This window comes from Malaclemys terrapin, chromosome 13, assembly GCF_027887155.1.
Source record: "Malaclemys terrapin pileata isolate rMalTer1 chromosome 13, rMalTer1.hap1, whole genome shotgun sequence".
NCBI lineage: Eukaryota > Metazoa > Chordata > Testudines > Emydidae > Malaclemys > Malaclemys terrapin.
The window spans coordinates 10,587,449-10,875,806 of NC_071517.1; the positions used below are offsets into that span (position 1 = coordinate 10,587,449).

Genomic DNA, 288,358 nt, shown 5'->3' on the forward strand with positions numbered 1-288,358 from the left:
GTACTTGTGGCACCTTAGAGACTAACAAATTTATTAGAGCATAAGCTTTCGTGGACTACAGCCCACTTCTTCAGATGCATATACATATGCATATACATATGCATCCGAAGAAGTGGGCTGTAGTCCACGAAAGCTTATGCTCTAATAAATTTGTTAGTCTCTAAGGTGCCACAAGTACTCCTGTTCTTCTTTTTTCAGTGAAAGTATTTTTAAATATTTAAGAACAGACAGTCCTGCTAGCTCTTTATGGACATTAAAAATTCCTTGGTACTCTTATGAATAGGGCTTTCCTCTGCTGTCTTGACACAGTTTACCCTCCTGTCACTGTAGTGCCCAAGAGGTGACAGGAGGGGAAACTGGTTTTACATGGTTACACTGGTTTTACATTTACTTAGTAATGACGATCTTTGGGACTCTATGACATGAAAGGTGCTAGGGAAATACAAGGATATAGTTTTTTCTTCCTGTTTTAGCAATCATACACACCTTTCAGGCTGTAAGGGCACTTCTACACTGTCAAAATACCTGTCCAGGGACCTGTTCATAACAGTTGGTTCCTGACTCCAGTTAGAACAAGCCTTGCTAAGGTGAAGCAACGAAACCAGGAACAGGATTTAGCACTGCTGTGGGTGCTTCTGGAAACATGTTGTGGTCCTGTCTAGGCTACAAGACAGCCCTATGTTAACCAGAACCATGTCATGGCTTGGTTCTCCTAACAGTTATTTTTACAAGACCTAACTGCTAAATTCATTTATCTGACCATGTCATTTTATTCAGGTTCATACAAGAAAGTAGCTACAACACTGACACGGACAAGCTTTTCATGTTCAGGGGGAGCTCTCCCAAGATCAAATATGCATAGATGAGCTCAGGTGGGCTGTCCATATCTCACATGCTCTTCTTTTAAAAAACATTTTTTTCCTCATTTGTCTTCCATGCGGTCTTGGGAAAGGATGGTTTGGGTGCAAAGTGGGAAAATGACAGGCCACCAAATGAAGGGAGGGGACACTTAAGAACCCAGGAGAACTAGCTTTTGAGTCAAGGTAAAGTGCAGGATGGAAAAGGAGATGCTGACTTCCAAACAAGTTAACTTAAATATATATTGGTTTATAGCCTTATCTCCACCTCAGTCTCTCTGCCTTCCAAGAGCCAAATGCTCACCTCATTTGCAGTCTCTGCTCCAGAGTGAACTAGAAGAGGAGGAACCTGTGACATAAGTTTCAAATCTATTCATGATTAATTTTTACTTCTGATATGACAAGAACCGGTGAGGCTGCCAGGTCAGCATGGAGTGGAGGCAAATTTGGGACTATAACGCGTGAAGACCTTAACAACCAGGCATAGTTCAGAGGTGCATTGAAATCCCCAAATGCCAGCCTGCTAGTGGTTTTTCAATAGAGCTGTGCACATAACTGATTTTCAGTTTGATGGCAGTTCCAAAAAAACAAAAAAAAATCCACTTGGTTTGACCCAAACTGAAATGTTTTGGTGAGTGAAAGAGCCAGAGGAGTTGTGCTCTTTGACAAAGTTGTTTCTGTTCAAAAGAAGCTCTACATGGGCAAAGGAGGACATTCCCTTAACCATTAGCCAAGTGGTTAGTGCACTCATCTAGGTGTACTTAGATCTGGACCAGAATTTGAATTTGGGTCTCCTATTTCCTGGAAGAGTGCCTTAACCCACAGACTGGGGGGTATTCTGAGGCAGGTCTTTCTCAGTCTCTCCCATTGAAGCTGTTCCACTTTGTTTAAAGTACTTGAGTAGTCATTGGGGCGTCTATAGCCAGGCTTAGGGCAGTCATCTGGCTTTCAGTCCCAGCTCCATAGTGGGGATTTGAGTATGGATTTCCCACACCCCAGGTAAATGCTTAAATCACTGGGCTAAAGGTTATAAGAGGCATCCACCGTTTCTGTCAATGGTGCCTAAATCTCCTCGTGAATCTAGCCTGAAAAAAATTGTTTTGATAATTCAAAACTTTTCTTTTTTCATTTTGATTGAAACAGTTTGCCAAAATAGACAAGAATTCATGACATGTTTTGGTCGGCCCAAATCTGCATTTTTTTGACAAGACAATTTCATCCAAAATGTTTTGCCTAAGTCTAATTTTGAAGCCATATGTTTAGATGATCAGACCCTAGCAGTGCAAAGCACGGGGGTGCAGTCAAGAAGCATTGTGCATCTAGGATGGAGTCTCTCTCCCCTTGCCCTGGCAGAAATCCTGGAAGTAGCCGTAGCTTGGCTTTTGAAGTGAAAGTCCTTACTGACAGTCTTGGATTACATTTTAATTGATACTTGTTTTCCACTTGGCACGCAAATGAGCAAACTGACACGATTTCTCACAAGAAGAAAAATGTTTGTTGAATGAACCATGCCCTGCCCCGCCTATATTTAGGATTGATTGAGTGCAGGAGAGACAGGTTTGGACCTGCTCCGAGGTGATGGCAGAGGGACTTCTCTTAAGAGATTTGGGGTAGTTCCAAACTGCATTCCAGTTCTCCGAAAAATAGGTAGTACTAATCATCGCTTAAGTGCCTATGTGTTGAAAGATTAATATGTTTTCTCTGCCAAAGTTTACAGGCAGCCCTTGACACAACAGTAAAGTGAGTACATGTATTTGCATGGGGGTGGCTGACCTGGTTTGAACTGAGCAATAATGATGCAGAGCAAGAAAGTTTTTAAAACTACTGCCATGCTATTCTTCTGAGGTAGCCCCTTACTGGCACTATGCCTAACCCTGTAAACCAGTAACTGACCTATTAGATAACCAAAGTGGGGTAAAGACACTAAATCTTCAGTGTCCTCCACCATCGTGTGGAATTAGCAGAGGTGCTGTTTGGATCCAGGAGTAAAACTGGAATATTGCCAGTGAAGTGGGATGACAAAATGCTAAATTGAGCGGCTTGTTTTATGGGGATCTTGTAAAGAGACAAAAGACCACTCTCCCCAAACAAACAAAACCCAAATTGGTTATGGAAATCTGCATCCTGGATCAGGGCCGTAATAAAGCAGTTACAGAGGAGTGAAAGCTGTAGGACCTAACCACATCATCCTCATTCAAGCATAATCCCCATAGAAGTTGATAACCCAAATTCTACTAAATTCAAAGTGAGGTGTCCAGCAAGATTGCACAGCGGGTGGAGGTCAGGACAGAAGCTAGCCCAGAGGGAGGTTTGCCTGCATAAGATGCTGCAACTGAGTATTTAAGGCTTGTTATTGAACAACTACATTCTCCCTCACATTCAGTCAGACTTCAACACCTCCCAGGTTCAGACTCTTCAAAGGAAGTCCACCTGTGTTTGGAGTTTATTTATTTAGGTCCTTTTGTCAGTTACATGACATCTAATTAGCTCAAGTTTTGCATTTATCAAATCTCAATCATAGAAATCATAGAACTGGAAGGGGCCTCGAGAGGCCATCTAGTCCAGTTCCCTGCACTTGTGGCAGGACTAAGTATTATCTAGACCAGGGAGGGGTGGGCAAACTTTTTGGCCTGAGGGCCACATCTGGGATTAGAAATTGTATGGCTGGCCATGAATACTCGCAAAATTGGGGTTGGGGTGTGGGAGGGGGCGAGGGTTCTGGAGTGGGGCTGGGGATGAGGAGTTTGGGGTGTAGAAAGGTGTTCCGGGATGGGACCGAAGGGTTCGGAGGACAGGAGGGGGATCAGGGCTGGGGGCAGGAGGTTGGGGCATGGCGGGAGGCTTGGGTGCAGGCTCCAGACGGTGCTTACCTCAAGTGGCTCCTGGAAGCAGCGGCCTGGCCCCCCTCCGGCTCCTACGCATAAGGGCAGCCAGGGGGCTCCGCTCTGTGCGCTGCCCCAAGCGCCGCCCCCGCAGTGCCCATTGGCCGTGGTTCCCAATAGCAAGCCCCAGACCCTGCTCCCCAATGAGAGCTCGAGGGCCAGATTAAAACAGCTGGCGGGCCAGATCCGGCCCAAAGTTTGCCCACCCCTGATCTAGACCATTCCTGACAGATGTTTGTCTAACCTGTTCTTAAAAATCTCCAATGATGGAGATTCCACAACCTCCCTAGGCAATTTATTCCAGTGCTTAACTACCCCGAGTTAGGAAGTTTTTCCTAATGTCCAACCTAAACCTCCTTTGCTGCAATTTAAGCCCATTGCTTCTTGTGCTATCCTCAGAGGTTAAGAAAAACAATTTTTCTTCTTCCTCCTTGTAACAACCTTTTACATACTTGAAAACTGTTATGTCCCCTCTCAGTCTTCTCTTCTCCAGACTAAACAAGCCCAATTTTTTCAGTCTTCCCTCTCTGGTCATATTTTCTGGACTTTTAATCATTTTTATCACTCTTCTCTGGACTCTCTCCAATTTGTCCACATCCTTCCTGAAATGTGGTGCCCAGAACTGGACACAATATTCCAGTTGAGGCCTAATCAGTGCAGAGTAGAGCAGAAGAATTACTGCTCGTCTTTTGCTTACAACAGTCCTGCTAAGACATCCCAGAATGATGTTTGCTTTTTTTGCAACAGCGTTATACTGTTGACTCATATTTAGCTTGTGGTCCACTATGACCCCCAGATTCCTTTCCACAGTACTCCTTCCTAGGCAGTCATTTCCCATTTTGTATATGTGCAACTGATTGTTCCTTCCTAAATGGAGTACTTTGCATTTGTCCTTATTGAATTTCATCCTATTTACTTCAGACCATTTCTCCAGTTTGTCCAAATCATTTTGAATTTTAATCCTATCCTCCAAAGCACTTGCAACCCCTCCCAGCTTGGGATTGTCCACAGACTTTATAAGTGTGCTCTGTATGCCATTATCTAAATCATTGATGAAGATATTGAACAGAACCAGACCCAGGACCAATCCCTGCGGGACCCCAGTGGTTATAACCTTCCAGCAGGACTGTGAACCACTGATAACTACTCTCTGGAAATGGTTTTGCAACCAGTTTTGCACCCAACCTTATAGTAGCTTCATCTAGGTTGCATTTCCCTAGTTTGTTTATGAGAAGGTCATGCAAGACAATATCAAAGGCTTTACTAAAGTCAAGATATACCACATCTATTGCTTCCCCCCATCCACAGGGCTTGTTACTCTATCAAAGAAAGCTATCAGGTTGGTTTGACATGATTTGTTTTTGACAAATCCATGCTGACTGTTACTTATCACCTTATTATCTTCTAGATGTTTTCAAACTGATGGAGCAAATAATTAAGCAATTATCTTTCCAGGTACAGAAGTTAAGCTGACTGGTCTCTAATTTTTTTCTTTTTATAAATTGGCACTATATTTGCCCTTTTCCAGTCTTCTAGGCCTAGGATGTTAAGATCCCTTGGAACTCCACAAGTTAAACAAGACCACCGCAGGAGAGCCTAGCTTTCTGCTGGAGAAAACTGGGAAGAATCTCAGAGACTTAACCTATAAAACATAATACATTAAGCCCATGCGTATGCCATTTAAAAACTGCAGCATGTGGTAGATTAACATTCAGTGTTCATCCATATGCAGTAGTTACAAGTTGCATCATGAGATACTATTCCTAAGGTCCTGTGGTTAAGTAAGGTTGATTACTCCTGATTTCAGTTGCAAAATCCTTGATGTACCAAATAGTAAGGGAGCAGATTCTAATCTCTATCATAGCAATGTAAATCCAGTGTCAGCATTCATTTCTCAGCCTTATATAAAGATATGATCAGAACCTAGTCCATTAGACTTCAGAGAGTGAGTTTATCTCTTATTGCTTTCCACATTGTTAAGGAGAAAAAACATATTTCCCTACGACTATGTTTAGGCTTTGTCTTAACGTGGCATGGGTCAGAACCCTGTCCCAAAAGGTGGCATCCAGCTGCCTGTTAAGTTCCAGAAGGCCACACTATTGGATGATTTCCACAAAGAAGGTTTTCTTTAAAATACAGTCTATAGGTATTAAAAAAATCCCCTAAAACAATAACCAGTTCAAATAACATTCAGCTTGTACGCTATACGCTTATGAGACAGAATTGTTTCTGAATTAAAAATGAAGTGCATTAACCAATAACCAAAGAAACAATGATTCTTAATCTCATTTGTAAGCAAAAATGGTTAACAGAACCAAAAATAGACCCCCAAACCCCACAAAACAATCTTTGTTATGCTGTCTTACTTTCCTCCTAACCTAGGGTGACCAGATGTCCCGATTTTATAGGTTTCAGAGTAGCAGCCGTGTTAGCCTGTATCCGCAAAAAGAACAGGAGTACTTGTGGCACCTTAGAGACTAACAAATTTATTAGAGCATAAGCTTTCGTGGACTACAGCCCACTAGTCCACGAAAGCTTATGCTCTAATAAATTTGTTAGTCTCTAAGGTGCCACAAGTACTCCTGTTCTTTTTGCGATTTTATAGGGACAGTCCCGATTTTTGGGTCTTTTTCTTATATAGGCTCCTATTACCCCCCACCCCCATCCCGATTTTTCACAATTGCTGTCTGGTCACCCTATCCTAACCTCTCCTGGAACCCTTTTGATTCACATTTGCATCTAAACTTTGGCTCTGATCCTGCAGACATTTAGGGTAGGTCTGTACTGCAATTTAACACCTCCAGCTTCCCTGAGTCAGCCGATTCTGACTCTGGCTACAGGGCTGTTTAATAGTGGGTTTAGCCATTCAGGCTTGGGCTGGTGCTTGGGCTCTGGGACCATGGAGCATCTACACTGCAATTAACCCATAGCTGAGCCCAACGAGCCTGAGTCAGCTAACACGGGCCAGTCAAGGGTGTTTAATTGTAGTGTAGACTCACCTATAGGGTGGGACTGAAATGGAGAATTTAGCCACTGTAAAGAGGGTGGGGAGGGGGAAAAAAAGTCTCTAGCCCAGTGATGAGACTCACATTCCAGTCCCCCTGCTCCAATTAATAGTTAATTCGTTTACACCATGGAATAGCCTCAGTCGGGGAGATTGAGGGAGTCCTGTCCCAAAACATCCTATAGCCTGGTGGGTAGGGAACTCTCCTGGGAGAAAGGAGACCAAAGTTCAAATCCCTACTCTGCAGCAGGGGGATTTGAACCTGAGTCTCCCACATACACATCCTGGGTGAGTGCTTTAGCTACCAGGCGAAAGGGTAGGGGTCATGGTGTGCTCTGAGCATGCCTACTGGATTGGGCCCTGAATGCAAGATAAACGAGGCGTTCCCTGCCTGTGAATTCTGGGGCTTAGCTGTGGTATGATTTTGACACCAAGCTCCTGGCTGGTGTCAGGATTTAGGGGGCTGCACACATGCCAAACAGCTGAAATTTAAGGGATTTAAAGAGTGGAAACTTAGGGACCTACAGAGTTGGGTGGCAGATGAGCAGGGATTTTCTGAATGCCACGTGTGCTGAATTGGGCTTCAGCACCTGAAGTTGCAGTCAGACACCTAAATGAATACCACCTGTATGCACATACTTAACTGGGTATATGCAAGTGACTTTAATAGGACTACTTCTATTTTTAAAGGTATTCCTGTGTTTACGTATTTGCAGGATCAGGACTTGACTGTTAACTTAGCTATGACTATACTTCTAGTGCCATTAATTTCTGACATTTTTATTCTTACTGTAAAACTAGTGAACTGACTGGGAGAATCTGTATTTAAGGGTCTCTTTGGGAACACAGAAACCTTTTTTTATTTTGTAGTCAGCTTTTATTATTAGAGCACAAACACTCGTGCATGTTTGTAGACCTGTGAGACAAAGAGACAGTTGTCATTACAAGATGCGTCTTTCTGTATTTTAGGGACTTTAACCTGGAGAATACATTGTTTTGATTGGCAAGGGAAAACAGGCTGTGATCTTATTTTTACTATTTGTTATTGCTGTTTCAAACCTTATCAAAGGAAGAAAGAGCCTTCTCAGTTGCTGCTTGCCAACATCACTAATCAGAATTTTAATGAGATTTTTTCTTTTGAGGCCTAATTTAGGCCCAATTAACAGTATACAAAGCAAACACACTGTGCCATAAAAGGGAATAAACACATAGTTTCTCTTATGTAGAATTTGAATTTCTTTATAAGAGGGAATTCAAAACAAAACAAGTTAACATTCTCTTGTTAATATATGCAGATTTTTGACTTTTATGCCTTAATGAACAAAGTGCCTTTAGAAAACGTGGACCTATGTTTTTGTAATTCGGTTTGGATCTCTGAAGAGTAAACATTTCAAGTGAGGCCACAACTCCCATTGACTAATGAGGATCACAAGGCGCAAACCCAATATACATCACTGTCATGGTTACAAAGTGAGTTCCCCCTAGACTCCTTTCAGTCCTTCTTCAATGCAGGTTTCACTCCATTCACCTTCTCTGGGTGTAACCATATTATCCTACCACTCAGACTGGATCACTGCGTACAGCGCTATTTACCAACCATGTTAACCCAAGTGACCACTGTGTTCCATGCCTGAAAGTGCTTTTCGTCCAGGAGCCTGTGATAGAAGTTAAAGTGACTCAAGAACAGCTTCTTCCAAACAAAGCATTATTTATTCATCTTAAGGTGAATAGCAAAGGGATAAAACAAAATAAAGTCTATATGCCTAACCTAAGCCGTAATCTTCCCCTGCAAGTTTCAGTAAGTGCCATTCACCCCCTTAACTTTGGCAGTGGGCTGGGAGAAAGCCTGCTTGCTGCAGGTTGTGTCTGTCCAAGACTCACCGTCAGCTCCTGCTGACAAACTGTGCAATTCTTCCTTAGGCCAGCATCTTTTAAGGGTCTTTCCCCTTTGATCCTGGGCTCAGGTCTGGGAAGAGTAAATCTTGCCAGCCAGGGCCATTCCCCAGTTATTAGCTTCCCCATTGTTTCCTCAAGGGCCATTGGTATGATCTCAGAGGGTATCAGTTTCTTGAGGGATAGAGGAAATTGCATATAATGGATCCCTTTCTGAAGGAAAAATAGAATGAATGTGAGAACCAGAAATACCAGTAAGGATGAGTTTGAGCACTAAGCATTTGTACCTGTTGAGTGGGAACAAGACTGATCTAATCTCTCCTAATTTAAAGAAGGAGAATAAACCACACACCATGCAACTGAAAAATGTATCACTACAGATCTGGCCAGCTGTGGATAGAATTTATGCTAAATAGGAGCAGATGTGGTTAAAGTAGCATATCACATGACCTCGGACTTTGAACATTAGATATATTGTAAATATGCTTAAGTGTGTATTTCTTGAAATGTGTAAATAAATATGTTCTCAGTCATTGTAAACAAAGAGCCAAGCCACAGGGCTGGTTGAGCCAGAATCTTTTACATCTGTTGCAACACTCAGGACGATAGTTTGGTTGTTTTATAGTGGAAATATTTGTTTTTTCAGTTGGAGTCTTGGCAACTTGGAACTGATGTTCAGGTTCCCGGCTGATCGTTGTCTGCTTGTAGCTTGTCTTTTGAACTACCGTGTACTCTACATTTGTCACCTACTCCTAGGTTAGTTTAATCTGGAATTTAATAGACTTGTTGTAAATCAGTCATCTGTGGAGAGGGTGTGGGAATATGGTGCAAAAATTAAAAAAAAAAAAAAAAGGTTGCTGAAGTCAATCTTCGTGAGACTTCAGTCTTGCAAAGATCTCAGTGCTTATAAAAATGGAATTAAAGGCATTTTTATACATGCAACGTATCGAAGCAATCTGATTTTATCAGTCCTGTGAAAGCTACACACAGGACGCAGAATCTGGATCTCACCAATGGGTTTCATACAAGCTGTTCTTTCAAAAGCTTTTCATTCTTTTCCCTTCACACTTGAACCAGTCCCACTTCCGAACCTCTACTCTTCTCCCAGCTAACAAATTTTTAATTGAAAGTGAAAAAAATACTTTAATGACAAGGTTATTAGACTTGTCTGGAGAATGAACTAGTCACTTTTAAAATGGGTAAGAATTCAGTGCTGGGGCAGAGTGCAAAATTGATATCCCTAAAGAACTCCATCCACAGAACAGGTATAAATGCTGCTCATATTTTCCCTCACTGATTTACCAATGTCCTTCAGCTCTTGCCTAGAAAGGCCGTTCCTGAAGCAAGAAGGGAATTCACTCTCTGTGCCCATTTGTAACTGATCAGTCTTAGCCAATGCCTCTGGAGGCCACTGGAAATCTCTCTGCATTGGCTTCAATGGGAACTGGATTAGGACCTCTGTTTTCAGTAGGGAGTGTCATTTTTCCCCAGTGGGGCAAATTATACCCATTTCCACCTGCATAAACTGAGGCATTCACTGAATCAGTGGAATTACTTCAGATTTACACTTGAGTTTGTACTGATGTCTCTTAATTATGCTTCCCCTCTCTTCCCCTCAATAGAACTCATTTTTATTATTTTAATCAAATATAGCATAGAGAGTCTGACTGCCCATGAAAGATAAAAAAATAGATGTTCCATGCTGACTTAACATATTTATTTCATTATCAGCTACACTTCTTTCCAGATGGCATCACAGTCACTTGCTTTTTTGCAGAGCATAAGCCTTGAGTTGCAGCTTCCATGATATGATGTTCCTCAAAGGTTCGACAGGAAGATGTCATTTCTCCTCATATGAGTGAGGAATGCCAGCTCCACTTCCTCATTGTTCTCAGTGATGTACTAGGATGTCTCAGGCAAGAGAAATCTACAAGCTAAGTGTTCAATAGCTAGAGAGTCAGGCTTGCATGCTGTGCTGCCATGCACTGGAAAAAGGAAGAGGAGAACTAGGGTGGGTGATAGCTGGCCTCGTTATGGGCTCCCCCTTGCTGTTCTGGAGTAGAGAGTAGGTGTGGGGATGTCTGGGGATACACCAGTGTGTATCCTTGAGGCTCAGAAGGGGTTGGAGTCTTGGGTGTGGGGATGCCTGGTGCAAATTCAATGCAAATGCAGATCCCAGGAGAATAAGTTCCCTAGAAAGTGGGCTGGTATTTATAACAGTGACATGAGTCATTTTCTTAGGGTATGTCTACGCCCAGCCGCTAATTCGGCGGCTGGCAATCGAAGTTCTGGGTTCGACTTATCGCGTCTTGTCTGGACGCGATAAGTCGAACCAGGAAGTGCTCGCCGTCGACTGCGGTACTCCAGCTAGACGAGAGGAGTACCGCGGAGTCGACGGGGGAGCCTGCCTGCCGCATGTGGACCGAGGTAAGTTCGAACTAAGGTACTTCGAACTTTAGCTACGTTATTCATGTAGCTGAAGTTGCGTACCTTAGTTCGATTTGGGGGTTTAGTGTAGACCAAGCCTTAGATTCCATCAGATATTGCATTTCATCTACTGACTCCATTAAGTACAATGGGCTTTTCATGATCTCTCGTGCTTGTACAACCAACTTTATGCCTTTGGGCACTCTATCACCATCCAGGCAACAATTCCAGCCAAGCCAACCATCATTGGATACCCTTCCACAGCTGGACAGTTTCAATGCATGATAAAAGAAATCTGCTACTGTATCCACACTCTGGTAGAGGAGCCATCTTGATGACATCTCTGGTGCCTTGCACATCTGACCAACACCGTTATTCTACTCTGGGCATGGACTAACTGACTTGTCAGCTTGAAAAGGCTATTCATTCTTTCTTGGAAAAGCTGCTCCCACTGACGGCTCCATACTGTGTCAATACTTGAGATGGGCCATTGTAGAGACCGGATCCAGGCTAGTCCCAAAATTCCGAGTAATTTCTTAGTGTTAATTACATACAGTTGTTGAGTCAATCGAAGAAGATAGCTTGTGATGAGTGGGAGTGCGCTTTACTTGAGGCCACGGGAAAATGGGGTGAATGTCTCACCCACGCTCCAGCTCATTTAGGCCGGGGAAAGAGCCAGAGCAGTGTAAAGGGGTCCTAAAAGGCTGACTTCCGAGGACCACCTCACCAGCCCCAGGGGTATGGGGGACTGGCAGGGTGAGGAAGGGGTATGATGGAGACAGGGCCGCAGCACACAGCACTGTGGAAATCCCAGAAGTACAACAGAGCAGCTCAGGATGGGAAGGGCACAAAGGTGGCTTAAAGCCACTATCGTGTCCCTTCCCCTTGGGATGGGAGTTCCTTGCTGACACTCCTGGGCCTGGTCTACACTTGGGGAGCGGGGGGGGGGGGGGGGAGAGAGGGGAGAATGATCTAAGTTACACAACTTCAGCTACCCGAATAACGTAGCTGAAGTTGATGTACTTAGATCGACTTACCGTGGTGTCTTCACTACGGTGAGTCGACTGCCTATGCCTCTCGCCGAGCTGGAGTACAGGAGTCGATGGGAGAGCGCTCGGGGGTCGATTTATCGCATCTAGACTGTACGCGATAAATTGATCCCCGCTGGATCGATCGCTGCCCGCCAATCCGGCCGGTAGTGAAGACATACCCTTAGAGATACAACCCAGACTCAAACCCCAAGTTACCACCCTATTTCTAGTACAAGAGGTTTCATTACTGGAAACGTACTCCTTCCTTTGGTACCATCGGGGAGGGCGAGTTTTGAACCTTTTTGTTTCATAACATCTATTTGTAGGACTGTTTCCCTTGTAGACGTCATATTTAGATTTGGCTATTTGGGGCCCAATCCCGCATCCTTCATTTGCCAAGACATAGCATATCCAGCGGGGAAGGCACGAGGCTGGGAGTCAGTCTGTTGCTGTCATTCATCTCCTGTGTGACCTTGGACAAATTACTTCTTTCCCTCTGTTTTCCCTCCCACCCTGTGTCTGGCTTGCGTATTTAGGTTGCAAGCTCTTCAGGACAGTGACGGGGATAACATGAATAGCTCCCCCAAAGCCAATGGGACTATTTGCTTGAGTTAACATTGCAGAATTGGGCCATAGTTCTGTTGTCTGGATTTCAAGCAGTGAATCAGGAGTCCAGAGACAGGATTGGAGCAAGGCTGGAGTTAGAAAATGGCTGTAGCAGGAGCAGGGTGGGAGCAGGCCAAGGCTTGGTGATTCTGTTGGCACTATCAGGCCACAGGGAGTTTCAAGCCCTCAGGTGATCTTGAGCAAACTGAGCTTCTGGTCTACCTGTGAGACATATACCTGCCCTGAAAGTTACCAGACCAGTTCCTGGCTTGTGGATTGGCTGGAGACTAGCAGAGGAGTAGCACAGCACATCACCTTGCTCATTGAAGTATTGCAATCTTAAATTGATTTAACGCTTTTCATCTTAAAGAGCTTTACAAGGATGCCAAAATATACAAAGGGATCGTCTTATCTTACTACTGAAATGCAGCTAACTCTGGGGGAAGGGTGACAACTGCTTAACAACAATGCCCAATGGTTCATGATATGAAGTGAAGGTATTTTATTTAATTGAAACCACAAGTGTTTAGCTAGGTGAAAAATAATTACCAGTGGGTTAGAATTTTGCTAGGAGGTCACTGTTCGCACCTAGCATCCCCATATAAGCAGAAAAATCAAACCACCACCCACCAATTCTAAACAAACTAGGAAGGGTCACAAAACACTAATCTTGGTGAGAAATCCAAAACTGTCCCCCGCACTTATTAATCCAGATAACAAATCGTAATCTCTGAGCCCAGCTGGCTAAGAACATGGTTTTATTGTAGTTACCCTTTCTATCCCAACCCCAGCCCCATTTAGCCCCACACCCCCATTAGGTCTTGTCTTTTTGACTGTAAGGTCTTTGGGGCAAGGACTGCCATTTATTGCACTAGATGTTGTGCGCACACTCACACAGTCCCAACCTGCCTTGAGAGGTGACTGCAATATACATATTGAATTCAATAAGCAGTAAGAACTCTTTGACTTCAATCTACCAGGATTTGTCACTGAGATTCCCGAGATTACTTCCCCACCAGGATAACATACGTTATTATAAGTCCGTAATTTCTGGGGGAAGAGAAAGCAGAAAACTGAACACAGGAAATGGATTAGCTCTTTGATAAACTGTCATTAGCCATCCTCAGTTGGTGTTACACTAGGGAGGGAAATTGTCAAAGGTCACCGGGAGCTATTTAAAGTCATTTTCTCTACCAGGTGTATTTACTTTCACCCAAGTGTGATTCTTCTGCTCTAATAACCTTTGTCGTCTCCTGTTACACCGGGAGACGTCAGCCGAGTTCCCCAGGCACACAGCATTCATTTGTTTTGCCAGTTCCACACAGAGAGGCTAAGCCCACATTTCTCTTCTAATCATGCTTCAGCTGAAATGTTATAGCTGCCAATTGTGATTGAGGGGACTGGACTGGGAAATCAGGTGAAATCCTGGCCTCAAGGAAACTAATGGCAAGAGATAGGTATCAGAGGGGTAGCCGTGTTAGTCTGAATCTGTAAAAAGCAACAGAGGGTCCTGTGGCACCTTTAAGACTAACAGAAGTATTGGAGCATAAGCTTTCATGGGTAAGAACCTCACTTCTTCTTTTTCTTCTTGCATCTGAAGAAGTGAGGTTCTTACCCACGAAAGCTTATGCTTCCAATACTTCTGTTAGTCTTAAAGGTGCCACAGGACCCTCTGTTGCTAATGGCAAGAGAGCCATTCAGTTCATTCTAGAGAGCTAGGAGGATTTCACCCCAGCTGGTTTGATTTCTGTTCCTAGCTCTGATTCAGCTTACCTTTGGCAAGTCACTTCCCCTCCTCTCAGTATCTCAGCAATCCCCATCTGTCAATAGGGATAATAACACTCACCCGCTTTGAGAGCTATAGGGCTGAGAAATGACTACCTTCAATAATGGCAGCCAAATCCAGCAAGTAGCAGAGGCTTCACAGAGGACCTTGCACCATCCAGCTGGTAGCTCCAGGAAGAGATCTTCCAACCACCTCTTCATTTTCTTAGCACCCTGTCTTGTATAAATCTCAGCAGCCTTTGGGCACGTCTACACAGGGATCATGCCACAGCAGACTCAGGCTGTGGAGCTTAAAATGGCTGTGTAGACATTCAGATTGGAAGGAATCTGAGCTTTGGGACCTTCCCCTTTACCAAACCCCACTTTCCCTTCTCATATCAATGTTCAAAACTGGCTCAACTGATGCAAATTCATTCTAGTGACTGAACTGTACAAGTTTAGCACAGTGTAGCCTAATGGGGAGAGGGCACTGGAAGGAGAATTAGCAGGCTTGTTGTTTTCCCCAGCACTGCTGTAGACTAGCCATGGAACGGTGCCAGTCATGTAAACTCTTCTGGCCAGATCTCAAAGGGTATTTAGGCTCCTAACTTTCATTGATTTCAGTGGAACGTAGGAGCCTAAATACCTTCCAGGATCTGGGCCTCTGCACTTCAGTTTTTCCGCTCTGTAAAATGGGGATAATAATGTTTAACCATCTTTCTAAAGCTCTGTCAGATCTACCGCTAAGAAGATGCTAAGTATTAATAATAATTATTTAATACTGAGGGTTTTTTAATCCAAGTTTCTCTGCTCAAGATTTCTACTTCATCGCCACTGTTTAACTATTCCTCTCGCCAGTAAAAGCTGGGGGCAGCTCTTCAGTTAGTGTACATTGTCCTAGCCCTGTTGATATCAAGCCCTGTAGATCTGACTTCAATGGTGCTGGGACAATTTACACCAGCAGAGGATCTGCCTCCGGCAGCAAATCCTGTTCTAGCCACAGTCTCGGCTTTCTTCTCCGTAACTGGGTGGGGGCAGAATGTGGGCTTTTTTGCATTGTTCAGGAACCCTCAACATACCATTTTGGTAGCTGTGTTTCTAGTGGCTTCATAACAGTGGAGTTTGGTTCTGGGGTTTGTTTAACCCACCACAGATTCCCCAGCTCTTGGGCGGTTGCTCGTTTTGAGGCGGAGATTTCCTTTGAGGATTTTGTTTAAAGCTTCCTGAGGTTTAATTTGGTTTTGCGCAGCCAACCAAACACCGGTCCTGGCTGCGGCAGGGCTACGTGAGGTGACACAGGGGGTATGGCTACGCTGCAATAAAAGACCCGCAGCATGGCCACGGCTGGTCCAGGTCTGCTGACTCAGGCTCGCAGGGCTAAAAACTGCAGTGGTAGATGTTCAGGCTGGAGGCTGGGTTTTAAACCCCCCCCCCCCCCCCCGGGAGGGTGGGGGGGGTTGTGTGTCTCAGAGCCCAACCCTACACTGCAATTTCTAGCCCCACAGCCCAAACCCCGTAAACCCAAGCCAACTGACCCAGGCTCAGTGTGGCAGATTGTTTCTCACAGGATAGACCTATAAAGGCCCCAGCAGCCTCACTTCCTCCCCTGTGCCCGTCCCTCCCTGCCACAAAGACTTCCCCTGTCTGTGATGGGGCTGTGTCTGCTGATTCAGCTGCCTGTGCTGTGGAGGTTTCACAGCTTCTGCCCCCTCCTTACCTGGAGGGAGAGAGAGAGATAATGTGTGTGTGTGTGGGGGGGGGGTTAGAGGGGGGAGAGAAACCCATAGGCAGCAGGATGTATATATGTATATGCAAGAACTTGAAATGAGAGAATAACTAACCTGGGGATAGGTAAGAGATCAGTTAGACACAAGATGGGCATTTGTGTAGGAACAACTACCCTAGCCCACCACTGCCACAAGGCAGAGCAGCTAGAGACAGTGTATGTAGCACTTTTTTTTTTTTTAAACTAAAAGTTATATATTATAAGCGGGTTTCAGAGGAGCAGCCGTGTTAGTCTGTATCCGCAAAAAGAACAGGAGTACTTGCGGCACCTTAGAGACTAACACATTTATTTGAGCATAAGCTTTCGTGGGCTACAGCCGAAGAAGTGGACTGTAGCCCACGAAAGCTTATGCTCAAATAAATGTGTTAGTCTCTAAGATATTATAAGCAATTCTGGAAAAAAAAAATCTCCTTTCATCTGCTCTACCCAGCTGTGGGGTGGATCAGAGTTTGCACAGGGGAGTAAAATGGTTTCAGGTAAGTTTGTCACCATCAAACTTCACAATAAACTGAATTTCAGCTGAGTGGGAAAAGGCTTACCTAGCAAAATCTCCTTCTTCTCCTCCCTTACTGTGGGAGTGGGGGTCGGGTCACGGCTCATCCCCTGTAACTGCAAAGCACACTGCCTGGGACCAACTCTGGCTTCTCTTCCCTCTGGCTGTAGCAGGACAGGGAGCCGGCCATTTTTGCTTACCTCCCTTGAATTTCTCTCCCCTTTGCTCAGCCACCCTGGAGGAGACCAAAGTGCTAATCACCCTCCTTGGTTGTATTTAACACCTCTCCAAGAGCTGATAATTGCTCCTGGCCTAGAGCATTAGTCTTGTGAAAGCCACTTATGCTCTAGTGGGACAATAACCCTAAATAACCCCTAGTTCCCTTACAAGAAGAACTGGAGTTCATGGGAATGCAGGGAAACAACTGGGGCCTTCCAGCCCACCTCATGGTAACCGCCATCCCTCTCAGGAGCAGCACTGGTCTGTGAATAACACTCAGGGCAAGCAGTTAGAACAAACCAGGCTTGAAACAGGCATAGTATGAGTTCAGTGCCAAACAATCCTAGATTTGAGAGATGGGAAAGGCTTTTCCTTTGCTGGTCATTTTAATGCATCTCCCAGGGGCCCAGTGCAGGACTGGGTCCTGTTGCAGACTTACTAGTAATTAGCTAGTTTGGTTTGAAACCTGCCCAGTTTCGGGGGGAGGGGATCCAAATGGTTAATGTGAAACCACCAAGGCCCAGATAAGTAGGATCCATAGGGCATCTACCTCCATTGAAATCGGACTAGAATACATGCACAAAGACAAACAGATGGAGAAACGATTAAAATTAGGTTAATTACACTTACACTGCCTTCTTTAATGATAATATCATCCCTTTTTGGTCTCAGCTTTCATTAGCCAAGTAGCAATTTCACTGTACTCTGCCTCGCCCTGTTTTGTGTCCTATTTCCTATTCTATTAGATCAAGTTTTATTAATTTCAAATTACTTTTCCCCCCCTCAAGCAATAAGTTCTGAGAGCAACAGGCTGCCTTCTTAATGGGCTTGTCTGCCCCTGGTAATAGACCATGACATCAATTATGTACAGTTGCCTTTGACTTGGGATGTATAACTCCCATGGTGACTAATTACGGTACCTAATAGTCCACAATGACATGGAATAGTGCTTAATACATGCAGATCAACATGGTGTTTGGAGACTGAATCCTTTACTATTCCTGGAGGGCTCAATGCTCTTGGCTTTATCTTGCCAAGGGGGTTGGAAAGTAGCTGCAATGTGTTTCAATTTTCTGGATTAAAACAAAAAAAGACTCCTCCAATTAGGCTCAGGGTAAAAAGAATCTCGACCCGCTGGCTTTCCAAGACCCTGCTCCACATCCCTGCACTCTTACTGTTACACCTGGTGGCCGTTTTGCTTCTTGTCCCTTAAAATCACCTGCATCTTAACAAGCTCTGCAATGTTCTGGCTGGCACGTGTGCAGCAGCAAAGCTGATGAACACAGACGCATTTCTGAAGAGAGCCAGAGCAGCTATTATTGTGCCATAATAGCGAACCAGCATAGCACACTGCTGCTGATCCTTGTACCGCTCAGGGGGCCAGAGGATGAAATCTTGGCCACTTGAAGTCAGCATCAAAACTGTTGATTTCGGGGGCAGATTTCGCCCTAGATCATTCCCGCACTGATGTATTTTCCCAGCATGGTGGGAGTTTAGAAAACACCCAGTGCCTCGTGTTAGCAGCTACAGGGTTTGCTTTTTACAGCAGCAGATTGCCCCCCCTCCTCCGCCAAACACAAATCCCAGAGTCTGAGGAGTCCCAGCTGTTGTTATTTACAAGCAAGAACATCCTTGTTTCAGTCTGTACCAACTCGTCTGTGCTGCAATTAGTGGAGACTTTACAGACTCCCTTTGAACTGGGAAATAATTGCCCATGTTGGAGTGATCAAACCCTGTGACCTCTAGGCAGAAAACTGAACGGGGGATCCAGTATGATTGAAGCGTGATCTCATGCCTGAGCTCTGGCATCAGGTTTTCCCTTTGAGGCGACAGAAGCTGCGCACCTCCAGGCAAATTCAACCTAAACACAACTCAGTAGCATCCAGTCTCTCTCTAGTCACAATCAATCATCATACAACTCCCCTCGTCGTTCACTTCAATAGAAGCTTCCTATCAGTTAATTCCCATAAACCGAAGTTCCCCCAATGACTAATGTGGTGTCACCTAACCACAATTGTCCAGTGCTGCAACGTTCTTAGCTTCCTGTAATTGTCAAGACAAAAAATGGAATGTTTTAGATTTTTGGGAAGACGCTGGGCCTAATTCTCTGCTGATGTGACTTTTATTTTCCTAGTAAACACTTTCCTGACTGACTTTGTAGGTGGATCATCTTTGACACTAAAAACTTTTAAAAGACGGGCTTATGCACATCAGGCCCATTTTACAAATGAGCGAACTACAGAACAGGGCTATTAAGAGGCTTGCCCTAGGCCATGTAGCAAGTCAGTGGCAGAGCCAGGAACAGAGTCCCAAAGTCTTGACTCTGAGCTTCCTTCTCTAACCATCGCCTACACTGCCTTCCCTCCCCTAAGGTTAGTGACGGCTGCACATGTGTAGAAATAGGAGACTAAGGCCTGATTCAGGAAATCAGCTCTGTTCAGGCTGCACTTAAGCATATGCTTATTTAGAGTTGATTAATCCTTAAACTTGGAACTAGACACAGGCCAACTAGCTGAACTGGTGCGGAGCGCTACAGTAGGTTTGGGCTGAGGTCCAAGCTCAATTCAGAGTTAGCATTTGGAGAGGCTGATGCTAAAACCTCATTAGTAGTTTGTTTTGAAATGGTCACAAAAACAAGCACTTTATTGTTTGGATCTGACCCAAATCCAGGCTCACAGGGATAGATTCCAGAGTGGTAGCCGTGTTAGTCTGTATCAGCAAAAACAACAAGGAGTCCTTGTGGCACCTTAGAGACTAACATTTATTTGGGCATAAGCTTTCGTGGGCTAGAACCCACTTCATCGGATGCATGCAGTGGAAAATACAGTAGGACAGATTCATTTCCAAACTGTACACTAGTGTTCATGGGCATGGGGGAAGGGTGAGGGGTCTGATGTGGGTCTACTTTGATTTGTAACTGATTAAAAATTAACGGTATCATTCCTGTGTCTTTAGAGCCATTTGTTTTAAAGCACTTGGCTGTCTGGTGAGTGATGCAAAATTCTGTCTGATCAAATTTTAATAGAAACGTCAATATCTTTATTGTGTAATAAAGCAGGTCATCCCAAAAGAATGTAAAAAAAAGGCAACTTATTAAATCAAGTGGCAGCTTCAGCCTGTGTTTGGAGAAGAATCCTGAGTAAGTGGCAAAAGATCAAACTGCAAAAAATATGAAAAAGAATCTGGATTGTACAACCTGTTAAATGGCCGGCATTTTCAGCATTACATGAAAACAAAAAGCTGGTTACTGAGAATAGCGGTTAGGCTTCATTCACTAACATTTAATTTCTGGCACAGTATCCTTCCACCCATCTGATGGTTAAGACCAGGCCAAAGCACCTAAAGGTGCAGCTAGGCGCTCAGTGGGCTTTTCAAAAGCACTGAAATGGATTCGGTGCCTAACTCCCATTGACTTAGTCTGCATCGTTAGCTGTAGAAATACTTCTGTGAAGCTTGCTCCAGATCCTTAGGTCATGTAGATCTGTGTATCTCCAGTTAACCCCATGCAGAGTTACACCAGACAGGGCTCTGGCTCTGAAGCATCAGAGCAACATGCTGCTCAAAATTACCTGGTGGATAAATGATCTGGGCAGGGGGAGTTGTCTTGGGGTTAGACCATAGGACTTAGAATAAAGATTCCTGGGTCTACACCAAATGTTGCCACTGACTCAATGTGTAATGTAGGACAAGCCACATAGGCCAACATTTTCAAAGGCAGGGAGCCACCGATTTTGGATGCCCAATGAGGGACGCCGAGGGGTGCCTACTAGTTTCATCTGCAGTTCTGAGTGTTGAGAAACCCTAGTAATATGGCAACAACCATCACCCGGAAGAGGGAAGAGTTAAGGGTGTGAGAACAGAACTTGGCTGTGTCTTAAGTATGGGATAGACAACGAGGCCAACTTTCTCTTCATTGGCCTCTCACAGCATAATCTTGGTGCTTCTCCTATTTGCTGCTCATATTAACTGACTCACTAACGATCTTCCAAATGAGGGTTTTCCCCACTTCAGCGACGACTGACCTTCCCCCGCCCCGTCTGTCAGAAACTGGCTTCATGGGAAATAAGAAATCCCTTGTTTGAGTTATAAAACTGCTTGGCATGAGAAGCATTGATAGGGTGACCAGACAGTGAATGTGAAAAATCGGGACAGGGGGTGGGGGATAATAGGTGCCTATGTAAGAAATAGTTCCAAAAATCAGGACTGTCCCTATAAAATCAGGACATCTGGTCACGCTAAGCATTGAAGGGCTGGTGAACATTACATGGGGTGGATCGGCGTGAGCTACTTAGCTTGAACTGGCCTCTCATCCCTGGCCTGACACATTTATCCTACCCTAGCAAAATAACGTTGCCGTTTCCCCCCAGCAAAGACCCGTTCTGTAATAGTAAGACGTTCTCCAGCAGGCATGGTTACCTAGGAGACAAGGCCTGGGCCTGTGGAGTAGATGTAGCCAGACAATACATAGCTCCCATGAGCCAAACACACTCTGAAGTAAACCAGCTAATGCACACGCCCCAGCAGCGATGCGTGTGTGTTTCAGGGAATGACAAACCGCCATCCCTTACGGTAATTATTATTTGATTTATGGTAGTGCCCGGAGGTCCAACTGAGGACTCACATTGTGCTACACACTGTACAAACACAGAGTGAGACACAGGCCTGGCCCCAAAGACTCTACAGTCTAAACGAACAAGACAGCTAGAGGGTGGGATGGGAAACGGATGCACAGAGAGGTGCAGATCCTCCCAGGTATTTAAGTGCCATTGAAATCGGTGGAGGTTAGATGCCTAAATACCTTTGAGGATCTGGGCTGAAGGGTGACTTGCCCAGGATCTTGCAGGTAGATCAGCGGCAGTGCTGGGAACCGGACGCATGGGCCAATGCCCTATTGGACTAGGCTGCCTCCTTGTAAGCAGGTGATTATAAACATGAGCATCACCCTGCAATTGAATCTTTGTGAGCTCCGGGAGGTGGGGTGGGGTGGGGCGCCTGTGTGGAAATCATTGTAGGGCTGGGATTTACTTTTTCGAAAGGCCGTCTGTTTTCTGGATTCCTTTCCAAAGGCGCATTTTGAGTCACCTTTGTAAAAAGAAGTTTAAAGGAATGGGACAGACAGGATTGGCCTGCTGTCATTTACCCCCTTTTCTCGGCTAAAAGATTTCATTCATTACAATTCTATAACATGAGCGAGACCTGGAGTCGGTCAGCTGCATAATGTGCCGTGGATAATATCACAAAGCTGCGGGTGTTAATTATAAAAGAGACACAAGTGATTTATATCACTGAGATCTTTATTGTGAAAAGAGCATCAGAGCTTTACATCACTTTAGGTGTTTTTTAAAATACAAGGAGGAGTGGCCATTCACTCGATAAGATTACGATAGTACAAAGGGGCTTTCGAAAGCCAAGTGTGAGCAGGGTCATCCTTTGAGAACGGCTTTACTTAAGTAAGATGTTATAGTGAAATTCAGCCCTGTGCAGAGGACAACACAAGGGCTATGCACCACTTCAATCCCACTTCTGCCCTCAGGGCTCCCACTGAAATCTATAGCAAAATTCCCACTGACTTTAGTCCTGCAGAATTGGGTCCTGGAGGGCCTGAGTGGTGCATAGGCCTTGTGTTGGTGGGTTCACACTAAATAATGATGGTTTTGTGTGGTATGTCAGAGGGTGTGAAACAATCGTCTGTAGTGACTTATTTAAACATACAGTGGGATGCTCAGGGTAGTCTCTCTGTGTGAGTGTGGTGTGGGGAGAGATCTACCCTGTTTTTTTTAAGTGATACATTGGGCTGCATTAAAAGGAAGACTTTCGTGGCTGCAGTTTGACCCACAGCCTCAGAAGTATTTAGGTGCCTAATTCCCACTGAAGTCAGTAAGAGTTTTAGGCGCCTGAATATCTTTGTGCATCTGGGCCTTTGTGATTAATCTGCCTGTTTATTCCAGGCTCTGAAACACCTGAGCTGCTAATACTGGTACTTGCAGTATTGCCAATTCGAAGGGTGCAGTGTACTATAGGTATTATTGTAAAGGTAAATACCGGAGTGTTGCAGAAGTCTATTTATAATGGTGTCAACTGTACATAGGGCTCCAGTATCTGTTTTCTGGCAACGTCTTTGTTTCGTTCTCTTAATGGATACAAAGTTGTACTTCCATTGCTCTTCCACTTGGTACATTTCATTGTGCAGTAAAAATGTAAAGCAGCCATTACAGAGTTGCGTGTTTTGACAACTGCTCTTTACAAAATCTCATTACATTATTCCAGAGCCGTTTCCCCACTTTACAGGATTCAGTGTAATCAAAATTGTTTTGCAAACTGCTTCAGTGAGAGAAAAAAAAAAAAAAAACCTAGGAAACAAGTGTGCCAACTTACAAAAATAGACGAGAACATTTGGAGATCCCAGGTTTCAAAACACAGTCTCAGTGCTGGAGAATATGAGCTATAGTAGCTTACGTGACTGATGAGACAACACTAGAATAGAGAGGAAACTAGATGGATGCAATGATCTGTTTCTAAGAAGTCTTTAATTATCAAGTCAAAATAAAAGAGAAACATTCTCCAAGAAAGCATGGCAGGCAGAATGCCAACATTTGATCTTGGGTTCTCCCCCGTTGCTGCAGTGAGCAGTGAATTGCATACTCAGGGCAGGGGGGGTCAGTGTTCACTCCTTGGGGAGAGCAGGTAGCATTTGCATAGCTGCCCTCCTCCAGTGGATCCAATGGGTGGAGCCTGCCTTGTTCATGGTCCTAGCCTTACCCCCATCCACTTTCAGGGTTGGGCTGGCTGGCTGGGAAGCCACTGGCAGAGTGGAGTTGTGACCACCTACCTTTACTTTGAGATGGCATAACCCATGGCTGAATCAAGCCCTGGAGGATAGTGTAGCCACGACCTGATTCAAATCTCTCCCAAAGAAATCAGAGCGGCACAGTCTATATATGCCCTAACTAAACAGAATTCTTAGGAAATCCCTGATTAGAGCCAGAAAGTGCCTGGAATAAACATCACATACTCCAGAAGGAACCATCTCAAACAAGATACCATCATGTAACTCCCATACACTGGAAAGAAAGCAGAAGTTGGTCCAAGAAAAGAAATTACCTCACCCACCTTGGCTCTGTAATAAACAAACCACGTACATGACTCCTAGGACTAAGGAAACTTCAGAAAAACCCCAGTACAAAGTCCTGCATGCAGCTGGAGTCTGTGCCAGTTTTTAAAGGGCGTTTAGAGAAGAACGGCATGATTAAAGGGCCCATTAAAGCTCGACACAAAGCCCCTGTTAATGGTTTGCTCAGTGGTTCTATGTGGTGGTTTGAGGGATGGGGGCACAATCCTCCCTCTGAGGCCATTGTAGATCATGGCTGCAGCATGGCAGCTTTCCGGGATGCTGTTATGTGGAGGGTTTGTTCAGTGGATCTGCTGGTCAAGCTCCTTCCATAACGTCCTCCCTCTACCGGCTTCATGAAGGGGCATGGACGGCACATGCATGGATAATTGGCCCTGACCTGGTTAAAAGAACACAACAAGGTCTCCTACCAGCCTCCCGAGTGAGTACGACATTGCTCAGCACTAGGAATGACATCTGCTTCCAGGAGAGACTGGGTAAAACTAACTTCTCTGCGCCGCAGTACGGATTCCCTGGGAGGGACTATCCCGGTGTGACACTGTCGCACATGGAGCATATGCGATAAAGAGCCACACCGTGACTCAGAAAGGAGACTTCCTCGGAGCTACCCCGTGCCTGGCTCTGCACCGGGTGTGAGGGGAAGGTGGCAGGGAGAGTTTCAGCAGGCACAGGAGCTGTAAACAAGTCAGGTCCTTTTGCTCTAGTACAAAGGCTTGTAAATCTAGCGCCACCACTTGTCAGAGACTCCCCATTGAGGGGGTGAGGGATGGGGACCTGGCTTCGAATTGACCAGTGGAGCTAAACTGGATCTTTTCAGAGCATCACACTCCTATGTATGCTCCCAAAAGGAATTCAGGCGGTAGCCTGTGCCCGGTCCTAAAGGTTTGAACCACTGTTTTTCTTTGGCATATTCATCAGTGCTTCTAGTGTTCCTTATTTCATTCATTGGTCAATACCTGTCACCATCACAGATAAAAAAAGAAAAGAGCCTTTATAGTGACCTATTGTAGAATCAGGCACTCAAAAGCAGAAGTCAGCTTTTGTGCTGAGTGTAACATTATCTTAAATATCTCATGCTGCTGATGTACAGTGAAACCTATTTGTAGGGCCTCAGCAGCACCTCATTTTGAGTAACCCCTTTAAAACATCCTCAAGATCTCCAGAATGATTTTGTTTTGCATCTATGTAAAGACCCACTTCTAGGAGGTGACCGAATTCTGCTGATCCCAGAGGTGCTTTCACAGGTTTCATCGTACTTGAAACTTCACAGCTTCTACTGAAATATTTGCATGTGTCTATAGGTTTAGCAAAGTACGAAAGTGAAATCATTTTCATTGCATGATTATGCTGACAGAGTATAGCTTTCTCAACCAAAATTGTGTCTTTATACTTGACAACTCATCAAGGCCTTGTCTTCCTAAAGCCTAATCATTAAAATAGTTGTAAAAAAGTCATCTGGGCGGCAATACTTATAACAAATTGTCATAAACTTTTGCTAGCAAAATACACTGAAAGTTTCTGCTATAAAAACAGACTAACTCAGTAATTACAGAAAAGGCATCGCTATTACAACTACTAGCATTGGTAAAAAAGCTCAGCTTGTACGTTATGGCTCTACAAGCAGCTTGAAGCCACTGTGAGAATTACACCCACTGGGCCCAATTCTGTTCTCATACTAGGAGCAGGATTAACTCCATTCCAGCCAATGAAGTTATACCAGTGTAGAAGTGGTGAAAGGTCAGGATCAAATCCTAAGGGACGAGGGTGAGAGTGACCCCTGTGCACAGGACTTATCCAGCTCCTGTGCACCACCTAAGTCCTTAAGGGTTTAAGTGGAAATTTTGCCAGGGTGAACTTCAGCCTTGAAAATGATCCTACCTAAATCAGTGGCAAAGCTCCTATTGCCTTCAGTGGGTGTAAGATCAGGCGCTATTACATTAAACTATTGGAAGGAGTACATCTTCTGATTCAGGGGCTGAAATGAGACCAAAACTACTATCCACCACTGGCCAGTCTCAGCTCTTGGGGTCTGGAAGCTCTCTGGTGCGGTCTTCCTCATCCTCCTCGGAGCAGGACAAGTTCAGTGCACTGGTCACTGGATGGATCCATGATGTCGTCTGTGTTACATGGCTAAATGGAAACAAGAAATGCCATTAGCATCCCCAAAGGAGTTATTTCAGATCATAAAAACAGGAGAAGTCGTAAGGATGCTTAGCCCCTCTCTGGAGGTCCCCAGTGTCTCACTGTTCACTAAAATATTTCCAGCGTAGGAGTGTTTCTTTCATTAAACATGAAACCTCACATACATTTATTTCCCATTCTGTAGGCAAAAGGAGGTACCTTTAGGATGTGAGAACCCCAAGTCAAGTTCCCTGCCTCAAATATTCCCCCTTGATTTAATTGAAAGCTAAGGAGAAAAATGCTCTTGCAGCAAAGGAATCTTACCCTGGAGATGGTGTCTCATGAATGACCATGGTTACTGGCCACTAATACAGCAGCACTCTACAAACCGGAATGAACCAAGTCTCCCAACAGTCCAGCAAGCTGAGAGCAGAGTGGCCAAGTGACTTGATGAGGTCAGAGAAGGAATCAGCCAGAGCTGGACCCAGGAGATTCTGGTTCACAGTCCCATGCTCAGATACTAGAGGATGGACTAGAGAGGTGTAGAATCATTAAGAGACTTCTCCTCTTGAAGGTGAGAGAGGTACAGAAACCCAAACCGGAGTATTCTTAGTCCTCCGCTGGGAAAAATTCTGGGCATGTTCAGGAGCCGGTGCTCATGCAACTAACCTGACTCACGTGAGTCATCCCTACTTGTGTAAGGGTTACAGGATCAGGCCCTGCGTTAGAAATACTGCCCCAAGCTGCTTGCATCATCTTGGTCTGCTATCACTAACTGCATTCCCAGCCATATGAATGGCTAAAAAGAACCTGCTCTGAAAGTTTCTAACATTTAGTGAGTGCAGACAAAAGGGTCAGGCTGAGAATACTGTAAACTTGTGTACATAATGAGCGCGACAAAGCAAGTGAGATAATATCTTTTATTGGATCAACTTCTGTTGGTTGAAGGGACAAGCTTCACAGAGCTCTTTCTCAGGTCTGGAGGAGGTAATCAGCGTGTCCAAGCTGAATACAAGGTGGGACAGATTGTTAAGCATAAAGTATTCAAACATGCTGTAGGAGACCACTTAAAATGAAGTGGGCAATTAAGGATTAGCAGACAGCAGCATTACAAATTTTGTAATGAGCCATAAAACCAGTGTCTCTCTTAAGTCCATGGTTTTTATGTTAAGTCCAGCAAAGTTATGAATTTAAGTTCTGAGGCTCATCTTGGGAAGGTGTTGTGCAGGTTTTCTTTGAGGACAAGACCAGAGAGGTCAGACATGCAGCGGTGAAAGTGTTCACCTATGGGTGATAGGGTATTTTTGTCTTTTATCATTTTTCTGTGTGAGTACATTCAAGACCCTTTCATTTTAAGTGGTCTCCAACATCATGTGTGAACCCCTTATGCTTAACCATCTGTCCTACCTTGTATTTAGCTGAGACACTCTGGTTATCTTCTCCAGGCCTGAGGAAGAGCTCTGTGAAGCTTGAAAGTTTGTCCATTACACCAACAGAAGTTGGTCCAATAAAAGATATTTCCTCATTTACCTTGTCTCTAATATCCGGGGCCAACATGGCTACAACACTGCAAATAACATACACAGTGCAAGGCCAAGCCCTCTTCCCCCACTACCCCTTGGGCACCAAAAAAGATAAAATGATCAGTTGTGTGGATACCATCCACACTGTATGTGGGCAGGTCACAGCCTTCTGTCCCTTCTAGAAAGGATGTGCTGTTGGTAAAGGAAATACAGTTCTTTTCACTGTTTTTAGGCCTGCTAATAGATTCAGTTGTTGTTATAGGCAAGTTGGTGCAAAAAAGCTGACAAATCAGATGAATATATTGTCTTCATATGCATTAGCAAGGAAAATAAGTAAGACCAGAGGAACAGACATGCTAAGGAGTCCCCTTATATTACCTTACAACCCTGTTAAACAAGCAAATACCTGTGCTGCTTTACCCTACTACAAAGCAAAACAAAACAAAACAAAACATTGCAGTCCTGAGCAAATTCTGCTCTGGTTGATTCTCTTTGCAAATCCACTGTAATCTGTCCACACTATGGACATCCATAGCACCCTCTGAGGTTAATGGGAGCCTGACCTGTGTATCCTAATGCAGGCCACATTCACCACTCCACAACAGAAACAGTTCATAGGAAAGAAGCAACAAGGGTGGAATATGTAATGAGTAGTTTTGGGAGAATTTGATTTTTATTTTGTTGTTTCACTCAGATACCGATTTTTATCGATTTAGTATTTTTGGTTGTGTGAGATTATGGGTTTTTTAAGCGCTTTTTAACATTTTTTTCTATTTGAATTTTCACAATTGTGCAAAATTAACTGTGTGTGTGTATGAGTGTGTGAGAGAGTGAGAGTGAGTGAGAGAGAGAGAACAATTATTTAGTGACACCTGAACCCTGCAGGCGCAAGGAGGCTGTGGTTCTGGCAGGGCAGAGCAGAGATCCCTGGCCAGGAACGAAAGGAGGAGGACAAGCCCCTGGCTATAGGGGAAGCCACCCCACTGTCACCAACCCCAGGTCCACGTAGGGAGCCCCTGCATTCCCATCACTGCCCCCCTCACTTCACCCGCTGCAAAAGCAGAGACTGTCCCTGGGCAGGAGCCCTGCAGCTGGGAACTCGTCATTCTCCGCGTGGTCCTGGCTGGGATCTCTGCTCTGCCCCACCAGGATCGCAGTCTTCCCCATAGCTGGTGCCTCCTGAGACCTAGATACCTGAGGGTGCTAGGTGCAGGCGAGGCTGCGCTTGCTGACTGCAAGCAATGGATATTTTTGACATCTATTTCTGTGTATCTGATGAAATTAATGTTTACTGATGACTAGTGATTTAAATCAAATCCTGCCAAGCCTAGTAATAAGGTGAATGATTTTATTCTTCAGTTAGTTATGAGCTGTGATGTAGCATACACAGCAAAAAGGAGTACTGTATGTATTCACAAGCGAATTTAAAAACACAGCTCTGGGGTTAGTGGTCCCATAAATAGGGAGTACTCCCTCGTGGCTAGAGGGAAAAGCATCTGCCCCACTGCTGGCCTGATTTACACTTTGTTTTGCAAATCCACTGGGCCAAATTCACCGCTCAGTTTTGCCCATGTAAATGACTGTAATTCTATGGAAGTTAAAGGACACATTCTGCATTTACACAGGTGGAACACAGAGCAGAATTTGACCCACTGATTTCATGGGGTGTAAGTGTGGGCTGAATCTAAGTTTTATTAGTGTATAAAGATCTTCACAGAAGACATTTCTCATCTAGATTTTTCCCCTTCACTTCATTCTCTTCTCTTAATACCTGCTGCAGCTCCTTCTCTATTCCCCCCTCTCCCCTCCCCTCCTGGTGTATTTGCATTGCACGCTGTCTCCTGAGCAGTTCTCTGAACAGTTGCTTCAAGTACAGTTAGCTTATGCAGCAATAAACATAAGGCCAGATCCTCGACTGGCGTGAATCGTGAGAGCTCCATGGAAACCAACAGAACTAGGCCCATTTACATCAGCTGAGGAACTGGCCCACGGTCTCTTACACTCACTCGCCTTTACAATGCTTTGTGGAACAAGGCCACGTTTGTGGGCTGGAACACAGATTTAATGCAGCTACATTATTTACAGTAAGTCTCAAGCCTTGTTCTAACACAGGGCTGCAGCCTAAACTGGGACCCAATTTCAGTTCTCCGTTCTAACTTCTGAGTGAGCAATGGGGCTACTCTGGATTTAAACCCCTGTAAGTGGGAGCAAATTTTGCCTTTGCGTTCACTTGCTCTTTCTTTTCCTGCACCATTTGATTGTGGTCTCATTTTAATACCTGAAGGTTAGCTTTTGCGTCAGTGTCTCGCAGCACTGACTTACTGGTACAGGGATTATGCTGTTCTGATGAGATGAATGAGCTATGCCGTTACCTTGTACTCACGCGTTTTACTTGGATGTACTGAGCTAGCACTAAATAGTGTGATGAGGACAGTACTGCTGCCAACCCTGAGGTAAAGCTGGACCACAAAGCTAATTTAAGTTAAAACTTGAGCTGCTTTAACTAGATTACCCCATCTTCTGAGCTGGTAGCCTGTCAACGAATCCATTACTTAGTACATGGCCAAATCCTTCAATGGGGTGATGCCTGTAGAGGGACTGAGTAAGAACAGCAAGATTTGGCATATAGATTTAGCAACCTTTATACTCACAAATAGCCCCAGTTAAGCCATGGGACGATTTACAAGTATAGGAGCCTTCAGTGAGCTCTTTAATTATTAGCGTAACAAGTGTGTACATTTCAAAGGGAACAGGTTTATAGCGATCATGCATAGACATTGAAAAGAAAGTTCTAATATCACATTTTATATGGGATTTATGAACAACGTGACAATTTAACAAATCAATCTACTCATTGTTAAAATGATGAATATTAAATTATAGATGTGTGTATATACATTACATAAAAATTATGTGTGTGTTTATATATTTACAAATCTGGTTTTCAACAGGAAAAAATATTTGCCATATTTTCTAAAATGAGTTTTCTGAGATGTTGGTAGTTCCCCAAAGAGACTTTTTCTCTGGTTGACAAGTTAAATCACTGTGCTTTAAAATTGGATATCAATCTCTACAATTCTGTGGCCCTGAAATTCCACTTGCCTGTGTAACGGCTGACGGACTGAGCCTTAAACATGTTGATCATTTAGTACATTTTCTGAATTACTTACCTGATTTTGATGACCTGTAGAATCATGGAGTCAGATGTCTCACCCTGCTAATACAGTATTTGTTCCCTACAGCACTATCTGAAGTGCTTTGTTCTGCCTAGTTTTACATAGTCATTATCCAGCTTTCCCTTACTGACTTTAATTACTAAAGGAATCATTTTTAATTTTACCTTTTCCTCCCCAGTGTCCTGCATAGTCCTGTCCAACATGCCTAAATCCTGATCTATCACACAGCTCTATCAAGTCTGAGTTAGCAGCCAAAGGTCTAACAAAACCCTATGGCTGGAAATTGAAGCTAGACAAAATCAGAGTGGGAATAAGCTGCAAATTTTTAACAGTGAGGGTAATGAATCATTGGAACAACTTATCCAGGGCTGTGGTGGATTTTCCATCAGTGGTAATTTTTCAAGCAAGATTGGATGTTTTTTCTAATAGATCTGCTCCAGTTCAAACAGGAATTAATTCAGGAAAGTTCTACGGCCTATGTTATACAGGGAGTCAGACGTAACCACAGTGGCCTTATAATCAACGAATCTATGAACCATGAGCACACGCTGCCAATCATGTGAATTAGAACAAATTGTGGGCTGGTTTAACAATGATGTGAATAAATGTCCACAGGTAATAAGGTGGGCCTACCCTCCCCCCACCCAACCTAGACTTCATTTTCTATTTATTTATCTATTTTAATAAGTTGCCTTTTTCTATAAACTTTAGAGCTGGGGAACAACTGACAGAGGATCTGATTTTCCCCTACCACTGTGAGAGCTTGATCCTGCTGCTATAGTGCAGTCAATGCAAAAATTTCCCTGGTGCAGGAGCAGACCCTCCATCAGCAGTAACATCTGACATCAATGGAGTTACTCTGGTGGAAAAAACGGTATCAGGAAGAACAGAATCAGGCCCCTCCATTTTAAAATACTTGGGGCCAAATTTTGGGCTAGTGTGCATCTGGAATAAATTCCACTGACTTCAATGGAGTGATGCTGGATTTGCACTGGTGTAAGAGCAGGCTTTGCCCCTTACAATTGATAAGTGCAATGGGCCATTTTCTCTTTACAACCCTTTTCCAAACACCCTTATTAGAAGAACACTTATAAATAAACGTTAAGTCCAGATACTACGTCTCACATCAGAGAAAGACATAAACAATAAGCACAGATTATTTAGGGACAAAATAATTGAATACTGCCCCGCTATTTATTTTTAGTCCTCATCAAGTGCTGTGGCTAAAGAGCTTGGACATAATCAGTCCAATGAGATAATCCCAGATTTACTGGTTTGCGGAACATTCTCGTCTTAGAAATACATCCTCTATGATTTGTGTGGTAGGGGCATCAATAGAAGTAAGAAGGAGTTCAAATCTACCTCTAGGCTTTGTTTAACTGAAGGACCATGTTTTTTTGAAGTGAGACACTACTGTCAATATTGCAGAGTTTTGAAAAGGCAGCAACACAACACAAATTCATAACTGCAAACCGTTTTCCGTTTCAACTGTGCAGCATCCTTTGGCAAATGTTCTTGTGGAAAGGATTCATTTGACCACATTTTAGGAGCAATCAGCTATGTGTTAGCTAAATTTAAAGCTTTTTAGGTTTACAAACAAGTCAGCGTTATTGGAAGATAGCCAAGTTTATTGTTGGAAAACAAATATTTGAGCTGGGAATATATCAGCATTTTGTTGTTGTTTGCCTTTTTTTTTTTTTTTTTTTTCCAAGAGTAGTAAATTGTAAGACAAATTTTGTTGCTTGTACAAACAAAACAAGAGAACACAGTCTTTATTTTACTGGCAAAGAAACAGCAGTGAATTATTTAAATCCCATTATAATTACCCTCCTTATGGTTCTTACTTCTTAGCATGCAAAATGGTTTATTTCAAGAAGAGAATTTAGGACATTATCTTAAGGAAAGAATGGTTCAAAGACAAATGGTTCAAAGATAGAGGGATAAGCTGATGAAAAATAGCTTGCGCATCTTTGCTAGATTTTGAGAATTAGTAAATTGTGTTTTTCACCTTAAGTGATAAAAATCTCCCATTTACATTACATTAATTTGTACAGAGCCAAGTTCTGTCACCTCTCAAAGGGTCATGGAAAGCCTTGTAGGCAGCAGAACTGGTGCAGGTCACTTTGTACGGTTCCCCTTCTGCACAGAGTCCATGTAATGCCCCATGGAGGCTTTTTCCATGCTATTGTGCTGGGAGACGGAATGGGGGTGGCCAATGTGAACCGGGGCTATTTCCCATGGACTAACTGACCAAAATTCTCCACTGCATGACTGTATGAGTGACCTGCAACTTGCAAGAGAAGAAATCCTGTGCAAGGCCTGTCTGAGATTTTTGGGGGGAGTCTGGAAGTCTCTCTAAACCAATAATCAACCAAACTCGCATCATATAAAGATTCATTATGGGCCAAATGAGTTCTGCTATTGACTTCAATGGGATTCAGGATTCAGCCCTATTTGAATATAGAAAGACAGGTTCTGGCCTCATGTGAAGCCTATGCTTATCCTCTGAATAGAGTGGTGATGCACACGATGCAAGTGAAGGCAGAATGTGTCACATTTAAAATCAAATGCACAAATGCAATGACAAAGATAGCTGGGGTTTTTCTAAACCCATATCCTAGCAACCTACTCTGCTGAACTTGCATCAGTCATTTTACTGACCTGTTAATCTTTCGTATCCTTGATTTTGGATCTCCCAAATCTAACTGGCAATGCAAAATACAGTAATGCTTAATTCAAGATTATTGGTGCTTGATAAAACTTTAAATGATCTGTGCATAAATTAAAATGATTGCAAAATGACTCTAACTTTTGCTGACTGCCTTAAGGCAAAGGACTGAGGATGGGAAATCCCTTACTATCAAAACTGTAACCTTTGGTACTTTCAATGTTGCTGCTGAAACAGCCCGCAATGAAAACAGGATGTAGCAAAAGTTGTTGCTAGCAGCAACTGCATGATCATAAGGCTACACCCAGTAATACATCTTATGGCTACACCAGTAATACACCTGTCGTGTTACACTGATTTTCTTCCCCCATATTTTATACTAGATCCCTTTACATACGAGTATGCTCCCAGGAGCAAATCCTGCCATTCTCCCCCTCTATATGCAGAAACACCTGGGTGCAGAGATCTCCAGATGCAGGTGAATTGGGGATGGCAGGGGAATTGGGGATGCCAGTCAGGGTGCACACCACCTGCCAGGAGGAAATCACTGTGAGGACTTCCTGTGCACTGCCATTCAGTGAGGGCTTGGAGGTGGGGTAGGGCCAGGCTATGGGAGAAGTGGAGCTGGGGCCTGTGGATTCAATATTAGGTGGATTGCCCTACACAGAGCGAAGGTTCAGGAACCCAAGCCCCAATGAGGGTTGCCAATTTTGGTTGGATGTATTCCTGGACGTTTTCATCACATGATATAATCTTTAATTCCTGGAGACTCCAGAACAATCCTGGAGAGCCCCAATACGAGAGTCTTTCCCCTTTCTTCTGCATGGAATCTCAGTGCACAGCCATGTTTGCTGGGCTCCACACAGCTTTGTAGGATTTGCCCTAACTGCTCCCTTGGTCTCCTGCTCTGTCTCTTCTTTCATGTTTCCCCTAATGCTTTGAATAGCCTTTTGCTTTCCATGCACCCAACACTCCCCTTCTCCTTTAAACCCACTTCTTTCAGGAAGCCTTCTAACTGCTCAACCACAATGCCTCTCTTTGCCTCCTTGCACCCAACTGTTTCCCTGTATTTCCTATTTCTCTGAGTTTCTCTGCAAGTCCCTTGGACTTTGATCAATACTGCCTTTAAGTGTTTTGTAAAGGGCTGTGTAATAATAAACAATAACAGCAGTCCTGCACAAAGCCAGAGTAACCATGTCTTTTGCTCTGCAGTGGTGCTGGTGGTGAGATGTGGGATCCTTCCCCCTACCACCGGGTGGCAGTGGAGTACCAAAGGAACCACAGAGTCTTACAACTGCAGAAGAATCTATTGTTTCTGAACTCCCCAGGACTAGAAATTTGGCCAGTGGACCCAGTAATTGTAGATTTACTGGCTACGGCCCCATTCACTCTTTGCATGGTGGCACAGAGAGAAATCCCACGCTGCAGTGCTTTGTGGTTGGGACCCCCTGTGCATCAGATTATTGCCCTGGAAGGCTGTGCAGAATATGGCACATATGGAGTATTTCACAAACTCAACATACAAGCTGCAGCTAATGTATAGTTAATGGTGCGGTATAAATAATGCAGCCCACACCCACTTTTATGTATCTATGATCACATTTTCTGAGATCAAAACTATCTCTTGGCTTTTAGGGAGACAGCACTTTTACCCCTCTGCTCTTATCATTTTGACTTAACCTTGGCTTTGTCTTTTCAGTGAAATCAGCTCTGACTGATTATGGTGAAACAGCAGTGTGGCCATCAACTCTTGTGGCCATTGTACACTGCTGACCCAGTCAAGATTTCTGAGTCAAAAACCAGCCTATATGCTTTTGTAGCCTCTTTTAAAATGTCAGTATTTGGAAGCCAGATGTTAATTATATGGAGATTCTCAGTTAACTGAGTGAAGCTGAAAACATGCTGTTGCCATCTTATGCGGATGCTAGTGTTGGTGAGATCTGCAAAGAGGAAATTGTTCTCAATTGTTGTTCAACTTTATAGGGGGATTAGATCAAATAAGTAATTGGGTAAAACTGGGTAAGTATAGTAAATCAATCTTGAGAACAGCTGGTGAAGATAATTTCCAGAACTCAGAACCTACAAGAACTTTGGGAAATAACGTTTTTTGTATTTATCAAAACCAGATTATCTGAACTTAAAATAAACATTTTTTAAAAATAACTTCTGTTTAGTTTTTAGCTGGCTTGATTCTCTCCCAGGATTACATTTTATAAGAAACACCTGTAGGAAGGCATAGCATAGGAGTTGCAGATTAAGGGCCTGAGGTGCTGAGTAGCTTCTGGAAGATGGTTAGTGCCCTTAGTGCCCATTGGCTTCAGTGAGACTGAGGGCACTGATTACCTCCTAATGTGACACACAAAACCCCCAATCATGCTGTGTTTCTCTGAAGGGGCTGTGGCTTTAGTACTTAAATAATATAAAAGGAAAGCCCAAGAAGAGAGTCCAATTTATTCCTTGATTAAACCCATTAAACAGCAGCATATTAAAAGTCTATGGGCAGGTTCATAAGAGGTAACCATCACTGAAAAGATCTTTTATTTGTCCAAGTAGTGGTACTACTAGTGGTATTAATAAGAAGGTGCAGCAATACACAAATGGCCTGGTCTGGAAACAAAACAACGACAATAATAGTAGGATCCGGTGCTGAGTAAACACTTGGAGTTGGTGATGAGGTACATGATCGTTCGCTTACAATTCAAATCTCCCCTGGGCAAAAGTGATTGAGTGTTACCACCATGTGAGGGTAGTTCAGTAGCCTGCGTGCAAGGGGTCGGAGGTTCCTAGTGGACATGTGACTACATCACAAAAAAACAACTCCCTGTGTGGTAACTTCTTGACAGTCTCAGCAGACGCCAAGGACAGTAAGGATTAGTAGTGGCCTCTTCCACAAAGTGGCAAACCCTGCTTCAAGAATGGAAGAATTAACAGGATTTTGAACTCACCAAGTTTCCAGTCCCTACATGGAAATGACCCGGTAGTGGAGAATTTGGCCCTCAGTCATACCTGTGTAAAGCTGGAGTAACTCTACTGCAGTAAACAGAGATCAGAACTGGTTCCAGTCACTTTGGTGGGATTTATGAGCAAACAAGAGAGAGAGAATTTAGCTCTAGGGTTCTGCTCACAGGGAGGAAATGTAAAGTGGTACATGACCTGCTATGCCAGAACCTGATTGGGAAGTACAGTATCTGCAGAGGACAAAAGAATGTTTCTCCATTCTGGTGCCTGATATTGGAAAAAAAAAATTCCTGCCCCACCCCCCCGCAAAAGAGCTCCAACCCAGCCAGAAGCTGCTTAAAGTCTTAACATTCTTGTATTACAAATTCATGTTATCATAAAAGCCAGTGCCAAGTTCCCTTGTCTTACCTCTAAGGTTATTCCCTTACAATACAAAATGAATTCACTGAAAATCAGAATAGATGAATTCACTGTAACCACATATACTGGGAGTTGAACTATTTAAAAAACTTTGATATATTTTTTATTTTTCAAGTAATTCCATTCTGCCTATCCACACTTCTTCATGTAGTTTCCATTGGCGAAACTATTCTCCATGTCCCATGCTAAACTGTTGTTGTGTGCTGTTAATCAGAAGCCCCACCTCACTCTAGAGGGGTCTCTGTGCCATTGGTAGATGCAAGTGATCTCTGGACATGATTTTCAGAAGTGACAAGTGATTCTGGGTGCCTCCATTTTTAACTGTCCAACATGAGACACCTCTGAGGGGCCTGAGTTTCAGAGAGTTGGCCCATAGCACTTTCAGAAAATCAGACCCATTGAAGATGTCTCAAATTGGGTACAAAAAAAGTAGAACTCAAAATTATGGGTCACTTTTGAAAATCTTGATCTGACCATAGTTAGTTAAAGTTTGCTAAGCACTTTGAAACCCTTTGGATGAAAGGCTTTATAACAACAGTACTTAGCACATACAGTCCTCTACCAACCTTATCCGACAAACTCTTACAACACCTGTGAGAACTATGTAGCTGTTATTATTTGTATTTTACAGATGGAAAAATTGAGGCTGAGACATTAAAGCAAATATTTTCAAAAGTGGCCTCTAATTTTGAATGCCAAATTTATGACAAAGGCAGGATTTTCAGAGATGCTGAGCACTAGCAACTCCAACTGGGCTCAGTACTCAGCACTTATGAAAATCAGCCCTACTAGTAGATGCTAAATTCAGCCCTCAAAAACTGACGGCAGTTTTGAAAATTATGGTGTAAATGCCTTGCCCTAGGTTATACAGGGAGATAGGATCAGAGCTGGCATTGCATCTCAGGAGATACTGGATGGCAAATGCCAAACTCAATCCAGCAGATAGTGCTGTCTCTCATTATACCACTGTGAACTCACTTCAACAGGAGCCTTGATGTTGAATGTAGAAGTCTACTCCTAATGAGAACTTCCGTGGATTTACTAAGATTTGAACTAGAAAGAAGATTTCACAGACATGTAGACATTATGGCGATTATCAAAGTAACCTGGAAATGATAAAATGCAAGATGCTGATCCTTTCTGCCACCCACCATATGCAGTGGTACTGTGAAGGTGCAGCTGTGCTCAGAGGCCTCTGAATCCACACAGGGACGGAGCAGGATCTGGGTCTAAGGAGCGAAGAAGAGTTCCCACTTTGCAATGCAGTGGGAATGTGGAGTGGCAGGCTTGGGCACAGAAAGGCTTATCAGCCTATAGCTTTACAGTTTCTATTTAGCATTCAATAGGTAAATGCAAGTGAAATCTGTTTTCCTTTTAAGATGATACATTTAGCCCTACTGCTGTAAACATTTACCTTTATACTATAGAGCAGGGGTGGCCAACCTGTGGTTCTGGGGCCACATGCGGCTCTTCAGAAGTTAATATGCGGCTCCTTGTATAGGCACCGACTCCGGGGCTGGAGCTACAGGCGCCAACTTTCCAATGTGCCGGGGGGTGCTCACTGCTCAACCCCTGGCTATACCACAGGCCCTGCCCTGATTCCACCCCTTCCCGCCCCCTCCTCTGAGCCTGCCGGGCCCTCGCTTCTCCCCCTCCTCCCCAGAGCCTCCTGCACGCCACAAAACAGCTGATCGGGAGGTGTGGAGAGGGAGGGGGGAGGCGCTGATCGGCGGGGCTGCCGGTGGGTGGGAGGTGCTGGGAGCGGGGAGGGGAGGGGAAGGGAGGGGAGGACTGCTGACGTATTACGGTGGCTCTTTGGCAATGTACATTGGTAAATTCTGGCTCCTTCTCAGGCTCAGGTTGTCCACCCCTGCTACAGAGGTTGTCCAGCTATGATCAGTGCTTTGTTATTCTTAAATTCAGTCATTAAATCATAAATAGATTTCTGTATATATCCAGCTTTCAATAAAATTAATTGTGGTTCTTCCTCCCCCCAGACACAAATATACTGGACATTTATGATCTATCTGATGTCACCCATTAATTATAAGACTCTAAAGGGTGTGAAAAGGCATGCTTTCAAGGTGGATGCTTGATCTAGTAGCTTGATTACAAAACCCACTATAACATTTTTTCTGTGCTTTAATGGTCTGTCTGTTTTTCTGAGTATTGTCTCAGACTACTTGATTACCTACCAGAGACCACCTTCTGTTCTCAGCTACACTGGTGGATATTCTGAATAACTACATTGCCTTCCATGAAGTCTCTCGGTATTACGATGGTGTAAAAGACAGAAGGATTTGGCCCTTGGGCATATACTCATCTGTCTCTATTGTTTCCTACAGATACAATGAATGGTCAAAGAGAATGTGACAGGCCTCAGCCATCTGTTCCCACCATCTCCTCCTCATTACACGACAGAGAGGGATTTTTAAAAGGATGTCTCAGTTCACAAGATATTAGTTCCTTCAAATGTCAAAAAGCAGGCTGGTCCGATTAATAGATTATAGGGCCAGCAGGAACCACTGTAATCACCTTATCTGACCTCCTGCATAACACCGGCCATAGGAATTCCCTAAATTAATTCCTATTTGAACTAGAGCAGATCTTTTAGCTAAATATCCTTGTCTTTTGATTTTTAAATGGCTTGGGTGATTTTTATTGCTTGTAAGGTGTCAGAAAGTACTAAGAAGTCTTTAAAATATCTTAGCATTCTGCCTGTGGGCTGTGTCTACTCCTGCATGTATTTGCTACAGAACCACTGATAGATGGAACACAATAGGTTTACAGAGCAATGGGGTGGACAAAAAGAGACTAACACGTCTCAATGTATACACAAAACCTTTTGCCTGTACATCAGCACTGGGCATTTAAGCACACAAGGAAAACTTCTGGCTCTTGGGTGAATTATGAAAAAAAAAAAATTAGAAGTACTATCCCTTCCTTTGCCATAAAATAGAAAAATAAACACTGGTCTGTCTACCTAGGTATTCCAGAAGATTGAAATATTTGGGAATTCACATTTTGTTCTCCAGGAAAGACTTATTTAAAGTACAAGTTGTGCTTTCACTGTCTAAGACAGAATATAGCGTATGTCGAAGTGTAGGAACTTGCTTTTGTTAAGCAGCAAGAAAATGGTGTTTATAGGGGGCAAAATCCCCAGCTGCTCCTTACAAATTTTACACATATGCAAGAAGTGGGTGGCAGTGGGAGGGAGAATAGCAAGGCCATACCTAATTTTAGGTGCTAGTCCCATGATGCAGAGCTGCCATATGTTAAAGGTGAAACAAAGTAGGAAGACAGAGGAGATTAACTGGAGTAGGTTGCTCTGGAAGAAAATTAATGTCCTTTTCTATGTTGTTCTTCCACTAGGATTCTTCCCAAGCAACAGCAACTAATGGGATATCACATGGCATCAAAATACAGACTACCAATGAAAGCATGTATTGTCTCACAGGCTATACTGAGGGAATGCTGACTCTCCCCTGAAGTCTTTTACTGCCAGATCATATGACTGCGTCAAATTATGCCCTGATTTACATTAGTTACAACGCCCAATTAGGTCAATGGGGATTGCATCTGAAGAACATCTGGGCAGAATTTGTCCCATGTGTCTAACTATCAAGAGTGGTTCAAAGTGAACTTGCTCTTATCAAGATGAAATGTATTTCCATATGAATGTCTCCCAGCTGATCACTATATACGCGTTTCTGAATGCGTGTGATGGCTCCCATGAGATCACATGAACTGCGCCCAAGGCCCTGGGTTTTAGAGAGGAAACTCCCATGGGGGAATTATAAATCCTTTTGGAATCTGAGTAATTGGATTTCTCATGCTCATAACTGGATTGATGCAGAATCACGTCCTGCACAGGATTTTTTATTCCCCGCAACAGGGTCAACGTGCCAGATAATCTTGTTCCCCAGCAGTTCAGCCTAAGGCACCTGGGGTCTTAATTGCAGCGAGGCCTGTGAGAGAAGCTTCCATACTCCTGCTTCTTGCCAAATAGCATCAATTGCTGCACTGCTTTTAGATTGTAGTGCAGAGATGCAGTTGGATGCCACCTCCTCTCTGCAGGTGATCAATTCAGCGTACACCGTAAACAGCAGATGACAGGCACAATTTTTAAAAGCCCAAACCATCTTCTCCTAAGTACCAGAAGATCTGAAGATATGCCAGGAATTCAGAAAAAAAAAAAAAAGGTATTTAGAACCGTTTTACGTATGTGCCAACCAGGTTGGAAACTTATTATGGGATTGCTTTTAAAAATGCCTGTGTTTACGTGCCTTGGAGAGCTCTGAACCTTTATCAGTTGGGAAGTAAAGGCCATTCCCTTCTCCTTCCACAGCACTGAGAGGAGAAATATGGACCTAATGGTATAGAAGGGAAAAGTGTTTTCAATACCTAATTCTGTATTCTGTTAGGTAGGAAACTCCCAAATGCTCCTGAAGTGCTCTTGGCTGCTAAGACACATGGGCCAAAGCATCAACTAAGCGTCACCTAGAGTAAGTTGGTAAAACTTTTCAGAAACGACTGGTCCAAATTCATGGATGTAGGTTACACCATTGCTTACATATCAGGTTAAATTGGTCAGAAAATGAGTGTAAGTGGCAAAGCAGTGCAATTTGTACCAGCAGTTATGAAAAATGAGTGCCACTTACATGACTTGTTGGTTGTAGCAGGAAGGTAAGAGATAAAATTAAACTTTCCCTTCACATTACTTTAAGTTGCTTCATATTACTTCAGACCCTCTTAGGACCAAGTTCAGCCCTCACTGACATCAGTTGGAGGCACACCCACGTATGTCAGGGACCCTGTCTGATCCCCTCTCACCACTCCATTGGTAGGATTTATATTCATTTTAGACCCCTGAAAGTCAAGTCAGTGCAAATTATGCTCACTTTTTCCACCAGCGTACTAGTGGGTAACCCACAGCACCATTTACATCACTTCTGAACTTTTCCCGGCAACTACATACCCCACAGACATGGCCTTACTGCCCATAACAGCTTTAGCTGCAATCATGAGGCACTACTGCAGTTTGAAAGGTAATTTCTCCATGCTTGCCAGTGCTTGACCGATGCTTAACAACATAGCTGATCAAAAATGAATAAACGAGGCACTAAAGTGCCCTAATGGAGGAGATTAAAAAAATTCTCAAACATTTTATTCATGTTCCAGCTCTAACTCTCAATGACAGGTATACAAAAACGTTTCACCCATAAAGAATGCATCCATGTAAATGTTTTATTCATGTCAGTTATTCATATAAGTGGGTTTCACTGTAGTATGTAACACAAGCCAGCTGGTTTACTTCTTTTAAACTCTGATTTTTCATGCACTTCAGACTGTTTCACCCCCCTTCAAAGATATTTATAGAAATTTCACAGCAAGCTACCTCAATCTTATGTGATATTCAGCTCCTGTCCTGGAGTGTGTTTATTGTATGAGATTCACAAGAGATAGAATTAAGAGCCCCAACTACCTGACAGCCAAATAAAGTATCTTGCATGTGAAGCAGCTTATTAATTAAAAAATAATTATCTTTAGCAAACTGTAAAATCTTAATTCAAACATAGTCATTGCAGTTTCTGTTCACTCCACAGCTTAACGACATGTTAAGAAGATGACGGAATTCAAATTTAAGGTGAGTTTACATGTGGCAACATTTGGGGAATTACAACGGTCATGACAACCAAACCACGTTTCAATGCCTGGTTGTACCCACTGGAGTGGTAAAATAGCTCTGAGTACCTCAGGTCTTTGGCTGTTCTAAATACCAAAGAGAAAGAAAGGATTGAAATTCACAGCCAAACAGTACAAGAGGGCTACAGAATTAGTGCTAGTGCTCTAAGTACCAAGCATAATCCCTATTTAAACATACAACAATTAGATTAAATCCTACTGAACAGGATCAGATGATTAGAAGCACCTCAGGGTATGTTCCTTCCAGAAAAGGATACCTTTTAACCTTATGTAAACTCTTCTGGAAACTTTACCACACTTTGTTAGAGGTAGGGGACTTCTGTGGCACTTGCTTCTTGCTGTGAAAAGTTAACTTGCAGATTGGCTTTACACAAAGGGCTTCACCGTTCTCTTATAAGGCTGTCCTGCAAAGAGCCAGTTTTGGACAGGCTTGCACTCCGTGCAAGCTCCTTGGAGCCAATGATGTAAGCAAAGTCTGACTTTGTCCACAAGAAACAATATCCAATTACATCTGGAGCAAGAACCTTTGCACCACTTTAATCCCGGGGGTGGGGAGAGCTCTCGAGAGCGAGAGGTCTCAGACAGTGGTCATGCAGGGGAACTCTGCACTCTTTCCCTTCACATATCAAGGAGGGTGTCTCTATGCTCATCTTGCAAAGGCTGATGTGGACAATGGAGTCTGGGATATGCCCCACGGGGTTGTGATGACAGAGATCCAGAGGCCCTAGCATCCTGGGTAAGGACTGTACTAAGAAACAGCTGCCATTGCTGATTTCTAGATAAGGATTGGAAGTGTGGAAAACCTCATGAGAAAGCCTGTTCTTGTGAGATTTCCAGCCCAAATTTGCACACTCACCAGGTGAGGCTGGTATGGAAAGCAGCCGAACAGCTGAGGCTTTTTCTCTGCTGAACTCCCGCCACGGGAGGTTCATCCTCTACTGATCTGCACCTTATTGCCACGTCAGCAAAAGGAGCTTCAAAGTGCAGCTCTCCACAGAATCCTCTCAAGCATATTCAGCAGGTCCAGCATTCCATTGAGGCAGCAGGATAAATGAGAAACTGCATTTGTGACTTTCTACTGGTCACAGAACCCACATGAAAAGAAATTAGATGAACAGTGAAATGTGACATTTCTTCCACTTATTTTGTTGCTATTATGGATATTTAAGCAACCATGGATTTTGCCAACTGTTCCAGCTGTTGTCATTTCCTTGGGCCTCAGGTTCGGCTTTTCAGTCACACTGGTATAAATGCAGGATAACAAGACTGTAGCAAGTGGAGCAAGGGCCTCAGATTTACACAGAACAGAACCTAGCTTATCGCAAGGTAAAAAGCACTTCAGCCTGACCGACCGAGCAAACCAACCAACTCTTTTATAGGCCAAACGGGGCAATACCCTATTTTCAATGTTTCACGTAAAAATCAATTTACGTACGTCTTCACCAAATGAGTCTTTTACTTTATCGGTTTTATTTGCGGAAACTGCAGAGGATGTAAAATTGTATTGGAAAACACTACTTGTTTTAATTTCCTAAGTTATTTCTTTACAACATTCCTTGGTATACATCTCCTGCAGTAACCGACATCAGTCTGAAAATAATCAGCATATTAAACACAATGGCTCAAGCAGACCTTGAGTGCTGCAGCATATATGATATGTTCTGAATCACTGTCAGAATACTGTGTCAGCTCTAATATACCTAGCTGCAGGCACCAGCGATGCGTTAAAGACAGCATAGCAGTAAGAAAAAAAAAGTTCCTGCTTTTGCTGGCTGGCACAGAAACTTAAATACACTACTTTACATATGCCTTCCACAATGGTCCTGGGGAAAATCAATTTCACCCCACTGCAGAGGCCTCACTCACCGCCCTCTTCATCTCCTATGTGCCTTTGTGGAAGTCCTCTCCACAAGCAAAATAATGTGTGCCTAATCACTCATAGGAATTGAACAATTTACCAGATTAGGCAGCTAGCAGAAGCAGCACATGATTAAGATTCACCGGTTATTAATTTAACAATGTACTGAATGGGCACCAACCATACTTTTAGCTGACTGTTCTCCTAACTGGTAAGAGGCAAGATCATGTTGCTGTGTGAATGAGCCCTTAATATTAACACAGCTGTGTTTCACCCACCTGATGGGAGAATAATATGATAACTTAAATCACTTCCTGACAAAGTCTGACACACACACACACACACACACACACACACACACTAAACTGTTTGCTTTTCCTAGATTTTTCCAGTAGGATCAGAGAACTCAGCTAAAACATAATCTTGCTCTCACTCACTGAGAAATCAAGTGGAAAGGCTTCTACTGACCTTTCCGATCACAAGGAGGCATCTCAGCTGATTAGCTCAGGAAGGCAAGGGAAATACAACACAACTTGCCCCCATATGCCCGTTTCTAGATAAGATAGTTCATACGTGAACAGCAACCTCGACAGGCTTAGGTAGAATAACAAATTTCTATCCAGCGTCAATGAAAAGTTTATAAATATGAACAAAATGCGATGGATAGGGAATTGCAAGTCTAAGTCCAACTAAAGCTGGCTTCGACTGTGTTTGAGATTTGAATCCAGCGTGTACACAATACCGGTTCAAAAGCGTTGATCTGAATTGTGCAACTCTCACTCAGATTGGGGAACATTTACTCATACTAGTTGTCAGTGGGTGCGGAGAATGAGTAAGTGGTAATTACCACGAATAAGGGTTGCACAGGTGGGGCCACTATGCTTTGCACAGTAAATAAATGGATTCTATCCCAGTATGATGAATATAGTAAGAATACTGGGCTTGATCCTGTCAGGTACTAAGCACTCTGGCCCTGACCCAGCAGAGCACTTAAGTATGTACTTAACTTTAGGCACATGAATAGTTCCATTATACAATGGGCCTACTCATGGGCTTAACGTTAACCACATGCTTAAGTGCTCGGCTGGATCAGGACCAGAGTCCTTAGCACTTTGCAGATACACAGTATTTTCTCATTTGGGTCAGGATTAAGAGCAATTTGCCTGTCCTATAAAATAACAGGTACAGAACTGAACTGTGGATGAATAGGAATGAGGACATCACACAACTTTATGTTCATGTCACTGCCCATTTGAACTCCCTCAGAAGTAACACTTCAATTTTCAAGACCACTCTAGTCTAAAAGAAGGTGAACTGGATCCTGTTCCGTGAGGCTGCTTTGTGCCACTCCAGCAACACACAGGAGCCTGAGAGCCAACGTAACTGATGACACAGAGACTCTTCTAGGCAAGGGAATCTGGAGGCACTATCTCCTGCTCGGATACCTAGGAACCTTCACTGATCCTAAGGTTTCTTTACCTTAAAACAAATTACATGCATCAGTATCTCACTTCGTGCAGGTAGTGAATAGATAAAACTGAGTTTTTACTTTGGGGGGCAAATGTTGCTCCCATTAAAATCAATGAAACTCTGGCTACTAACTTCAGCAGAAGCAGGATCAGATCTTAATTCAGGTAGGTCAACAATAAAATATTCATAGACACAAGCAGCATATTACACGTTGCTCTCCAAAGGGCATATCTGACACGTGACTGTTCCCTGCTGTTTGACTTTACAGCATTTTAGAGAATAATGAAAATAAAGTTGTAAGGGATACCTGATATTAACTAAATAAACAGTTACTAGAAATGGGCCTGGAGATGTAAAGTTTGCATCTAAAACTGGATCCAAGGTCTTACAGAGTGCAGGGGTATTTGGATGCTCGGTTCTCATTCAGACTCAACATAACATTAACTCAACTGTTTCATAATAATGCTAACTTTGCTTGCTAGTGTCTTCCACCGAAGGATCTCAAAACACTTTGCAAACATAAATCAAACTCACAAACCCCTGCTGGCAGGCAAGAAGGTCTTAAATAATCAGCCTTAACATGATCTTTCACAACAAAAAGCAGACCTTTATATATTAGGATACAAACAACAAGATAAAGCCCACTTTAACATCAGTGGAAATCTTTCCATTAACATCGATGGGCTTTGGCTCAGGTTCAGACGGTTTATAATCATGTTGGTAACCTAGATCTATAAGGTATTTTGTGATTCTTTGTCTGTGCCATGCAACTGTATATGTATCACACTGGATACTTTCGCCTTAAGTTTAAAGATATTATCACCTTTCCTTCACTTGTTGAAAATATTGCACTTGCACTACTAACTTTTTTCTTTTAGTCTTTCAGAAAAAAATTATTAAGGAAATCCTTTAATTAAGAAAACCCCAAGAGCACATGACAAAAAGGGCCTGATCTTAGTGCTTTGTATTTTCTAGTCTTCCCCCTGAGGGTGACTACTTTTAAAGCTTTGTAGAGCTTGTCATTGTAATTTATACCGCGTTTTATTGTAATGTCTCAATGTCACCGCTCCTCTAGTCTTGGGAGGGTTGTCTGAAAATTCATTCAATTGCAGGTGACATTGGGTCATACAGATTTTTCCTTAATCTTATTTTTGGTGACATAAGAAGTTTGTTTGCTAATATAACATCTACGCTATACTGCACATGCTGAAATGAAGATGCATTATTGACTAACATAATGAATAGATTTAACTAACCAGTAATCACCAGGAGCACAGTTTTTTTTCCCCAATCTCCTCTCATCTTTGATAACACTAATACAATGGAGATGACAAGCACCTTGGCCGTTGAGACAATGGTAGTTATACTATACACAGAGCAGAACATGATAGTGAGGAGACAGCCATATATGTATTTTTCTTAAAATAATAGAAATTGAATCAGATTATTTCTTTTTCTTTGGCTTAAAATACTCGAGATGCATACAGACAGCAGAAGTTTTTCGTATAGCTAAAATATTTGCATTGACAAGCACTGAAATGCACAAAGAATATGACAAAAGATCTTGGTAACCGGCCCAATTTCGATGGCAATATTCACTGAGTAAGGGTAGGCTAACCTAAAGGCAGTGAAAATTTGACTTGTCAGAACTTAGTGATTTTAAGTTAGCGACCCTACGATTAACATCTTAAGTGTAAAGCTTAGCAAGTAATAACTTCTCTTTTAAATCAATGGGCGGAAACTTAGGAGTCTCTTGCTTACTTTAGAATTATGATGAAATGCCTACCACTCTGCTCCTTCAATCCATTACAATAAAAAGAACAACTTAATTCCAGATACAAAGCTGGCTACAAAGTCCATTTTCTACAAAACAAGAACATGACTTTCTGCCACACCAAGGATGGTTTTAGATATAGTCTGAATGGGCAGCTACAGAGGGTAATCACATTGTAAAAGACATTCTGCTGGGACTAGTTACAAAGAGAAATTAACATGTTAGTCCTTTTCCTGGTGCAGTTTTCTGGGTGAAAAGATTGCAGATGGAAGTTGATTAGGTTTAGTCAGTGTCTGTCAGCATCTAGGCTCTTTAACACTTGTCTGGATACAAAGAAAAACTGATTAGTTTTGCACCAAGCTAGCCAGTACTCCTTCACAACCAGTTCTTGACGAAGCACACGATACAGAAGGTAACTGACTGGTCTACACAGTGGATCGAAGCCTTGACACACAAAAGAGATTGCAGAAGAAACTGATTAGCATCCTATTCATTTTCCTCTGCTTTCTGCACGTGCAAAGCTATCTGACCTTATAGAAACGGTGATGGGTACCAATATGCATAGACGACATAGGACAAAATGATAAAGGAAGACAAAAAGAGCAAAAAGGGAGGGGAGAGGGGAAAAAAGAATAGAAATGCTAAAGAGGAAACCATAAAAAGAGATGAAAAAAATGTATTACTGGGAGGTGCTCAGATACTATCTGCTCAGAATAGAAAAAAATGATGAACAGACACCAAACTGTGTCCCTGAGTTGTCTGGCTGGCTGCCCAGGAAAAACTGCAGACAGTACAAAGGATTCTGGGATTTTGCTTAAGTAATCTATGGGGCACAGGTGCCATATCCCAGATTCAACAAAGGTGTCAGTGCATCTAGAGAGCCCTAAGGTTTCTGTATTACTATGGGAAGAACTCCTAGGGTCGGAGCCAGAGTTACATCTCCCAAATCACTGAGTACTGTCTGATGTTTCCCCAGCACTGAGGCTCCCAACCAGTTTTAAGACTGATTTTTTCATTTTAGCATTTGAATGTTCAGGCCCATGGACTTTTTAGGGGTTGGGATTTTCCCATCCCTATTGGCAACATTGAAAGGATCAAAGACTTTTGAAGTAACCAAAACAAGATGAGGTTGGAAGTTAGTCACCTGACTACCAGTGAATTTCAATAGGATTTGGGTACCTAATTCCCTTAGAATTCTTTGAAAAGCCCAGTCTCATTATATAAGTTTGTCCCTAAGAAAATCTATAAATGATGTCACTAACAAGCTATATATAAGAGAGATGATGTTTCTTGTCGTGTTACTGATTTAAAAGTTCCTCCTAGAAAGTTTAGAGCTTTTTTACCCCCTGATTATTTGAATCTCTATCATCCTCCAGATGTGATAGAAACTGCTTACATAGCTTTGATGCCAGTACTCACTTGATAAAGTACTTGATTCCATCTGCTGTGTAAGCTTCTTCCCATCCATAAGGTAAGCCTAAAATGAAATAAAGAAATAAAATTACTCTCAAAGCTCGGAAGACACCAAGAAATTACATTTTCGTATTGTAATGATTAGAATACTATAGCCTTCAATCAGGGCATACAAATATGACTTTCAAAAGCCTGTTATTGTTATTTATTATTATAAAAAAACCTAATACTTATGTCCAATGAAGTGTAATGGTTTTAAACTATGTCACAAAAGTATTACCCGTTAGCCAAAACCTTAATCATTATTAGTCTTATTTGCAAGTAAACTGATAGTCTGGTAGAATTTTAGGGTCTGATTCTTAACAGGCTTGAACTTTGTGTTATCCCCTACACCTAGGCAAAGACTGTGTAAAAACAACGACTCTGATTTGCTAGTGTTTTCCACATACTTTGCACAGGTGTAAATGACTCCAGCAGGCAAGAAGCTGAGCAGAATCAGGCTTTTTGTGGCCTTTACAACCCTGAATGTAACTCCTTGGAAATTTACTTGCAAACCTTTCTGAGACACTAAGAGCTAGCTTCAGAGAAAATGTATAGATGTTTCCATGCTAAGTACAATTTACAAAGTGCTACACAGGGTTTTCAGATGCGCGATGTCTACTAAAGTCAATGGGAGTCACGGACTTAATGCCATAGGACTTAACATAGCGAAAGAAAACTTCTGAGAAGATGGAGTTGTTATATATAGTAACTAAGCTACCTGCTCTTTTCTCCACAGGTAATTATTAGAAGCACTACTTTCTGAGACAGAACCTTGGCTATACACACTGGGTTTTATTTTGAATGTGACCTTGTGTGAAAGACTGTTGAAGTGGTGGCACTGGGTGATATGATTCAGGAAAGCCTTTCAACTTGACTTTTACCTGTGTTTGCTAGGCTTCTCTTTTTCTCTTTGAAAATTCAGTGGAAAAAGGATAAGTTAAGAAAAAAAATGTCATAGGAGTAGAGGATGTGGATTAAAGCCAGGATCACGCTCTTAGACGGTGAAAAATGCTGGAGAAAGTAGCAAAAGTCAGTATGCAAAGGTGATCCTGCATTTGAGCAGTAGTTTATAATAACTTAGATAAATCAAAGTGTAAGGACCTGAGAAACAACCCTTTGGAGACTGGAGGCATACAGACATGCATGTATATTGTTCTGTGTGTGCTTTAATTTGGAAGGCATCTGGAATCTTAGTGAGCTAGGAGTTTAAATGGGGAAAAACAAAAACAACCCTATAGAGGGCTACTGATGCATGACAACCTCCAGAATCTGACTCCCATAAAGGAGAGGGGGAAGAGAAGACTGTATTAAGTTATTAATGTGTTGCCAGTGAATTTATCAACTATTGTGAGAGGGAGTAGATTCAGTCCTTCTGTGATGATCTGAATACTATAAATTGGTTGGAAATGTGTACATATTATTATATTATGCATATAAAATTTGTACGTATTAATCTTCCAAATTTTCTTTGAGAATAGTTTATTACACATATTATAGCTTGCAAGGAGGAATAAAGATGAAATTCCAACCTCTCTCTATTGTCTATTGCTAATCCCTGAACTGACAGTAAAAGGTAGGTAGAAAGAAATAGCTTTCAGAAATGAATGCGTTTGTGTGCCACTCCGTTCTTTAAGCTCTCTCAAGGGCTCGCCCCAGAAACAACTATGTGTTTTCATCTTATGAATAATGCTCTGCTAAGGGGACATTCCATTCCTATCTTCCACAAATCAAATTCCATTCTAAGGACTGGATCTTCTCTTCTGTTGTTGATTTAGTAAAACAGAGATGGAATCCGTCAAATAAAATCAACAGAAGCTTGTGTTAACTTACAGTATGGCTGGCTTTTCCGCTTGCTTTTCTCTCCACATATTTCGGTTCCTAGAAACTGTGCTTCAGGCTAAATATTTTTTCCTTACTTCTAATGGTCAGGGCTCATGAACACATCTCACATATCTTCCCATTTCATTTTTCCCATTTCTAACTACAAGTGTTGTTAAGCTCTAGAATAGGCTTCCAAAGGAGGTTGTGAAATCCCCATCACTGAAGGTTTTTAAGAACAGGTTGGACAAACACCTGTCAGGGATGCTCTAGGTTTACTTGGTCCTGTCTCTGTGCAGGGACTGGACTTGACAACTTTTCGAGGTCCCTAGTAGCCTGACATTTCTATGATTAATGATAAGATATTAATTTGATCCAACGGTGTTAGAGAACAATCTCATTCACATCCTATCAGCCAGTTAGACAACTATTGCACAGTTGATAAAGATCGGTATCAAAAAGATACAAAACCTATAAACTCAATGAAAAAAAAAACTTTTTGGGAGTGTGGGATGCGGAGAGAGATCTGGATTTGTCAGACCATCTGACAGTGATAAATTTTAAAGTCTTTTATTACCATTTGTAAATTATGAATGTTACATCTAACATTCTCCAATTCACCTTACTCTAATACTGGCCTGGGAATAGCTTGCTGAAGTCAAGTACTCAAAAACAGCAAATTTAAATATATTAATAGCAACTGCTCAACTAGCCGATTTATCTAGTGACATATTAATAATCTGAATAGTACATGTGATTACGCTAGTCATCACAGATTGCAGCAGCCCTTTGTTTTCCTAATTTACAAAATGAAGAAATCCACATTTAGACCAAACTCTTGACTACATTAGTATATGCACTAAAGTTCTTCAGCAGTTAGTGGGAGTTGCATGCATCTACCCAAGGACTGAATTTGGCCCTCTGAATCTCAAAGATTGGTAAAGATGTCGCCTCATAAAATACTTGTTTATTTTTAGAGAAATGTATAACTTTCAGTGATAATTCTAATGTTCTGAAAAACACCTTTGGACAACTACTGGAAGAGAATATACAATTCTATTAGTGATAAAATATTGATATGGTAATTTCAGATAAAAGCTTTTCAGACTGTAAGATCATAGACAATCTTCATTGCTCTGAACAGTTATTAAAATCAGAAGGGAAATGCTCAGCTGACATTCATTTTTATTCAAGCAGGAATTTAGTGGTGGAAGAAAGAAACAAACACACTACACTGAATATGAGCAATAAAACACCTTCTCTTGCTTAGCTGATGGAAATCAAATGTGTCTAATTATACACAAATAGCTGAAGTCAACAGAGCTTGCCGAGTGTACTTAAAAATACTATTGCTATATTTTAAGGGAAGAGCAGAATGCAAATTAACTACCATATTGTTTCTGTCGCCAAACAGAGTTGCTCTCCTTCTGAGATACATGGCATAAGAAATTCAAGCATTTGTTAACAACAGGTTAAGGAATATTAAACCGTATTAGCAATTAAAAATACCCCAACCCTTATGTCATTGTAAATGTGTGCGGATTACAAACATACACACTGAGGCAGCTTCTGCTCTGTTACCCCAGTGAAAATCCAGAGTACTTCCAGTAGCTACAATTAGGTGCCAGTACCAGTGCAGCTATACCAACTGCTGGCCACTGACTGCTGAATTGGGACTATCTCTGAGTGAAGATAAGCCCTATGTTAGTGACTGTAAATTCCTTAAGGTCCTGGGGTGAAAGATGCCAGCGAAGTCCAAAGTATTATTAATTACTACTATTATTTTTGGGACTTGTTTTCACTACCGTGCAGCAGCAGCGCCGATGCAGCACGTCTGGCGAAGATGTGCTATGTCGACGGGAGAGCACTCTCCCATCGACATAATTATTCTACCTCAACGAGAGGCGGAAGCTATGTTGGCAGGAGAGTGTCTCCCGCCAACATAACGCGGTGTAGACACTGCTTTAAGTGGATGTAACTTATGTCACTCGGAGGTGTGTGTGTGTGTGTTTTTCCACATCCTTGAGTGATGTAAGTTACATCGACTTAAGCGGTAGTGTAGACAAACCCTTAGACTTTAGAGGAAAAAAAAATCAAATATTAACATGCTATAATAGGAGGGTAAAGTACATCATGTAAGCATTTTTAGATTGCCATCAATACTTTAGCTTGCATTGTCTTTTAAAGTACCAGGTATTTGTGAAACAGTTGCCAGTTTCAACACGCAGTTCTGGGAAGGATGAGTCTAAGAGCGTAGTAATATTTCCAACAAAGCTGTGCATAGCTGGTGGCGAGTGGTATACCTAAACTCTGCCAGTAAATTGTTCAATAAAATATAAGCTGTCAGATAGATGCAGAATACTTAAAGCAGAGAGAAATGTAAAGCCAGAGAGTCTCAACTTATTCTGAACAAACATGGAGCTTTGCTGGGTCTATTTGGCAATTAATATTTCCTTCTGGAACTGCATTTAAGAAACCAATTGTTTGAGAATTATTTCTTGTGGTTTTTCATTTACACTGCTTTGTATTGAAGTGCTGCTTGCTTTCCAGTGGAGGTATGATAACAGTGTAGTAAGCAGCACTTTTTTATATCTTTTCTAAAGTTTTTTTTCAGACTGAAATATCTGGAACTAAAAGTGGAAACAACCCGGAACATCAGATTTCGGCGAAACATAGAAACTTGCCTCCTTCACAGGGAAAGCTGCAAAGACCACATCATATCAGTGCTCCTCACCCTCCACAGGCTTGCATCTTCCTTAGGCTGCCAATTTCAGGCCCTCACCAGCTACACCAGAAACAGCATCTCACTGAGACAACTGTGGTTCTCTGGGACCATGTAGCTAGCAGTGCCTGAACTCTTGAGAACAGCTATAAGGCACACTCTATACTGGGAGATTTCTTCAAACGTATGTGCTATTCTGTGCTGAATTAAAGAATTTTGGGGCCCTGTGCACTATGGCAATTGAGGGCTCCCCCATCCTCCCTGCCCATGGAGGGGAGTAGGAGGCCCCAGGGGTATGTGCTGTACAGTGAACCTACCTCACACTTACCCTGCAACATTTCCTGTCCTGCAGATTGGCCTGGCTCCCTGCTCCACCCCTTTGGCTCTCACCACAGCATGCAGATGGGGCCCTCCACATGATGGCCCTCCACATGATGCTCCTCTCCTTTCTTTGCCCCAAATTGGTTGTGTGTGTGTGTGTGTGTGTGTGTGTATGGGGGTGGTGTTTGTTTTTTCCCGCTGAAAAGGGGGCAGTGTAAAAATGCACCAAGTGTGCATTGGTTAATCTGTGACTGGTAATATTCACAGTCACGACATTTTTTGTGATTTTTTCCTTTAAGTCTGTGAATTGCAAACTGTCAATATCTGCTGTTCAAATGGCAGATGACTTTTTGTGATTGGTCAGGGAAGTTGCACACAACTGTTTGTGTTTCTGATTGGATAAACGTGTAAGCCCTTTTGGCATATATATTCATCAGACATGTCAAACCTGTGAAAAAAACGCAGAAATCGGGCTTGTTTTTGGCTTAACTGGCTTGTAGCTTGTTGCTTCTTTTTTTTTTTGATTGGCTCCCGGCAAGCAGGGGAAAGGGGGGAGAGAGAGAGTCAGGGGTGCACAGTGGGCCCACAACAGTCCCAGACTGCATGCTGGGGGAATCTAGTCACGTAGATTGTTGGGGTTCTTAGGAAATGGCTTATTTTGAAATAGCATTAGCTTGATTTTTGGCTTATTGTGAAAGTAGGGGTGCTTATTTACCGTGTGAAAGTTGGCAACTGTGATATTCATATATGGAAATTTAAAATGCGATTTTTGAGTGTACTTCCATGGGTGAATTTGAAATTTTCTTTTGGTTAAAGCTGTCAGTCTTGTCAAAATGGAGGGGGAGAGGGGAAGCTGGAAGGCAGGGAACACATTCTGTATCGCAGAGTAGCAGGAAAATGAAGTGAAATCTGAATAATCCATAACTGGAGAAACCTAAACATGTATTCCGTACACACTAATCCTTAATCTGAGCTCCTAAACTACAAGTCTCATTTGTCCTGTTCTCTCATGTTCCCTTGATTGCTGTCTCTATCTTGGAATTCAGTAGTCTCCTTTCCTTAGTGGATCCACTTCTCTTGTCACATTCTATTGTGCTATCCACCCACTTCCATCACTGTCAGTGCACAGCCTCACTGACGCATGTGACTGTTAAATATAAGTTTAATTAAAAAGCATTTATTGGCAACTAATCAAAATGACTGGGTCTAAAATTAGAATTGAGCAGAAATTGACTGAGATTTTAACAGTAATAGCATTAAATGATATGCCTTGCTCTCTAAGTAAAGCCTTCCTTTCATGCCTGGAGCCTGGAGTGACATTAAATTCAGTGCCTAGGGCTGGAGTGACCACCTACACTGAAAAGATACAGGCTGTCATTGGAGTTCATTTCATGCCCAGCACACAGCTTAATGGATAATATCAGTTTTTGTTGTTTTTCATTTGATACAAGAATGCATCATTTTAAAATGCACAAACACAAAATATCCCTGGAGGCTATTTAAAAACTCCTGTAGCTGCATCTAAAGGGTCAATAAGGGTGTGATTTACATGTAGACATGCTTTTTCCAATAACGTATTTTTAAAATTATGTCAAAGGTGCTTAGAGTCCAGGAGACACGCTTTAATTTTTTTTTTTTTTGCTTATAAATCTAAAAAAAATAAAAACAGTGTCTGCATTACGATTTCATTCCAGACACAAATGTCTCAGCATAGGTACCTCCCAATTTAATTAAAAGGGTCAAACTAAATACTAATAGCAGTCAGGGATGTGAGAAAAAACCCTCATTAATGTTCACTTATTTATGTTTTACACTATTGTGTAAAATTCAGTCCTGTGCAGAGAGTTAGCACAGCATCTATGACTCATTTAAATTCCATGTAAGGCCTCCTCCTTGTGCCTAAGACATTGGCACTTTCCTTCTCCAAATCCCTCTTTAAAACATATTACTTTTAAAGCTTTCCTATTTTGCTCCCCTCAACCAGCTTTCTTTAACTGCTTTGCCTCTGAACTATCATACATGTGCATCATATAGGTCTGAGTGACAGTCCTTAGTGTCTGACTCTTACCTACTCAAAAAAAGGTGAAAAAAGTGACATGTGAAGTAAATGGCAGAAGGAACATACAATCCTTTTTATCCAAAATGAGCACTGAATGCCTTAGAGAGAGAGCAACTTTCTTGCTTCCTCAGGCCATGGCTAAACCAGGTGGGCAGGATATTCCTGGAAGAATGATCTTGTTGTTAAGGCAGTGGCCTGGGACTAATGAGATCTGGGTTCAAGTCCTGCCTCTGCTATAGGCTTCCTATGTGACTGGACAATTCATAGTTTCTGTGCCTCATCTCCCTCTCTGCACAATGCAGATAATACTTCCTTTCTCCTACCCTGGGTATATCTTGTTTATCTAGATTGTACACTCACTGGGGCAGGGACTCTCCTACTATATTCTGTAGAGCACCTAGCACAAAGGGACCCTGATCTCAGCTGGGGCCCCCTAGGCACTAGCACAATATAAATTAATAACAAGGACAGCGTAGGAAGCTTGCATTGCTGAGTTTATGGACTGTGAATTTCTGTTTCCATAGTTACCAAGAACAAGCACAGCTTTCAGAGGAAGTTTCATGAAGTCGGTCAAATTTTGCTACAGTAAGGACAGAATAAAAACTGAATAAAATCCTCAGGATTTGACCTTAGGCTTTTAAAAGTCTGTTCTTTAATAAACTCTTCTACCAGAATGTTGAAAAGGCAGCTAACCGATCTGTACTAATCTTATTAGCTCATCTGCATTTTAAGGTATAATAACTTCACGTACATGGAGTTCATTATTAAAATGTTTTGATTAAAAACTCAGTACAGACAATGCCTGCTCAATGGCTGACTCATCTTTCGTATTAGAGGGAGCTGAATGGAGAGGGAATAAATGGGTTTCTAGAGGTGACAATACAGAGATTTGAAATCTAGGTCACAATCAAGAACACTCCCATCACACATGGGATTTAAATACTGAATTTTCTTTTCCTTGCTGTGAAACAAGAGGAAAAACAACCACGTTTAAACATCAATAAATTAGTGTATACGTAATTTAAATTAGGCAACGCCTTGATTAGCTTAATATGAAACGATTCTGTTTATCTATATCTTTGACCATTTATCCAGGTTCCCTACTTTGTGCATCCCTAACAGAATTTATTTCTGAATCTCAGAGGGCAAATCAGATGTATGGGCCCTGATGCCCAGCTCCTGTGGGAATACCCAGGGGAACAATCTGGTACAAAAAGAAAGGGGAAAAAAATAACATATGACGCTCTCCAAAATCATTCAGCTGAGAGGCTGTTATTGCTTTCCCCCTCAACTCCCCAACCCACACACACACGGAATGAGCCCTAGTTCTGACCCAAAATCAATAGTAGCTCAGGAAAGTCTTAGAGTACCAGAACCACTTGGAGGTGGGGGCTCACACATATGGAATAATTCTTGTCCCCCCGCTCTAATCCCTGGCAGTGCCACTTAACCTTACTGCAGCTGCTTCCTCCCTCCCATTCCATAAAGACTAAAACAGATTCAAACATGACGGTTCACTCGGGTGATCTGGACTATGATATGGTCTGTGGTCTGTAGTATTGGGAGTCAAATAGCCTATCCCTCTATAGGAAAGAGATGGGAGAGAAGAATCCTAACCTCCATGGAAGAATTTGGAGGAAACTCTAGGAGGGGAACCTTGGAAAGTTTCCCTCCCCCCTTCTCCCATGGAGTCCTCTTGTGGGAAAGTACAATCTGGCTCTGGCTAACCCCAATTAGCTTATGAGACCTGTTGGGATCAAAGCTTGAAGTTGATATGGTGACAGGGTATTACTTGAGCTTTGTTTTTGTTAACTTTCATATGAATGTATTGAATTTACCTAGAAGTTTCTATTGCTTCCAATTTCCAAAGCACATATGAGCCTTACATTGAGAGAAGCAATTAATTAGAACCTCCCTGTATTTCAAACAACCCCATGTCCTTCCATTCCCAATTCCCTATTTTAAAATCAATCAAAATCCTGGCCAAAAATAAAAGGTTTTACACTGTGTCCTGAAGCTCAACAAACAAGTACCGTGGAAAAAAAGAACAAAAAGCCCTGTGAAAGTTTATTTGCCACCTACCACCCCTCCAAACATCACTGGATCCAATACTCATCCAGGTAGAAATCAGGCACAACTCCCTCTGGTTTCATTGGCCTTGCTTATTCTAAGGCTGGATTAAGCAATTACATCCACTGCTTTGAAAACACAGGGGCATTGGGGAAAATAAGTTTTCTTAGCACATTCAGCTGTTTTTGAACCATGATGATGCTACAGTTGTTCTAATTTGATGTTTAAGAGGAAGTTACTCACCTTGTGCAGTAATGATAGTTCTTCGAGATGTGTCCCTCTATGGGTGCTCCACAACCCACCCTCCTCCCCCCTATTTCAGAGGGCTCCATAAGGGACTCTGCAATAAAGAAGGAACTGAGGGAGGGAGGGAGGGTTCGCCTGCGCCGTGCTAGATAGCCTCGAGGCAGACCATGAGGGAGGGAGAGTGCATGTGTGGGCTGAACTGACTTTGCTATCTAAAATCTCCAATTAGAGGCGCAGGGACACTTACACTGAAGCGCTACAACCCACCCTGTTACCACAGGTGGAGCTGCATTGATGGTAGCAAAACAGTGCAACAATTACTAAAATTTGCCCGACTAGACAACACCATAGAGACACCAAATCAGGTTTTATCCTGTGATGTGTGATGAGCATCACAGCATAGCTTGAATAATCTATCACTGTGTTTGTACTGAACATCCACCACCTTAATTAGGATCTGGCCCAATTCTCAAGATGTGAGTCAGTATTAACCCAATGAGCACTTAACTTCCCATAAATATTTAACTGAAGTCTTGGTTCAACAATCAGACATGCAAAAACATGCTTGTAGTTTCTATGCTATCTCCTTATAAAAATACAGATAATATGCTTGAATTTATCCTGAAGACCAAAGAAACTACTGTTTTTAATCTCTAATGTTATGGTGGTTCGACTTGTAATTTTGAGTTCTTTATTTTTCTATAAATAAAAAAGTAGAGGCTGTTCCCCTCTGGCTTTGTTGTTGTGACCTGGTGTCCAGTGTACCTAATGAATATGAACACGGTATCAATTATGTATGCAAATTAGTAGCAAAAGACACAAAGTTTAAGTATGTTAGCTCAAAATATAAAATTGTTATTAATTTATTAACTGCCTTTACTCACATGCCTCAGTAAGCCCTGGTTATATTATAGACAAAAAATAAACATGATTTAAAATGTGATTAAAAGGCTTAATTTATTCCATTTACAAAAAAAGAGAAAAATTATGCACTCGGAAACACTGGTGGAAACCTGAAGTAACTTGATTTCAGTGAAGTTACTCCAGATCTCCAGTGGAATAACTGCAATCAGAATTTGACCTGAATTATTAAAGAAGATTCATTTAAAATTTTATTTTAAAATGTAATTATTCTGTCCTTTCTAAATGAAAGAGATTGTAGATCTTTAAGGTGACACACATCGCTGGAAAAATCATTATGGCTAATGCCATTAAAAATCACTGGAGCTACCCTGATTTACACCAACTGAGGATCTAGCCTTGAATTTTCAGCTTCCATCTAGGATGACACAATCATTCTGAAAGGATAGACTGTTCTTCATCACAATTTTACTGTTTGTAGATTGTTTTCTATTATGCTGTACAGTGCCCCAGGGTTGAGGAGGTGGTTTTATAAATAACATTATTCTTTTCAGTTTAAGGCAGCAATTCAATGATGCCTACATTTCATGGACATAAGGAGCCTGATTCTCCTCTCACACCCATTTTATACCAGGGCAACTCAAATGAAATAAATAGAGTTATTCTTGATTTACACCAGTATAAGTGTGTGAGGAGAATCAAACCCAAAGTTTGAATTTAACTCCTAACGAGCATTATTTTGCTACATCAGCTAGCTTTAATCATTAACTCTGCGCTACTATCACAGCAGTACGGAAGTGTGGATCCATTGTTGATTAAGACAAAAATTACCTAAGTACTATTGCTCACTTAAATCAATTCTTGAACAATTTACAATTATATACAATTTAATATTTTACTTGATTTTCTATGAAGCACTGCTCTCATAGTAATCACAGGCCTATGGGGAAGTGGAGTGTAAACAGTGATGTGGCAAAATGAGATTAGTGAAGTAAAATATAACAGAATTTAGCATTTCACGGGGACTTAGATTATACCTTGGACTTCAGAATCTGAATTCTGATCTTCCAAATTGCATTTTAACATGCTCCACTGGCTCCGGAAAAAAAAAAAAAAAATCTAACGGGGAAAAAAACTCATTTTGTAGTTTATACACTCACGATCCATAAATGATACAGTATGTTTGGCACCTTAGAGACTAACAAATTTATTAGAGCATAAGCTTTCGTGGACTACAGCCCACTTCTTCGGATGCATATAGAATGGAACATACATTGAGGAGATATATATACACACATACAGAGAGCATGAACAGGTGGGAGATTTGGTAAGACAACTCCCACCTGTTCATGCTCTCTGTATGTATGTATATATATATATATCTCCTCAATGTATGTTCCATTCTATATGCATCCGAAGAAGTGGGCTGTAGTCCACGAAAGCTTATGCTCTAATAAATTTGTTAGTCTCTAAGGTGCCACAAGTACTCCTGTTCTTTTTGCGGATACAGACTAACACGGCTGCTACTCTGAAACCTGACAGTATGTTTGTAGATTTTTGCTGCTTTTGTTTAAGATCTTTTTAAAAGGCAGATATACCAATTGGCAGGTGGTGCACTATGTAATGTAATATTTGATTTCAATGATTGACTCAATTGTTCGTGGACTTACCAGGCCAATGAATACACAAAACTATAATTGTAGCCATCATCATGCTGCTCCTTCCCAAGTCATTTTTACACCAGGAAAAATGTGCATTTTTAACACATTAGCTAACATATAGTAAAAAATATATACATTTTTCCTAATGAAGACATGGCCCCAGAGGAATGACCTTGGAAAAAATTATACTTTCCTTCTGATAGTGAAAAGATAAGACAGCTGGATATATTGCTGGATATTTTGCTAGCTCAAAAGAATGTGGTCTCACATTTCAAACCAGACCTCTTTTTTGTGTGCATAATTAGGAGCACCTGGTGCACATGGTCATTTTGGGAGGATTTATTAAAGGCGATACACTATATCCTAGTAAAGAGAAGAGGATAGTAGTTGATAAAGTTCCGGTAGGAACTGAAGAGAAACAGTCCAATGATAGAGTCCCATTCAATTACATAAATGAAGGCAGACCATTCAATACTGTCAAATTCCTAAGTGCTTGTATACAAACGCAAGAAGTCTAAATACTAAGATTGGTGAACTGGTGTCTGGTATTAAATGAGGATATTGATATAAAAGGCATCACTGGTGACTTTCCAGGACTTCCATGACTTCTGCAGCAGCTGGTGCAGCTGGCCTGGAGGCCACCTGAGCAGCTCGGGCATTCCTGGGCCAGCCACACCGGCCGCTGATGGGGCAATCTCAGGCCACCGTGGCCCTCTGCCCCAGCTGCAGCAGGAGTTTGGATGTGGGAGGAGGCTCAGGGCAGGAAGTTGGGGCATGGGAAGGGGTGAGGGCTTGCCTCGGGGGGGCTCCCCGGAAGTGGCGACATCCCCCTCTCTCAGCTCCTAGCAGGCAGCTCTGCACGCTGCCAGGGCTGATGAGAAGGGTGGGAAGCCAGTACAAATTACCGGGGCCCCGCTCGTTGCCTTACCGGGGCCCGGCAGTCCGGAAAGGGGCCTGGGGCCCAGCTTCCCCCACTCTCGTCGGCCCTGTTTAGCCGGTCCGCCCTTGCTGGGAGGCCCCCCAAATTTTTTTCACCCGGGCCCGAACTTACTGTCGGTGGCCCTGCACGCTGCCTCTGCCCGCAAGCACCATCCTGCAGCTCCCACTGGCCGTGGTTCCCAGCCAATGGGAGCTGCGGAGCTGGCGCTCGGGGTGGAGGTAGGTAGGGAGCCTGCCAGCCCCACCAGCACCAGCAGGGGTCCTGGGCCACCACCCTCCCCCCCCAGCGCCAGCGGGGGTCCGGGCCACACGCCACCCCCCACAGCACTCGCAGTGGCCCCAGGCTGTTCCCCCCATGGGCAGCCACGGTGCCCCGACCCCAAGACTTAGTCGGGGGTATATAATACAAGTCATGGACAAGTCACTGGCTGTGAATTTTTGTTTACTACCTGTGACCTGTCCATGACTTTTACTAAAAATGCCTGTGACTAAAATGTAGCTTTAATGATAATCAATGGAACATGGTAATACCAGGGCACAAAATATAAAGGAATGACAGAGTAGGTCGTGCTCTTGGGGGAGTGGCACTATAGGTGAAAGAAAGCACAGAGTCAAATATAATAAATATCTTAAATGAATCAGATAGTACCATATAATCTGTATGGATAGAAAGTCCATGCTTAAATGCTAAGAGTATAGCAATAGGAATATACTGTTGACAACCTGGCCAGGATGGTGACAGCGACTGTGAAATGCTCAAGAGGATTAGAGAGGCTACAAAATCAGAAAATCCAAAAATAATGAGGGATTTCAACTATCTCCACACTGACTGGGAACCTCAGGATGGGATGCAGAGATAAAATTTCTGATATTTTGCCACTTACAAGCTTTCCTCCAGTTTGTTAGCACTGTAGTCCTTATCAAGAATTAAATATTATATTCATTAGAGCCAACATATAAGAGTCTCAGATTTCTTTCATGCAGGCTAAAGGATGTATTTGTGGTTTGTAAGTCAACAGTAAATTTAATCTGTTGTTCAAGAGTTGGCACAAGCTTCCAACAGGGAATTAAATTCACAGGTATAATTCCAAGTGAGAAAAGCTGACCCCCTCAAGTGAGTGCTGAATGAGAGAGATGGCTGAATGCATGTGTTTCACCTAAGTGTGATTAACCAGTGAAGAACAATCCTTAGGAAATTAGCAATTGCTGAAACAGTTTTTTTCTATCCCACCTGTACAACAAATCAGAACATCTTAACCTTTGCCAGTATAGCTTGACTGACATTTACTTCGAGAGTAACTGGACTAAAATAGGGGGTCTGAGGTTGTTTTTATATTATGTGAGTGGCACAATATTAGTATGTGTCAGCAAGTTTAATAAAAGTTTTGGCAGAGCAGATGCAGACATATAACCAGATGTTGCACAGCCAATGAATGAAAACCTAAACAGTGGTGTTTTTTTCGTTTTTGATAAGTCTATAATGATTGCACTTACATATTTTTAAGCATGACGTCCCCATGTCAGTAACAATACTGAAACACTTTTAGGAAGCTTTAACCAGCTTATTATTTTATGGCATATACTTACCCCCCAATATTTCCATTATGACTTCCGATCATTTATTCCAACTTAACGCCTCCTATCTTGCTCTCCCCCCATCCATGTTTCAGACAGTTTGTGGGCTCTACAGCCAAGATTCCTCGTTCACCTCTTCCTGTTACCTTTAAAACCCAATTATTTCAGAAATCTTTCCTTCTTCTCCCCCACCCCCACTACAAGAAACCCTTCCTTACTCCCACCTTCCCTGAATTTTTGTATTGGGCATACTGTCCTGTCTATCCCAGGCTCTGACCCTGCACAGACTTATGTATGTACTTAACTTTAAATCTTTGCAGGACTGGGGCGTCAGACTGTAAACTTTTCAGGGCAAGCAATATGCTTGGTCTTAATCTATTGGCCAATTTGTAGCTGGCCTGGATCAGGTTTTGCAAGATCTCCCTCATCCTACTTGTACCAGGGATTACAAACACTGAGCTAACCTAAAACTGATGAGAGACTCTTTAAAGGGGTACCCCTCTGGCCTCCAATTCCTTGCAGAAGCCAGCAGGTGTGGTAGAGCACATGTTTCATCCTGTAAAATGGGATAGAAGCTCACTCTTAAGCATCTGCTTCTTCAGAACCCCCCAGATGAATGCCAGCTAAACTAGTCTTGCAAGCGTAACGTGCTATATAAACAGTTTTAATAATTCTATTGTAAGAATAAAAAAATCAAAGGTGCAGTGTTTTCAAGAAAGGAATGTAATGCTTAACAATGTAACTCTGCTCTGCGAAATGGCAAATGCCTATTGAAGCAAGCATGTAGAATGCTTGCTTCATTTTCCATATTTCATGCACTCTTACGGTACGTTTATCTATATCAGGGGTCGGCAACCTTTGGCACGCAGCTCGCCAGGGTAAGTACCCTGGTGGGCTGGGCCGGTTTGTTTACCTGCCACGTCTGCAGGTTTGGTTGATCGTGGCTCCCACCGGCCGTGGTTCGCCGCTCCAGGCCAATGGGGGTGGTGGGAAGCGTTATGGGCCGAGAGATGTGCTTACCCTGGTGAGCCGCGTGCCAAAGGTTGCCGACCCCTGATCTATATCAACATTTGTAACTTGTCAACATGATTTCAATGAATACAACTGAATTCTTATTTTTGATTTATTGACAAACAAAACTTCACCTAAAAGCTAATGTTTTAAAGTAGGTTGCTTGCTTTGTTATCTCAACTGATAAGATACTCATGTATAGAAATGCATCCTTTGGACCTTGATGCCATCATAATAATACCCGTAGCCTGCTACTGTTCTGTGTTTTCAGTTTAGCACAACAATGAATTGCTGGCAAAAGTCAGAAGCTAAGCTCTGTCATTAAGGAGATTGGTACTAACAGTGTGAGTTGTTGATACTACTCGCATCAGATTTATCCCTAACATATTCACTTAGAGTTCTTGGTCTGAGGAATAAGTCATCACTTTAAACTGGTTAACATGAGGTTATGAGATTTCTTTACATAGCCCTCAATTCAGTTATTACAACAGCCTTTGCACACTAAATGATGTTATTCCACTAAGATGATGAAATGTGACAATTTTTAAACCCAGGACCATCTCAATGGTGTTATTATAGTGAATATTATATGCTGCAGATAACTGATCGGTGTTAAGACTGAACATGAAAACAGACATTTATCTCACATGCTAGCTAAGCAAGGAATGCAAAAATAAAAGCCACAACAAGGACAGAAATAAGGATAATAATAGATCTGCCTTCTAAGAGAGCTAGACAGGTCTACTGGTCAATGCTATGCTGCTTCCTGAGAGGAGTCTGCATTGAACCTCCAGGGGGAAATGTGGATAAAGTACTCAAGAATCTTTGTATACTGCTTCAGCTTTTTTCTATCTGTTACAATCCAATAACAGGCATTCAGCTTAATTTGAAGAGCTGAATTCTCTGTTACCTTCTGATAGGTCTTGGTTTTATGTCACATACATGCAATTCCATTTATTCATTCATACTCAAGGGGGTTCTTTACCAGTTCTCCATTCTGATACACAAGTGCAGCAACTAAGTGATTATTCTAGACTTTCAAGCCAGTTATAAATTAATACAGCACTTGTATAGCTTCCACAAGGATATTCCAGCAGTCTGAAAATCTACTCAATAAAAAAAAAGACAGGGACAAATTCATCCCTGCTGGGGTCAATGACTTTACACCAGAGATGAATTTATCTTTCTATGTTTTTAAAATTGAAAACCTCTGGATAAATCAACCTAAAAAGTTTCTCTCTGCTCAGTTTAGACCTTTATGGCAATCATTTTGCTCACATGTTCCAAAAAACCGAGAGGTGGATCCACAGAAACCACAATTTGCCAGTTAAAATTAAAAAGTTACTGAATGTTCTTGAACTATAAAATTAGGCCCAGATCTTGTATGGTGGATTGGCCACTTTGATGCACAGCCAACATTGGAAGGACAATTGCAGCTTCTGGGCCAGCCCCCCCCTGCTGTTAGTGTAGAAGGCCTGGGAAAAGTACGCCTGGGTGGAGCCGCTGGCAGCCAGCATAATTTAGAATGGTCCTCGGGGTGCTTTATGTTTCACCAGAATACTGGCCCAGCACAAAGACAATGCTTGCTGCCTCTTCATAGCTGAGGATGCAGGCATAATCAGCACCTTTATAATAAATCTTCCTCTAAAATTTTCATTTTAGATCATAGTTATGAATGATACAGAAGTTACCAATTAAAACCAAGTCTTGGAATTGTGTGTGTCTCATGTCCAGTAAGAATAATGCTTAAAGTCTGAGTCATGTTGAGAGACTGCAATAAAAAAAATCATCGAAAATAATTACATCACTGTGAGATATATCTTGGGCAGATACAATAGCGATCTACCCTCAGACCTCAGTATGATTCTCTGCCATCTTATCAAGTTTCAGGCATTTATAAACCTTGAATATCTCCCAGGAAGAAGCGTACATGATTTGAATGAAAGCCCACAGTGGATCAATTGGCAGAGAAAAATATATAAAGCTGGCAGAGAAAAATATAAAGGGAACTGGGCAAGATTCTAAATAAATTAATAAAGAAAAGTGGGTCACTAGTCCAAATCTGGCCCAGGTCAGCAGTGGCTGTACTTCATTTTCATTTCATGGCTATTTGTGTGAAATTAGTTTGCTGGTCTCAGTCCAGTTCTTAATAATACCCCCCCACACACACCCATTGTCACTAATTTGTACCCTAATTAACTGTCTCACCAGAAAAGCCAAGGATTGAATATGCATGGGATCCAATCCAATCCCAGTCCCATTGCAATCAATGACAGTTTTGCCACTGACTTCAATGAGAGCATAATCAAACCCACTGAGAAGATTCAGAAAACCACTTTAGCCCCCTGTGCTGGTTATGTATGAGGTACGTTGCCAGGGTAATGAGGGGAAGCTTATGTTATTGCTGCTTCTGCTGCAACTATCCTGGGGATTACGAGAGGACTTGCTTCCAGGAATGTCAGTCTGGCACCTTTCATCAGCATTAAATTCACACACACACAAAATTCTATCATTAAAAAACATAGAAACGATTAACAAATATAAATCCATATAATTTTAAGTATAACAAATACCTCAATATTAGTGGTGTAATGCCATACAGATCTCTGTTACAGTTAATTGGCGGAACTGGTGAGATGTTTAATAAATGAACCTGTGTAATATAATACTACAACAGAATGGAGTGGGAAAAACAATGTACGTGTGTGTCAGTGGGAGGAAGATCGACACCTAAAGCACAGAGCACCTCTGTGCTTAAATTTTTATGTACATGTGGCTGTAAATATTTAAGATACACTATATCATGTCTTTCAGCAACAAGCTGTGACTGTGATGGAGCCTGACCCCAGGAAATAAAACTTAAATTCCATTCACCTTCTCAGTCTTGTCTCTGTCATTCTTAAGGGAGATATTTCTCAAAAACAGAATACAATGAACTGACCTGCATGTTCTTTCAGCTACTTTTTAAACTGACCTTGAAGCGTACTCATTAAACTTGTATAAATCTGTGCACTATAGGTAAGCTGTATGTATAAACAGAGATAATGACATGGGTTTCCCTTCTAGAATATAGCAGAAATTATTTAGCCTGGTAGAATATGGAATGGAGCTGTAGTATATCGACTAAGATGAGGAAGGTTCTCAATACTTTTCCTACTGTTTTGAACCTATCTTAAAGATTTGTCTTGTGGACAGCCTCATTGGAGCACGGTGAAATTTTTCTATTGGATGCTATATTCACCAAAATATGCAGCTTTTGAGCAATCAAAACTATTTGAATGTGGGCTGAACTTGGCGAATAGCTTCAGCTGAACTCAAAACATTTGAAAAAATCAAAACAGTTCAGTCTGACATTTTTGAAACAACATGTTTTGACTTTTTTGTTTCAAAATGACACTTTATTTTGAAATTTAGCTAGATTTAAAAAAAAATTAAAAGGGTAAAATACACCTCAAAATGTAAACAAAAGAAATTTGTTTTCGGTTGAATGAAACATTTCCTTTGACTCAAAACAATCCCCCCCCCCAGCTTTTCATTTTGGTAAGAACTCTCTCCCTCCCCAAAAAAAGTTTGGGTTGAAAATGAAAGGATTTTCCCCCCCCATTTTTTTGAGTCAGCCACCGAACTGAAAAAAATCAATTATTCAGTCAGCTCTCAATCATAATTATGCAAGCCACCTTCCCTACCATTTGTGATCACATCTTTGTAAGAACTATTTTAGATTTAAATAATAAAAAGATGCCTACACAAAGCTCTAGAGACCCTAACACATAATTAATATTACAATAAAAATCCCAGCAGCATTAAAATAATCGTTCAACAGGAATTCCGCCAACCAGACACCAACATATTTTTCCAGCCTCCTCATTATTATAGGAAGCATAGCCTCAGGCCTGTCCAAAAAGCCCTACTAGTCGGAAGATCACCAAATATGGTTTATTTTGGATCCAGGCAGCTAGCAACTGCTTACATGAATAAGTAACATTAGGAAAGAATTCACTGTATTTTTAAACTGTCTTTTATGCAGTGTAGCAGCTGAAATCAAGGAGAGATGCTACCAGTAAAGGTCTTATCCAATGGGAATCTCTCCATTGATTTCAATGGGCTTCAGATCAGGTCTTATCTGATCAGCCAGTATTCCACAGACCCCTCAGTAGCTGCTCTGGGAACCACTGGATCACGTTCTGAATAACTGTGCTAAAAGACTAGGACAGGTCATCATAAAACCTTTTTCCAATTTAAACAATTCATTAATGTAATCACTTATCAAGATTCTTCTGAAACAGCTCTTCACAAAGCAGAGTTCACAAGTTAGACTTTCATGACACATTTCTTATAAGTAAATTAATAGCCTTCAGAAAAACAGTTTCAATCTGGGTATGTTTCTTAAACTACATCTTATGCAAAATGAATATCGAAGTTATCTGCTCAGTAATTTTTGCTCCACTGCTTTAACTCTAAAAATATATCATTAACAAACTATTATGTGGGATGCTCCATGCTGAAAAGAGTAAAACCCCTCACTCTTCACTGCAACATTCACTAAACATTATTATTTGGTACACGGTTTATGATCTGGTGCAGGCACTAATGTCCTTCTTTAAATCAGCCAGTCTGGTAGAACACATGGGAAACATTCTGTGAAAATCTGGTTCAGAGGATTGCCGAGAACTGTTGAATATTTACTTTGCGTCTGTGAATTTTTTTTTTTTTGTTAAGCTTGGAGAGCTTTAATGCTTTAATCTCATATACAAGCTCAGCAGAGCCTGAGTCTATCTGTAATGCTCTCCAAATCAGAATGAACCCAGAAGGATGACGTTCAATCTTTAAATCCCTCTCTGCAGAGCTATTTTTAACTCTCAGGTTCACAAAATGGATCCATACTATGGCTCTAGAGCTTTCTTACTGAATCCTACCTATTATATTTGACACAACCAGATGTTAGTCTTCAATTGCATTTAGGTCTAAAGGTTTCTCTCGCATGATTTCCTGTGTAGTCTGACAGAAATAATTTAATGTGACACAACATTTCCATCCCCAATGGTGCAACCTGATTCTCCCTCCCCCAACATTCCCCCAAAAAGAAAAAAAATCTTTACTTGTCGGACAATATTTTTGCTTGCTGAAAGAGACATTATTGGTAGTTCGATTTAGACCGTAAATACAAATTAGATACAATTATTTAACATGCAACATACCATGGCTTTGCAACAATAAATAATGTTATGATAAATCAAATGAGCCGGTCACAATTATTCTGCCCCTCTAGTTCAGCTACTCTAATTCCAGCTCTCACAGCATTTTTGTGCAATTTCAGCATCTACTTATTCGGAACTCTCTCTCACACAACATTTTATGCACTCCTGTATAGAGAAGGTAGGATAAGAGGTTTTCAGTTCCAGACAATGTAAGGATTCACATAAATGTATGCACATGAAACATAACCCGGCCAAAGAAACTTATTTAGTACCAGTCTAAAAGGCGGGTAGCAGACAGATAAAATAAATGTTTGTTGTAATGGCTGTTCCCACCAAAATTCTTCATGTGTTCCATAGAGGGATGAAAAAGCAAACCAAAAAATCCTGTAATGTATCTGTAGGGCCATTTTTGTTTTATTTTTAAAAGTTAAATTAGCTGACGTAGTTTATCATTGACACATCCCCTCAACTATAGGTACATATGATCAAAATAGACAGCCATTTGGATGCTCTACATTGGGGATCCTGTCATAAACCACCATAATCTCTTAGCTTTGCACTCTCATGCAGTCTAGTACAATCTCTAGTCATAAACTGGAAAGACTTTTGCATTTGGACAGAGATGTCAGGTAACAATGGATTTACAGAGGCAACCTAGAAATACACAAATATTGTAAAACTTGTTAAATTTGTCTCAAGAATACAACTAGTCTATGCTCATTCCCTAGCAACACTAACAAAAAAATCTCCTTCATTAACATGGGATTAAGATGCAAAAAATATATCACAGTAAATAACGTAAAAGTAATGCATTACAAAGTTACGAAATTCAGCTCGTTTTATACAATTCCGGAACCTCTACAACACCTAAATTCCTCATCCAATCTGCCTTAAACTTTCCTGAAAAGTTCTATCCTGGGATAAATTCACAATTGTGACATTTCAGGTGCATTGATTGTACTTTAACAAAAGTGTGTTTGAATATTAAAATGGAGCTTATAAGAGAAAACTAGTTTCAGCCTTAACAATAGTTGAGTGTCTGTCTCTCCATAAATAAAACATATTAGAGGTTTAGGATGAGTTTTATATAGTATCAAACCAAAATAGTCCCTGGTACAATTGCCCCACTAATGGTTCCCTTCCACCAGCTGAGAGTCAATATTAAAGAAAACACCCCCATCCTCCTATGATGGACTGCTAATAGATTTAGAAGCTTGGAGAGCATTTGTTCCCTTACACAGTATATCACTTAATCACTACAGATTAAAAATTATGAAAGACAATATTCAAAGACCTTAAAGAACACACACTCATTCTGATGGAACTTCGGAAGGAAAAACTGGGACAGTGTGGCTTAAGTACTTGAGTCCTTAAAGCTCAGGTGCTGGAGGGTTCCCAAGTTAGCCTGCACATCATCATCATGAGTTTGGGCCAAAGCCCATTGAAGTCAGTGGGAATCTTTCTACAGACTTCAGTGAGCTGTGGATCAGGCCTAGTGAAAGGAGAACCCCAAGTTTCTGGAATCCCTATGGCACTTCAGTCTGAGTAACTGAGCTTGTCCTCCTGTACTTTCACAGGCTAGGGCAGTCAAATTATCTGAAGTCCCTGGCATGTGTTTTATGAAGAGTGATGGATATTACTGAACAGGATTAAAATAATTTCCATGTACTAAACTGGCATTTCCTACCTTAATGATCTCTTTGGCAGTGGAGTGCCTGCTCATGAACCACCTAGGAGGAAAGGCAGTGTGCAAAAGAGAAGGGAAGGTGGAAGTACAAAACTAAAATGAGAAACTTGATCCCTTAGATACCACTGCAACTCTTTAAATGATTTGCTGCATGGCACCAAATCGCTGCAATCACCACTATAATACTCTCGCTTTGCTGCACTTCATTACAGGCATCTAATGTAAGAAACTTTCAAGGCACTTATTTGCCCAGCAAACATTTGAAGAATGCGACATACTGATCAGAAATGTCTACAGGTTGCTAGTTTAAACCTCAGAAGAAATATTTTCTTTGTTTATTAAACTGCTGTGCTGTGAACGAAAGCTGGTCTAGCTAGGAGAAAAAGGACAGCAGGTTCTCTCTCTCTCTCTTTAGGTTAATACAGATGTCAGAAATTCCAAACTGAAAATAACGTTTTGTTAGAAATAATTCAAGGAAATAGCTAATTAATTTTCATAAGGGAAACATTCTTTTATGGCCTAGTTTTAATTCAAAATATTGGCAATAATAAGGGATTGTGTTTCATGTAGCCTACTTTTTTCTTTTGGTGGTGGAATTACAAGCATGCTGTAAAAGGCTAGCTATGATTTATTACAGGACATTCAATGAATTGGAGAACACATCCCAGCCACATAAATGAGATCAATTATTATTTCTCTCAGTGAACAGTGGAATATGTATGTAATGAACTATTCTGGCATATCTGCTTAAAGCTAAAGAGATAGAGAATTACTATTATGAGTGTACCAGGAAAGGAAAAACACTGCTAATTTTAAAGGCAGCAACTAGCTTCTTGCTCTGGAGATACAGTTATCTATGCCCCAGTCCTATGAGATATTGAGCACCTCTTGAGCAGCCAGAACGGAGGGTGTCAATACTGCTCAGGATAGGTACTCTAGATGGTGAAATAAACAGAAGAGTGGCTATAGTAACAGAACAGCACTAAAAATTCCCCAATTCAGTTTAACCGAGTAGAAACTTGATAATTTTCTATCAGGCCCTGGACTTGCAGCCCCTACTCATGTGAGTAGGTCTACTGTCATCGGTGCACCAACTCACATTCATAAAAAACATTTCAGGATCAGACCCCCTCGCCTCCAACTGCATAACCTTCTTTGTGCAAAGCTTTACAAGTGAGAGCTGAAGTGAAGTCTCACTGAAATCAATGGGAGATAGGCACTCAGGTGGTTTTAAAAATCCCACTAGGTGTCTAACTCTGGCCCTTAGGCACTTTGGAAAATTTTACCCATATCACACTTGACATGTTCGAAGTCCTGTACAAACAACTAGTTAATCCTTGGGAGGACCCACGTGGAAGGCAGGCGTTAGTCTCCTTTTAGAAAAGGGGGAAATGAGGCAGAGGTCTCACAGCAAATCAGCAGCAGAGCTGGGATTACTATGCAGAAGATTCCTCACTCCCCAGTCTGGGCCAGACCCTGGCCTCTACTCCAGGGGCTCTGTGCTGCTCTGATGATTAAAAAGTAGCCATCAAGCTGACTTAACCAGCCCCTGATGACTCTCTCAGCTCGGGGAAACCTTTAAGTGGTACCAATTCATAGAACTGGCATCTATGCCATCCCCTCTCTGCTCCTGGTGCAGAGTGTATGGGGGAGAGAAGAGACTGAGAAAAATAACCATGCTTCAAGCTATTTTTGCTCCTTTGAGCTGTGCTATGTGCTCCTTGGCTACTGATCTGAATATTATTTCCATCTAATTATATCATGCTGTTGCTGAAGACGACTGTTGCAGTGCCCGAGCAGTGTAAAGGGACCTTAAGTGTAAATGGGAAACAGGACTGTAGACTCCTTGATGACTTTTTCATAAATTGGAATTGGGAAGGAGTGATACAGTCAGCTCTGCCCTCTGCCATCAAATACCTTGTCTCTGCTACCCCAACTCTGCATTCACTTACAATTCTGGGTTCCTTGAATCAAGACAGTTAATTGTGAACCGAGATATGAAACGTACTGGTATAATGTTAATGAAAAGACTCCAGAGGATTGTCCCATTTCAGCATTAGTATATGTACCCTTCTAGTGAAATGACCAATTAACCAGCTGTTGTGTTAACTGATTATAGCATTTTTAAAACTGCTGGCTGACAGTCTTTTCTTTCAGACAGTTGTAATGTAATATTGGCCAATGCTCATTTCTTAATCCATAAAATTCTTTCTAGTCTATTCTGAAAAGATAGATCATTCCAACTGACAAATGATATAAAGATCTGAAAAAAAAAAAATTCAAATCTCATTTTGGTCAAAGAAAAAGCAGAACTTTCTGATGGATTGCAATTTTTTCTTTTATCTTTACATTAGATCTGATTCTCCTTTCACTTCAGTTTTATACCAGTGTAACTCTTTTGACGATTATTGATATCAATTTATATCAGTGCAATTGACAGAAAAATCAGGACCAATATGCTTACGTTGTTAACAGGCTGGACTATGTGAATTACCTTTCTTTCTGGACTAGAATAGGAAGCAGGCTGTAGGAGTCTGTCTCTGAGACCTGCTTGTTAAAAGGTCCCTTTTTCTTCCTACCACCTGACTGTCAGTATTATAATTAGTGCTTTCCTGGAACCATACCCGCAGTGTAGGCTAGTTACCATTGGGAAATATGGGTTTGGCACATTAATAAAAGTGCCTTGATAAGGGCTGATAATGAACCTCATAAATCATAAACCTAAACCACCCTTTCAGCTCATGATTCTTTACGAAGTGTAAATGCTACAACTATCTGAACTACACCGAGGATTTTCCTAGTGGCTATTATGCTCAAATGTGCTTTCTTCTGATGAACCTACAGATATGACTGATTAGATTTATTGTTCAGTTGATAACTGCTGAAATATTCCACTTTGCATTGCCAATCAAAAGGTGAAAGGGAGAAAGGCTGTGCGGTGGTGGCGGGTATACTCACAATCTACTTCCAGAATGGCACGGACAGATTTAGTAAGATCTTTGGCTTCTGCTGCAAGGGTTGCTGTGACAGTACGTCCATTTCTTCCCAGTCGTGCCAGGAGTGTTTTGGTAGATAATGTGCCTCTTCGGTCACTGGAGGGAACACACAGCAAAGAGATCAACTGTCTATAAGATTACAAGGGAAAATGTTCTTTTTAATAAAATAAAACAGGCATCCTTTCACCTTGTTGAACACATCTCTTGGTTGATTTTAGTCTCATTCCAGTAATAAATAAATAAATAAAAAAATATGCTACCAAATTCAGGAGACTTACTGTGACTCTAACAGCACCCCAATGTCAGAGGGCAAGGACCTCCCCAGTATCTAGCAATGAGTTTCAGCAGAACAGTTCAGTGTACCCCAACTCACTAATGTCATAATCTATATCTAACAGCTGTAGGGTCAGGTATCATTGGAAAAGTAATAACACACTGATCGTTAATATTCTTGCATAGTGTATGTATGGTAAACCCACAAAGGAACACACAGTTGTGCTGGAAATATGGGACTAAAATGTGTTCAAATCAGACAAATGGGGACTTGGAACTCAGGTTTTTCCCAGACAAAGGAAAGGCTGAAGCCTCCATCCAGGTGCAATCATAATCAATGGGTTATTCATCTGAATATCAGAAGTTGCAGGAACAGATCAACTTGCATTGCAGCAATCACCAGTGGGAGAGGAACCAGCATGGAGTCTTATCCTCCAGACCCATGACTCCTTTACTTGGCATGAACTTTACCTGGTGGTGCACCCTTCAGAAGAGTATGTTTCAAAGATTGATTGAACTATAAAAGAGAGAGTAAAGCACCTTTATGTTATGCTTCACCTTAGGAGACAAAGGAACTAAGCAATGTGATCTTGTGATGGATCCTGACCAGTGAAGTTGGGTGAGAGAAATCATCTTGAATGAAGACTGTATTTTACTAGATTAAGTTTATCCCCAGCAATGTGTTACACTTACCCAAAGATTATACTGGCTTCTGTACTCAGAATCTCCTATGAAAACAGGGTATACCAACTTTGTAAAGAATGAAATGTTGCTATCTCTGTTAGTCAAATACAATTGCCATTGACCTGACTGGGATTAGTGCATAAATACATAAGGGTAGAATTTGTTTGCTACTTAAAAGGCATCCTGGGAGCTTGATCTTGAAACTATCAGTGAGACAAAACCCCTGATAATTTCAGTTAAACAGATTTGATTTTACTAGGAATTTTGCATGAATAAGGTTTGCAGGATAGGGTCCTATTTAGCATTTATTCTTGAACATGAACAAGGAGAAACCTGCTCTGTGAGACAGGATAGAATTACGTTGGTATTTTAAGAGGCCAAAGGCTGCTCTAAATCCTGTTGAATACATCTGAGCTGCAGCATTTTTTAATTAAAGTAATTCAGTTCACTTTCATAAAGTTTAGATAAATATGGTTTCTCTGATTACAGGCTTGAATGCTTCTTGCTTTGTAACAAAAGCAGGTAGTGCTACTGGAGTTTGCTGGTACAATCCTCACGGTACACAAGGTTATACAGTTGCCATATTTAGGGTCAGGAAGGAATTTTTCCCTCTGGCAGACAGCCCTAGCCAGCGGTAAGAGGCTATTCCCTCTCCCTTATTGCAGGCATTACATGGCAGGTAGCTGATTATTTCATTCATAAGCTATTTGATGCAGTGGGCCAAGCGTTTTCTCCCTAGCCCTGTTAGGGGTGGTTTGATGATGTTCTGACATACGTGAATATGCACATTTTTCTTTTATTCCACCTTTGTTGGCAGGGTCATTGGCCACATAAATGGTGCAGGAAGTAACCTTGAAAGTCCTCCTAACCAAAATCTAAACTCTCGGAAGAAACGGAACTAGACAGATGTTGGTGGCACTAACCGTGGTGATGCTACTTATTACTGGACATAGGCGAGAGGCAGTCTCTACCAAAGAGTCTTACTCTTTGCATGGGGAAAGACTAAGGTGGAAAGCTGTGGCAAGGGATATAGTGTCTTTGGTTGATGGAAGCATGCAGATGCCCATAGGTGTGCTAGGTCTGTGCTGATTAACTGTTTTATCTTCAAATTGTTAATGAAAGTTGCAGCCCTGAGACCAGTGTTGTGTTTTTATTTCCACTGTTCATAAAAGTGGCATTCAGAAATGCATGGGAGTATAGAAAGAAAACAGCTAAGGCTTAGGATGAGTTGTTTGGAGCTTCTAACGCTCTCACAAAGGTTTTCAATAACATCATGTATTGCTATATTTCATATCATTTCACCATATTACCTTCAATAAAACAAGTTACGTTTAGGTTTTCTTACCTTAAATTTGACAAGGGGATGGAGTTGTCTGCTAGTACTTCATGCACAACCTGTTGGCAAACAATCAAAGAAATGAATAGTTAATGGTTTATAAGCTTCACATACTATTTTTGTTGCTTTGTCGTCTACTTAAAGACCTTCTGTCTCCCTGCAAACTTTGTACACACAATTTGTATTCCTAGTCACAGGGAATGAGCTGGGGTCTCAGTTTTCTTCTGAAGGACCCTAAATGATTTTTCATGTGGACAATATTCTATCAACCCAAAGCACCTCAGCCACATCTATGCAAATGTGAATAATATATTGTAGGACACTTTTCATATGGATTTTACTCTATCTCCCTAACCGCACAGATCTTCTCGTAGAAAGGCTAATTTGCTAAATCAAACGTTTTCCTATTGGCAGCCATTATGTAAGGATTATAAAATGAGAAATTTCTCAGTCTCTGTGGAAGTAAAATTGTAGATGCAAATAAGGTATATTGCTGAGATATAAAAGAGAACACTTCAAATGACATAATTTCCGCCCCTAAGGAACTCTTTTGTATAAGTCTGCGACACCTTTCCCCCATATCTGACATTCAAAAACAAAGTCTAGGAGATTTTCTTATATTGGCAGTCAGCATAGGGGGAAGGAGCAGTAACAATTTTAAGCTGCCTGAAAATTATAAAATACAAAATCACCCTATTTTCACAGCAAGGGGCAACTTAGGTACACCATAGGGGGGAGGCAAACACGAATTGGCCAAAATTAATTAAAACACATCCGTGTTGTGTGTTTATGATCTATACGTCCATGTTATAAACCTTTCTACTATGTGAAATAAATATATGAGTAGACCAGGAGTACTTGTGGCACCTTAGAGACTAACAAATTTATTAGAGCATAAGCTTTCGTGGACTACAGCCCACTTCTTTGGATGCATCCGAAGAAGTGGGCTGTAGTCCACGAAAGCTTATGCTCTAATAAATTTGTTAGTCTCTAAGGTGCCACAAGTACTCCTGTTCTTTTTGCGGATACAGACTAACATGGCTGCTACTCTGAAACATATGAGTAGACCATGTCCTCAGCTAGTATAAAGTGACACAGCAACACTAATGACAAGTTTCAGAGTAACAGCCGTGTTAGTCTGTATCCGCAAAAAGAAGAACAGGAGTACTTGTGGCACCTTAGAGACTAACAAATTTATTAGAGCATAAGCTTTCGTGGACTACAGCCCACTTCTTCGGATGCATATAGAATGGAACATATAATGAGGAGATATATATACACACATACAGAGAGCATAAACAGGTGGGAGTTGTCTTACTAACTCTGAGAGGCCAATTAATTAAGAGAAAAAAAAAAAACATAAGCCACATAACCTCAGCCATGCTGAACACAACGCCATCTACAGCCTCAGAAACAACCCTGACATCATAATCAAAAAGGCTGACAAAGGAGGTGCTGTCGTCCTCATGAATAAATTGGAATATGACCAGGAGGCTGCTAGACAGCTCTCTAACACCACATTCTACAGGCCATTATCCTCTGATCCCACTGAGGATTACCTAAAGAAACTACACCATCTGCTAAAAAAACTCCCTGACAAAGCACAGGAACAAATCCGTACAGACACATGCCTAGAACCCCGACCAGGGGTATTCTATTTGCTACCCAAGATCCATAAACCTGGATATCCTGGACGCCCCATCATCTCAGGCATTGGCACCCTAACATCAGGCTTGTCTGGTTATGTAGACTCTGTCCTAAGACCCTACGCTACCAGCACTCCCAGCTATCTTCGAGACACCACTGACTTCCTGAGGAAACTACAATCCATCGGTGATCTTCCAGAAAACACCATCCTGGCCACTATGGACGTAGAAGCCCTCTACACCAATATTCCACACAAAGATGGACTACAAGCTATCAGGAACAGTATCCCTGATAATGTCACAGCTAACCTGGTGGCTGAACTTTGTGATTTTGTCCTCACCCACAACTATTTCACATTTGGGGACAATATATACCTTCAAGTCAGCGGCACTGCTATGGGTACCCGCATGGCCCCACAATATGCCAACATTTTTATGGCTGACTTAGAACAACGCTTCCTTAGCTCTCGTCCCCTAACGCCCCTACTCTACTTGCGCTACATTGATGACATCTTCATCATCTGGACCCATGGAAAAGAAGCCCTTGAGGAATTTCACCATGATTTCAATAATTTCCATCCCACCATCAACCTCAGCCTAGATCAATCCACACAAGCGGTCCATTTCCTGGACACTACTGTGCTAATAAGCGATGGTCACATCAATACCACCCTATACCGGAAACCTACTGACCGCTACACTTACCTACATGCCTCCAGCTTCCATCCAGGACACACCACACGATCCATTGTCTACAGCCAAGCTCTAAGATATAACCGCATTTGCTCCAATCCCTCGGATAGAGACAAGCACCTACAAGATCTCTATCAAGCATTCTTAAAACTACAATACCCACCTGCTGAAGTGAAAAAACAGATTGACAGAGCCAGACGAGTACCCAGAAGTCACCTCCTACAAGACAGGCCCAACAAAGAAAATAACAGAACACCACTAGCTGTCACCTTCAGCCCCCAACTAAAACCTCTCCAGCGCATCATCAGAGATCTACAACCTATCCTGAAAGATGATCCTTTACTCTCACAGATCTTGGGAGACAGACCTGTCCTCGCTTACAGACAACCCCCCAACCTAAAGCAAATACTCACCAGCAACCACACATCACTGAACAAAACCACTAACCCAGGAACCTATCCTTGTAACAAACCCCGATGCCAACTCTGTCCACATATCTATTCAAGTGACATCATCATAGGACCTAATCACATCAGCCATACCATCAGGGGCTCGTTCACCTGCACATCTACCAATGTGATCTATGCCATCATGTGCCAGCAATGCCCCTCTGCCATGTACATTGGCCAAACCGGACAGTCTCTACGCAAAAGAATTAATGGACACAAATCTGACATCAGGAATCAAAATACTCAAAAACCAGTGGGAGAACACTTTAACCTGTCTGGTCATTCAGTGACAGACCTGCGGGTGGCTATATTACAACAGAAAAACTTCAAAAACAGACTCCAAAGAGAGACTGCAGAGCTAGAATTGATATGCAAACTAGACACAATCAACTCCGGTTTGAATAAGGACTGGGAATGGCTGAGCCATTACAAACGTTGACTATCTCCCCTTGTAAGTACTCTCACACTTCTTATCACACTGTCTGTACTCGGCTAGCTTGATTATCACTTCAAAAGTTTTTTTTTTTTTTTTCTCTTAATTAATTGGCCTCTCAGAGTTAGTAAGACAACTCCCACCTGTTTATGCTCTCTGTATGTGTGTATATATATCTCCTCATTATATGTTCCATTCTATATGCATCCGAAGAAGTGGGCTGTAGTCCACGAAAGCTTATGCTCTAATAAATTTGTTAGTCTCTAAGGTGCCACAAGTACTCCTGTTCTTCTTTTTACAGCAACACTAACTGGCTCAGTATAAAATGGTGCAGAACAGGCTGAGTTGGATTAAGCATACAGCAAGCTAAAATTCTGGTCTTTTAACATGTTTTCAACATAACCTCTGTTTACTGATGTATATCTGCCTCTTAATTTTGCAAATGGGCATTATTTTACTATTTCCAGATAAAGAAACTTGACCTCTAAATGCTAAGATATAGGTTTTAATGCACAAACAAAAGAATGCTTGTTACAATTAGGCACACAGCAACAATCAAATAACTCAAAAATCCCTACATGAAATTCTGCCTTAACCCGTATTTCAGCAGGTTGTATAAGCTGTGAATGTTTTTTTCAAACTACAGTTTTACACATTCATGCTTAATTTATCCTATTTGTTCCTTAGCTTTATTAACACACATCTTTTCCTAAACAAAATGCTGCTGGAAACAACAATGGAAAAAAGTTACCTCTACAAACTGCAGCAGTTTTGCAGTGGCCACCTCAAAGGTTTTCCTAGCCGATTCTGATTTCCGCAGCTGGCAGTCAAGCACAGTAATTCTCTTTCTTAAATCTTGAACACTATCCTGTGGAAGAAATTAAGTTAATACTATCTAATTAATTTCAAGACTTAATTTTATTTATCCTATTTGTCATTTTTCAAACTTTTTGAGTGAACGGTGAAGGTGATGGGGGATGTCTCTCCAAATTTTAAGGAGAGCGGAAGAAAGAAGCAAATACTGTTTTACCAAAAGGATCCCGAAGGCCCTAAAATTGCCTAAAAAATGCACATGACGTTTAAAATAAAATCTGAATTCAGAACTTATTGAGAGATACTGTAGATTTTAAAATGTTGTCCCCTCAATGCTTTCCTTGCATCCTTCCGTAGCACTCTTTATCTCCTCCGTGTTCAAGTAACTGAGGACTTATCTACATGAACAATTAGCTCACAGCAAACTGAGGTGTGACTGTACCCCACACTGGCCTGCTGTTGCCCAACTCCCTGCTGATGTGTGTTAACTCTTTTTAAGAGTGCTTTGAGGACTAGATCAAAGTGCTCTAACAAACTATTAACACGTCAGCAGGGTGCACAAGGACAGTTGATCTGCGGCAGGTTAGTGCAAGGTAGATTCACACCCAAGCTTGGTGTAACCCATCATTCAGTATTTGTTACATGTCCCCCTTTGTGCCTGATCCATAGAGGATAAGAGTTTGGTACAGCCCTATCAACAGAGGCTGGCTCTTTAGCTGTAACGCGTTCAGTCTCTGGTGGCGTTGGACAAGATGGAGGCCACCATGTATACATGAACACATTTTGTTTACCTGATCTGTGTGCTAGGCAGAGGATTAGGCACAAAATACCTCCCAGTAAAAGGGAAAGAAAATGCCACTCTCTACAAAGACAACGGTTGACATTGCCGTAGGTGCACTTCTCTTGAAGCCCATCACCTGAATACAACCTACTATAAGATTTGCAGCTACTAAAAAGTGCTGTTACTAATAACTATATCTTTATTGAAAGCAAGCAAACACACACACACACACACACACACACACACACACAGTTTTGTGCGGCAGAATCCCCATTATTCTGAATATCAGAAAGTCTGCTTGATTAGAAAGTTTCTTTTCTGTAATGTATATCGCACTGTTCATTACTGGAAAAGGAGATGCTAAGCCTACTTAGGGAGGATTTTATTAAATACAGCCAACTGCTGCTGCTTTACTAAGTACAGTTTTGGTTTCCCTGGCTTACAGATGTTATCAAAAGGCAAAGTGGAGCAAAACTCTTCTTCATGTACTGTACCTAAAGAAACAAGGTGAACTGATCAATATCTCTTGCTTACACTATCAGTTGCATAAATTAAATTTAGAAGAGCACTTCAAAGTATGCTACTTAAGTGGCCTTATTCTCTACTGCCTTGCTGTTGTACAACCACTCACACAAAGTGGGAGTAAAAGGCTACCAAACTGGAATAGTAATGTTTTACACCAACTTATTTTTTTTAAATCTATCAGGTTTATTATGGTAATGCCTAAGGACCAGCCAAGAATGAGGCCTAATTGTGCTAGGTACCAACACAGACTAGTAGACAGTCCCAGCCCTAAAGAGCTTCCAACTTTGCACAAGTACAAGAGTTTAATCCTGCACCTGTTGCAGTCAATGGGAGTGTTACCACTAAACAAGATGGGTGGAGGATCAGGCCCCAGGTCAGATTTTTGAAAGCACTCAAATCCAGATTTTCAAGCACTCATGTCTGCGACCAGATTTTCAAGAAAGTTTAGCATCCAACGTGCATCAAAGTGATGAGCATAACTGAAAATCTGGACACTTATTTTGTGCTTAAATGGGAGCTGCGCTCTTTTGAAAATCTGGGCCTAAGCGATTGCACAAAGTGTGTGCAAAGGCAGTGAAGTATTAAGTCCACGCACTTTATAGCTCTTGTAACACAGTTTTTGCTTTTTTAATATTGAACTAATTTTCACATTGAAAATTTCAGCAGGCCACCCTTATTTTAAATTATTGGGCATATCCATTTTTCATGGGTAAACTAGGTAACTACACACACACACACACACAAATTCCAATTATTATTGTTACTATTTTTTAATCTGCATTATTGTAAAACCTAAGAGCCCTACTCATGGTCCAGGACACCACTGTTCTAGAAGCTGAACGAACAAACAGAACTCTGACCCAGAGCTTACAATCTAAGTATAAGACAAGAAACAACAGATGGATATAGACAGACAACAGGGAAGTACAAAGAAACAATGGACAATATATGTCAGCATAAAAATGGATTCCCAGTTATGGAGGTTCATTAGAAATTGTCCCAAACTGTTTTATTCTAAATTGGTCTCTAAAAATCATTGGGGATAATATGGTGGCCTCGAGTGTGAGGCTCATTTGTACAACCTTTTTCATTAAAAAAAAATAATATTTAGGTCACACTAATGTTGTTTGTGTCTTTCCAATAATTAACTTGAGTAAATGTGAATGTATTCAAGAATAGTCCTGAATTTTATATTATTATTATTTGTGCATCACTGAGAAACAGGCTAAAATTCTAACTATATGCCAAGTGTAAACAACAAACGCACTTACTGAAGATACATCTGCACTGATTAATAACAGAAACCCGGCAAAAGCTGAACTGAACATGTGTGAATTTGCTTAGGAATCTAAAATATCTTTCAGTCTCTCACACTTTCTTGAAAGCTCTAATCAATCACAAAAATGATTTTTCTTTGCCTCAATTTTGATGACATTTATTAGTAAATTTTAAAACAAAACAGAAAACGAAAATATTCAGTGTTTTATACTTTAGTGCTTGAGATGTGCCATATTGACCAATGACCCAAATAAACTTCTGGCTCTTGTTTTTCCAGCCTAAAGATATCTAGATAAAGGAAGGCTTGTAGCCTTCACATTGCCCCCTTCACTACGCATCATTCCAGTTATTGAATAATACAAGACAAAACAGTGACCTACTTTAGAAGAGCAGATGAAAAGAAAATGAAAACAGGATACATGACAACAGCAAGGAAACCATGGTAACTATGAGAGATGACTGTTCCACTTACTTTATTTTGGCCAGAATGATCAGCAAGCTGAACCTTCAGCTCTGTAATTTCAGCCTCTAATAGGCGGATTATTTCTTCATAATCCATCTCCATTCCACGAGCCTGCCTCTGTGCAGCTTCTGCAAGATGAATCCTACTTCGCAGGGCTCTTGCCTCTTCTACTGCTGCCTTGGCTTCCTATAAAATACAATCAAAGTGAACAAGTCTCTGATTTAGATAAAATATTGCTTTTGGCATAGGACTTATATTTTGGGACTGATGATCAGAGAGTTCCATTTTTTCTTTTTAAAATTTGTGGTGTGAAAATAGGGGGAAAAGGTTTAAAACAGAGAGAGAGAATTTTAACAACTGTAAAGTAAGACAGCCCTTTCCTTGACATTTAACATTTTAATGGACTGTATTCAACAAAAAATTATTTTCAGTTTCTACAGCAAATCCTAAAGAAATCATGACCACCAAACCAGGTTCTGAGTTCTAGTACACTGGTATAAATCCAATGGAGGTAAAAGTGATTTAACACCAGCGTATCTGACATTCATAATGAAGCCCACCATCTCCATACCAGGGGAAAGCCTCCAATTAAGTACAGGTATCTGGTTTTCTTATTATTGCCTGAATCCAGTGAATCAGTTCACAGTTTCCACAGCATTTTTTTGTATGAATTATTAACCTTGGTATCCTGGCCAAATTAAATTCCTTTAAAAATGTATTGCTTTTTGTTTCCTTCTGGTTCTTGTATTCAACTCTTTACTCCTGTATTATTTAAGGAGAGCTTTCTATATAGGAGCCATAGGAAAAAAAAGGAAAGTAGACATAGGAGAAGGCAGGGGAAACTTTATGGTATTTTTTCTAATAAAAAAACATTTGTTAACTTTTTAAAATCAAGGTAGATAAATTATTCCCTGCTTACAAAAACAGCTGTGAAAGAATGTAACAGTTACAAAACTTAAACACAGAGAAATTCTCAGTTAAGTTTGTCACTGAATATTAATTCGCATTAACGTCTTTTATTTTGTAAATTGAGTACTGTTAAATTAAGGGCCTGATTCGGCAAATCTTTACTCATGCAAGCAGTCTTTCAGACTTGAGTGGGACTACTTTTGTCACGGCTGGCTCCAGGGTTTTGGCTGCCCCAAGCAGCAAAAAAAAAAAAGCCATGATCGTGATCTGCAGCAGCAATTCAGCGGGAGGTCCTTAGCTCCGAGCGGGAGTGAGGGACCGTCTGCCAAATTGCTGCCGAATAGCTGGACGCACCGTCCCTCCCCAAAGTGGCTGCCCCAAGCACCTGCTTGCCAAGCTGGTGCCTGGAGCCGGCCCTGACTTTTTCGTACTCACATGATTAACTGTTTGAAGGACTGTGCCCTAATTTATAAATCATACATCAATGTGGCCCCTAAGTATTTAAACATTTTTTTCCTATATTCGCCACCACCCCATAGAACCACGAACCCGCTTCTCCTCTTATACTGGTGGAAATCAACAGTTACACTGAAGTGAATGGAGTTACACCAACACGAAAACCATGGTCAGTGAGAAAAGAATCAGGCTCTGTGCCTATCTTTCTGGCTGAAGCCAGGAACAAACTGGTGAGCTAACAACTGAAGACTCCACTCAAAGTCAAAGCTCTCTCAAAGGAGCCCCTACTTAGGGCCAGATCCAGACCTTTCCACTTTGTTCCATGGGAGCTGGATCAGACCCTCAGTCCCCCATTCACAATCAAGTTGGCAGAACCACAGTTTTTGTGCTGTAAACAAAAAATGAAACATCCAATGTGGTATTTTGAGGCTTCCAATGAGGGAATCCTTTAAAATTTCCCTTAAGGAATTAGGATTAACTCTGTGGTTGTCTGATGTTCACTTCACAGATCAGCGGCCACAGATGCAGTCTGCTACTGAATGAAGCCTTCAAATGCAATGAAGAATATCATGCTGTTGTGGGTTACTCCTAATTAAACTTAAGCATTTTGTGTAGCATGTGTAGATGAAACAGGCAATTCAGTGAATCCTATTCAGAACAAAAATTATCTAGCTACATATATACATTAGCTCTTCATTTAAAAGTAAACCAGCTTTATAAAAATATAGATTAACAAAAGGGATAAATCAGAGAGAGAGAGAGAGAGGCGATTGTAAATCTATATCTGATTTTATGTTTTGTGGCTAAATCTGGTGCAAAATAGGTGTGTAAACCTTGGTGTCCTGTTCATGGTAATGATAGTATTCCATCAAAAAGTTTCTATGACTTCTCAAGTGGATTCAATACTCTTCCTAACTTCCAATCCTAAACTGCTGTGCTGTGTTGCTGTGCATTATTCATCAGCCACGATCCTTCCCACCACAGTGGTGAGTAAATAGATTCCAATATATTACGCAAGGTTTGAGTTCTATTTCTGCTGGAGTTTTCTCATTAATTTCTATGAGAATATTAATCTGTGGATCAGTCTGCAAAGGGCTTTGGGATGAAATTCCCATTGAAAGTCAACAAGAGCTGGGCTCTAACTCCTGTGAAAATCCTTCTTGAAAAGTCTCCTCCTACAAAAATATGTATCAAATGATTTTTTTATATATATTATATATATATATATATATATATATATATACACACACACACACACACACACGCAGCATCACTGGTAAAGTGGACCTTAATGTAATGAAATGTACTGAAGATACTGCAATGCTCTTCCCCCAAATTCTTTGTATAATTGTCAGTAGAATTAAAAAACAAAACCAAATAAATGGCATTCACCATGCTATACCAATGCCGTTAAAACTTAAAATTTTTAACTTCCTTTTAAGTTTCATAACAAAACAGACACTCCCAGAGGAAGAAAGAAACATGCAGCTTTATCAGAGACAAGTTTTTAATTAGTTCAACATACAGTTATCTACATCAGTTAGTCTGCTCCCTTATGTTTTAGAACTCCCAGGTTAGTCAGTGTATCCTTCAAAGTGTCCGCTTTAGACCAAATAAGTTGCTGATCAAAAACAAAGATATACACTGTACTTTGTGGTTCACTGGAACCAAAGCAGCAACCCATAGCTCTCCTTAGCTTCTTACTAATCTGGAAAATGTTTCCAATTTATATGCATTTACTGAACAGCCTTATGAAAGGTCAGAACCACCAGCATACTTTCCCCCCTATCTAGGATGCTTAGCTCAGTACCTTAAAGGTTCACCTAGCAAAAACCCTTCTCTACTACATGTAATGGGGACTGTATTTGCTCTGTTAGGCCCAAATCCTGCAAAGCAATATGTGCAGATAGCACCTTTTGACAACACAATGCCCCAAATCCCATTACTTTGCAGTGCCGTCAAGTAGCTCACTATCTTCCCAATTCTATATCCAACACAGTGCAGATTACAGCAGCTCTGGGGCTGCTTTAACCTGTGCTTCTGGCAGTGGTCCCCAATGACGGGGATAACTGGAGGGCAGCTTGCTCTAGTCACCCCTTCTCCTGGCTCCTGAGTCGGTTTTGTGAAGGAAGGTAGAATCTACATCTGACTCTACAGCTGCTGGTGTCTCCCCAATGCCTGGGAGATTTCTTTCAGGGAAGACTTGGCAATTTCCAACCCCTTTGTGCCATCACAGCATTGCAAAGAGGAAGTAGCAGGGCGTAGAATTTGGTCCAATGTCTTTTTGTATATACTGTATTCTGTTCACTGTTTGCATATTCACACCTTGCACGTTTTTACATTTTGATTCTAGCATGGTAACATCAGTTTCTGGTAACAAGCTATGCTGATCAATTAATGAGGTGCATGGTGAAGGAGGAGCACGTAGGGGTCTGATATTGTAGTTGCCAAGGTGAAGTGGCCTGACAACATTGTGAACCATGTTCTATTTCTTCCTTAGATAAAATCTTCCTGTTTGACAGCTGAATTAATCTGTTTAGTACTCCAGCTTCCAAAAACAGTGTAACTAACATTGAACACCCTTCCTTATAAAAGGAAGATGTTCCTCTAATCTAACTACAAATGTGATCCAATAAAAAGCTGGCAGATAATATTCAAGTATGTTTATTTATTTGGCTTTATACAAATCATACATAAAAAAGCATCTATACGTGTCTTTGGTCTTTTTTGTCATGCATTAAAAATACAAACACTAATGAAAACAAAAATAAACCCAGCAGCTTCCTTGACGACAGAGGAAAAATAAATCATGTCCCAGCTCCCAAATCTCAGGCACACAACTCCCAGCCTTCAAAGCACCACCATCCTGCCCAGGAAAAGACAAGAGCTTTGCAGCATGCCAAATCTGGTCCATTTTTGGACAAAATTCCAGAACTGAGGGCAGTCATAGAGAACAAGCTGTCAACCCTCTCATATACCGAGGGTGCCCCAGCTGAAGTGCCTCTACTTTCTCAACTGCGGCAACATATCACCGTGAAAGATGTGGTCCCTCAGGCAGGTAGGTCCCAGGCCATGAAGGGTATGTCTAAACTGGAATAAAAGACCCGCAGCAGAGCTGTGGCTGTCCCAGGTCAGCTAACTCGGGCTCACAGGGCTCGGGCTGTGGGGCTAAACATTGCTGTGTAGATGTTCAGGCTCAGACTGTAGCCTGAGCTCCGGGAACCCGTGATGGGCCCTTATGCCTTGGTTAGTGGCACTGGAAAAAAGTTTTCCTGTAAGTTTCTGCATCCTTGCAAGCCCCCACCCAATTTTCAGACCAGCATGGGTTTGACTGTATAACCAACTTAATCTATACCAAGTCACCTTCCCGAGTGACGATAAGCAGACCTAGCAACGTAAAACATAGCCATGGTGGCCTGGGTAAATTTTAACCCAGTTTAAAAAGCTAATTATTTCATCAGTGAACACTGGAATTAGGACTTTAAGTAGCTGATGTGTTCATCTTGCTGCCAGTAATAAGAATTATATTACAGCTCTGGCAACTTCAGGGCAGTGCTTGTTTCTGTACTCACAAGCACAGTTGATGTTTGTATATACATGTACACCTGGACCTTTTGCGCTGTTTACAAAGTTCACAGAGTTTTTTGCTACTGTGTGGCTTGAAAGTCAGAATCCTAGAGGCAGTTCCCTTTTAGATACTTTTTATGTATTGTACCATACTGTGCCAGGTCCTCAGCAAGTGTAAATTACGACAGTTCCACTGAACCCCATGGAGCTTTGTTGATGTACAGTAACTATTTAGGGTGAGATCCTCACTACGGCTCCAACCTCTTTACACACGTAAAAGGGCCAGCGTGGCATAAAGTAGCCCTAAAGCCACAGTTCTGATGGGAGGGGCGAGGATTATGTTGAAGATAACCGTATGGCTTCCTTCTGAGGGTCCCTTCACAAGCCCTGGGTGTGCTGGCGCTGTGTGCAGAAGGGGAAGTGTCAGGAGTGGGGCTGCAGCATATAGTACTACTCAGATTCCAAACAGCGTTAAGGGCTGTGGGACAGCAAAGGACAGATGGCCATAATCTACACAGGCCTCCTGGAGAGCTTCTGGAGCCCCTGAAGCAAATTGGGATCAGAAGGGCACAATGGCGACTTAAAGGCACGTTAGCTCCCTCTCCCACCGGGCTGTTAGTTCTACGCTGTGCTTTAATCTCATCCCTAGGTCTTTACATATATAGACATACTGATATTAGCATAATTAATAAGGAGTCTCTAAGGTGCCACAAGTACTCCTCATTCTTTTTGCTGATACAGACTAACACGCTACCACTCTGAAACCTGTTACTTTAACTGGATTCATGCCTTTCTTAGCCAATAACTAATGTACGTTAAAATATACCAAAAGTTCTATCATTAAAAGTTTGGGAACAAGTTTTAACAATTTAAACATTTTAAAATCCCTTTGTTTTCCTCAGAAAATAACTATTTAAGTTCTCAACAGTAAAAATAAGAAACCTGTTTTCCTTCTTGATTTTAAAAATGAGAGTAATAAACAATTCTATAAAGGCAGTAACACACTGCAAAGAAGGCGATTCTTGAAGCAATAAAAGCTGCCCTTATTTCCCTACACAGCTCAATGGGTACTGTTAAAAGCTCCTTTTCTGCCCTGCAGCCTCTAATTAACATCTTCAGATGGCAGGGGTTTGAAATAACTTGGTTAGCAATAAGGAACAAAAGGTGATAAGGGGCAGATGTAATGATTCAACCGTTAAAAGATGTTTTTAAGTGCCCAGAAGAAAAGGGTGTGAAAATATATTTTAAAAAATCAAAGTTTCAGAATCTGTGTTTCTAATGTCTCTTTCTAATACCTGATACATACCGGTACAATTATATTTGCCTGCACCCAGAGGATAACCAGGTATTATGATAGCCTGGAATTTACTCAAGTGAATGACTTGCCCTCCTCCTACAGGCCAATGATTGGCTAAGACAGGTTAAAACATTTCAGTTTTGGATTGATCACTACTTTACTGTTTCAGGTCATAACACTGAACTTTTAACGATGCTTAAAATAACTTTTATAAACTCAGCCTGTGAGAAAGTTTTAGCAAGTGAAAGATCAAAGGTGGTTGTGATAGCACAGAGACCTGCCTGCTAAATACTTGTTTTTGAAAATAATTAATTTAAGTATGTAGATGGCTAGTCTCATTGATTAACAATGAGGAGGAGGTGCTCTCAAATTATATATACTCACCATGGCACTACTTAACCGTAGGCCAGCATTTATAGCATCTATACCCACAACTATGATGTTTTATTTATTCATGGAAAGATATTATAGGAAGACTCTAATCTTATATTATCTATAGGAAAACTCTAATCTTCAGTCATTCTGTGCCACACACAAACATTCTATATACAAAAAAAAAAAAAAACAGGAGTACTTGTGGCACCTTAGAGACTAATAAATTTATAAACTTGTGCCACAAGTACTCCTATTCTTTTTGCGGATACAGACTTAACACGGCTGCTACTCTGAATTCTATATACAGATACAGAATAAATGAATATTGTAGCCTTCCCTCAGCCAGGGAGGCAATTAATGAGATATGTTTTGGGTATATTCTTTATGATAAATGACCAGTTCAACTGAACATTGATTACATCGATGATTTAAGACAATAGCATTTCTTTGAACGTCAGGGTTTCCATCGTTTAATTATTGCTCTTTGATCTTGTTGACTGAAAAACTTTGGAGGGCGTAACAGACCCAAAGGTCAGGGGAAAAGCTGCCACATCTCATGGATTCTCTGTGTGGTACAAGATACCATTTTTAAAAGTCCCTAAATATATACATACACAGCTCATATGCCAAGAATGGTTTAATAGCTAGGGACTGTTCTTTAGTTGCCTTTGACAAAAGGAAATGGACACACACCAAATGCTTAATGAGTATTCAAGTTGTGACTTTTTTTTTTTAAAGATACGTAGATTTCATTATAATACGGAAACACCTTCCTTTATAATCCCTTTGTATCTACATATTGCAGGAGTCTCATGTTGAAATGATAATACACAAGTGATAAGCCTAAACTATGCAACATTTTTAGACTATGTCTTCATTGCAAAAAAGATGTGTTTCTTGATGTAAAATCCTAGTGAAGACAAGGCACCCTAGGTTTACTTCAACATAGCTAGTCAAGGTGAAAACCAGATGAAGAGTAGAGGGTTGACCTCAATTAACTACACCAAGGTACAAACTGCCTGTATCCATTGGCTCCAATAGGATTTTACATTTAAATAGCTCTCTCGAGATAGGTATCTTGATGTAAAACGCACACCTTTTTTCCCCCAGTGAAGACCTAGCCATAGAGTTCTAGAAAGGGTGCTTAGTTTTCAATCTTCTGCACTTAAATCTGGCATCCAAATTGTACATTTCAGTGTTCAAATTGTTAGTTAGGGCCCACCCAGTCCTAAAACATACTGAGCACCTCTTGTGAAGTTCTGAGCATCCTCAATGCACAATACCTCATAAGGGCCTTGATTCAGCAAAGCACTCAACCACGTGTTTAAGTCCATCTGTATTCAGCAAAGCACCTAAACGCATACTTAAAGTTAAGCATGCACTAAGTGCTTTGCTGATTTAGGGTCAGGAAGTATTCTGCAGCTTGCAGGATCAGACACTTAAGCATCCAAATACATGTTTTAGATGGGTAAGCATCAATTTGGGTACTCAAGTAGAAAGCCCAAATGTGAAGGTTGAACAGAGTGTCAACCAGATCTGTGAGTAACCTGACTTTTTACAGTTTGGATCTCAGTGAATCTCAAACAATGAATCTCAATATTAATTAAAATGCAGATCTCTGTGTTTGCTTAGAATACATATAATGGAAAAATACATAAAATAATATAAAATATACTCAAAATATAAACAGAAGTAAATATTTCTGTCAGTAAATATTTCAAATATGTTGAAACTTTCCATGATTTAATTATTGCTCTTTGATTTCACTGGCTATGTCCTTTTCAGTAGCCATTACTTAAAGTACAGCTGGGAAAACCCTATTGTTCAGCACCAGGAGGCCTGAACTTTACACTGCAAAGCTGACCTTCAAAATTACATGATGACAATGCAGACAGAGAAATAAATACACGAGGGCCTCATGTGGTGGCAATGGGCATTGCTATCGCTAAAAATACCAAGCACATGCATTTCTGTAGCTTAGGTGTCCACAATGCCTTAATGATTGTCATGTAACATATAGCAACATAGCAATACCAGAAATAGCAATTATATTCTAACTGAGTTCTGAAGGGTAGTAATAAAAAAAACCCCTAACAAATAGTAAAGTCAAAAGTATAAATCTAATCTCAAAATAAGAACAGAAGAGAAAGGTTTAAACTTTTCATTTGGCATTCGGAACAGAAGACCTACTGCAGTCAGCAGGCATGCAAGCAGCATGCAACCAAGCAGTATGGCCCTGAGGATGTCACATGGGCCGCAGCTCTGTGCTGATTGGACTGCAGGTTGAGAACCACTGGTCTACATGAAGAACAGGAGTACTTGTGGCACCTGTGAGCAAGCCTCCCAGATAGGATGACCAAATGTCCCGATTTTATAAGGACAGTCCTGATTTTTGGGTCTTTTTGTTATATAGGCTCCTATTATCCCCCCCACCCCTTGTCCCAATTTTTCGCACTTGCTGTCTGGTCACCCTACTCCCAGATCACAGAGAGACTCGCACTACAAGGGCCAGAGCTAGTAGTAGTAGGGCTTGAGCTAATGTGCTAAAAATAGCAATGTGGACATTCCAGCTCTGGCTCTCAAGCCTAGAGGGTCTGATGGGTTTGAGAGCCCAAATTTCCGCCTGAGCTGAAACATCCACGTTGCTATTTCTAGTGTGCTAGCTCAAGCCCCACTAGTGCAAGTCTGTCTACTTGGGCTGGGAGACTCATTCACAGCTGCAGCGTAGACATTCTCTTAGATGCTCTGAAAGTAAGGATTTCAGTGGCATGTCCACAGTAGAACTTTCACTGTTGCTAGCACAAGTGCTGCAGCAACACAGAGAGATTTTCCTAAACGTCAATATAAGCAAGGTCCAGGAGTCAGTACTTCTAACTGGTAACAGCAGTGCTAGAAATCCTAAAAACAGCATCACCAGCGTTCACTGGAGTGTACTTAAATAGCTATGGCCAACCCACGACCTCCATGTCCATCTGTCCCCTACACATCAGTGCTCAGGTCAGTGTGAGGAGAGTTTTGCTCACTTTGCTCAGCACTGTGCATGTCTTTGCATTGCCTGTACTTGGCTACTTGGGCCTCCTCTCTCTCTCCTCATTATCTCCCTCCTTAAACATTGGGTCTTTCCAGGAATCTCATAGGCTTTAAGGTCAGAAGGGACCATTGTGATCATCTAGTCTGACCGCCTGCACATTGCAGGCCACAGAACCTTTCCTATCTTGTTCTCCTCCCACCTGTCACGCCCTCCGCATCCTCCCTTGGCTGGACTTTGTGCAATGTCTTATTTTTGTATGCTCTTGGGGTAGAGATCTTCTTACACTTTGGGCAGGATGCTGGTCTTCACTATGGCCCCTTTATGTGTACATAGCCATGAGTTGTCCCTCGCATCTACACTCTGGTGTAGCAGTACGGTGGGAGAGAGAGTGGCTGAAGCACTATGAATTCCAGATATTCAGGCCTATAGAGCAGTCCACAGGCAGTCAGGAAAGACTGTTCTAACTTACTGCAGGTTCTGTGTGGCTCCCACGGCAGCCCAGAATCTGGGAGGAACAAAAGGTGGTATAAAGCTACATCTGTCCCCTCCCTGCCTCAGAATCATCATCTCTCCTCAGCCTTCCAAAATCAACAGTACAGAACTTGACCCTGCAGTTGTAACGTTTCACATAAATTCATGATAGTACTGTATATAAATTATCTGAATACAATAAAATACATTTGTAAAAATTTTCCATCAGAATAATTGTTTTATGTACAAATGTGAATTTAAAACATAATTTATTTTAAGAGGAATGAAAAGACTAAATCAATTAAGAAATGCTCTTTCTCCACCTCCCATCCCATAATTAAAAGCAGAGGTCTGATGGCAGAATGAGAAACATTTACATTCATTTTTTCTGATTCAAAAGCTACACCTAAACACACACACTTCCTTTTGCAATAATATACACATTAATCATGTTTACCTACAAGATTTATAACAGTACTGTACTTAAGATTTTTATTTGTACAGCATTAGCAAGAAAGGATAAGATCACTTGAAGAAAGGCTATGTTCAGAAGTTTGAAAGACAGCACCTTTTAAGCCAATTTAACCCTCTACACTTCTGAGTCTCTTTCTGTATTTTAATGAAAACGTTGTCATTACTGCTACCACTGAAAAATCAATACAGCTATGGGAGAGGGTTCTTTTTGGCTTAGCTTACAATTTTGCTTTTTACGATGAGCCAAGTTCTCATTGCAGAATTCTTATTTCTGCTAACAATCGTCTGTACGACTCACAAAAATACAGCTGGATTTTCATACCCCAGGTTGAATATTTAGCACTTGCAGTTAGAGATTATTTTAGAACTTGAAAAAACTGAGCAAATCTCATATATAAATCAGAGGGAATTAATGGAGCGTTTACCAGTGGAATTTTTGCTGCACTTTAAATTACATTTTAACCATCTTCACCAAAGTTCATGAAAAAGCAGATAGAAAACATAAAGGGCTACCACTCAGTGTGACACTCTGGGAATTACCTGCTTAATCACTATTTGAAGATAATGGGAGATGTGCTATGAACATCTGCCCCAGTATCCCTCATTTGCTCAGGCAAAAATATTTCCATCTACAGGGTCTGATTCTTCACTCAATCATATTACTTTTATGTTAGTGTAACTCCAATGAAGTGAAATCAGTGTAGCAGAGGGGAAAACCATAAAGTGCACAAAGAATTCCACCCTCTCCCCTGCACAAAAAAGAAGCTATTATTAAAAAAAAACTCTTCAGAATCACATTAGAAACCCCCACAACAACATACTTGTTTAACAGTTTGTAGCTCCTCTGTTAACTGCTTTCGTAGACCTACAGATTCAGTCAATTCTTCCTGTTAATAGAAACAGGGACTAATTAGTTATGCAGCAGCAAAATGATATCCATGGCATATGGACAGGTACTATGTTCTAGCTACAACATTCAACACAAATAAACGACTACCTTAGTAAAGACTGGGACCAGACCAAATCTTAATCTCTAGAGCAGTGATCCTCAACGGGGGCCAAATGTGGCCCGCCAAGCCTTCCTGTGTGGGCCTGCCAGACAGTGCTTAATTTGCACTGGCGCTTGGCAGTTCATAGTCCTGGCACATCTGGGCTTGCTGCATCAGTTACTGGTCCTGGCGTGGGCAGCAGGAGGCTCATGCTGGCCACAGTGCACCCTTTCAGTGCTGGGGCTGCGGCCGCTTCACCCACACGCTCCAGCACCCCGGCTTCGCTGTGCCCTTGTGCAAGGCCAGCAGCACGCTGAGCCTGCCCAATGGCCAGCGGGCGCAGCGATGGCTAAACAGCCACAAGCTGAGCTCTGCTTCCTGGGCAGTGAGTCCTTTGGGGCTGGGGCCACCACTGACTGGCAGTGCCCACTTGGCTTCTTGGGGGGCTCCCATGAGAAGTCCACAGCGCTCTGGAAGGCCCAGAGACTCCCCATTGCTGGCAGTGAGGAGAGAGGTGAGACTGGGGAAGTGACTGTGCAGCCAGGGCACAACAGGGGGAGCTGGGCACCGGGGCAGAAGGGAGGCCCTCTGGCAGGGCTCCACCATGGGAGGCAGATCAGGTGCACAGAGCAGATCCCAGCTACCGCAGCCCCCTGTTTATTCTGTCCCACGCAGTGGACCTGTCCCAGGAGGAGGTGAGAACTGGGCCTGATCCTGGACCCCCTTCCGTGAAGGGTGGGGTGCTCTCTGCTACCTCCCCCCCACCCCGGGATTCCAGTCGGGCAGATACCCCAACCCGGGCATAGAGCAGAGCGATCCAGGTTCAGGTGGTGGGGATCGCCTCCTCTTTGTATGGGAGCAATGATACATCCGGCAGGGGAGAAAATTAACACTCTCACCCCTCCCCCCCCGCCACTGAGGGAACAGGGGGTGGTTGGGGGGCAGCGCTGCTCTCCCATGTCCCCTGCCCATTTGGAAACCAAAGCACAGGTAATAATGTTGATTTATAAGCTTTGTTAAAAGACAGAAACACTAAATACTTATGTTGCAATCAAGGCTTTTATTTAGTGGCAGCTGAATTTTTTATTTTGTCCGCCTTCTATGCCAATGGCCCACCTCTTGTCGTAAAATTCTAAAATTGGCCTTCAGGTAGATCTAATTGAGTATCACTGCTCTAGAGGTTAATTTTTTAGATAGTCTAGTGATTTTGTCGTTCATTTATTCCTTTATCTTTCTTGAACAGTTGTTGAGAATTATGCACACACACACTTATTTAATGTAATAGCTATACATTTAAAATATAATACAATTTTTTTATAGCTTTGGCAAACCTCTGTGAGGCATAAGACTATATTTAGAAAACACAATGTAATTTATTGTATTGATTTGTAGACATTTCTTTAAAATTCTATTTAATTTTTCAAGAAAACAATACAAATAGCCTTCAAATTTTACTTCATTTACCACTATTGTGTAATATATGTAAAGTTATTTTTGCATTAAATCTTTGACCATTTTTTCAACCATTCTGAAAACACTGGAGGTGTTCTAGATTTCCATTTTCCGAGAATTAGATGTTTTGCCACTAACAGAGATGTCAGTCTCCATTTTCTTGCTTTTCACAGGGAAACTGTTCTTCTACCAATTCCAGTAGAGAGATTTTTGCAGAGGAACAGATCTTTGTGTTCAGAACTGTGAAGAGACCTTTGGATATATTGCACCAATATTTCCTGTAATTTGTGGTATCTCCAGCATTTGCTATGGTTAGGAAAAACAGCTTTTCTGTAGGCACTCTGGTATCAGGTAAAATCTTTTAAAGACTATGTTGTATAGAAATCATAAAGATGATGAGCTGGACATATTTCTGATATTCCGCCATATCTTTTCCCAATATTCTTTTGCAAATAATATATATATATATAAATCAACATTCTTTTTCATAAATATTAAGCCATAGGTCTATGTAACCTGAAAGATGCCCTTGTTATCATCAGCAAACATCTCAAAAAATCCTCTAATGGAGGCATTTTTCCATTATCTAATAATAGCAGCTGTTATATAACTACTTGTGGTAATCTATAAAAAATGCCATTTATTTCTTTTGGTAAGAAATGGAAGGAACCTAATGCATCAGTAGAAATTAAATCTTTTCCCATATAGATTTGTTTTTGTATCCAAATGTTTTTAATATTTGTCTGTACCGTGAATTAAACACTTGAGTTTTCCCATGTGGGACTGAATATTGAATTTGAAAAGTGTCAGTAGAAATTCGCCTCAACTTGTACTTAATAAAAGGATACTGGTAAGTGTACCGAGATCTAGTAATGTCTGCAATGCACCAAAGGTAGTCGCTAAGGGCACGATCCAAAGCTCACGGAAGTCTTCCATTCATTTACTGACCAAATGGACTATTATTCAGACTCTTAATAATTTTCTGTGTTGAGCTATGATGGCTATAAGATACACTAAAGTTAACAGAACTATGATGATTTACACCAGTGAGGAACTGGCCTATACACACAAAGTCTCATCTGGGATAGCACAGAAACACTTAAAAAGGTAAGGTGAGCAAGAACAGATGATTCCGGAGACTGATATCAGGATCCTAATTGATTGGGCTATAGCTAACTGGTTGAAATTCAGATCAGATAAGTAAGTAATGAGATTTGGTCCTATCTGACAGTTTTTATGTGGCTCGTGTGAAATGAACTGGTAGTTCCACTCAGTTCCTGTTGCACAGTGCCTGTCATAAAAAATCTGTCTTCAAATTAGCACGCATTGGTAGGTTCAGCAAAGAGAATGATCCACTTTTTCTAGCCCACCAGTGGACCCCACAAACATGGATGAGGTCGCCTTCCTATACAGTGCCAGAACTTCAATCTCTTGGGCTGCCAATAGAGCACCTTCCACATGCAGTGGTTCACTTAAAATAATTAAAAAGAAGAGATAAAATGAAGTGGTTAGAAGAACATTACCTATTTTTAGTAGTAGTGGTCACATACTGTATATCCTGTAACGCCTATGATGAACTGACACTGAAATGCCTCTCTTTCCCCCTTCAGGAAACACTTTAGCTATTAGTACCTTCTTTGCATTTCATTTATGTGGCGGTCAAATGAATAAATATTAAACGGACCTAGTTTACTGCACAATCTTACAAATGAGGCCAACACTTCAAAGACAATGGTTTCTTTGGTTGTCGTTCCTGTCCACTGACATCTAAAAATTATCTGCTAATAGCTTGACATCATCCTGATGGAAAGCTTTCAAAAACTTAATTCAAATCTGTTTAAAAAAAATGTGTGTTCTATTATAATATTTTCTGTATTGTGGTAGCTGGTAGCACCAATAAGCATCAAATGAGACTGGGGTCCTATGTACTAAGCACTGTAGAACTTACAGTCTAATGAGGCAACATACACACAAAATGGGAGGATGGAAGTATTATCCCCATTTTACAGATGGGAAATGACCCTCAGAGATATTGAGCATTGGCAACTCCCAATGTGAGACTTGCTAAATGAATTTGTGGAAGAGTAATGGCAACAATATGGAAATCATGGCAGAAGTTATTAAAAGTAGTAAACATGAGGCCTGGTCCAGCAAACCCTTTGTGCACAGAACTCCCATTGAAGCCACACCTGTAATTCTGGGCACCTCATTACAAGCAAGGTAAATGGACTGATTTTCAGAGATGAGAATCTTCAAAATCTATCTATTTGTATGGCCATCATCATCACCACCATATCAAAATGCCTCGCAATCATTAATGGATTTTATCCTCACAACACCACTCTGAAGTAGGAAGGTATAATTTCCATTTTCCAGATGGAGAACTGAGTCACAGGGCAGACTAAGTGTTTGTCCAAAGTCACACAGGAACTCTGTAGTCAAGCTGGGAACTGAACTCTGGTTTCATGAGTTCCAGTTCAGAGTCCCACCCATTAGAACACCCTTCCCATCCCACTGAATTCCACAGTAGTGACTCAGCATATATGAAAAATCAGACCACTAAACGAACCTGAGAAAGGAAGCAAAAATTATCAAAAACCCGGGAGACTGGCATTGAGTAAAGATTAAAAGAACTAACAATTTAGTGGGGGTGGGGATATCATAACAATCTACAAATACTTCAAAGGAGAGGGATTATTAGTGAAAAAAGTGGTATTACTAAGAATAACCAAGATTTTTTTTTTTTAAAGAAAAGGAGAATGTATGCTGAATATCTGGGATACTACAGCTTGCTGAGTGCCTTCAACACAGAAGTTAATGGGCAGTTAAAAGCACTCAGCACTTTGTAGGATGGTATCTTAAATGACCCAATATTAGAATTCATTTCTTTCTCTGATTTCTAAGAATCTGTAACCATCTGAGTATTTTCCCTTAAGTATACCCAATCAGAACTTTTCTGCAGTATCCAACATGAGTGTAACTAAATTGAAAAAATTACAAAGGTTGAAACAAGTTAGAGACACAAATTAAAATACCAGAGTATTAGTATACAGTAAAGACAATAACTCCTTTGATCTCAGGAATTGATTGTAGAAGTCCAGGGGACACTTTATGTCAAATGTTCTAAAAGGGACATCAGCAGTATGTTGCCCTATTATTGAGCAAATTAAGACTACTTACTGTCAGTCATTCAGGAACATCAATTACCCTACTAGGTTGGCTGGGAAATACTGAAATTTAAATTACTGAGTGGGAAACAGTATGCCAATAAAAGCTCACAGTATGCCTATAATAAGAAACATAATTTATGGTAGGTTTTTTTTTTAATGCTGATTTAAGATTAGAAATTAAAATATCTGAAGTATTGCTCAGTTGCTCATATCCTTAGTATCTAGGAAATAAGAATATCTGTTGATTAAACTGGATTAAAAGAGGAATGTGTTTCCCCAACAGACGGGCTATTTCAATTTTATTTATTTATTTTTATTTTGGTCTAAAATAAACTCCACACAAAGGGACAAGAATCCAAAACTCTGGGTGCCCTTGACATACATTTAAAAACAGAGTATTATAGAAATAGCAAAACAAAAATTATTTCCAGCTAATCCATACGCTATAATGGGGACCACCTATTTTTTTAAAAATAGAGATGATGACATCCCGGACAGATATTTCTTTTTTAGATTAGTTAAATGGGAAGAAGAGCAAAGCGCTTCCAGAGGTGATCAAATAAAATTTTGACTTAAGGTGCCATCTTGCTACCACAAAAAGCCTTTTAAGAGAATAACACGGCTGAGGTTAAACATAACAAATAGGAGAGAACGGAACAAACAAACGGTTTTAAGATGAATTTATTAATGTGATGAAGTATTCTATGGTGTGTATGTGTGGGAGGCAAGTGAGGGTGACATGACAGTCAAACAAATCTGAAGATCTTCGCACTAAAAGGGTAAGGTGCTGAGAGATTCCTGCAAGGCACTGAGAATGCTCAGCTCCCATCCCAAGAAGTCCTTGGTATCATTCAGGATCAAATGCTAGGTGAGTTTTGGATGACCGATTAAGCGTAGCACTCAATACCTGCTGGTTTTAGAAGGAAAGCTGGTAATGCTAGCATGTGCCCTGATTCAGGAAAACTCTTAAGCACATATTTTTCTTGAAGTATGTGCTTAAATCCCATTGACTTCAATGGAAGTTAAGCACATGCTTATATGCTGGCATGAATAGGAATGCTTTCTTGAACTGAAGCCTGAAAGATAAATCTCCAAAACATTATTTACCTTGTACTGATTCAGTCTAAGAATTAAAATCAAAATAAATATAAATTACTTGTTCATCTGATAAGTGAGGGCTTTTTAGTTGTTGACACAGAATTTTGCGTTCACATATTTAAGAAATATGGTGTTATGACATTTGGATAGCTCGAAAGATTCATAGTAGGCTATACAGTGCTCTCTCTATATTCTTAGATTGCTAGTTCCAATCCAGCCCAAGTAACTAGTGGCTACAAGTTGAGAAATGCTCATTGTCGTATGTGGAATGAGTCTGGTTCACTTACCAATGGACAGCTGTCTACATCACAAAAACCACCACAACTCGCACTAGTTGTCACACTAGATAGTAGTCATAACTGAGAATGAGTATGGAGTTTGAGCTTGTCTTTTACCCCAAGATGGGATTTCCAGGCTAGGTTAAGGTATACTGGCAGGTCATGATTGGGGGAAGTTTGCATTGCTACTGCCTCTTTGCTGTACTTGTTTTGAGGATAGATGACTTTAAGTCTCCGATTCTGCCAATCTGGCATATTTCATAAATACTAAATGGTGATCAGATATTATGATGATTGGGGCCACATAACTTTCTAAATAGATCAGATAAATCACATACACACAATGTACCTCTGTGAAATGTCTCTAGTCTAATTCCCCCTGACATTCAGGCTAGAAAAAAGCACAGGCATTCAGTATAGGGAGTAAAGGTCAATTTCTATATAAACACTTCATATGCATATGCTCTTTGGATACCAGTGAATACTATTCTCTCTTGTACCAATACTTTTTATACTATACACATACAATTCAAATTCAGGTTAAATGCTATCTTTCCTTAAATGGATTATTTCATTTTTTTAAAGTGATCAGAATTAAATATTACCTTCAATTTACTTATTTCTTTTAAAGCTTCATTTCTTTCTCTTTTAAGTCTTTCCACATCATCCATTTCCAAAGAATCACAGGATACAAGCTGTATGTATTAAAATATGAAAAAGGGGAAACTTAATAGAAACTAATATTTGGTTAAATGCATCTATCACAATGCTTGATCTCTTTAACAACAGAGTCTTGTTAAAATAAAATCATAGGAAGAATTGATAAAGAACTTTTTTTAGCTGTTAAAAATTAATGAAAATGCAATTTGTTTCTCCAAAATATTGTAGGTTTTCAGCAACCAAATATGAAAACTTTCAGTTTGGAACAAAAAAAAAATATATATATATGTTGGTTTAAACTAATTTTTAACTGACATTTTCTGACCAGCTCTAGTCACAGGTTTTCCAGCAATGAAAAAATAACATGCTTTGCTAAAATGGATTAACAAAAATTATCCACAAAAATTTCCAAGAAAACAGTGCCAATAAATCTGACTACCTTCCCCCTTCCATTTGATCTCAGATAAGGAATAAATTACATTTAGTATTTCTAACCCATCGGGGTTCTATATAGGCCTTCATTGTTAAAAATTACCTTTAAAATAAAGTGATTTCCGAGTGCAATAGAGGTCCAAATCACTGTGCCACATAATTGTTTATTACTCACACTGCTGGAAGCAATCAGCAGTCCTGTCAATAAAATCCTGTTATCCACTCATCCCAATTCACAACATATTTATGTGAATTGCTTCCTGCAAACTAGGTTGCTTTAACAAGGCTTCTTAGGAACTAGGTTACTTTAAAGAAAACCATGATATGAAACTCTTTCAAAAATGTGTCCAAGAATTGGAATAGTTTTAAGTAAATTAACCTTTGTTAACTTATTCTTCACAATAGATAAATACTACTGAGCTCCAGCAGATACTTTACCTGTGAATCTAATAAATTGGCAATTTCACTGGCACCAAATGTTATAGGTCTTTGGCCACCACCTGCTTCATCCAACTGCAAACAGAACAGATTTCTTGCAACCTGAACAAAATCTAAAACAGAGTTTAGTTATTGTAGTCTGTGGCACCAATTTTATAGGAGTCAGTTTGTTTTTCCCTAGTTTAAAACTGTTTGCAACTACTATTAAAAATGAATGTAGTGCTTGTGTAAGGTGCTGGTCTGACAGCCTAAATTATGGAGTAGCAGTAGCCTCTCCATATTCACTGTTGAACTCCCATTTAAGTATGAATTTTCAACTCCTCCATTAACTTCCTGAAAGATGAAACAATCTACCTGCAATTTTGACTGCAGCATCTTATCTCAGCACAGAGTTCTTTTGAGGAAGTTTGTAAAAAAAAAAATCAGAAAATGGAGTTTTAAAAACATATGCTGAGGTCTTGGTATGTGACTGAACTGCAATTGGGAAAGTTTTGTTGGGGAGGGAGAAAAAGGTGATGTAAACCACACCTCTGCTGTTCCCAATTCTAGAGATGGTTTATGCTTGGAAGGTTCCTGGAGTAAATTAGAGCAGCCTATACTCATACTATACCAGCAAAGGATCGCCTCTGGAGTAGACTGATCCTTTAGGGGCCAAATATACTGACTCTACAGGAAAAGAGGAAATCTTTGTACCACTCTGAGTTTTACCTTTTTCTATGTAGGCTCCCAAACCCCTGATGGGGTCCTGCACATATTGTATTGCATGTTTTTTGGCCAACTGCCTACCTAGGATGGAGCTGAAACACAAAAATCACTGCAGTATCAATGACCTTTGTCTAAGCTACCTGTTTAGCCAGAATGAAAAACAGAGTTCACTGCTGCAATGGCTACTGGAGGCTAGAGGGAGATTAAATATCAAGTGAGTGACTGATACTATCAATTTGATGAGCTCACCCGCCTCTGCTAGAATTAGCTTTGGTCAGAAGCTACATCATGTTGAATGGGGCAGGGGAAGGTCTCCATGTGGAGTCTCTCATTGTAGCCTTCAGCCCTACTGCTCTCAGTTCTCATGAGCTAAACAAAATAGGCAGGGTAAATGCATGGACAACTTCTGAGCTATCTAGTTGCTGGTAGCAAGTGACATTAATTATAAGTGACACCACTCTCTCCAAATCTTAACTGGAAAATCTTAACCAGGATGAGGAAGCCAGGAACTTGCTACTATTTTCTCGACTTGTGTTTTAGTTTCAGTCCCAGGGATTGGACAAATATTAAATAAATAAGATACTAGAAATTCTACAGTTCAGTTGCTGAGATCAAGAATTAGAAAGAAACTAATTTTGTTTTAGGTTATTCAAGAGATCTTTTTATAGAACAGCTGGATGACATAGAATGGAGACCTGACACACAATTCCTTTCATTTATTATGCAATTTAAAAATAAAGAAATGTATACCTATATTTTTATTTATTGATTTGAATTTAAGAACTTTAATTTTTAAGAAATTTAGAGAAGAAAAATGGTTAACTTCTAAGGTTTGTGATGCCTAAATTAGTAGCAGCTAAAATGACACTGCATGCTTCAATTTCATGACTATTTCTTAGGAAACTATTATACAAGAAATATTGTTTAGAATTAAGTAGTTTGTGAAAATGAATTTGCTATAAAATAGATACTTTGAGCTTTTATTTTTGAAAGAAAGCAGTGATTTCTTAAATACGAAAACCATTTTCATTTAAAAAAAACCCTCAGACTTAATAATAATACCCTATTTTCAAGGGAAAGTTGAAAATTCATTAGTATAAGTGAGAGCACAGTGCACTTAAGGGCTAGTGAGCTAAAACTGATCTTCATAAAGGAGAAATCGGACTTCCATTACAGATGGCTAGTTCCAGAATTGCAAGTTCATTGTTAAATAGTAGAATCACAATCTCGCCTCACCACGGAGAATTGTTTTTATGACAGTAATAACTCACATTGATGGGAAGGTTATTATAACTGAAAATATAAAAACTGATATTATAAGCTCTTTGCTTCTATGTTACATTATTTTCCAGGGCACTCTACAAATGGTTACCTCCAAAAGACACTGTTCCTTTAGAATCTTTCTGTAGTTGGTGCCTTAGGACTCGCTGCTGTTCGTCTGTGGGCTGAATCCCAAGATAATTTAGTGCCTAGAAGACAAAGAGTTATTTTTTTTTTTTTAAATGGGGATTAGAGATCTCTGCCTCAAATGGGGAAAAAAGCCTTTTCATTATAGCTCTCCTTCACTAACAAGTTGTGTCTTGTGTGGTCACTATTTCTTAAACCTCCTCAAAGACAGACAAATAAGAAAGATGACAGAATGGGCTCTGGTGACTCACCGGGGTAGCTGTCTTTATTAATATATTCTACTTGTGGCTCAGTACAATTTTTCCATGATCATCGTATTTTGCTCTGAAAATATTAAGGTTAGGACTATCACCACATTTATATTATCGTCGTCACTGTATTATATGAGTGTCGATTTACAACACTCTCAGAAGCTACCTGAGGCTGAAGAAACTTTGACTATACTAGGCCAGTAAAAGAAAACGGGCATCAGTTGCCACACTTATGCCCATGGTTCCACACAATATCCCTAATTGACTCACTCGGACCTTCGGCACAAAGAATTATTTCATATCAAGTTTCAGCATTTGCTTTCACTCACAGATTTTGTATTTATTTAATTTTTTGTCAAGGTAAATTAAATTTGGTGCCAGTATTTTTGAGTCACGGGGAATTATTAGTTTGTGTACCTCAAATAGGTTTTATAAGACTGAATTTAAAAAAAGAAGTAAATAACTCAGCACACATTACACAGCATACAAGATAATGCTGATATATATAACTGGTAATGGTTTTTTTATAGTGCTAATGGAAGTAGGGAGGACTAAACATAATGGAGTGGTAGAGTACACCTGAAAATTGCATATAAATATAATAATTTGCAAAACAAACTATTCAATGGCATGTAAACAGTCTACAAATGCTGTATCAAAGACAAATTATGCAATAAAGGAGCCAAATATTAATGTAAATTAAATTATATGCAGAAGTAGTTAACTGAACCAAAAAGACACACTGGTTTCAAAACATGAAAATGAGTGACTATTTTTTTAAGATAGAAATATAATCAAAGTTAAATCCTTTAGATTGTACTGAAGCTTGGACTTCTAAATTAATGAATGATAAAAAGACATTTCTTCAAAATTTTTGAATATTGCACACAAAGATGTTTATTGTCATAAATCATCATTAAATGGACAGCCCATTGCTCATACCTGTTTTCCTTTAATTGTTATTAAAATGGCTGAGATAAAGTAAATACCATGGAAATAGTTTCTGGATAATAGCACAAGACAATAATTTATGACAAAAGCAAAATGCTCAAGAAAAAAACCTGCTGGTTAAAGCCTGGCCCAACAAAGCACTCAAGAATATGCGTACTTTAAACATTTGAGCAATCCTACTGCATATAAAGGGACTGTGTGTGCTTAAAGTCAAATACGCACATAAGTGCTCTGGCTGGACTGAGGAGGACCAAAGTGGAACTTTCAAATGACAGCATGCCCCGCTGTTTTTCTCAGACCACCTGCCTTGGGAGTGTCTCAGATTTTCCTCTCTCAGGACAGCTCCATTTTTAAATGCCCCCACCTACTGTGTGTGTGCATGGGTTCAATTTCTATATTGCTTGATAATTTCTTTGTTTCAGACCCATGTATGAAGTCGTCTTTTTGCCTCAGACTGTTTGACAGCTGCTTCCTTGTTTGGTAGGTAGACCCATTCTGTCTCAATGGCTTGTAATCCCTTGTCTGATGACTCTCCCCCCTATAGGAGAAAGTGTTGAAACCATCTGAAACTCACAAGTACTCCTATTCTTCTAGTAGTGGAAGTCTATCACACCATTTTAGCATGCCATCTAATTTGGGGCATATAATTAGATTTTGGGTTACAGGCCAAAAATTATTACTGAGCACCTCCAGATTCATCACATGTTCATTTCTCCAGAATATTTTCAGATATGGAGGGATAAGGTAGAAGATGGATTAGGCATCTTTAAATGGGAGAGAGACTAAAACAGGGAGAGAGGTTGGTTGGAATGAGGAAGCCTCATGCACTTCATCCTTATAATCTGTTATCTCTCAACTTGATGCATACATTACAAGCTGTCAACTGGCCATCAATTTATATGGGCAACATGCAAGATGGCTCTCCACTTCAAAGGCCAAGGTACCAGATGTCTAGGCAGGTGCTTAACTTTAAGCATATCAATAGGACCTACTTATGCGCTTAATATTGACCTATCAACTTCAATTCTGCAGTGGTAGAGACATGGAGATGAGGACCCAAGAGATTTTTCCCCCTCATCTTTATCATGTATTATTAGCCAGATGATTTTAATGGTCTCCTGGCTGAGCACCTGAAGACAGTTTTCACTGTATAGCTACATTTCCTCCAACTCACAATTAGATCCTCTTGCTCCAATGACCTGAGTATTATTTAAGGTAAAATAATGCTAACAGCAGACTCCTTTACTGCAGTCGCTCATGGAATGTTGAAAGAGATCAACTGAACTTATAATGCAGTCTAGCATTCTCAAATGAACTCCAAACCATAATTAGATCTTTTTGTTACTTTAAACACTGTTCCTTATCTTTTACCCCCTTATTGACACTTGTTTTTTATGATCAAAATAAGAAACAAATAAAAATGTTCATAAAAATATGCCCATTTGTATTTCCTTCTGAAATATACTATGTCATGCAGGAAAGATAAATAAAAATGATAGATCAAACTATTGCATGCTGACAGTGGTAGGGAAAATGAAAGAATCAATTTAAATATGTACTGCATGTTTCAGCAAAAATGTATGTAACTGATCTGCCCTTCTAAGTACTTCTGTGCATCTTATTTCCTTCTGCATCTCTCTCATCTGTTTTTTACTTTTCCCACATGAACCTTCTCCAGGATGTTACTTCTTTGTAGGCGCAATTTCTTTGGCTTTTTTCATCTTCTTTTACTCATCATATCTCCATGTACCCTTGTGAGTATCTCAATATTTCTCTCCTTAAATTTTAGCTCCCTGCCTTTTTTAATAATAATAATAATAATAATAATACAAAGACTTATGTATGTGGCTTTGTTTGCATTTATTTTTTTTTCTATTTATGAGCCTTTGGCACTTTGTTCTTTCCTCTGTACCTAGCTTTTATTTCACGTTGTTTATATTCTTAACGTTTTGGCTATAATTTTGTGCCAGAGACTCCGTAAAGTTCACTAGGGACTTTGCTATTGCTATCAATTTTATGTGGGAGGCACTCAGAAACTACAGGGAGGGGTAGCAGTATAAAACCCTAAGGAAGGAAGGAGGGATAGAAATGAGTGAAATTCCTTTTTTCAATATCCTCTTTCAAAACGATATTGTGTGCACTTAAGATGCTCAGCAAATAATGCAGTTTAAAATTAAATCAGTTAAAAATTAAATGGATTGACCCAACCAGCCATTTAACGATTTGCCCAATAAGTAAAGTCAGATATGGATACAGAGCCTGAAAGAGCTATACATTTGGGAAGTAATTAGTTCTTTTTTACCTATTTATGCAGTAGTCAAGCTAGACATTTTCTTTAGACATTTTACATTCAGTGATTATGGAAAAAATAGAAAACAATATTAAGCACTATTTACCATCTCCAGTTTCTCTGCTTTGAGACGAACAGTGGGGTTCAGAGAAATCTTCCTTTCTTGTGGTCCATAATCTTCAGTCCAGTTGGAAGCAACAGCTAAGAGACAACAGATTGTACATTAATTGGAATTTTAATTGGAACATTTCCCTCTGAAGAATGTATCCTGAAGTCCTGCTGTTCAAAATAATTCCAGCTAATCACCTGATTGCAGGAATGAACTCTAATGTTTATTATGATGTTTTTCTTAAATGCTAAAAGGTACATTACTAAAATATTCATTAAATACCCAAAAGAGGAAATATAGACCCTGTTTAACCACTGGTAAACCATTTTATAATTTTCACCATAATGGGAGGGAAGATTAACAAAAGTATGTAGCATGAGGTCATGTCGGAACTGAAAACATGTCTGACACTACCTTCTTTCATGGAATACATACAGAGTGCTTTTGGAACCAGGTTGGGAAAAACATTTATTAATTCAGAGATGTCACTCATTTGTTAGCTTTTCTGCAACTGTCAATTCCAGGTGTTTAACATAAGGAACTGGTCGGTTCTATATATTCTCTGAGTAAATAGCAGGAGGCACTGTGTCAAGAGGAGGGATTATCTCTTGCCACTGAGGGGCAGAGCTGAATTAGGGATCTTGCCTGGAGTGAATCCCTTCTGGCTTCTCCTCGTGCCTAGTGGGAATGGGAAACTCCCCTTCTCTGAGGCCCCTCCTCCCATGCCCCTCCTTACTGATAAGAGTGTAACCATTTCCATAATTTAAACAATGCCTTAATACATTAGGATTCGGATGCAGTTGTTTATTTTCCCTTACGTGCAAATTATAAATTCTGGGGAAAAGTGAGTCCAAAATTATAAGCAGCCAACACAAAAGAGTTCACACCTACAGATTTCTTTTGCAGGGTAAACAATACAGGAAAAATCAACTATAGCTTTGCCAGAGTGCTCTGGCTTTCTCAGTCTGTTGGAGAAACATCTCAGTACACCAGGAAAATAGCAGGAGGCTCTTCAGGGCCTTTGACTGATGGCTATATGCACTGCAGCAAATTTGTAGCTTCACTCAGATTTTAGATGCACTAACATTTTATTTAAAATAGAACAAACAATAAATCCACTTGCTGAGTTTTTGCAGAGGGCTAGGTACAAAGAGGGACATGCTATGGACAGGCTCATCAATGTGAAGTTCTTAAATTCCCTAATTTGGAAAGGAATTCAAAACACTTATTAAAAGGCTGAAATGCTGAGAAACAATCACATAGTAACTAGTGTTCTTAATTAGTTCTTCGTCCTATTTTATTATTTCATCAAGATGGAGACTGAGATGGGCTCAAACCAAAATCTGCATCTGAAAACCTCAGGACTCTGCAGCTTGGGACCATCTCCAAAACACAGAATAGAAACAAAAAAAACCAAAACAAAACTGGATTTTGTAATTCATAAAATACCTGTTTCCAAGCTCAAACTAATTTATATTCTCCATATGTGCTCAACAAAACATCTTTTTGGAAACCTGTAACACCAATACTGTTGGCATGCTATATTAAATTCTAAAGACAGCAGGCTACATCCTAAGCTAGAGTAAATCGGTATAGCTCCCCTGAAGTCAGTGTGTGCATACTAAGCTCACAAAACTATTGGGTCATTGGCTTTATGCATGAATTTTTTCAAGCACGTCTCAAAGTTACACTGATTTTTCTTAATCACAGCAATTTTTGATCCAAGAGCTTGGATCTTTGTCTCACATTAGCGTTGAAGAAGAGGTGTGTGACAGAAGTAGCAGTTTCAGTCAAGGCCATGTTGTCAAATGAGAATGGAACGAAGGAAGCCCAGAGATAGCATACGGAATAGTATAGTATAGATTGTACGGCAACTGGTAGAGTCACCTTGTTTATGTTGTAATACACTGTAGCCTTCTTAGTCCCTTTTAAAAGATCATTGGGAATTGGTTCCCATGGGGACTGTCCTTGGCAAATGAATTTTTTGTGGTGGAGACGCAGGGACAAATGTCCAAAATTGAGGTTTAGATTCGCAGCTGGTATAAACTGATGTAGTGTCACTGACTTCATCTGATTTAATCCAATCAATTCAATTCTATTTGTGGATTGAAGCCAATGAAGTTTCACCAGCTGAGAATCTGGCCCTCACTAAACTGCATGTTACAGAGCCACAAAGTGGGTGAGGTAATATCTTTTACTGAACCAACTTCTGCTGGTGAGAGGACAAGCTCTCAAGCTTCCAAAGGGCTGTTCTTCAGTGAAGAAGTTCTTTGTAAACTCGAAAACGTGTCTCTCTCACCAACAGAAGTTGATCCAATAAGAGATTATCTCATCCACCTTGCCTCTCTAATATCCTGGGACCAACATGGCTACAACTAAAGTGCATGTGTCAATCCTGAAGCATGGCCACTTAGACCCATAATTACTCATTATGCTCACTAAGCCAACCCCTTGGGATGGCTGAATTTTTTCCCCATAGTATATGAACGGGGTAGGGGAAGGATGACTCTACCACATATGTCCAAAATCTTTAACTGTGATCAAAATAGATATAGGGCCCCACTGTTTTGAGCAGGGAGGGAAGGGCATATTTTCATCCCTGTTAAGCCCCCAACCACTGTATTTTGTCTCTTGCATAGATCTCTCATTTAAAAATACATTGGTTTGAGAAGTCTGGATCCCGAAAAGATCCCAAAAAGATGTGGCTCAGCTCACATGTGCCCCCTCCTTTTAACTAAAAAAGAAGCCCTAAACGGTAGGTCAAAGAAGCCTTTGTCTTGTAATGCTTCTGATCTAATCTAGTCATGGTAGTTTTCATGGGCAATATGATCAAGAGGTCTGATTATTTAACTCAAGCTGTATGAAATACTGTGACCTCTCCAGTTCCAAAAGTTGGTATTCAGCCAGTTAACCCCTTGGGGAATCTCTCTACTTATGCAAAGTTGGTCAAGATCCCAATCAGACTACTTCATTTGGAATTAGGGTATCTACTATGGGTCATGTTAATCTCTAGCGCAATTTAGGTAATGTCAGTGGAGTGACATTATGGTCCTCTGTGTTGGTCCTCCCTCTCTTGACAAATTAGACAGAAATTCTTGGTCATGTGGACTGATCAATTAGAGAGGCAGATGTAATGAACACGCTGCCCCCATTTGTACCAACTGAGTGGTAAGAGGGCTCCAGGTTTACTGCATAGCAGTACAGAGCACAACCATTAGTGTAGCCATACTTGACACCAATGTAAGTGTGTATGTCATGCCTGTGCATTTTCATTATTCATAAATACTATACAAATAATCTCACTGAGGGATTTATCACTGTCAAGTCAGATCTAGTTGTTGTGAAAGATCAGATCTCTGATTATTTTTCCTTCAGCACCTCCAAAATATATATCTAGAGATGTGATTATCACATATAAGCCACTTTAACAATTATGTTCCTAAAATAAAAAAAAACTGCCCTCCTTAAAAAAAAAAAAATACACACAATATACTTCTACAGCATTTCATCAAACTGAGAAAGCACTGTTTCTATGGCAACCTAGTCTTGATTTATATGTGAGTCTTCATTATCTGGTTTCAACTGAATCTATTGATTACTATTGCTGTACTGAAACGTTATGATCATTTGTCTTTGTTTAGTTTCAACTATTTGTCCAAGAAACTGTCCAACGTAAATTATATTTGACAGGGATTGTTGAACAATCCATTTATCTTAGCTTTTTATTCACTGCTAGAAAAATGGCCCATACACCCTTCCTTAAAGCCTAGTAAATCACATTGTGTACTACTCTCTGTGGAAGAGTAATTGCAAAAAATAAGGGGAAAAAAATTAAATAAGCCTTTACCAGTAGAAGACACATCAGCAGGGCTGCTGTCTGCAGAAGTAATTGGAGATTGTTCTCTTTTCTTGAATCCCGTTTTCATCTACGAAAGAAAATCACAAGTCATGAAATGACATTTGCTAAAGTAGGTCAAAGACCAGACTAGAAACATATGTTAACCTTTAAAAAAATGGGTGGCTGAGTAGATTAAAACAATACTGGAAGAATACTGAAGCCAAAAACCAATGCTACATTTAAACTCTTACAGGCACCATAAAAAGCAATGGCATTCAGAATGTAAAGGCTACTGTGGTATACCCACTGTGCCTAAGCACTACAGAGTACTTTTTATATGGTCCTATTTAAAAAGTAATTGAAGCCAATGTAAACTTGCTTTGTCTGAGGTGTAGCCCACATTGATGATTTTATAGCTTTTAAAGAGTTGTTTTTCAATTCAGAAAGCATACGTGATGTTTATTACATAGATATTTTAATAAAAAGCCCATAAATTAGACATTTTATTAGAAAACTTATTATGGATCATTACTGATGAGATTTGTACTAAAAGTGTCAAACCTAGTGCTGAAACAGAAGAGGGCCACTTTGCCACATATTTAATAGGGTGCAGTATACTGTAAATCATGTAACATATTAGAAAAACTTCTATAGTAGATAAACACTTGCTCTGGTTGTTTTACAGGGCTTGTTTTCCCCTCATCTTGTTTTCTGCACCTGAATTTTAGTCCTGGTGAGAGCTACAAAAGTGACTGTCTTTCATGGTGTATCCAATTTTTGCCTCTTTGCCAAGACTATTGGCAGATGGGGCATTAGTTCAAAATGGAACAGGGAAATGGACTGATACCAAAGTAATTAGGTATAGCCTCCTGAACAACTATCAAATAACAATGGGTCATTAGGGACCACAGCTGAACTTGACCTGGTAAGCTATAGTTGAAAGGGTCTGTCCCTCTGGCAGAGCCGTAAGTGTATACAAACTTAGCATTACACAATAGCAATATAAAAAACATGGTAATATTTTCTAGTCTCTGAGGTTCATTATCTGCAGAATAACCATCACAATGAACACCAAAAAAGTGTGGCTGCACCCTACATAGGATGTTTCTGAAAAGGAATACAAAGGCATCTATTTCAAATATGGACACAGGCGAACCATCTCCTTTGACTACATAGTCTAAAAAATAACTTTATAACTCCAGCTTATTCAAATAGAATATTTTGTTCACCTCTAAAAAGAACTATAAATTAAATATATTTTAAAAAAGACAGAAAACAGAGGGCTGTTCTAAAATAGTCAGCTTTCTCTGGTCTTCAAAACTTTCACACCATCGCACACTAAAATAGTTTCGTCTGCACTAACGATGTGCTACATTAATTAAGTATCGGGGGTAGCCGTGTTAGTCTGTATCTACAAAAACAACAAGTAGTCTGGTGGCACCTTAAAGACTAACAGATTTATTTGGGCATAAGCTTCCGTTGGTAAAAACCTCACTTCTTCAGATGCATAGAGTGAAAGTTACAGATGCAGGCATTATATACTGACACATGGAGAGAGGGGAGTTTCTTCACAAGTGGAGAACCAGTGCTGACAGGGCCAATTCAATCAGGGTGGATGTAGTCCACGCCCAATAACAGATGAGGAGGTGTCAATTCCAGGAGAGGAAAAGCTGCTTCTGTAATGAGCCAGCCACTCCCAGTCCCTATTTAAGCCCAGATGGTGTTGAATTTGCAAATGAATTTTAGTTCTGCTGTTTCTCTTTGAAGTCTGTTTCTGAAGTTTTTTTGTTCAATAATAGTGACTTTTAAATCTGTAATAGAATGACCAGGGAGATTGAAGTGTTCACTTACTGGTTTTTGTATGTTACCATTCCTGATGTCCGATTTGTGTCCATTTATTCTTTTGCGGAGGGACTGTCCGGTTTGGCCAATGTACATGGCAGAGGGGCATTGCTGGCACATGATGGCATATATAACATTAGTAGATGTGCAGTGAATGAGCCCTTGATGGTGTGGCTGATGTGGTTGGGTCCTCTGATGGTGTTGCCAGAGTAGATACGGGGACAGAGTCGACAACGAGGTTTGCTACAGGGATTGGTTCCTGGGTTGGTGTTTCTGTGGTGTGGTGTGTAGTTGCTGGTGAGTATTTGCTTCAGGTTGGGGGGTTGTCTCTAAGCGAGGACTGGCCTGCCTCCCAAGGTCTGCAAGAGTGATGGATCATTTTCCAGAATAGGTTGTAGATCGTGGATAATGCGCTGGAGAGGTTTTAGCTGGGGGCTGTATGTGATGGCCAGTGGTGACAGTCCATCCGCAAAAGAATAAATGGGCACAAATCGGACATCAGGAATGGTAACATACAAAAGCCAGTAAGTGAACACTTCAATCTCCCTTCAATCTCTTCAACAATTGTACATGGCTTCATGTAATTCTCATTTTTCGGTTTAAGTTGTATATAAACCCCTATGTTATGGTAATAAGCACTGTAAAAAAAATCTTTAAATAATAGATTATTATTCTTCACTATTTACTAATATTCAAAATCTCCTCCATATCTGAAATATAAAATGGAAATGGTTAGATATTATTTATTTTTTCAAAAGAAGAATTTGACAACCTAGGGTCACAATTAAGATTTAATTGAGAAGTGAGATGACCAATCAACTAATTATTTCAGTTAATATTCTCATTCCATTGGCCAGTACTGTTGATTCTAGAGAGATTTTACACATCTACCAGAAAGCTCCCAGGAATACCACAGGAAAGTGCATGTTCCGAGGAGGGGTCCAATCACTTACTGGAATGGTAACTACATGCCATTAATCTAATACTAAAATATGGGGAAAAGTTGCAATAGGATTTCTTTAATTTAGAAAATTAATCTCTTATTTGACTTATCTTAAAACAAGAGACAAGACTGTACTCACAGTGTAGGATGTGGACACCTTTGAAGCCGGATTCTCATTAGGAGGTGAAAGAAGATTAAACGCGAGTCGTGTCTGTTGCTGTCCACATCCAGTAGCAGATGTCAAGAGACTGCCAGGACTTTGAGGATTTTCAAAGTAACTGGGAAAAAGTCTTTGTCTGATAAAAGCAATCTCCCAGGCAAATTCAGATCTAAATTTAAAAATAAATGGTTTACATATATTATATGCAACACTGTTCATAAAATGATAAAGCAGCCTCGCAAAATTCTACTTGTCCAAGCCCCATTGGGGTGAGAATTTTTTTGACACTTGTTTTTATTTCATTCCTCATCATCAGTTATGAAGGTGAAGGCCAGGTGAGTAGCATTTGTGACTGAGCTGGTAAATTTTCCTAACAATTTTGCATCACTTAGATTGGTAACATATTTGAGCTTTTTTATAGTAATAGGAGTATTTAATATTTCAGAGGCATGAACTTGTCTTCTTACTTCAACCACGTTTCACAAAATATTTCAAACTACTCAAAAGAAAACTTGTACAAGATTTCATTTTGGGGGTTTAGCTGTTGTAGTACAATAATTACCTCAGCTTTGTTCTGTTGATTATACTTTTTGCTTCTTCATAGGAGACTCCAATCATTGACTCCTTGTTTATGGATACAAGCTGGTCTCCAGGCTTCAGTCGTCCATCCTAAACAGTAACAATAAAGAATCCAAGTGTGGCATTCTGTATTGATTGTTGATGAAGATGCAACTGAAACAATTTTCTAATTGCAACAGTTTAACATGTACTTTTGAACCTATGAATTTAAGAAACAGTCAAGGCTGTCCAGACTTTCTGCCTGGACCAATATGTTTAATCTGTAAATTAGTAGTTTCCATTGGTAATATACATCTTTTGTGCTGCTGCTTAGTAGAATAACTATGCAATGAAAGAACGTGTTGTATGTGCTAGATTTCAAAAGACACAAAGAAACAATCAATACTATATTCAACAACTTGGTTCTATAAATCAGTATCAAACATTCAAAAATTGTTGCCGTGCAGAAAAGCTATGGATGCACCAGACTCACTATTATAACTGCTTTGAGGGAAAAATATGCTGACCAATTTTTCCAACCACCCAACTATATACTATTCATTTTTAATAAACACTATATTACTAATTGCCTGACAACCACAGAATCATAGAAATGTAGGATTCAAAGTCATCTAGTCCAGTCCTGCCTCGGTGCAGGGAACTAAGTATTAACTAGACCATCCTTGACAGGTCTACACTACCCGCCTGAATCGGCGGGTAGAAATCAATCTCTCGGGGATCGAATCATCGCGTCTCGTCGGGACGCGACAATCGATCCCCAAATCGACGCTCTTACTCCACCAGCGGAGGTGGGAGTAAGCGCCGTCGACGGGGAGCCGCGGAGGTCGATTTTGCCGCCGTCCTCACAGCGGGGTAAGTCGGCTCTGATAGGTCAAATTCAGCTACGCTATTCGCGTACCTGAATTTGCGTATCTTAAATCGACGGCCCCCGTAGTGAAGACCTGCCCTTTGTCTAACCTGTTCTTAAAAACCTCCAGTAACAGAGATTTCACAACCTCCCTTAGGCAATTTGTTCCTGTGCTTAACTACCCTTACAGTTAGGAATTTTTCCTAATGTCTAATCTAAATCTCCCTTGCTGCAATTTCAGCCCATTATTTCTTGTCCTGTCCTATAGGAATCTCAAGCATAGCTCACCTGGTCTAGCTGTTCCATTTTTATTTAAATTTTTTTTCAATTGTGAGAGGAGCCGACCACCCCATTCTGCCTAATTTGTTTGCCTGTGCTGCAGGCTGTTTGTTTTTAGATTCAGACTTTTTGCTTTGCTACCATATAAGTAAGACAAAGGATAACATAGCCACTATATGTCTGATTTCCATGATGGCTTGAGTAAGCATGAGAACCTCAGTCAGTCAGTTGTTTAGCCTTTCACTTATCATTTAAATGAATAATAAAATGGCTATGGACTCTGACTACACAATACTTTTCAATTGGTTGGTTAGCACTTCTTCACAATATACTAGAATTTGCCTTTAACCAATTTATGGCCCTAATCCTGACATTTTTCTCACTGTGGTTAGACCCCTTGTGTTGACACAGAATCCCTCTGGAATCAACATGGCTCCCATGCAGGCAAACTGCTCTGAATGAATGGAACAAATTGCAGGATTAGAATCCCAACATGGCAGGTACTATATGCTGCTGACATAGATTATATCAAAGTTCAATGACTTGAATATTCACAACAAAGTTCTCAAATATGGAATGAACACGTGTCTGTCTATGACAGGTGTTAAAGGAATTTAACATTTGTAAAACACCCCCCTGAGCACAGCAAGTTTCAGCGCTGTAAAACGGCAGTGTAGACAGTGCACCAGCGCTGGGAGCTACGCCTCTCATGGAGGTCAGTTTTTAGAGCGCTAGGAGAGCTCTCTCCCAGCACTCTGCCGCGACTACACAAGCCATGTTAAAGCGCTGCCGCGGCTTTAACGTGGCCAGTGTAGAGTAGCCCTAACTTCATCAATGGAGGCAGAAGAGAACTGTAGGAATAAGAACAACAACACTATCTGCTTTTTGCAGTGTTGTAGTTATGTTAGTCCCAAGACATTAGAGAAACAAGGTGGGTGAGATAATATCATTTCTGTTGGTGAGAGAGACAAGCTTTTGAGCTGCACAGATCAGGTCTGGAAGAGGGACTCAGTGTCACAGCTAAATACAAGGTGGAACAGATTGTTTAGCATAAGTAGTTAACACATATTCTAAGGGACCTTTTAAACTGAAGTGGCTCATTAGGAAAAACTTTTTCACTAGGAGGGTGGTGAAGCACTGGAATGGGTTACCTAGGGAGGTGGTGGAATCTCCTTCCTTAGAGGTTTTTAAGGTCAGGCTTGACAAAGCCCTGGCTGGGATGATTTAGTTGGGAACTGGTCCTGCTTTGAGCAGGGGGTTGGACTAGATGACCTCCTGAGGTCCCTTCCAACCCTGATATTCTATGATTAACATGTCTGGAATCATAGGACAAAAAAGGAGGGTTAGTGGGTGATAGGCTCATCTTTTGAAGGTAAAGATTGCATCATGGAACAGGCCACCCAAATACCCCAAGAGAACCTGTTTCAATACGGGGGGGGGGGGGGGGGGAATGGAAAAAAAAAACCTCTCCAACCACACAACCCTAGTCGTCACGTCCTACCTCACACTGAAACCCGTACAGGGTATCATTTAGCAATTCCAGCCCTTACTCGATGGGGAACTATACTCTGCAAGAAATCTTTCCCAACCCCCTCTTCTGGCCTTCAAACACTCCCCCCCCCAACCTCATCATCAGAAGCAAGCTCCTCACAGACCAGGCCACACCAACAAAAAGCAGCACCAGACTCTGCCTGAATAACAGATGCAAAACCTGTAGCTGTATCTCCACTGCTACAATGATCAATACCTCCCACAACACGCTTTTCAAGATCCATGGGTCCCATGCCTATCACATGGGGTGTACTTCAGCCAATGCACTATATGCCCCAACCAAAACTATGTGGGTGAAACCAGACAATCACTATGCTCTTGGATGAACTCTCACAGAAAAATGATAAAGACAAAAACACCATATCACCTATGGTGAACACTTTTTACAAAGCGATCACTCTGACCTCTCTGTCCTCATGCTCAAAGGAAACCTGCACAACACCTTCAAAAGACAAGCCTAGGTGCTTAAATTTATAACTTTACTAGATGCTAAAAATCATGGTCTTAATAAAAACATTGGGTTTATGGCTTATTACAACAATCTCTAATCCTCCCCCCCCCATTACTGAAGAGGTTTAATGGGCCTCTTCAGCTTGAGTTGTCCCTTTGAATATACACCTCTATCCCGATCTAACAAGAATTTGGATATAACGTGGTAAAGCAGCACTCCAGGGGGGCGGAGCTGCGCACTCCAGAGGATCAAAGCAAGTTCGATATTACACGGTTTCACCTATAACGCGGTAAGATTTTTTGGCTCCTGAGGACAGCGTTATATCGGGGTAGAGGTGTATGTTAACTAGTTATGTTAAACAATCTCTTCCACCTTGTATTTAGCTGTGATACTGAGGGCAGGTCTACAAATTTAAATCAGCACAGATGCACCTATGCAGCTGTAGCGGGTCTGGTGAAGACGCTCTTAGTCGATGGGAGAGAGCTTTCCTGTTGACATAACTCCACCTCCGCAACGGGAGAAGCAGATTGATCTGCAGTTTTCTGCAAACATAGAGGCATACCACATTTCTGTTACAGACAGTCATAAGACAACACTTTAAAAAAAGGGAGCCTGAATTCTCATTACACTGAGGTCCTTTTACTCTCTTCTGGCAGTGTAAATGGGCCTTAGAGTGGGCATAAATCACAGTATAATTGAGAATTCACTTGAGAATTATTAATCATTCTGTATATTGTCATACTTTTTTCTAGCTTACGCTTATAGATTGTAAAATTACAATATTTCACTAATATATGGCAAAAAAAATATACACATTCAAGATGCACCTGTGTTTCTGAACCTATACGTAATTAATTGCATGGAAAATTTGGAAGATCTGAAATACAAAATTCTACCTTCATTCAATTTTTTAATATTTCATAAAAAATCCCCAGAAAAAATAAAATGTTGAAATTAGTAAACCTTCATATGCTGGCCTGAGAAGGAACAAATATATAAAATTTTCTAACATACATATACTTATATTTTAGCTGCTTGAACACTATGTTTTTATAACACATTATATTGTGTTGTTTAATATTTGTCTTTGACCACAAAGATAAACAGCTTGTTTTTTATTTGCCACCAGTGTACAAAAATACCAACTGCAATGCTGCCCTCTGGTGGCTCACATGGCAAACATCATATTTTAAATTGAGAAATTTCAAGATGAGGATTTAAATACAGCCTCAAATTTTGACTGTTTGAACTGTATTAGTGTTACAGTACAGTTTGAAAATAAATGACCTAGTCTTGCTCCCACTGACCAAGAAGGAATGGGCACTAAATTACACGGGTTAAGACGGTAAAATGTTTTTGGTAGCTATAACAAGACTGAAAAAAGAAGAATCACTGTTATCCATAAATAAGCAGTTTTAAGGTAGCATTCCAATTTGCTTCCTGATCTGCAGTCTGGCCTTAACCTGACCTCCCTTTCTGTACCTACAAATCTGTGGTCACAAATAACCACAGGCAGAATTTTGAGGGCACAAATCATTGCAGGTGCAATTAATGTTGTTAAACATTCATGCCTTTGCTTTGCAGACACAATCAATATTTACATGTTAAAATGTCCCACTATTGTATGCAGTGTTGTAGTTCTGTCAGTTCCAGAATAGTAAAGAGACAAGGTAGGAGAAATAATATCTTTTATTGAATCAGCTTCTGTTAGTGAGAGAGACAAGCTTTTGAGCTTACACAGAGCTCTTCTTGTGGTCTGGGAAACTTTATCAATCCTCATTCTGAAAGGAAACCTACACAACACTTTCAAAAGATGAGCCAGGGGCTTAAATTCATAACTTTGCTAGACGCTAAAAATCATGGACTGAGCAGAGACACTGGATTTTTGACTTATTACAACAATCTATAAGCCACTAAAAACCATCCCCACTCAACTGCTTCCCCTCTGCCCCTTTCTGTTCCTCCTTATGTCTGGAGGGATGTTCACCTGGAATGGTCCCTTGAAATATGTGTTCACTACTTGTGCTAAACAATCTATTCCACTTGGTATTTAGCTGTTATATTCTGATTAAGGTCATGCCTGCACTACAAAATTAATGACAGGTTTCAGAGTAGCAGCCGTGTTAGTCTGTATCCGCAAAAAGAACAGGAGTACTTGTGGCACCTTAGAGACTAAAAAACGTATTTGAGCATAAGCTTTCGTGGGCTACAGCCCACTTCATCAGTAGCCCATGAAAGCTTATGCTCAAATACATTTGTTAGTCTCTAAGGTGCCACAAGTACTCCTACTACAAAATTAAGTTGACCTAACTTACATCGGCATACAGCCACCGCAGTAATTACATTGCTTGGGTGTGTCTACACTTGGCTCCTTGTGTCGGTGGTGCACGTCCTCACCAGGAGTGCTTGTATCGACCATACTGTCAGTGTGGGACAGCTCCTGAAAGCCAGAAACAATCGATGTAAGTAATGTAGTGTCTACACGGACACTGTGTTGACCTAAACACATCAGCCTCGACTCTACGCTGCTCGTGTAGGTGGAGTTAAGTTGGCGTAGTGGGGCAGTTCCATTGTCTGGAGCAAAATTTAAGTGTAGATGCTTCCATAGTTAGGTCAACATAAGCTACCTTGCATTGACCTAACTCTGTAATGTAGATCAGACCTAAATTTCCCAGACCTGAAGAAGAGCTCTGTGAAAGCTTGTCTCTCACACCAGCAGACGTTGGTCCAATAAAAGATATTACCTCACCCTCCTTGTTTCTAAAATGACTCACATCACACTTATAAATAGCCCTGGGTTCAAAAAGAGAGGCTATGTTTAGAAAATCCAGCTCTGAAAACTGAAATGTTTGTGATGTATTAGTCCCCCTTGTCCATTACATACTTTCAGTGATGCAATATACAGTATGCAAAGAGTTCAGTATAACTCTTAATTATTTGTCCGATAGGATATTCCCTTTATTCTGGCCTGTCAATAGCTAATGTTTGAGTCTCAACTGGGAAAAAATTGATTGGTTTTGTGATCAAAGAAAATGACAGGATATCAGGAGATCTGAGTTCTAATTGCAGCTCTGCCACATACATGTGTGACCTTGGTTGAGCAAATCACAACTTTTCTGTCTCAATCTTCTCATGTAGAAGACGTGGATAATGATTCCTATCTACGTCATACCTTAGTTCACCTTAGTGGCAATCAACTGCAATGGCGATGAGTGCAAGATGGTTAAAAGGGCCATTCTGCTGATACAAAATGGCATAGAAAATGGGAGAAGGAAAGAAGTGCAGAAGTTTGTGCCTATGACCACTAAGTTTCTTTAAAGAAGATCAAGCATATGCTCCCAACTAGTATGTAGCTGCCTGGGATCCTGACCGCCAGCCAGCCCCAACTTTAACATTGGCCACCAACCAGCCTCAACCCTATAACCCTGTGCCAGCTGTGGCATGCCAGCAGGAACAACTGGATTCCTTTCCTAGTTTTCTCCTGAGTGCCCTGTAAGCCTTCTGACTACCACATGGAGGAGAAGGAGAAAAGAGGATATCTACATACAGTTGCCTTCTCCTTCCCATACAGGGTAGTCAACACAAGGCACAATTTGACCCTTGACAGGATATTCTACTAAAGGCGATGCTACTGTCTAAAAACAGTCTAGTGTCGCCTATCAGAACACTATTTTTTAGATCTGGCTTGCTGCTAGCATAGCAAGTCAAAGTAGATCAATCTTGATGTTGGAGAGCATTTATACTGAGGTTGGTAATACATACAGAAAAAAATGGAGCTGCATGGGAAGGAACTATGAATAAAAGAGGACTTTATAAGATCTACCTTATGACAGTCACCTCCAGGGATAACTTCTTGAATATATACCAAGGGACCTTCATTTCTGTTAATTCCTCCCACAATGTTCAAGCCCAGGCCTGTTCCCTTGGAAACAGTGATAATCTGAAATGCACTATCACTAGGAGGAAAAAAAAAAAAAAGAAGAAAATTAGCATTAAAAGGTCAGTTACACAGTCTGTGGAGCTTGAAAAAAGCAGCAATGAAGACCTATGTGCAATATTTCTCTTGCTGGTTTCACATAAGTGTTGCAACAATTAATTTGCCATAAATGGCAGACATTTAATCAGGAGATTCATACAGTCCACATGCTACTCAATACAAAATTACTAATTTCAATTCTAATTTAAGCAATTACAAATAGGATGTCAAGTTAAACTAAGCATTAAAGCAGTGCTATACACACTGATAGAATTAAAATGTGTCTAATTCTCTATTTCATTAGAGACATAACCATATTTCTAGGGATCTGAAAATAATCATAAAAATGCATTCAACTGGAAAGTTTCACGTCACCTTTCTCTTTTTAAAATCACTTTAAATAAAAGTATTTTGTGTTCTTGTGTAAATCTAACTGCAAGGCTGTCTTGCTGTGTGTCTATTCCATCTAAAGTCCCCTCCCCCACCCATGATGGGGTGTCCACTCCACATAAGGCCAGAAGGGGTTAAGGTAGCTAGGTAGGCCAATTAACTGCCTGGGCTGCACCTGGAGGAGCAACCAGGGAACAGTTATTAATTAGACCTGAGGCTCAGATGGACAGGAACAGGAGGGACCTGTATAAAGTCCAGGAGCTAAGAGCGGGAAGGGGACTGCAGGGGGTAGTCTGCAGTCACTCCCTGGGAGGAGGGAGTTTGCACTGGAGAGCCAGAAAGGCAGGAAAGCTCAGGGGAAAAGCAGCAAGGTGTGGGATAGGGCAGACCTTGGCTGCTGAGCTGGAACCCAGAGTAGAGGGCTGGACCAGGTTCATAGACAAGGCAGTGGATAGTGGTCTGCTTGGGACAATTCGTGCTGGAAGGCTTTAATGTCCCGGAAGGGGGAAACATACCAGAGGGCTAAGTCATAAAGAGGAAGCAGGAGGTCCTGGAGCCTGCAGATTCAGAGAGAGAGGAGTGCAACCACTGGAAGGGGCATTGACCCGGCACAGTTAATTCCCAGAACTGCCAGGAGGTGGTGCTGTCACACCATCCACAAAACTGTTATAGCATTTTTACTGCTTACTGTTTTCCAGAAACTTGGTATACATATTTTTCAACTGCCTCAGTTCAACACAAGCATTTTTATAAATCTGTTTATATAGACGTTAAGACAGAACTTGTTTCAAAAAGTTGTTAGACAAAAGTACTGGGAGTTAGGACTCCTGGATTCTAGCCCTGGTTCTGCCACTGACTCACAGTGTGACCTTGGATAAGTTGGCCAAAATTTTCAAACCTGGATGTCTGAAGTGAAGCAGCAAAATAAGTATGGCATGACATTCCAAGGTGCTGAGCTTGTGAATTTAGGACATGTATGCCATGCCTACCTTTCTAGCTTCTAGTGACTTCATCTGAATATTTTCATGTTTCTCTCTTTTTTGGCTTTTTAAAAAATTATTATTATTGGATTGGCAGCCCTCCTGCAGTGTTTGCAACCCACGCATTGTGACAATCTGCTAGTGTACGTGAATCAGAACCAAAAACTAACTAGGAGCTGGGTAGAAATGACTGTAAACCTGATCAGCCTAATTTCACCAAAATGAACAAAACACAAAAAACTAAACAAATGGCCCAAAATGGCCAAAATAAGTTGGTTTTAAAAATTCTTTCAGTTTTAACAGTCAACGGTGTTATTAGTAACATGATTTTTAAAAATACAATCTTTGTAGCCCTTTAGTGAGCGCCACCCAAAATATTCATGAGCACCTAAACACAACTACTTTCGACCAAGGAAGTTCAGAGAAGATAGCTAGAGTCAGTTTCAGGAATTACTTTGTGAGTTGCGGGGATGTGGTGGTAACAGAATTATTTCCATTGTAGCTGATGACAATATCTTTTGGACGCAGAAGCTGAGGACTTTGTGACCTTGAGGATGATCCAGAAGAAAGGCTGTCAACAGGTTTTCCTTAAAGAAAGAAATAGTGAGAAAAGAGAAATAAAAACCACATTCAGGGAAGGCAAAGTGTTTCATTGACATGTAACATCAATTTCTGCGAGTCTTGCTCAGGCAAATAGTTCAGTATATGTCAGGAAGAGGAACGTGCTTTTTCCCCATGAACTTAAGCTAATAAACTGTTCTAGTTCTGGTAAACTGAATCATTATGACCAAGTCTTTTATTATTAATTTTGATATTGAATATAATAAAAGTGTCTCTGGTATTGAGTGTTTTTCCAAGCAAGCATTTTAGACTTCTGAGCAATATCCAGCTTGTCCCGAGATCCAGCATTTTGGAAGTCTTGTCAGCCATATCCAGCCTTCTGGATAATAGGAAAAGATTGGGAGGGAATGAGTGTGATCTGACCCCCTCCTTTTGGCTCTAGGAAGGCAATATTTAGCACCTGGGTTCATTTTATAACATGTGCACTTGATTTGAAAAATCAGAATAATAGGACACTGGAGTTGAGAGCAGATACAATACACTGTATCAGCTGCTGAAAATAACTTATCCTTGCAGTGCTGGATTTATCCCCTCTGCCCCCTCATACTCCAAAATCAACAGCTCAGGTGTTTCACCCCACTTTCCCAGTCCTTCCTTCCTTCCATCCTTAGAGAGGAGCCCATAAAAGAAATCTTTTGTCAAAAGGACAAACACACCCGCAAAGAAGCCTGAGGCTACACAGCTTCAGAGTGGGAGCTAAGTCAAGCACTCAGGTTTTCAGAAACAGACATCACTTGCTGACATGTGAAGACTGGCCCTTCAAATGAAAAGAGTGAGTGAAGCAAAATAATCTTATATCTACCTTTCTTAAAGAGGAAGGTAGATGAAGTATATAAATCATCCTTACCAGTGCAGCAACCCCAAATGGAGTGTGAAGAGTTACAATCTCTCGGGTATCAACACTTTGCAATGTTAACACACCTTTCATCAGAGAATTTCATAACATTTTATAAACCATTCATTAATTAAAACCCTTTGAGGTAGGTGACACAATATAGATGGGGAAATAGACATGGAGAAGTTAAGTGACTTGCCCAAAATCACAAAGTGAGTTAATGCTCAAGTAATGAATGAACATAGGAGTCCTGCCAGACTCCTAGTTGCCTGCTCTACTCACTAAACCATACCCCCCGTCCCACCCCTCCACCCTACATCTTTGAAGTGCTGGTTTACATTTCATACAAGGATGACTATAGCGTTCTCCAACATTATTTCAGGCTATCAAGCATTCTCTACTACTTCCTTATAGTGCAAAATGTAGAAATATTCAATGCCTCACCACTTAGTTGTGTTGGTGAACATCTTGCAGAGCCTGTGTTACTGCATGATCCATATTTATCCATCAGGTCTAGAAATTCTTTCCTATAATAATTAAAAATACCTTTGTTTTTTATTTGACTTCAGTTACAAATGCACCCTTGGAGACCACGTAGGCTGCCACTTGTTTAGAATGTGTCTCTCACATTTTCCTCTGAACACCCAATTTCCCCAGACCACAGTGTGAGTGTACTAAAGGTCAGATGGCTCAACATCAGATGAAAAATGACGTTTTTGTCAGATATAAAAATACTGAGAACAGATAAATGACAGAGTAGCACGATATTGAAGGCCAAGCACAGAGGCTGATGACAGTCTATAAATAAGATGGGCTGGTTACCACAAGGTACAGAGGTTTAATTACTAGCTCTATTCTCCCTGGTTTGCAAGTGCCTCTGAAGCGGCTCAACAGTGACCCCTCTAGATGATGAGAGAGTGGTACTGCTTGATTCCAAAAGTAGTTATTCACTAACAGAAATTCTATGCATAGCACAAGGGTAGAAAGCTTTTGTTCTAGCTTTGTTATTTATTCTGAGACACAATATTTGATACATAACAGAAAGATGAAAAGCACCTGGAACCTGTTTTTGCTTTTCCTACACAATAATAAATCAGATTTCTTTCATAGGATTTACATACATCTGAATTCTCTCATGTCTATTCAGGGATTCAACATTATGAAGACAGCCTTTTCTTTGCTTGCTCCACCGGAAAAGCCAGTGAGCTCCTATTAGCTTTTCTGATTGTTGCTTTCAACATTTTGTCTGATCAAGTGCACTACTTTGAAACATGAAATGTGACCATGTCTATTTTTCTGTCATAACAGAGCAAGCTGGCAGAGAAAGACTAGTGTTGCTTTTTCCTCCTCGACCACCTTCTAACATGTCCAAAGAAGCACAGCCACTTCACCCAAGTGGTCAAATGACTCATTGGCTTCCATTTGTTTCAGGATCCAGTTAAAGTTGCACTGGGTAATTTAAAACCCTTCTGTGGACTCCTTCTACCACCACTCAGGACTCATACCCCACATTACTTTCCTTTCTGCTCATCCAGCACGCCTTTCTTCTCTACCCCACCATATAACCTTGCTACCAATGGTTAAAGACCCTTTTCCACAGCAGCTCCTGCCCTAGGCAGATGTTTTTATCCCTCCCTCTAATTCCAAATATTAGCTGAATAACTTTCTCCCTTGCACATACCTCTTCAGTTTCTTTCTCCCGCAATTTTTTACCTCTGCAACTGAATTAATTCTGTAGAGTACTGCAGGATGCAAGTTGTACAAAAGACCCCACAGGAAAGGTAGCGGTTTTCTACAATATTATATTAGCAACTGAAATGTCTTATTCAGCAAGTAGTCTAATTTAATAAATAGCTTACACAGTCCAACAAAGGATGAGAACACAAGAGGGAGAGTTGACACTGCATTTGGAACTAAAGTGTGATAGAGTCTTCTTTACATCTAGAATTTAGGTAGCATCAGAAATCCTTCTATGGCCTTGTTTCAGGGCTGTTGTGCACCAAAAAGAAAGAAAACATTCCCTGAGACACAGATTTGACCACACAGTCACCATCAATGGGTAGAAATTGTTTGTAGGGCTTTCAGGATTCAAACTGACACCAATTTTCTAACAGCCTTCAGCGACCTTTGTCCCATGCAGTTGTACAAGCAGAATATTCAAAAAAAATTTGGCAAGTAGAAATCACACAAGATAGATCTTATGTTTCCACAGAGCTCTCTGTCTTGGTTTCCGGTCAGCACAACCAATTTACCTCTCTCTTCTGAAAGAAACATACCTTTATTTGAAGGTGCTGGGCCTTAATAGACTGAGCTGCAGGTAACTTCCTAACTCCCTGAGCCACCTCTGAACACTGACCAGGAATTCATAGATTCATAAATTCCAAGGCCAGAAGGGACCATTGTGATCATCTAGTCCAGGGGTCAGCAACGTTTGGCACGCGGCTCGCCAGGGTAAGCACCCTAGCAGGCCGGGCCAGTTTATTTACCTGCTGACGCAGCAGGTTTGGCCGATCGCGGCCCCCACTGGCCGCGGTTTGCCGTCCCGGGCCAATGGGGGTGGTGGGAAGCCGCGGCCAGCACATCTCTCGCCCGCGCCGCTTCCCGCCGCCCCCATTGAGGGGTTCTGTGAACCATGAACACCAGAAAACTAATATCACAAAATTAGGGTGGAAGTAACATAAATGGCCAGACTGTGATATCAGTTAAAGCAGCATAACTCCAGAGTAATTCTACTGACTACACAGGGGCAACTCAAAATCACAGTTTGGTACATTGCTTAATAGCAATACAAATATACTTATTTAACTGGTGCTTATCTACCACCAGATTCTAGTCACATACACAAAAACTTATGTATAAATGAAGTATTTAACATAATATATATGCACAGTGGTAGGAAATTAACTGAGAGTTCTATAAGGGAGTGAGGACACATTTAGAATAGCTAGTGGAGATCTTGTCACTGGACAAACCACCCGAATGATAAAGGGGCTCACGGATTTTAATTATTCAAGAAGGTTAGAGGAACTAGGTCAGTATGCTTTGGATAAAAGCAGATTAAGAGTGAACTTCAGAGATATCTAAAACAGTCTGAAGAAGAGAGAGAGAGGATAGACGCTACAAAGCCATTTGAACTACTGTCAAATACAGGAATAAAGAGGCACAAGCATAAGATTAAGAAAGGCCATGCTCTAAAGGAATTTAGGTGGACTTCCTTTACATAGAGGGCAGTTAATAAATGGAAGCGCCTAGGAAAGGCAACAAGAGTGGCAAATCTTCAATGATTTTCAAATATAGTTACATAAATATTTGGAGGAAACAGTGGGGGATAGACCTGGATGGGCTTCCTGGCTTCTTTCCATCCCAACATTTCCTATGCCAATGTCGGTTTATATGATTATCTGTAGATAACAAGATTAAAGGGATATTTTAGTGTAACTGTCCTTATACTGTAGGAATTTTGGACTATCTGCCGCACTGAATAGTTTAACCTACTTATCTCAACTAATTCAGAGCTCGTAAGTAAGAGATTGAAAAGCCAATTCTGAAAAAAATACAACTGCAAGGGCTTTATTTTCAGATGCATGGCACTAGTTAAAGTTGTTCTACTGTCAAATACTAATAATTTTTTTAATTCCACTTCTCTTATATTTTAAAGAGACAACAAATAGTCAGGAAATCATGCTTCTGATGACAGCAAATACTTTATAGTATTATTAATTGTACTGTGTAACATTTAGACTTTGTTCATGAAATATAAATGGGTCAGAACTTGCAGCCTTTACTAATGTGAATAGTCCTACTGAACTAACTGGGACTGATTGTTTGATTATGATGAGCAGGATTAATATTTTCTGTTTGACTTATAGACCAGCTTTCATATATTCATGGAATGTAGACAGCATGGCCCTGAAAGTCAGATATAAATATATTGATACACTTTCAATTCACCACTGCCATCATTCTTCATAGGCATCTTGGTATCATAGCTTGGGGTATACTACATGTGCATATGGGGGGGAAAGATAATAAAAACTCTGTATTATACTCTGACAAAATGAATTAGTCTATAAAAATGTTTAAGCAAAACACAAAAACAAATTACATTGTGGATATCTTATGACTAATCCCAAATGCATAAAACATCTGTATATTAACAAATGATGTATTTTAGTGAAAGTGTTGGGGTTTATTGAGGAAGAGGGATGCTGTAATGGTAATTTTTATATAAACATTTTAACTCTCTTACTTTGCTTCTTCATCTCTAGTAATCAGCAAAGACACGTGATTAGTCGCTGATGCCATTCGCAAAACGTCAACAGCTCTGGAAGGGGGGAAAAAAACAATTAAAAAAGTAAATCTCTCTCTTTTCACTGTTTGAATGCAAGAGCTCTGCATCCACTACACAGTATTAAATGGAAGAAAACTGAACAATTTCTTATCTTATCTTAACAGACAAATCATTCTGGAAATATGCCTTTGATACATCATTCCATTTAAGTCCTGGGTTATCATATGGCACAAAAAGTTTGTATGGGGTAGAAGTTGGCTTTTCATTTTGTACCGTTCCGCTCTGGTTTGTTATTTTTTAACCTGTACTATAGTAGTTTTATTTGGGGGGGGGGAAGGTTATTTTTAATATAAATCCTAACTCTACTACTGTTGGGGGCTTTATAGTGATAGTCAGTGTTTCCACCTCAGACCCTATATATCACACCTCATAAACAATACAGGCAACTTCTCTGCCTTAATTACCCCACCTGAGAGAACAAGAAGTGCCAATTATTAGCAATATATAACCAAATCACTTGCTTTAATGGATATCCAGCCAAATACCATGATAATTACAGTAATGTTAAATATTTTACTAGCTTAATAACTATTTTGATATGAATTTACACATACATTCTGCAACCTACACAACAACATGATATCTCTTTAATTGGATCTTATGCAGGCAAAACTCCCATTAATGTCAATGATAGTTTTGTTGAGTAAAGACAGATATTGAGCTCTCTGGGACAATCTGCAGGTGCAACTCCATGGACTTGGTGCAGTTATACCCTTTTAATCAGTGTTTAATTTGGTCCAAAATCTTTGACTGTATAACACCAGTATTAGTTTCAGAGCAGCAGCCATGTTCGTCTGTATCCATTTTTCCAAGCTCTAGATAAACATTTAGTCATCTTTATGAACATACCTTTCACTGGTTACACCAACTAAGTTTTCTCCGTTGACATCTAAAATTAGGTCTCCAGTGAGCAATCGGCCTGATAAAGAGATTAACAAAATGTAATGTAAAAGTCTACATGAATTAACAGGGAAAAATGGAAAATATACTCCTATTACTTTTGCTCCAATCTAATCTACTGTAAGAATAATTTTATCACCGTAGGCCCTGATCCTGCAAACATGAAAGCATGTGCTTAACTTTACTACCATGAGTAGTTCCATTGATCCTAACAGGACTACTCACACAATGTGCCTATTTGTAGGATTATGCTCCAAGGGTATGGAATTAACGGTCAGCTGAGCTTTGAACTGATGACTACATGTAGGTTATCATATATAAATTAAATATTTTTGTGTTTCTTGATGTTTATAATAGTTTTTAAAACAGGTCTTAGTTCGAACCACTCAATTACTCTGTCTACATGAGTATAGGAAATGTGTTTGCTGAGTGGTTTTAAATACAAACTTGGGTAAAGGTTGTTTTTTGTTTTTTCCCCTCCCAATGGCTAGCGTGGACAAGGCCAGACCAAGTTTAGAAACCTGGTTGGACCTAGTATACACTGGAATTTTCTCCCCAGTCTAAACTCTGTACAACACAGTTTAGTCCTTCTATATAAATCACCTAAAACACGATCATAAAACATTAACCTGAATTCATTAGAACAATGTATAAACACAGGACCTGATCCTGTGAGGTGCTGAATGTCCTTACCTCCCACTGAAGCCACTGGGAGTTGAGAGCTTTCAGCATCTCACAGTTTGGAAAGTTGACAATGTGGACAGATCGCAAACTGATTTCACACTGGCCTGATCTAGATTTGAATGGATGTCCATTACTGTGACTCCTCCACATCCTCCCTTTGGAAAATGATGAATCTTCGCTGAACTAAACATTACTTTGTGTGTACAAACTGAAAATAAAATTTAAAAAGACCATTTGTTTTCTTGACAGCTTCCTGCGTAATGTAGGATTCTACAGAATACATAAAAGTCATTATTTACTATCTATTGCAGCCATCCCTCCTGGCAAAATTTTCTTTATGAAAATTCCATAGTCTTCTTCAGTTTGCTCCCGATAACCTCCAATAATTTTAACCCCTGTTGAAAAACAGATAAAAGCAAGAAACTGGTCATTCCCTCCATTGCACCAAACACATTCAGGCAAATATCACAACAGATTGAGAAACTTCAACTCCTACTGATATCAGTGTGAATTGCAAATGCCCAGCAGGTGCCCAGAACCTCTCAAGATTTCGCTCTGTAAATATGTAATCTAATTACCTAATCCATTTTGACAGTCAGAAAAAGTAATGCGGTGAACAGCTCGATTGATTCCATAAGGTCCCATAATAGTCCTAAAATAAATAAATAAAATCAGAGCTGTTGTACTTGGAGCAATATACATGCATACAAACTACAGCAGTTGCTATTATACTTCTAATTAAAAAAAAGCAAACGTTTTCTTCACTGGGTATTGTAAATACTGTGCAGATGAAAAAATGAAAATGATATGATCTGGCATTTGAATATCAAAAACAGATGGTAAAGTAGTACTATCTAAAATACAGCGGAGGTTTTGGGTTGTTGTTTTTTTAAAACAAAGTATTTCTGACCAAATTCTGAAGTCCTTACTCTGGATAACAGAAAAGAGGGTTAACAATAATAATAAAAACTGTGGTCCTATTTAGAACAGGACAGTTGGCAACGAGGAGACGATTCGTTAAAGTGTTTAAGTTGAAAATACCCCTGGCTGGAGTGGTCTCCATAAAAATGTTTCCAAAGTTAAGTAAGGGGAGAGAGCACAACTCTCTAGACGTTCGTTAGGGGTGTTCTTCTTCCTATAATCTCTCTTTTTCTCATCAAATAATATTCGTTCTCTCTTGATTTATGAAAGCCTCACTCTTAACTCCACCTCCAAACACAGAATGCCAGAGGTGAGAATAAGGGCAGACTGTCTGAGCTGTCAAACAGCAGAGGATTGTTTTTTTTAATGCTCCTGAAAATCACGATGTAAAGAATTAAGGGAAAAAAATCACAAAATAAAATGATAATCTTGGGACCTGAATGTATAATCCCAGAGAAAATATTTCCAAGGCTAATCTAACAACAAACAAAGCGTTAAAAATCTGGGTATAAATTGGTATTAGCTAACCAAGCATGATTTATCCATTTATACTTCCATTCAAATGCAAGCTATTGAAACAAATCCAAACTTGCATTACAAAAACACCCTCACTCAGTTGTTCAATTTTTAGGGAGGTTCTGCCAGCCCCAACAACAAGAAAGCAGCAGCACTGCTTAGGTTTTCTGGCATGCCATAAATAATGTTCTCAATTAGATGGTTACTTCTATTTTCTACATCATGACGGCAAAGTGAAGCAGAACAACTACAATACACAAACAATGAAGAAAAAGAAGATCAAAGTGGAGGATGGACCCACTCAGAGCCTCCCATCCAGCACACAACCACTATACCACGCCATATGCTGGGTATTTCAGCCAGGGCTGGAGCTGGTGTCAGCGCAAGCTGCAGAGGAAAGGGGGAGGACAGGAGAATCCAGGTGCAAGGTAACATCCTGGAACATACTGGGGTGTATATATTCAATACAACACGCCAAATTCTGCTCTCTCCTTTTTGCACAACAGAACTGAATCAATTCTGCTGTCAGGGGCCTCAGTATCTACACAACAGGAGGAATTATTAGCTTCATAGTGTCCATCATGCTGTCATATGCAAGGTAAGTGGCATTGAGGTCTGTCTGCACTATCAAGGCACATATCCTTAAGTAACCTGAAAGCATTAGCTAAAAAAAATACCCACCAAGAGAGAAAAGAGAGCTAACCTAGTAGACAAGCAAGCTTTTCTCTGGTTTGTAGGTCCTTAAAACTTGCTAAATGGGCCTTTTACCCCAAGTCACAAGAAGGAACTAGAAGGGAATTTTTTTTTTTTTTTTTTTAAGAACTATGCCTCAGATGCTCCTGAGAACTCACTTTCACCCCAGTATTTACTCTGTAAGCACAAACAAAATTACAAAACCTAATTAGTGTATTTTATCACAATCAGAAATGAAAATGTATTTATTTGTTGGAGTAATTTATTCTAGCGTTGCTGATTGAGAATTCATTTTTGTAAGCTGTGCACAATTGAGCAAAACTATGATTACATGGTGATAATTTGGGAAGCAGGAAACATTTATTCTGGAAGAAGACATTTTTATGACTCCTCTCAATTTTTCCCCATACAGAATTTTTTTAATGGATTCATTAATTAATATCTGTAAAGGTCTTTGAAGGTGAAAAGTAATATATAAGGAAGGTGAGTAGTAATTATCATTTACAGGTCTGCCATAGATGTGTGTTTTTATCATTGAAAAGCTCAAAAAATAAGAATCACGTCACTTTCAACTCAGAGCATTTTTCCTTCTACATTCTCATCTTACGGCTTTTTGTACTAGTCACATATAGTATAATGCTCTGTAGTGCTCTCAAACACCTTTAATTGTAACAGAGCACCCACTGCTTCACAAATTGCAAAGCCAGAGACACTATGTATTTTATTTACTAAAAAATAAAGAAAAAGGAATAAATATCTGAGCTCAACTTGTTCTAAGTAATTGCTTCCAATACGCTAGAATAGCCATAAAGAACATTTACTTTCTCCTGATCTTTTAATGCTAATCCAAACATAGGCTGAAAGGTGGTGGATCTGGTTATGTCAATAAACAGGTCTTTGGTTTATAAATAACTTAATTAACAAGAAGAAGCCTGGTATATTATTAAAGTCAATTTCACCACAATAATAATTTTTTTAATATTTGCATATAAAAATGCAAGAACAAACTTTGGAGTTCAATCCTGAAGTTCCTATGCAAGGGAATTTTGTTTCCATAATGATTTACAGGATTGGAATTTAGGCTAACTTCTCAGTATTGAAAGGAAACAGTGTAACCATCAAGAATAACAGAGCCTAAGACACACATTGCAGCACTATAAAATAATAAAGAATAATCTAACTTCGGTATGGGACACTTCCAATAAAAATAATCTTTTAACTATCTAACAGCAAACTGAATACTGGAAACTTCTTTTCAAAAGAGTTGTATGCTCTACAAGAAGATGCTGCTGCAGTGAAAAGAATATACACGAGGATAAGAAACAACCCTCTGCAGGGAGGAGAATAAGATGTCACTAAAATTATATATATATAATGCCATCTGCAAATCTATATTATGTAAGACTGAGATTCAAGAACAGCACAAAGTATGAATTAACATTAGGGAATTAAATTGTTTCTGTACTACTTTCACTAAAAATTACCCAAACTATTCTGTGGGTATGTGGTACTGAAACCATGGTAACACAATGGATACAAATACTAAACTTATTAAGTCGCCCTGAGGTAGGTAAAATATGGGGGAAGGTTGGAATGGAAATGATTGCTCATAAAATTCTGAAAAAAAAAACTGCTGGCAATTCAAAATACAATAATTACAAATCAGATTGGATGAATTACTTTGTAGAGTATTAATTATGGCTGTCATTTTAATATGATATTTAATTGATTGCCAATTCTGAACACAATCTTTGCAATTAACATACCACAAGAGTCTCAGCAATGCATGAATTTTAAAATGACTTTGTGACTCAAAAAATCTAAGATTTTCAAAAGTTCTCAAGTGACCTAGAAGTACAAGACTTACTGACTTTCAATATGACTTTCAGCATCACTTATGGCCAGATCCTTAACTTGTGTAAATTGTCATAACTCTACTGAAGAGAACAGATCTATGATTATTCACACCAACTGAGAATCTGGCCTTAAGATGCTTTTGAAATTCTTGCCCCCAGTATTTTTCATGTCATCGGAATAATCAATTAACCAAGATTATTTAACATCTAAAAATGTTAGTGCCCTGCCCAATAATAGTAAAATGATATGGAAAAGAAAAACAGTTCCTGAACTGTGCTAAGAGTAACCAGTAGCAGTAATAAAAATAACTAACAACACATTTTAGTGTACTTTGCAGAAGAAAAAAAATAGATGAAATCTGATCATTAATATAAACCAAACAATATTTGATATATCATTCTCTTTACTCCTACAAAATCTTGTCAGAAATACTATTAAATAGTTTTACATACTGAGAAAAAGCACATAAAAATAGAGAATCTTGACACCAAATAATACCCAGGTGAGAATACAGAACATCTGTGCTATATGTATAATTGAGTGACGCTGAAATTTCTCAGAAGAAACGGAAAAAACCCATTAAAACCTCACACTCCAAGTAAAATATTTAGTGCCAGAACAGATTCTGAGAGCTAATATTGGGATGAGATCCTAATAATGGCTAATAAAACTAACCCTTGAGTACTTTGTTCTGTTGTGTTGTTACTTACAATATTTTAGGGGGTTTAAAAGCTTGATATTCTAGTGTACCAAAACAAAACCAAAAAGAGTCACAGCTTTTAAAATACCCTTACTGCACTTTTGTTAGTTCATACACTATAAAAATGCTATTAAAACCTAATTATTTGGCATACCAGTACAAGAGAGAGAGCCTATCAAAACGCTCTGGTTCATCTTCATCCATCAGTGAAAGCAGGGACATTCTTCAAGACACCAGTGAAAAGAAGAACAAAAGCATCCAAAAGACACTCAATATTTCCAATTCAGTAGGACAACAATTACATGCAGGACAATTTCTGTTACCAACTAAAAAAATCTCAACAGACAGAGACTGAGATGGGTGTCTCTTTCTATTTAATCTCCTCTGAAATCCTGTGCGTCACATGGGCTAATTCACCTATCAAAGCAATGTTTACTTTTTTTCCCTGTACGGGATATGGATTTGTAGCAACCTTCAAGTCTCATAAAATGCAAATGTGATAAAAATTACTTGCATTAGTCTCAAATATATGATATGATGATACTGCATGCCCATCTGGCAGCAGACAGGTCACTGATAAGATACATCTTTTTTTACATATCCTAGAATTTACTCCCTGTGATCCTCCAGATAGGGTCAAGTACAATACACAGCTAACGCCCTCTCTTTGATCTTTTTAAAGCAATCTTCCTAATAGATTGGATTACACACACAAAAAGAAAGCCAACTAAGCAACAGACAGACAGATAAGTCACCCATGAAAGAAATAGACCATCAGAAGTTTTCATTACACTAACTATTGTGCACTCTCGGTCATGGCAGTGACTTGAAGCCAAGTTACAAAACAAAACAAAACCACTAGCGTTTTCACCCACAGCAGACAAGGATTAATGCAGAACCAGGATTATTACTTTGACAATGTATTCTTTTTATACAGACCAAAATAAATGCTGTAGATAATATTTTTAATGTATGCTCTTTTTATGGAAAATTGATAACAAAATGTGAGGAAGATTTTCCTGTTGTTCTTACATTTTTTCCTGTGATCAGGTAAGCAGAAAATAAAATTCCTTTTTAAGTCACATTTCAAAACTATCTCATAAACACTCTTTCCAATATTCCTCTCTTTCTCTTCAATTCATTTTAGTAATCCTGCTTTTTACTTTGTTTTCTGAAAGCAACCGACAAATTGATAGGTGGTCTCTGATTTAGATGCCCAGAGAATAGTCAGAATACATCTCAATTTACAGAACGAAGTAACAGTGAGGTGGGGAGCTTTCATAAAACCGTTCCCAGAAGCGTTCCCAGAAGCTGTCCAACAATTTTCTTGAGACAGTTCTTTTAACAAATTACTAAAGCCAAATAGATTTTCAGTGTCTGTCCACTCTAGATAAAATCTAATGGACCTACAGCAAGCATGCTTGAAGGAATGTACTATGTTAGTAGCCTCGTCTGGATTACAAGGAGGGTAAGGGGCTAGAAGGAAACCTGTAGAGCTGTTCTCCTTAGTCTAACAGAAGACCTGTCAGCAATCAGGCATACTCTCTAGTCTAGAGCTAGACGTGTATTATTTTTAAGATATTCAACTTCTAATATTCTGGCAAAATATTATAGCATACCATTTTAACATTTCACAAATGTTTCTTGTGGAGGTAGGAAATGAGTATGTAAATTTGCATCACCCTTCCTTTCCCTAAAAAAAAAAAAAAAATACTTGACTAAAGAGCTCAATTCGCCTGTCTTCCGTTTCTTTGTAAAATGAAATGCTCAGTTTCTCTGTAAAAATAACAAGGAGTCTGGTGGCACCTTAAAGACTAACAGATTTATTTGGGCATAAGCTTTCGTGGGTAAAAACCTCACTTACCCACGAAAGCTTATGCCCAAATAAATCTGTTAGTCTTTAAGGTGCCACCAGACTCCTTGTTGTTTTTGTAGATACAGACTAACTCGGATACCCCCAGATACTTGACATCAGTTTCTCTGTGTTTTTCCCACCTCTGAGAGCTTTGTTTCAACAGCAAATGAATCCCCTCTCAAGCAGGGAACAGCACTGTGACAAGACAGCATCTGCCAATGTCTGGAACTGCACGGCAGGGTTCCGGGGCTATCCTCGAAATGGGAGCACATGCCAGAGAGTGCTTCTTCTTAAAGTTGTAGTGCACCCATTCGGCTGATATTTCATCTTTATCAGGTAAGGCTTTTAAAAAAAATTTTCACTGCAAGCACTGCACTGTGTACAAGCACATATAAAGAAACAGTCCCTGACTTGGAGAGATTATGGGAATAGAGAAAAGGGTTCAGAGAGGTAAAGTGACTTGCCCAAGATTACACAGCAGATCACTGGCAGAGCTGAAACAGACCCCAGATCTCCTGACTCCCATGTGAGGAGTTCCACTGGGGTCAATGGGACTACTCCCATAAGTTCAGTGACCTGGATTTGGCAATGTATAGACTTACTTATTCCAGTTTAGCTCCGTCAGTGTTAGCAACATTAGGAGCTTTGCAGTAGACAGGCCGTTAGTGTTTTAAGCATCATGCCATGTAACCTTGGTCAGACCATATCTAATTGACATGGTGCTTTCTACAGCAAAGCTCCCAATGTTACTAAAACCAATGGAGTTGAATCAGTCGTATCAACAATGGGAATTTTCTGCAAAAAATATCCCTTGTATAGACAAGGCTTTGTTGTTATTTAGGGTCATGTTTTCTATTTAACCAGTAAAAATGTCATTCAAGGCTTTATGTACTCATAAAAAAAATCAAATCAAATCACAAATGGATGTTTATTTTTCTTAACCATCGATAAGAGATTTCCTTGCAATATATAACCAGATAGGAGGAATTCTACCTTTAGGTTTTTTCTGTGGAAATTAATTTTAAAAAGCTGAGAAAGGTCTTTTCTAAAAATCAGAAAAGTTGGTTCATGCTATAAAAACTCCATCAGAAAATATTTACCAGTATATCTTTTAAGCATTCTTAGTTTATTAAATACATTACAGTTCCCTACTTATCTTCCTCAATCAACTTGAACGCACCCTTGTCCATCTTTTTGTCAGTCTCTCAAACAATTACATTCATACCTTCTTCCAGTTAGCACTTCCACATTGTTCAGCCTCCCTGAACTCATCTGCAAGGCTTGACCTTCTCCATGTTTAAGTCCCCCTTTTGCCACCTTTAGTGAATCTTTTTGATTCACACAGAAAATCTCATTTGTTGCTTCCCTTGCCCAACCTCTGTCTACCTGTCTGCATCTCTCTTTCAGACAAACTCCTCTGGGGCATGACATTCCTTGTTGTATGTCTGGAAATAACCTAGCATATAATTGGGCACTACCTCCAAACAAATAATGCATAAAGTGATGATAATACTGAGGAAAATGACATTTCAATAGATGTTTCCTGTTATTCCAGTATGTATAGATAAGAACACACAACATGTTAGACAAAGAGATTAAGATTCTTCTTTGAACAGATATAAAGTATAATGATGGTATCATTATGTGATGACTTTTCTAGAATTATATTTTATTACCAGTTAGTAACTGAGGTTAGAAATATTCAGGTAATTTATCGTCTGCTAAATAATCCTGTAATCCTTGGTAGCAAGAATCATGGAAAGATTTCATAAAAAAAAGTCAATGATAAATTAAATCATGAAAAAGAAATCCTACAAAAGTCAATTATATAACAGTAACCTTTCAGGTTAAAAACCTTAAAGGGTGAAAATTCATTAAGATGTTATGGCCCTTAGCCAGGTGAATGCTTTGTTATATAATATGGAAAAATACTTGCATCCAGTCTATCATAAAATAGTAATTAATTTTTTAAAAATTGTGGAATATGTCATTGGAAAGATTAAAATATATATTCCATTAAATGACACTTGTTTAATCTAGAAAAAAATATAAGAAAATAGGCACAAGCAACAAAGTGCAACAACATGAATTGTACCAAATATCAGAGGGGTAGCCTCGGTTGTTAGTCTGTATCCACAAAAACAACGAGGAGTCCGATGGCATTTTAAAGACTAACAGATTATCTAACACAAATCTGTTAGACTTTAAGGTGCCACCGGACTCCTCGTTGTTAATGTTCATTGGTTTTTTTTTATTCCCTTGTACATAGCTATTTTAAACACAAGGAATGTAGTGTTTAAACTTCCTGTAAATCTCAATTAGCACCTGAATATGTGCATTACTGATATATCATCATATTATCTAAACATATTGGCAAATTGTGCAGCTTCACACACAAAGATTGTGCCTAATCTGCATGTGCCTGTATTTGCACAGAGAAATCGGGTAAATTACGTCTACAAATGACCAGTCATGCACGACCATCATCCTTGCACAGCACACCCAAAGGAGGAATGCAATTGTGTGCACATTTTTCATGTACACAACCACTGTTCAAAAAAATAATAATCAAGCTTGCTGAAGAACCATGATCTGGTATCAGTGACAACGCAGCTAACTATGAAGAATATTTAGCTAAGTTTCTTTGGCCCTTTAAAAGGATAGAGCCGAGTGCTGCATAGGACATTTGTTTTTAATTTTCAATTGTTTGTAAGAAACATGAAGACAATTTATTTCTTTATTGATTTTGTACTTTTCCATCTGGTAAATATACTGTTTTCTTCTTTCAGTTTCCACTGCAACTGAAATTAAGATGGCTATTAATTTGCTTATCTTTTGCCAGTATCATTACAAATTTGTGAGTATGATAAGTTAGTTTGCCAATACTGAGAGCAGAACCCAGCAAGTTGTGCATGAGCACAACAGTCATGATACAATTCTGCACAAACTGTTTGTGTATGTTTTAAATTATCATTTTTGCTGACATGCTTGGCATGGTTATCTAGTGGTTTGAGAAGGATCTGGGAGTTAGGATTCCTGAATGCCATTTATTTTGAGCTAATCATGGAAAGGTTCCATTGGTTCAGTAAGAAGTTGATTTAAATAACAAAGGTTCAGTAACAGTTGATTTAAGGCTCTTAACTATAACCACTTGTAAAATTAATATAGCACTTACTTCTGACACAGAGTTGTTAGGAAGCTAATTAATTAATGTTTCTAGAACACTGAGATTTTTGCATGAAAAATACAAGACATATGCAAACGTTATTATGCAGAGAAGTAGTGTGTTATAACATATAAACTCCATATTTGGCATGACCTTATTGTAGCTGGCTCATTCCTAAGAGAAGCTCAAGACACATCTTCAGTAAACTTATAGTATGATATTCTACAACAAGGAAGTTTTCAAGGGAATATTAGTTATAATTATAATATATGCAGCTTTTCATCTCAAGGGCATCGGTTTGCAAGCAGTGTAGATTAAATGACTGAAAGATTTAAAAGCTGTTTTTATTTGGAGTTTGGTGGTCTCCATCTAGTACCAAGTGAACATGTGTCTACATTATAAAAAAATAACCACAGTCGGTACTATTTTGCAACCTTAAGGCAGTCTCAGTAGGGAGATTGAGGAATGAATGGACTTGATGACTGAATTATTCTCCAACCCTTAGGGGTCGCTGCTCCGAGGCAGAGATGAGGCAGGATTGTGTGGCGATCTGGGGAAGCTTTTTCAATGGAAAGGCAGAGGCCTTCAATCTCTACGGCCATTGTGAACAAGAAATTAACAAAATTAAAATATTTACATTTGTAAGAACCTGCTTTGGACTGTGTTTACCTTTAAGAACTTACTGAAACAACACACCATCACCACCAATGCTAACAATGAGAACTTGATCCAGTAACCCCGGGTTTACTACATTCTTGTTAAAATAAAAAACAAACAAAACTAAACTTACCTTTTATGTAAATTTAGGGACTCTGTAGAGGCCATCTTCTTAGATTAATTGTTAAATGTTTGGAATAGAAGATTCTGAAAGATAAATGACAGACCCACAACCGAGATTAAGGATTGCTGTAAAAAAGGAGAAACCACTTTTAGAAACTTGCAGACATGTTTATTTTTAAATTCTCATACTGTACCAATTTTTTAAAGACTGTTTGCCTGAAGATAAGTGGGAAGAGATCACTTCTGGGCATAACTGGTTCATGAATTGACTGCTGAGGAGCAAAGTACCAAAAGCCTAACATCCTCAGCTGTTCTTTGTTGTACCACTATAAATCCAGAGTAACTCCATTGGCATAAATGGAGCTCCTCCAGATTTACATTGAAGATTTACACAGATTTAGACCTCTTGTGATTTAAACCTTCTGTGCAATTAAATATTATTAATGAAACTATGCAAAAGGGTCACTCCTATAATAGCCTCACCAAAACTGTAAATCCATGAGAAACATTCCTGAATGTATTTAGGTTATAGTCATCTGATAAACTGCTGGAACATTACTGGTTTGAAAATATCCTACCGGTTCATTTAACGTCTAGTTCAAACATGTTGGTTTCAAGTGAACATGACTTACTTCAGCCTCCCTTGCTTTTAATATCTCTTCCCCTTTTGTTAACAAGGAGAATTATAAATATTGTTATCACCCCTTTTGGCTGATTGTAACAAGAGTCATTCAATGACTCGTGCAACCAGTGTGTTACAAGGATGGGCTGGTATACCTCATTTTAGAAGGCAGCAAATTCATTAGCTGCCACATTTGGTGCAGTTGCTTGTCACCCTCTAGAGCAGCACCTGAAAACAAGATGTGCCACTCAGTCTGAAAATGCAGCCCAACTATAGGACCCAAAGCTTAATGTTTCAGTTGTGTGGGTTTTGACTTAAAGCGATGTAAAAAAAGGAACTCATAAATCAGAAAAATCCAAGTAATTACAAAACCAAAATCAGGTAGAGCTTGTTCTGCAACTCTGAAGCCTTTTGAAAATCTAAACAAAAACGAATTCTCAGAAAACCAATGCATGAGTAATAACTTGACTTCTCCATGCATCATTTACCAATCAGTAGAGATAAGTACCTACATTCACAAGAGGTGTCCTGAAGTTTAGCCTAATAAAATTTGCAAAAGTCTGAGTTCCTTGGATGAAGTTCTACATAAAAGTGAAAAGTATTGGTATTCTTTCAAACCCATCAACTAATATAATGATTGTAGCATAGCTGCCCCCAATGTTAGGGTTTGATACTTCCAATTCCCCCATACACATCCTAAATAATGGCAAACAGTTTGCACCACTTTCAAATTTTCCATCAATTGTTGGATGTATAAAGTTTCTTTTTAAAGACACAGTCCAATTTGTTCTTTCTGTCCATAAGTATATGTTTGTAAAAAAGTAAATAAAATATTTATATTAAATAAAATTTTTAAAAGAGAGACTAAGCTTCCCCAGGAATTTTTGCTCAAGGTGTCACTATTCATTCATCTTCTCTAGATAATGCTATTGTCACCTATAGTGTGTAGGGCCAGTATAGTTAGGATTAGCTACCTTTGCGAATTTGTGTGAACTTGATTGTCGTGAAATCGTTACTGTTAACATCACATTGGCATGTTACATAACTTGTCAATATTTTCTATGAAAATATAGTCAAAGCAATACACAATGGGGTGACAATGCAGCAAAATATAACCCACTGACCCAAACTTGATCCCACTGCAAAAAGTCATCAGGTCAGGACACAGAGTAGGGATGTGGTGTTCAAAAATTTGGCTTGCGTCCCAGGCCACGCCATTTGCAACCATTTGTTCAAATAAATGGAATTACATCATTACATCCATCACTCTGTATGAAGATGCCACTACAACGACTCTGAACTTCATCAACTCACTGTTATGCACGACTTCACAGAAGGGCACTGCCTGAAAACACCAGTGTGCTGCAGGAAAGTATTGTGATGCAATAGGATGGACTTGGCCAAAAAACCAAGGCACTACAGTGAAACATTGCAACCAAGCACCATCGTGCCATGTTATAACGTTGAAGTCTGTGCTGCATCAAGACTTCCTAAAAACATAGCGTGGCAATCCACGGCAGGCTGCTTGCTTGGTCCAATGCAAACAGTCTGACACGAGGCTATGGTGAGGTTCTGCACGGCCCCAGAAGCACTGCAGGCCACAGGAACTTCCCTACAACAGTATAATGGTATGTAGCCCCCGCGAAATGTCCCTGCAGCAAAAGCTCCTTTGACAGAGAAACAGCCATGAGCCTTCCCTGTGCTGGGAGCCTGGGACACCCTGGAAGCCTGGGGAATGCTCACAGTGCTTCACTGAATGACCCTGCAGAGAAAAACCATTTTTGCTGGGTACAACCTTGTGAGTAGAAGGGTTTTGTGGGGTGACACTCCCGCAAGATCAGACCTTTGGGAGAAACAGCGTGCTCCCCTTCCCTGGGGCAGCCCCACTGAGAGAGCACTCCCACTGCAATGTTCCCATTCAGAGCGCTCCCACTGCCCCTGGGCCAGCCCCATTCAGAGCGCTCCCATTCCCTCTGCCATGTCCCCACTGGGAGTGCTCTTGCCAACTCTGAGTTGTCACCATTGGCAGCACCCTCACTGCCCCATCCCCCATTGGGAGCACCCCCCCTGCTCTGCCATGTCCCCAATGTCAGCGCTCCCCATGCCCCTGACCTGCCCCCATTGAGGGCGCTCCCCCCCCGCTATGCCCCCATTGAGGGCTCCCCCTGCCCCTGCCATGCCCCCATTGAGGGAACCCCCCCGCCCCTGCCAGGCCCCCATTGGGAGCGCTCCCCCCGCCCTTGCCATGTCCCCATTGAGGGCACCCCCCCGCCCCTGCCATGTCCCCATTGAGGGCACCCCCCCGCCCCTGCCATGTCCCCATTGAGGGAACCCCCCCGCCCCTGCCAGGCCCCCATTGGGAGCGCTCCCCCCGCCCTTGCCATGTCCCCATTGAGGGCGCCCCCAGCCCCTGCCATGTCCCCATTGAGGGCACCCCCCCGCCCCTGCCATGTCCCCATTGAGGGAACCCCCCCGCCTCTGCCAGGCCCCCACTGGGAGCGCTCCCCCCGCCCCTGCCATGCCCCCGTTGAGGGCACCCCCCCGCCCCTGGGAGCACCATGCCCCTTTCCTCCCAGGAGGTGGGTGTGGAGTCAGGGCAAAGCCCTGGTGAAAGTGACAGAGAAACCCCGCTGCGCCACACGCGCCAGCCGACTGAACTCCCCGCAGCTCCTGGCCGGGAGGGGGCGGGGTCAGGGCAACGAGAACGCGAACTTACCCCCTGCGGCCGCCGTACACTGTGCGCCACCGAGTCTGGAGAATGCCCGGTCCCTGCCGCGCAGCCACCTGAGCGCCGAGTCTCGCGAGAATAGCGAATCACGTGTGAGAAGTGCCGCCCTGCCCGACAGACCCGGGTCATCACGTGACAGGGGAGGATGGGGCTGTGCGGGCGGGGCTGGAGGTGCCTTGGGGTCCTTCGGCTGCCGTGCGTGGCTACCGGATCGGGCCCCCGCCTGCTCCGTGTCTGGGCCCCAGCCGCTGGGGAGCCCCTGGCCCGGGGGGGCCCGTCCTGCGGCCGGTGCCCTCGGACCGGGGCCCCGCACAGCCAATGGGCCCCCCGCGGGCCGGGCAGCGCCCCCCGCCGCCAGGCCTGGCCTGGGCTCCAGCAGGCGCGAGGGGTGGCGCGCCCCAACCCTTTCCCGCGGGGCCAGGAGCAGGAGTGGAGACGCAGGAACAGGACCGTCCTGACCTACATCGCCGCCGCGGCCGTGGGCATGGTGGGCATGTCCTACGCGGCCGTGCCGCTCTACCGCCTCTACTGCCAGGTCAGGGCCGGGACAGGGACCCCCGCCCCCCAAGGACTCCCCCACCGGCCGGGCCAGGCCCCTCCCCCTGCCCCGCCGCCAAGAACTCCCCCACCAGCCGGGCCAGGCCCCTCTCCCTGCCCCGCCCCCCAAGGACTCCCCCACCGGCCGGGCCAGGCCCCTCCCCCTGCCCCGCCCCCCAAGGACTCCCCCACCGGCCGGGCCAGAACTCCGGGAGGTTTAGGGATGCTGCAGAGACGTTGCCCCCCCCTTCCCTCTCCCCCGTTGTGCTAAGGCTACAATCTAGGCTTAAGGCGGTGTCAAGTACACACACTACCTGTGTCTCTATCCAGTGCAGGGACAGGCAGCCTGTGCCCACTCCTATCCCTGCTGGGTCTGGCGCCAGGGAAAGCCCTAGCAACCGGACGCTTGACTGCTAAGAATACCAGTGTGGATGTGGTGGGCATTTCTTGGGCATGTAGAGAGCAGTGTAGGGTATATAGCCTAGGGTTCAGGTGGGTAAGGCACTCTCCCCACTTAAACCTTGACTCTGTTTACTCCAGTGGCTCTCAAACTTTTTTACTGGTGACCCCTTTCACATAGCAAGTCTCTGAGTGCGACCCCCCCCCCTTATAAATTAAAAACTTTTTTATGTATTTAACATCCTTATAAATGCTGGAGGCAAAGCAGGGTTTGGGGTGGAGGTTGATAGCTCGTGACCCCCAATGTAACAACCTTGTGACCCCCTGAGGGGTCCTGACCCCCAGTTTGAGAACCCCTGGTCCACACTGTTATGTATACCTATGCTAGGTGGGCATACAGTGTACATACTCTTCCCCCTGCCGTAAGCATAGATGTACCCTAAATATCAGGCTCTATCGCCGCACAGGGTTCTCACTTCCCTCTCCTTGCTGCAGCCTTCTGCCCCATATATTTTAAATCAGTGCCATCCACTTACTGTTTATTGATTGCATTACCATAGCACCTAGGAGCCTAGTTAATGGCTAAGACCCTGTTATGCACTTGCCTGGTTTTTTTTTATTATTTTATTATTATTTGTTGTTTCAAAAGGGCAGTGTAACAAAATTACTTGTTCCCTTTTGCTTCAGTTTGTTTACTGTGTGTATGGTAATTTTCACTTTCCCCACTACAGTCTGGAACCTTTCGTAAAGGGGAAAAGAAAAAAAAAATCAATGAAAAAGAAATAGATTTGGTCAGGGGACTCCTAGGGAAGAGTAGTACCTGACACTACTTTCAATTCTTCCTGAAATTGACTAGCTCTTAAGGTGGTAGTGTTACCTTTAACCTTCTTTCTACAGAGGTTGAAATTGGTATTTCAGGTACCAGAAAGTAAACATCCAGTTTTCAATTTTAATACTGTTAACTACAACTTTTCTTTTTCTAAAGGCTACTGGACTAGGTGGGTCAGCAGTAGCAGGCCATAATTCAGACCAGATTGAGGATATGGAACCTGTTAAAGATCGCATCATTAAGGTCACTTTCAATGCTGATGTGCATGCAAGTCTACACTGGAATTTTAGACCTCAGCAAACAGAAATATACGTAAGAAACTTACACAGCAATTCATTTCGACATCATACAATGATTATCAAAGCTACAAAAAAACCTTACAAAACTGAAAAATTGAGGGTTCAAATCTTAACTGTTGAAAACTTGTTCTATGTTAGCTTTTAATACATACATTAGCTCTGATCTTGAAAAGATTTAAACATGGGTATGAGCCTTTTTGGGATCAAGGCTATACGTAGGTCTATTCGTGGACTAAAGTATTTACGGGACGGGAGTCTTATTTTTCAGCACTCATTCAAATAATATTATTGAAGCTACTTTCATTTGAATTCATAAATGTTAATGACAGATTCAAAGGATACTGTCGAAGGGATTTTGCATAATTTTAAAAATAATTGTCGGTTTTTTATTTCAGTTTAAGGGGCAAAATCAAATGATTGAAATATTTTTACTTACCAAATATTTGCCTTGGTTGCTGCTATACACATTGGTTTGTAGATTAGTTTCTTAGAACGTTTTAGAAAAGGTTCATAAGTTGCATGGGCTGCAAACAAGGGCAAAATCGCAAGTTGGGGCCCCAGTCTTGCAATTTACAATGCAGGTGGGCATTGAAGTCTGCAGGGCTCACGCAGGCAGGGCAAAGCAGTCCACCTCCGCATTGTAAATTACAGCACTAGAGCTTAGGTCAAGTATGGCACTTGCTCTTCTTGTCAGTATTCTTGCATGATTATTTGTCTTGATTTCTTTTTTGTACACCTTTAATAATATTGCTACTGTTTAAAGCTGGTTACCAACACGGGCTCTTCTGAGGTCAGTCATGTTCCTTGATCAGTTTGTTTGAATTCATTATTGAAATTAGTGTTTTGATATTTTTTTCAACCAGTGCTATTGGACTTCATATACCAAAGTGTATTAATCTGACATGGGCTTTAGTCTAGGCTCTCGCACCCCCCCCCCCCGCCAAAAAAAAAGGCTTCAGAGCCCAAGCTCCATCCAAAGCCACAACTTCAAACCACAGTCTACACGTGGGCTGTGTAGATATACCTGGAAGTCCAATATCTTGTAGGATAAGATCCAAAATGTATCCATATTATGATTAATTTTGTGTGTGGATATTAAAGCTAGTTCTCAATACTGTTTTTAATTTACAATCACTCTTCCAGATTCACTAATGTTGGAAATATAGGAAATAGATAACTTGCAGTGAATCTGCCTTTAAGGCAGCTAAAAAAAAATTATCACTTGAATAAATTTAACAACATAAGTCCTACAGAACTTTGTGAGAGTGGTGTAATGAACTTAAATTAAATACAATAATTGTATTTTTTTTTTTTTAAACAGGTTGTACCAGGAGAGACTGCACTGGCATTTTACAAAGCAAAGAATTCTACAGACAAACCAGTAATTGGAATCTCTACATATAACGTGGTTCCATTTGAAGCAGGACAGTATTTCAATAAAATACAAGTAAGTGAAGTGTGTAAACTCCCAGGCGCGTGAGGCAATCTAGACTGGCAAACTGAAAAATTCAGTATTTCAGACATTATCCTTTTCCAAATGGGCATGCATCAATTCATCTATTTAGCCTAGGCTAAACCATAGGAGGCGGGTTCTAAAAGTCCTATTAGAGTGGCTCCCAGAGTATAGGAGATGGACCACTAACGATCTCATAGGCCCTTGTGGGTTGAATAGTCATAGGGTATTGATTGTTCACTTCAAAACTATTAAATACTTTCCTAATATAACTTTTCAATTTAAGCAGTTGCTGTAATTACCACTTAGTATTCATTCACCAGAGAGGGAAGATAATCTATGAATTACGAATAGGGGAGAAGTTTGTGTCATGGACCATATCTCTGTTAAACAATGTAAAAGAGAGAACCTGCTATCCCGTCACAATAAGATCTCATTCCATTAGACATTTAAATTTATCAAAGTAGGAGCACTAGAAAAAACAGGTTTCAGAGTAGCAGCCGTGTTAGTCTGTATCCGCAGAAAGAACAGGAGTACTTGTGGCACCTTAGAGACTAACAAATTTATTAGAGCATAAGCTTTCGTGGACTACAGCCCACTTCTTCGGATGCATATAGAGTGAAACATATATCGAGGAGATATATACACACACATACAGAGAGCATAAACAGGTGGGAGTTGTCTTACCAACTCTGAGAGGCCAATTAAGTAAGAGAAAAAAAACTTTTGAAGTGATCATCAAGATAGCCCAGTACAGACAGTTTGATAAGAAGTGTGAGAATACTTACAAGGGGAGATAGATTCAATGTTTGTAATGGCTCAGCCATTCCCAGTCCTTATTCAATCCTGAGTTGATCGTGTCTAGTTTGCATATCAATTCCAGCTCAGCAGTCTCTCCTTGGAGTCTGTTTTTGAAGTTTTTCTGTTGTAAGATAGCCACCCGCAGGTCTGACATTGAATGACCAGACAGGTTAAAGTGTTCTCCCACTGGTTTTCGAAAAAACAGAACACTTAAAGGCTGTTTTTAACATGCAGTGTGTACATATTTGTTCTGTAACTGTTCCCACTTTCCACCATGTACAGTGCTTTTGTTTTGAAGAACAGCGGCTTAATCCCCAAGAGGAAGTGGACATGCCTGTATTTTTCTTCATAGATCCTGAATTTGCTGAAGACCCAAGAATGGCCAGTGTTGATCTGATCACTCTTTCTTACACTTTTTTTGAAGCAAAAGAAGGACACAAATTGCCACTCCCAGGTTATCAATAATATACTATCTATACAACAACTGAGTAGTTTCTTTGATACCTGGCAGCCAAATGATGTCAGCTTTGTAAAACACATTTTTCGAAAGACACAAGGAGGATATGAAACACCACATGGAACTACTGTACAATATGAATTTGTATTTTAAATTATTAAACCATGGCAGATATGCTCTTAAAGTGTGATTTTATTCTACTTTCCATACAAGGACCAGTGATGTCGGAACACATAGGAAAAGGGAAATCTTCAAAACAATTATCAGATTTAGCTTTACATTCAATTGATAGGAACAGATTTGTCCATAAAATTTGATCTATGGAGTTAATAATCTCCTCTGTTGATGGAAACCAAATAAGAAAACTGTTAATACCTGAAAATGATTAAGAGCTTACGGTACTTCAGAAGAAAGACAACTTTCATTGATCCTGTATTGTAGGTGAAAAGGAATACCCCTTACCAGCAAATATTCTACCTAATCTTGAGACCTCATGAGAGGAAACAAAATCAGTCTGGGTCACTAAAGAATACTTATGTGGTACAGGAAAAGTTGATGATTCATTAGGACTCTCCCTTTTAAGATTGTACTGAATTAATAGTCTGACATAGACCAGTGGTCACTGCTGCTAGAAGTACTGTGTGTTGGATGTCATGCACAACAGGTCCTGACTACTTGTGTTTTTTTGTTTTTTTTGTTTTTTTTGGAAAAATAAACACTAAACTTGAGCCATTTGTTAGACAGGTATTTCTATTTTGGTGTTCAATTTTGGTAAGCAGCAGTACAGTGTTGTGTACTGTTAAAGAGCTGCTGTTTCACCTCAGATGTGACTGCATTTTGGTGGTAGATGAAAATAATTTCTACATGAATATCTTATAGGAGAATTAGGCTGATTTGTGAAGTACTTAGATATCTTTGAATGAAAGATGGTATAGAAGCTCTTACTGGGTTATTTTTTATTGTGACATTATGGCAGTTTTGAACCAGAGCTTAATGTTTTGCATTGCTGGTTTCTACCTAAGCCCCAAAGAAAGTAGCAAAAGTGTTTACAGAAGACTCTCAAGCTACATCACTTTCTTTATCTAAAAAGCTGTCAGGAAGTACAATATTATATCAGAATAGTTCTTCCCTACCTGCCCTTCTATCTAGGTATTAATATGGCTTTCCACAATCATTAATGGATTTTATTCTCACAAGAGCCCTGTGACATAGGCAGTTATCCCCATTTTATGTATGGGGGAACCGAGGCAAAGGGTGGAAGAAGTGATATGCCCAAGCTCACACACAAATTGAACTTGGGTCTCAAATCCTCCTCTCGTATCCTTTTCCCCCTAGACCCTCCTTCCTACCCTCGCGTTAGTGCATGGGCTGTGATAAAAGTAATACCAAAAGTAGTAGTTCAGAGTACAGACATCACCATGAGGGGCACATTAGAAATCATGACAAAATATCTAATTGCTATCATTTAGGTCTCTGCAAATTACATTTGTATATGATTTAAGAACAGTGCTATGCAGAGGAGCTCTTGTTGTTCCCCTGTCTCTATTTTTTGTGCATCTTTTACGTATATCCAAATTATTGGTTGTTTTTAAAATACTTGTTTTAAAAGAGACTTCCAAAGAACATTATTGTACTGTATATTTACTGGCATCCAGTGTATCTTTTGTAATAACACAATGTGAAATCTGAACTAGACTGATTAAAAATGATAGTTTTATGCTGAGTGTTACATTGTTCTGCTGCATAAAATGATTTTTAGTGTGTGGAGAGTCTGAGCAAAGCCCTGGCCTGTGCAAGATTGTAAATTCCAGACTGAAGGCCAAATGTTGGCCCCAGAGAAGCGTATGGAAATTTAGCTATTGACGTATTTCTTCAAATGTATACAAACACAAGCTTCCTTTGGAGCTCTGGGTGCTTTAGACAGACTGTTAGAAACTCCAAATAAACACTCCTTTTCCTCTCCAATCATATTCCCATAGCAGCACAAACAAATGTTGAATAAATACCACTAATAAAATTTCTCCCAGAGTTCTCCACCAACTTCACCCAGTTCTCTGTGGGCCGGTGAGATGTTATATATGCCTTATAAATAAAGAACTCAGACTGTTACATACCATGCAAATACCAAGGGTATAGGGGCCCTATCAGAGAACACTCTGCCATGGATTCCTCTCTTAAGCCTTGTCTACACTTAAGATTTGCCATTTTATCTGTGCCAGAGTAGTTAAGCAGCAGAGCCTCCCCACCTCTACTATCAATGCAGTTATGAGTATAGCTTATTCCAGTTAATGAAGTAGGTTGTCCCCCCATCAAGCACTTATATAACTATCTGCATTAGGGCTTTTACTGGCATAGCTATGCTGCAACAAAACAAAATTCCAAGCACCATAGAGTTGGCTGGGAATTTTCCATTGGAGTGAGTTGAGCAGCAAGCTGGAAAATTCCATTTCATTTCTTCTAAAATGAAATTTTGAGACTTTTCCCCCAGTGGAAAAACTTTGATTTTCTGGCCCAATTCAGGAAAAAATGTTCAGGGGAGAGAAATTCTGTTTTCTGGCCAGATTACTGACAATAAAACTGAAGTGTAAATCATTCCTGATTCTGAAGCGGTAGACCACATTGGACTATAGACAAGATGTTTCTTAAATGGGTCTGTGATTTGACTGTAAGGCCTTTGCCTGCACTAGAGCAACTTGCATGCATGGTGTAGCCATGTCAGTCCCAGGATATTCAAGACAAGGTGGGTGAGGTTATATCTTTTATTGGACCAACTTCTGTTGGTGAAAGAGACAAGCTTTTAAGCTTACACAGAGCTCCAGACCTGAAGAAGAGCTCTGTGTAAGCTTGAAAGCTGGTCTTTAGAGCAATTTGGCATGTTGGCCATTGTGGAGGCTTATCCCCACCCACATACTAGTCACACCTTATACTCTCAAGTATTCCCAGTGGTGTAAGTATTTGTGGGGTAGTGTTATATGATGGGTATTTCACCTTTTATGAATGACAACTGGTAAGAAGTCCAAGTGGTACAGTGGTAGTTTTCCACTAATAATTTGGTTTTCCTCTGGCTTTGTATTATAAAAGACAGTATAACAGTTGGAGAACTTAATATAATTTAATATTGCTTACATTTTTGAAGTTAAAATAATAAAATTTAACTTTAAACACACATATTAAAAAAATCTTAATCTGACTTGCCAGCCACAAAAACCTATTTAAGTTTTATATCACAACTTTCAATTCAGAGCACTATTATGTCTTTCATGAAAGTGCAAATTTTACATTCAACATAAATATGGAAGGCACTTTAACCTTGCTAATAAAAGTAGCACTTTTTAATGCTAAGGTACTTACTTAAAATAATTTGACAACCAAATAACTTCTCTATATTGCTCTTCTTCCATCACTACAGATATATTTTTTTCCTTATAGGATTAAAAACTCTGAAAAATAAAAACAACACTTAGGAAAGTGTTGATGGGTTCATATCCAGTTTTTAAAGAGGCACATTAAAATTAAAAGTGAGGATGTGGTGTGATACAAGTAAGCAGAGAGGTTTAAAAAACAAAACAAAAAACAACTTCCTATTCTGACAAGCCCAGAAGAAAGCGCTCAGGCTCCAACTCAGAGTTGGTCCTTATTAAGGCAAAACACATTAATTTGTACATTGAACGAAAGCGTGTGTAAAATGTAGGTGTGTTTTTTTCTCCTTTGTTTTACAATAGACACTTGAATCAGGTTTTAGAATGAAGTAACATCTGCATTCAAAATATAAAGGCAATAGGGTTCCATAGTGAGTATATTCACACAACAGTCGATAGATCTAACATAGGAGGCTCCTAGATACAGAACTCCTCCTAGGTTTTTGGATGGTGTCACTCACATTAGTTGCCCAACTAAGAGCACTAATGCTAAAAAACAGATTGAGTTATGCAGTTCCTGTAGATGAATAGTAGTTTAATTTTGTTTGCTACATAAAAAATAAAGCAGTTCAGCATGTTAGTTAATCTTGAAGCAAAGATTTCCTCTGTAATTGAAGACTGTTTGTGTTCTGCTACAGTTAGCGGCAGAGTGCATTATTCTGTAGACAGTTTTGTTTCAGGACCCAATCCTGCAAACACATACAATAATAGTCCCCTTGAAAAATAAGTGTGTGCAGACTTGGGGCCTTACTTCGCTTATATAAAGTGTCAATGATCAGAATTGAAAGTAGATCCAAACACAACACATGGAAGTGGATAACACAAGACCCCAATGCTTATTTGTTGCTATGTTCAAAATAGCAAACGAGTTTTCCTTGTATTCACTTGTCAGTTATAGAAAGCAATCTAGTGTTGGCATCAGAGAATAACTTTTGTGTTCATTAAGAGAGTTCACCTTCCACTCTTAGCAATCTGTATGTTTTTTAACTTCTGATTTGGAGATATAATCATCAATTTCTTCATAAATAGCTCTGGAAGAAGAAGAAGAGTAGGGTAAATACTAGGTCATGCTCATTTCATTTCATTCAGCAAAAATGTGCCAGTGAAATCCTGCTCAAGTGTGAATATTTCTCTTAAGTGTCTAAAATGGCTACTAGACAGAAGTTGAAGTGGCAGGACAGCCAGTGTTCAAAATTGAGCACACTGCTAATTGTGGTGAATTTGTGAAAATACTGTACATCTCCACCTGGGACACTAGGAGACACCACTAAACTTGTTTTCACTTTTGAACGAAATAGGACTTTGGTTCAGGTCTCCAGAAGTAGCTGGAGAACAAAAATGTTAAAGAAATACCTACTGATTTTAATAAATTAAAACTACAAAAGAAGATAGCTCTGAGCTAATAAATACTGTGAGGCTATAGCGGGCTGCCCTCACCAAGGCCAGTCCTGGTATGTTCAGCTTTTCATGCCATTGAACAAGAGTTAACTAGATTATTTTTCAGCACGTAGGTGGTTCGCTATTTTTCCAGTTACCTATTAATAAAACCCCCTGCACAGGTTTATTGCTTTTATATATATATATATAAAATATATATATATATTTTTTAAATGGAGATATCCTCTCTCCTAGAACTGGAAAGGACCTTGAAAGGCATTGAGTCCAGCCCTCTGCCTTCACTAGCAGGACCAAGCACTGATTTTGCCCCAGATCCCTAAGTGGCCCCCTCAAGGATTGAACTCACAACCCTGCGTTTAGCAGGCCAATGCTCAACCCACTGAGCTATCCTTCCCCCCAATTAGCTAACCCAGGAATGTTCAAAGAACTGCACAGAATTTAGCCACTCCTATTAATGTTAATCGCCTTCACCTGATGCCTACGTCAATTTGATTAATCTCATACATTTTTAACTTGCAAAAGAAATACATACAATAAAAGTAGGGCTGTCAAGCGATTAAAAAAATTAATTGCTATTAATTGCGCTATTAAACAATAACAGAATATCATTTATTTAAATATTTTTGGATGTTTTCTACATTTTCAAATATTTTGATTTCAATTACAACACAGAATACAAAGTGTACAGTGCTCACTTTACATTTATTTTTTATTAAACATTTGCACTGTATAAAAGAAACTTCAATTCACCCCATTGAAGTACTGTAGAGCAATCTCTATCATGAAAATTGAACTTACAAATGTAGAATTATGTAAAAAAGAATAACGGCACTTAACAATGAAACAATGTAAAACTTTAGAGCCTACAAGTCCACTCAGTCCTACTCCTTGTTCAGCCAATCACTCAAACAAGCATTCAGTGTTGGGGGAGGGCAGGGGACGGGGGAAGTAAGCAATGACTTGTGCAGGAGGAGGGCCTGGGAAGATGGGGTGAAAATGTGGAGGACCAAGCAATAACTTGTGCAGGAGGAGGGTGAGGAAGGGGTCTTGCTGCTGCTTCTGGAAGGGTGGTTTCTGGTACTGGGCTCACCAGGCTCACCTCCTTTTATGGAGCTAGGTGGGCTCTCTTCCGCTGAGTGAGCCCTTGTTTGCAAGGCAGGGTGGATTTTACCCCAGGGACTCATCATACTGCAGGGGTGGAGAGGTTGGTGCAGAGAGGCTGAGCTTGTCAGACCCGTGTTCTCTGTGGGGTATCCCTGGAGTGAGCAGCCAGCTAGGGGCAATGGGACATGAAACAGGGAGGTTGGTCCCGGGAGTGAGAGGCCAGCTGGGAACAATAGGGCCCGGGCTGACTAGGGCGCCGATCCATCCCGTTTTGGCCAGGACAATCCCCTTTTTCAGCTCTGTCCCGGCCGGCCCTACTTTTTTGCCAAAACTGGGCACTTGTCCTGGCTGTATGGTAGAGCAGAGAGAGGCAGCTCAGCACTGCCCCGTCCACCAGCAGGAAAGTGGAGAAATTTGCTGCTGGCAGGCAGTGCTGGCTTCAGAGCTGATCCCTTGGCAGCACAGAGCTGGAGTTGGGCGGGGAGGGTGTCAGCCTCAGCCGGGGGAGGTGCGGTGCTCAGGGGGTGGGGGAGAGATCAGCCTCAGCTGGGGGAGACATGGAGCTGAGAGGGGGGGAGGGGGGGAATCCCTCAGCCTGGGGAGGCGCGGAGCTGGGGTGGGGGGAGAGATCAGCTTCAGCCGGGGGAAGCATGGAGCTCAGGGGGGAGAAAGATCAGTCCCAGCTGTGGGCAGCACAGGACTGGATGGGGGGATTGAGCCCCAGTTGTGGGCAGTCTGGAGTGGGGGGAGGGTCAGCCCAGCTGCGGGCGGCACGGGGGTGGGGCTTAGCCCCTGAGCTTGGGGGGGGGGTGTGTCAGCCCCAACCCCAAGTAGCATGGGGGAGAGGGGTCAGCCCCAGCTGCAGGCCGCACAGGGTTGGGACGGGGACACCCCACTGTGGGCAGTGTGGAGCTGGAAGTGGGGGGCAGCCTCAGCTGCAGGTACCACAGGATGGGGGGGGGCAGCCCCAGGAGGCATAGGGAGGGTGGTTTGGGCGAGCCCTGCAAGCGGGGGTGGAAGGGCTCTCAGGCAAGCCCCTAGCCATCCTGTTTTTACTTTAAAAGCGCCGAGATGAAAACCACATTATTTTCTCTAAACTCTAGAGCCTCTTCTCTTCCCACCATCTGGTGGCAGCTTCTGTTACTGTGCCTGACCAGACAGGTTCTCCGGAGCAGCTCACGCTGCCCTCCCGCCCAGAAGGTCTGTGATTAACACGCGTTAGTCACACGCGTTAACGGCCGCTAATTGATAGCCCTAAATAAAAGATATTACCTCACCCACCTTGTCTCTCTCATCCAATAAATCATTCTATCATACACTACTAAAAAGCAGTGAGAAACTGCAGATTAGTAATTTTCAAAATTACTCACTCTGTGCTGTAGCTTGGCGCTAAAGGATCAAATTCCATTATCTCATAATAATGAGGTGTCTGTGAACTGCTCTTTGATACGTCTGAAGGGAGATGGGAAAAAAGACAAATTAATACATATTTTAAAGTAAGCAAATAACATGCTTGATGAGCGTTTGCTTTGTTTTGCATCTTGAATTGACATAAAACAACAACTGATTATCCCCAATACATTTTCACGCTCTAAATATTAAACAGATGCATACTTCTCAAAGTCATCATACAGAGCCTTGGACCATGTTAGTTTTTGCTGCTGATTTTTTGTTGTGATCCTTCAGATCCACTATGCAAGGCCCCTATGGGACACTGGGAAAACAGATGCATAATGTGGAGGTTAGGTCTGAAGTGTAAAATGACTTTATTACCTGCTGGTGATGCACCTGGTGTTGTCTCATTCAGTGACGAGGCATTAACAGTTTGGAGGTTTACAGTCTGCAAAGGCACTGGGTTTAAAAGCGTGGCAAGCTAAGGAAATCAATCATAATAAAGTTAGTCTGTAAGCAGGCAGTGCAAACAAAAAACGTTTAAATTTGTGTGCTGGTAGACAACCTTTTTATACTGTTTATTTTGTAAGATGGTAAAAACAGACAAAGGCTACAGATCAGGTCAGGCAGCACAAAACAATCATCTATTGCTGTTCTCCATCTAAAACTGCTAGAGCCAATATTTTTATTACTGTAGTGTACATATGTATAATTTACTTGTATATATTCTATTCTGATACGTTGAGCCAGAGGCTGTGAGATTTGTACCTGGCTGTTAACTTGCTCTTTGACAGCAGGGGTGAAGGAGTGGGTGATGCCAGCCTCCCAAGATTTGTACTGATTGCAAAGAATACAATGCAAGTTCTTATGTGATCATAGAAAGCCCTTCATAATCTTGGCAAGAATCACATGAGTAACTTCCTCTCTCCTTATTACCCTGCTTTGCAGCTATGGTTGGTCAGTATTGATCTCACCTCAGTCAGATTCAACCTAGCACGACATAGCCCTGATCTCTAGGTGCTGCTAGAATATAGATAATAATGCAGCAAGTCTTTCTTGGACATGGTGAACTCCCCATCCAAAGGGTCTGCTGACGAACAGATGAGTAACCTCCTCTCTGGCTGTTTTCAAAGTTTGATACAAGTCATTTATTTTATTTGGCTTATGTGAGTCCCCACTCCCTTTGCTTTTATATCCAATCTTCTTTCCCTCCACCATACACATTCCTCATATTAAGCTGAGAATGCATCCCTTTGTGGGTGGGATATTTTGCCCACACACCATTTATCCTACATGGTGTTTGGCTGGTTCGTTCTTTTCTTAAAGTTTTTATATTACAAAAAAACAAAAACAAAAAACGTACAGTGCTTAGATGGTCTGAAACAGGAAACTTATAGCTGGGTAAACACACTGAATAGTGGCTCTCTCATACAGCAATCGATTAATTATCTAAATACTACTCATACAGTGACGGCTTAGGCAAACTGCAGCAACCCAGCTGGCCACAGCGAGCATCTCACACACAACCTTTCAGTACAAAATGTGTTGTATCGAGAATGGGAAGTTACCCTGCACATTGAGGTTGTTCCCTATTGCTTTGGAAAAGTGCTGTGGGATGGATCTTTTACTTCCATCTGGACAGCTAGCAGAACAAGAGGGAGGAGACCTCCGTTTTAACACTTGCCATGGAAGATTGCGATTCTGAGCATCCTTGTTACTCACGTTGTTATAGATATGACCTTCAGGGATGCTTTGGCTTGTGCTTTGTGCTCCAGTTGCAAACCTAGGTAACGATTAACACATGGAATGTCACTGAGAAACGAACAGAAGAACATGAACTCATATAATTAGATTTTTTTTCCTACTGGCTGACTGTCACCTTGTGCCAGAGCTGAGATCACTAGGGTCACCAAAAGGGGACAGCTGCCAGAACCGTCTCTGCAAGGTTTGGAACTTGCTTTCCTAGGTCCTAAGCTGTCTTAGTTTATTGACCTGTAAGGCATTATGCAAGGCTCATTTGTTTCTCCCAGAAAGTGAGGGTTGGGAGGACGGGTAGGAAATCTTAAATATACTTTTGGCTGCTGGGTTATTAAATGTGTTAATTTTTGGTCAAAGGGTATTACAGAAGCAGCCTATTTTTAAAGTGTGACAGGATGAATCTAGAGCAAAAGGTAGGCATTCCTGTTTTATTGAACAAGTGTGCAAACCATAAATAGTTCCAAACATTCACAGATCCTTCCAAAAGTAGGTGGCAGAGCAGCAATATAAAGAACAAACATCTCTGAAAACATTATACTACAGTTTCTTGGTAACATATTACTTACGAGGGCTGTTGAGCGTTTGCTAGAGCTAATAAATCTAGCTGAGGGTAGAGCAAAGGATGGTGGATGCTTGGATCTGCAGCACTTGTAGATCTGCAATCTAAAATTCAAGCTGATATTAAAACTTGCATAACTGTTATTTCGCAAACAATTAAGTCTTTGCTGGGTTATTATTTATCAATGATTTTTTTTGGAGGGGTATAAAATTGCAGTGAAGAAGTTGCAGTGTTGTGCAATTGCTTTGAAATACATACTGAAGATGCTGCTATTCCATTTAGCGATATTATAATTCTGCCTTTGAAGTGGTAAAAAATGTAGAGTTGATTTCAGAGATGCATTGTATTTCTGTCTGACATTTTAAATTGCCAGGGGGAGGGGGCAGTGGCACTATGCATATTAGGAAACATACTTTAAAACCAGAGGACCACCCATTTCTTATAGGATTGTAGGATAACAATACATTTACTCTGAGTTCTTACCTCTCCCAACCTAAGTAACATGTTGCAGATTTGAAGGGGCTCCTTGAACATATTTAGGAAGTTCAGAAAGGATAAGTATGCCTTTCCCTTCTGAACCTACAGAACAAACAACTTGTGCCAGCAAGATCTGTTTTGTAGGTGCATGGTTATATGGACGTTCTTGGGCAGGGATGACAGAGATTGCTTCCTTGTAAATTATTAATGATCCCCCATTTAATAACGGAGGAGGCAGATTATTTCCAAACACAACCTCTCACATCAACAGATTTTTGTACAAAGTACCTTAAGTATACAATAGTAAATCAGCTCTATTTTCCCTTAAAGGTTCAAATCAGAACTCTCTCGTTTTCATTTAGATACACATTTGCCTCTTGCAAGGAATTTCTTGTTCTGGCCACAGTGGTTCTTTGTTTTAGGAAAGAACACTACAAAGGAATAACACCGCTCTCACTGATTGTGAGCCATTCCAAAATGACATTCAGGAGATGTACACAAAAAAACCTCATCTTTATATGGCTTGTTATGGTAGTTCATTTATCCAACATCAGATGTACATTCCTGCAATAGTGTATTGTGTTGGGGCCAGTGTTCTGTTTGATACTGTGCACATTCACTCTCTCATCAGGGCCTACATTTTGTTTCCTCTCAGATGTATTTGAAATTCATCTGAGGAAAATATGCTTGAATCATATCAGCAGCGGGACAGGGCAGCAGCAAGCAACTCTTACTTTCAGAAATGTCTTCATTAGTTTTGCGGCCCTCTAGCCCCACATCCATGTGATGTGAATCAGCATACTTTCATTCCATCTGCATAGGCTCCAGCACCACAAGGTTAGAAATATTTTATATCAAACTTCCTAATGTTTCAGAGAAAATACAAATCTTTTACTCACTTAATTCTGAAAACTGAGGAGTCTCAGGGCCAGTTCCCCCCAATGCTGACACAGGAATTGAACTTGAATTGACGTCAAGTAGATCACATGATGGAGCAGATGGTTGTTTGCTATAGATCTAAGAAGAAAAAGAGTTTAAAAGTAAACTTAAGTTGCTATTGTCACTTAATACAAACATTTGAAATCAGAATCTGAATATTATTGAGGAAAGGTGACCAGTAGAGCTGGTTGGGAATTTTTCTATGATTTTTTTTTTTTAAATGCCAGTTTATCAAAACCAGAACTGTTTGTAGGAATAAGTTGGTTTTGAATTTCCCCTTTTAAAAAATTTTGAAAAGAAAATTTCTGAGGTTGGCAAAACATCCCATTTTGACATTTTCAAAATTAAAAAGTGGCTCAAAATTTTTGTTTCAGAATTTAAATTAATTTATAGTATTTTTTTTTGAAAAAATTGAAATTAAATGTTTCGAATGACCCAATCCATTTTTTTTTCTTCAAATTTTCATTTCATGAATATATATATATATTTTTTTACTTTTTGACTGATTCAGGACAGAAAAATATTTTTAAAAAATCTCAAATTTCTGCAAGACAGGAAAACTGTTTCCTACTCAGGTCTAGTGAACACAGAATCATAAGACTGGAAAGGACCTTGACAGGTCACCTAGTCCAGTCCCCTGCACTCATGGTGGGACTAAGTATTAGCTAGACCATCCCTGATAGGTGTTTGTATAGGCTGCTCTTAAAATCTCTAATGATAGAGATTCCACAACCTCCCTAGGCAATTTATTCCTGACACTTAGGAAGATTTTCCTAATATCCAACCTGAACCTCCCTTGCTGCAATTTAAGCCCAGGTGTGTCTTAATAGAGTTAAGAATGAAATCAGAAGGGAATTAACTATATCACATGTTTGATATAAAAGTGCTTTGTTAGCACTAGTGAAAACAAATTTCTTTTAAACTTGGGGACTTGTGAATGAGCTACATAATCTGCAAACTGGCTCATTTTGGACTATTAACCCATCCAAAAGTCAGACACTACCAATGGACTATCTGACTACAAATAGAAGCCAGTTATAGGAGCGTTTCATCAAAAAACCCAAATTGATTACTACCTTCCTGTAATAATTATGGACTATATTTCAATCACAATATAATCAGCCTCATGCAGGATGTAAAGGAAACGGAGTTAATTTTGGCTTTGTACAAGGTAAAACGTGTGTATCACTATTAGGGCCAGCATGGTTAATAAAATAGGAGCAGTGATGGGAGAAAAGTAGCCTTTAAAAATTCATTTTCCAGCTTCATAAATGCCCCTAGAGACAATAAGTGAAAAATAAGACTACAGATGAAAAGAAACAAATCTCTTCACATCATGTGAGAGATTAGAATTGAATCTAGTACGCAGCAATAGAGGTAATAAAACTGCATTTGAATAGATTTTCTCTCTTTTTCAGTTGTCCTTTCCTATTCTCCATGTTATATTTGAAAGTAAATTGATACTTGTGCTACAAAATGAGATTCTGTAAGTGGAACTCTTGCAAATTAATAGAGCAACATTATCCTCTGTTGGAGACAGAATATTGAATCCAACAGAGGATAGCAAGCAAATAGAATTCCTTAGGTCACAAGAGCACATTTGTTGTAACAAATAAGAGGAAAAACTCCGGTTTATAAAATCTTAGCCAGATTCTTACCCTGAGTTGATGGGATTTGTCCTTAACTACTCACCTCTGCTTGCTCATGCTGAATTCGCTGATTCTCCAAGAAACGCACTCTGTTCCGAGAAAACCTGTTGGAAATGGTACATTGTCAATAATTGAGTCTTAAACGTCCCAGGTGTATCACTCAAAAAGAAAGTGTCATTCATAAGAATCCAGCAGTTACTGCAAAGGTCTGATCCTACAAAAGGATCTAGAAAAGTATTTAACAAGCCCCAGCCAAATGCACATACAGACACTAATGTCCTCAGTAGGAATATTAGAACCAGAACCACTGCTCTGTGTCACTTGACATAAGGAAGAACTACTATGGTAGAGTTATCAAAACCACTAGAGCCATGGTTCCATGCAGCAGGCCAGTAGACTACACACACAGAGACCACTGTCCTTAACTTCACTGGGACTCTGCCCAGAATCTTTGTTGATAATCAGATACAGGAAATGCAACGTGACTTGCCTTAAAGCAGTCATAGTGCCACTCAAATGTATATAAACAGCTGCAACTAGTTAAAACATACCTATATAATTTTTAGCATCTCACATACCTGTGTATTCAAGGGCATACTGGGGATTTCCTATAGCAAATAATAAATCCGTATGTAGCAAATATTAACCAAGCCAGTAGAAACCACTGCAAATAACGTGTATAGCAGCTTTGAGGTACAATGCAACTGCAACCAGAAATGACAGTTAAATATGTATACAGTACTACTGCATGAGAATGCTAAAATAGTCTTTGACCAATTTCACACTCCCATGAGCAATTATTTGCCCTTTCAATCAACAGGTGAACTGTTTCACCGGGGATTTGTTGAGGCATACCCACAAGCTATTATTCATAATTCAGGGGGAGGTTTCAGCTTTCCAAGAAAAATGTTAATCATCAGTATTAAGAAGATTCTAGGTCAACATTTGGATAAATAGGATTTACAGAAACCAAAAGGGAAACTCATTTGTATTTTACTAACATTACAAACTTCCTCAGGCAAGAAGTGAAAAACTCTCTTTAAAGAGTGAATTGTAAAACATAACCCGCAGCTACAAACACTAAACTTACGAGTCAACTGAATAAAATATTGTGAAGAATAGCATGAAAGTTTGTGAGAATGACACTGGGAAAATACGATAGTTTGGCTGAAGCATTTGGAAGAGGTTTGAGGATAAAAAAAAAAGGAAGGAAGGATGGGGCAAGATTGTCGTTGTTTACTGCATACCCACTGGTTCCACTCGTTAGAGCATCTGTGTGACAGAGATAAGACATCTGTGCAAAAACTAAACGCAAGTTATCCACACAGAAGCATTTGCAAAAGTGATAACACTCTCTGAAGGCTGGTTGTCTTGTTGGAAGGAGACACAAGGCTTGCAATGTAATTGGTAAGTTGTTGCTTCTAACGTGGTCATTCTTTACTTCATACGCCATAGTAACTAAGATGTTGCCAGAGCAGTGGTCAGTGCAAAATATAGTCAGAAACCTTCAAGATGCCACTAATGCAACATTTTGATTTTTTAAAATTGCAAAGCTTTCTGTTCACAATACCTCATGGATAGGCCTAAAAGGAAACATACTAGGGGTGAGTATGTATTAACCATGCAGCTGTGTAATACACAACAGAATATTTGTTTCAACTGAGACAGATCCCAGGCTACAGCTGAAGGGATGCTATAATTACTCAGTGTAAAAATCACCATGTTTTTCCAAGTCAGTAAATCCACAATGAAACAGAGACAAGTCTGCTCTGGCCTTTGGGATGGTGTTCTGCAGAGCTGTTATTTAGAAGTGGGTGTATTGAACAAGCTTGGAATCCTTGAATCTTTAAGTTAAATTACACAGGGATAAAAACATCTGAACCTGCCTGAGCCTTTTCTACACCACAACTTCCACCAGGGCTACCACCGATGGAGTTGCACCCAATGCGAATTACAGGTCTGGAAACTCCTAGTGTAGACAATGTTGCACGGGAGTACTGACTCCTCCTGATCATGAGAGATCCCACAGCATTCTTTGCGACAGTCTTAAACCTGCTGCCCTGACTAAACGCCATTATAATCAATGAGCCAAGGAGGGCGAGGAATACCTTTAATTGGACCAACTCCTGTTGGTGAGAGACACAAAGCTTTCGAGCTTACACAGAGCTCTTTTGTGGTCTGGGAAACTAACTCAGAGTGACACTAGTTTCTGCAGCTGTAAACATAGGGACAATGATATTTACTGATTCACCTCACAGGTATTTCAGGTGGATGAATTAACGTCACCCATCTCTGCAGAATGCTTTGGTCCTCTGATGAAAAAACACTGTATAAAAAAAAAGCAACCTATTATGTAGTCTGAAAAATGTTTTGGCATTCTTCTGGATAGACTCAGTTAATTATAAAATAATAATAATATCAACAAACAATAATAATAATAATAATAATAATAATAATAATCCAAATTAAAACCAGAAAATCAAGGAATTTTGAAGTATTAACTGCAAGTGCAAGCCACATGATGCTCATTAACTTCTGTTATTATTTTGAACATGTATATTATTATGATAATTATTTGTATAGCAGTAGTGCCTAAGAATGCCAGTCATGAACCCATTGTGCTAGGGGCTGTACAAACACAGAACCAAACATATTCATGGCACTTTAATGAGAGTCCCAAAGCCAAAATTGTAAGCCAGACTGAGCCATTAAAGATTAATGTAACCAGAATGGGTTCTTGTTTTGTCTTTAACTCCCTCTTTCTCCCCCAAAAAACAAAGTTCATCTATTTTACTTATTAATAGCTTTGTTGCATCATACCCGTTGCTGACTATATGCTGTCATCCCGGCTACAACCAAAAGCTCACTGTGCAAATTCTCAGAGGTCAGGGTTCTTTTCCAAAGGGAACACATTTTATTTGGATTTTCCTAAGACCCACTACAGGGACAGAACAGCAATACCTGCACAGATTTAACAGCACTAAAAGCAGCTTTTAAAAGCCTCTCAGTTCATGCAGTTAGCAGCTTCAGAGTTTCCACAAAAATTGCTCCTGTATCAGAAAGTCACACAATGGAAAAACAATCTTGTGATATATGCCTGGAGCACACATTCCAAGTGTTACAGCGCTAAGGATTGTGGTGTGAAGACGTTAATCAAAGTTCTTCTGAAATAAACTGGAACCGACAGAAGGCAAACAAGGACGAGGCATTAATTGGAGCTTTCCTCCCCTCCCTTACCCCACTCTGTTCCTTTTCCCTTTCCTGGTCATTGCAACTCCTCTTTATTCTACTCTCCTTCTCCCAGGTCACCCCACTGTCCTCTAATATGCCCTCCTTTGCCAGTCCCTCAGCAGTGAGTGACTGAACAGAGTATGTGGCAGGATGACATGTCTCCAAGGCCTGCCAGAAATTTGTGGTTTCCTGTGAAGTGTTAAATATGCAAGAAGTTGGTCTTCTTGATGACAATCTACTGGTGGGCCACCATAACTGATGGGCCATCAAAGCTGATGGATGAGGAAGTGTGTGGTCTCATCAGTGCACTCCACTCTGCCCAGCCCAAAAACCAAAGAGTTCAATGTTCCTTGAAAGGCTTAATTTTCCCTATGTGGGAAGCACAAGCCTTCAATTTGTTCCCCAACCCACATGGTGCTGTAGAATGGTTTTTAGAACACAGTCATCTCACCTCTGGTTACGAAAGCCATCCATTCACAGCTAAGACTAATCATATACCAGGATGATCTCTGTTATTTGTTGCTTGGGAAATGCTGAAATTCTGGTATTTTCTAAGCCCTAGTTATCCCACTGATGAAATCAATAAGTAAATAAATGCAGATGTCAACACCTCAAGCATCCAGGATTTCCTTGTGTGAAATAATACCTATTTGTGCCTGCGGGGGGGCGGGGGGGGGGAAGAATCACTTGTTTGCTACTGTGGAGAGTCGCATGTGATCCTTTAAAGGAAGCAGGAACTCCACTTTTTGGCCGATGCCTGCAGTAAAACTGTCTGTCTTCCCTAGGAGCATGTGCATGCTGCAGTTAAGCTCAGCATGTGGGTAACCAAAGGAACAAAGAGAGCTCATAATTGACTGAAGCCAAATCCACTGTATCCGAGTCCCATGCTAACAGAAGGACTCAGAGTCTGTTTCTTTCCTCTTGCTTTATTATTCCCAGCTACGCTAGTACTTTGGTTTACCCTGCAAGCTGGTATTCTAGGGACCCTTCTACAAATTTTAACCTGTCTGCTGCTTCTCAAGTGCCTGGAGAGACAAGCTCAGCGGATAAATAGAAGTACAACACAAAAAGGAATATGCTGTTCCCTTTTGTTGATGGAGGATGAAATTCATCTCTCTAGAGACAGCCAGCACCAGTCATATGGACCATTTAAGCCTCAGAGCTCAAGTGGCACTTAAATGGCCCATATGCCTCATGTTAGTCCTCTGCAGAAGGGTGAATTTCACCCTGAAAGAGCAGATTAAACTGCAACAGATATAACAGTTTCCTGCAATATCCTGGACAAACTTGAATTAAGTTATACCTAACTGAATTAAGTTTAAGTATCTTAGGAGTTTGCTGGGGAATTCACAGGGCAGGCAGGGAACTGTGCAGCCTGGCAACACTCCGGTTAGAAGTGATAGAGACGTGTCTCTGCCCAAGGGAGGTGATTGCTGGGAAGCTGGATGCCTGAGAGTGGGTGCCCTTGCTGGACCTTGGAGGGGGAATACAGGTGCAGCTTCCCTGCACTATGACATAAACATCATACTTGAGTGTTAAAAAAAAATGTAACAGATTTGGTCGGCCCAGTCAGGAGAACCTGTTACTGAGACCAAAGTGGAAAAGAGAGGTTCTGGTTTCACTAATAAATTTACCTTTCATGGCCCAGGAGGACGTTATTCAGATCTTCATTCGCTTGTATTAATTCAGCTATCACATCTTCATTCTCCACTGCCACCAGCAGTTCCACGATCCTTTCCTGCATCACCCGACATATCTTGTACAGTTTCTTTCCGGGAAAAAAAACAAAACCATCATCATTGTGGTTTCTCATATTTGTCAGTTTGGGAGGAGAATTATAAAACTTTTGGGTGCTGGAGACGCAAGGGTAATGCACTGTCTAATTCACATGACCACATACAGTTTAAAGGGTGAGCCCCAAATCCCTTATATTTGATTCTCAAGTCCCTTTCTGGCAAACTTCCTACAAAATGCGGCTGATAATTGCTATCACCATGACCAGCACTCCTACCCCAACTCATAACCCAGCCTCATTTCTGGAAAGTCATCCTCTTCCATAAAGAGAAAGTCACTTACTTTATAGTAACTAGAGGTTCGGTCCCTATTCATGTTCCACTGTGGGTATGCATGGGTTCTACGTGCCTGGAGCCAGAGAATTTCGAAAGCAGTGTCCATTAGCCTGCACATCTGCCCTGGTTTACTCGTGCCTCTGACTGAGGAGATAAAGGGCAGGGTGGACCAACCGCCTTTCCAGTTCCTTCTTCACTGCAAATCAGAGAAGATCTGAAGCACAGTGAAAGGAGGTCAAGTATCAGAGGGTAGCCGTGTTAGCCTGTATCCACAAAAACAACAAGGAGTCCGGTGGCACCTTAAAGACTAACAGATTTATTTGGGCATAAGCTTTCATGGGTAAAAAACCCCTGCATCTGAACAAGTGGGTTTTTTACCAACAAAAGCTTATGCCCAAATAAATCCGTTAGTCTTTAAAGTGCCACCGGACTCCTTGTTGTTTTAATGGAAGGAGGTCAAGGTAGTGGAATACAGATAAGGACCACACATCTCCAAGAACTTCCAGTTACTATCAGGCAAGTAACTTTCTCTTCTTTTTCGAGTGCTAGTCCCTATATGTATTCCAATGTGGGTGACTGACAAGTAGTACTTAAATAGGAGGAGGGTGTGAGGTAATAGATGGCAGACCTGTATGAAGGACTGCTATTCCAAAAGATGCAGCCGTAGAGGAGTCCTGTACCCATGCAGAGTGTCTCACAAACACATGGACTGAGCTCCGCGTAGCTGTCTCACAAATATCAAGAAGAGGCACTCCTCGAAGCAGTACTGTAGACACTGCTTGCTCTCTTGTGGAAAGAGACAATTAGGCAGCTGATAGCAGAGCAAAACACAGCCCCAGATCCGTTTTGAGATTCTTTCAGCGGATATAACCAGACCCGTTCCAATATGGCGACAAATAGTCTATGGGATTTCCCGTGTGTTTTCATTGTCTGCAGGTAAAAGGCTGCGGCTCATCCAATGTCAAGAGAATGGAACCTCCTTTCTTCTGAGGATGGATGAGGATTTGGGAAGAACACTGGTAAGTGGATAGACTGGTTCAGGTGAAACTCAGACTACTGTGGAGCCGGTGAATTTAGTGTGTAAACATAATGAAACCTTGTCCTTAGGCACTATAGTGTAAGGGGGATCTGCCATCAACGCCCCAAGTTCACCAGCCTTCCTGGCTGAGGTGGTGGCTACCAGGAATGCAACCTTCATGGATAGGAGAGACATGGAGCAGGAGGCTAATTATTCAAAAGGAGGCCTAGTGAGAGAACAAGGTGCAAATCCCATTGAAGAGTAGGCTTTTTTATAGGTGCAAAAAGTTCTGATTAGGCCTTTCCAGAATTTGCTAGTCAGAGGGTGCGTGAAGATTGAGTAGCCCTGTATAGGCAGATGGTATGCATTGATGGCTGCCATGTGGACCCGTAAGGAATGGATGAGCAAGCCTGCTGTCTTCAAGGAAAGAATGTAATCCAGAATGAGAGGAATATCTGTGGCTTCTGGAGAAATACGCCTTTGATACACCCAAACAGAGAAATGTTTACACTTGGCTAGATAACATCTCCTAGTGGACTCCTTCCAACTGCTAGAAAGGATGTTCTATACAGCTTCAGAACACAATTGCTCTAAGGACAAAACTAGGCTCTGAGATGAAGCGCCCGTGGGTTGGGATGCCTGATTTTGCTGCTCCCTTGAGTCAGGAGATCAGAAAATGTAGGAATAATGATTGGTGCTCGAGATGACAAGCATAGGAGGTTTAGAAACCTCAACTGTCTGGGCCAGTTGGGGCATTGAGAATAGTGCGTGCTCTGTCCTGCCAAATCTTCCACAAGACTCAAGGCAGGGGTAGTAGTGGAGGGAAGGCATAGTTCAGATGATCTGACCATGGAAGAAGTAGAGTGTTGCTCTGTGAGTGGTGACCCAGGGCTCCTCCAGAACAGTATATGTTGCATTTCCTGTTTGGGAGAAAAACAGGTCCTTGGTGGGGCATTCCCCACAGAGCAAAAATATTGTTTACCAGTGTCGTGATGCTCCCACTCGTGATTGACCACAAAGTGGCTGCTGAGAGAGCCACTCTCAGCACATTCTGGTTTCCTGGGAGGTAGACGCCCAACAGGGTAATCTGATTGTTGACGCACCAGTTCCACAGACTCAACATTTCTGCACCCAGGGGGACGGATCGCATTTTTCCCTGTTCGTTATGTAAGAGTTGATTGTGATGTTGTCTCACATAATGAAGGCACCGTGACCTTGAGTGAACAGGAGAGAGGTTTCACAAGCCCTTCAAACTGCTCATGGCTCTTGATGTACATCCTGGACATTTGAGATGTCCAGGTGCCCTGCACTGTGCGGTTGTCCACGTGAGCACCTCAACCTAACAGGGATGCATTGCCAGTGATCATCCTGTCTGTGTGGAAGCAAGAAAGGAAACATGGATGCAAACCTGATGGGGATTCTTCCACCATGATAGGGCCAATATCAAGGCAAAGAAGTTTCGCGCCCTAGGCGAAACTTCCACTTTGCGCCCCCTCCCCCCGCCCTGCGGCAGCTCCCCATCCCCCCCCACCCTGAGGCGCCACCCCCCCGTGACATCTCCCTCCCCCCCCCCCCCCGGGAGCCATGTGGCAGCTCCCCACCCCAGCTCATCTCTGCTCTGCCTCCTCCCCGAGCACGCTGCCCCTGCTCTAATTCTCCTCCCCTCTCAGGCTTGTGGCGCCAAACAGCTGATTGGCGCCGTGAGCCTGGGAGGCGAGAGAAGTGGAGTGGCCGCTGCGCTGGGAGAGGGAGATTGAGCCGCACGTGTCAGCGCGCCGCCGGCAGCCCAGCCCAGGAATGCTGTAAAAAAAAAAAAAAAAAAAAAAAATTGGGGGCACCACTTTTTGGCGCCCCCAAATCTTGGCGCCCTAGGCAACCGCCTAGTTTGTCTTAATGGTAGCACTGGCCCTGGGTGGGAACAATCACTAGGGTGCTCATTGATTGCAGGTTTGGCGAGTACACCCTAACCCTAAGCCTCTGGGACTCTGGACATACTAAATTCTCTTGGGCTGAGCTACTGGTCAGTTTAGGCTGGCCTGGATCTGACTTCTTCAAAGATCATTTGGAGGAAGACTTGGCCTCATGTTTATGAGAATGCTCCCTGCTCTCCCAACAAGACCCCTTGAGGGATCTGTGGGGGTAGACACCTTTGCTCCTGATTTGGACCTCATGGCAGGAGGTGCACTCCTTACTATGTCAGGCCAATGTATAAGTGGGGAGGATCCCCTGGCCTGGGTTAAGTTGTGGCCTCATGCACTTTTCCATTAGGCTTCCGTAGGCGAAGTTCCCACCCTTCTTGGGTACGGCTGGGGAATAAACAGCAGATACTGCACCTTGCTGGGATCCTTCTCAGCCAGCAACAACCACCCATGCTAACCGAGAAGGAACGCAGGCAGGAAGCATAAATTTTGAAGCCCAGAGTCCTGGGCCTAGTCCAGTACCCAAACGGAGTCTGGAGGGTTTTGTTGTAAAACTGGCCCATTTTTGCTTCAAAAGCGTGTATACCTAACTACGTGTCTCAGGGTGAAATTCACCTCTGTTCAGAATTGCAGCACAAGGACGATGCAACACCGTAAGTCCTAATCAAGTCCTGGAAACTGGGCTCTAATCAATGTATAGGTAATCAGCCCAGAAGTGATTTTTGACCTGCTAACAAAGGGAAATTCTACTAGAATTTAGACGCAGCCCTTTTAATGTCTGATCTCAACCACAAATTTGCCAGATTTTGCTCAGGAAAAGATGCATGCACTCTAGACACCATGAAACTAGAGCTGTTTATTATGCATTCCGAGAGCCAGGTCATCAGCTGGTGTAAAAACAGTGATGTCAATAGACCTGTGACAGTTTACATCAGCTGAGGAATTGGGCTCACATTCCAGTGTCCCCACAAGGGGTCTGTATCTAGTAGCTTTGTTTGTTCCCTACTCTTACTGGCTGCGAGAGTTGATACAAGAACTTGAACTGCTCTATTAACTACTACTACTACTTATTTCAGCCAGTTTAATATTTTGGGGGTTATTGTTTTCAGGTGTCTTAGGTCTTGTCTACAATGGGGTTTTCAGCCACAAATGTATCTATGCAAGTGCAAACCCTGAGTGGAGATACGCCACACCGGTGTAAGCCGGGACTTGCATTGCTGTACTTTGCCCATTATTAAGTTTCAGTTAATCTGACTAGCCTGGATCTCTGGTGACACATGGTTAAAAAAAATTCTCCCTTTAAGTCCTAAAGCATGCAACTCTTTCAGCAAAGGATTCTGTTCTACACCAATTGCAATGAAACTACTACTGTACAAGGACACAGTCCCTTGAACTGAGTGACCTAGGCTGAGATGCAAAGAAAAGAACATATTTCATTCTTGTAAAAGCAACTCGCATTTGTTTCGCTAGCCACTTTGTGCTGTGATAAGGATCTCAGGGTGTTGCAGGAAGGAACAGAAAATACAGTCATAAAACACATATAAAAGGAATGAGCTTCTACTCACTTCTTCATGAATGGTGAAATTCACTCCCTGCCCCTTCCCCGACCAATAATTTAACTATTTGAGTGCCAGCAGGCAGATCTGCTGGCACTTCCTCAGACTTTGTGATGACATTCTTCCTTTTACAAAATATACTTCCAAAACTTAACAGAAACCGATTTAAAATAGGCAGAGACATTCTAATAATCCTTTGCAAGGGTCTTTGCCCAAGGTTTTCAAAGAACTAATTAAATTAGACACCGTGGCCTCGATCACGGGCACCGGCCAAACAGAGCTGAGTGGACGCAGTTCAAGAGGAGGATTCTGTGAAGAGGTGACCACTGGATCCTGGAGCCAGTCTAATACTCACCCATCTGCCTCTGGCCTTGAAGGTCCATTGTAGCAGCTAGGGAGCAACAGGGCCGGGCATGTCCCGACCTTATCTTCTTTCCCTACGGTAACATGTATCACACCAGGGGTCAGGAAGGGAGCTGCCGGTTCTATGCCACTCAAGGATTCCCCTGCACAGAGGAAATCTTCCACTGGCTGGTTAAAACAGCAGGAAGGCTACTTTGCACCTCGAGAGCAGCAGAAGTAAGAGTACATCTACATGGCAAGCAGAAACTCAAAGCAGCGAGTCTCAGAGCCTGGGCCTATGGTCTTCAGAGCCTAGTGTTCAGAGCCCAAGCTCCAGTCCCAGCCCAAATATCTAGACAGCTATTTCTAGCACTGTGGACAAGCCCCGATCTGTAAGTCTGGGCTCTGTGACGTGGATTTCTGCTTGCCTTGTAGCTGTACCCCAAGTGTCTAGCCGCATTCCTGTGAGGCTGGGAAGGATTGTAATATCCATTCTGCAGCTGGGTAAACTGAAGCACAAAGAGAGGTCATATTACTCATTCAAGGTCACATGGTGAAACCGGAAATGAATCCAGAAGGCCTGACTCTCATTGCCTTGCCGTATCCCTAGACCACACTCCACCATCGCTGGAACCTCGGTGCAGATTGCTGCTCCGTGTACAAGAAGTGTGGGACTCGAGGGCTAAACCATTGCTGAGAGAGTTTTGTAGGCCTCATACTTTTGTAGGCTATCCAACTTTCTTTCCGGTTGCTTTGTTTTCCCTTAAGATGAGTGAAGAACTTAGCTCCTAGATCCCTGGTGTTTATTAGGCCCAGTCAATCCCTTTGCACTGTGTTTAAATATGTTTTTTTCAATATTTTTATGTTAGCTGGGGGAGAAAATTAACTTGAAGAACATGAAAGTTGAGATAATTTTTTAAAATTATTACTGGGTAGAGTCCTCTGCTTCTTTGCAGGCATAATTACTGCGTATAGTCAATGTGAACCAAGATCATTTGAAAATGCACACCAAGGGAATTTTTAAACCCTTCCTCATTTCAGAGAAGCCATTAAGTCTATTGTGTACAGTAAATATTTAGGCAGACAACCTTTATAAAAAAAAGCATATTATTTACCAGAGAGGTTTGTAACGCCTTCTCTTGCAACTCAAACCTTGAAAAATCCACAATCTATTGTGCTGGAGACAGATTTAATTGTGAAGTTTTAAAAAATCATATTGTTTTAGTGCTTGAATGTATCAGCTCATAAATATTACAGCGGAAGTATATGACATGGGACTTCAAAAAAAAAAAAAAAAAGGCAGTAATGAACAGATGGAGAACTACTCTTTGCCATTGTGAAATTGCTTCGTTTTAGATTTTAATTTAAGTGGATTTTCTTCCAATTTTTTAATGAATTTAGGCCACATCCTGGCATCTGGTGGCTACTTTGGTCACCCCCAATTCTGGGACTGGTTCCCCAATACAACATATTGCAGCCAGAGACCTCTATTTCCCTGCCGTGCATCCTGCACTGGAGGCCAAGGGTGGCGTAAGAGCCAGTACACCAGCCCATACCAGTGGAGGATTCCCTTGGCTCAGGGAGAATTTTCCATTGGCCAACGGAAGCTATGCTTAAGGCATGTCCATTCTAAAAGTTGCTGGAAGGTAGATTAGCCAAACCAAGTGAAGGCGTAATAAAATTCTCATTGACAGAATGTTTCCTTCATCCTAGCATTTGAAGAGAAGCTTAAAACACAGGGGAACTACATGAGAACCAGGTTTACATGATCCTTGTGAAACCTGTGGCTGAATCAAGCATTTCCACGGGCAGATAATTAAATTGCTGAGGCACTAGGATTTTGCTTCTAGAGTGGGCATTTAAAAATGCAGCGTATACATAGAAAAACCAGTACTAGGAAAAGAAGAAACTGGAGACAATGCATCAGCTTTGTCATCTCCAGGCTGGACTAATGGAACTTGAAGCCTATGTGTAACTTCAGCTAATGAATCACACAACTGCTCCTCTTTTAAGGTGAGCACTTAAAACCAGCACTCTATATTCTGCACTGGCTCTCGGTCTACCTTCAAAGTATTGGTGATGACACCCAGAGCCCTGAAAGGCCTGGGACCCTACTGTTACAGTAACCTTATCGCCATCTGTTTTCCCATGGGGCAGTTGCATTCAGTTGGCATGTTCTTGCTCTCTGAATTGAACACCTGGGTCTGAGTGGCAGGGCATTCTTGAGAGATGACCCTCAACTCTGTAATTCATTCCTGAGCAATCCATTAGAGTTACGGTTTTCACTGCAAGATGAACTTGTCCTTTCCTGCCTGTCTTCCTAGCAGGTGGACACAATAGAGGCAAGAGAAAGCTAGATCAACATCAAGGGTTGACAAAAGGTGTTTGTTTTCACTTTGCAATATGAACCCAGATGCAACAAGGATGGGCACAATGTACATTTTTAAAATAAACCATAACCAAGCCATCAACGAACTCCTAGCAAAAATGTTGTACTGCACCTGTAAGAGCTCCATATCGTCAAGATTCTCAGAGCCGGGAACATTTTCCGTTAATATCGCTGACATGACTTTCGTATTCATTTTCGCCATATCCAATTCGCTGTACAGCTTCCCAATCTGTTCAGTGCAATGGAATGTTATATGTGCAAGTACAGAAAACACAATGTTTTCCACATATATGGTCCTGCTTGCTCTTTTAGCAGATATACTATGGGCCTGATCAGCACTGCCTTACTCCAGCCTTTACACAGATGATACTCCATGGATAGGGTCCTACCAATTTCACGTGAAAAACGTGTCACGGACCATGAAATAAGCCCTTCCTCCTGAAATCTGATCTCCCCTTTGCTGCTGTGAGCACCCCAGCCCAGGGGCTCCTAGCTGCAAGTCCCCGCCGGACTGGGGAGGGACAGGACTTGTTCTTCCTCTGCACAGCAGCTCTCAGGCAGAGATCAGACCCACCTCCAAGTGCCTCCTCCTGCTGCAGGAAGCTCCAGTGCTGGGCAGCAGCCCCAGAGATTCCTGCCACTGGAGGAGGCTTGTGGACGTGGGTCCGATCTCCCCCTGCTGCTGGGAGCGCCCGAGCCAGGGGGCTCCTAGCTGCAAGTCCCCACTGAGCTGGGAAGGGACAGGACTTGTCCTTCTGCGGGGCTGCTGCGGGGGGAATAAAGAGATCAGAGATCAGACCCACCTCCAAGTACCTTTTGGGTTGGGACCCCCACGGTTACAACACCGTTAAATTTCAAATGTAAACAGCCGAAAATGTGAAATTGACCAATTTGAAAACACTGGCTGTGAAATTGATCAAAATGGACAGTGAATTTGGTAGGGCCCTATCCATGGACGTTAATGGAGTTAGTCCGGTTTTATATCATCACTATAAGGCAGTGGATCTCAAACCTAGCTCTGTGGAGTGCAGTGCTGCTATTTCTCTCCTTTACAGTTAAGTCCTATTACTATTAAGCAGACAAACTGGCTTGTCCATTTCTTTCTGACTTTTAAAAATAATTTCTTCACATTGTCTGTCATGCAAAAGTTTTCTTTACCCTTTCCTTCAGTCTTTGAATTGCCCTCTTTTCTTACTAATTTGCACCACAGTATCCTTTCTAAGAGCATTAGAAATACACGTACTCAAGCAAAGATTTCTACTTTCCAATCGAGCAGCTCCCTGGCAGTTGTGCAATCTCGTTTCCTGGCCTCTACTAAGATCTGGCACATGAATGTGTAAAATTTTCTAACAAAATAAAAACATTATGGTAATGGACCAGGGATTCAGCCCCGGACTGTCAACAAAAGCCTATACTGCTTGAGCTAATGGAGATTTTCCTTGCAGCAGCCTCTAATATTATATCCTATACAGGCCAGGGAATCATGATGACAGACGCTTAGTCAGCATATTTTGAAAGAAAGACTGTCCTGTACCTGTTCAGAAGTCAATGTTATTGTTGGAGCTGAAGGACGAGGCACTGGAGTACTTTTCACAGAGACAGCAGAAGGAGGCGGTGGCTTTTCAGAGGGCCAAGACGAAGCTCGCTGCTATACGATATGAAGAGAGTTTTTGTTTAACCTGGGAATTGACACGGACATCCAGATGACAGCGCTACAAAGCATCATTATCAGACTAGAAAACAGCGCATTAGCCTCCTCATAATCAGTGCTGCAACACTACCAGGGAGGAAGGCTTAGACGGAGTTATCCGAGTGAGTTCTATTCACTCCAGTAAAACCAATAACTGTTTTGGAATAAAAATCAGACTTGGGATCCAGGTTTCCTTTCAACTGGTTTGTTAGCAAATGAATCCATCAGAGGAAGGAGTGTGAATGGCGAAGCATGAGTTATGCCTCTGTGACCAGGCGCAGAGATCAGCCCATCTTTAGTGAGAGAATTCTATTACTTTCTTTGGAACGGGAATTAACAGGTGTCAGTCCTCACTGCACAAGAACCCTGCTCTGGGGGAAAAAATTAGGTGTGGCTGGTGATGGCGCCACACTAGGAAAGCAGAAGCTGTAAGAAGAAAGGGTCTAGGAATGCTTGTCTGGGAGATGAACTGAGAGGGGAGTAGGTGTTTCTGGATCCCAGAGCTGGAAATGCAAGAAACCTTGTGTGCATTTTGGATTAAACTGAAGGCCTGCATCAGACACTATGCTTAAGCTCTTTCAACCTTAAGCACTCTGGGCCAAATTCTGTACATAGGTTCTGTTCTTGCACTATTGAAGTCATTAGAGCTTTGCCATTGACTTCAGTGGGCGCAGGACCAGAGCTTTAGAAGACATTCATTCCCACAGTTACATCTGGATAGGGGAAGAAATAATTATCTAGTCAAAAAGAAATAATTATCTAGTCAGCACATAGCCTCGGCTGAATAGCCTTAGTCAAAATACACTGTGTGACGTTGTGCAGACTATATGGTTTTATAAAAAACTTGATAATAAGTCAATATAATGTAACTGAGATAGTTTTAGAGAAAATACGGTAATAAGTGAATGTAAGTAACTGGGATATGCCTCATGCAAAAGGTCTCTTGTAAGGTATCATTCCAAAGCTTATAATCTACTGAATGTGATCATCTGATTTGTATAAATGTACCACTCTTGTATCTAAAACTAGAAATATAAAATGTAACTCTGAGGGCCTATTGTAATTGTGTAAAGTGTGGACCATTAATGATGGTTTGGAATCTTGATGACTCCCATTGTCTGCAGATGGCTGTATTTACCTGTGAGTCTTCCTGTATATGTGTGTGCTGGCAAGTGAGTAATGAAGTCTTGCAGTGACATGTGATCATGTCACCTGAACTGGAATCCATCTTTAACCTGGTGCTTTTCCAGTGAGGGTGGGTGGAAACCCAGAGAGACAAAGAGTTCCCGCCTTATGCAAAAGATATATAAAGGGGGGAAGAGAACAGAGAAGGAGAGAAGCCATCATGAAGAATCCCCTAGCTACCACCTGAGCCGCAACAAGAGCTGTACCAGGGGAAAGAATTGTGCCCAGGCCTGGAAGGTGTCCAGTCTGAGAAAAACTTACTGAAACATCTCTGAGGGTGAGATTATCTGTATTTAGTTTGATTAGGCATAGATTTGCGCATTTTATTTTATTTTGCTTGGTGACTTACTTTGTTCTGTCTGTTACTACTTTGAACCACTTAAATCCTACTGTCTGTATTTAATAAAATCACTTTTTATTTAGTAATTTACTCAGAGTATGTATTAATACCTGGGGGAGCAAACAACTGTGCATATCTCTCTCTCAGTGTTATAGAGGGCGAACAATTTATGAGTTTGCCCTGCATAAGCTTTATGCAGGGTAAAACGGATTTATCTGGGTTTAGACCCCATTGGGAGTTGGGCATCTGAGTGCTAAAGACAAGCACGCTACTGCGAGCTGTTTTCAGGTAAACTTGCAGCTTTGGGACAAGTGATTCAGACCCTGGGTCTGTGTCTGGAGCCAGACGGGAGTGTCTGGCTCAGCAAGACAGGGTGCTGGAGTCCTGAGCTGGCAGGGAAAGCAGAAGCAGGGGTAGTCTTTGCACATCGGGTGGCAGCTCCCAAGGGGGTTTCTGTGATCCAACCCGTCACACACTGCCTTTCCTATACTCCACTATCTAATCATCAGGCCAGACTCACAATAGTTTTGAATCACTTCTGCCTGGGCTGACTAGAAGATTCTAAATCCATAATTGCAACGTTCCACCTGATGGTTTCACTCTTCTCAAAACTCTTGTGAAAGCTCTTCCAAGTCATAGGAAATTGGAAGGAATGGATCTTGCTGCACATAGAGCTGGTATGGATTGCTCAAGCCATATTGAGAGAGGGTCATTTTCCAGATCTACACATACTTTCGATCAACTTAAATAGTAAAGACAGAGTCTTTATCCACAAGGTTGCAAATTATTTTGTAGACTGTACAAAGAGATGGGTAGAGTCTTATATAGTAAAGACCTTTTTATTAGACTTCCCTACCTCTCCCAATTCCAAATTGAACCCAGATAATGCTCACATTCTGAATCATTGGGCACCTTCATGCAAATCATACACATTTTGGCTCAGACTTTCCAGAATGACTAAGAGATTTGGACACTCAATTGCCATGCATTTGGATGGGAATTGAATGCCCAAATCTCTTAGCTAGCTTTAAAAAACTCAGAGATTTATCTTTCCTGTCAGACAACCGATCCCCCAAACTTTTTTTATAATAAAAAGCACTATTATCTAGTTTAAAAATATATATACTTCAGGACAGAATGTGTGACTGATTTCCCGAGTATGTGAGCAGGATTTTCATGGTTTCCAACATAATAACTAATGACAATCAACACACCTTCTTTGTACATAAAGCTCTTGCAATTAACTTTGATTAACAGTGACGAATGTTGTGCTGACCTTGTGTGTCCCTGGGTTGGCATCAGAGGATGGAAACTGCACTCCTTTCTTTAGCAGTTCCAGATACACTTCCTTCACTTCACTCACATCCACGGTTCCTTGGAACCCGTAGGCCCAGGTCTGTTTTTGAAAAATCATTGGTGAGAGAAATCAAAACCTTTTTATGTTTGAGACCCAGAATTCTTTGCTGGGAGAAGCCACATGGCTTGAACCTCCACTCCCCAGGTGGCTGCCTCTCTTCCTTTCCTTGTCCACCCACCTACTAGACACCTTGAAAAATGCAGGATTTCTGTTGGTTGGAGGAATTGGTTCCAAGGCTGAAGATGATGTCAGTGGGTCAGGGAAGAAAAGAACCTCCTTCTAGAGGGGTTCTTCTACTACACATGTGCCTGAAGCCCTCCACATGAGCTACCTACTCCCTTGGCCTGCACTCTAAGCAGCGGGAACAAGACAGAGAAAGCTTTAAAGCTCCCTTTCACTTTTCTCCTTCAGTGCAGCTGGGGAAGGAACACATCCAGCAGTCAGGGTAGGGGGTATCCAAAGGGGCCTTTCCATGCCCCCTTTCTGCTCCTCTCCCTCCACCTCCCACTCCCGGCTGCACTTGCAAAAGTAGCAAGTGCATCAAAGGACATTTTCACAAGCGGCTCCCATGAACCCCCTTCCAGCCCATCACCGGGTTGTATCATTAAATATTTACTATGTATATATCCCCCTATTTACAGTTGACTTACCCTGATAAAGGCCAAGATTGTGTCCTGTGTATCAGCTGGCAGATTGTATCTTGGATGCAGCAATTTCACCAGCTTGTCCTTGCAGAAGTCTTTCTTCACAACTAAAGACTGGAAGCTGGGGCCACAGTTTTTCACGCACATGTCGAGAAGCTGTACAGAGAAGGCATTTCTATGACACGGTGGTTAAAAATAACTTGAGCCCTTCCACTTTCCTTCCCCCCCTTTTCAATTCATAGCTGGATGGCATTGTGATGGTCACCTTGGAAAGATGAGATTAGACAGTAGTGTTTGTACAGCACCTAACACAGTGGGGTCCTGTCCATGACTAGCGCTGCGAGGCACAGTCACAATGTGAATCAATCATAATAAGAACAGCTACCACTTTCTTTTTCTCATATTGCCTACAAGCAAAAGGTAATCAAAACCAAAAAACACACGGAAGCTCTCCAATTGTGAGAGCTGTGTGATAGGGAGCATGGAGACCAGAAATAAAGTAGGCAAATTACTTTGATCATCAGAATCATCTTTAAGAAATATCTACCTTCAAAAGCGGGCTTTGGATATGCAGCTAGAGCCTCACAGAGATGACAGATCCACAAGGCATTGAACGTCACCAAACTCGATAGTTATCTAACACTTTTCATCCACAGCTCTCAAAGCTCTTTCAAAGACAGGTGCTCCTCATCCCAATTCTACAGATGGGGAAATCGGGAGCATTAACCTGTCCTAGAGGGCCCAATCCATTGAAATCAAGCCAATATAAAGTCTTCTCATTGGCTTGAAGGGAATCCTGTCCATAGAACATCTGTGGGTACAGGCAGGTCTAGAATCCAACTCTCTTGGTTCAAAGTTTTGGAGCCCTAACCCCTTGACTATGGTGCCCCAAGCAGAGAGGAAGAGGGTCTCTCTCTTTACTAAGCCCCACCCAGATAGGAGGGGAAAGTTTAGACCAGTTTACAAGCTATGTCAATTCTATCAGTATTCCCCCATTACAAGTACTGGGAAACATTCCTCAAATTAGAATCAACGTTCTAAGTGGCACCACTATAGCTGCCCATGGAGCTGAAGTGGATTAAACATGCTTTTCCTGTTCAGTGTAGGCTACACAAAGGTGTGTTAAAAACATTTTAGAAACTAATTTTCTAGCTTGGAGATGTAGGGACTTTTCTCTAATGTGAACAGGGCCTTAAGGGAAGGGAGGTACAAGAGCAGAAATATATCCCACAGAAATAAAGTGAGCGTAGAACAAAGAGGCAAACTGCTGTGCAAAAAGCCAAGTAAAAGATAATAAGCAGAGAGTCTTAGCTTGACTGATTACTTTTTTATTTGAAAGGGTCCATGAAGTAAATGCTGCGGTTTGTGTAAAACATTTTCTTGGGGAAATGCAACTCCCATTATGAATTCCCCACATCTGAGATTGAACTTACCCTTTTGAGTAAGACTACTGTGGCTAGAGGGCCAGACCCTCCACTCTATTTATGCCAGTGCAACCCAATTGACTTGAATGAGGTGCTCCGGCGCAACTGCAAGGCGAATTTGGCCCCGATTAATTCTGGAGCAATCAAGAATGAGCTACTTTGATACTTATACTTTCATTAGGATTCTAATATCCTTATTTACTGTTGAGAGTAGTATCCTACCGCCCTAAGCAGTTCTATTGGAAGTAAGGTGCTACCCAGCATGGGAAAGTATTCCAGAGGGTATGTCTACTCTGCAATTGGGACAGCACATGTCGGCAAACCTGCCCTAGCTTTGCTATTTTTAGTGAGCTAACTCAGTCAATGTAGGTGTAGCAGCCTGGGCTTACTGCCCAAATATGACTAGTTTCCCAGGTGAGGCTGAATTCGGGCAGCTAGCCCATCCCACTGTCTATCCTGCCGCGAGCTGCTATTTTTAGTGAGTTAATTCAATCAAAGCTGGTAGCCCCCTCCCTGTGCTGCAATCACATCTCCTGCTTGCTGTACTGACATCCCCAGAAACTCACTCTTGAGAGGGTTCGAATCAAAGCATTAGCAAACGCATTTTCAACTGTCCCGTTAGACTTTCCATAATTAGGGGGCGGAATCAGATGAATTTAGAAGCTGGCACAGTTTCTACGCCCCAGGTGAAAGGAGTTCCATGTCAACAGGAAGGGAGTTGGGTGCTTGATGGTGCAATCCAAGCTCTCAGATTCACATACCAAAACCAGACTCAGCTAATAAAAGGGCACCCCAGCCCTTTGGTAAAAGGTAGCGGCAAAGGCACCATTGCTACAAAACGTTAAATGAAAGAAGAAAAGGATGGGGGAAGGGGAAAAGTGGTAGAAGGAAAGAAAAGTATTTTCCATTGAAAGCCAGATTCTACTCACTAAGTTCAGTGGGACTCATCATGTGAGTAAGGCAACCAGGGTTTGGTTCACAGAGTTGGAATGAACAGTTTCATTTTACAGTAGAAGCCTCTAAGGCAGGGGTCAGCAACGTTCGGCACGCGGCTCTCTAGGGTAAGCACCCTGGTGGGCCGGGCCAGTTTTATTTACCTGCTGACGCGGCAGGTTCGGCCGATCGCGGCCCCCCACTGGCCGCAGTTCGCCGTCCCGGGCCAATGGGGGCAGCGAGAAGCCATGGCCAGCACATCGCTCGCCTGTGCCACTTCTCGCCGCCCCCATTGACCAGGGACGGTGAACCGCGGCCAGTGGGGGCCGCCATTGGCCGAACCTGCTGCATCAGCAGGTAAATAAAACTGGCCCGGTCCGCCAGGGTGCTTACCCTGGCGAGCCGCGTGCCGAATGTTGCCGACTCCTGCTCTAAGGGTATGTCTACACTACCCGCTGGATCGGCGGGCAGCGATCGATCCAGCGGGGATTGATTTATCGCATCTAGTCTAGACGTGATAAATTGACCCCCGAGCGCTCTCCCATTGACTCCTGTACTCCACCGCTGCGAGAGGCGCAGGCGGAGTCGAGGGGGAGAAGCAGCAATTGACTCACCGTGGTAAGTGAAGACACCACAGTAAGTCGATCTAAGTACGTCGACTTCAGCTACGTTATTCACGTTGCTGAAGTTGAGTAACTTAGATCGACCCCCCCAGTGTAGACCAGGCCTAACCACAGGATGCTGCTAAGAATCATGGGTGGATATATTGGCTGCTCATACACCTCAGTCAGTGGGTACCAGTTTGTAGTGTCAGCATTCTACAAAGTGTCACAGCCTAGAGTCTGTTAGGCCATTCATTCCAGGGATGGATGATGTACATTTATTAGTGTTTTCCCCAGTCTAGTTTTTAATGTCCTAAGTGATTGGGGTTCCACCTTTTGCTTTGGAAGGCAAAACCACAGTTCTCTAATCTTTTTTCACCTCCCATTGCCTTGTTTGCCCTACAATGCAATAGAAAGATGTTCCGGGGTTCTCTCTCACACATACGTCTTCATTTTTCCATCCCATAGCTTCTCCAAATCTTCAGCTTTGCAAAAAGTTTCAGAGGGGCAAAAGTACAATATAAATTCCATAGCTTTGCCTCTTGGTAACTTTTCCAACATTATCGAGTTTCAAAAGGAAAAAGGAAAAAGTGGGGTGGGTGGGAGGAAAACAACCGCACTCCCAGAACTTACTCAAAATTCAAATTTATCCCAAAAATATTTTAAGAAAAAATGCAGAAATCAATTTCTCTCCCTCCCCTGCCCATTTTTAATTCTGCATAATGGAAAAAAAATTTTTTTTTAACTATTTATTTTGGCCATCCCTAATACTGCTGTTGCAACCGGAAGCCCCAGTAAAATTGGGACATTGGTATTTACAAATATTAAGAAAGCTAATGAGTTCTAGTAAGCTGAATAGGTGTCGTTCTTAAAAACAGGAAGGGAGCATGCAAACAGGTTTGACACACCCACTATCTACAAATAATAAAGAGTCAAGTAACAAACACACATTGCTGGCTGCCTGCCTAAAAGTCAGAATCTTCTGGACGTCTGATTGTGAAACTTGCAGTGTGGAGTCTGATCTCTTGCCTTTAATAGAAATACTTTATGAAACTACTACAGTAGGGTTACCATATTTTAATAAAAAAAAAAAAGGAGGACACGCCACGGGGCCCCGGCCCCACCCCAACTCCACCCCCAGCCCCAACTCCGCCCCTTCCCCAAAGTCCCTGCCCCAACTCCGCCCCCCTCCCTGAACGTTCCGCCCCTGCTCCTCCCCCTCCTCTGCTTCCTGCGAATCAAATGTTCGCGGGAAGCCTGAAACAGGGAGGCAGCAGGTAAACTGGGGCGGGGGCGCGGCCCAGTCCGGCATGAGCAGCTCCCTCCGGTGGCCGGCCGGCCCCGGCCAAGAGGCTCTGGCCCCAGCATCTCCGGCCTGGGCCCTGGGGCGCCGGCCCTAGTTCCGGCCGCATGCGCCAGTCCCGGCCGACCACCTCCAGCCCCGGCCGAGCACCCTCGGCCCTAGTGACTCTAGCTCGGCTCGGGCCCCGGGGCACCTGCACCGGCCGAGCACCCTGAGCCCCGGTCCCAGTGGCTCCGGCCCAGCTCGGCTCGGGCCCCGGCCCTGGTCGAGCGGCGCCATGCCCAGCGGCTCCGGCTCTGGCCCCAGCAGCTCCAGCCCGGACCCAAGCCCCAAGACCCCTCCCTATTTTCCCAGACATGTCCGGCTTTTTGGCAATTCCCCCCGGACGGGGATTTGAGGAGCAAAAAGCCGGACATGTCTGGGAAAATCCGGACGTATGGTAACCCTAACTACAGGGCCCAGCATGCAAAATCTTCATCCATGTAACTTCATAAGCAGCAGTTGACTTCAGCAGGCCAGAGTGCATGAAACTAAGTCACTTCCAGAATGTTTTTATACACCTGATTGTCACCCATGTTCCTCTAAATCAACAAGCACACAAGGAAAATACACGGAACAGGAACAAGGAAACAGCAATAAAGTAAAAGCCGTGCTCTAATGTTAGCATATTGGTAAATGGCAGATCAACTGAGTTAACCAAGGCCTTGATCCTGCAAAATCTACACCCAAGATAAAATTTGTACACGAACAGCACCATAAAACTCAATGAAAACACTCAGGTGCGTAAAGTTACTCGTATGTGTGCTAGTGTCTCCAGCAGGATTGGGGCCTACAGGTGTGACTCTGCTAGTTCAAAGCAAAACAAGAACTTTCAGCATATTTTTCTGAGTGCTGTTTATGCTTCTCATAGGAGTAACCTAAGCTTTGTGTATACAAGGATTAAGTCCTTCACATGAGATGGAGTAAATGAAACCAGATCAAAATACATATAAAAGAAATTTGGCTCCTTTATTTGTTCTTTTCTTAGCTGTATGTAAAGTAGCCGGGAAAGGGGGATGGATGGAGATTCTCAATGGGCGGAGGGGATGCAAGATAATTGGCACAAGGTGGACTGATAAGGGGAAGAGCTGGTCAAAACTACCAACTGCTTTTTGCAGGAGAGTTTTCAAAAACTGAGAAGTGTTTCATATTTTTGTCGTCTCCCCTCCCCGCTAGCCCTCTTTTCCAGGGGCAAAAATAGAAAAAGCGGGGGGAGGGGTGGGAGGAGATGATTTGTCAAAAAAACGACTCTTTCATAAGAAACAAAAATTCTCCACGAAAACTTTTCATTCAGCAAAAAAAGGCCCTTTCCTGTCACAAAATGACAGACAGAAAATATTCAACCAGCTCTTGCACCAAGAGTACAGTACGTGGTTTTGGAAGCCAAGACAGTAACATTAAACATGGCTAGCACTGGAGGTATTACTGGGGCCAAGGAGAGTGGCAAGCAGAGGCCAGGAGGTACTGGAAAATGGAAAGAAGCCACCAACAGAGGAAGAGGTACTGGCAGACACAAGTGTCTGCAGCTTGCAGAAAGAAGACTGAAAGAATAAAGAAGAGGAAGAGGAGAGAAAGGGGGATTTAGCGGAAAGAGTAGGGCTTGCCAAATGAAGGAAGGTTGGGAAATTGAGGCAGAGAGAGCTTGGAAACCCAGAAAAAGATCTGGGACTGAAAGGTTGAAATTGCCTGGCAGGGTGTAGTTGCATGTGAGTAGGTGGGAACAGAGAAGGAGAAGATAGGAGCTGAAATCCAAGAGAGACTATGAGATAATGCTAGGAGAAGGGCCGGCTCCAGGCACCAGCCCAGCAAGCAGGTGCTTGGGGCGGCACGTCCAGGTCTTTAGCGGCAATTCGGCAGCGGGTCCCTCACTCCCTCTCGGAGCGAAGGACCAGCCGCCGAATTGCTGCCGAAGACTGAAGCGGCGGTGGTAGAGCTGATCGCGGCTCCCCCACACACACACTTGGGGCGGCAAAAACCCTGCAGCCGGCCCTGGCCTGGAACTTGGGAGCACACCTGAAACCCTGGAAGAGGAGAGTTGGCATTTATTTTGCAGTCATGTTGCTTGGATCTGAAACCTAACAGTTGGTCATTAGTCCTATCTGCAAGCAAATAGAATCCATTTTCAGCAGGTCAGTGTTGTTATCCGGTTCCACCCGGGACACACCAGGAACATGAACATAAGGTCTTTTTTCTACAAGGCTGAACAATAACAGAACCACAGCTATATCTGCAGAGCAAATCTCCAGATAAACACTCCCAAAGCTCCGCGCTGTGTTATCAAACTCCAGCCTGCACATTCAGTGCAGGGTTAAGGCAAACAAAGGCCTGGAGGAGAAAGCAAGCCTGATACAGAGAGTGCACTCAGAGCAGAAGCAGAGTATTTCTGCTATGCAAACCTGTGGAGCAAAAAGGTGACTCATCTAAGTAACTGAAGGAGGAAGGGAGCACAAAGGAATAGAAATGGGACACGCTAACCATATAACCGATGTGTTTAGATAACTTTAGCTGCATCCCTAACTCACCAGCTGACACTTGGGCACTGCTGGCCTTCCTGTGATTTAACAGTGTCGGTCACCTATCTACCACCAGACACACCATACAATACGTAACAGCGCTGATGCTTGTGTGATAAAGGGAAACTTCTGCATCTAAATAATGGAAACAGTAAAGAAAATGAAATCCTCAGGGAAATCATTTATACCTAAAGAGCAGGACAGCTAACAAGGATATAGGCCCTTGATCCTGATCTCAGTTACACTGGGAACTGCACTGCACCTAGTAGTGTAAAAAAGATCAGAATCTGACCCACGATATCAGTGCAGAGGAGAGAGGAGAACTGTGTTAACATGCTCCAGTAAACCCAGAGATGGGCCCCAAACCAAACTGCCCCACAGCCTGGGGAAGTTCAGAGGCAGACTCAAACTCTGACTCGGAACAATCTGTAATGGGACCAAATCCCAAGGCCCCCAAACACTGGGACAATTTAGATTCAGAGTTGAACGTTGTAGGTCTTACCTCCAAACAAAACAACATCAGTCATTTCTTCACCCTAATTACTTCCTTGCTGGCAATAAGGCATGCTTTTGCACAACTTATACCACACATTCCATCATGCTGTGTAATACGCCATGAGTAATAAGGCTAGCAGATGTGTTATTAGGAGAATTGTCAAGTCAGTTCAGACTTTGTACAGTATTCTAACCCCTATATCTTTCAGAGATTGGTGGGGTATAATCTGTGGGAAAGCCAAGGGGAGTCATATGATGACTGTCTTGGACAAGCCTTAAGTGTAGAGGTGATATAGGATTATTATTTATTATTTGTATTACAGTAGCATTTAGGAACTGCAGTAAAGAATCAAGGTTGAATTGTACTAGCTAGGTGCTGTGCAGACATATAAAACAGACTGCCTCAGAGAGCTCACAACCTACATATCAATCACACACTGACTTATTTCTTAAAATATGGCTTCCTTCTCAGTATCTAATTAATAGGAGTAGTACAGTTGTACTTACAGACAAGGTGAATCTAATCTCCTTATGGTTACAGTTTTTGGAAATCCTTTTCTTTAGTGCTTTTACTGCATCTTTAGGCCTGTGATAACAAGAAATTATGCAGAGAAAGGTACCAATGAAATAGGGTGGCTGTTTTATAAAAATTGTCCAAGTTCTGAAAATACTGACATGAAATAAGGAGTGAATCAGCTCCCAGTGTTACTCTAATTTTATGCTGGTTCACACCAGTGTGATGGTTCCACTGATTTCAGCAGAGTCACTTTGGTATTAAACAGGAGTAATATAGTGGTGAATCAGGGTCATCACTACAGACGACATCACCACTCCAGAGTCCTGTGTAGAAGAATAAACATAATTCCCCAGTGCGGAGTTTCCTCTCCAAAATTATTTTCTCTTATCATCATGTGAGAGATTTACCTGTGCAACTCTCATTAACATAAAAGCTTAAATGGCCAATGCATCAAGAGTTAACTAGAGCCCATTTTTCAAATATGCTGGAATTAGAGACCTCATGGGAGTTTTGGCAAGACCAGAGGTGTTAGTATCAGTGTCCTGGTTAAATGTCAATCCTGGTAATTGCAGGATGCTTCTAAACAACCCCAGTAATTGCTGTGTGCTGGTAAACAGACACTGCATTCCACATTTCCATCATGGCATTGTGATTTTCATATAGCTCCTGTATCTCTATATATAGCTGTGTGGGAGTGAAGGGCTGGGTGTTAGCTCATTCCTTATGGAAAATAGTTTTGTTTCTTAACATACTTTGTGTATAATGCACCCAGGTATTACAGTAACTGGTGCCCGGGACTGCTTGTGATAAACCAAACCAATATCCTTCAAGATGATCTAGCACTATATTAATGCAACCCATCAAAAACCTGGGTTAAGAAAAAAAAAATCTTACTGGAAAAAACATTCAATGCCAATAAAGCCCTAATTCAATGCTCACCTTTGTAAATACAGTAGCTTGAATGTCCTAATGGATTTCTTGTAAAACTCCACTAAGATCAAGATTTCTCTCTCTTTTTATACCAATGTAAGTTGCAAACATAGTAATTGCCATAGAAGTAATTGCCAAAATAGTGGAGAAGCGAAGGCTTTGTCTACACTATGCAGCTTTTAGCTACAGCCGTGCCGCTAAAAGGTGCGCAGTGTAGCCACCGTTTGTCGGCAGGAGCGAGCTCTCCTGCCAACAAAAAACTTCCACCCCAATGGGTGGCGTTAGTATTGGTTTGCTGTCGACAAAACTTGTGTCTTTCAGGGGTGTGTTTTTTTAACACCTCTGAACGACAAAAGTTTTGTCTTTCACTTGTCAGTGTAGACAAAGCCTAAAACAGGAGAAGGGGGATTAGGAAGAAAAATTCCCCTGTAGTTAAATTATTCCATAAATCCCCACTTCAGGGTTTCTAATACCTTCCTCTTAGGGTCTAATCACTATCAAAGCCAGGATACTGGGCTAGATGGACCACTCATCTGATCAGGTCTGGCAATTCCTTTGTTCCTAGTATTCTGTCTCAGGCTGTGGCCAGTAGCCGATGCTGAAGAGGAAATCACAAGATGTTTCAGAATGGACAGTTATGGAATAAACTGCTCAGATCAAAATAGTGGCGAATTGAAGGCTTTGTCTACACTACGCAGCTTTTAGCAACACAGCTGTGCCGCTCTAGCCGTGCTGCTAAAAGGTGATCACAAGGGAAAGTTGTTTTTTAAAACAAGAGGCACTGGGTAGATACTATACATAAAAAACAATGCTCATAGCTAAACCATCCCCTTGCCAATGGACATGGAGCTACAGGCAAATGGCTGTAGACATAAACAAGAGCATGGGGTTAGAACAAGGAATGGAAGTGCATGGAACAGATGACTTTTTTTCCACTCATTATGTATCATCTCAGGACTGAAACCTCTCTGGTAAATAATATAACATTTTTCACCAGTAGATCTCAAAGGATTTTAAAAAGGTCAGGATTATTATCCCATTTTACATATGGGGAAACTGAGGCACAGAAAAGTGAAGTGACTTGCCCAAGGTTACCCAGCAGGCATTTGGCCAAGCTGGGTAACCTTGGGCTCTACCCACTAGGTCACACTGCCTCCCAAGGGGTCCTAAATAACTATCTAGGTACATTAAAATATGTTGGGATACAAAGTGTGACATCACTTGACTTTTCTGATGATAAATTTAATAGAGGTGGGCATCAAAAATATCTAATCAGGAATCCTGGTCAAGTTACAAACCAAAGTTATGTTGTGGTAGCTAACAGATGTCTCGAATATTGTAAACTTTGGATTCTCCGCTCTTTATAGCGGGAACTCCTACCCTTAATGGTCAAATCTTGACATCGTCACTGATTTCTTACTCAACCAAGGCTCCTAGTAACTCAAAGGAACCTTTCTCCTGAGAAAAGGCTGAATACAAACCAACTAAGGGCATTAGGATCCAGTCCCCAGTAATGACTTAATTAGATGTGACCTTAAGTAGTTGACATGATGCATATGCAACTATACAGAATACTACTGACCTACTCTGAAGAAGCTGGTCCTACTTCTGAATAGCAAAGTGTAACTTTGGATATTCTTATTAGCCACATAAATGAGAGATATTTTAGTGTGTGTGTGCATGCATCAATCCCACACATGCATAAACATCGACCCAGGGCTCTTTTAAACAGGAGTAGTTAACTAGGCAGTGCAGACATTTTTGAGATTTCTGTTAGTCACTCAGGACAGTTACAGTTGTATCACCTGGTAAATGACTTTCCAAACCAGGCTACAGAGCATTCGCCTACTTACCCCTCATCCGTTGTGTTAATAATGTCACAGATGTGCATAAACTGACCCCACTCCTCAGCGGGCAGCGCACCAACCGTTGCTCTCTCTGGAAGGAAAAGAGGACTTGCTTTACAAAAACTCAGTTACCTGCAGACTAAATTAAAGGTGGGTGCTGTGACTTTAAGAAACTTCCTCCCTGAGCCGGCTAGTGTTCTGTATCACACACACACACTGCAGGTTGGCTAGATTGGGAGAATCTAGAACCGATCAATCCTTTATTTCAGTCCAAAGTGCTCACTTGGCCTCCTTACTCATCCGCCTTCAATGGCTGATGTATTAATAAATCGGATGGCAGAGACCTAGGTCTAATCCCCAGGCTGTCCCCAGCTGGGAGTGGGGCTGCACTGGGTGATCATGTGGGAAGACAGGTTGGGGGTCGCTGCCTCCAGCAAACTGCCCAGCTTCTCCTCTGTCCGCTCCGAGGGCGTTGGAGGGGCCCCGGGTCCCTCTTCCAACCCGAGTCACCCCAGATCGGGGGCGGGGAGAGGTGGCACAGGTGGGGTGGGTCTCAGGTACTCACCTATCAGGTGCCCCACGGCTGTGCTGAAGGGATCTTTCTGGCTTTTCCCAAAAGCCATGCTGCTTCGGCGCTCGCAAACCCTGCTCCTTCCTTCCTTCCCCCTGGCCCAGCCAAGCGCCCTCTGCCTCCCCCGGGGGAGCTGTGAGCCCCGCCCCTGGGACTCCCGGCTGCCAGCTCCCCTCGTGCCCTGGTGACTGTTTCCTAGGGAGGAGCTGCCTCCAGGTACCGAGGCTGGAGTACCAGCGTCACGTGCGCCCCGGCAGCCAGCAGACCTGCCCTGCCTGGGCTACTAGCCACCGAACAGGCAATAGACAAACCCACAGCAGCTGCTACTGCAGCAGTCTCGGGGGATCTGGCCTGTAGCCCGGCCCTGCCAGCTGGGGCACATGGAGAGGGGGGGCTGCTCCAGGGCAGAGGTGCCCAGCACCCCCCAGGAGTGAAGAGGTTTGGGGAAGAAGCAGCTGTCTTAAGAGACAGGGATAGGGTGACCAGACAGCAAATGTGAAAAATCAGGATGGGGTGGGGCGGTAATAGGAGCCTATATAAGAAAAAGTCCCCAAAATCGGGACTGTCCCTATAAAATCAGGGCATCCGGTCACCCTAGACTGGGATGGATCCAAAGACAGAACTCATCTGCCAAAGCGGAGCAGACTGGCTGGCTCTTTTAGACATTTCCTTCCCCAGGGAGGAAGGATTTCACAAGGTGCGTTTCTAGCAGAGATCTTCTGAACCCCCTTCTCTCAATGGTCCCAACCTCTCAACCCTCTAAATAAAGGATGGAGACACGTCAGCTTTGGGGATTCAGCCGCAAAGCATTGGGGCAGGGAATGTGTCTCTTCATGTACAGTGCCTAGCACAATGGCACTGCCAACTTGATGAGGACCGCTGGGTGCTACCAGAGGATAAATATGAAGGCAGAGTTATTCTTCTCACAGCTAGGTGTAAACTAAAGCATTTTGTGTCATCATTTTCCCACCTCCATGTTACAGTCGCACCTAGAAGCCCCTGATTGTGCTAGGCACTGTACATACATATAGTAAGAGACGGTTCCTGCTCCAAAGGGCTAACTATCTAAACAGAAAACACATACATCTCCTGAGTCCCAGTCCAGTGCTCTGAGCATTGACCCTCCTCTAGGTCACTGATCAACACAGAACAACTCCATTCCTAATACTGGGCTCTAGGGCACTCCAACATCCCATCCCTTTTTCATACTCCTGAACCAGACTTTAGTACAGGAGGGGACTGTCTCTCTCAACACCTGATTTCACAGTTTACTAACAACCTCTTGTGTGGGACTATCAATTAAAACACATTGTGCCAAATCCCCACACCCTGTTGTTCTGCTCAACTCCCAGTGGCTCCAGCCTCATGAACTTTAGACTTCAGTCCTCATTTCACCTTCCCTTGCAACACCAACTACAGTGAGGAGGCATTAAAGATTATAAGCACTTACCTAGAAGGTCTCCCATTCAGCAGCTTATGACAAACTAGCCCTGTTACTGATTTCTTCCTTTGGTTTTCTTTTATTGACTTTATGGTATTAGTTGGTTTACCAGGATAAGTGTCTAGAGTTTTGATCTGGGTAAAGACCACAGAAAATTGCAGCTTCATATGCAGTAAAATTGAAATTACACTTGTCAAGCAATAGCTATTGCTAATTAAATGTACCGCTGTATTTCCCTTGCATACAATCAGAAATATACAAATACAATGGGAATGTCAGCGTCTGCTGCATTGTAGAATGTCAAATTTAAAACATTGTTTACTTTAGCATCCACCACTGTGAAATCACGGAACTGACTGTTTGCTCTTGCGACATTCTTGACACCAAATCAGGTGAAATGTTTTCTTGGGCCATATGTTCCCCTCTATCCCATGGCTTGAAGGAGAACAGATGTACAGGTCTCTGAGTGAGAAGAGGCAGAGAAAACAGAGCACAAGAGTTGCTGATGTAGTCTCATCCCATGGTGCTTTGTAACAACCACTATCCCTCTCCACACCAATTCTTCCAGAGACAGGGATATTCTCCTTAGGATTGATACAATTGCTGTTGATGGCTACAGTAGTGTCACTGCTTCACAAGCTAAGCTGTGACTCAGACTTCATTAATTCTTGGGCAGAAAGGTGAGATGAATTTTGGCAAAATAAAAGTCAACTCTAAAGATCTTTGTATTTGCTGATTGGAAGGTCTAGCTATTTCAGTGTAAAATAAATATGGACTCTTTTATTAACGAGTGTTTCAATATGGTATAATTAGCCATATCATCAAAATATAATAATATATGCAAATAAATGATTCACTTGACATCAGAATTTCATTAATAAACAAAGCCATCTTGTCCTGATTGCTAGCTATCTGTGTAAACTCATTTGACTTTTTTTGCATTTTGTGTGACCCAGTGGCTCCATCTGCTGGATAACCTTAACATGAGGGCTGCAGAAGGGCATACATTTTCTGTATGGATGACATTAAGTATAGTTGCTAGAAAATAAGTATAGGATTTATTGTCACTAGAATGATCTACTGCTGAAAATTATCTGTACACCTTTTTAATGAGATCGTGGCCAGCTGTTTGTCTCTCCCTCACACACATACTTATTTATTATAAGTGGGTGGTGCTAATTACATGTTCTTGTTGTGGTTTCATTCCAGATTAGAATTGATCAGTTGATTTCCAATTTTGTATACCTATATTTTACTTATTATTTGATTATGTAGGGGGCTTTTCATTTAAAGTCTCAGCATCATATAGAATCTTATTTAATGTCTTAGTTACAGATCCCTTGTTTGAAATACAAATTTAGGATAAGAACATAAGAACGGCCGTACTGGGTCAGACCAAAGGTCCATCCAGCCCAGTATCCTGTCTACCTACAGTGGCCAATGCCAGGTGCCCCAGAGAGAGTGAACCTAACCGGTAATGATCAAGTGATCTCTCTCCTGCCATCCATCTCCACCCTCTGACAAACAGAGGCTAGGGACACCATTCCTTACCCATCCTGGCTACTACGCATTAATGGACTTAACCTCCATGAAATTATCCAGTTCTCTTTTAAACCCTGTTATAGTCCTAGTGTTCACAACCTCCTCAGACAAGGAGTTCCACAGGTTGACTGTGCATTGGGTGAAGAACTTCCTTTTATTTGTTTTAAACCTGCTGCCCATTAACAGGGCCGGTGCAAGGATATTTTGCGCCCTAGGCGAAACTTCCACCTTGCGCCCCCTTCCTCCTCCTCCTCCCCTCCCTTCCCCCCCTCCCAGAATCACTTATTATAAAAACTTTCAAAAATAAATACAGTGGAGTCACATCTTATGCGGGGGTTAGGTTCTAAGGTCAGGGCGTAAGGAAAATCGCATATAGTGAAAATTACCATAAAGTACACTACACACAGTATATACTGTATACACTAGAACAGGGGTCCTCAACCTACAGCATATGAGACGATTTTTTTTTAATGGCAGGCTGCGGGCCTCGGCCGCCGCTGAGCCCGCTGCCAGTCTGGGGTTCCGTCCGCCGGCCCCGCTCAGCCCGCTGCCAGCCGGGGTCCCAGCCGCTGGCTCCATTCAGCCTCCTGCTGGCCTCAGTGAATGGAACCCCAGGCTGACAGATGGAACCCTGGGTGAACGGAACCTCAGACCGTTGAGGTAGGTTGAGGACCCCTGTTCTAGTGTATACTGTATTTTATGGTAATTTGCACTATATGCGATTTTCCTCTTGCTGACCTTAGAACCTAACCCCCGTGTAAGATGTGACTCCACTGTCGTGTCAAAAAAAATTTTGGGGCACCGCTTTTTGGCACTCCCAAATCTTGGCGCCCTAGGTGACTGTCTAGTTCGCCTAGTGGTTACATCGGCCCTACCCATTAATTTCATTTGGATCTTCTTATTTTATTTATAGTAGCACCTAGAGGCCCCAGCTGAACTCATTTTAGGCCCTGTACAAACAGCTAGCAAGAGTTAGACTCTGTCCCAGAAAGCTTACAATGTTAGGGTCAGAACAATTCTGATGAACCATTTTTTCATTGAAATTTGCTGATTTGAATTTGGAACGTTTTGCAGGACTGGTTCAATTCTGATGAGCTTCCAAAGGACGCCAGGCAGGATTCTACCAGCTGAACGAGAAGCCCCAGGCTTGGGAGTTGATGGCAAGCTATTTAGGACACGAGCCAGGGACCTGGCAGCTGCTGTCTGAAGTTGACATAATTTGTGTTAGTTTCACCGCTGTCCATCACTGAATAGCAGTGGTGAACCTAACCAGACTTGTTAATTTGACAAGCTGAGGATCCCAGGGAGCATATTTCATTGTGGAAACATCACATTTTGGGGTTTCCAAAACAAAATATTGTGGGATTGCTGAACATTTTTGAATTTTTGACTTTATCCTAATTAGGGATGGGGGAAAAATGTCAAAATCTCAATTTTTTTTCCAAGATGGGAAAAGTATTTCTCACCCAACACTATACAGTGTAAATAGATAAGGGGGACAAAGGTTGGATATGAATTAGCAGATTCTCACCCTGAGAAATGATACAAGCAAGCTGCAGATTCTTAAGGGTAAGCTGCACTTGCTTTATAGCTTGGAATCCCCAAGTCTTTCGTACATAGGCTAGAAATCCCTTTAGCCTGGGTCCAGCACTTCCCCCAGTTCGGTCTTTGTTCTTCAGGTGTTTCCAGGAGTCTTCTTGTGTGGGGAGTTGAGAACCCCAGATGATGTCACTCGCTGCCTTATATAGCTTTAGCATATGGTGGGAACCCTTTGTTTCAATGCTTGGTTTCCAGACCAGTTTATTGAAAAATATTGACATCCCAAGATGGCGTCCAGAATCACGTGGCCTGGTCACATGTCGTTCTAGAGTCATTGCAGCCATTACTTACAGGTTGTCCGTAGTGTTTTCAGGAAGGCTCACAAGGTAGGGGGATAAGCTTCTCCCAAGGCCTAATGTTTTTCCTAATGGCCCATTGCCCTGAATAGGCCCTTCCCCACCCACTATCTAGACTGAAAGCATCTTGCCTAGTGGGTGTCAACCAGGTGTAACTACATTTGAAATAGATACATGGTCAATATTCATAACTTCAGATACAAAAATGAAACATGCATAAAAATAGGATAATCATATTCAGCACATCATAACTATTCCAATGACATCCTACATGACCCATCTTATGCAAAATGCATCATAATTATGCCATAATCATATCATAATAATTTAACACTGAAGAATATAGGGTGCAGTGTCACACACGTATGCAGAGGCCTTCCAGGAGGTACATCAACTCATCTAGATTTTTACCTCGTTTTACAAAGGCGACATAAAAAGCACTAGCGAAGTCAGAACAAATTAAAATTTCATACGACTTGTTTATACTGCTCTATATACTATACACTGAAATGTAAGTGCAATATTTATATTCCAATTGATTTATTTTATAATTATATGGTAAAAATTAGAAAGTCAGCAATTTTTCAGTACTAGTGTGGCTGTGACACTTCTGAATTTTTGTCTGATGTTGTAAGCAAGTAGTTTTTAAATGAAGTGTAACTTGGGGTACGCAAAAGAAATCAGACTCCTGAAAGGGGTACAGTAGTCTGGAAAGGTTGAGAGTCGTTGGATAAAAGGACCTTGTCTACACTAGGAGGACTTTGCTAGTATATCAGTAAAGCACTCCCGTGTGTGAACACAGCTATATTGGCAAAAATGTGCTTATGCTGCTATAGTTTATGCTGATTCCCTGAGTTGGCATAAGCTATACCAGCATATGTGCAGTTTTGGTGGTATAACTGCATTTACATTTCGGCTTTTACTGGCATTGCTGTGTCAGTAAAAATAATCACACCCCTAAATGACACAGCTGTGTCAGCAAAAGTTTCTAGTGTAGACGAGGCCTAGCAGTTTAGAATAATATCTCTGATTTTTAAACAAATTAATGAGAAATGCCTTTATCTGACTTAATCTTCAAGCCACTTCCCAAAGGCTTACACACACACACACCCACCCACCCACATTAGGTAGTTTACTTGAACAACCAATGATATTTGATATGAAAATAATAAATCACAATGATGATTTCTGCCACCATTTACAACAGGGTTAAGCCTGATATTTTGGGAGGGATCATTTTTTAAACTGAGATTTGCTGGGCTCATAAATATTCCCCATCCCCGAAAAGCAGTCTTCACCCATATTGTCTTCATTGAAAGTCAATTTCTATTTCTTCCTCGTTTTAAAGTGCAACAAGGATACGATCAGCAGAAATCTCACTGTAGCTAAGACAGAGGCTTGCTATGGTCTGTGCTGGTAGCTGAACTCCAACAAACAGCTAAAGGACTAGATCAAATCCCCTTTGCATAATCTCCATTAGCTCATTGCATTCAGATAACAGCAAGCCTAATCAGGAGGCCTTTGGGTAAATTAATTTAATGTTTGTCTGATTTGGGATCCAATCTCTCAGACTGTGGAGCAGTCCCTGAGTGTCTGTCTGTTAGTATATTTTTAAAATTAATTAATGGCACATTTAATTTGGAAGAGGACAATGTGTTTTGTGGGATAAAGTGATGGTTATGTTTAGTTATGCCCAGTAGAGGGCAGTCTTGCTTAACTAACTGAACTTAGTCACCTTTATTGATGCACCTGATTTACTGAAAAGGGGATCCAGTAGAGAAGAAGGATCCCAGGCGTGCCGGAGTTTATCATTTAAACATTGTGGCTCAGGCACAGCTCTTTAGCCTCAAAAATGCTGCCTGCCTAGCTGGAAGGGAGGAACTCTGTTATCCAGTGCAAAGCACTCTGTAAGGGAAGGCACAGAATACAGCACTGGGGGATGTGAAGTCTTTCGGGACTGAAAGTGACGGAAAGCATTGATGGCATCATAATTGTATCAGAGACGCTGTAACCAAGATCATGGCCCCATTGGGCTAGGCAGTATGCGAATACTAGCACCAGACAGTTCTTGCCTTTTTCTGTCATCTTGTCTGTGGAGGAAAACAACAGACAACTGGTACCTTTTTAAACTGTCAAAGGGAATGTCTGAATTGGCGAAAGAGCTTTTTAAATTAGAAGCTATTAAAAGGTTTTCATTCCAGGGAGATCCTGGGTAAATTTGGCCAGGGGTAAAATAAAACGTTAAACAAAATGCAATTGTCCAATTTAAAGAGGAACTCCTTTCTAAATTATACTAGCTTTATCTAATCCCACCTACGAAGTCTCTCCCAGGAGTTCCACTGGGCCACACAGCAAGACATCAGGATTCCATATGGTGTATATATAATTCCAAGTGCTACACGTCTAGTTTAATCTGGTTGTCAACTCTATTAAAGTTAATGATGAAAACCTTTCATATCTCATTCCTTGCTGCAGTACAGATTTCCTCACCTCCCATGAACAGCCTTAAAGAGACACTGTATTATTAATCAGAGTGGCTTTTTATTCCAGTTATGCTGGACCAGAGATGAAGTCTTTAGATAGACCTTGACATCTACAATTTTCCTGAAGCCTGATACAGCTGTCTGCCTCTTTTTCAATATTTTGAAAACTCCTTTGCCAAGCACATAGTTTAGGAATCCTCTAAAGACCTTTAGGAACTGAAGGAGTCTACATATAATTTTCAATTCCAACAAGGGACTTTATTATTGTGATATTCTCTATAATTATCAGAGTGGAAAACAGCCCTGAAAGAGACTGAAATCCTCATAAACCCTATAGAGGAGCAGCAGGTATGGCCTTATATTGAGAAGGTCATGTTGCTATCAGTAATACTTCAACCACCTTGCAGAGCAGCTACAGGCAAGAGTTTAGGTTAGCACTAATGATTTCTCTTATTTTTTATGTCATATTTGGGAAAATAAAAATAACCCACTAGTATTTTTTAAAGGCAACATTAAGGAAAATAATTCTCAAGCACTGTCTCCTCATTAAACAGATTCTCTGGCTGCCCATGAAAACATCATATTGGATATTTGAGCAAATTGACAAAACCGAGAGAGCTGGGTGGTTAAGTTAGCTCCTTGTCACCTTTTGAACCCCAGTTCAAATCCATGCCCTCTCTAGCTAATGTAATGCCTTGCTGCTCCCAGGGGTCTATCCTGTCCTAATTAACCAAAAGTCTCAGCTGAGCTGTCTGCTGGATTTTAATTACAGAGTTATTAATTCGCGGGGAAAAAGTTGACAGATGTTTCAGGTTGGTCGGAGCAAATTAAAAGGCAGGTGCCTGGCATAAAAACTCAGAAACGATCAAACAAATGACTCATGCATGTTTAGCTGTTCTGAAATGAATAGTGTACATCGTACCATTCGGTGTCCTGCACAGAAGAGGGCAGGGTGACATTTCTTCAGAAAATCCAGCTTAACCAGCCAGCCAGAATATTAACATAGATGCTCTCTCACACACTTTTTAAAGATAAGGAGGTCCATGAGTTTATACTCTTAAAGGAGCCACAACGTATTTTGTGACATTTTGTGCCCACCTCACTTCTAGATAAGAAAAAGTTCCAATATTTTCATAGGTCCTTTTAGTTTCGCAAAACCTTGTACAGAGCAGAGATAAGCAAAATAACCGGCCATCTATTTTATGGCCTTTGTTACTGTATCTGGGTGCATGCTGCACTATGGAACAAAAGACTAACCAGAACAGCCCACAATAGACAACATTTACAGTCGCCCCTCCCCCCCCCCCCCAAATTGACGCCTTGACCCATCAGATATAAAAAACCCAAGTGCAAGTCTACCAAAGAGAGGACAAGCAGTCACTGGCTTAGTTTGCAGCAAGGGAAATTTAAGTTAAATATTAGAAAAAACGTAAGTTTCAGAGGAGCAGCCGTGTTAGTCTGTAGCCGCAAAAAGAACAGGAGTACTTGTGGCACCTTAGAGACTAACACATTTATTTGAGCATAAGCTTTCGTGGGCTACAGCTTATGCTTATGCTCAAATAAATTAGTTAGTCTCTAAGGTGCCACGAGTACTCCTGTTCTTTTTGAAAAAACATAAGGGTAGTTAAGCTCTGGAATAGGCTTCCTAAGGAGGTGGTGGAATTCCTTTCACTGGAGATTTTTAAGACCAGGTTACACAAAGACCCGTCAGGGATGGTTTGGGTACACTTGGTCCTCCCTCAGCACAGGATCTCCTTCCAGCCCTACCTTTCTCTGATGCTATGCTGCCTGGAGGCTTCTCTCTTCTCCAGTACTTATATGACTGATCCATCAGTTGTCTGCTGTACTGCACCGGCAGAGGAGACAAAGGAAGTGAGTGCAGCAGAAACTCTCATACTGTGACACCTGTAAAAAAGGCACTGAATTTCCTTCTTCCCCTCTCCCTAGCTGAGGCAATTGTTAATGTACTGGCTTCCTAGAAAAGACAAAGAACCAAAGTCTGTTGAGATTTGGGGCAAAGCATTCTTTATAGGGGAGGAAGTATTAGGATTCCATCTTCCTTCTACTACATTTCTCCCTTGTTAGCTCTCTGTCCAGCACTTTACTCTGGCTTGTGGGGTTCCACACAGTTGGTGTTAATAGATTAATGCATGTCACCTTAATGGAGATTTATGGCAGTGTCACTTCCATGCCATGCTAAGCCTGAACTAGCCTGTAGCGGGGGAACTCAGATATTTCCCAGGGTGCACACAGCCTCCAGCTTTGCACTGCAGCTCGCTGGATGCCTGTATCATCTGTGTAGCTGACCGGTTTGCACAGCTGCCTGCATTCTTGAGTGTAAAGCCCTTTGCAAAGTAAGTTTTGTGAGGAATGAAACCTGCAGATGATGCCATGCACTGACACCAGGGTGGAGCACTAGGGGGTATTAACATAGGGAGTGCAGGAATACATGAGACTCCGTGGCTGCCCGTATTTTTTAACTCGGTCATCTAACCCTCCTTAGATCTAAACAGCACAGTGTTAAATACTGCAGGAAACTTGGTGGCTATTTCCACAGCTTCTCAGGGTATGTCTATACTACCTGCCGGATCGGCGGGCAGCGATCGATTCAGCGGGGGTCGATTTATCTCGTCTAGTCTAGACGTGATAAATCGACACCCGAGCGCTCTCCCGTCGACTCCTGTACTCCAGCGCTGCGAGAGGCACAGGCAGAGTAGACGGGGGAGCGGCAGCAGTTGACTCACTGCAGTGAAGACACCGCGGTGAGTAGATCTAAGTACGTCGACTTTAGCTACATTATTCACGTAGTTGAAGTTACGTAACTTAGATCGACGCCCCCCCAGTATAGACCAGGCCTTAGTGGCTTTGTCCAGATCCTGTAGGCAGCTTTGGAAATCTCAGCTCCTGTGTTAGCAACCATGGGAAATCTTTGCTGAAAAACTAATTTAGCATATACAATGCGGTGATCAGTAATTGACGATCAAGATGAGTTGAACGTAGGGTGACCAGATAGCAAGGGTGAAAAATCGGGACGGGGGTGGTGGGTAATAGGCACCTATAAAAGAAAAAGCCCCAAATATCGGGACTGTCCCTATAAAATCAGGACATCTGGTCACCCTAGTTGAACTGTATGTTGGGAAGTCGGTTGTGAGCAAGGGCCTAGCAGAATTGCTTGATCTGTTGGCTTGCTTTGCACTGAATTTGATAATGCAAAGAATCTGTCTTCACTAGACCTGTTAGCTGAGTTTGTAACCAGTTAAGCAACCGGCTTAAGTCTAAACATGAGCACTAGAATTCTTCAACCTCCCTTATGCGCCTGTGATCCCACTAGTTCAGGGCACTCATTCGTCGTACAATCACAGGCACACCCATGCAGCGTTCTCTCTGCTGTCTCGTGAGCAGACCGACTACTGAAATGTGCTCGCATCCTGATCTCAGAGAGAAACACAAAACTCAGAGCAACTCTTTACTCCTGACCTTTCTCAGCTTGGAAGGATCATCTTGGCCTTGCACTAATACGTTCTGAAATTCGTCACTGATATTATGAAGGGTTAATGCAGTACGGTTTGAAAGGGGACTACATTAATGCACAGAAGGGAACTTTTAGAGCCCATCAGCAGGATGCACATGGGCCAGATGGTGCACAACGCACTGATGTCCAATAGAATTTACTATTTACCCCTGCAGGTGTGGACAAGCTCACTGTTGATAAATAACTTGTCTTGCAGCTGTCCTACTTAGAGGAGCTTTTGAGATATTTGACAATAAGGAACTCAACTGTAAATTGTCACATTTTCCTCAAAGTGAGATTTCATGTTACAAGATCTTTCTGGCTAGCCAGAATGAATATCAATTCCTGTCCTTGGATACAGACCCAAAATCTAGAAGAAAAGTAAATTGGTGAAAGTAGATTTCAACATCAAGGATAACAGAAAGCACATGACTTTCAGTTCTCGGAGAGTACTTTACAGAACATTATCTCACAAGTATAAAGCATGGGAATTGTATATGAGAATTCCGACACATTATGGAGAGGCACTGTACTATGTATGCTTATTTCTCCTTTTTCCAAAGAAAGGCCACCAGTGATTTCTCATTTATTTTAGTCCCCTCACATGGTCTCCTGTAATCGGAACGAGATCTAGTCTTTGTCCGTAACACTTATTAATCCCTGGTCCTGTACCCCACTGCAAACACACACAATCATTTACTAATATATGGAACTACAGGATTAGTGCTGAACATCCCATCATTTACTTACATGGTATCCTATTCCCCCTTCTGCTTGGTGACTAGTAGGGTGACAATTCTGCAGTCTGATCTGTATGGCAAACCTTTATGTCCCTACAGATTCCCACTGAAATCAGTGGGGCTCTTCACAGGTCTGTCTGCGTGGATCAGATTGTAGGTTGTAAACAAAGAACAGGAACCTTTCCACTTTTTTAATTTCTAATGCACTTAATACACTTTGGAGATTCCAAACATACAATGGCCCAGATCCTAAGCTGGTATAAATAGAAGCATCTGTTTATATGGCCTCCGTTATTGCTGAATCCAAGTGCCTCATAATCTTTAATGTATTTATCCTCAGAACACCCCTGCGATGCAGGGAATTAGAGACTAAGGTCCAATCCTCAAAGTTATTTAGTTAGTGTTAGGCAGCTAAATACCTTGGAAGAGCCAGATCTAAGTGACTTTGCCTGTGGTCACCCAGGAAGCCAGTGTGGGAGCGGCAAATTGCACCCAGGTCGCCCACATCCCAGATTAGCAGCCTAATCCCTGGGTTGTCCTTATTGATTTACGTAGCACTACACCAGTTTACATCACCCGAGACACTGGTTCAATCATTCTGGGGTTTATCGGAATGCAGATTCCCCAGGGCCAAGTGAATTTTTAAAATATAAAATAAACTTTTACGGTGGGCTTTTAAAAGTTTCTCCCAGCAAGATTTTAAGGAGTTTGCAACTTTTGTAGTTTTGTTACCGTTCGTAGACACAGAAATATACAGTACACGCATCTACACAGTAGTAGAGCCTAACCTCATAACACCGATAAGGTTAACGCAAAGCAATGTTATTCCTGATGTTGCAGATAAATCATGTTTTCCACCACTACACACAAATGTACTGAGCTACAGCTAACATTTCATCTGGCAGGCAGAAGTACCCCCGACCCCTTTCAATCTGGAATTCTCTAACCACCCATGGACAACAAGATATTGTGCATCTATCATCAATTTTCTGATTCCCTGGGGAACAAGGCTGCAAGCACAGAGACTCTGGCAAAGGCTTGTTACTCATCATTTCTTCATTGTGAGTTCATGCCTATCCTTAATTTGGCTCAATTGAGCCAAATCCATTTCCAATTGCACCTGATAATACAACGCCTTCAAATCAAGGTCACTAGCTTTACATCCGTATTCTGGTTTTACTGGTCTCTTCTCATTTGAACGGCAAGACACCACAACCAGTGCTCATTCTTGACTTTGAGTTAACAGCCGATCACTGTCCTTCAAACATGGTACTTGAGCTTTGTTGAATTCCTGCTACTTTTGTTGCCCAGTCTATTGCAGAAAACATTCAATGCAGCCCAAGTCACCAGCAGACTTCATGAACGCTAACCCTTATACCAGGTTTCAGAGTAGCAGCCGTGTTAGTCTGTATCCGCAAAAAGAACAGGAGTACTTGTGGCACCTTGGAGACTAACAAATGTATTAGAGCATAAGCTTTCGTGGACTACAGCCCACTTCTTATTAGAAGCAGTAGTGACTTTATTGGAACCAAGAAGATTCAATGCAGGATACTTGCTGTTATGGTTTTATCAGTTACAGCTAAGGTACAATTTCTGTGAAATGAGTCGCCAGAGAAAATTGTACTGAACAATTTTTTTATTTTATTTTTTTAAGAATAGTAGAGGCAGGCGTTTATCTTATCTGGACCACTTACTTGTTTAACAAGCCATGACAGAATTTGGTCTGCATCTTTAGTATTAAGATAACACTCGGTATCTGTACTATAACTCATAACCTATCTCAGCTCAGCTGTATTCTATCACCATCTCTTAATACTCACGAAAGAAAATAAGTTGTGCTGCCAGCAGTTCTCTTTATCTCTTAATAAAATGTAAGTAAGCAAAGAGTATGGGTGCGATTATAGAAGCTTAAGAAAAACAGTAGACAGGAAGATAGAAATTGATCAGATGTAGCTTACCTTCCCGGTGCTAAAGTCCCATGAGATTTTACAAGCAAAGCAGACAGGCTGGGTCAGTATTTTCTAAGGAACTAACGGGTGCTGCTGAAGTGGTGTTGTGTTTCACTAGGTGGCAGTCTTACCTTTAAGTCAGTACAGGACCGAAGCATCAGCACAGAGCTAGAGAGTCTAAGTTCCATGGCCCTTATTGGAAGGGTCTGGATTGTAATATTGGTGTCCTGATCTAATTCTACCTTGGGTAATTAGACCTTGCTTGAATTTTTAATTGGACATTGCATTGCTCTTCACTTCCTCCACCTCTGAATTATGTTGCTGTGTGCTGTTAAAAAACAGCTGTTGCATTTCATCCAAGAGCTGCCTTGGCATCAGCGGTAGGAAACACGATTTGCAAGTTAGTTTGTAATTTACTCTGTGGTCATTTGGGATGAAAGCCACTGTTGTTATTATAAGAGAAGCAATTACGAACCCCTGAGAGAAGCCCTTATGTCAGTTCTGGGCAATAATAATCACAAGACCAATTCTTCTGTGTCAAAGATAAATCATGCTGGTAATTACACATACTGAGAAAAGAGGAATTTTTAGCAAAAGCAACAGACAAAGAAATGTCTTTAAGCAGACAGGACCCCCCTCCCCACATTGTCTCTATACATGTTTATAGGCAGAAAAAGTATTTTGCCTCTTAAGTTAGGGACTAGGACTTCAAGAGGTTAACGGAGTTTAGACACCTCTTTCCACTATCTGTACAATACAAAAATAATAATAAAGCATTCCTATGCATGGAACAAAATAGTGCTGAAATTATTTTTTATCTACAGTATGTGTATTAAACCTATTAAATTATATATATATCTACAAATATTCGTGTGTCTACGATTATATACATATGATATGGACATGTATCCAACAATGCAGATTTGTACATGTGCACACATACATATGTACATGTATTTGTATGCATCAGTTATATGCCAGGGAGCTTGTTCCTATGTCTCCCAGGAAGTTTTCAGTTGTACCCTGGCTTCTGATCCTCAGTGGCCCCTATATCAGTGGGGGATATTTATAGCAGAGCAGAACTCTGCCATACATCTGACTGGAAGGGCAAAGGCACAAGGCCCTGCAGTGGCACAGATGCACCAGTCTGGTGTTCCTCTGTGCCAGGGGCCCTTTTGGGTCACCTGAGTGGCACAAAGGGGTCCTAGTCTGCTTTGAAATCTGGCCCAATTCATGTACTGTATTTATATTTATGCACTCTAGGTAACCAGCCAATGTTGGATCCTCAGCTGGTGTAAATCCACATGGCTTCATTGGGCTACACCACTTTATATCAACTAAGGTTACAACAGGGAGTAAGGTCTGAACACCAATGGCCAATGTGTAGTGCCTTAACAACAGTCAGAGATGGGCATCGAAATTTGGATCTGACTTTGGAGCCAGACTTCTGAGGTGGAAGCGTGTTCTGATCTCATGTTCTGATTCATATAATAGTCTCTTTGGGAAAAATTTTCAAAAGCTCTTAAGTCTCTTAATCAACAGGAGTTAGACTCAGAAGCCACTTAAGTGCTCTTGAAAATGTTACCCTTGATCTATATGCTGTGTACACACACACACACACACACACACACACACACACACACACACACACACACACACACAGAGTGTGAACATGCTGCAATCAACATACTGAAAATCTATTAACATTCAGAAACACCAGTTATGGGGAATTATGTTTCAAAGTCTCTTTGTTTAATGCAGACCAAGACCTTCAAGTATGAATACTGAAAAAATATTTTTCAACCACCAGCTCAATAGCAAATCATAATAACTAAACCCTATGAGGGAATATCATTGACCTTTCCTAGTACCTCGTTTTCTTTGCCTGGGGATGTTTAATGTCTTGATGCAATCAGTCATTTTGGGCAATTCCTAGTTTGGCAAGTCTTTTGTAATTCCACCTGTCTTACGAAAACAGTTAATATTTAATACCTAGCCATCAGTAGAGTCGATCTGCCATCCCTTGTGATATTTTCTCTGTTCCAGCTACATTTTTAAATCACACATTTTTCCAGAATGACTGATTGTATTTTTTTAAAGCTAGCAAACCTTGCTACTTTGCCATTTGCTTTATGAGAGGGAACTTAGTGTGCTGATGGGGTGTTTTTTGTTTTTGGACAAGCACATTTTCCACTGGAGTTTTGTAGTTTTTCAGAACAACTTTCCCAGGAAGATCAGAGCCACGGTGCCACATTTCAGTCTCATATTCTATGTTATAGACCCGTATTCTACATCTAAACAGCAGAGTTTAAATTCTGCCCTCACTGCTCCTATTTCAGCAGTGCCTAATGGAGTTCTAAAGCGGTTCTGGTGCTTCATGTTTCCATTCTCCTCTATGGGTCAGTCTTCCTGGCTTGACTACATTTTCCATGATGCACAGGGGTCTCTCCCTTTGGCTGAACTGTTGCAGTGCATCATGGGAGTTATGTAACCAGACTGCACCCTGGGAGTTGTAGTCTGGCTAGGGAGCCCAATTCACAGGGGAAAATGTGGGCATGAGGCATCTGCAGAGAGTAATTTGAACCAACCAAAAAAGAAACATTTATATTTTCATTTTCATGATGGAAACTAGAAAACAATTCAGCAACAATCAATATTTTCCCCATGGAAAATTTCATTATTTTGGAAATCACATTTTCAATTGAAAAACATTTTGACAAAAAATTCCCAACCAGCTTTAGTGTAGAACCTAATCAGTAATGTAAAGGAAACTAATTCATAAACAGATTATTTTATACTTTCTATACATACTGTATGTTACTGGTTTATCCCTTCTAATGCTTGCTATGTGAATAACGTGGTCTTGTTTATTTCTTTTCCAAGTTTTCCTGCACTATATTGCTAAAGACATAACTGACTAAGCAAGAGCAAGGAACTTGTTTGAGTGAGTCCTGGATTGGCAAAGACCTGTTCTAATATTATATAGGAGAAGATAAGCTAGGCAAGGTAGATCTTATCTCGCCCTGTATTCATTAACATTCTCTAGACAGTTTGGTTATGACTTTTTGGGGGGCAGGATATGACTCTTGCAAAGGCAGTGGCAGGTGACACATCACTAATTCAAATGCTACCTTCAACAAATACATTCTGAAAGCTAGAGGGACACTGCTACAGAAATACCTGCAGAAAATATACAGCAGATTTTAAAACTGTCTCACCTACAACAAGAGAGAAATGCTTGACAAGGGAGAGAATGTAGTTTTGATTCATATTTCAATTCAAAGTGAAAACAAATAATATTTGTAAGGGATGCAAACATCTTGTGCAGAACTACAGCTCCGTATGTCCAGGAATTTTTAATCCTAGAGTAATAAAAGGAAGGTTCCTGGCTCCTCACCATTTGACTCATTGAATCTCTCAAGTTAACATAGTTCTAGTCAGTTTCACTGCTGCTATTGGTGGTGGTTAGTGAAACTGACAGGAATTATGTCAGTTTCAGTCTGCAGCTGCCAGAGGTTCCAGGATCCCAGGTTCCATGGCAGGCTGCCAGGGATCCGGGGAACCTGGAAGCCCTGGATCTTCGGTAGCCCTCCTGGAGGGCTGAAAGGGAGCCAGGATGCCCTGGGAGTGCCAGCTCCCAAGCTCTATAGTCCCGTGCTTAGCAGGCTGTGGAGCAGCCAAGTGGGCAAGCTGGCAGGAAACCAGTTTTGAAACCTGCCTGTGATCCAACAGAAGGCAGTCATTGTGCCACTGCACCCCATATTCTTCGGTGATATTATGATAGGCTTATGCTATAATTCTGACGTATTTTATGCAAGATAAGTCATGTGAGATGTCATTGGAAAGGTTATGATTTGCTGATTACGATTATCCTATTTGTATGCCTGTATTATTTTTGTTTCCAAAGTTATGAATATTGACTATGTATCTATTTCACATGTAACTGTTCCTGGGCAATGCCCACTAGGCAAAAGGCTCTCAGTCTAGATAGCTGGCTGGGAAGGGCCAAGTCAAGTTAATGAGCCATTAGAGAGAATAATAGACCTTAGGAGAAGCCACCTGGGGAGCCTTCCTGAGGACAGCCTCCAAGTAATGGCTGCTGTGACACTACAGGGACATGTGACCAGTTCACCTGGTGCCGGACTCCATCTTGGGATGTCAGTATTTTTCCACTGACTGGAGTGGGAGCCAAGCTTTGAAACAAAGGATTCCCACCATATGCAAAAGCTATATAAGGCAGGTGAGAGACAGCATCATGGTTCTTCACCGACTCCCCACCCAAGAAGACTCATGGAAACACCTAAGGAAGAAAGACTGAACTGGGGGAAGTGCTGGACCCAGGTTAAAGGGATTTTTAGTCTGTGAATGGGACAAGCTGTAAGCAAGTGCAGCTTGCCCCTTAAGAATCTGCAGCCTGCTTGTATCATCACTTAGGGTGAGAATTTGCTATTCATATCCAATCTATGTAGTATATTATGCTTAGTTTGCATTCTTTGTGTATTTGCTAGGTAATCTGCTTTGATCCGTTTGCTATCCCTTGTAATTACTTAAAATCTCTCTTTTGCAGTTAATAAACCCGTTCTTGCTTTATCTAAAACCAGTGTGTGGGAGTTATAACTTGGGCAGAAAGCTGTTGCATATTCTTCTCCACATTGAGGGAGGGGGTGGATTTTATGAGCTTATGCTGTACAGTTCCCTGTGCACAAGATGGTATAATTTTGGATTTATACTCCAGAGGGGGTGCGTGCCTGAGGAACTGGGAGGTGCCCTAGCTGGAGCCTTCCCATGCAGGGGCTGGTCAGAGTGTCTGCATGTATTGAAGCTGGGTGTGTCCCTACCTGTAAGTGTGCTGGTGAAAGTGCAGGCTGGAGCTTGGAAAGGGCTTGGCAGCTTGTCACAGCAGTAATGTGTAAAAGGGAGCCAAGGTTGGTGGGTCAGGGGAGCTCAGTGGTACCCCAGTTCCAGGTGGCACCCCGGGGGGAACCCATCACGGTCATAATCAAACCATTCCTATGATAAAGTTTAATTTTGATAAATTGGCAAATTCCAACAAAAACATTTTTTCCAGCCAACTCTACTCATTTCTTCATCTATATTTAATTTTTTTTAAAGAACTGACAGTGGACTCTGTGCTCTACAAGACACAAAAGAAGAATATAGTCCCTGATATGATGAGCTTGTGATCAGAATATGCTGTGGAATTCAGGTAATTATCTTTACTTACTGCACAGACAGTATTGAGAGACTACAGTAGGGGTTCCCAAAACCTTTGGCCTCTCAGCTGGAAGGCACTATACCAGGGCGAAGTAATTAATGTTCTACTTCAGTAGCAAATACTGGTGGGGACTCAGTTCAGCACTCTCGTCCCTGGACATTCAATAGTAGTGGTAACACAAGAACAATTTCTTGTTTTTCCTCTTTGGAGTATTGGGACATTCCCCCAGACATTATCCCCCAAACTCCTAAAATGGTTTTGCCCAGGAACACTGAGATAAGATTAGAAAAGTACATGCTGACTACTAACGAGTATTTTGTGCAGGTTTGTTGGTAAAACATTAGAAACTGTGTTATCCTGCACAGTTGCTAACTTTCATGCGGTAAATAAGCACCCCGACTTTCACAATAAACCAAAAATCAAGCTAATCCCATTAGCTAATAAATCAAAACAAGCCAATCCCTAAGAACCCCAACACTCTGTGACGAGATCCCCCCAGCGTGCAGGCCCACTATGCACCCCTGACTCTCTCCCACCTTGCCTCTGCTTGCCGGGAGCCAACCAAAAACAAACAAACAAAAAAGCAACAAGCTACAAGCCAAACAATCTATAAGCCAAAAACTAGACAAGAAACTCACAAGCCAATTAAGGCAAAACCAAGCCCAATTTCTGCATTTTTTTAAATTTTTTTTTGCGGGTTTGGCATGTCTGTTATCCTGCTGAACAGTGCCTCCTCTTCCTTCTATTTTATTAAATATAGGCTACCAAGTATACCAGGTACCTGTACAACCAAGAAAGGGCATGTCTGATTCATAATCAAAGATGATATTTAGTACCAGAGTTATTCACCACGGCCTTGGTAAAATAGCTGCTGGATCTTACTTACGCACACTTACTTAGCGCAGGTTCTCGAGCAAAGAGAAGGGAGCTGGAACTCTTGGGGAATTTGATGCTGGCTTGCTGTGATCTCAAGAAAGTCACTTACTTCTCTGTAGCCTAGTTTGCTTATCTGTACAATGAGATAATGCTCCTGATCTACCTCACAGTCATGTTGTGAGACCTCTTGGAGATCTTTGGATGAGAAGTGCTGTGAAACTGCTTTGAAACTGACAGATTTGGGAGCCAATCAATATCTGCCTGATACTATAGTTATTTCCATTATGAAGCCGCTCATATTGTTTTCATCTCTTTTATGGCCTATTTCATGGCCTATTCTGATGAGTTAGCATTGTCTAATACCTCTTTTATTGCTCTAAAGTTTCATGCGTCCCCCTCAGTGCTGCTGTCTTATTTCTTCCTCACAAACTGCTTGTGAATTGCCTTGGCAGATAAGTCAGCCGGCTGATAAGTACTCTCAGAATAAGGCTTATGGTTCACCGGACATCAGTTCATGCTGTCAGAGCTGATAACCTTCAGTAGGGAAAGTTAACAACAATTTCACAATTGCAATCATTGACCTAGTGTACTGTATGTGTTACAGTTTTATAGAGTGCAGCCAGAACGTTCAGCTTGGCAGAAAGTTGGGACATTGTAATGAAATTTTATCCAAGAAGGTGACTGCTGGCTATGAAATCTGAGTAGCCAAGTCAATGCAACATATCGCATTGGAGAATAAAACCCCTTATTTCGAAGGAATCCAACAAGTGTTGCAGAGCAGCGTGGTTTAATGGATGGGGCACTGGAGTGGGATTCACAGGACCTGGATTCCATTTCCAGTTCTGCCTGTTGCCCCTTTTCCTTTCCCACCCTTTGTCTGACTTGTCTATTTAGATGGCAAGTCTTTAGAAGACAGACAGCTATACAAATGTATATGAGAGACAGATCCTAGGCATACTGCCAACAGCGATTTCTGATATGTATCTCATTTATCTGATAAATGATTTTAAAATGTAATCATCTCAAAGCCATTTGGCTGTGCATGTAACTGCCCTATGGAAACTCACCCTTATTATGGTTACAATTGTCCCACTCTTCTGGTTACACCTGTTTGTCTTGTTTTAATTAGACTTTAAGTATTTAGGGACAAGAGCTGCACTCTGTACCTAGCACAAGAGTCCTGATCCTCAGTGAGTCCTCTAGATGCCATGGAAATAATAACATCAGCTTCAAAGATTAAGGAAATCAGCAGAGCTGGTTGAAAATTTGCCAGAGGAACATTTTTCTTTTGGAAAATGCTCATTTGTCAAAATAGAAACTTCTGGTTGGAAGGTGTCAGTTTCAATGAAATTTCATTTTGAAACGATTAGGTCAGAAAGTTCTGTTTTGATATTTTCAGAAGGGGACATTTCAATTTTTCATTTCATTTCATTTCAGTTTGAAATTTTATACTATTAAAAAGTCAAATGAAATTTTTGATTTTGAATGAATGAAATGTTGCAATGATTCAAAAACAAGATTTTCAAAAATGTCGCTGTGCAAGAAATTAAGAAATTCTCTGCTTTTCATTCCAAACTGGAACAAAAACAAATTTGGAAATCATAAAATTTCCCACAAAACTGAAATTCTGGTTCTCTAGAAATTAGAAAGGAGACAAAGATGCTTGGGGGGAAGGAGGGATTCCTAATCTGAGAATGTGTGTGTTATTTGGATATAATTCACTGAGTTACAGTAGTTTCACTGGCTTGAAGCAAGACATGCAGTACATTAACCCTTCATTGCCAAAGGCAACTGCCACGCCCTGTGCTGCAGGGATTTTATGATGTTAAAACCAAGCTATTTCAGCCTTCAGTAACAACACATGCCCTTTGGAATACCTTGGGGAGCACATTGTGTATAGATTTTTCTCAGCATCCTCTATATCATTCACTGGAGTCAAGGGGCCATCATAGTGGATGGAAGAGGGGGAAAACCCACAAATGATAATGCAGTCTAAGGCTGTATCAACATTTGCCCATTTTCTCTGCAGAGTCGAGGACACTGAGTAACCTCTTCCCTTCACCCAATTTCTGCCACTTTCTCCTGCTGCCGATAGTGCGCTCACACAGCCTTATGGAGGGCTGTCTTTAAGGAATGAGGAGGAGAATACAATGTCATGGAAGTGGCTTAATACCTTCTTCACAGTGTAAAGGGATATCTGCACAAGAAGGGAAGTTTTCCAACCCCCGATCAGGCCCTATTTTTGTTCTCACAGCCAGAGTAATGGGCCCATATATCAGTGGTTCTCAAACTAGGGCCACTGCTTGTTCAGGGGGCTGCAGGAAGCGGCGCAGGCTGAGGGACGTGCTGGCCGCCCTTCCTGCAGCTCCCATTGGCCTGGAGCGGCGAACCGCGGCCAGTGGGAGCCACCATCGGCCAAACCTGCGGTCGCGGCAGGTAAACAAACCAGCCCGGCCTGCCAGGGGCTTTCCCTGAACAAGCAGCGGCCCTAGTTTGAGAACCACTGCCATAGGTCTCATTGTTTTAACCACCCGGAGACAACATCTCTGGGATGTTAAATTTTAGCCCATTTCTTGCTGCAAGATTTGCTTCCACTGAGCATCTTTTTAAACTTTCCTTTTCCAGGATCTCTGATTTCACTGCCCAACCCACATCAACACACTTAGCAGGCTCCCTAAGAGGGATCAAGAACTTGAATATCTTCCTCCTCTTTCTCCCCGCATGGCTGTTAATAGAGTTATCAGGTGAAATGTGTAAAGCCTGTTTCACAAAAGCAGTGCCCTTGCGTGTGCCCTTCTGCGGGGGGTCTGTGTATCTTTATGTTTGGAGCCAGTGGCTGGAAAGATGTGACGAGGCAATGGTGCTAGCCTTGACCTTCAGCTCTTACACAACTGCAGGACATACATTAGGGCTTGAGAATTGGGCCACCAGTGACTTTTAAACTAATGTTACCACTCTCATTTAGGCATGAACTATTTTTGTAGCGAGTTTGCAAGCTGGAATCATTTTGTAAAAGCATTTATCTAGTTTTCTCTATTTTTACTTGTAAATGGGGACAGCAGTTGTGAAGATACATTCCCTGCCTCTCAACTCGAATTAGAGAAGACAAGCCAGCCTATGATAAACACAGGACAACATTTCAGGTTAGGGCAGGAGTGAGAAGAGAGGAAGAGGGATTGCCAGGGGGGGAATTTGAAGGAGAAGAGTGACAGACTGAGGGATGGTCCTTGGCATAGCACAGCAGAAGACATGTATCAGAGCAGGAGATGAAGGGATGGCTGAAGAGAAGTAGTTAGGAAATTGTGTTTAGAGAACAGACATAAGCGTAGAGGAAGGGTAGCACAGAGCTAGGTGAGAGCAAGCATCTGTAGCACTTTATTGATAAGGACAAGGAGCTTGAATTGAATAAAAGACATCAGACCAAGAGCGGGATGTACTGTGGGGGTAGCACAGGAAGATATTAGAGGGGAGAGGGTAAAGCACCTCTGTGCAAGACAGGGCTGCTTGGGGCCGAGCTGAGAGTATGGACCAACTTTGCACAGGAACTAAGGACTACCACAACCCTCCACTGCTCCAAGTGCAAGGTACACTTCTTTGACCTTATCTCTCTCTAACAAGCACAGAGCAGCACATAAAACAAAAAGAAAACACTACACTGCCCACACAAGGATGAGAGAAAGAACTACCTGTGAGAGATGTAGGTACATTGCATAAAGTACTCCTGGAGGGGGCTACGATGAAGAAGGCAGCCCAATAACCTGTACAGAGGAGCAGCTGCATTTTTGTAATTGACTGGAGGAGAAATGGGGAGAGATTACGAAGCCAGATAAGAGAAAACCATCGTCATCACAGAGCTGACTGCTGTTTTAAGTCAGTAGATAAAGTAGATTGAAACAGGAGTGGAAGCATTCACCACACCGACCAAGCGGAGGACCACCTGCTGGGGACCTCAGCTTACCCAACCCAAGGAGAAGAGTCGGGCTCGCCTCTGCTTTTAGCCTCTGGGTTTCACTGTGGAGACAGTGAGGAAAAGGCAGCAGCACTGAGCAGACGACTTGATGTAAGGGGAGAAGGAAAGGGATCATAAAACAGTTCAAATATTTTCTTAGGCTATGAGTTTTATCATATCGAAGCTGGGCTACACCACAAACCCAACCCAAGCTGTCCTGAAACGTTTACAAGAGATCTGCACAGATAAGTCCTTCCAAATAGTTAACTATTTAAGACCAGCGGGAGAAAAATCAAGTTGGAAACATCTTGAGAAGTTGAGAATTCGAAGTTGAAATGAACCATCTCTTGATTCCATAATAAAGACCAGCAGCACCTCCATTTGATTTCAGATCAACTTGCTTCAATCCATCGCGCTTTCCCTCTCTACACATCCCCAGGAGGCTGTTCTGCTAGCAGGCTGTATTGACAGCTTGGGTTTAAGTTTAAACCAAGGCAGTTTTTATAGCAGCAAGTACACTGGGATGCCGCATAGTCACAGTGTGAATCTCACTAAACTGCTTATCAGCCGTGACAAACAAACAATTTATATTAAAACAAAATTTGAAATGACTAAATCAGTGGGGGCTCTAAGTAATGTACAGCTTAGAGGAGAAGAGCTGGAGCAAATGATTTTGTTCCCATGATTCGTCAGAGGGGCTGATCATGATCTTGGTGGGTTGGAACTTTTCCATTTCTTAATTTTTTTTTTAAAGAAAAAAAAAAAAAGGTTTAACTGAATCATGCCGCAACCTGACCAATGTTTTATTTCAGCCCCCGGTCCTCAGTGCTTATAAAAGATGCTCTGATGATTTAGCCATGTAAGACCAAATCTCAGTGTGGGAATATTTGGAAAGTGCTGAATGTATTATTGGTATTACAGTAGCCCCTAGAAACGCCTAGCTGCCCTATTATGCTAGGAGCTTTGCAAAGTAAAAGATCGTTTGTCTCAAAGATCCTACAGTCTCAATAGAGATGAAGGGTTGGAGGACATAAGGGAGGCTCAACGTGGTGACATTCACATGCTGGTCAGTGGCAGGGCCAGGTATAACTCAAGTCTCAATCCAGTGCCCTGCCCACTGGATCATGCTACCTCTTGCTAGATGTTAAGGGAAGATCAAAGGCAGAGGCTAGGCCAGCGGCCTCAAGGGCTATGTTGTGACAAGGTAATAATGAACTGGGCTGACGAAGGCACATGGCACAGGAGGTATGTGCTCCATTCTCTGCATACTATCTTTATGACCTGTGCTCAGTGGAAAAAGTTCACCCTCGTGAAGAGACACCACACAAGGCTCTGTGCACCACTTACTCCCTATTTAAAATGTATCCTGCACTGGAAAATAACTGTGCAAAAGAGGCATCGGGAAGTCACAAGTTGGTCATTTTTCATTAACTTCATACCAAATGGGGCCAGTTCACAAGTAAAAAAGATTTGAAATTGAAAAGGTTTTTTTTCCCCCCGCAATTCTCAGCCATGCAAGCTCAACCCATGATCTGAGAATCAAGATTCTTGCAAGGTCCAACAGATTATGCCCTCATAATTACACCTGTACAATTCCATTGCTTTCAAATTATGCCTGTTGCCTTTAAAGGATTTGCACAGGTTTAAGTGATTGGAACACAGAAAAAATCTCTCTCCCACCCCCCAGCACAAAACAAAGCCTATATTTAGAAACAGACCAATTGCCACATCTTTAAATCAGGACTTATAATAATCACACAAACACAGCTACTATCCATAAAATAATAAACTTCTTCTATAGGCACGGAGTGATGGGGAAAAGCCTTTTAACTTATCTCATCAGTTTGTTTTGCTTTGCCTTCTGAGAGCCTGCTTCCTCTGGCTGCCGGATTCCTTGTAAACAGCAAGCACAGACCACAGGGATGATATATTTCAATTGTCTGGGATGTGGAGAACAGTGCTGTGGGGTGGACATTAAGCCATCACTGCGGATAGAAAATGGGAAATCATTTTCATGACTTTAGAATCAGGTTGCATTTTCATAAGTTCATAGTGCACCACTGATAACCAAAGCAATTTACCCACCTGGGAACCTGATAGATCTTCCAGTCCAAGTTGTGTCTCTTCTCTTCTGAAAGTCTCCAGTGAAAGTTGGGACAGGGCTTTACCCCTTATCATCTGGGCCCACCCAGAACCAACTTCTCTTAGATTCACTTGTTCATCATATTCCTGCAAATGAATGAGTGGCACAGTTTTCTTGGGGGTGGGGGACTCAGTTCCTGTCTCCTTGACAGCAGACTGATTTCATAGCCCTTTCTGTTATTGGAATTAATAGAACCAGTCCGAGAAAGCTCACTGCTCCGTCACAGGCAGAACAAGCATGGCCATTTCCAGAAAACAAACTTGTGCAACATAAATAATTGTCAATTTCTTTCAAAGAATATGAACATCTTCCTAACTCCACAGCCTTTTGAGGACAGGTCTGACCAGAGAAGATCAGATTTAAACCAGAATTCAAATAGTATGAGATTATAACAGAATCAGTTACATTGAGCTCGAACATGCCTTTATGGAGTCTCTAAGAACTGAATCCTGCATCCATGGGTGTGGAGGAACACACCTGCCGTACAACTTCTGTTGCTCTCCCACATGGGTAAAAGTGGGGAGAGTGACAGGATTTTGGGAGTCCATACATCCCCGACACACCATGGAGGCCAGTTCTCTGTACCCGCTGAGTGCACCCCATCATTCCTCCCACAGGCTGACCCGAGGGCGCATACCTAAGTGTGTAACATGAAAACCCAGGAAGGGGTTGAAGGCGAGGCAACTCCTTAGCCGGGGAAACTAAACAAAGGCTGTGGGAGGGGTCGCTGAAAGCAGAGTGCGGGAAGCAGGCTAAAAGAAGGCTAAAAAAATGGCTGGGAGGCAGAGATGGCTCTGACCCCCCAAAGGGGGGTGGGCTGGCATGCCCTGGGACCCCAAGCTGAACCTAACTGAGGGGGGCCCTGTTGTCTGTGCCTGCAAAACCTGTCTTGAACTGTATCCCTGTCATCCAAATAAACCTTCTGCTTTACTGGCTGGCTAAGAGTCATGGTAAATCGCAAAAAGCCGGGGGTGCAGGGCCCTAAGTCCCCCAATACTCCGTGACAACTGGTGGCAGGGTGGGATCTACTGCACCCCGTGGACGGCGCTTCCTGCAGTAAGTAACTGAAAAGCAGTAAAACGAAGGGGGATTAACGGGGACCAGGCCGGCTAAAAAGTGGAAAAGAGACGGTTATTACCCCTGGGAGTGTGTGACCAGCAAGAAGAACTTTTGCAGTAACAGGGTCCCCCGGGGGGATCGCAGCGAGTGGTCCCAGGGGCGGAAAAGTCTGCAGCTCGACCCTGGCAGAGAGGCGGTAACCTCAAAAAGGGCTGGCACACTAGGGGTCCCCCTGGGAACTGTGGGGAGCTGTGAGCACACAGGCCGGTGAGTGGCCAGCAGGAAGATGTATGCCAAGCGGCTTAAAAGCAACCTGGTGGAGCTGTGCAAGCAGAGGCGGCTGCGCATTGGGAGGCTCACCAAAAAACAGCTCATTGCCCAGCTGAAGGCGGAAGATCGCGCGAATGAACTGATCCCTGTGTCTCAGGGAAGCAGCCTGGCAAATGCAGCGCAGGCACCAGTGTCTGTCCCAGCTGGGAGTGGTCAGCCGGCTGCTAAGGGCTTCCCGAAACCCCTCCTTCCTATGCCTAGGGGAAGGGTGGGGAAAAGCCCAGCAAATACCGAGGGCACCGTGACCCCCCCGGCCAGCAGGGGACCCTCCCGGCGAAGCTCGCCGGCCAGCAAAAAATCCTCCCGGCGACGTTCGGCATCCGTGGAGCGGAATTGGCTGGAATGGAAAAAAGAGCTAAAACTAAAAGAGCTGAAAAATCGTAAACAACAGAAACAGCATGAATGGGAGGAGAAAGAAAAACAGCATCAGCGTGAACGGGAGGAGAAAAAAAGACAGCATCAGCGTAAAAAAAAAACAGAGACAGCATGAACGGAAGAAAAAAAACAAAACAAAGACAGGAAAATAAAAGACAGCGTCAGCATAACCTGAAACTGGCAAAATTAAAGGGCAGCAAACCCCCGGCTGCGGTAAGTGAGGGGGGACCCAGAACTGCACGGAGCTTTAATAAGTGCATCATGGCCCCATACAAGGAGGGGGAGGACATAAATAACTTCCTGAAGGCCTTTAAAACGGCCTGCGAGCTGCACCGGGTTAATCCTGCAAACAGACTCCGGGTCCTTACCCCCTTACTGGACCCCAAAGCCATGGCATTGTACCGCCAACTGGAAAAGGCAAAAAAAGGGAACTACAAACTATTCAAAAAGGCCCTGCTACGTGAGTTTGGGCTAACTCCTAAGATGTACCGAAAAAGGTTCCGGAGTCAAAATAAAACCCCTAAAATCTCATATCTGCAACTAGCCGTCCGCATGAAAAAATACTCCAGGTGCCACAAGTACTCCTGTTCTTCTTTTTCCAAAAGTCTGAGGTACACTGCCGAGCTGAGACCAGCATTCCCGCCACCCAGTCCTCTGGTCCAACTACCGGTCAGTGTCTTGGCCAGCTTGACTAACTTTCCCCTGCTGTCACAAGTTCACATGGGGCCTGTAATAGCTCTTTCTCCTTACGCTGCTGTTTATGTATCACCTGCTTTACTAAGTGATTATTCTGTTGACGAGTGAGTGTAAAACAACCATCTAAAGCATGAAGATGGAAGAGCATGGAAAATGAATGCGTTTAAAATGCATTTAGTGTGGTGTTTCTTCATTCCTTTAATGGACCGGTTGGTCATGCCTGTAACTCGGGGAGAGTTTAGTGTCCAGCCAATTAATTCACTTGATACATCTGCTAAACCATCACATCTGCTGTTTTGATTCAGAAAACCCTTTTCAGTAAGATGTTTGAGCGCTTATCAGCCATTACTTTAAAGGGGTTCACGGCACATAACCTCTGCAGAGAGCATCCAAGCAAGCAGTAAATGCATTCTTCTAATTGGGTTGGTAAATGTGGCTTTGTGCAGAATTTGTTTAAGCAAGCACCACCATAATTGCAAAGGCCTTTCAACTCTTTGCTCAGAAGATGATGAATCCATGGTTTTCTGTCTTCTGAAAGGGAATACAAAAACACAGGCTGATCTATTTGGATTTATCCGCAGTGGCTCAGAGGTTTGTCATGGCTGCCAGCTTGCTAATATTGTGAGTGTTAAAGAATGCTCATCTCATAAGCAATGCAAATGGGAACCCAACCTGCTGTTTCAATGGGTAGATAGTACAGTTTTCTTTGACAGGAGCATTGGCAAGGTGTCCAGCTCCCACAATTAATCTGATTAACTTTTTTATTTTTATTATAACATCCATCAGCTATTGACAAATCTATTGGCCTTCCAAATTAAGGACCAAAATAAAATACCAGCTCCTCTAATGGATGATGCAGGGTGCAAGCCTTATCTTGCTGTCCCTTTGCCCTCACCCAACAATTCCTTTCTTAATCGCAGGCCAAATATTGAAATATACAATAAATTCTTAATTAGAGGACTATCCTGATTAATCACGAAAAACTAGCTGATAGCATTGTGGTTCTTGGTTAGAACCTGAGAAAGGAAGCCTCTCCCGCTTCCCGGCAATCCAATGGGTAGTAGAGGGGATTGGAATAATTCTTTGGTGCCCAAATGTATTTTGGACCTCAAGTTGCTAGGGGTTCAACTGAAGATGTGTGTTCTCTGAGGTTTCCTTGTCAGTTCTATTTGGCCAAAAGGGGCTGCTTCTGGAATGGGATGCTGTTTTGCTTGCTGAACTTTTAGTCCTACTCCCCTTGAACAAAGAGCATTTTGTTTGGTTTGTTTTTTTGTTAGGAAGATGCAGTGATTCAAATCGTCCAGAGAGTGCATTACACACTTTGCTGCTCGAGGCAGAACTGGCCCTACCTGTTTAGAATTAACCTGCCCAAGTACCTCATCACCCTCACATACATCAGATGACTTATTTTGTCATGGTCCAATCCTCTTTTCCTCCTCCAACATTGATCCCCATTTTTAATTCAGCTCTTGCCAGGCATAGCTGCTATTCTTACCTAATGCTGGTACCACTTTTAGATTCAGCTCAGGATGGAAGCCTGCTAGTTGCTTCCCTGATACGCATCACTCATGGTGACATACACATATCCTTCCAGAGTCCAGGGAGACCTGATCTTAGGCTGCACAGAAATAATGTATAGAGAATCACTGAGAGCTGATTGAGAAAGGGATTGAATTGAACCCCAAAAGGGCATTTAGAATTCACAAGCAAGAGATCTGGGCCTGTGCTGAATTCTTTTGAACAAATATGCCTTTCCCTAGCAGAAACTACGGGCTCAGCCCACATCTGCTGCCTTCAGTATTTCTATTCATAGCTTGTACAACTGGGAAATGCAGAAAATCTTGTTTACATGGCCAGAGGCTAAGATAAGGTCAGTTACTCTGCTACAAACATCCAGACCTTGGAAATGCTCTTATTCTTCCTCGTATTGTTTCAATGCTCAACTTTTCTTGTGGTATTAAATCCCACTCTGTCTACTGCTCTGGGAGCGATCGGTCAGGATGGAGGAAGTTATCTGTCACAATGGCAGCCCTAGGTGGGAGGTGTTCTCACCTTCAGAGGCACCCACGCAGGGTCCAGGTTTGGCCACTCTTACTCACTCCAAGTAGTCCCTTACTCATGGAGTAAGTCACCACTCAGTATGGCAAAGGGTGGCCAAATCTGGTTCATTATTAGCCCACCATTTCGCATCTGTCCCTCATGATCTCTTTTCCTGATTGCGATAAATCCTTCTGAAATTAGCATTATCATGCTAATGCCTTAGACATTCCCTCTTCCTGTTTCCCCTCCCCGGTAGACAATTCTCCTTCAGTGTTAGGAATTACTATTTAATAACTCAGCTATGTAACTAAGATTATGGTGAGGGCTGGTAGGGACCATGTGCATGTTAATATTAAGATAAACAGATCCCTTTCCAGAAATACCATGAAATTTACAGAGGAACATTATGTCAACAATAGCAGCAGAACCACGGAGAGGGTATTTTCCTTCATGCTGCTGCATGTAGGGGAGATGTCTTGGCTCAAGTGCACTTTGTAATTTAAGAAAAGGATTATGAGTCCGAGCAGCAGCAGTACCAAGCAATTAATGAAATTGCTCTTTTGGGAGGGCTCAGTGTACTCTCTTAAATATGTTGAAAATTACCCACAATCCCTGAAGGGCTCTACTTGGAACAAAAGCCAGATTTAAAACCTGAACTTAATATAATAATGTGGAATAAATCTTGAGGCTGCTAGTCAGCAAGTTCCCTCTACTTCTTGCTTTAAGTTATCATTTTACCTGCTGCACACATCTCGCTATTGCCGCACGACTCATCGGGGGATTATGGATATAACATTGCGTTTTAATATTTTATTTCTGCTAATATTTATTTCAGATGTAATATGTTCGAATATCACCATCTCCCTGGGTGATGGAAGACAAGGCAGAACTGGGCTGCAGAAAATACATAATCCCATTCAAAGTAGCCAAGTAAAGCTGTGAACCAGCCTTTGTATTGTTCCAAGCAACAATGTCACTGGCCTACACATCTCCAGGGAGAAGGGACAGCTCTAAAGCAGTGGCTCTCAACCTTTCCAGACTACCGTACCCCTTTCAGCAGTCTGATTTGTCTTGTGTATCCCCAAGTTTCACCTTAAAAACTACTTGCTTACAAAATCAGACATTATCACAGCACACTAGTACTGAGAAATTGTATATGTTTTCATTTTTACTATATAATTATCAAATAAATCAATTGGAATATAATTATTGTACTTACATTCAGTGTATCGTATACAGAGCAGTATAAACAAGTCATTGTCTGCATGAAATTTTAGTTTGTACTGACTTCGCTAGTGCCTTTTATGTAGCTTGTTGTAAAACTAGGCAAATAGCTAGATGAGTTGATGTACTCCCTGGAAGGCCTCTGTGTACCCCCAGGGGTACATGTATCCCTGGTTGAGAACCACTTATTTAAAGAATCTCTTCTCAGGGAACGCTGAGGAGACAGCGACAGTTCTGCAGCATCATCCCAATTCCCTGGAGAATGGCTTCAGTGGTGTTTGGGGAGGGAATGGAGCAAAAACCAGCTGCTTCCCCTGGATAAGTTTGTAGATTTTGATTCCGAAATCTGATCAAGAGTTGATGCTGTGCTGGGCCCACCATTCCCCCCACCCTCTCCCCAGAGGCTGTTCCTGGGCAGTTGCAGGGGGAGTCAACCATGAGCAGCATAACTCCTGTTGACAGTGTGCTGATGGTGGGGAAGGTGGGTTAGCACATTTGCACATGATGGCTGTTGTACATGTAGGAACAACTCCATAGATCTGGGGGATGCCCTTCAGATGGATCTGTGAGGGTGGGAGGTATTGCCCCCTGCACATGTGGTAGCCCCACAAATCTCCCCCAACAGGGGGGACCATTTTTCTTAAAATAACTGTGATGAAGTTCATGGAATTTTCAGTTCCCCGGCCTTTCACTTGATATCAGTTCTTACACTGCAGTATCTGAGCACTTTCTAGTAGTGCATTAAGCGGTAGACTGTTTGGAAACAGGGCTCAACCCCCCAAATTCTATACTTAGATTTCACTGACCAATTTTCAAGTGTAAACTCCTTAGGCACTATAACAGTGAAACATGGAGTCACAGATGGACTCCTGGGGTACTCCCTCTGTCTTTCCATCCAGGTAAGCTTACTTTTGTGATAGATGGTCCTTTAAACCAAAGATGACAGCAATATTTAAAGGACCAGTCACTTACCTCAGGTCAATTGCACCTTAGATCTCAGACCAAAGACAATGCTTTTAGCCAATCGTATAAAGATTTATTACATAGGAAAAAGAAATGAGCACTGTTTACAAGGTTAAAGCATATATACACACAAATGAGTTTCAGTCTTAAGTTTCAAAAGGTAATAGAAGTTTCTATGATAAACTCTATATGTCCGCTAGGGCTAACCCAGGCTAAGAAGCTGGGGATCCCTTGCTTATGCCTAGAAATCTTGCCCCACTAGAGTCCAAGCAGCAAAGAAATCCAGTTTCTTCTTGTTAGGGCTTTTTATTTTATGTTCCCCTCAGTGCTCTCAGTTGAAAACTCAGCCAATGAGCACATTTACTTGTAATTCATCTCCATGGGTGCTGGGGGAGAGCAAACAAAGCCTTTTTTCCTTTTTAAGATTCCATACTAGTTCACCTTGGTGTTAATGGGCCTTCTCAGTTGGGTAGGACACAGCACCTCCTTTTGGAAGCCAGCATTTCATACTAGTTCATCTCTCTTTCCTGTCTGGTGATTTACAGAGTTACAGAGGTGGACAATGCAAACACTTAAATATTACTTCATAACATGGGTTACAAGTGTTAGAAGTGAGATTAATGCAGGCAGCAGCTTACAAGCATTCAGTAACATCTAAACATTAAGCACATTTTTGTAATTTCAATACCTATATTAACAATATTAACAGACAGGTGAGCCAGGCTAATTCCAGCTGTGTATTTGTCAGTGTGCAGTTGAGATAAGGTGGGGCTAGGCATGAGCTGGCTGGCACCTGGTTTGCCAGCATCACATATTCTCAGCAGAACATGGTAAGATCAAGTTAGTTAAAGATGGAAAAGAAAACTCGGATCATTGAGTCCATCCCACTGCAAATGCAGCGTGTCGTTCCCTTATAAAAGACATATCGGATAATAAACAGGTACTCAAGACTCAGCCATCGTAAACACTGGTTCAGATTACTCTGTGTTTGCCGAGATCACCCAGAGTTATTTACTAATGAGTTAGAACAAGCATTGTTAATTGCTAAGCAATAAACTAAACTCCAGATGAGATCACATTTTAAAATATAACAGATTTATTTGGGCATAAGTTTTTGTGGGTAAAAAACCCACTTCAGATGCAGGGAGTGAAAATTACAGACACAGGCATAGCTATATTGGCACTCCATGCATCTGAAGAAATGGACTTTTTACCTACGAAAGCTTATGCCCAAATAAATCTGTTAGTCTTTAAGGTGCCACCGGACTCCTTGTTGTTTTTGTGAATACAGACTAACATGGCTACCTCTCTAATATTTTACAATACGACAGACTAATCATTAATTATATTCACTGAAACTCATATCCAAAATACAGATAACGGATGGTTCATACTTAGTTTCCCTTCACAGTGAAAAAAAATAGTACCTAATATTTTTTTGTTATTGCTCCCCATTTCTTAATAGTTACCATAATCAAAGCCGGAGAGTTTGTATATTTGAGCTAGTAATTCAAGGCTGTGCATATCTCTGCAAAGTCTGACAAGTGATCAGAGAGTATAACCGTGATTGTTCCAAACCTCATTTATCCAGAACTCCCCATTACCGATACAGGGCCATCTATCTACATTCTTATTCTGTACCTTTCATTATGGTATTTGAGTGCCTAAAACAGGATCACAATCAGAGCTGGGTAAAAACTGCAAAAAAAATATTCCCATGAATATTCCAGTGAATTCTAAAGTGAATTCTTTTAACAGCATTTGTTTTCATAGAACATTTGTGTATTACATTTTGTTCACAAGAAAGTTCATTGAAAATAGATGCACAAGCTTTTGAATGCCAGTCTCCTTTCTAATGCATTAAAAAAAAAAAGATTCTGAGTTAAGGTTTGAGAATCCTTTGGAGTTTCCATCTATTGAGCAATTAGGCCCTGATCAAAAGCCCATTGAAGTCCATGGAAAAGCTCCCATTTGTCCTTAAGCGTATTAATAATTTCACAGTTTGTCTGAACTTTATTTCTTGAATTATGAACAGAGAGACATGTGCTTGTACTTCTCACCCCAGTGCAAGTCAAGAGTAACTACTGAAGTCAGCGGAGTCATACCAGTATACATCTGGTGTCAGAGAGAGGGAAATTGGGCCTTTTGTGTCTATGATGATTTTACTAAATTTACCAGCAGATTTTTTTTATACCACTGACCACAACCTTATGTTTACTCATCTGTAGAAGAAACAGAAGTGGGGGCAAAAAGATGTAACACCTCATTTACCAAAAATCTGATACTAATTTGTATACTAAAAGGTAAAAGGAGCCCTTCCAGTACAGATAAAGTTGCAGTGTTATGTCCTGATGGCCTCATACACCACTCACTGTAATTTATTTTTAAACAGTTTAATGGAGTGTATTGATTTTATGTTCCTGCGTTTGTACCACTTCCATGTGACAAAGCTGCTGAGTGTTTGACTTCAGCTGAAGAACAAAGGAAAGACTGGTAACATTACTGGCCAACAGAATGATGTGAGACATATCTGTGATCAGATGATAGCGCCACAACTCCCATTGGCTTCAGATGGAATTGTAGACATGGGTCAAGTGGCAGAACTTAGCTCTGTAGCCTTAAGAAATGCCATTACCTGAATGGTGAGTGCAAACAGTAATGCCTTGGAATTAGAAGCAGAAAGGAAGTTTACTTAAGCTAGAGGCTGAGAGGGAGAGAAAGCAACTGATTCTCATCTAGAAGGGAAGACACGGAAAGATGTACAACCAATGATCATTCTGTGACATGCCTCCACTTTGACAATGAAGACATCACCACTAGAACTTCCAGGATGCAGTTTGCTTGCCTTGAGAAAAACTATTCTACGTGATGACAACTTCCCCACTAGGGGAAACCATCCCAGACTTTATTTGCATCCTTATTGTTACCTATATTTTCTTGATTAATTTAAGTCACTGACAGCACCAGTTAGGCTTTCCTGGTTCCCATCACCACCTGGAACTCTAAAGGAGCCAGGCAGCTGAACAAGTGATGTTAGTTGGTTTCCACGATAGAGAGAGCTCCACGCTATAAACTAGGGTGAAATTATCTTCTAGTATTTCAGACTCTGACCTTTACAGAAGACAGCTCCAAATGATTTTCAGTCAATGCCTGCTCTGCTTGATGTAGAAGCCCATTCTGAAGGTAAAAAGGCCAGTGCATTGAGGCAACTCAGTATTCGACTATTCTGCTCTCTCTTGATAGATAACAATTCCGACCTTTGCTACAGAAATAGGTTGGTGTGTGCAGTAGAAGTTCATTTTGAGTGACGCCATCAATGCTTACTCTTCCAGAGACAGGATACATGTGGGTGCAGAAAATGCAATAAACAATCCATGCGGCGTGGCTCACTGAAAATGAGTGGGGAAAATTTGTGATTCTCCCATTTCAGTAGGCAGGGCTAAACCCTTGAAAATCTGGCCCTGTGAACATCCTGGGAATATCAACGGGTCTAGGAAAAAAACATGCAGTTCTGTCTAATGAAGCAAGAGCTATTTGGGAATAAAAACAATGAGAATTGCTGGGTGCTAAGCACCGAAGTGACCGGATTCTAGGTGCTGAAATGGAAACTGAACTCTTTGAAAAGCTGGCCCCAGTTAAGGATATGAGCATTTGAAAAGCTTGTCCTAATTAAATGAAAGAAATTCAGTATGGGAAAGTACCTTGTGCTAATGGGCGCACAAGAAATGTACTAACTATGATAGTGGTCAGAAGTTCCTTATTTGGAAAATCAGCCTGAAGACTAATGATCAGTTCTTGATTTCATTCATTTTGTTAATTTTAATTCTAAGGTAATTTGATGTGGCATTAAGGGTGGTAATCTGTTCTGGTTTCCCCCCCGATTTTTTTTTTGCCAGGTAAGGCAGATAAATGAAATGCAAAAGTCTGAGCAATCATTTTGCCAAGGTTCACAGATGTACCACCAATATGAGTCTACACGTAGGAGAGTCAGGTGTATACACGTTCACCAGTGTTCAGTTATTTCTGCTGAAGCTCCAGTCAGTCTATGCATTTCTGCTCTCTGCTTGCCAATGGGTAACAGTAAAAAAACAACAAAAAACAAAAACCTCAATGGCATCTCTGGTGCACTGCTGGTTATCAGTACATTTGCATTCTCCATGAAAGAAAAGAATTTCTTTAAGCCCATGCATGGGTCAAGAAAAGTAAACACACAATTCAATTTGGACACCATGCTGCTGTCCAAAGTTGGTACAGCCAATACTGCTGAGATTTGGGTAACTGCTTTTCTTGCGTTTGAAGCTTTTTCGTTAATGACTTTGAAGGTCGTCAAATAGAATAACTCAAAAACAAATATACAGTGATGCCATCAGGAGCTGTAATAGGATCAATAAGCTACGGATCCTTGCTACTAATAAGGTCTTTGGCCTTCTGGAAATAATTATTTATAATCGCTATATAATGTTCGTGCTATATTACTTCAGGGAGCATTGGCACAGAGAATGGTGGGTGCGAGCCTCAACTCCCATAAATGGGTACAGCTCCACTGATGTTACAATTTCCAGTGACACAGAAATCAATGGCTCTTCTCCACCCATTTACACCACCTGAAGAGCTGGCCCCTATGTTCTCATTGGGCCGGTGTTTAGCACATTGTCCCATTGGTCCATCGTTTAGTGCATTCTATCTCACTGGTAAAAAAACACGGACAAAAAAACCCAAACTCCCCTTTTCACTATTTCATTCTATTCAGTTCTAGCTCCCAGAGAGGAAAAACTGGCGGAGTATACAACCCATGTGGTGAAGCTATCAGCTACCACCTGTTTCATTCCAATGACATCTGATGGTCCCTATACCCCTTCATTTTCCCAGCATCAGGGGCAACTGGCACTGAATAGAGAGGGCAATAAACTGCAGAATAACTTTCTTTTAAAAAGTTATTTAAAAAAAATCAAATCCTTAATGCCAACAAGATCCATTGTAGCTGCCCTCCACCAGATAGCGATTGGCTGCTAACTAAGCACAATTAATTACAGCATCTCTGCCAGTTTTTAATCACAGTGATAAAAACCATTAAGTCAGCCACCATTCAGTACTGCATAATTCATACACGTTCATTTTTCTTATGAACACTCCATTTTTATCTGCTGACTCCAACACTGCTTTGAGTCTAATCTCTTTAGAAAGGAATTATAAGCAGGCAGCTATTTTGCGGAACTTTAACCGCTACTTTTGATGTTGTGACTGTCTTTAACTTGAGCACTAGGATAAGTGGCTCCATGACGACATTTCCCTGTAGCCAGACAGCACTAGCACGATCGCTTCCAAGGATTTAGGAACACAGGATTCGTGTTCTTAAGCCATTTAGTCTTAGAAATACTTTAGAAAATTCCAACCCCCCTCCTCCACCTGTTGTCATGCCAAAAACTCTTCTCTATAGAGACGCATGAATTAGTTGTGCAGACACCACATTATCCCATGTGACCCCAGAGTGTTTTTTCCTAATGATTTCACCCTGTTTTCCTTCCTGTCTGTGGAGTCGCTTACAGAGAAAGATCAACAGAATAGAAGGATTTTGGTGACCGCAGCATGCTCCAGGAAAACTGACACACGGACATCACATGCTTGGATGCATCAAAATCACTTAACTTTTAGACAGATGTGTGTGTGTTGCAACATTCAGTCTCATATCTAGATTCTGAACAGGTTAAAATTCAGGAATTGTTATTCAAAGGCCCATAATAGAGACTTAGCCATAACTGAGATCCGCATCCAGTGTTCGGGACAGGCCTATCTCTAGTTTTTTTCTGTATCAATTTTGGCTTAAATATGAGTAAAATGAAGCAATAAGAACTGTGAAGCCTCATTTTTGCTTTGGCCTCTTTTTTGTTCTTTTTCTGTTGCTGCTCACTTGTTTTCACCTCTGTGGGCCAGAGACAGTCACAACATCAAATGGATCAGGCTAAACAGCTGATAGATATAAAATGGAAGGAAACAAGATAAAATTCAAATGAATTTACATAGTTATTTTTAGAAGCTCCCTGTTACCATGTGGCTGCCTCCAGTCATGGCCTGAGGTGGCGCTGCAGTGGCCCTGCCTCAGTTTCCTTTTCTCACGGGTTCTTAAACATACCCAGAGTCTGGTTTGGTTGCTCCAGTGACTTGACCCTCCAGCTAAATCAGGGGTGGGCAAACTTTTTGGCCCAAGGGCCACATCTGGGAATAGAAATTGTATAGTGGGCCATGAATACTCACAAAATTGGGGTTGGGGTGCGGGAGGGGGTGAGGGCTCTGAGGGTGCGGGCTCTAGGGTGGGGCTGGGGATGAGGGGTTTGGGGTATAGGAGAGTGGTCCGGGCTAGGACCGAGGGGTTCGGAGGATGGAAGGGGGATCAGGGTTGGGACAGGGGGTTGGGGCGCAGGGGGATGGCTCAGGGGTGCAGGCTCCAGGCGGCGCTTACCTCAAGTGGTTCCCAGAAGCAGCGGCACGTCCCTTCTCTGATTCCTATGCAGACCCTGCTTCCTGGCTGGAGTGCCGGAGCGGGGCAAGCCCCAGACCCCGCTCCCCAGTGGGATCTCGAGGGCTGGCTAAATCGTATAACGAAAGTCCACCCCCTCCGAGATGTACCAGTCCAAAGAGACAAACATACAAAATCCACGGAATCTACATCCCAGCATCAAGTGGGGCCCAGCCGCTCTGTCCTGAGAGTCTGGTCTCTCTTTCACTCACACTCTCTTATAAAGCTCTCTGGCTCAGTTTTCAGCCCTTCCCAGGTTCTTTTCAGTCTCTCCCCATCAACCCCCCAGGGCTCTGTTGGGTCACTCCCTGCTCTTTTGCTGAGCAGCAACTACATGGCTTCCTTTTCTCTCCTCTCTCCCCCCAAGACAACATTTTCCCCTGGAGAGAGAACATCTTACTCTCCCACAAGGCCTCTTATCTTTCCCAAAGAAGTCTAGTTACATGACCTTATGCATCTTACCACTGGGGGGGGGGGGGGAATAATTGTGTCAAGGGTGGGGCTGAGGTTTACTTCTTAAAGGGCCACTACGTGACACTGCCATTTACGATACCTTTTACAACTAGGAAAAGCACACAGTCAACATCCTTAAAGTGGCTACCTCATCCTCCAAGTCCCTCTTCAAAATTTACCTCCACCAGGTCACATACAGGAAGCTGCAAACTCATGATGTCTAGACCCATGGCAAATTATGATTGCTGCGATTGACTGGGTCCCTCCCTCGACCCTGGCCCATTCATCCACCAGTTATGCCTTATCGTTTAGGCTGTAAACGTTTTGTGGGAGGCTCTGTTTATTATGTTTTAAGTACCTAGCACAATGGGACACAACCTGTTTTTGGCATTTAGGTGCTACTGAAATACAGAAGTTAAATAATAATAAATCTAGGGCTATGGGAGAAGAAGAGTCACAGAGTTCTCAATGATATCAACTGGAGAACGCTCTCTTTGCGTACAAAGACAATGTATGGGGCTTGGTACAAATATATAGGTAGCATAATGCCTTCCTTTGACAGTTAACACCTCGTGACACTAAAGCAACAAAAACTAGCGAGCCCCAACCACATCTGAAGATAGTTTACAAACATGATGCACTGGGATGCAGTGTGGACTGGGCTTTGCTGGGGGGAAAAAAACATACCTGGAGCTGTGATTAAGAGGTAATAAATCCCTACTTTTTTACTGGCTGGTGGTCAAAGACTCATTAGGCCTGAGAGTGAAATACAGCATCTTGATTTCAAAATACTTTATCATACCAAATATTTCTCAGGCCAACTCATTAGCAGTCTTACAAGGAGAGGCAAAGTTATCCAACATATTCCCAACAGTTACCTCATTCCTAGGAAGAGCAGCAGTTGAGGTAAATTACTGCTTTTTTGTATGTGGTAATGATGCTGCCAAAAAAGGAGCATGTATTTTATCACCTACAATTCCTCCAGGATTTTTTGCGGATCATTTTTCTGCTGCGTAGATGCCAATCAAAGCTACACTCCAACGAGAGGGACCTGTTAACAGTGACTTTTTTAAAGTAATATGGCGTTGGTGTGAGAGTTGTATAAGAAATTAGCATTTTTGTGGAGTTCATTTTCATGTAATAAATCCACTGCCATGATAGAACTTGCTGCCACTACAAACTTCATTTCTTCTTTTCAGTGTTGCAAGATGGCTAAACTATGAAGGCCATTTTTTTGGGATGTGCTAGTCATCTAGCACACAGTGATTTAGGAAAGGGACCATGAGATTACATCCTGATTACAAGAGGAATGAGTTTTCCAAAGTAGCCCTTGGAATAGTGGTCTGGGATCTTCCAGCAGTTAAAACGAATGAAAAATTGATTCACTCTTACCTAAGGGGTTTTTAGGACTGTTAAGATTCATACTCTAGTGCCACCTGCTACTCCCATGACTGCCACAGTAAGAAAAATGGACTTTCTCTGCAGGGCTTCCCAGACTGATACATGTACTACTGGTTCTACATGAGCTTGACGTTTTACCAATTTACCTCACAATCATTATTTAAGTAGGTGGTACGTGACCCAATAAAGTCTGGAATAGTGCCCTAGCTGTAATGTCTTAACAGGCTATATACCAGGTTTAAAATACTTTGGTTCTCTAGGTAGAACCACAGATCTAACCTTGGGAGTGCTGATTCTGCATCTCAGCCTTCTGAGGTAGATCAGTTTAGTTTCCTGCAGTTTACTAAGTGTGAGTCTTATGGACAAGAGATGAAAACCCATGCGTCTATCTTCTCAACAGGGACCTTAAAAACAGTCCGATTCATAATAGTTCTGGTTGCCTCAGTCTTTGGCCAAAAGTTCCCCTCTGCCCATTGTTGTTCAGTGTGCTTTGAACACCAATATGCTGCCCACGTTTCCAGGCATCACAGCACTTCATTGAAGTTAAGAATAAAGAACATACAAATGGCCATACTGGGTCAGACCAATAATCCATCTAGCCCGCCAGTATCCTGTCTTCTGACAGTGGCCAGTGCTGGGTGCTTCAGCTGAAATAAACAGAACAGGGCAATTATTGAGTGATCTACCACCTGATGTCCAGTTCCAGCTTCTAGCAGTCAAAGGTTTAGGGACATCCAGAGCATGGAGTTGCGTCCTTGACCATCGTGGCTAATATCCATTGATGGACCGGCCCTCCACGAATTTATCTACTTTTTTTTTAACCCAGTTATATTTTTGGCCTTCAGAACATTCCCTGGCATGGAGTTCCACAAGTTGACTATGCAGTTTGTGAAGTAGTACTTCCTCATATTCATTTTAAACCTGCTGCCTATTAATTTCATTGGGTGACCCCTGGTTTTTGTGTTATGTGAAGGGGCAAATAACATTTCCCTATTCACTTTCTCCACACCATTCATGATTTTATAGACCTCTATCATAGATCCCCTTAGTTGTCTTTTCTGAACTGAAGAGTCCCAGACTTTTTAATCGCTCCTCATATGGAAGCTGTTCCATACCCCAAAACATTTTTGTTGCCCATCTCCTTCTCCAATAAATCTTTTCTTGAGATGGTGCAACCATGCATGCAGTATTCAAGGAGTGGGCATACAATGGATTTATATAGGGATATTAGGATATTTTCTGATATTATCTATCACTTTCTTAATGGTTCCTTACATGCTGTTAGCTTTCTTGACTATCATTGCAGATGTTTTCAGAGAACTATCCATGACCACTCCAAGATCTCTTTCTTGAGTGGTAACAGCTAATTTAGACTCCAGCATTTTGTAAGTATAGTTAGGATTTTTTTTCCATTATGCATTACTTTGCACTTATCAACACTGAATTTCATCTGTCATTTTGTTGCCTGGTCATCCAGTTTTGTGTGATCCCTTTGTAATTTCTCACAGGCAGCTTCAGACTTAACTATCTTCAGTAATTTACTATTATCTGCAAATGTTGCCGCCTCACTGTTTACCCCCTTTTACGATCATTTATGGACATGTTGAAGAGCACTGGTCCCAATACAGATCTTTGGGGGACCCCACTATGTTCCACTTTCCATTGTGAAGACTTACTATTTATTTCTACCCTTTGTTTCCCATCGTTTAACCAGTTTCTGATCCTGAGAGGATCTTCCCTCATGTTGTTTGTATGTGGTTTGAAGCACATTAGAATGAAAGGGACTCTATAAAAGCTATAACAAAATTATTTTCTGTTCACGCAGCAGTCCAAGCTATAAGAAAAAAATACTAGACTGCAATGTCCCCAGAGGATTGTAATATGATTATGTTATTAGACCATTATTTTTACCTCCTTGCAATTGTGCAAATGAATTGGCCATAGACATTTTACTGCCTTTGATTAGCGCCTCACCAGCCCATATGAAAATGCCATAATGTCTGACAGAAATGTATGGAAGAACTGGTAAAAAGTATATAAAGACAGCAGCTAGAACAATAAAGAATCTTACAGTGCTGTAGTTATGGCAAGAGGCTAAGAAAATGGGGTTTGTATTCATTAGAAGATAAGTGATAATGCAGGGTCATAATGGAGTTTTGTAATATACTGAGGTTTATAGACAAGGTTGATTTAGTGAAACCCTCTAAAGTCATGACAGGCTAAAGAAATGCTAGCTAAATAGGTGGACATGCTAAAACAACTAATTCATGTTATCTTTATGTGAGAGAGGCCTATTCTCCTGGTTGGAAGTTCTATTATATTAAAGTGTTTACATCTCGTCTGATAAAGAGAAACATTCTTCTGTTTCAGAATGAAGTTAAGAGCCAAGGTCTTTGACAGTGGAGCTCAGAGGAGTCAGACTGCTTTAAGCTAATGGGATGAATGTCATCTCAGGATCATGAGTTGTTCAACATCCTTCAAGAAACAGAAGAATGCCTGGCAGAGATTAGCTGCTCACCTGACAATCCCTCATTGGTCCTCAGCACGACAACGGAGCTTTACCAATTTAGAAGATGTCCTTGTACTCATATCCAGCTGTGTTTGCTCATGTTTTGTCCCCTAACAATGTTCCTCTGAACTCTGAAATGTAGAAGAACATTCAATGTTTCAAATGCATGAGGAGAAGTGTCGACCTTGGTTTATCATCCCATTGACAATCTAACTGAATTATAGATTCTGTTCTGAAGAATCCGTCTTATTGCAATTGTCTTGCAAAGTGCAAAGAGCAGCATTATATTATCTTTTGGAAACATATAGGTAAAAGGTAGTTCAACAATTCAGATCAAGTACTTCACATCCCAACCATTTGGAATGCTTTCAAGCAGTGTGCAGTGTTTTGCCCTGTGCAGAAGCAGGTTGTTGTTTGGCTGGAGTCAGCTTTGGATGTTTTACCACGAATGCCTCTCAAAAAATTGTGCAGGGTCAGGGTAAAAACCTCACAGCCTATCCTCACAGTCGTCCTAACCTCACAGCCCTGTCAACGTTTGCAGAGTGGTGCAAATTCCTGGTAATACAGCTCGAGACGTCGTAAAGAAATAGGTTGTAAAGAAATGATGCGGAAATGCCACAAGTATGAGACACATCCAGCTGAATGGGAGCATTCACCCTGTATATTGACGGGGCAGCCGTTCCCCCCCCCGCCCCCGCACCTTAGTCATGGAGCAAGGCCATATTTCTTGCCATTCTCTGGCCGTTAGCCTAGCATGTTATTTTACACCTCATAAAAAGTTTTATTAATAAAACTACAACATAAAAAATAATTGTCAATGTCCTTCCCTCCTGTTGTAGATCAGTGCTGGGTAGCAGCTCAGAGCGTATTGTTTTGAGCTGCTGGCTCTCCAAGGCCTGTCGGTTGAATTTCCCAAGAAACTACACTGAGCATCTCTCTCTGCAGTGGTGGTAGGTCTCAGAGGGGTCGCCGTGTTAGTCTGGATCTGTAAAAAGCAACAGAGGGTCCTGTGGCACCTTTAAGACTAACAGATGTATTGGAGCATAAGCTTTCGTGGGTGAATGCCCACTTCGTCGTCCAGTGGTGGTAGGATTACCAGGATGCTTTTGGCCTTGTCTACGCTAAAAAGGGTTTGCCAGTTAAGGTATTCCAGTATGGATTTGCTGGCAAACAATCCTAGTTGAGACACAGTTTATACTGGCAAATGAATGTTTATGCCTGCATAGCTTATACTTTTCTGTTCCCTGTACAAAATAAGATATACCCGCCCAAGGACTTTTTTTTTTTGCCAGTATAACTGCATCTATGCCAGGGCGTTTGCTGTCACAGCTGTGTCAGTTAGGGCTGTGGTTTTTTTCACACTTCTAACCAATATAGCTATGCCTGCAAAATGTTTACGTGTAGGCCTGACCTTAGTCGCATTAAGTTAAAATGTAGTCTCCTTTGAATTCATGAAATAGTACTAACAATAGGTCTAGATCTTGTGTGTTACTTTTGTTTAACATATAGCCAATTGCTTGACTACACAATATTAAAAATGTTCAAGACGCCAAATAACCAAGTTTAGCCAAATTGCCTAAAGACAAAGCAGTACAATACAGAAAGGCAGGAGTTAATACTATACCAGTCCTCACAGGAAGCACTTCTCTCGCAGTGCCAGTTCACCTTACACAGAAGCTGTGCTTCCCAGGTGTGCGTCTGAGACTACATATATTTATAGCAGACCTGTTTACAACCCCTTTTATGTGTCACAGACTTTAGAGAAACAGGTGTAATACTTAGCTACTTTCCAGTGCTGTGTTGAGACTTAATTCATGCTTGTAAAGCACTTTCAGATCCGCAGATGAAAGGTGCTCCAGGAATGTAGAAAAGTATTCTTGATAAATGCCTTAGTTACCCTGTTGGTTGGATGAACGAGCAGCACTCGTGTTCTCCAGAGGGAACTGTGGCCCGGACCTTTTTCTGGAGAGGTCACCATGACACAGGGTTTTTATGGCAGTGAGAAGGGAAAGAGTGGATAGAAAGAATCCATCTCAGTAAAAAAAACCAATCATTAGGCACATCTACTTGACGGTAGAGTTGGCTAGTCTCAATGGACTGGCAGGGTGTTTAGCACAATATTAAAGCTCCTTTAAAGGATGTATGCTGTAAATTTATAGCTTCTAAGTCCAGAAGGTACCACTGTGATCATCTAGCCTGACCTCCTGTAGAACACAGGCCATAGAACTCCCAAGATAATTCCTAGAGCAGATTTTTCACAAAACCATCCAGTCCTGATTTAAAAATTGTCCATCATGGAGAATTCACCATGACCCTTGGTAAATTGCTCCAAATGGTTAATTACTCATTGTTTAGATGGTAAATTAGATTCAGTGAATATCCAAAGGAAGTTAATAAGATCAAGTTATAATTTTTGCAGCTATTTATATGATAGATATAAAATGAAACCCACTCTCTTCTGCAATATGTTCAGATGCAGGTTCATCCTGACATTTCACTCTAGGCCCGAGAACAATAAAATCATCAAAGAAGGGGGGAAAAAAAGGCAGAACTATTGATGGATTTGTAATGCTTTTCACTAAGATCATTAGAATATCCCCTTTGATAGTAGCGTCTGCTTTGAAGATAAGCCCATCAAGAAGGTATTCAGAGCTTTAACAATGGCAAGATGATTTCCATCGGTTACAAACAACACTGACACTGCCCTTATCATATAATAATTCCTGATTGGCATCAAATCATTGTTCCTGATTAAAAGAATGCATTCCAGTTGGCCATTTGGGCACTCCATCTGCCTGGGAGCACATACCTATGCCTGAAAAGACAAAATAACATGAAAAGACCCATGACAGATCTTCAGTCCAGTCCAGTCGGAATGCACCAAAATAAGCCATTCCCAGTAAGAGGACAAAGGGCTTGACTATTGGGGTGTTACAGCAGAGGTGTTTCTCTCCATGCAATTGTACGACTTAAAATCCACATGTATGCCTGAGCACGAGGAAGATATTTACCAATAAATAAATAAATACATAAAAAGGCGGAAAAGCAAACCGGATAGGGAAGGCTGCTACTGAGAAGAAAACTTAACTTCTGTGTCTTTTGCAGTATTCTTTCAGCAATCTAGGTCTCTGCACTAAGTGGAAATATAGCATAGGCCCCAATATATTTTCACTGTTCTATCATCTTGGAAAGTATTGATAAGATAAGAGAGAGTAATCACAGGTCTAGGTTTAACGTTATGGTCAGAGTCATATGCTAACCAAAGCTCTGCTTAAGAGCGTTGCTGGATCAGTGGGAGGAGGAATGGGTACTGGTTAGGGCATTGGCCAAGGACTTGGGAGATCCAGGATCAATTCCCTGCTCTATCACAAATTTCCCATGTGGCCTTTGTGGCTACTGCATTTCCCGATCTGTAAAATGGGGACAATAGTACTTCCCTACCTCACAGGATTGTTGTAAGGTGCCCGGATACCATGGTAATAGGCCCTGTAAGTACTTTTGATAGATAGAAGCATGTGCTTTAAGAATGTGAGTGATTCACTGATTTATTCACCTACTAGTATTCACATACTGACTGGGATGACTCACAAGCTTAAGCTTACACATGTACTTAAGTGCTCCGCTGATTTGGAGCCTGAGGGCCCAATCCTCCAGACAGACACTCTCATGATCCCACAGGAATGCTCCTGAGAGTAGGTTTTGAATGTTCACGCCCTTGAGCTGCCCTTTAGGCTGAAATTGCTGAAGAAGTGGCATGCTCAATGTTTAGGGAAGACCTATGCAGTAGCCACTTACCTCCAGCATTCAATGATTCACAAATAATCCACCGAGTGGCATTTGGTTGCTTACGGTACTCTTTGAATATTTCCAAACACCAAATAGAGATGCAGACAACAGCATGGGTTTGTGAATTATTCACAAAGCCAAAATTCATCAATTTTTGCAGATTCACAGAATACTATTCAACCAGTTCTACTCAGAATACCCTTGCAGTAATTAGTATTTCCTTTAGCCAATGAACAAACGGAGACAGAGGTTAAATGACATGCCTAAGGTCACAGTGGAAGAGATGGAAACAGAATCACAAAAGCTTTGCTTCCAGTCTGGTGCCTCCAAACCACCAGACGCTGCTTTTTCTCAATTTCCAGGTTGCCAGTCAAACAATTGCTTAGAAGGACTAATAAATATGTTTGTTCTGCAGTCTCTTAAGTTTTAGGGCTTGACTACATGAACAAGTCATTCGTGGCGAGCTGGGATGTGAATCTATCCACTGGATTGCCATGGATTAACATGGACCCTGGACCAACATGGACCCTGCTGACGCATATTGATGGTTTGTTAGTGTGCTTTGATCTAGTTTTCTCTGAAACAAGAGTAGATCAAAGTGAATTGTGAATTAATGCACATCACCAGGGGCCACCCAGACAGTTGGTCTGCAGCTGGCTAGCATGGGGTAGATTCCCAGTCTAGCTTGCCGCAAACTAAATGAATGCAAGCCTTATGGCGAAAACTACATTACAGAGCCTACGCTGACATAGGTATGTTGGCACAGTGTCTTAGTGTAGATGTAGCATACACTGACTGAATGAGCTTTTTTGCAACTGTAGGAACACCACCTCTCAGAAACGCTCTTCTGTTGGCATACCTGTGTTTACACTGGGGTTTTGTTGGCATAACTATGTAGGTCGGGGTGGTTTTTTTTTTCACTTTTAAGTGTAGACTAAGCCTTAAATTGTATCTTTCTATATGCCGAATGCTGGGGAAAAATACATTTGGAAGCACTATAAATATAAACACACATGCACTATTACAAGTATAAATACATTGCACCTTAGTACTTGTCATTTAGAAGCAAATTAATTTCTTGTAGGACACACCATAACGAACGTGCTTCAAGCCCTAAATCTCACAAGTATCTCAATTGCTATTTGAATGAAATAATGAAATCCACATTTTAATTTCTAATATTTTTAATGCCTCTTCTTGCAGCTGCTTTATATCTTGGGAATGAGAGGTTGAGTACATCATTCTTTTTGCAATTGATCCTCTAGGCATATTTTACCTAAGCCTTGCCTTCTTCCTAATAGACTTGCTGTATTTTCATTTTGCATTACCAGGCTATATATTAACAATAGGAACATTGACTCAGGCAACCAGTTTTGAAACATATATATCAAATACATCATTTCCAATGCATCAGACTGCTATGTGTATTTTGATATTTCATTAGGTGAATTGCCGATCATTTTAAGAGCCCATATTTTCTGGGTCTGAACAACCTTGGGGCAGGAATGAAATATATGGAAGTGGATTATGTAAAATAAGGATTGAAAACAGAGACACAGCAAGTTTAAAATGACACCAGAATTCGGTGTCAAAGCACAGAGCTCAGTCCTCCAGAAGTGAGAGAGAGCAGCGCTAAGCTACCAGAAGGGCTGCTGAGCATGGGGCATTGCTAGTCCTGACCCAATGCGGTGCACTGGATGAAGGGAAAGGCTGCTACAGATTAGAGTGTTGGCCCAGCACACGTCATTAAACATCTGTGAGTGATACAGTTTTTTTAGAACTTTGTACACATTTCTATGTCCCTGGCCAGCCCTTGGTGATGCGCTGGCTTTCAGTCCTTCTAAGTGAAGCTCTTAACAACACTCCAATCACCACTGTGCCTGCCGGGGAACTGAAAATCCTAAAAACGGCTGCTATTCACATCACTTGCGCTCACTGAATTGCATTTGAAGCTCTTACATGCCAGCTGTGCCCTGTATCTGTCCCCATCAAGCCACTTTCCCACCCTGCTGTGCTCCCCAGGTCTCAGATCACTGCGTGGCTGCGGTTTGCTCACCTTGCTGAGCACCAGACACATTGGTCTCCACTACGGTGTAGAAGTTTTAGCTCTCTTCATGTCACTTAGCAGCCTCAGCATGGGCTGAACTCAGCAAAAATGTACATCTTGCGATGCTCCATTGGAATCAATGGACCACTGAGACTAAGTCAGTGCTCACTTTGGCCCAGGATACCCAACACACATCGCTCACACAAAGCAAACCATCTGATGCAAGGGCAAAGCCATAACTAGGCATTTTTGACACTTTCCAAAAACAAGCAAGCATATTTGAGCCCCCTACTATTTTTTTTTCATAATTTTTCCATCCCCTGTGCGGCTGCCCCACTCACCCTGCCCCAGTTATGGCCCTGCATGGAGATAAATTCCGCCCTCAGTTACACAGGGGTTTGTTGATGGAGTTACTCCAGATTCACACCAATGTCACTGACTGCAGGAATGGGCCCACACAATTTAAATGATTCAACAGCCTGTCGGTAGAAACCCCGCACTGGCACTTATCTCACATACTGTAGCTTTAATTTCTGCATATTCTGCTAATTCTGATACCATTGACGGGGAGAATGTTAACAAAGGAGACAACATTAGTCCAATTCTAATTGTACCAGCCCTTGTGTCCTTAATGGAAGGCAGTCTTCATTAATAGAAATGCTTAGTAAAGAGTCATGATCAGAAAAGGGAATGAGAAATGAAAAATTTAAAACAAGCTACCGGCAGGCAGATTTTTTTTTTTTTTAAAGCAGCAGATTCTAATGCAAGTTTTGACCTAGCCTATTGAGTCCCATGTTAGCTTTAGCACTAACAGATGTCCCACATTCCAAAGAAATGGCAGGTTTGGCACCCTTTCATGGTTAGCAAATATAATGATGGTTTGAAATGCAATAATGGAGCAACCTTTACTAAGCTATAATTGGATTTGAAGTTGGCACAGGCTTCCTTCACTCACTGTGCCATACGGAGAACTGCAGAGCAAGGTGCTGCGTATGTTCTTGCTGAATTATACAGGGTCATACCAGGGTCAGATTAAAAAATGATGAGCAGGGAGGCCGGGCCTGCATAAAATGAAACATGGGGATAAGAATGGCAGTCTTCCGCAACCCCAGCCACATATCATTTGAAATCCAGATGGATGAAAACTTCAAATAAAAATCTACTTGAGTTAGGAGGAGAAGTCCCAGCATGTCTGAAGTAACAGGATGTTCTGGGCGTGAGACCAGAAGAGGCAAGAGAAGAGCTGGAATGCTCTGAATACAAGAACGAGTGCTGAGATACAGATGGAATAAAGAAAAAATAGCCCCTTGAAAAATACTCCACAGAGCCTGTGGAAACGGGCCCCTTCCTTTTTTCCCCAAAACCTGTTCAATTACATTTCTAAAGATTTGAAACTGCCATGAGTTTGTGTCATATGGCTCTTGCTGTTATATCAGGAGTATTGAAGAGTGGCATACAAAGAAAAGCAACAGAGGGTCCTGTGGCACCTTTGAGACTAACAGAAGTATTGGGAGCATAAGCTTTCATGGGTAAGAACCTCACTTCTTCTTGCATCTGAAGAAGTGAGGTTCTTACCCACGAAAGCTTATGCTCCCAATACTTCTGTTAGTCTCAAAGGTGCCACAGGACCCTCTGTTGCTTTTTACAGATTCAGACTAACACGGCTACCCCTCTGATACAAAGAAAAATAACTGGATGTCTTGGTATTTGGACTAAAAAAAAAAAAATGGAATAGAGGTAGCAATGCCTATCATTAAGGTTGCCTGACACTTTCATTATAAGACGCCATTTTCAGTGACTTATAAAACTTTGGCAAAATAAACCACTTGGACTGAAATTTCCCAGGTCTTTCTCAGCTTGAATGTTTTTGGAAAGTGTCAATGTATATACATATCTACCTAATTGGGAGGGGTGAGTCACGTCCAGAGGACGAAAAGAAGCCTACGCAAATTATTGATGTAACAATTTTTCAGCCTCAGCAATGATAAATAAAACAAAATTATCATTGTGGCCTGCTTTTTTGCCAGAAGGAGAGAGAAACACAAAGGAATCACCATTGAGCGAGGTATCTGATGCTAATGCGAGCTACTCACTTCCAACCAACAGCAGCAATGTGTGCAGGTAATATTTTAATCCCAATTCTTCTATTCAATAATACCATATAAAGTACTGTATAAGCTCTCACTTGCCCGCAGTGGAACTTCTGCTGTTATGTTAACGGAAGCAGAAGCAGGTTCCTATTATGGTGCTTTTCTTTAGAACTGTGTTTCAGGACGACATTTCTCAGGCATCACAAACCATGACACAATCAGCATGATTGGTTTGTTCAATTTACATTTGGAAGCTTGCCTTTTATTTTTTTTAATTTGAAGTTGATGAGAATTTAAAATTATTCTAATTTTCTACTACCTGCATGTAACACTAGATCATATCATTTCAGCCTTCATTATATATTTTGGCCTGAAACACTATTGACTTCCATGGAATAACTCTCTGGTGTCACTGAAAGGAGAGACAGACCATTTGAACAAGCCATAATGCTATTCTGTTTTTACAGTAGTCATCCTTAAAAATGTTCCAGTTTATGCAATTAAATGAGGTTACCCTGGTATCTGGATCTCTCTAGCGAATATCACGGTAAGACTAACTATTGAAGGCACAACTGAAAAAGTGTTAGGAATGACCATTGTACTGGCATATAGCCCCTTTTATCAGAAAACAACAAAGGAATTTATAAATATTAATATTAATAAAACTTCACAGCAGCCTCATAGGGGTAGGTAAATGTTCTACTGATTTGACGGAAGGGTTGTAAACTAAAGTACAGAGAAGTTAAAAGTATTATTCTTTATTGTAATTATTGCCCAGCAAGTCACACACAGCAAGTCGGTGCCAGAATCAGGAATAAACACAAGGCATCCTGAGCCTTATCTCCCTGCTCTAACCAGTGAGATCCACTCCCTCCTGTAGATTTCCTCTCAGGTCATAAACAAATGTGGCAGAACAATGAGATAAAGTGGCAGTGCAACTGTCATCCCAAGCACTGACACTGCTGCAGATCCACCCACTTGCTTCAAGCAGAGAGAGAAAAAAGGTAGAATTAAAAAAGAACTTTACATGTCGGGCACCTGTTTTCTGCAGCCACTGTTTGTTTTATTTCAGTTTGAATCATAATTAAAACATTTTAGGCAACTTGGCACATAATTCGAATTAAAACCAAACCAAACCCCAGAAGCAATAACCAACAACACTTAGCTCTTTCATCACTCGTTCTTAGAGTGTTTTACAAAGGAAGGCAGTAACTATTATCCTCATTTTACAGATGGGGAAACTGATGCACAAAGAGGTTAAATGACTTGACCAAGATCATGCATCAAGGCAGTGGCAAAGCCAGGAAACCCCCGTCACCAAAGTCCCATTACCCACTGCTCTAATGCTAGTCCATACTGCTCCCCCACTCCCAAAAAATAATTGGAGGATGTTTGCTAGCCTGCCACTCCAAGAAAGCTCTTTTCCACACTAATAGTTATGAGAAAGATACCGTCAGCCTTCTATCAAACAGAAGTCTTTTGCAACATGCCCAGGTTGTCACCAAATCTGGGCTATTTTGGACTAAAGTGGGTCAAACAAGTTCGAGCATTCAGGAGCCCTCACCCGCCGCCTCCTCTTTTATAACTGGGGGAGTCAGCTCTAATGCCTCTGCTGACCACAACTATCCCTAGCTTACAAACTGCCAGTCATACGGCTAACGTTCTAAATGCATGTGGGCCGGATGGTTGGGGACTAGAGCCGATCATCAATTTTTCAATGAAACATTTTCCCCTGGAAAATGCAGATTCACCAGCTCTCTCTCCCAATGACTGTTCAAAAAGGAGAGATTGAGAGAGAGACTGACTCTTGTTGTCCAGCATTTAGAGCACCTTCCTGGGATGTAGGAGACTCAGGTAATCTCTGTCATAGGCTCACCCTCACTTTCTTTGTCTTGTACCATTTTAAAGCACGTTGGGGGTGAAGTCTAACTGACCCCTTCCTTCAACTCTTCAGAATTTGGCCCAGCATACTTTGCATTTGCTGTTACCTCTTTTAAAGAAGCTGGTTAGAACATTTTAAAAACAGTTTGCTTGAAGATTACTGGAGGCAGAAATAAATTTTTATAACATAAGGGACCATTCTTTGATTTTTCCCCTCCCTATTTCGTCAAAGAAAAGAATGGGGGGAAAAATCAAATATGGAAACATTCTCATTTCGCCTAAGAAAAATCAAATAACGAGGTGAAAGTAGAATAGTTTTCAGTAGAAATCTTATAACTGCACACTTGAAAATACTTACAGACAGATCTGTAATGAAATAAGCTTCATGTCAATTCTGTCCTTGATGTAGCATGTACAGAATACTTTAAACCCAGGACACAGGAATAAGGACATAACACAACACTTGAAAAATTATTTCATTATTACCCTATTCGAACATATTGTGCCATAAATTAAATCAATGCATCTGGAGAGGAAAGAAAGTCGACGTCAGCAGACAGGATGCTGGCCAGATCCCTCACTGGTGCTTTCTGAATTCTTGATGACAAAGACCTCAGTCTTGCAAACATTTTTGTAGATGCACAGCTTTGCATTCAGTCAGCCTACACATAGAGCCATAGAAATGTAGGGCTTGAAAGGACCTCAAGAGGTCACCAAAACCAGCCCCCTGTATTGAGGGAGGACAAAGTCAACCTATACTATTCCTGACAGGTGTTTGTCCAACCTTTTCTTAAAAAGCTGCGACTACAGTTACTCACCTGCATAAATTCTTGCAGGATCAAAGCAGAAATCTATTTATTTTTAGTGAAAAGCATGTCTAGTTTTAAATAGATCCACATTTTAAAAATTATTATTTCTATACCACTACTGTGTGCACGGAAGTTTACAGTCAGACAAACAAAACGACATGGGGCTTGCCAGAAGGATTTTATAATTTGTTTTGCTCCAGAACATGTCAAAATGACATCTGCGTTGGCGAGCAAGCATTAGGAAAGGGGGCGATGCTGGAAGAATACCATAGGAGGGGAATATTGCTCTTGGAAGAAAACAGTTTTCCCACACACAGAAGCTCCAACCCTGCAGAGGAACCAGCATAATACAAATAATACTACCAACAACAAAAACACGTACATGAGTAGATATATGTGCATGCGTTTTCAGGACTGTGCCCACGTCTCTACACACACACCCATCCACTCACCTTAATCATGCTTCCCTAGTTAAAGTTAGGAGTAACTCTGCTGACATAAAACTAAGGTATGTCTACACCAAGGGTCAGCAACCTTTCAGAAGTGGTGTGCCGAGTCTTCATTTATTCACTCTAATTTAAGGTTTCATGTGCCAGTAATACATGTTAATGTTTTTAGAAGTCTCTTTCTATAAGTCTAATATATAACTAAATTATTGCTGTATGCAAAGTAAATAAGGTTTTTAAACTAATAGGTTCTACAGGTACTAAACTAATAGGTTCTACAGGTACTGTTCTAAAAATCTATAGAACAGGGCTCGGCAACCTTTCAGAAGTGGTGTGCTGAGTCTTCATTTATTCACGCTAATTTAAGGTTTCGCGGGCCAGTCATACATTTTAACGTTTTTAGAGGGTCTCTTTCTATAAGTCTATAATATATAACTAAATTATTGCTGTATGCAAAGTAAATAAGGTTTTTAAAAGGTTTAAGAAGCTTCATTTAAAATTAAATTAAAATGCAGATGCCTCCGGACCGGTGGCCAAGACCCAGGCAGTGTGAGTGCCACTGAAAATCAGCTCGCGTGCCGCCTTTGGCACATGTGCCATAAGTTGCCTACCCCTGGTCTACACGGAAAGCAGAGGTGTGACTGCAACATGTGTAGACATAACTGAGTTAGCTTTGATCTAGCTAGTTAAAAAAATAAATAGCAGTGACAGCACAGACCAGCGGCTGAAGTGCATACCCGGTGTCCTTGGCAGGATACTGGAGCCCATGCTTCCGTGTCTTCACTGCTATTGTTATTCAAGCTGGTTTGATCAAAGCTAGCTTGTGCAAGTCTATGCAGCTGCACCTCTGATAGATATGCCCATGGTATTATTTGTGTGCAGAAGTGGTATGTAACAAAATTCTTATAACTGAGCTCTTTCCAAGGGCAGAGAGACAAAGGTTCAAAATAAAAGCTTATATGCATATTGTCTTACCTAAACTTGGCCATCCCTTACAATTTAGGTAGGACCCACTTATCCCTGGTGCTCCAGCATTTGAGGACCAGGTTATAGTCTGTTTCTCTGTAGGCCTTCTGTTACCCCTCTTCTCCAAGGTTCAGCTTTCTAATTGCTTCCAAACTCCTTCCAGTGCCACTGGCCATATTCCGATTACACATTCAGGGAGATAAGCTTCAAAGGAATTACCATCTCTATGGTGTGTCGGGGTTGAGGTTGTCTACACCATTACCAAAACAGGCTATCGTGTTATTCCAGAAAACCTTTTGGTGGAGAGACCTCAATATTGATGCAAAATGAAATTAATAACGTTATTTAATTGTTGATACTGTTAGGTCATTCTAAACTTTATTTGCATCTTTACTGAATATTAAAATATAGCCACAAGTATGTAATAGCCAGGATGCTTGAAAAAAAAATCACAATACCTGTGTATGATTTAGTTAGTTATGTTATAAAATGTTCAAACTAATCAAAGAAATTCCAGAAGGCTTCTGCTTTCTGTCATCCTGAAAATAGCTAATATAAAGCCTCCTTGGCCATAAAACTGTTTATGACCCCCAAGAGTGTTTATGTAAGCTTTAAAAGGCAGCTTTTTCCTGACTTGACTTTGTTTTAACTTTTATATTTTCTTTTGTGCTATGTTTAAAAGATGCATTGGTTATTGAAATTTGTGCTTTGTACAAAATATGTAATAGAAGTCTAATTACTATAACAAATTGTAACTTTAAGGAGATTGGGTCAAGAGAAGAGACAAACAAACTAAAAGATTGTCTTATCTTGACCAGTTTGATATAGATAAAATCCTTTATCTCAAGAGAAAAAATAACATTGTAAAGAAAAATGTTTTAGAAAAGACCTGGTCCTCTAAAAGTATGTGAAGATGTATTTAATGCAGGATACCTCAGAGGTTTGAAGGGATGTGGTATCAGAACAAAAAATCTAGGTTGTAAAGTGGGCCTCTACCAGCCCCACCCTTGCAAGAAAAATCTCTGCTTGGGTTCTTAAAAACTTTAGCGAAAAACGTGTAGTTGGGAAATATTTTGTAGAAAACCTTTGTTTATTTCTTAACTGTGGAAATGGTAAACCATTTTGAAAGGCATATTTGAAAGTATTTTGACTAAATGCAAAGTGTTAAATGTGGTTTCCTAATATCATCGCTACATATATAGTAAAATGCTTCATGTACCAACATGAAATTTAATGATCTTTCTCAGCTGATTACTAATGTAAGAAGCCAGTTTAGAATATTTATATTAACGGGGAATGAATGAATGAATGAATTAATTAATGGAAGTGCTCAAGCAACTCCCACATCAAACTGAGGAAGAAAGAATCATCTCTCCAAAAATTGTCCTGAAGAATCAACAACTTCTTTAATAACTTAAGACTCTTTCTTTAAAATTCAATAATTTCTAAAGACTTTGGAGAACTAAAAAATTCCAAATAAAGAACTGGAGTATTTGGACTTTTTTAAAACAGCATTTAATTTTCTGTTAAATTCTAATAAAATTTAAGGAATAGCTCAGAAAATTGACTGAATAAAAAGAAAGAGTTAAAACAAAATAATTTAAAATTATCTGATGCTTTCCTGCTACAGAAAGGCAAAGGCAATTTAAAGTGTGTTGTCTATGCTTTAATCAGTGCACATATTCAGGAGCTGAGAGTGTCCAGAACCAACCTCCAAAGGCACAGAGCCAATGAAAGGATGACAGCAGGTAATTTGAATACAAGCAAGCCTGGAATAGGAATATGTTTCTATAATTTAATGAAAATAGGAAGGAGAAGAGTATAAATATAGATGCTGGAACTAGAAGTGCTGTTGCTCCTCCTGGCTTGAAGTGGTTTTCTTCATATACAGTTTGGTTCAATGGCTCCCAGCACCCCCACTATACATAAACTCAGGATATAAAACTCTGAAGTGAGCACTGCTCACTCATTCTCTGCTGCTCTCCTCCAACACACAGGACTCAACGCATCCTATCCATCTCTCTAAGCAAGCTGCCAGAGAGACAATTAAGAACGGAGAAGACTCAAGAAGAAACCAAGCCCAAGAAAACCTCCTCAAGATGTCAACATGGATTGGTGAAAGGACGATAACAGATAGTGCCAAGGGATTAGATTTAAAAACTCTTGTAATAATTTTACTGGATATGGGAATACTGTAGCAATTAATAATATTAACAGTTTCTCCTCTTAACTACCAGATGGTCAGACCATGCATTCCTGGAAAGGAAACCGGCTAAACATTGGTAAGCAAAAAAATAGCGGGATTTAGTTGGAGTTAAGATTCTTAATATTTGTTAAAGGGCCTGTGTCAAGACAGCTCCTTAAAAGGCATTTGCTAAATAACTGATTTAAGTATCATCTTTGATTTCATGGGACTTATGATTTCTTACCCGGCCCATCTATAAACTATCTGGTTAATAATAATCAAAATTATTTTGTCCATCTACAAACACTTAAGTATCTATGAGATACAAAGACTGGACTCATCATAATATTGGGAAATAAGACCTTGGTTTCAACTTACCAAGAAAAAAAAAGTCCCACTGAAGGTTGGCCTATTCACGAAGATGTAATCTCTATTCAAAGCTTCCCACAAAGGCACAGCGAAGAGATTGTAATGGAAGCAACCAATTGTGTTCTGTTATTTGTGTTTTGTTTAATGGTCTCTTTCCCTTTATTTAATAATAAAATAGCCATGATCAACAATTGTGATTATTTTGTTTAGTTTCCATTATGGCATCGCCTAAGAGATGTAAAAGACCCCCAGTGATTAAAACAGTGGGAGTCACTGAATCATCAGAAAGAGATGGTATTTGGTAGCCTAATTCTGGTTTCTCTACACTAAACAGTATTAGTAATTTTAAAAATGTCCCTCAATTAAAAATAATCCCTTTCTACTCAACACCTTTAGATTCTGAGTGAAGCCCAGACAGAGAGTGACAAGAGTGAAGACATATATTAACTGAACTCTCCTTAAGCCACAAAACTGTCAAAATGTGGGTCTTTTATTTATTGGAATGACATTGGAATTTATTGACATGAATAATAAGGGTGGCAAAGTGCCCCCCCCTCCCCAGTATGTGGAGCTATGCCATATTACACTGACAGATATGAATCAATGATAAATCCACAATCCGGACAGAATATTGAAACTAAATCAAAACACTGTGGCTAATCAAAACTGCTCCCTTCCCTTCTGTATTAATATCTTGCACCTGCACAGTATCTTCCATCGGAGGATTTTAAAGATTTTACAAACGTCTGTGAGGTAGCTAAATATTTGTTTACTCCATTCACTGATTGGGAAACCAAGATACAAAGAAGTTAAGTGACCTTCCCCAGCATCACCCAGCAAGTCAGTAAAAGAACTTAGGAGTCCTGACTTCCCGTCCCTGCTCACTTCCTTTTGTGGTTTACGATTTCATTAGAGCCTTGAATTCAATCAAGGCCCATGTACAAATCTGAATGCAACACAGAGTATTTGAGATTTATTGTGTCATAATAAACACAATGTTAGCATCATTAGTTTTTATATTGGGTGGATATATTTGGAATATAAAAGAACCTGCTTTAAAAAGAAATTGATTCCTGGAGCATGTATTTATTGCAAAAATATAAATTAAGATATTACAAAAAGAGACCAAGGTCTCATTTTCAATTCTAGGATTAAAAAGGCAGCAGTGAACAAACAAGGTAAATATAAAGTAGAATAACAAAATGGGGGAGGGGAGGAAGCCACAATAGAACATAAAATACAAAACTCTGAATAGCTAGAATTCTAAAGATAATTTCTCATGAATTATTAAAGGCTGTATAATAAAGCAACAGTCTAACCTTAAAAGATCAAATATAAGAAGCCATTTTTATTCTTCTAAGATAAGCTATACATGCTCCATCACTGAAGATAGCATAAACCAGGCTAGATAAGGCTCAGGTAAGTAGTCAGCAGGGACAATGCTGTTTTTGCAAAAGATGACTCGACATATTTCCCCCTCTGCGAACTCAATATCTTTTAGGCTCTGGAGTTGCACTAGATATTAATCTTCTTTTAAGGGACCAACCTATTGAGCCAGATACCGATCATAACTATAGCTGAGACTTGTCTATGCTGGAAAAGTACATTATGTTAGAACAATGGCCCGTGATGGGACACTAGATAGGGTGGGATCTGAGTTACTACAGAGAATTCTTTCCTGGGTGTCTGGCTGGTGAGTCTTGCCCACATGCTCAGGGTTTAGCTGATTGCCATATTTGGGGTTGGGAAGGAATTTTCCTCCAGGGCAGATTGGCAGAGGCCCTGAGTTTTTTCGCCTTCCTCTGCAATGTGGGGCACGGGTCACTTGCTGGAGGATTCACTGCACCTTGAAGTCTTTAAACCACAAGTTGAGGACTTCAATAGCTCAGACATAGATCAGGGGGTTGCTACAGGAGTGGGTGGGTGAGATTCTGTGGCTTGCGTTGTGCAGGAGGTCAGACTAGAAGATCATAATGGTCCCTTCTGACCTTAAAGTCTTTGAGCATGATGTTTGACTTGGCACTTAGTGCAAAGTCTGTTGTGTTTAACATCATGACAACAGTCCTTGGCTACACACAGTGTTTGACATTGTGTTAGTTGACAGATATTCTAATATGACATCATTTTCCAATGTATACATACAATCCAGAGTGACTCCACTGATTTCAATTGGACACAAAAAGCTGATTTCAGTACCATTTCTGAGGTAAAGGTCTGGCCTTATGAGACTAAATTACAATGCAGTTTGGTCATAGTGCAATGCTGCTGAGGAAGACTAAATTATAATATTTGAAGACATTTTTAAAAATGGTAATATATACAGACATGAAAAGACAACAATTCGCTCTGTTTTATTCAGATTTTTATATGCTCACCCCTGTAGATAGGACTTGTCTATCCCAGATAGGACTTGAACCCACAATTCCCTGGTTTAGGAGGCCTGTGCTGCTGCAACTGTTTTTAAAAAAATGAAATGACAAGTGAATTTTCACTTGCAACTTCTATTCATTTTGTATCTTCATAGGAACCACTCCTCCAACCAATGAGAGACCCAGGTCAGCTCATTTAAGGGCTTCAATTTAAATTGGATGCCAATAAAGTTTTAGCCTGTGGTATCTAAAAAGGTGTCATAAGGAGGAGGAGGCAGAAAACGTGTTCATTTTAGCCTCTAAGGATAGAACAAGAAGCAATGGGCTTAAACTGCAGCAAGGGAGGTTTAGGTTGGACATTAGGAAAAAGTTCCTAACTGTCAGGGTGGTTAAATACTGGAATAAATTGCCTAGGGAGGTTGTGGAATCTCCATCTCTGGAGATATTTAAGAGTAGGTTAGATAAATGTCTATCAAGGATGGCCTAGATAGTATTTGGTCCTGCCATGAGGGCAGGGGACTGAACTCAATGACCTCTCGAGGACCCTTCCAGTCCTAGAATCTATGAATCTATAAATTCAGTTTTTAGCACACACTCATGCAGGGCTAGAGAGCACCATTTTGGGGTATCATAAGAATTTCTAATTCTACTATAGTGTGTGTGTGTGTGTGTGGTGGGAGGGGGGATAATTTAGAAGGAGTTTTAGTTCTTTCTTTATACTGTCATAATGATTATGATCCTTGTCGCTTTTCCCCTGTTGCCTACCCAGTTTCCACAGTAGTTGTTAAAAGTTTCACAACTTCAGCTAATAAAGACAAGCAACGCATTACCCATGCAAAGCTCAGTTCTATTTTGCTGCTGTCTCCCCCTTACCTGACCTTGCACTCTAACCCATGTGTATAACTAGGTTGGGAAGGATTAGATTTTTATCTGTAAGTGTTGGTAAACATAAATTTCACTGTATGCAGAAAACAACGAAGAAAATATTTCCAATACATGACATTTACAGATAGGCAAAAGAAAGAAAAAATGCATTTTGAAAATGTATTGAAGTTTGATTAAAGGATATTTACTTCATATATTTTGACATGTGATATTGAGAATTTGTGTTCTACTGATTAAAAAGCATTACCTCTTTGAATCTCAGTGTCTGCTGTCACTAAATAATTATTGTCTGACACTCCTCCACCCCATTTGGCTTCTGCCGTAATGCTCCACAACTATGAACATTTAATTATATAAAATTAAAAAAAATGCTTAAACTCCATCATTTTGTGCAACTGTGAAAATTTAAAACAATAACAATCTAAACAAATATTTAAAAGCACACATCTATATTATCTTTCAAAAAATAATGAATTTTGCTAAGCCTAGATATAACTGATGCATTTATTAATTACTGAAACATTTTAAGTACCTCCTTTTTCCCTATGACTCTTTATTTTTGCCCCTTTAAGGGTGCTTATCTACCTCTCCAGGAGCAGGATAGAGATCCAGAAGATTTTTCTCTAGATAAGTATATCATGGTGGGCACCTTGGAGACAAGATTGAAGTACTGGCTCCAGATTTGAAAGTGTTTTAGAATTGTAGGGCAACATCCCACTCTGAGTTGGATGGTTGCCACTCAGTGGTAATCAACTGCATTGCACTGATAGAACCAAGCAAAATAGGGACCACAAGTCCATATTTTTATGGCTTATAGATGTAAATTTAATATATAATAATATAAATTGAATTAATATTTTTGTACATCTCATTCATCTCACTAACAGCAATGCAGCCACTCTTTAAAATGTGCCAGAGTTCAAAACATCACCTAACACTCACAAGTTTAATATTGAATACTTGAAAACATAACGTACAATAATGGCTGAGATATAGTCCAGACTTAAATCATCATCATCTTATTGACCCAGTCCTGCTTATTCAAGGCAATAAGGGTTTTGCCAGTTACTTCAATGGGAGCATGTTCAGCGGCATTGCTTGAATTTAGTTTAGGACACATTCATGGCCACTGTTAATACATGGGTCAGCTTCATGATACCTTTATACTTCCACTTAGAGAGAGACAGTGGGATTTAGCCAGTGCTTAAAATGGCACTTTATTATTTCTCTACCCTCTCTGAATTTTAAACATCAATTAGAGTAAGATCTCAAAATTTTTGGCCCAATTATTAAAGAACAAATATTTTTGTAACCTATATAATGAAGGTCCCACAATTCAGTGGATAAAAATATTCTCAAGAATAACCCACCACTATCTTAACAATGTATGTGGAATTAACTTTCACAGTGGACTCTGCTAGCATGTATTTAATTTAGCAGGATTTTTTATTTGAAGAGCTCTATAGCAATACCTTCCATTTGACATTAATGGCTTTGAAAGATACAAATTTATGGAAAAGATCTGAGAAATTTTGCCAAGAATTTTACTGCTACATAGAAAGAATGTAAATCTGCGCCCAAATCAAAATGATCTACACCCTTTAGGAGGTAATAAATGGAGTCAGATGGGCTTGATATATTAATCCATCTGAAACAGCACAAATCACATAATTCAGTATTAGCACATTTTATTGGAAACTGCACAAGTCCAAATTGTTGGTAATTTCAGATGAGTAATTTAAAAGCACATAATTTAATTCAATATAAAGGAAGAAATTAAAAGTAAATTTGCCCTTTCCTCTCTTAATAAAATATTACTTGGAGATGCAATAAAAAACACACTTGGCTTCAATCCTATTACATACTACATTTGGAAACTGAATACACTTTGGTCTCTGTTCATAAAATCTTACATGCATGTTAGCTAATAAAGAAACAGCTGGTACCAGGTTTTGTCACTCAGATGAGTTTATCCATTTTTCATTTGCAGTTGCAAACTGCTGGAGCCAGCTACTACATTCAAGAAAACACGTGCCCTCTTTCAGATACTGCCGCTGCCATACCAGGCCCATGATAGGATTTTAAATGTGGGAGTTTTTTTTGCAATTTTTTATGGATTTTCAGGGCAATGCTCACCGGGTGTTCTATCTATCTTGCTATTTATATGGTCCTTCCTCACTGTAGCACCTGAACACTTCCCCTTTGTCTATAATGTGGGTAATTTAAACTGTAAGCTCCTTGGAGCGGGGACCTTGTCTTCCTATACATCTACCTAAGTACTTATATGACCTCCCATCACCAGAGTACCTCAGTGCCTCATAAGCATTAATGATATTTTTTTCCTCATAACAGTCCTGTAAGGAAGGGAGGTATTCACATTTTATCAACTGGGAACTGAGGCAGAGAGAGATTAAGGGCCAGATTTTTAAAGGGAATTAGGTGCTTAACTCCTATGAATTTCAATGTGAGTTAGATACCTACATGCAATTCAGGGCCTAAGTGATTTTCCCAGGGTCACATCGGAAATCTGTGACAGAGCCAGGAATAAAGCCCACATCTCCTAAATTCCAGACTTCTGGTGAAGTCATTGACTAGCCTTCCTCCCCAAGTCCTTTGGATCAGATTCTCCATTTTTGTGCAGTCATTTGGGGTGTAAAACGCTACCAGATCAGAACAAGAGCGTTACCCACACTTTGTACTGGTGTAAATGACTGCAGGGCAACAGAGAATTAGACAACCAGGGTAAACTGTGGCTATCACCATGGGATCTAAAACAGTTATGGAGCTGTAGAAGTAATTGTCACTTGTATATTATACAACAGAACCCACACGGCCGTAACAAATAAGGGAAATTAACCCTTAGCTACGAAATGCCACTCTTATTTGCCCTCATACATTCTATATCAGTAGAGAATCCTTAAGGAGGGATTCTGCTCATTTGCCTGGGTATAAATCCAGAGGAACGCCATTAATTTCATGGATTTACAGATTCTGCTCTCAGTTACACCGATATCAATCCAGAGTAACACACTAATCTACTGGTTTAACATGGAGTTACTCCAGATTTGGACCAATGTGACTGAGAACCGACTCTGACGTTCAGTATATAAAATATTCGGACTACTGATGCCTAATAAGGAAAAATATAGCTGTTATCTACAGCTGCCTAAAGAGTTACCCCACTATAACAGGCTCCCCTGGAAGAGAAATCCTGGGCAGTGTCACAAAATGATCTTATCAAAATTACAGTGATGGAGGCATACCCCAAGAGTGAAAGGTGGATTTTTTTAAATCGTAAAGGTTGCTGGTTGTAATTACAGTGTGACATGACTGATCGTTACTGTAACAGATAGACCTTAAGACACCAAACTGTGCTCTTCATCCGAATGAAATGTTAGTGATCCACAGACAGACCTTTCCCCCCACATGCAGATTAACACAGATTATCAAGCAACAGCTGTAAAGACGTCTGCCATTTCTAATTACTCACATAAGTATCACAGGCTTGAAAATTGTAACAGTCAGCCATGTAGAATGGAGAAGATAGAGGACAAAAAGTCATATGTTCTAAACAGGAAAAAATATTTTGGGTTATCCTCAGATAAATCATTTCAATCTAGAAAGCAGTATGAATATTATTTTGGCAGCACCTGGAAACTCCAACTGATATTGGGGCCCCACAGTACCAGGTGCTGTACAAACTTACAATAAGAGACGGTCTCTGTCCAAAGATCATACCATCTAAATAGACAAGACAAAGGAAGTATCATTATCCTCATTTTGCAGATGGGAGTTAAGGCACAGAGAAATGGCTTGACTCAGACAAAACTAGTCTGTAACAGCAGCAGGAATGGCATGCCAATCTTGTGAGGACAGTGCCTTTACCAAAAGGCCAACTTTTCTCTATCTTTAGTTTTGTCTATGGAATGGGATATTAGATTCACAGGCTCTAAGGCCAGAAGGGAGCATCAGGTTATCTAGCCTGACCTCCTGCCAACAGGTCATGCATGGTGGTTTTGACTATTTTTTCTTTATTTTCAGAATAACTTCTGCAAATGCATTTCTAATGGCAACTTTTATAATTGCTTGTATATCTTCTCATGTTTTTGCTTGAAGTTAAAGGCTAAATTATGACTGCCACAGATGGATGGCTGGTGTGTGAATTCACACAAGGTGTAGTAGCTAAACCGTAGAGGCTAGAGGCACTGTGCCTGTCCAGAAACAGGCAGGATGCCTCCAGGGCCCTGGTCGGAAAAACTCACTCAAAGTTTTGCTTGTCACAGCTACATAAAGATCCGATATTCTTTGGGATGGGAGAGACTAGCCAGGCCATACACTCAACACTCCTGGTCACACGTCTTTGGGGCTTTAGGCACCACCAGCTAGCTGGTTCCACTTGCACTCAGGGAGTGTAAGTATCAGGATGGTGGTCCTTCTCCCTTCCCTAGAACACCATGCTGGGGGAGTTACGATATGGGTCGTAGCTTGCAGCTACGTTAAGCAGGCAGCATCAGTTCAATAATCTAGTTCAATGTTGCTTTGTGGCTTATGTCTGTTTTGATTTTCCTGAGGTGTGCTGCATTAGCAAGTGGGCTGTGATTTGTGGTGGAAAATGGATCTCCCATGGCATTATTTTCTCTCTCTCTCCAGCTTTGTTACATTACAAATTACGGAGGAAAGCCTGAACTCCAAACGCAGTCCTTATATTCAGGCAGAACTCTAGCTGAGTACGGACTTCAGGATTTGACTCTAGGAGCCAGATCCTCCTCTGGCGAAAACTGGCGTAGCTCCGCTGACCTCAATGGAGCTATAACAATTAACTCCAGCTGAGGATCTGGCCATCTATCATGTCACCTCTGTGTAAGCAGAACACCCTCTCAGAGTGAGTGGGAAGTTCTGCCAAAAAACAGATGACATGGTATGACCTCTGAGCTTTTAAAGCCTGTTTTAGAGGCACAGAGCCCATTCCTGCAGGCCTTATTCAGGCTCAACTCCAACTGAATGGAGCGGGAGTTCTGCCCAAGTAAGGTCTGCAAGATCAGGTCTCCAGAGACTACAACATCCGTGTAAGGAGCTTTTATATATATCCCGATTCAACAAACACTACTGGATGTAATGCTCTCCAGGGGTCAGACTGCTGGAAGGGGCTAGGGATACTGTCAACCACCACCCACAACCCAAGCTCCACCTACTCATGACACACCAAATATGAGATGCCACTGTAGAGAATTTCATAAGATGGCGGATCCATCTTATCCTTGCAGGTTTTTGGGGGATCCCCACAACACCATTCATCTGCATGTTGTTTAGATTGTAAGCTCTTTGGAGATTGAAGCCCAAACATATGGTGCTATGTAAAGTTATAATGCCTGGCATCCAGCCTCTAGCATAACCTGAAATGCTGCTTCAGAAAGCAGCAAAAGAATAAACAAACCCCTTAGTAATACATCTAGCCAACTGTACAATGCTTTACATGGAGAACATCTTTCCTGGGATCAGCGGCAAATCATTTTGTGCCCTGAAGCACGAGATTTGTTTGCCCTTATCTTAACATGCACAATGCTAGTTTTGTTTTTGGCAATAAAATTGCACATTTCCTTTATAAATTCAGCTCTTTGGATCCCCCTGAAGAAACTTGTGGCGTAACTTGAAGAAATCAAAACTAAAGAAATGAAACAGTGATGGGAATTACTTATGATTTCCATCAAAGTATCTCAACAACTGTAACGTTCAGACAAATCTAGACACTGTTCCAGATCAATTCTTTGTCATTAGCTCTGGTATGTGCTCCATCATCTGGCCAACACTTCATGTAAGTTTTATTAATTAGTTCCCCTTGAAATGGAACATTTAGCTGCATCACTGAAATTCCAAATATAAAAGAATGCTGAAGACATCGGTTCACTGCAATTAATGAGATTTAGTGCCAGAACATGAGAGATGCTGGATATTTTCCTCTTGCATTAAAGACTACTTGATTATTTCTAGAGACACTTTGTCTAGAATCACAAGACAAGAGGAATTAGTCTTCCTTAATGGAGGGTCATCCACTGGTTAGAGCTAAGGACTGAGTCATTTGTGTAGCCCCTCCTGAGATGGGACACAAGCCTTCTCCTCTGGTGTCTGTTACTTGGAGTGGCTTCTCTCTTCGCCTCAAAGGGGGTGGCTTCCCGTGTTCTTTGGTGCTATGTCTGGTGCCTCCACCCAAAGTGAACCCCTTACTTGGCCTGAGACACATGGAGTGCAGTCCCCTGGGAAAATGGCTAACACTGTCACTCTTAACAAGGCTTATAACCCACAGAGAGCAACATACATTAATCCAAATGCCAATAAATTAAATACCACAAAGGGCATTTATTTGGGACTGGTAAAAAAGGCTCTAGGGAATGAAAGGCTTAAGAGCAACTAAAAGGCTAGAACATCATCAGTATAACAAATTCTCCAGCTACCAGCATTCACAAGACCCCAGCTCTCTCCCTGACTTCTTCCCAGGCAGAATGGAATGCTGGGATAAGCCCAGAGATGGGTGTAGCAGCACTGCAAAAATTGGCTGATTTAAGGAAAATACAAGGGGACGACCTAGTGTTTTCACCCCTGGGTGGGGGAGGAGGGCAGGCAGGGTCCTCTCCTCACTCCCTGGTCCACAGTCCTGTTGAGGTCTCAGCTGGCTTTGGTAGCCAGAGCCAGGTTGGTTCTCTGCCTCTTGGGCTGTCAGTCTCCTCAGGGCTGCCAATGGTTCAAACACACCACAGATCCCGCAGCAGTTCAATGTCTCCCTTTGTGGGTACTGGGAGCTAAGCAGTTTCTTGTCACAATTCCAAACTCCAAAGCCCAAAAGTGAAACTACAACTAGTCCCTTTGTCTCTGAGACAAGCTGTCGTCCCCCACCCTGCCCACTGAGGGGGACTCCTCGTTGGCCCAGCAAACTGTCTGTATAAATCGCGTATCCTGTTCCGGCTAAGGAGACTGGGAAAGGGTGTCTGGAGGTTGTTACAGTTAATAGGTTGGGTCTCTTAGAGACAGTTCAGCATTTCAGGAGCTGGCAAAATCCAAAAAAGGGTTACATATGTCAAGCTTGGCAAAAATTTTCCTTCAAAACCTTTCCAGTCAACAAATGCAGATTTGGGACAACTGAAACAATTTTGAATTCAGGTTGATTTCAGCCAATTGTTTCAGTCAAAACAAAGAAAGACATTTCAAAAATGTTGAAATGGTTGGTCACTAAATGAAATGGTTTGACTTTGTTTCAGAAAATCCTTGTGTTTCAGAAACGAATTTCTTCAACATTTCGTTTTGCCAAAAAAATTCAAAATATTTTTGTTTTGGGTCAGCCCAAAATGATTTTTTTAAATTTATTTTTCAGTTCGGCCATTTGGTTCGAACTCTCTCCCCCGCACCAAAAAAAAAAAAAAAAAAAAAAAATCAGTGATTCACACAGCTCTAGTCATAAGTGAAATGGGCACAATATTATTACCTCACTTGAATGTAATTAAACTTTGTAAAGTGCTTTGAAGCTGGTTAATTAAAGTTCCTATATAAATGCAAAAACTTAACACTGATATTTACTAAAGTCTAGTGACACAGTTGCTCCATCCTACAAGTTAGGTCTGTGTGTCAATACTCAAGAATAGTGGGAATAAACAAGTCAGAAGCCAAGCTCTCCAAAAGTGCGTCGTGATTTTAGATGACCCTTGTATATTGGCCTGGTTGTCAGAGGGAGAGTGCTCAGCACTTCCTGATCGTCAGGGCTCTTTGACGTGTCTCCAGTTGGGTGCCCAAAAGTACCAGCTACTTTTGAAAATCTTGATCTGACGACAGTGACATGTTGTCGCTTGTGTGCGGCAACACCCATTTTATTACAAAGTTTATTTATGTAGTCTTGAGCATATTCTCGCACACGGCAAAAAAAAAGTGTTTTACCATCTTTTGCGGGGAGCTTAGAGTATATATTCTGCGATTTCAACCCTGAAACACAGTGAAAAGGTGAAAGACATTACTAGGGAAGAGGAGCTTGCAGCCTGCCATCTGCTCCTATAGGTGGCCACTTATGTCACCTCTTCTTATAAATAGTCCTGACTTTGCTTTCTTTTCAGAGGAGAAAGTATCAAAACTTCTCACTGAATGAGCCTGTAACAGTGCTGCTTAAACCTCTGAGGAGCATGCCAGCCGCTGTTGGTATACCTTCTTTGTTTAAAATTAGCAGAGACTTGCGGATCATGTCATGATCTTGAAAATAGGTGCCCATATCCTGGTTGTCCCTGTCAGCTAGATTTTCACCCCAAAGCCTTGAAACAAGATAGCAAAGTATTACTATTGTACCTAAACAGAATAGGGAAGTTGATTGCAGACTAACATTAGGGGTTTAACCTAATAGATTATTTAGGTGACAGGTTTATTTGGCGGGGAAGGGAAGGGAGGATATGCATATACCGAGAACATTCTCCCAGATATTTGACCTGAATTTGCTCTCCTTACTCAGATAAGATTCCCATTCACTTCACTGGTCTTAATCAGGCATTGTCTTGAGTTACAAAACTGCAGCAGGCCAAATTCATCCCTCCTATAATATGGAAGAGCCCTATAGAATGCAATAGGGATTAAAGACTTTATTTAAATCCTATTACCTTCAGTGGGCTATGGATCAGGCCCTAAACTAACAGGTTCTACAGATACTGTTCTAAAAACCTATAGAACAGGGGTTGGCAACCTTTCAGAAGTGGTGTGCTGAGTCTTCATTTATTCACGCTGATTTAAGGTTTCACATGCCAGTAATACATTTTAACATTTTTAGAAGGTCTCTTTCTATAAGTCTATAATATATAACTAAATTATTGCTGTATGCAAAGTAAATAAGGTTTTTAAAATGTTTAAGAAGCTTCATTTAAAAATTAAATTAAAATGTAGATCCCCCTGGACCGGTGACCAGGATCCAGGCAGTGTGAGTGTCACTGAAAATCAGCACACGTGCCATAGGTTGCCTACCCCTGCTATAGAACCTTCATCAGGGATAGAACTTTTCCAGAAGTGTTTGCTTTAATAGGTTTACACTAGAGATTAACTTTGACGGATTTAATCCCATCTCACGTTCTTCTGCCATGGAAGACTGAGGGCAGGAATGACAAGAGACGCTATTTGTGGATATTAAAGATCTTCTTTGGGGGCTGTCTGGTGAGAATGAAAACTTTTCTGAGGAGAATGAATATCCATGATCCTCAGCTAATACATCTGTAAAAATTGACAAGTACTGTAGTTGCTGCAGGGCACAATAAATATCCCTCATGTTTACTGTCAAACGAGACTGCAGGATACTAAATAATGTCATATTAACAACTTGATTTTTCTACCCTTCTCATGCTTGTTGCTCTATAGTGGTGGCATGCATCCATTCCATGCCCTACATGAAGTCTTGTAAGTCCGGTTGTGATTCTAGAGGTCATTATTTCCATGAGAAACAGTGATTATAGCTATGGCAACACAGCAAAATAAAATAAAATAAATCAATTGAGGTAATGTAGAGGTGGTTGCAGTTTTCACCATGATTTGTGTGTATTCACTTGAAGTTTTAAGTAAATATTTGGCCAATCCTGGGCTGCTTTCATGATTGACTTCTACTAGTGTTCAAGCAAGAGAGTGGAAGAAAGCAAATTTCAAAGCTGCATTATTATTAAAAAGCCTTCAATGAAGATTAAGGGCTCATTCTGTTAGCACGACACAACACTTACATATAGGAAGAGACAGCCTTTCGACTAAAGAGCTATCTAAAAAGAGAAGATAGGCAAATGGTGGAAAAGGATGTCTTGGGATTCTCATTTTTACAAATAGGCACAAGGAGATTAAGTGACTTGCCCAAGAACACACAGGCAGACTGTGGAAGAGCTGTGAATTGACCCCCAAATCCTAGCTAACACCTTACCCACAACACCATCCCTCCTACACCAGTCGCTAGAGTTACTGGAGGATTAAAGGTAGAGCTAACCATGTTAGAGTATGCACACATGATCCTAGGAAACCCAGACATTTTAAACATGAAGCTTAGATGGTCAGGCCATTGCATCTGGGATGAGAGAGATTTAAGGAAGTTATCTGAAGAAGAGATGGAGAGGCAAGCATCCTACCTGCACATTCGTTGGAATGAAATGTTTGAATTACATCCCAGTAGGAGTTGGTAATTGCAAATCCTGGGATCTCAACAGGGATAGGTGGTGGGGAATAAGTGGACAAACTTGCCCTTCATAAGCACCTCATGTGCAGAGAAATTCACCCCTGTGCACAGCAGCCAGCACAAGGAAACTCCCACTTATGCCCAGTTTCAGGGCTTAAGTTGCTTAGAGGCCTTGTGTGGCCCACTGAACAAGGTGAATTTCATATACATAGGTGACCATGGTGCAGATAGAGCAGTCTAGTGGTAGGTGAACAGCGAATAGCTTATGGAATGTTTTGAAAATTAAGCGCCACTAGAGGCCAGTGGAAGCTAAAAAATGTGTGGCGGATGCCAAGTAGGGCAACAATTTCACTAAATAGTATTGGACGAATAAAAATTGTTTCATGAAATTCACATAGAAAGATTCAAGAGGGAGAGAGAGAAAGAACACAGACATGTTCCAGGAAGAGGTGCTTTTTGTCTACAGCAGGAAAAAAATGAACTGAAAAAAGATTCAAGCGATAGAATGCTGAGATTTGTTAAATTGAGAGTTTGCTAAGCAGTTATCTTTCAATTAATAGAAATTTGTTGCCAAGGAGATGAAAAATCCCAAATTCCACCCAACAGATAGCAGTGGCAACTATTGCATTCAGTATTTAAAGAAAGCACGATGGGGCAACATGTTGAAACACAACTGTTATGACTTCTAAAGAAAGTTAATCAAATAGCAAAAGCTTTGACAGCTGTTTTGCTGATTTCATTTATATCTCATCTGTAATATTTATCTACTATTTTAGGTGCTTTTCCAAGATAGTTAATAACACATTACAATGATAAAAATACAGCAGGGGCTATTATTTACCTCCCTAATGGCTGACTAGCTCTACCATTCTCAGTAGACATTAGAGAGAGAGAGACAAAGCTAACTGAGAAGAATTCCCTTTTCTTGTAATACTAGATACTGTAAAATCTCCTTTTGACCTAGGTTTGTGTGTGTGTAGGCTTTATTTATGCCCTCAACAAGTCTCCATAGAGTACATCAAGTCTCAGTTGCAGATTTGATTTTCAAAGAATACAGAAATTGAAACATCACATTCAAGGAAGCACTCATCCAGCAAAGCTAATTTTCAGCCTGCAGGTAGTCCCAGTTGTAACCAATGTGACTACCGATGTGATTAAGGTTAAGCACATACATAAGGCTTTGCAATATTTCAGATTTCTAGACTCATTTTTGCAGATGTAAATTTATGACTGCAAAATAAATAAATATCACACTAGCAATTAATTGCAGGCTTATATTATATCATTTAGACATCTAAGTACACTTGCAAACCAAGTATTTAGGCAGGGGTGAAAGTAATATTAAATTCTTACCGGTATGGGGGCCCCCGGAAGGGGCGGGGCCTTGGGCGGAAAGGGGTTTGGGGGTCAGCCTCCCCCAGCCAGCCCATCCGTGCTACCTGGCCCACACTCACTGGGGCAACGGCTGCTGTCATGGTAGCAGTGGCGGTGGCTGGGAGACTGGGACCCTTTTAAATCGCCAGTCCCAGGGCAGCACTTTAAAGTCGGCTGGGTACGGGCCGGTCCTGGCTTCTTACCGGTACGCCGTACTGGCCCGCTTTCACCCCTGTATTTAGGTGTCCAAGCTATGACCAAAATAGTAACATTCACATTGCATTACACTGGAACACAGTATATAATATGCTTTCATATTTGTGCTTTATGAAAGTTGAGAAGTTTATTTAGATGACTTGTTTAATATGGGATTAATCAAGATCTGTACAGGTTCAAATAATCCAGGAATAGGGCCAGATTCCTATTTCCTTATTCATGAATGGCACATTGACGTTAACGGAGTCATGGAGTAAAGTTCTACTCAGCATAACAAAGGGTTTTAAATTCTGGCACATGGCACCTCGTCGGCAAGTACTGTACTACCAAAAGCATGACTTTCCTGCTCTAGTTACCCCCATGTTTTTGGCTGACCTACCATGTTGAGTCATCACTATGAAGACAGTCATGGTTCTTACTGGAACTCCTCTTTTTCTAATGCTTACATTCACTTGTTAGAGAGAAAAGGTGAGGGAGGTAATATCTTTTATTGGACCAACTTCTGCTGGTGAAAGAGACACCTTTTTGAGCTTCCACAGAACTCTTCTATAGGTCTCACTTTTTGTAATTTGGACAGTAATTATTCATATTACTGTAGTACCTTGGAGCCTTATCATAGAACACGACCCCGCTGTGCTCGGAGCAGTACAAACACAGAACAAAAAGGGCTGCTTGAAAAAGCTTACAGTCTGACCACAAACAAACAATATCCTAACTCCATCTCTCATCTTATTGCTGCTTCTGATCACACTTCTTGCATTTGTTTGGTACCTGGTTCTGAAAACAGCTTACTAATAGGAGGTGTCCCAATTGAAGTTCAACAGGATTCCACAGGATGATGAGTAGTAAGTGTTTGTAGGATTAAGCCCTTGATTTGGGAGGTGGGTTGGGAATGTCGAAACCAATGCTTTCTCCCTTTGTCAAAGGAAAGTGTATGTAAAACTATTTACCCTGTATCATAACTCTTAGAGCACCTTTTACAACCAGAGATCCTATTCCACCCAACAGACATCTTCACCCCGGTGAAACAGTCAATCATATTTAAATTTATAACAATAACCACCCTCCCCATCCAGTAAAATGAACAAGATAAAAAGGCTGGCCTACGGATCCATAGCAAGTCAGTGGCCAAGCTGGGAAGAAGAACCCAGGAATCCTCATGCTCTGCTTTATCCAGTAGACAGTAAGGCTAAAATCTACACACAGGTAGAGGTAGGGGTGTGTGTGTGTGTGTGTGTTAAACAGATATAACTTTCAGGCAGTGTGATTTTTCTAAAGTTGCCTGATTTTTTTAGGGCTTTATATTGCATTACATTATGTATGTCATAGGCTTGCTAATTGATCTGATCAGAAGATAAGGTTCTTGTGCCAGAATCCGGAGATACAGAGTCTTGCAAGGACCCTTGGGGTGTACAGCAGGAGCATTCATGCTGAGAACAAAATACAGCCTTAGTGACTTTTATTAAAATAAGTGGAAAAGTTATCCAAGCGCCAAACCACAGAACCAAAGGAAAATAATACAGTTCTGGGGGTATGATTCTCTATACAAGCTTAGCACTCTCATACTCTTCCTTGGGAACCTGGTGGTAAGAAACAAAGGACCACCCTCGTCTCTGGTATGCTAAATGAATCTGATGGTCCAGGTTCCGCTTGAGATTGATGATGAATAATACAGCTGAAAGGTCAAATGCTAAGTAACTAAGAAGGAAAAGCTAAAATCTGGAAAACCTTGAAAAAGCTAGAGAGAACTGCCTCCACAAGGCAGTTTGCCCTGTTATAGAGTCTGAGCAGTATCCTGAATATTCATATCAGTGCTCAAACTTTCATGCCCAAATCTAATTTTCTCATCATATTGGAGAGCCCTTACTCTATAGACGAGCATATTCACACATATTAATATTCATACATATTAACCTATTGGGGGGGCATGGATCAGCGTTCATGTCACACTGCCCGTCAGTACCCAACCCAACCCGGAGAAGCTAATAATCCAACCCATGGACCAAATTTGGTGATGAATCCTGGTCATGTGCCACCTGAGGCACATTACGCATATACTAAGAACAACAACAACATATTCGTACATGTTAATAACAATTAGCTCCTTCTCGAAACCTGTTACTTCTGGCCTGAACCAGTTTCAGGTCATTACTTCCATGTTCTTGTGGTGTGCATTGTGGTTACTGTTAGGATCCAAATTTCTTAGGTAAACACGGTCAGTTCCCACAATGTAAAAGGGTAACTGGTAGACCGTTTACCTATGCCAAAGGTCACAAACATATTTATGCTAAATTGCTTTAGCTAAGGATACAGGAGCCTGTAGGTTGCTTGCATTACAGCCAAACATAAGAAAATAATCTAATACAGAAATATAAGCCAAATATAATCAAACAACAAATCAGTAAATAAAGGCACAATATAATAAAGCAAGCCAGCAGTCTAGCCCTATGGGCTACACTACCAAAATAATTACACTGGTTCAACCTCCACTGTAGTTATACTGGTATATATTAGCAGAATAATTGGATCCACACTACAGGGTGTTGTACCAATGGTATAGTTAAGCAGGACAACTTGTGTGTATAGACAAGCCCTAAGTACACCGCTCCAGAGCATTCAAAATTTTAATAGCAAGACATGAATTATTTACTACTCCTGCTTTTCCCTCTAGTACTCAGACACAAAACAAAATAAGAAAGCCTACTGCACCATTTTGCTTTTTTACAGCACAACAAAGCTCTTCCGCTCTCATGAAAGAGGCTAGATATAACAGACACATTCCTGAGGGGTAGACTGTGCCTTGCAGGCATACTCCTTCATGGAGACAGAAGCAGAATGCTTCCCATTGCATGAGGGAGCATGCAAACTTCTATATCCCTTGACGACAGAACTATAGCAACACCTACTTCATGCCCTTTGGACCACCATGTGCCCCTGGGGTGTAACTAGGAAGCAGTCCCTGTGCAAGGACTGCAGTTCTACCTGGCCCTGCCCCCTATGTGGGTCAGATAAGGAAATGGTGGTTCTTTACTTCCTTTCTCTTTCACTGCTCACCCACGTAAGGAGCAGGCAGAATCTAACCCTGAAGTGGCAAAATTCACAGTGCTTTCATTCTGATTATCGCCTTATTGGTTTGCTGGCTCCTGTGTTTGAAACAGTTTGAAATTTTCTGGTGCTTTGGCAGCCCAAGGGTATGATTTTTAACTTGTTCTTAATGGCGAGCCTGTTGACGACAAGCTAATGCATTTGGGAGGGAGGATTCTAAGTCTCAATGTCGGCGCGCACTGCGAGCCTAGTTAAAACTCTAAGGGGTACTCATGAAAAAAAAGATATAGCACTCCCTTGATTACCAGTCTGGCTCAATTAAAAATAATCTCCTTTGACTCTTGCTTTAGTTAGTGCTGAGTAACCAGGAATAATAGAGGGAGAACAAACTGGGAACCTATCACAGTGAAAACTGCAGGGCCCTATTTTTTTAAACATATAAAAAGTAAACTTCAAGTCAAAAGGGCAAACTCCTCATCCACTGACAAATGCAGTTAGCGGATGACATTGCAGTGATCAGATGGCAGCTATGCTGCTTTGCATACTGCATGGCATTGGAAAGATGAGTCAAGAAAGAGAAAATATCTAGCAAACTTTGCAGTCACACAGCAAGCCGGCCCGCTAATAGGATTTGAAATGGTACATTACACAGGTTCCTGTTTCCACTCCCACATGGACGTCACCTAGGGCAAATACTAGCCTTACAGTGGATTCCATGGCAGTGGGACTGGTGTGGTTTCACTGCACCAGGGACCAGATTCTTCGGGAACTGTGAAAGGGATGCACACCTTACAAATGGCATAGAACTTAGCACCACAGGGCCGCCTGTGCCCCACTATGCAGGGGAGGGGGGGTGTAAATCCAAGGTGGTTCAATGGTGGAAGGCACACTTCTTGCACTGAGCATTGACAGCTCCTTTTGAAGCCAATGAAAGCTGTGGGTACTCAAAATCGTGCCCGCGGTGCCTCAAAATAGGGGATGCTAAAATCTTAGAGGCTGCTTTTGAAAATTTGGTCCTGTATGATCATAAGAAGTGAATATTAAGGGCTTATTCCAAGTGAGTTACCAGACTGAAGAAGGCCTCTACCTCTCGGATGATGATAATCTAGCAAATAGCCATTACCCATAGTTGTCGAAGGTAAATACCAAACTGGAGTTTTATGCTGCCCCTCAAAATGGATTCTGCTCTTTATTATTAAAGCAGGGGATATCTGTAAAAGGATCAGTTTCAACGACCTGACACTATGGAACATCAGTGTACTGACCAGAAGCAGCAGCAGGAGAAAGACATTGGTTAAAACTGAATTAAACTGTATTAATAGTAGTTAAAACTCCCAAGGAAACTCCCGTTACTGCATATACATCATAATAGTTCTCAACTTTACTAAGTCTAGTGAGAACGGTGAAACTTTAAATGATGGGCTAGGAGTGCAGCCATTATGTAACACTTATATTGTTGCAGATCCTTAATGTCCCAATCTCCGTGATCTTTTTGTGTGTGTATTATCCACAAAGGAGAACTGTATAATGATCCTCATTTCCGCCCCCAAAAAAGCATTTCTCAGATCCAGATGGTACTTGAGGAGTTTGATGAGAGGAATGACCTGCTTCTGAGCAGCTATGTCAGAGGACATATCTTGGATAGCGGTCTCAGTGGAACTGAAAATGAGGCAGATGTTTTCTATTATTGCCTGCTACAGAGGTGCTAGCATTTCTTCCTCACTAACCGCCTGCTGGAAGCAACAATCATGCATCACCTTCTCTTCTTCTAATGGGTGCTCAAGCATGTAATAAGTTGAATTCCATCCTGTTGACAAATCTTATTTTAGTTGTTGGCACAGTAGGGAGTTTCTTTGTTAAGAACTGAATTGAAACATCTGGCACTGGAAGCATGACGGAAATGAGCACTGTGTTTGGCTGATGCTTCTTTTTCCACCTTGGTCTCTGTGACACTAGATCCAGCCATAATGGCAGACTCAAAAAAAAAGAAAAAACAGGAAACCAAACTACAGGGGTCACCCTTTAGACCTTTCCCATTTTACCTTAAATAACATTACCTCCATTTGGTGCAGTAGTCCCTATATATAATTACTTGTGAGGACACCTATTATAGGGAATACTGCAAATACTATGCTATCATCCTCATTTATCCAAGGCTATTAATTCTTTAAACACAACCATTGTACACGGAGAATATTCCTACTAATTAGTTTAATCGGCTCTCTTGAATACATTTATAACAACAAAATCAAATGTTGGGCCCAGTTCTGCATTGCCCTCTGCTTGTGAAGTCATTCACCCGTACATTCAAAGCAGGTGTATAGCACTATCATTCTTCACGGGTAGCATGTCCACACATGGTGTTCCAGTGGTGTAAATCACTACACAATCTGCAGAGCAACTAAGAATCAGACCTGTCATGTTTGGTCCCTAACCCAGTGTGAGGGAAGTCTGCCTTTTCAGTCCCTCTCATAATAGCTTTTACAATACCTCATTATGTAATATACTATATTATTTTTGGCTGCACTTGATGGTTTGGTGTGGAAAGATGCGGGCAGAAATACAATCAGCAGAGACAGACCCTCTTTGAAATCTACCGTTTGGGTTTTTTTTAAACTAATCCATCCATCTCTGTGGTGAAAGGTATATCACTTCTCCAGAAGCTTTATGAAGATATAACACAACTCTCAGCTACCTTAGGAATTCTGACATACATTATATGTCTATTTTGCAATGAATTGCAGATATAGGGACTTAAACTGTAAGCTATTGGAGGCAGAGACTGCCTTTATTTTTACAGTGCTAAATGCATCAGTGTGTAACAAATGATAAATAATACAGTATTGATGCACTGGATGTCATTGGATAGTAATGATAGTTTGTTATAGTATAAATTCATTGGACAAGATGCATCCCTGAGGTAACTGTTCTTACTCAAAGGAGTTTCATCAAGGATAGATTTGGGATCTTAAATTTCATTTGAGTGCCTCTTTTATATGTTTCTATGTTTTTTGAATGTGGCTGTTCTTCATTACCTGACATATGGTAGTCATCAAAGTAGGTTTTTCCATGCTGGTCTAATGAAATTGGTAACTAACTTGTACATTTGGAGAAAGCAGCTGATGGCAAAGTTCCTTAAATAAACTACTGCTAAGATCTTATCTAGAAGCTGTGGGGCATTTTAAATCCTATTGGCTTACAAGGCAAAGCAATTTTAACAATTTATATTCCAATGCATTGGTCACCAGAAAGATATGGCAGAATTTGCTTGGCATTACTCCTTTCCATAGTAGGTCACTGCAGACTCCATCTACCGGTCACAAAACCACCCCTCATGCTTCCATGAATTTGTCTGTTGGTGGATGAATGCAAGCCTGCCACTCTTCAGAGGCAGTGGAAAATCTGTGCTGCTCACAGGTTATTGTCTGGGTCACAGTAATTAAGTTACTATTACTACAAAAATTATTCTATACCCAGCACTGTGGTACCTGAGTGACCTTACATAAACTAACACTGCCCCACGTCCTCTTGACACAGAGACAAAACACACCCAACTTTGGGGGGGGGGGAATCCCCCCCAAAAAGGAATGAGAAATGGAAGAATAGCATCTTACACCACACCCCTAATCAGATACAGGCTCAAATGGACCAATTGTTAAAGTGAACTCCAGAGACCCCGAAGTTCATCCCTGGGGAATTAACAGCAGGAGCATTCTAACAAATCACAACTGGTGCAATGGAGCATGGGATTGAGGAGAGGCGGTTTCTGAGTCTGCCAGATTCTAAACTCTCAGGACTTTATGGTTAATCACCCAGAAGCAAACTGCCAGCCCACTGCATGGCCCATTGGTGTAGCGTGCTCACATCATTTTGCTCACAGCACTTTAAATGCAGGCAGATGCATTGTGTATTTAGCTGTAGTTTCTGAATGGGCTTCACAGGTAGCCCTATGTAATAACGAATGAATGTTTTATCCCTAAGCTCCCACACACCTATTGACATTTTCACCATTTACTTTTCACACTTCCTGCAGCTCTCCTCTGTTCCATCATTTGGTCGATTATTAAGGAACCTATTGATTAGTGATCTTTTAAGATGTCCATTTCTATAAGCAGACTTGTTACTCCTGAGGTTGCACTGATACTTAAACGGCAGTTGCAATTTCAATCACTATCACTTGTTTAATTTCCCAACAAAGTAATTTACTTCTGCTTCACATTTCTCCAAAGGTGACCTCGGTGGATAGACAGCTCACAGTAGCATCAGCCGCTAGAACAAAAGCCTGGAGCTCACAGATCGCTCCTGGGGAGAACCCTTTCCTGAAAGTTGTCAACAAAAGCACATTGTATGTTTTCATCCTTGTGCATAATATCATCCACTTCTCCTTGTCCCTCACCTTCCAGCTCAGTAGCACTTGGCAAAACAAGCACAAAACCATCCATGTTTATAGATTAAAGACAGTATTATAATGTATAAGGAGTTTGTCACCCACAGTAGAGCTGACATTTTCTAGAGATGAATGCAAGACATGGTAGTGCACTTTAACTCCACTGCATAAGACTCAAGAGAATAGGACATGGGTCACAATTTAAAACAATCCTTTTAGTAAACAAACATCAAGCTCCAAAGTTGTATGAATTCACTCAGAGGCAACTGACTTTCCAGTTGTGTGTCAGAGGTTTGTTCCAGTTTTTATTTAGTCTAGTTGGTCCAGAACAAGCATGTCCGATGCTCAGCCTCTTTCATGAGAGTCATATTAGTTATAATGAAGTTTCTCCCCACTTCCCCACACAAGCCGCATTGTACTCCTAACAGTATCTACTACAAGGCCCAAGCAGCTAGGGCAGAGTATAGCAATTAGTATTCTCCAGCTGTATTAGGGGGAAAATAAAATGAAATGTCTTTAGTCTCCTAATTGTGGGGAGATGGAATCAACCAAACACAAAGATAACAAAAGTTACCAGAACAAAGTAACCAAAGACCTCAGTTCACAATGACAATAGGCTTCATAACCTACTGGTGATCTGACCTCACTTTCTAAGACTAGCCTCTCTCCCCTGATCTGCTAGCTCAGTGCTTCTCAAAGTCGGGCCGCCGCTTGTTCAGGAAAAGCCTCTGGAGGGCCGGGCTGGTTTGTTTACCTGCTGCGTCCGCAGGTTTGGCCGATCATGGCTCCCACTAGCCGCAGTTCGCCGTTCCAGGCCAATGGGGGCTGCGGGAAGGGTGGCCAGCATATCCCTCGGCCCGTGCCGCTTCCTGCAACCCCCATTGGCCTGGAGAGGCGAACCGTGGCCACTGGGAGCCACGATCGGCCGAACTTGCGGACGTGGCAGGTAAACAAACCAGCCCGGACCGCAAGGGGCTTTCCCTGAACAAGCGGCGGCCCGACTTTGAGAAGCACTGCACTAGACCACACAGCCTCCTTAAGGCTATGGCCAATCGGGATAGGCTAGCAGAAAAATAGCATGCTAGGACATATTAAAAATCTTCATTTATAAGCACTGTGACTGCCACAAGATATAAGTAAATGACCTAATTAGATAAAGGGGATGCAGCAATGAGGCACAGAGCATTCTAATACTTCCACTGTAAGCTTTTTGTGAGACTGTCTTTTTTGTTTTGTGCTTGTACAGTGCCTAGCACAATGGGGCCCTGGCCCAGGACTGCAGTTCCTAGGTGCTACCACAATACAAATAAAAAAGCCACCACCACCACCACCACCACTTTTTCAAAAGTAAAAAACATACAGCTTTTGATCACAGCTTAAATCCAACAAAAATGCTCACACTTAACCCTGTGGCCAAACCGTGTGTCAAATTCAAACGTAGTCACCTGAAGGAATTCTGCATAGAGAGACTGGGGGAACCGATGGGCCATTAATAATAATTTCCCAAAATCTTATGTTTCGTCTCAGTTTTAAAAATTGATGTCTCATGACAGTAAGCCAATAAAGTGCTGCACAATAAAGCCCAGCATTAACTTTTGCATTCAGTTCTGGGGTTTTAATGGCTTTTGAGCATAGCTATGTAGTAGCTAGTTAAGATAAGCCTACAGTTGACCACCTGGTTCTACGTGGATGTGCTGCCTCTTGTTGACTTCAGCAGTTCTTAAAAGGTTCCCAGCAATGCAGTTTTTTATTTATCACACCCGGGTAACTAAAATGGGATCCGCTTAACAACAGGAATAACTTTTTAAGACATAATTTCCTAAACACATAAATGTCATTTTCTGTCAAATTAAGTATTTCTATGCCCCATTTCTCCAGCACTTTAGCATTTTAACTTGACACCAACATGGTCGATATTATTTTCAAGCTGCAATATCAGGTGCGTGTGCCCGCAAGAACTAAGCAAGTATTTGCCCATTTCTCATGCGTTTCAGTTCTTTAGCACATCAGGATGGAGCAGAGGCAGTGAGAAATGGAGGTAAAAGTAATCAGAACAAGAAGAATACCGCCTAAAATCGAGACAGGAACTTAGAAATAAATGGCTGGATTTACACAAGAGTGACCATGACAAACTTTTTAGTAGAAATTCCTGTTACGAAAAGCCAGCTTTTCAGTCCAGAGTCTAACATATTCGGACAGTAGCTAATGTAATGCTAATTTTTAAAAAGGGCTCCAGCGAAGATCCTGCCAATTACAGGCTGGTGAGCCTAACTTCAGTACCAGGTAAATTGGCAGCAACTATAGTAAAGAAATTATAGTGAAGAACAGAATGATCAGACACATAGATCAACACAACTTGCTGGAGAAGATTCAACACAGCTTTGGTAAAGAAAAGCCATGCCTCACCAATCTATTAAAATTAGGGCGGTCAATTAATTGCAGTTAACACATGCAATTAACTCAAATTAATGTGTTTATTTTTAACGAGCGTTAATCGCACACCTCTGGAGATGGGACTTGGCAGTGGCCGGGTGAGGAGGGAGGCACTGGCTGTGGTGATTTGGGAAAGCTAGTTAAACACCTTCCAGGGAGGAGAGCGGAGCCCAGTCCCTTGCACTATCCCCTCCCTGCTGGACATGGCCAGCTTTAGGGGTGAGCAAGAGGGACACTGCCCAGGGCGCCGTGCTCATGGTGGTGTCGGTGCCCCTCCTCCTGCTGCTCCCCGACCCCATGGAGCCAAGCTGCTCCGGACCAGGAGCTTGCCTCCTGTTTGCTTCACAGAGCGGGGGCCTGATGTTGGGGTGTCCCCCTCCCTTCACCCATGGACCCAGTCACCGCTGAGCTGGGGAACATGGGGAGCCTGTCTGCTGCGGCTGGCTCGGGGTGAATGCTGCTGACAGCCGCTACTGCTGGCTGAAAAAACATTCAGGCTCCTGCATGCTCTGCTTAAAGAGACAGCGCTCTTCCAACACACCTTCCCCCTCCCCCCCACAACATATACACACTCACTCACACCAAACGAAAATCTGAAATGGACCTGGTGAGACAGGAGTGGCCAGAGGGCTGCGGGATGGCCGTGAGCTCCCCAGCAAGATCAGCCTCCCTGCAACACTGTAAATAAGAAACGGGCAGCATTATCTCCTTTAAATGTAAACAAACTTGTTTGTCTTGGGCTAGGTCTACACTACGGGGGGGGGAGGTTGACCTAAGATACGCAACTTCAGCTACATGAATAGCGTAGCTGAAGTTGCGTATTTTAGGTCGACTTACCTGGCTGTGAGGACGGCAGCGAGTCGACCGCTGCCACGCCGCCGTCGACTCCGCTTCCGCCTCTTGCCACGGTGGATTTCCGGAGTGGATGGCAGAGCCATCGGGGATTGATTTTATCGCATCTTCACTAGACGCGATAAGTCGATCCCCAATAGATCGATTGCTACCCGCCGATCCGGCGGATAGTGAAGACGTGCCCTTAGTGATTGGTTGAACGAGAAGTAGGACCAAGTGGACTTGTAGGCTCTACAGTGTTGCATGGTTTTATTTTTGAGTGCAGTTAAATAAAAGTAATACAAATAAATTCTATATTTGTAAGTTGCACTTTCATGAGACAAAGATTACGCTACAGCACAGTACTTGTATAAGGTGAATTGAAAAATACTATTTCTTTTGTTTATCTTTCTTACAGTGCAAATATTTGTAATAAAAATAATGTAAAATGAGCACTGTACACTTTGTATTCTGTGTTGTGATGAAAACATCCAAAATATGTAAATAAATGGTATTCTATTACTAACCGTCCGATTGAAAGCACGATTAATTGTGACTATTTTTTTAAATCTCGTGATTAATCGCAATTAATTTTTTAAATTGTTTGACAGCCCTAATTAGAATTAGAGCAACAAGAATGTGAGTAAGACTGATTCAGTCAATATAGTGAACTTGGATTTTTGACAAGGCCCTTACCAAAGGCTTAAAAAAACTAAGTAGCCATGGATGAGAGGGAAGGTCCTCTCATGGGTCAGTGACTGGTTAAAAGATAGGAAACAAAGGGTCGGAATAAATGGTCAATTTTCACAATGGAAAGAGATAAATATCTGGGTTCTCTAAGGATCTGTATAGGGACCAGTGCTGTTCAACATATTCATAAATGACCTGGGAAAAGGAGTAATCTCAGTGAGGTGGCAAAGTTTGCAGATGATACAAAATTATTCACGATAGTTAAATCCAAAGCTGACTAAGGAGTTATAAAGGGATCTCACAAAACTGGGCGACTGGGCAACAAAATGACCGATGAAATTCAACATTGGTAAGTGCAAAGTACTGCATATTGGAAAAAATAACCCCAAGTATACATATATAATGATGGAGTCTAAATAAGCTGCTACTACCCAACAAAGGAAATCTTGAAGTCAATGTGGACAATTCTCTGAAAATTTCTGCTGAGTATACAGCGGCAGTCAAAAAGGCTAACTGTATGTTAGGAATTATTAGGAAAGGCATAGAAAATGAGGCAGAAAATATTATAATGCCACTAGATAAATCCTTGATGCAACCACACCTTGAATATTGTGCCCAGTTCTGGTTGTGCCATCTCAAAAATGTACTTTTTTCCACACAATGCACAACTAACCCGTGCAACTTGTTGCCATGGGATGTTGTGATGGCCAAAAGTATAACACGGTTCAAAAAAGAATTAGATAAGTTCATGGAGAATGGCTATTACCCAGGATGGACAAGGCCACAGCTCCATGCTTGGGGTGACCCTAAACCTCTGGCTACCAGAAGCGGGAGTGGAAGATGGCTGGATCATTCAATAATTGCCCTATTCTGTACACTTCCCTTGAAGCTCTGGTATGGGCCACTGTCAGAGACAGGATACTAGGCAAGATGGACCATGGTCTGACCCAGTATGGCCGCTCTTATGTTCTTATGACATGGGGCTGAGTGATTCAAAAGAAATCTAGAACCAAATTCAAACTAGCCATTTTGCAAGGCTTGGATACCTGAGCTTCACTCATGGCTTGCAATCAGGACCTAAATGGAAAGTACCAATATACCACAGGAAAGCATTTTCTCACAGCCTTTCCACACAGTGAACTAAATCCAGCTCATGTAAGTAGCCCCACTGATTACAGCTGAAGACTTAGCGAGATAAGTCTAGCAGGATTGGCCTTCAGGGGCCTGAACCTCACTTTTGAGTACACAAAGGAAGGCAAGATTGGGAGTATGATATTGTACATTGTGTCAAAAGTGACTTCTGTGTAATATTCAATGGGGCAAGTAAAGGAGGCACTGGAAGTTTAAACTCTGAGTTTCTTTGCTTTAGTCACCTTAAATCTAACTGTTCATGTTAGCTTAGTATAATTTTTAAATAATGTGATTTTCATTAGGTATATTTATATTGGTGGTGGAAGGGTATGAAGTAATTTGGCAATTCATGAATCATTGGAACAAAAGGAACCATTAGCTATTCACATTAGCATAGATTTAGGGAGCTTTGACCTGTGGATTACTGGCACAATAGACTAATAACTCCAGCAGATACTAATGTTATTCTTATGGAGATTGCGTGTGTTAATTTGCCATAAGTACTTCGGCTGGGAAGCTAAGAGATTAAAAGGACACTATATCCTTCTGAACTTCCGTCTTATTGGAGATCTGCATTTCTAATAAACTCATTCGAATATACAGAAAGCAATGAGTCTAACAATAAGCAGAACTAGGGAATAACAGTAAAAAGAAGAACAATTCCACAGCTGACAGATGATTTACTGCTGAACGTATGAACAATGTAAAGAACAGCAAAGACATGCTGAATGAGAACTACATATTTTGTTCCTTGGGGGAAGGGGAGAAGGATCAAAGAAAAAAGTTAAAGAATAATCGGAGATAATGATGGTAATTTGTTTCCCTATTGTGAGATAATTGATCCACTCTGAAGACATAATTATAGTACATTAAAGAGATGAATAGAAAGACAAAGGCAGAGGCACAGAGCGAAGACAAGCATGAGTCAAGATACTATAATTATGACATTCTGAAAGCCATAATATTTTGATGTTGGCCTTTCACCCCACAGGATTCAGGAACAACAATAACCTAAGAAGCATAATTTCAGTTGTCAGCTATCTGCTATTTCCACCCCTCTCCCCTTGTTTCTCCCTTGCAGTCTCTGACAGTGCTTGCTGCCAGCAATAAAAAAGTTAAATGATGCGATAGTCCATTTAGTTAGTGAGGGTGTTTCTGCTGCTTGGATTGTCTTCTTCTGATTGCTAATCACACTTCAGGATAGATGATTCATTTACTGACTGGACTTTTAAACCTCAGAGTTAATGCTCCTTTTGCTCATAGGCTTCACCATCCCCTCTTGCTGTCTGTAGTGACATACAGTCCTGGAACATTAAAATCCCACCTGACCTGCAGGAAGGACTTGTCCTTTTATTTAAACAGGAACTCAGTGTAATTTAATGGAATTTACCCTCCAGGACAGATGGAATGTTAAGGCTCCTGGACTACAGATATTCAGAATGAATAGGAGAGTTAGTCCCAGATCCTACTGATAGGACAAGCAGGACACATCATCGACCCATAGAAATGTAGCAAGGGAAGGGACCTAAATAGGTCATTGAGTCCTGTTCCCTGCACTGAGGCAGGACTAAGTATTAGGCAATCCGTGACAAGTGTTCGTCTTACCTGTTCTGAAAGCTCTCCAGTGATGGGGTTCCACAACATCCCTAGGTAATTTGTTGCAGTGCTTAGCTACCCTGACAGTCAGGAAGTTTTTCCTAGTCTAACCTAAATCTCCCTGGATGCAATTTAAGCCCATTATTCCTTGTCTTGTTCTCAGTTGTTAAGAACAATTTATCACGCTCCTCTTTATAACAACCTTTTATGTAGTTGAAGACTTATGTCCGCCTCCCCCAGTCTTCTCTTTTCCAGATTAAATAAATTCAATTTTTCAATCTTTCCTCATAGGTCATGTTTTCTAGGTCTTAAATAATGTTTGTTGCCCTTTTCTGGACTTTCTCCAATTTGCCCACATCTTCCCCAAAGAGTGGTGTTTAGGATGACCAGACAGCAAGTGTGAAAAATCGGGACGGGGGTGTGGGGTAATAGGAGCCCATATAAAAAAAGCCCCAAATATCGGGACTGTCCCTATAAAATTGGGACTTCTGGTCACCCTAGTGGTGTTCAGAACTGGACACAGTACTCCACCTGATGCCTTATCAGCACAGAGTAGAGTGGAAGAATTACTTCTCCTGTCTTGCATGCAACATTCCTGCTAATAGATCCCAGAATGTCACTCGCTTTTCTTGTGACAGTGTTACATTGTTGACTCATATTTAGTTTGTGATCCACTGTAACCCCCAGATCCTTTTCTGCAGTACTCCTTCCTAGGCAGTCATTTCCCATTTTTTACACCAGGAACTGCATTTTATTTCAGCCATGCTGTGTATTCTTCTTCCTAATATTAATACTTGCTATGATATTTTAATGATTAAACTATAAGGGAGAGTCAGGAAAATAACAGTATTAATACCAAATGTTTAAAAATGTTTTGATCCCAAGGATGAAATACAAGTCTACAGGGTCAATCAGTTATCCTGTTACAGAGACAGAATTATTACCAAACAAATGAGTTCTAGTGCTATTATCAACCATATGGTCAACAGTCCCATCCTCCACCCCTTAATGGAAAAACTAAGTTGGGCATTGTTCCTTCAGACGCCCATGGCTACTGGTACAAAGACTCTGGGCTGGTCTACACTGTGGGGGGGAAATCGATCTAAGATACGCAACTTCAGCTATGAGAATAACGTAGCTGAAGTAGACGTATTTTAGATCGATTTACCTTGGGTCCTCATGGCGCGGGATCGAAGGCCGTGGCTCCCCCGTCGACTCTGCTTCCACCTCTCGTTCTGGTGGAGTCCCAGAGTCGACGGGGAGCGTGTTCGGGGATCCATTTATCGCGTATTGACAAGACGTGATAAATCGATCCCCGATAGATCGAGTGAAGACATACCCTCTGTCTCTCTAAAGGATCATTCCACTCCTTTTGCAGGTCAAGCAACTCATGGGACATCCCCATAGATGGCTCAGCACTGGCACACATACCCTTGGGACTGTTGTAATGTCTAAGTGCTTTATTTACTCTTGTATTTGCTAAACTAGTCTCTCGATTGCTAGTTGTGTTTAGCCCCTTCAGCTAAGGATTTGTTGGGGAATTAGAAGAGCCTAGGAGAATGCTCTCCACAGACCGGCGCACGCCCCCTTTACAGCTTCTGCTTGTATTATGATGTTTGAAATTTTGCAGCCTATTAGCCTATGGCAGTGGACTAATGAGATGAGACTTCAACAAGCTATATGGAACAAACACAAAAGAAAGTGCATGCACTGTTCAAGGGGAAAGATTGTTGTAAGACTGGGTTGGTTATAATGAACAGTAGAACAAGGAGCTTGATAGGAGCCTGGAAACAAAATCAATAGCTGAGTGCTCATTGTCCCCAGTTCTGGATGCCTGTGTCGAGTCTTTCTGTCCAGTTATTTATTTATTTAATAGAAAGGGAAAAAATTATATTACCGTTCAAGAGTGCTCAACGGTGGGCACGATTAATGCTTTCAAAAAAGTCACGTTATTTGCACTTTTCTGGCTCAGTCTGCTGACTTGGTACAATCATTTATGTGAACAACTACCAGCAACCTGGGTTCTATTCCCTGGGCTGCCACCGAATTATTAAAGATTTTTGTCACGGATGCCCAAAGCGTGGAATGGGCACTCTTTTTAAAAAAACAAAAAACAAACCACCTTCCAGGCATGCTGCAAGACCTCTGTTTGATTGGGTTTATGAAGAGTATGCGTCCCATAACATGGGGGGAGGGAAGGAAGACTGTATAGGTGCCTACATCTGACTGGCTGAGTTCCTGTGAAATGACTTGTAATGCTGCTGGGATTTGATTGCATTATTAATTATGTTATGGCACCTAGAGGCTTGGAGAGGTGTCTTTTTACATACAGGCATAATGGAATAAACAAAATTAAACATATACATGTCTGTATACAACTATATATACACATTTTAGCTTCACGTTATACATAGGCGCACTCACACCTGAGAGGGGGAATAGACTGCCTTTGAAAATAGCACACTAAGGTTCTTCAATCAATGTTGCTCTGACAAGAGAAAATAGAGAACCCATTAAAATAAATTTGGTTCCCCCCCCCGCCCAACTTGTTTCCCAGTCCAACCTATTCTATTACACACATGAAGACACACACTCCTTCAATTATTTAGGGCTCAATCCATCACTTTCTTTGTCATAATTCACTCTTTCGCCTACCTTGCTGTGCACTACACACTGAATTTTTGTGTGAACTAACCTGAGATTCTTCACCACTCAAGAAAGAAGAAACCCCTTCCATTTGGAACAAAAAAAGCTACTCAGAGAAAGCACAAGAAAATATTTTGAAAATGTTTTCTTACTTACTTAGATTAAATGGGTCCCTTTTCTGATTTAAAGAGATTCTGGGTTTTGGACCATAAGAATAAATGCAAATTGTAAATAAATATTAAATTAAAATCCATTTTAAGCTGGATTTGTTTGCCATGTTTGGAGCCTCTATCATGTTTGTTAACCTTCACTCTTTTTAAGGCATCAGAGCGCTCTCTTTTTTCAGGACTTATGTAACCCACTCAGTGTGTATTATGCAACACATTCTGTACCTAGTCCCTGGAGGGCATGGGAGGCTCCAACTCTGGTTGGAAAAGCTTCTCTTTTGTCTAAACTGTAGAGGCTCAATCTTATAGCTCTGGAAGTCACAGGTTCTATTCCCAGTGATGTAAATGAGGAGAGACTCTGGTCTTTAGACCCAATTCAGTAACATGCTCAGCACCCTCCATGGGCACCAACTTCAGGTTGCAGGATTCTTTGCTGTGTTCCTCATAGCCTTAATTTGCCTCAAATTCTCCATTTTCCTATGGACAACTTCCCTGAGCAATCACTGCCTGCTAGTGGAGGACTTATGTCCACCTCCCCCAGTCTTCTCTTTTCCAGATTAAATAAATTCAATTTTTATATGATCAATATATTGGGATTTGGGCCTAGATTTGAAATAACTAGCCTCCCTAGACAACAGGATTATCTCAGTGGTATCCAAAGTAAATATGTTGAGTTCCATACAATGGGGGAATTTGGATGAAACTTAATAAAAATAAAATAAAAAATAAAGTGAGGTCCTGTCTGGTCTAAGTGAACATTAAAGATTCCCATGGCACTTTTCATAAGTTTTGCCCCTATGTCCTGTGCCAAAATTATCTTTTCCCAGCAGCTATAGGCCGATTATTTGCCTGTATTTCACTGCTGACATGATTTTAGGATGAACTATTGAGTCTATAAAAACACAGATTTTTGCAGGCAAATATAAGCTATTATACACATACAACCTTGTATATGCCATATTTCTAAGCTATACTTGGCAAGAGGTACCTTGCATTCTTTTAGTTAGGCACATTTCATACAGAAGATGTCATTCTTTTCCTTTCTGAAATACTGAAATTTAATAATCATTAAATAACTTCCATCTGTCTCTGTGGATTGAAGTCATTTAAACATGGTGTGAATGAGTGCTATCATGTTTCCTGTGTCACATCTGTGGTATGACATTCATCAGTAACAAAAATAAAATTCCAGTATGAATTGCTATAATATAACATGTAAAATGGTTGCCAGATTACAGATACCCTTCACTATTAAGGGTATATATTTCCATCCTATCAGTTTATCAGCCCTATAGTTTTGAAAAGATAAAAGTTAACAACTTTGATCTTAGTTAGTAATCATATAATCATGATCATTCTACACAGTATGTAGAAGTTCAAATCCCACATACAAAGGAAAAAAATGGACGCATACTGCCAAATGGATTATAATAAATTATACTATCTTGTTTCAATTTATTTTTCTCTGTGGGGGCTCTTAGGTAGTGAGTTTACGGATTAATGAGCTAGATTTTGGCTTTTAAATTGTTCTTTTGCTTTCATTGTCAGTGCGATATTTGTGTGTAACCTGTTCCATTTGAAAGCATCTCTAATCATTTATCCTTTATAACTAGCCTTTAAATACTATTTAGTGGTGGTGTTGGTTGATTGTTTTGTTTGTTTCTTAAGACTGATCTCTTACAAATTCTCGGATTCAGATAGCAAGACGTAGGCAGAGAATGCTAGCAAGCAACTGCTCAAGAAAGTTAGAAAAATCTACTGTAGTTGCCATTGAAACATCTGATCTCCAGTCTGGAAATTCCTATGTTCCTAAATTTGAGGGGTTTACTAGAAATTGATTAATTCCTCCTTATCGATCCCTCCCAGACTGGCAGAGCCATGGTTTTAATCAATAAATATAGAGAACCTTACTCCCCATCACTGGCAATTTTTAAGTCAAGATTGGATGTTTTTCTAAAAAGCTCTGCTCTAGGAATTATTTGGGGGCAGTTCTCTGGTCTGCGTTATACAGCAAGTCAGACCACATGATCACAGTAGTCCCTTCTGGGCCTTGGATCTATGAATTTAAACATTGCTGTGAATTCAGAAAGCAAATCCAGCTCTCTCTGTCTCTCTGAGCCAGTTACTGCAGCCAGAGCTCTCTCTGCAGGCTGAACTCTATGCTGAGAATATTTCAGGAAAGATGTGGACAAATTAGAGAAAGTCCAGAGAAGAGCAACAAAAATGATTAAAGGTCTAGAAAACATGACCTATGAGGGAAGATTGAAAAAATTGGGTTTGTTTAGTCTAGAAAAGAGAAGACTGAAAGGGGACATGATAACAGTTTTCAAGTACATAAAAGGTTGTTACAAGGACGAGGGAGAAAAATAGTTCTTCTTAATTGCTGAGGATAGGACAAGAAGCAATGCTTAAATTGCAGCAAGGGAGGATTAGATTGGACATTAGGAAAAACTTCCTAACTGTCAGGGTGGTTGAACACTGGAATAAATTGCCTAGGGAGGTTGTGGAGATTTTTAGATTTAGACAAACACCTGCCAGGGATGGTCTAGATAATACCTAGTCCTGCCATGAGTGCAAGGGACTGGATTAGACCTCTCGAGGCCCCTTCCTGGCCTATGATTCTAGAAATTAAAGCTAAAATGGGGTGAAAAGAAAACCACAACCAGACTCAAATGAGCTTAACCTAAACCAGTAGTGACAAGGGCAATGGCAAAGAGGTGGTGCTTTGGTCAGATGATTAAAATGTCACTATAGGATACTAAGGAGAGATCCCCATTTCTCACTCAGATGCACTGAACATCTCCCATATAGTCATTAACATAATATAAGAATATAAGAATGGTCATACTGAGTCAGACCAAAGGTCCATCTAGCCCAGTATCCTGTCTTCCAACGGTGGCCAATGTCAGGTGCTTCACAGGGAAAGAACAGAACAGGTAATCATCAAGTGATCCATCCCCTGTTACCCATTCCCAGCTTCTGGCAAAAGGGGCCCCATCCCTGCCCAGCCCAGCTAATATCCATTGATGGCCTGGATATTCTCAGTTCTTCTGTTCCTGCCTTCAGGGGACTAAACTAAAGAGCCGATTGAAAAAGGTGTCATCAAAAAGTTTTCTCTTGAAAATTCTATTTCGATTAAACTAAAATTTCCTGAAATTTTGCTCAAAACAAATTTGAAAATATGTGTTGAAAATATGCCATTTTAACATTTTTGGGAACAGAAAATGTCAATTTTTCATTTCAAAATAAGATTCTAAATTTGCTTCATTTTACATTTCGAAAAATAAAAATACTACATGATTGAACCATTTCATTTAAATAAATTCAGAATGTTTCATTTAAATTTCAATTGACCTGAAACAAATCATTTTTCTGGAATTTTATTTTAGAAAAACTTTGGCTTTCGGTCCCAATTTCACAGGAAAAACCAAAAATCTCAACATTTTTTGTGGGACAGAAAATCCATTTTCCAACCAGTTCTACTAGTAATGAAGAGGGCAGGAAGGCAATGTTAAGTCACTTTTTCACTCCTTGTATTTTGGGCATGTCTAGTTTGTCTCCCCCCGCCCTTAGGTGTCTTTAGTTATGCTTTGCTTCCAGTGAACCTCTATGGGTCCTGGGAAGTGGAGAATAGCGACAGCTCAGTGCACTCCAGACACATCTGCTCCCTGGCTTCTGGCTCATCCCAAACATATCCCCTAGACTGGGGGCTGGAGTGGGGTCAGTGCAGTTCCATACACCATCTCTTTGGTCAAAGATCATTCTCAGGGAGCAAGGCCTAAGTAGCCACAAAGTAGCTTCAGGTTGCCTTTAAGTGGCAGTAAAAGGGGGCTTCATGTGACTGAAAATGGGATCTACTGCACCCAGCTGCTTCTTATTCACCTTACCCCATCAAATAGACATTAAGCTGCAAACAACTGAAAAGGAAAATAAAATTTAGCAGAGAATCTGGGGTTTTAAATTAAACCAAAACCCTCCTTCCATTCTGTGAGGGCGGGGCGGGACGGGGGGGGAAGGCTCAGTGTGATGATAACGCTTGTAGATAAATTTCCCTCCTTCCCCATTCCCAAATAATCAACTAAGATAAATGCTTCACCTGCTACTGAAATAGCTCTGTCTATGAATGTTGGGTATTCAGAAAATATGATATTGTCACACTTCAGTAAATGACCTTCTTAAGTAATTTAATGCTCCATCTCCTGTAAGTTACAGTTCATTCCCTACCCCGGTGTGTATGTGGGAAGAGGGGAGGAAGGAAGAGAAGGCAAATCGGCAGACTCATGGAGCTTCATAGGACCCAACTTGAAATTTTTTTCTGACTTTTTGATTCCCTAAAAGATTTGAAAAAATTTGTTTTCAGTTCAACCCAAACTTTCCCCGGCCCAGAATTACAGTGAACTGAAAGATCCATTATTTGTCCTGTTCTAACTGTAGACCCCATATTCAATGTAGGTCTTATATCACGCACAAAGCAATGACCACTCTCTGTTTTGTCACTAGCTTAGAGCTGTGCAAAACTTGGTAATCTCTCTAGAAGTGTAGATTTTTACACTTTCATGTACATTTTTTCTTTGGTTTCAGCCCAGATGGGTTTGTGCTTCCCCCTAAGTCCAGGCCATTTTAATAAACAAATTCTCAAAACGAGACAAAGATGAGCCTTGTGGATGAAAACTCCCACCTCACAAACTCATGCAAGTTTGCACGACGCTGATGTAAATCCATAAACTGAATCACACTGAGGGCTCATCTATACAAAGAATTGCACCATTCTGGGTTTTGTTGTGTGTTGTTTTAAGTTGTTTTAGTTAAACGGGAGCAAAAGATTTTGTGGACATTCCTACTTCATTTAAACCAGGTGCAACAGATATGGCAATTTCCTGTAATATACTGGACAAACCTTACTGAAGTAAGTTTAAATATTTTAGAAGTTCATTGTATTAAAACTGAAAATGTTTATGTATTAGTGTGGGATTGTATGTAACTTTTTTAAGGGGGAGACAGTACTAGTGTAGACCATAGGAATGTTATGAGCTACAAAGGACTCTTAAAACAAAAAGGCCAGACAACAATAAGCTTTTAGTTGGATGGGTTTCCGAGGAAAAATTTGGGAGGAGGAGAATGCGAACAACCCACTTCCAGACCCACCCTTTTGAAGCTGTGCCCTAAGGAGAAACCCATCATCTGCTGATCACTTGTTACATAAGGTCAAGGTCAGAGGCTCAAACTGGATAAAAGTGACTCCGTTTCATGGGTGTGCTTGTTTTGATCTAACGGCTGTTACAAACTTGTAACCACAGGAAAACCCTTGGGTAGGATTTGAAGGACTGTTCACTGACCAGAGGCCTTGCTGGAGTTGGATGTGATCTCTGGTAAGCTTATAAGCACATATGTAGGTTCTTTTATTATTTTAATATGTCTTTTCTGTAATGCTGTTATGTTAAGAATAAATGTACTTGCTTAGAAAGAGCTGTGTGGTAAATTATAATTGTGGCAATTACGCTGTTTATAGACTCTGAGGAGAAAAGATGAGCAGGCCTCCTCAGGCACTCTCTTGTGGAATTCATAGTGCAGGGAACAGGTAAGCCTTGAAATACCCCAGTCCGGAAGGAGAGGGGTGTCTCTACCCAAATGAGGAAATGGAGTTGGGAGCCTAGAGTGGGTGCCCTTGCTGAAACGTGGAGGGGGAATACAGTGACACCAGGCTTATTTTGCTTTAGCTTAAATTCAATGGGGAGAAGTTTAAGCTTAACCAAAACAAGCCACTCAAATGGAAATGAAGTGTCCCCAAAGGTCACACTAGAACAGGTGTTTATTAATACATATTAGCGAGTGTGTAATAACACAGGTTGAAACCCTAGTGTAGACAAGATGTAGTTTTGACATTACACTGTTAAACACTGTTGTTTGTACCTCCATGTAGCTAGCCACGGTCAATCGGGGGATGGGGTGGTGGCGTAATAGGTATTGACCTCGACTAGCTACATCCAGGTACAAACTACCTGTGTCTTGGCTCTGCTATGAATGTACATCTCAAGTTAATTATCTCAGTGTAAAAAACACACCTCTTTTTTGCAGTGAAACTGTAGTCATTACCTGATTGAGGAACCCCTATGGTCCTTCCTAGGGTTTACCTTGACTGGCCATCACACATTAAAAATACAACTGCCTTTTCTACACTAGGCATGGAAGCCTGGCCCATTGAAATTAATGAAAGTTTTACTAATGACTCCAATGAAACCTTCCAATGAAATATTAATTAACAGGTATTAAAAATTCATTTTTTCCCCCAGGGCCATAGGGCCTTGCACTGGTTTAACTATACTGATATAAATTTATGTGTGGACAAGGCCTGAGCTCAGCCTCACTTGAGAGTTACATGAACCCTGAGGATGCCTTTCAGTGAACATGCTGTGAGTCTGTAGTGAAGCCAAGCATGACTCTGAGGAACTGTGAACATTTTGCTCAGCTCTGTCAATATCCCTCCTGTACTCGCCTTTTTGTTTCCTTCACTCTGACGGTGAG

The 288,358-nt window shown here is 41.3% G+C and overlaps 3 protein-coding genes across 11 annotated transcripts; 1 reads left to right on the top strand and 2 right to left on the bottom strand.

Annotated features, from left to right (window-relative positions):
* Nucleotides 1–22,235: 22,235 nt before the first annotated feature.
* Nucleotides 22,236–145,738, bottom strand: STXBP4 (syntaxin binding protein 4). Of its 6 annotated transcripts, none has more exons than XM_054047033.1 (23): nt 145,622–145,738; nt 142,294–142,409; nt 132,374–132,447; nt 132,095–132,190; nt 131,061–131,130; nt 130,110–130,184; nt 126,305–126,387; nt 124,859–124,991; nt 122,882–123,014; nt 115,914–116,020; nt 115,331–115,520; nt 112,416–112,494; nt 108,566–108,660; nt 104,933–105,029; nt 102,856–102,968; nt 101,931–102,020; nt 95,160–95,225; nt 83,768–83,944; nt 80,650–80,766; nt 76,687–76,736; nt 74,347–74,480; nt 49,185–49,242; nt 22,236–26,221 (listed from the first exon to the last, which is right to left on the bottom strand). In XM_054047033.1, exons 2-23 carry the CDS (start codon nt 142,326–142,328, stop codon nt 26,107–26,109), a joined length of 2,187 nt encoding a protein of 728 aa, XP_053903008.1. In that variant the 5' UTR covers nt 142,329–142,409; nt 145,622–145,738; the 3' UTR covers nt 22,236–26,106. The 6 variants fall into 6 exon arrangements, with proteins under 6 accessions (XP_053903008.1, XP_053903007.1, XP_053903009.1 ...); XM_054047032.1 differs by having other exon boundaries at nt 142,294–142,367; nt 145,622–145,731; XM_054047034.1 differs by lacking the exon at nt 145,622–145,738 and adding an exon at nt 144,030–144,099 and having other exon boundaries at nt 142,294–142,367.
* Nucleotides 145,711–152,137, top strand: LOC128847548 (cytochrome c oxidase assembly protein COX11, mitochondrial). Of its 2 annotated transcripts, none has more exons than XM_054047039.1 (4): nt 145,711–146,168; nt 147,555–147,710; nt 149,019–149,144; nt 150,234–152,137. In XM_054047039.1, exons 1-4 carry the CDS (start codon nt 145,779–145,781, stop codon nt 150,414–150,416), a joined length of 855 nt encoding a protein of 284 aa, XP_053903014.1. In that variant the 5' UTR covers nt 145,711–145,778; the 3' UTR covers nt 150,417–152,137. The 2 variants fall into 2 exon arrangements, with proteins under 2 accessions (XP_053903014.1, XP_053903015.1); XM_054047040.1 differs by having other exon boundaries at nt 145,755–146,120.
* Nucleotides 152,138–153,500: 1,363 nt separating this feature from the next.
* On the bottom strand, nt 153,501–192,180 carry TOM1L1 (target of myb1 like 1 membrane trafficking protein). Of its 3 annotated transcripts, none has more exons than XM_054047977.1 (16): nt 192,012–192,180; nt 191,453–191,537; nt 188,660–188,738; nt 180,850–180,999; nt 180,119–180,238; nt 177,162–177,272; nt 175,740–175,856; nt 167,969–168,102; nt 165,355–165,429; nt 163,147–163,207; nt 161,415–161,532; nt 160,046–160,142; nt 159,444–159,504; nt 158,103–158,202; nt 157,700–157,781; nt 153,501–154,858 (listed from the first exon to the last, which is right to left on the bottom strand). In XM_054047977.1, exons 1-16 carry the CDS (start codon nt 192,067–192,069, stop codon nt 154,792–154,794), a joined length of 1,515 nt encoding a protein of 504 aa, XP_053903952.1. In that variant the 5' UTR covers nt 192,070–192,180; the 3' UTR covers nt 153,501–154,791. The 3 variants fall into 3 exon arrangements, with proteins under 3 accessions (XP_053903952.1, XP_053903950.1, XP_053903953.1); XM_054047975.1 differs by having other exon boundaries at nt 177,162–177,275; XM_054047978.1 differs by lacking the exon at nt 165,355–165,429 and having other exon boundaries at nt 177,162–177,275; nt 192,012–192,179.
* Nucleotides 192,181–288,358: the final 96,178 nt, after the last annotated feature.

Excerpts from the sequence above, each read along its gene's own strand:
- TOM1L1 (XM_054047975.1), bottom strand. The coding sequence starts at position 192,069 with ATGGCTTTTGGGAAAAGCCAGAAAGATCCCTTCAGCACAGCCGTGGGG. Across the intron at positions 177,276-180,118 it reads CCAACCCAGGGACACACAAG|CAGCGAGCTTCGTCTTGGCC; the intron begins GTCAGCACAACA and ends CATATCGTATAG. Across the intron at positions 158,203-159,443 it reads AAGGTCATATCTATAACAAC|CTTGCCACGCTTTTAAACCC; the intron begins GTGAGTAACAAG and ends TGATTTCCTTAG.
- STXBP4 (XM_054047038.1), bottom strand. The coding sequence starts at position 136,704 with ATGTCCCTGCTTTCACTGATGGATGAAGATGAACCAGAGCGTTTTGAT. Across the intron at positions 132,448-136,636 it reads AGGCTCTCTCTCTTGTACTG|GACTATTATGGGACCTTATG; the intron begins GTATGCCAAATA and ends TATTTATTTTAG. Across the intron at positions 108,661-112,415 it reads TGCTGATGTGTCTTCTACTG|CTGTTGCTTCCAACTGGACT; the intron begins GTAAAGGCTTAT and ends GTTGTCTCTTAG.
- LOC128847548 (XM_054047039.1), top strand. The coding sequence starts at position 145,779 with ATGGGGCTGTGCGGGCGGGGCTGGAGGTGCCTTGGGGTCCTTCGGCTG. Across the intron at positions 146,169-147,554 it reads TCTACCGCCTCTACTGCCAG|GCTACTGGACTAGGTGGGTC; the intron begins GTCAGGGCCGGG and ends CTTTTTCTAAAG. Across the intron at positions 147,711-149,018 it reads CTCAGCAAACAGAAATATAC|GTTGTACCAGGAGAGACTGC; the intron begins GTAAGAAACTTA and ends TTTTTTAAACAG.